Source organism: Sorex araneus, chromosome 10 (genome assembly GCF_027595985.1).
Source record: "Sorex araneus isolate mSorAra2 chromosome 10, mSorAra2.pri, whole genome shotgun sequence".
NCBI classification, from domain to species: Eukaryota; Metazoa; Chordata; class Mammalia; order Eulipotyphla; family Soricidae; genus Sorex; species Sorex araneus.
This window is the reverse complement of record NC_073311.1, coordinates 539098-827455: the sequence shown is the minus strand read 5'-3', so window position 1 is coordinate 827455 and position 288358 is coordinate 539098. Positions and strand designations below refer to the sequence as shown.

The 288358-nt window shown below is 48.6% G+C and overlaps 2 protein-coding genes across 10 annotated transcripts in view; both read right to left on the bottom strand.

The window, feature by feature from the left end:
- MYZAP (myocardial zonula adherens protein) overlaps positions 1–82263 on the bottom strand; it is a 120279-nt gene extending 38016 nt beyond the window's left edge. For 2 of the 5 annotated variants that reach the window (XM_055118101.1, XM_055118102.1), the window contains exons 1-10: positions 82132–82263; positions 67822–67908; positions 45888–46043; positions 41660–41752; positions 39009–39122; positions 34695–34862; positions 30978–31103; positions 29903–30031; positions 23988–24067; positions 22182–22287 (exon numbers count right to left, since the gene is read on the bottom strand). In XM_055118101.1, coding sequence (XP_054974076.1) covers positions 22182–22287; positions 23988–24067; positions 29903–30031; positions 30978–31103; positions 34695–34862; positions 39009–39122; positions 41660–41752; positions 45888–46043; positions 67822–67908; positions 82132–82206 — 1134 coding nt within the window. In that variant the 5' untranslated portion in view covers positions 82207–82263. Of the gene's footprint in view, positions 1–12902; positions 12990–22181; positions 22288–23987; positions 24068–29902; positions 30032–30977; positions 31104–34694; positions 34863–39008; positions 39123–41659; positions 41753–45887; positions 46044–67821; positions 67909–82131 lie in introns of those variants that run through there. The other 3 variants (XM_055118103.1, XM_055118105.1, XM_004602613.2) reach the window with 3 other exon arrangements.
- Positions 82264–147366: 65103 nt separating this feature from the next.
- On the bottom strand, positions 147367–283242 carry CGNL1 (cingulin like 1). 5 transcript variants are annotated; one of them, XM_055118606.1, is made up of 19 exons: positions 283163–283242; positions 227663–228667; positions 226387–226481; positions 218257–218362; positions 214407–214508; positions 211312–211460; positions 208633–208768; positions 202126–202338; positions 163027–163233; positions 162189–162293; positions 160551–160703; positions 159840–160010; positions 155985–156146; positions 153930–154019; positions 149962–150045; positions 149462–149586; positions 148769–148877; positions 148524–148687; positions 147367–147951 (listed from the first exon to the last, which is right to left on the bottom strand). In XM_055118606.1, the coding sequence occupies exons 2-19, from the start codon at positions 228662–228664 to the stop codon at positions 147819–147821; spliced, it is 3306 nt and encodes a 1101-aa protein (XP_054974581.1). In that variant the 5' UTR covers positions 228665–228667; positions 283163–283242; the 3' UTR covers positions 147367–147818. The 5 variants fall into 5 exon arrangements, with proteins under 5 accessions (XP_054974581.1, XP_054974584.1, XP_054974585.1 ...); XM_055118609.1 differs by lacking the exon at positions 283163–283242 and adding an exon at positions 283132–283151; XM_055118610.1 differs by lacking the exon at positions 283163–283242 and adding an exon at positions 241420–241439.
- Positions 283243–288358: the final 5116 nt, after the last annotated feature.

The following is a 288358-nucleotide window of genomic DNA, read 5'->3' as shown; positions in this document are numbered from 1 at the left end:
ATCCAGGGTACCCAAAGAAATATGAAGACCCTTACAGAGACAATGGACTAGGGGTTATTATTTTTCCTCTTCTAACTATTGTTTTAATGACATCAAACAAAACATTATTAGAGGACTTGCTGTGTTTTCTGTGATCACATTGACTCATTCAGGATTTGCTTCTCAAACTAGAGAAGGAAGAATGTTAGCAGGCAGTGCGCCCCTGCCAGGAATGTCCTAATACTGGTGGAAACTTTAGATCCTGGCACAGTTTCCCCTGGTACTGCCTTCTCCTCAGAGAAGCACTTGGTTCCTAAAATGACAGGTTCGGATGCTTCTGGGTTTGGTAACATTTAACATTCTAAGAAAAGAACTCCCAAGTCTTGAGTTCCTTTTATCTTGAAATCACACATTGTATGGATAATGATGTTATCTGTTTGCCAACTTTCAAAAGTCTTTAAATAGTGCCTCCTAACATAAAATGAGCTATTGCTATGTCATTGCTAGTATTTCTCTCTCCTTAAACTGTGAGTTTCTGGGAAGTAAACACCTTGGTCATTAAATTCTCCATCAATGAATGAACCACAAGTCCCTCTTAAGAGTTGCATGCAGGCATTTGATTTCCATTTCTGACACCTCAGATGGTCCCCAGAGCCCCATGAGGAGTGTCCTAAGGGACACAGAGCCAGGAGGAAGCCCTGAGCAGGTGTAGGGGAAAAATCTTCAGGGGCCCAATTGTTTAGAACATATTTTTCCTGACGCAGAGGAACCCAGGTAGACTGAGTTAGACTTAGTAGACTCCAAAGTACTCTCCCAAATGGAAGACACACACCCCCAATCCAGGGTATCATGCAGCTGATAGGACAGGGAAATAAATCCCTTTGACACCTTTCTCTTGTTTTTGATAAATTTTGAGTTTGGAGATTTGACCTTCACAATGTTGCAGTGCCCAGTGTGAGACTGAATTTAGGTCCAGCTGCCACCTGGAGTCAGAATTGACTCAGGAACACCAGGTTCAAGCCAGGTTATTCAGAAATGAAAGATGATCAAAATCCACTTTCCAGAACTATAATATTGCTGAAAATTAAAATATCAAGTAGTAGACCCTTTATACAACAAAGAAGAGAAACAAATCTCCATCAAATCTGAAATCTTTCACCAGATATTAAAATAATTTTTCTTTTTGTTTTGGTCAGCACTTTTCTTTGGAACTCAACTGAACAGTTGGCTAGTACCCTAACCAATCATTCAGGTTATTAGTTGTCTAAGATTACAGGCCAGTTTGTTATTTAAGGGGAAGGGGCTATCTACATATTTTTAACTACTATGAAGTGAAGGAGGCAAGGGCCTCCACTATACCATCAGGGTAGTGCATATAAAAGGAGTTCTGATTGGCCTAGCTGATCTGATTGATTGGTTTGTGTAACCAATTAGAATGATGGGTGTTCCCATCGTTGTTAATATCAGACATGACCAATCAGGCAGAAGGACAGAGCCACCTCAAGTTTTAAGCACAGGGTCTGTGGGCCTTTCTGGTACTGGAAAAGAAAGAAGCTCCAATGAGAAGCTGATGCTGGGAAGAAGGTGGATGGGGGAGTTGCTAAAGGGATGCTGCTGCTGAAAGAGCTGTGAAGAGGGAGCCACCCAGACCCTATCCTGAGCAGAGGTTTCCACTGACTCTTGTGAGTCCTAGATGGTACTAGAACATTAAAGGCAACCTCTGGTTGGTGTACAATTCTACCTCACATCCCCAAGACCCCAGAAGCTAGACTTCTGTAACAATCATGACTTTCTTCTCATCACCCGTGATTGGGTGTCCTGCATAGGCGCCTTGAGCTAAGTCGTGGCCACACACAGGAGTCGCAGGAGAAACTGTAATAAAATACTGACTTCTGGGCCTGATGCCCAAGGATGCTGAATAAATCCCTTTCCATGTATAAAAACAAACAAACGACAACAATAACAAAAATAAACAACCCTCCCAAGCATCTAACATTTCAAATTCCCTAGTGTGAATTTGAGGGGTATGGAGAATTCATGCTTTCGTCCCTCTTTTTCTCCCCAGTTCCATATCATGCTGGTGCTGTCCCATTCTATCCTCCTACACTAAAAACTACTCCATTTTTTTCACTCCCTGCTGGATAAACCAACAGCCCTTACCCACACCCACTGAAGGCAAAGAAATAGCCCAGTTCCACAACTAATCTTGAAAAGAACATGATGCTGCTGAATCTTCCGTAGTAGATTGGTTTGGTCTAACAACTTTGGGGTCTTCACAGAATGAGGACAAGTAGATTCCCATTTTTGCCTGAAGGCACGGCATCTCACAGCCATACCTGACACCCTCCAACACAGAAATGGCCCAGCTCTACAGCTGAACCTGATCAAGCTGCCAAGCCAGCAAATTGTTCCCGCTCCATAGGTTCTGGACCATGCACCACCTCTAAAGTTCATAGTACTGTTAGACCAGTAGGATTCAGCAAATCTGATGGGAAAGTTGCTCATTAGGCTCAATAAGTGAAAATAATAACATAGACTGCTCAAGTAGCACCAATCAACTCAGTAAATCTTCAGACAATGATTTCAGGAACACTACAGTGAGGTATAATAATTATCACAAATTGACTTTTGCTGAGATGTTTTGAAAATTCCATTTGCCTTTGCTTTATAACAAACAATATGAAGTGTACTTGTTTATGCCTGCTGGGTTGGTGGGTAGGAAACTGGGGATGTTGGTGGAGGAAAGGTCACACTGCTGGTGGGATTGGTGCTAGAACACTGAATGCCTGAAACAACTATACTATGAACAACTTGGTAAATCATGGTGTTATAACTAAAATTTAAAAAAATAACAGCTACTTTACTTTCAGTGCTCGGTGAGCCTACAGGGCTTCTTTCAGGCCTTTGCACAGGCTGTTGGTACCTTGATCAGGACAGACTTTCACTGTCTATCTCCTCCTCCACCAGGAAACCTGCTGCCACAGATATCATGTGACTACTATGTATGCTGCTGCCACATCGTGCACAATAGTCATGCTCCAGATTAGCTCCCTCTCCTGGCAACCTCTCCTGGCCAACTATCTCTCTGTTCTCTCGGCCTTTTGGGCAAAGCCCTGTTGGACTCAGCACCATTACTACCATCCTTTGCTTATACCTTTCCCTGATGTTAGAGAACAAGGTCACAGAGCACAGCTGTTTGCTATGTCTATTCTAGAAAAGCACAGCTAATTGACAGGGTGAAAGTGCCCCCATCAATCTGCACGTTCTTATAAACTTTGGGGAGGAAATTGCTGTCATTAAAGGATTCATCCAAATTTGTTTCCAAAGGAGACTGTATGTCAACCAGACCAAAATGAAGCGGTGTAAACAGTCTGTAAAAGTCTGTGGTAGACTCAGAGGCAGCCCAGAGCCTGCAAATCTTCTTGGCTTCCAGAAACTTTCTTCCACTAGTGACAGATGTGTAAGATATAGGTCATTTCATGTGAGATAGGCTCTTACAGAAAACAGTAAGAGCCAGTAATTAGAATTATGTGAATAGTACCCAATTGTGTAAGCCTCATACAACATAATAATATTGACTCTAGAATAAGAAATGTGGCAGAAAATTATTATTAATATTACTTGGTGGTATTATATTATCTAACAGTATGTATATTGTTGGATATCAACCCTAGGTGTTTTAGGCTTCACCGGTGAATTGCTGCTTTCCTTCTCCCAGAGACATTTACAGAACCCTTGGTAACAGCCCTAATTTGGCTAAAGTCTATCTTCAACCTTTCCTTTGTGCTGGATATTGACCCTAAGTGCTTTAGGCTTCATCAGTCAACTGCCCCCTTTCTTCCTCCCTGAGAAGTTTAACATGCCCTTTCTAGCATCCCTAACTTAGTTAAAGTTTATCTTTAACCTTTCCCTTGTATTTTACCTCTCATTGTCACAGTTCCCAAGTCAGTCTTGATTACTTGTAAGCCAAAACTTTGGTGATTCTGAACTTTTATTTGTATGGCTTTGTATTTAAAGTGCTGTATATTTGTACCTGCATTTCTATTTCTCCTACAGTCTTTTTATATTTTACTATAGAGCAATGTTCTTTGGTTAAACACAGAAAGACCATTAATGCTATGCTCCTAATATTTGGGAGTTGACTGACTCTGAAATTTATCTGTTCCTGGGCATAATTACTTGGTGATAATTACTTGACTAAGGCTTCAGGTTCTGTAGTTCCTAACAACCCAAAAGGGAGGCCCTGCCGTGGGACTGGGATGGACCCGGGGCGATTGGCAAAGCTACCCGGCATCGAAATGGGACATTCTAGAAAGCATAAATGCATGGTCTTGATGCAAACTGTTACAACCTAAGAGACAGGACCCCAAAGGGGAAGGACAAGCTGAACTGGCCTGAAGACTTAGTCTGGGATTTACGGTAAAAGCCTTGCTTGTTGTCAGAACCCAGACAACTAAGTGTTAAAGCCTTGCTTGCTTTCAGCCCAGAGAACTAAGTGTTGGGATCTTTGTCTCTTGCTGTGTTTATCCAAACAACTGCAAGTATTGATAACTTATACAACTAGAAGGAAAGATAAAAGCAATGTAGATGTCCCTGGGAGACAAAGTGTCTTCTTGAGTTGACCGCCCCAAGAGAATTTCCTCTGCCAAATGTTTATCTATGTAAATGACCAATCACACCTGTCCTTACCTCAACCCCCTTTCAGATGTTCTAGAAGGATGCTGCTAGCAACTCTGCATTAAACGGGCCATTTTCACCATCAGACTGTGGTCCCCAGCCTCCCTGTCTCCCCGTCTCTCTGTGTCTCTGTTGAAGAGCCCTGGGGAGGTGAGTAGGTGGGGAGGCAGCTCTGGGTCACCAAATACACATGTGAGTCACAGCTGCAGCACCCGCATTTTGCTTTGTGAACTCATAGTATATAATTATACATATATCATAATTTAATAGTATAGTTATACATATATCACTTGGTATGGTTTTAAAAAGAAGCTTGTGAGCCAGAGAGATCGTACTAGGAAAGGCTCTTGCCTTGCATGCATCTGGCCCAGGTCCTATCCCAGGCACTACATGTGGGCCCTCAAGCCCCACCAGGAGCAATCCCTGAGCGAGGAGCCAGGAGTCAGCTCTGAGCACAACCAGGTGTGGCTGCCCCCAAAACCATCCAAATTACTCAATAAATAAAGTTGTATTATGGGGTATTTCACTCATTGGCAACTTATAAGATGCATGTAACTGAAAAAATGGCATACATGAGACTATAAAACAGCTGAATCAAATTGATAAAATCTCCTAAGGGAACAAATTAAATGCTTTTAATCTACTGTTCACATTTATCATATTATTTTTTATGTTCTTTGAACTTTTTTTTCATTTTAGGAATAGCTCCTGAGAACCAACAAGGCACATTTATTTAAAATCCAGGGTTAGGGCTGAGCGTGGCTGTGCTCATGTGTGTCCGGAAACACCAAACTTCAGTGGATAAAGTCACTGCCTATCTCAATACTTCCACTTTGGGTCCCTCCCATAGACCCTCACTTTATAAGACTGCTGGAATTAAGCTGCATTGATAAGGAAATTGTTTTCCTAATGAAAAATGTATCAGAGATAATAACTGCCCATCAAAACTTTGAGTCAAAATGAAATAACACAGGGTGTGAATTCTAGGTCAAAGTAAAGCCACGTGTCACTTAATATCCTCACTATGTCACTATGAATGTGTCACTATGAATCCTCATAGACTTCTCATAGGAAGTCATGGCTTTTCGGTCATATGAAACTCCCAAAAGGAAATAGCTTAAAGGTCCCCAAGACTCTTAACTCCCCTAAAACCCATGGATTAGTAAGTGATCAAGGATGGAACAGGACAGGCAAGAACCTTCTAAAGTTCACTCAGGGCATTAGTCACCTTCTCCCTTTGCTTCCTCATACCCTTGACAGGTTTTCTGTCAGCCTCCTGTTGTCTCTGTGATCTCGTATTCAGTTTCCCTGCACAAAACAGGGCCCATGAACTCCACCATTTAAAAAAAAAAAAAAACCGCACATTTCTTCCTTTGAAAACTTTTTGTAGTTTTTGCTATAGCTTCCTTTCATCTAACTCTACAATTTCAAAGTCATTGTGCTTTACAAGTATATTCTTCTTGATTGAAGACTACCACAATAAGAATTTTTTAAATTAATAAATCTACCCTCCTCCTAAAAAAAAATAATAGCAGGCAGGGAAATATGACTATCTCAGAACGCGAGCCACACTAATGCAGGAGGAAAGAATGAACAGTTTCGAGAGGACAAGGAAAATGGAACATTATCTTATTTCGGGGGCACTGAAGGGAATGAATTAAGGCCACAACAACATGAAACTGAAAAATTGCTAAATAAAGCTCTGAGTGGGGAAAATGAAAAATCAATGAAGGAACGGAGGGAAAAGGGTACATTTTTCATCTTCATGGGGCTTGACTGGGTTTGTGGAAATTCATTTTCAATTAATGTGTCTTATGGCATTCGGCCAGGCTACCTAGGAACAGGGACATATTTCTGTCCATTTCTCCTATTAAGTTTGAAGTCGTATATAATAGCGCATCCCTTCGCGAGGGGCGGGGGGCGGCCTCTGCGGCCGAACTGCCCGATGGTTTGGCTCGGCCTTAGCTGAAGGGCAGCTGACCCCGCAGGAGTCCGGCGCCCTGGGCCTTCACGGGAAGGGCCGCCACACGCTGGGGGCAGCGCGAAGGCCACACCGGCAGGCAGCTCCGGCGTCGGCGGGCAGCCGCTCTCCTCAGGAACCCGCGGCCGTCCCCTGAGGCGCGACTCCAGGCTCTGACGCGCCCGTGGACGGTGGGGGCCTCCCGCCCGGACTGCGGGGTGGCACGTGGCCCAGAGCCCTCTGGGGCGGGCAGTGGACGCTCACGGCCAGCACCGTCTTCCCGGGCCAACCCGGCCGCGTCATCGGGGCAGAGCTGGGCAGCACGTCCTGCGCCTCTGCCCGCCCCGCCCCGCCCCCGCCCGGACGCCGGCCCCCCGCGCCGAGGCGATGCCCCTCAGCGGCCCACGGCCAAGCGTTTCTCCCAGGAGTGCGCTGGGGCCTGGCCATCCGGGCGGCTCTTTCCTCCTCTCTGCGCCCCGTGGGTCTCGAGGGGCACCACAGACGGAAACCCTGTCCGCGGGGAGACCGGGGGGTGAGACGTCTCCGGCAGGTCGCGGAGGGAGGTGCTGAGAAGCTGCTGTCGAGGAGGAGGGTGGCAAAGTGTGAGCAGGGCAGCCTGTGTGTCGCCTCCCCGTGCCTCCACCTGCAGGTGTTGTTTCGGGCCGCAGGACCGAGAGCAGGAAGAGCCTTGGTGAGAACTGCTTCAGACTATAAACGGGCGGATGGACCCCGAAGCTACTAGAACCACAGCTGGCCGGAGCCAGTGCAAAGCCGACACTTGAAAACGTTTCCTCAAGCTCAAGTGCAGGGAACACAGAGTCTGTCCCGCAGCAGCCGGGCTCTGGGGTGGCTCCCACTGCCTTTGCTTTCTGCTACTAATTCCTCCCCCAACTTACCCAGCAGCTGCGGCCTGAGGAGTCCAGCAAGAATGAGGAGCAGAGTCATGAAGGCTTGTGCTAAGCCACCACAACTGGCCTCAACCTACACCTCTACCCCCCTCATTACTGCTCCTCCTGACAATCCAGTCAGAACAGATTACTGTACCCTGAGCTCACTCAGTGCTTTCTACTGTCTGGGGTTTGGGTTTTTGCTTAAGTCCATCTCTTGCCTGGAGAGTTCCTCAGTCCACCCATTCAGTCCCTGCCTTGAAAAATCCAGTTCATCCTGTGAGACTCAAACAAATCCCACCGTCTCCCTAAAGACTCTCTCCCTCTCCCACACCAGAATTAGTGAACAGGATAGGCGCTGTGCTACGACCCTCCCCCCCCCATCTGTGATTCACATCAAGCACTACAACACGAGACAGAGACTGTTACAGTTCCCATTTTCCTGACAGGAAGCGGATCCTTGGAGAGGATGAGTAACTCACCTAAGAGACAAGTCCAGTCAGGAGCAGGGCCAGGTTTCAGGGCCAAATCCACTTAATTTATAATTCATGAATTAAACCACTTTGTGTTCTTAGCAGACCATGTTGATATCTGCTTAACACATATAATCTGCTTCAAATTCTAATAGAAATTTTCCTAGAAAGTCCTTTGAGGGCAGGAACTCCAGTATCTGCTCTGCATTCAGTTCATGGAAGGTGCTTCATAACTGACTACCAACTAACCCGCCAAGAAGAGTTCCCCAAAAGTTAGACCTGACTCCTTACCACACCATTTCCAACCCTAAGGCCAAAGCCTGGTTTCCTGGCAACTTTAGCAGAGGAATGGAAATATGCAAAGACAACCACACCAGAGAAACAACTGCAGTAACAACTGCAGCAAGATAAAGAGAATATAAATAAAAGACAGAAATGTCAAGAATGGACAAGCCAGAAAACATCCTCCATCACTCCCCCCCCACCAAAAAAAAAGCAATCTCTATCAATGCCATAAACACACACAAAAAAAACTCCACATGGATGAGTCTATGGATGAATCTTTATTAGTTCAGCAAATGTTTATTGAGCACCTGCCATATGCTGGTGGTCGTTGTAGGGGTTGGGATACAGCTTTGAATGAAACAAATGCCTCTCTGCCCTCATGGAGCTTACATTCTTGTGTAACACACAACAGATAAAATAAATAAGCACACTATAACAAAAACTCAGAATATAATGCAAGATGCTAAGTGCCATCGGTTAAAAGAGAATAAGGAAGAAAGAGGGTGGAGTACCTGAGGCCAGGAGTTATAAATCTCAAGATGCAAATCAAACTCAAACCATTATCCCCAAAAAAAGTTCCTATGCAAATAAACAAGACAGATAATACAATACACACAGAGAGAAGTTTTAACGATCAAAATGAAAAACTTGTATCATATACCATATCTACAATATACTGTAAACAAACAAAAACATTGAGTGGGATTTTTTAGATTAATTGCTGAATCCTACTGGTCTAACAGTATATAATGACATCCAAATATTTGGGGGGTGTGGGAAATGGTCAACACTGATGAGTATACAGAGTGCTTACAAATCAGCAGGGAAGAAGGCAAACCGCCAAACAGAAACAGAAACAACCAGTGAACAGCTAGTTCATACAGAGGGAGGCCCAGAGGGCCAAATGCTGATGGAAAGAGGCTCAGTCTCACCCATCAAGATGATTAGTGGTCAGGATGACTCAAATTAAAATTAAAAGACACTATTTAACAACTAGTTTAAATTACAGGTCATAAGTGCCCAGAGCAGGGGAGAGTGTGGAGAGGTAGGCAAAGGTGCAGGGGTGCAGGAGGAGATAGAGGTGGGAGACAACTGGCAGTAGACAAGCAAAGGTAGACCAATGAAGGAAGGGTTGGCAACGCAGCCCCCCAGGTCAATTTCCCTACTGGGGAAGCACAAGAGATAAGCAGCCCTGCTTGCAGAAGAATAAACATTTGGAAGCAAGATGAATGTCTGGCAATAGGAAACATTCCAATATATTCACACACTGGATTTTTAGATAATGATTAACTCAGGTGTGCCTGTGGAAACCACAAAAAATTAAATTGGAGGAAAGACTAAGTCGCAATTATATACACAATAGGATTACATATATATATATATATAACAAATAAATAAATCCACGTAAACACAGAAACTAAATTATATACTGATAATAGAGACATACAAATGCATTTTTGAAAAAACACAAAACATCAAAACCTGACCTGGATAAGGGACCAAACTGTTTCTCAGAGGGAGGACAAGAGGAAGAGGGGGAAAGAGAAAAGATAGAATTGGTGAGTAGCTGAGTCTCTATTTTTTTATTTGTTTTTAGGGTGTGGGTACACACCCAGTGGTGCTCAGGGGCTACACCTGGCTGTATACTCAGGGGATCATAAATTATGCCAGGTACTGCTGCTCAGTACATGCAAGGCAAGCACCTAACTCACTGTACAATCTCTCCAGTTCAAGAGTCTCTTCTTTAAAGGAGGTGCATGAGGCTCAGTAATAGAGCAATTGTCTTGCACATGTGAAGTCATGGATTCCATCCCTGGTACCAAAAAAAACACACTCTTTTCTCTAGTGCTCTCTCTTAGAAAAAAATCTGAAACATAGCATAATGCTAACATTTGTTCATTTTAGGGGCTGGAGAAATAGTACAGCGGGTAGGGTGTTTGTCTTGCACAGGGCCGACCCAGGTTCGATTCCCAGTGTCCCATATGGTCCCCTGAGCACCGCCAGGAGTAATTCCTGAGTGCAGACCCAGGAGTAACACCTGAACATCGCCGGGTGTGACCCAAAAAAGAAAAAAAAAACATAAACAACGAAACATTTGTTTATTTTAGAGGAGAGTATATGGGTTTTGATGTTCATCATTTTCTATACTTACATTTGAAAAAATATTTAAAAAACTTTGAAACCAATCACACAGGCTGGTATTGGGAAAAAATGGGTGGGCTCAAGAGATAGTACAACAAGGTGCTTGCATTGCATATTACCAACTTAGGTTTGATCCTAGGTATCCCCCTTATGGTCCCCTGAGTTCACCACTGCCTAAGTGTGAGCCAGGAGTGATCCCTGAGCACTTCTAGGTGTTGTCTCCAAAGCAAGCAAACAAACAATACATGGGGTGGCAACCCAGCACTGCTGCATTCTGAGACTGCTAAAAAAAATTGCTCTAACGATTAATACAAGAGTTGATGTTGATGCTGACCTGAGAGGATCAACATAGGAATAAGATCCCTATGTGCAGCCTTGAAGAAGGAGAGAATTTCAGTAGCTGGTAATTATTAGGAGCAGTGGTGCGTCTCACACAACACTGCTCCCCACCCCCTTGACAGAAGTGGACACTGAAGCTCCAAGATCACTTCAAGAACATTAGGACCATGTTCCCACAGGAAGAAGCTGTAAAGAAGCTTGCAAAGATAAAACCTTCTCAAAAGGATGATTTCTGTTCTTATATGTCTTCAAATGAACCTACACTATTTCTGGAATACATAGGCACTCATAACATAAACTCTCTGACCGTATCTAAACACTTCACCTGTTAGGTGAAGTAGCTAAGATTTTAAAATAAGCGAGCACTGCAATACTAAACACTGGACTCTGAAATGATGACATTTTCATTTACTATAAATAAATTTCTTCTCAAATTTCTGAATCATGTTTCCTGGAAGGAGGTGGGAATGGCAATAGCCATGAGTTTTAAGAACCCTAAATTCCTGATTCCAAGGTGAAGGGGAAAGCATGAAGGAGTAGGATGCGTAGAAGGTTGGGTGAAGGGTGGGATTTGAGCACCTAACTCACAACAGACAGGCAATGAGTCAAGTTCACAGTGTAGGCAGGAAGGGATAACTTGGAGGGACAGTTCATTACATTCTCTTATTTCATAGGATTTTTTTTTAACAACTAGGTAATAAATCTTGAATGAATGTCATGACTTTTCCATTGGTGATTTAGGAAAACATCATGGCATGAAAGGCATCTCTCCAAACAGTGCAAGTGGGTCACAAAGCTAAAGCAAATTCTACTGCCAAGGTTTCCTGTGGAAGTCTGGCTACTGGGGCTTTGGGGCCAACAGTGAAACAATAATAGCACAGGTTACCTGCTGAACCAGTTCATTACTAATGGGGAAAAGTAGTCAGTGCTTTTCTTCCCCATCTTCTATTTGCTTAAGCTAGAAAGAAGCATCTAACAAAAGACCAAAGACAAATATTAACAAAACACCCTGACCTGCTCGCTCCCACAGTGAAGAGATGAAAACGGAAAACCTCAATCTCCCCTGACCTGCAATGAGCTCCCTCCCTCTACCCATCGACCAGCTGATACAGGGTACCAGCACTCACTGTGGTTCTGGTTGTACCATGCACTGGCTGGCACACAACCCTGGTGCTCTGGAGCCCTGCTGCTACCACTGCTGCTTTGTAGCAGCAGTTCTAAAGAGACATCAGCATCTGTGGCAGGCCCCAAAAGACCAAGAAAAAAGTACAGCATGCATGGCGTATATTGCACTGCCATTTACTTCTGTTTCAGCTGAACCTACTTCTCTTTTCATCAGGCAGAATTTTTTTTTGCACTTCTAGCAGTGCTCAGGACTCACTCCTAGCTCAGTGCTCAGGGGACAACTACTAGCAGTGCTCAGGGGACACTATGCAATGCCAGAGATTGAACCTGGGTTAGCTGCATGAAAAGCAAGTGCTTTAGCTGTACAATCTCTCTGACCCCAGACATACAGCTTTTTATAAAATTGCTGGGACTGTCTCTCCAGACAAGCTGCCCACAGAAGTAAAAGCAAACCAAGTTTGTGAAATAAGAGCAGTGTGGAGTTGACAAGAGGTGCTGATGAGAAGTAATAGGCTCAGACCATGTCTCACATCCAAAAACAATCAAACAACATGGACACTTGGCTACTGCTAATTTTCGGGTACGGGGGGGGGGGGCTGCGGGAAATGGTGGGAAGACTTCCTTCTCAGCGCACTGGATCCTTTCAGACACTTCCCATGTCCGCAGCATGTGTCCTGTTCCCAAAGCTTTCCCATAAATCAGGCTCCATTGTCCAAGGGCTTAGGACAAGTCTCCACCTGGTACTTGGTGAATGACTATTAAGTGCTATTTTTCATTGCAGCTCATTCTTTGATGTCTAGGAACCCACATTTCTAAAAATACTCTTTGGATCTTTGAGTTCTCTTGGCTCTGCAGTTGAAGGTTGTACAAGGTCAGGTCACAGTATGTGGGTATTTTCACAAATGAGCCCTACATGGCTAATTTTTCCTCCCAAAAGCAGTCCTTCCTGTTTGGTTCACCAGCTCGTCACAGATACATGCCACCTCCTCCCAGCAGAGCGCACAAGTGTTCTTCTAATCATCATGGATAAAAGGACTTGCTTCCAACCCAGAGCGGGCTACCATTTTATCATCTTCCAAAGACTCGGAGACTAAATCTGGAGAAGAGCTCGTGAGACATGATCTGGAACAGTTGAATTGAGTGGGATTAGGTGGTGGGGTCTGTTCACTACTTTCTTTACCCTACCCCCATGTGGCTAATTATCAGTGGTAAAAAATAGTCAAAATCCTTTAAACACAGAGCATTTGGCCAAAAGGTACTTCTGTGTTGTACATTCCAGCATATCGCACAACAGTTATAAAATAGATTACATGCTTACAAAGGGCTGGTCCTTTCAAAGAGGAAGATGTTTGGGATGGAGAAGGTCTATGTTGTTTGAATTGCTCTGCGTTTATGGGCTCTGCTCAAAAGAAGTATGGCTAAGCTAGCAATCAGCACAGAATGTAGAAGAGAGAAGCATACCCCAAGATCCCATGTGACCCCCAGATTCCCAAGAGAAGAGCATATCTCTGTATTGTCAAGAAATCAACCCAGAAACTTTGGCTTTTAATTTAATTCAATTAAAAGCATCTTTTGGATGTATCTTTTGTATGTATGTTGTATGTATGTATTCTGCTGTATACATCTTTTGGGTGTTTACAGCAGAACCCCACCCAGCAGCAACAGCCACAGCAGTGCCAGCATTTATTGGGAGGTTTTCTAAGTTTTGATTAACACATTATATTTTATACACAACATTCCATTATTTCTCCTCCCACCCTCCAAAGGTTTCAGGTCCCTCCAAACCCTCTAAGTTAGATATTATCATGTACTCTACTTTACAGACCAGAACATGAACTTTTTGAAGTTTCCACATCTAATAAGTGCAGGTTTAATTTTAAAGTGCATGTTAACTCCATCATTTTGGCTACTTTACATTTCTACCCAGAAAGAAAATTTTCTAGCTGTAATGCAGTGCAAGTGGTTTCAGAGGCTGGGAGATGAGTTATTTCGACTTGTAAAGGAAATGGGAAGTTCTTTGTTAACTGGCACAGCAGTTGGAGATAAAGACTCCTTGCTATGGAAGTGGGTGGTGAGTGGAGGAAAGCAAGGGTCATGGGTACAGAAATTCTGACACTGGAGGTGGGTTGGGGTTGGAACATCAAACTCTCTGGACTTCTGCATCATCTAGTCTCTCTACCTGAGCTTATACCACCCACCCACTCTCCAAAAAATATTCCATTATGCCCATAGCATCATTCTGTTTTAGTTTGTTTTGATCTTATTTTGTTTGGGAGCCATACCTCGAAGTACTCAGGACTTATTCTTGACTCTGCACTCAGGTATCATGCTGGTGGGGTTCAGGGGACCATATGAGGTGCCAGGGATCAAACTTTATCCCTGTGCCTTATCCCTATACTCTCTGGCTGGCCCCACAGCATCATTCTTAAGAGCAAGCAAAACACATAAGGGATGACAAATAAATACTTTCAAAACCATTTGTCAGGAATAGAAAAATCTTGCTTTATCTTGCACTGCAAATGTGCTCTTTTATTATTTTTTTATTATCTCCTTTCAACCAAGAATTGAATTCTTCCCTAAAGAGGAGCAAAGGGGCCATATGGAAGGCCTTCAGTAAAGATAGAAGTGGACTGTATAAAGCAGAGTGTGGGGGGGACACATGGGCACAGGAGAATGAGGTCCCCAAGGATCACTTTGAATTAACTGCTTTGCTGAGTGGCAGGCCTCAGCTCCAATGACACAGGGTGGACCAGAACCTTCCCACACACAGGCTCTCAACTCTAGCTACAAACAGGGATCTTGTGATGCTTTAAGACGAACCAGGATCCAGAAAGCCAGTTCACATGATCACATGACTGAGCATGTGCCTGATACGCCCAAGACCCTGAGTTCCATCTCCTGTACCACCCTGTCCCCCAACCATCAGCTAGAGTCCAGATGTTCTCTGAAAACCACTAGTGTATCATTCTATTAACGGTTCCTCTATCGCATCCTTTTACAGGCCTCATCTGCCAGAGACTGTCAGCTCAGGGTTGGTTCATCTGTTTATTTGTTTGGGGAGGGTGAAACCCAGCTGTGCTTAGGGGCTACTCATGTTCTGTAACTGTGGTTCACTGCTGGTGGTACCAGGCAGCCATATGGTGTTGACAACTAAATCCAGGCCTTCCACATACAAAGCATGTGCCCAGCTCTTTTAATATGCCAGTTTTTTATATATTCTTATTTCATGTTTTTGTTAATTTATGTTTGTTTGGGCCACACCCAGTAGTGCTCAGGGCTTAGTCCTGTAGTCAGGGATCACAAGTCCCCTAACGCCATCAGGGCAGGGCAAGTGCCCTAACTCTGTACTCTGTCTCTCCTTGGCCAGTTTCTTTAAGTTTCCTGTTGGATATCATTGGTTCGTCCTTTCTCCCCTTGCCACTAGGAGCTTAGGTATATCGGCCACGCCCATCAAAGTTATGTTCATACAGACAAAAGAGTAGAAATAAGCCTGGTATGGCAATTTAAAGATAATCAGTGTATGGATGCAATAGATTTTTTCTTACTGCATCATTTTAATTTGGATTTTTAACCTGATGTATTTTAACAGAAATTTAACTCTTTCTGTTTTAGCTTGTATGCCCTTTTGATTTCCTGTAGATTAGAATTATGCTTTATTTTGTATAACACTCATGTTGTAAAATTTGACTGAATTTTTATGGGGTAATGTTAAGAATCATTTGTTAGCATATAATATATATATGAACAGTTAGAATAATGGATTTGTAAATTCATAGTACCTGTAATAACTATCCTTCTGGTATTGGGTTTTCAGTTATATGGCAAAGTATTTTTGATGAGTTAAATCTATGATTTTATATGTATGAGTGAGATATTGTCTTTCTCCTCTCTTCCTGTCTTTTGAATAGTTTAGTTTATAGCCATGTCTTTTTGTATGGACAAAGGAAGACATTTAATATTATGCCTTTGCAATTGGGATTTAATTGGCTTTGAATATTATTAATTCCCGGGCATCTGCTTTCTTGACTGTAGCCTTGGTTACCCTCAGTTCCTAGCCCTCTAAAAGGCAGGGTCCCAACGTGGGACGAAGAAGGACCCAGGGCAAGCGGTAAGTTGTGTGCTACCCTGGCATCGAGATGGGCCTGGCCAAAGCGCCTAATGCTTAACTATATGTTAAGAGCTTGGTCATGGGATGTCATTTCATGATCCAAAAGCAACGATGAGACAGGGCCCTGCTAGGGCTAGGAAAGACTAATCTGGCCTGAGCGCTGTAGTCTGAGATCGAGGTGACTCCCGGAGAGCAATTCTAAAAGTTTAATGCATCTCTTGCTATGCCCATACAAAATGATTAATATTGTGAATGCTTATATGTTTGTCAGACAAGGAGAGGAGAAACACAACCATTGGGATTTCATCCTTGGATGGGTCCTGCTGAAAGAGTATCTGTCCTAGAGAATAGGTGTTCTGCTAGTATTATTGAACTTTTTGTGCCTAGCATTTTATTTTATGGTTAAAATCTGTTCTAAACAAAAAGGGGGGAGATGTTGGAATATTTCCCCTTTTCCAGCTGCCTTCTGGAGTTTTGTCACAGAAACCTAGCTGATCTTTGACCCCGCAGATCTAAGGTGCTAGCCAGGCTTTGATTTGACATTGTAGATTCCAGGCTGCAGCCCAGCCTGGCCTTTGGGATGTAAATACGAGTGCTTTCAGCCCAAAGAAGGCTTTGGTTTTGTTTTTGTATCTTCTTTCCGGGGGGCCTAGATTAACGGCCTGCAGATACAAGAGAATTATGTTGCCTCAACATTCTTCCTGTAAGATCTTTTGGTGCCTTTAGTGACGTCAATGTATTGCGCCCTTTGGAAGGGCCATGATCAATAAATGGGGGTTCGGAGAGGAGGTGAAAAAAAAAGTGGATAGAGGCAGAAAGTGTATAGAGGGCGGAAAGGTGTAGAGAGGTCGGGAGAGTGTATAGAGAGAAGATTGGAATAAACTGCAAGTTAGACCAACCATCATGGCTCCGTTCCTTCCTTCGCCTGCCACATCTTTGCCATCAACCTGCCCGGGGTGGGGGAAGTGGCTGGAGGCTACCGAACTCGGTTGGCGGGAGAGACAGCTACTGCCCTAGGCCCTGTGCCTGGCTCGGTGCGGTGAGGCGTCCCTTCCCTCGCCCGAGCCTTTTCTTTTAATTTTTATACAGTTTCCCAAGCGATCCTGAAGTCCAGTATGGGTAGAAACACACTAATAAAAAAATTGTTCCTTCGAACATTTGTACTTTGCAGCAAAATCACATGGAGGTGGTGCCTTTGTGGCTCCTGCAGCTGGAAGACGAGCTCTCAGACCCTTCCTGTTGGAGGAATGCTTCCTCAACAAAGTGCAAGAGGGAATCCGAAGATGAAAATGATGAAAAAAGGGATGCCTAGGGTTTTCATGGGGAAAGGTAAAGTTACTCCTACTAAGTTATCACCTAGTCATCTGAAAAATATCATTGCCCATTGGCCAAAGAATGTAAATACCACTCCCCTTTAGAGGACAAATAAGAATTATTTTTTCCTTCCGGAGACTTACCCCTTGGCAGACTGCCCCCTGTTCCCCACTCCATTTTGGCTCTTAGGGGGCTGGGCTGGAGAGGACAGGTAGGAGGTGGGAACAGCCCCACTGATGGGAAACTGTCCTGAGATCAGTGAAGACATTCCCTGCTCCAGCTTTGACTTCCTGCAGTCTCTGGTCTTGTGGTACCTGAGACGCTGCTGAAAATTCAAATGTCCTAGGGATCTAGTCTCAACAGTGAACAATTCTGTTCCTTAGAAATGAAGCCCAGTACCACGGTTGCTCTGGGACTCAGTTAACACCAGGTGTGAGATTTGTGAGGCAAGGACCAGCCACCGAGGGGGGCCAATTCCTGAATGCTATTTTTGCAGATCCAATTTCCTGACAACCCCTTAAAAAGTCTGCAGGGAGTATATATCTGGGTTTGATGTTCAAAGCCAATTCCATGAACTAGCAATACAGAAATATCCAACCCTTGACATCTACCACAAAAGCAGACTCAATTTGGGAGAAAGACCTAGCATCATGGAGGAATTTTACTCACACTTCCTATAAGACACCTGGCATTCTGGCATTGTCTTTTTTCATTAAACATGGTTCTTAAGATGCATCTCACACCTTTATTTTGCAAGGGGCATCCTAACACTAGCCCTTCCTATGTAACCCACGCAATAAAAATCCCTGTTGAGCTAAGAGTAGCAACACCAGGCCAGCTTATTCTAAACAGGGGCCTCTGCCCAAGTGCAGGCTGAGCAGGGCCTGATCACCACTGACAGCGTCAGCCCCTAGACTTCTCAATCCATGATGAGGATGAGGATGAGTTCACATTCTACTGAGGTGAAAGAAAATGCACTGCTTGGCATTAAGGATACCAAGGACCTTGCTAATAATAGCCGGGTGATCAAGGCTTCAGAAATGAAGCCCATCGTTAAATAAACTAGCTCCTTCACAGATATTAGGACTAAAGCACTGCAAATTTGGGAAGGAGGAAATGTCCCAGAAGCTGCCTCCATTCAGTTCACATTTGTCTCTGTGCAGGTAGCTAGAGTTCACAGTCTAAAGTCAAGACTCTGTAAGTGAGCGATCCAGCCATGTAGAGTTCTCAGACTTACCCAATAACCTGAAGAGGATTTGCTTTGACTACACTGATTTTGCCAACACAAAAATAATGATAATGCTGAATCATAACTCATGACCAGGAGGCTCCTGTCACCATACAGATGATTCTCTACATGGGGCTTCTGTGGTGCTACGGCCTCTTCTTTGTTACTGATTTACTGGGGCCTGGGGGACCACACTGGTGCTTCTCATAGGTTATTCGTGGCTCTGTGCTCAGAAAAACCATATGCAATGCTGTTGAACAGGGTTGTCAAACACAGAGCAAGAACTTTACCCTTATATTATCTCTCTGGTCCTTTTTATTTAATGGGGAGGACGTGTGTGAGGGATTACCCTAACTTCTTATCTCATAAGAAATGCACCCTCTGAAGGGGTCAGTACCTTCCCAGAGCTGCGAGCCTTAGAAATCTTTTCATTCCACTAATGAAAAGCTGAAAATAGCCTTTTTGCAAGTGCCCCCCAGTGGTGCTGGCCGGATCCTGCATCCCAATATATAACAAAATCCCTTCTCTCTTCCTTATGCCTCTTTTCTAAAGCAATCTCCATGCACCTAGCCAATTTCTTCCTCAGTTTCTCAATGTGCTCTCTGAATAGTTAGAATGCTCTCTTTTCTTGAACTTGTAAATGTACTCACTTACCAATATCCCTCTATGCCTTTATGTTTCTGATTTTCGGTTTTTATTTCAGTTTGGTTTGGGGTGGGGTGGGGAGCACACCTGGCGGTACTCAGGGTTTCCTCTGGGGGGTCTCAGGGGAACCTCTGTGGTGTGGGGATCAAGGCCAGGTCAACCGCATGCAAGGCAAGAGTTCTCTCTGCTCTACTATCTTTCCAATCCCCATTTTTGCCTTTTTAAAACAATTATTCACACTGATAGTGAGAACAACTGTAATTTTAAACCGTCCTTTGTGTGAGCTGAGATGCTGCACTATACAAACATTAATCCTTACTCCATGATAGTTGCTCAGATACAGAGGAAAGGGTAATTCATTAGCCCTCCCTCCATTCTCACTGGTGAGATCCAGTTGCTGATGCTAATAGACACTAACACTCATGGTAAGGTCTAAGTTCACGCTTGATTTCAAGCCTACCAGTGCCCATGGAAGCTTGTTGAAGGGATAAGAAATCCCAGGTAGGATAACGAGACACAAGCCCAAGATCTCCACTCATTTATATTTAACTATTTTATTGTAGCTTAGGTAATATGGTTACAATAGTATTAACATTTATGGTTTTTGTTTCTGGTTTGGGGGCCATGCCAGGCAGTGCTCAGGATTTACTCCTGGCTGGGCACTCAGGGATCACTCTTGGCAGGGCTCAAAGGAACATATGGGATGCCGGGTTGAACGCAGTTTGGCCACATGCAAGGCAAATGCCCTCCCTGCTGCACTGTCACTCTGGCCCCCCAAATCAGCACTCGAACACTATGGCGCTGCTACTGCTGCTCTACATTTATTTTCTTTTATTTTTGTTTGGTAGCCACACCTGGCAGTGCTCAAGGCTTCCCCCTGGTTTTGTGCTCAGGGATCACTCCTGATGGGGCTGCAGGGACACTCTGTGGTTCGGGGAATGGAACTCAGGTCGGCTGGATGCAAGGCAAATGGTTTTCCCAGAAGACTTGTCTCTCCAGCCCCTGGTGACCTAATTTTAGGAAGAAGGGAACACAGACCCTATCCTGCAGTGAGGGCAGGGAGATGCAGAATCCCAGAGGGGAGCGGGACAGCTTGTCCTGTCAGGGACTTTAGAAGCAGAGGTCATCTGCCTCGGGGATGCTAACATGACAGTGACCCTGTCCACAGGGAAATGCACTGCCATTGCTGCTGTTGGGGATCAGTGAGACAGTCTGTGTGTGGGCGAGGCCCCTCGGGCATCCCCGGGCTTGAGGTGCGTGTCCAACTCTGCACTGAACTCCTCTCCCCAGTGCTCTCTGACACGCACCTGTGAGCCACAGCGCTCAAAAGTTTGCCTGAGCTTTCACTGGAGAACACATGCTAGCCAGTGTCTAGCACCCTGCAAGCAGGAGTGAGAGGCCCTCCCTGCCTTAATCCCGCTACACTGCCAACGCTTTCTAGATGAGAACAAACACGCCCTACTCCATTTGCCTGCCCTGTGTGTTCCTTAGGAGGAGCAGGTATAAGCTCCATTTTAGTGATCTATTCTCAAAGTGAAGGAATTCTTCAAAACAATAGAAGTAGATGAAAACTCCACCCCCCATTTCTACTATCAAATATATGTTAATTAAATTGTAATCTTTTTTCTTTTATTTACTTATTTGTTTGTTTGTTTTGAGCAATACCCACCAATGTTGAAAGCTATTTCTAGTTTGGTGTTCAGGGTTTTTTCCTGGCAGTGCTCAGAGAATCAAGTGGTGCCAGGGCTCCAGTGTGCAAAGCCTGCTCAAGTCCACTGAGGAATCTCTCTCTCTCTCTCTCTCTCTCTCTCTCTCTCTCTCTCTCTCTCTCTCTCTGCGCGCGCGCGCTCTTGCTTGCTCACTCATTCTCCCCGCCCCACCCCTCCCCCCCATCTCTGGGCCCACAACTTTTTCTTTGCTTTACAAGTGGGAGACTCTGCCCCTGTGGAATTCTTACAACCCTGTCAGTTCCAACTGTCCCATATTCCATCTGGCTTTTAACTGAGTAAGAAACAAAACCAAACACGGATGCAATGAGATTCCCTTCACTTGCCAGATTCCCTTTGATCTGGCAAGAAAGAGTCATTGATCAACCCTTAGTGAACTCTCAATGTTCAACCTGGTCTTTCAGTTTGATAAACGGAATTGTGTAGATACAATTGTGTAAATACAACCTATAACAGACACATAACTCGGATTCACTGCACAAACACAGAGAAAAAGGCTGAGAAGGGGGAAGCTTGAAGGAGAAACAGTAGTGAGAGGAGAAGAGGGAGGAAGTGAGTAGGGAGAGGAGCAGATGGGGAGAGAATAGAGAGACCTAAGAGACAGGGAGAGATGGAGAGATGGGAGAAACAGGAGAAATGGGAGAGATAGGAGAGATGAGGAGAGATGGGAGAGATGGGGAGGGAAGAGATGGGGAGAGGTGGGAGAGACGGGGAGAGACCGGGAGAGACAGAAGAGATGGGAGAGATAGGGAGAGATGGGGAAAAACGAGGAGAGACAGGAGAGATGGGGAGAGACGGGAGAGGTGGGAGAGATGGGGAGAGACAGGAGAAATGAGGAGAGTCAGGGAGAGACAGGAGAGGTGGGAGAGACAAGAAGAGATGGGGAGAAATGAGGAGAGATGGGAGAGGTGGGAGAGACAGGGAGAGTGAGCAGGCCCTGGGCAAGGATCAGGCACAGGAAGGAACCTAACCAGAGAGGCAGCCCAGCCCAGGCCCGATGCTTTGTTCCCTGAGCTGAGACATCCCCCAGGGCCACACTAGCAGTCTCTGAATGGGTGTGAGATTTGCACAGCACCACATAGCCTGCCAGCATTAGCTGTGGATTTGGGCCTCTGGCAGAGGGATAACTCTGGCCCACAACAGAGATGAAGAAGCTCCTCTGGCTCAGAGGTCAAGAGGCCTGAACTAGTTCTCTGAGGGACACAGAAAGCCCAGGGGGTGGGATGTCACCTGACCCACCAGGTACCACCCCTCTGGAGCCTGCTAAGCCCAGGTCCTTTCTCAGGACTTACCTCCTCCACCATCTGCTTGACCTTCTTCTGCTGGCAGTGCACCATGTCATCCAGGTGTCGGATCCGCTCCCGGAGGCTGGCGGACGCCTCCTCCAGCTGCTGATACCTACCAGAAAGAGCAGAGGAGCTTCTGAGTCTTGTCCAAACAGCAACAGAGACGCAGTCGGGAAGGATGACCAGCCAGACCGAGGAAGGGCCATAAGATGCAGGGTCTGGAGCTAGCGCCACAGCACAGAATTGTAGGACACTTGCCCTGCATGCGGCCAATGGGGCTTCCATCCCCAGAATTCTAAATGTCCCACCCCACCTCCCAGCACCGCCAGGGGTAATTCCTGAGTGCAGAGCCAGGACTAACCCCTGAACATAGCTGGGCATGGCCCAAAACAAAACAAAAACAAAAAACAAAACAAACAAACAAAAAACAGAAAGAAAGGAAAAGAAAAAAGAAAGACAGTCTTCTCCCTGTGTTAACTCCTGAAATCAACTTCCAACCCACTGCCCCATGGCAGAGGGAAGACTGAGCTCCTTCTCAGATTCCCACTGCCAAGTTCCCCCTTCTCAGAGTCTGAAGTTTTCGTTTTCTTTTTTTTTCTTTTTGGGTTACACCCAGCGATGCTCAGGGGTCACTCCTGGCTCTGCACTCAGGAATTACCCCTGGCCGTGCTCAGGGGACCATATGAGATGCTGGGAATCGAACCCGGGTCGGCTGCGTGCAAGGCAAATGCCCTACCTGCTGTGCTATCACTCCAGCCCCTGAAGTTTTCTTTTAATACCACAAACTGGTATGAGAAACTCTGTAGGGAGGGTAATACAATATTGGAACATCCAGTAAATTCCCTTGGTAAGGAGAACAGACTAAGAATACAATGAAACATCTGAAATCAGGCACTGGGAACTGTGGAATCTTAGTTGGAACTAGCAACCACTTTGAGGCAGTTCAAAGGGGGCAGGCACTGCATGAAGGCCTGGCAGGTAGTGTACTACTCCCATTTCTACCAGATCCTCCCTCGACCTTACAGACTGGAGGAAACCGCTATAACTTCACAAACAAGGGAAGGGGGAGGGGAGGGAAACCTCAAGCCAGTAAGATAGTACAAGGGTTAAGACTTTTGCCTTGCATGCTGCTGATCCCAGTTTAATCCCCAGCAGCATACATGGTCCTTCAAGCACTACTAGGAGTGATCCTGAGCACACAGCTGGGAACAGCCACTGAGCACTTCTAGGTGTGGCCCCAACACTACCAGAAAAAAAAAAAGAAAAGGTAAAAGTTCCAGTTTCATAGATTTCAAAGATTCTTGGGGACTTGCCCCTCACTGCTCAAAACATCCCAGCCTGTTTCCCCTCTCTAGAAGGCCATGCATAGTCTTTCTGCCTCTCGGTTTCTAGAAAAGACCACGTCTTGCCTCAAGTCCTCAGGACCAGGGGGCAAGGCCAAGGGTGACCAAACAGTGTTCAGAAATAGCGCTGTTTTCAAATGTGTTTCCCAGGTACTGGTATTAATAAGAACTGATGACTGTTCTCGTCAACAAGGCACATCCCATGAAGCCATGGTCAGGAGGACATTTCTAGATCACCCTTTCGCACTGGCACCAGTGTGTGCTCTGCTCTATGGCACTTGCCACCAGCCTGGGGCCCCAACACTGGCTCAGAAGCTCCTAATAAAAACCAGCTCCAGTCAGGAAGCTGTCTGCTTGGACTTCTGAATGTCCGTGCCCATAGGCAGTGATGGCCAAATGCAAGGACCCAGGGATCACACAGAAACCCAGTGTCTGGCACCGAAATCCATGACAAGGACAACTGTCTCACCTCTCCTTGTCGGAATCCGTGATCTCTCCCGACATTTCTGTCTCGTGCTCCACTAGCTGAAGCTGCAATTGATGGCGCTCCTAAAGCAAGCAGAGACCGATACTTAACTAATGAAGTGCAGAGAACACAGATCGGGCAAACCCAACTGCAGGAAGTTCAAGTTCTTATGTCTCTTATGTCGTGCCCATCAAAAGTTTCACACACCCCCAAAGCCTAAACGAAGCTCAAAACAGACTATTCTGCAGCCAAACCCATAGACTACATTCATGAATTAAAGATAAATATCCTAGATGAAGGAGAACCTGATGAGGAACATGGAGTACAACACAATGGGAAACTGGGCAAGGACTGGCTCTGGCATTTGACTCCAAAACTGTACACACAACCCATAGCTGCTATGAGATTCTGCTCTGTACTGAATGAATAAGGTCCAGAACTGTGAGAAACAGTCTCTCTTAGAGTTCTAAACTCTGAAAGAAATGTGACTCCATCTGTCACCTGGGTAACTGCCTAGGAACACACCAGTTTATTGGACAGGGGACACTCTCCTTTCTTATTGTCAAACTGCATAATTGATAACAAAAATATCTTCCTTAGATGTAGACAAAAAGCATTAGCATGGTCTCTCAGAGTTCCTTATAATTCTGGTCTAATAAATATGAATTAGTCATGCTATTTTTTTGGGGGGAACACCTGGCAGTGCTCAGGGCTTACTCCTGGCATAGAAGATAGCAAGCAGTGCAAGGCAAGCACCCTACCCACTGTACTACCCCTGTAGCCCCAGTATGAATTAACCATGAATGCATATATACAGAGAGACATATCTAAAATAAGCCATTCAAGTGCTTTTTTATAAAGGATTCCATCAGCCCAGATACTCTACTTACCTTTGAGGAAAAAACCTTTTTATTTGTTTTGAGGGTCACAGCTGGTGGTGCTCAGGGTTCTGAGCTTACTCTAGGTTCTGCACTCAGGGATCACTCCTGGCAGTGCTGGGGGACCTCTTATGAAAATGTGTACTTGTAAATAATCAATACTCTCAACCAATAGCCTGTGATATTGCAAATTCTTGATTATTTTCAAATTATCCAAAAAGCTCTGGAATACAGATAATATCCTATAAGCAATCTGGGTGTTATTTAGACAAGTAGATTCATGCAAAAAAATTACTATAACAATGGATATTATCAATATGGATATTGATAATATCCATATTCTGCTCTCTGAAATCTGTGAATATGTTCCTTTTTATGGACAATGGAACTTTGCTGATGTGATTATGTTTCAGACCTGAAAAGGGGGAAATTGTCCTGAATTATCCGGGTGGGCCCTTAGAAAGAGGAAGCAGAGTCATGATCAGAAAAAGTCAGGCTCGAAGCTGAACCCTGGCTCTGGCTCTGGAGAATGGGGCCAGGAATCTAGAACTTGGAAACAACAGGAAATGGATTCTCCTCCAAGCAGCCCTCCCAGCCATCACCTGAATTTTTTGACTTTCACCTTCCAGAACTCAGTGGAACATGTAACAACAGATTTGTAGAGATTAGTGTAGACATATAAATTTAAAAATTTAACCTCCCCTCAAGAATAAGATAACAATCTAGACAACTATCATAACTAAAATTGTGCTAGGAATACATTAAAGATATTAGAAATTTATTACTTAAAATAAACTTATTTATTACTCAAAGAAGCTAAACTTTTTTAAATAATAAATTTCTTTAAAATGAACTTATCAAATCCTTCTTTTCAACTAGCAGGCCAACTGGTGGGCTCTCCTCTAAGTGATAATGTCCCTTGTCTCTAGGCTGAGAAATTCTCCCAACAAACTCTTACTAGTCACAGAGATCTCAAACTTCCTTACCTCCAAATTGTTCGAATAAATTTTTGAAAATGTATTTAATTTTACTGTGAAGCTTTGAAGTGGTTTACCAAAGGCTAGACCATGGAAGAGGAGGAATGACCTATTCTGACCAGAAGGAATATGTCACCATCAGGGTGCTTAAAATCATAAAGGACGATCAACTTTAAGTGAGATTTTTGCCTTGTTTTACTTTCATTTTCCCTCCCCTCCCCTTTATGGCAGCTGGTGGTGGTTGTTTTCAAGCCTCTATTGACAACTGGAGCGATAGCACAGGGGGTAGGGCGTTTGCCTTGCACACAGCGGCCAACCCAGGTTTGATTCCTCCATCCCTCTCGGAGAGCCCGGCAAACTACCGAGAGTATCCCGCCCGCACGGCAGAGCCTGGCAAGCTCCCTGTGGCGTATTCGATAAGCCAAAAACAGTAACAACAAGTCTCACAATGGAGACGTTACTGGTGCCTGGTGCAACAATGGGCCAACAGTGCTACAGTGTTACCAACAACTTACTTTGCTATGCCTGGTGAGTCACAGCTAAGAATGTGCCTTTGCACATTCCTAACTGTCCTAGAAGTGAGCCCCACTCCACCGCTCCCACCCCAAAACAAAGCTGTCACAACGCAGGGCAAGCCTCAGAGCACACTTAAAAGTTTGGGTGTTTGGGGCTGGAGCGATAGCACAGTGGGTAGGGTGTTTGCCTTGCACATGGCCAACCCGGGTTCGATTCCCAGCATCCCATATGGTCCCCTGAGCACCACCAGAGGTAATTCCTGAGTGCAGAGCCAGGAGTGACCCCTGTGCATCACCGGGTGTGATCCAAACAGCAAAAATAAAATAAAATAAAAAAAGTTTGGGTGTCTAGACTGAGATCCAGCAAAGCTTTGTGTGTGCATTGGCACATGGGTTTCTTACACACGTGTACACATCTCTGAACCCACAATCAGAATAAAGGTACGGAGCACTGCCCTGCTGCACAGGAAGGGCCTCACAAGACCCTCAGCTGTCAGAGAGCACGTGCTCTACCGAAGCACTCAGATGGAGAAACAGGGGTCCACAGTAGAGAGGCTTGGAAGAGCAAGTGCCTCTCCCCATTGTCAGGCACTGTGCTTGGCCCTCTGCATTCTTTCAGTGACTCTTCCGGGAAGCCCGGAAGGAAAAAGTATTATTAGCAATTTTTTACAGAGTAATTGAGCTCGGAAAAATCAAGTCACTAGCATTAATTGGAAAGAGAGGCAAGTCCCACACCCTAGTCTTTCTGATTCTAAAACCTGCATTTTTGTTCGTTTAGGGAGGGGAGGGAGTTAGGGTCACACCAGCAGTGCTCAAGGATGACTCCTGACTCAGTGTTCAGGACTCACTCCTGACTCTGTGCTCAGGGCTCACTCCTCCTGACTCTGTGCTCAGGACTCACTCCCAACTCTGTGCTGAGGGATCACTCCTGGCTCTGTGCTCAGTGATCACTCTAGGTGTTGTTTGGGAACCATATGCAGTGTTGGAGGAAGAAACCAGGGCTGGCCACGTACAAGGCAAGTACCTTAACCTCTGTGCTATCCCTCCAGCCCGAGAAACCTGCACAACAACGACTGCACTAACAGCCTTTGGGAAACAGCTTTCCCATGCTACCAGGTCACTTTGTTCTATGCCACAGGACGACCGACCACTGGAGGGAGCCTGGACACAAACCAGACTTCTCTGCCACTGCAAGAGAAGAGTCATGTGGAAGAGGGTCACCCAACTTCTAGCAAATGCTCTTTTGCCCAATCTTTACCACTACCATCTCCAAGGGATATGGACATCCATCTTAAACACAGCATCACAGGCTCTCCCGTGAAAGGAGCATAAGCCTCCTTACTGCTGAGACAGCACAGCAGGAAAGGGGGCTCACCTTGCACGCAGTCAACCTTGACTCAATCCCTGGCATGCCATGTGGCTCCCTGAGCAGCACTTGAGTGGTCCCTGAGCCCTGCCAGGCGTGGCTCCCAAAGGAAAAAAGAACGATCAGCTTCCATAGCCCTCAGGGTTTGAGGCGTAACTGCCACCAACTGCGTCCCTCCCAAACAAAGAGAGAGCCTAAAACGGGAGCCCCGGGGAGCCCCAAAGCTGGGGCACTGAACTGAGGCTGCTCCTGCTTCACACCCTCCACCAGTGGGCTGCAGAGGGGCTCCGGTGTAGACACGGGGGCGCGGAAACCCAGACGGTCCCCTCCCATGGCCACTCTCTCTCCAGCATCAGCATGGCTTCTGGGAGCAACAGGTCACGGTCTGTACAAACCACTGCTGCTTCACATTCATACTCTGTCAGAGAGTCTTTCCCAGAAACCACTACAGCTTTGGCCTTAAATGCCTCTCATCTCCAAGAAGTGAACTGCCACCTGCTCAAGGTCACCCTTCCTTTGTGAACCTTCACTTCCTTCTTGGCCGATTTCCTCCCTCCTGGCCTTCTTCCAGCTTCTCTACTTCCGGTCTCCCTGCTTTTCTCCACTCTGGCCCACTCAGCCCCATCGTTCCTGCCTTCAACGCCTGCCTTCCGGTCAGCCTGTTTACCATGTCCACATAGGTGCAGGGGGTGTCCCTAACCCTGACAGTGCAGAGAAACCAGCCCTTCATGCACATGTCCCCAGAACAACAGGCTCTGGTGCTGAGGCAACTGCTAAACCAGATATACTATTGGGCTTGATGACCCACTGAGTAAATAAATCCTGGTGTGGGGCTCCAGCCAAACATGGCTGCTAAGCATTTAATTTTGTAAAGAACCTTAGGGTTTTCAGGCATTAAAATAGTTACAATGTGACATCACTAATCATCAGAGAGATGCAGATCAAAACAACAATGCGATATCATCTCACACCACAAAGACTGGCCCACGTCCTCAAAAACAAAAGCAATCGCTGTTAGCGTGGATGTGGGGAGAAAGGGACTCTCCTTCACTGCTGGTGGGAATGCCAACTGGTTCAGCCCTTTTGAAAACAATATGGACGATTCTCAAAAAATTAGAAATTGAGTTCCATTTGACCCAGTAATACCACTCCTGGGAATATATCCCAGAGAGGCAAAAAGGTATAGTAGAGATGACATCTGCATTTCTATGCTCATTGCAGCACTGTTTACAATAGCCACAACATGGAAAAAAACAGAGTGCCCCGAAACAGTTGTCTGGTTAAAGAAACTTTGGTACATCTACACAATGGAATACTATATGCAGCTGTCAGAAAAGATGAAGTCATGAAATTTGCATATAAGTAGATCAACATGGAAAATATCATGTTGAGTAAAATGAGTCAGAAAGAAAGAGACAGACATAGAAAGATTGCACTCATATGTGGAATATAAAGTAGCAGAAAGGTACGAGCTTGCAATGATGCAATTTCTGGCAGAAATTTCTCTGGACTTAGTTACTAAAATACTAAAATACAGAAATCCAAAACAGCGCGGCTGCTATTGCAGCCGCTCAACTCATATCTCTTCATTCTCAGCAATGGAAAAGAAATTATCAAATGCTTCCTTTTCAGCAGGTCCAACTTTGGGGGGAGAAACTCCAAAGAATAATAGTGAGTTTTTTGTTAAAATATTGAATGTAATCAAAGTAAAGAGAAAGTAAAGTGAAATTTATCAGCTAAACAGGTGGGGGGGCTGGGGGGCAGGGAGGTATACTGTGATTCTTGGTGGTGGAATACGTGCACTGGTGAAGGGATAGGTGTTCGAGCATTGTATAACTGAGACTTAAACCTGAAAGCTTTGTAACTTTCCACACGGTGATTCAATAAAAAAAAAAAAAAAGACAGTTGAAATTGAAACAGCCACCTAGGAACTGTATGCATCTTAGCTCAAAAAAAAATAGTTATAATGGGAAATATTAAATGGACCTTGTAGTACTTCTTTGACTTTATTTAACAGTTTTGTCCTTTTCTTAAAAATAAGACTATCACAGTTTGAAGGAGTAGGTGAGGTCCTCCATCCATGTAGGGGCTTCTTGTCCCTTCAGACAAACCCACACGTGAGGAATTGCAGATGTTCAGGGGGGTCCAGGCAATGGGTCACAGGCAGAGAGGAGTCTGTTACCTTTTCCATGCACTCAATCAACCTGTCCAGCTCCCCAATTCGCTGATCTTTCTCCTTTAGGCTGACCTCTGCCGCCTGCATCTTCTTATTGGCTTCCTCAATTGCTTTCAGAAAACTGTTGGTCTCCTCCTGCAAAAGAAACAAGATTCTCTTCAGTGCAGCCACGGAAATCCCAGCTCACCAACAGCATCCTGGTCTTGCTTCAACACAATGTGTGTTTCCAAACACAACCTTAGGACTCAGATGCATCTCAAAGAACTCAGCCTCCACGATTCTGGCTGGCACTCTGAAAGACACAGCATGTGGTTTTGCAGTGGGCCTAGTCATTGGTTCTCCTTGGCCCTCTGGAGTCCAGATGTCTAAGAAAGAGTGGACAAACATTCCTGATTCCCTGGCTGGATGTCCATTTCTACCTGTGTCTCATCGCAAGCCCCCAGTCACTTGGATGCTGGCCAGTGCCCAGGCTAGCTAGAGAAAGGAGAAGTTTAGAGATAGAAATTGGGGGATAGGACTGGAGTGACAGTGTAGTGGGTAAGGCACTTGCCCAGGTTTCATCTCTGACACCCCATAGAGTCCCCTGAGCACTGCCAGGAGTGATCCCTGGGTACAGGGATCCCTGGGTGCAGTACTGCTAGGTGTAGCCCAAAGAAGGAAAAAAAGAGGCAGGTGGGGAACAGGAAATTTGTGGCTATTCCATGCAAGTATTAGGCTGAATCAAGGAAGAGTGGGGAAGAGAGCAAGTGAATACATTTCTCCACCCCTCTATGAGGATTCACAGATGCTCTTCAAGCAGAAACTATCTTAGTAAACTTAGATATTCCCACCACCCTTGTTCATATTACTGTAATGGCAGCAACTTGGGAGTCACCACATGGTCACATCACTCATGCGGTTGTTTGTGGGACTCATGGGGTTCCCACGGTTAGCTGCGGGTTGGATCCCGCAGGCTGTGGTGGCGCTGGGACCACGCTCAGCCTGCGGGGTGCTGTCAAGCTACTCAGCCTCTGCCTGTAGCCGGTCCCCTCTGCCCACACCCCTCCTAACATCCTGATAGGGAGACACCAGGCATACACACCAGGAGAGCCTCCTTCTCGGCTCTGTGCTTCTGCTGCTCCTCCTGCAGCTTATCCTCGTACTGACTGTACAGCTTCCGGGCCATCTCCCGAAGCACCTCGGCGTTGGCCTCCTGGGAGGACTCCACCTGCAGACACAGTGCCAGACCCTGCGTTGGTCTCCTGGGAGGACCCCCTGCACAGACACAGCATCAGACCCTGAGTTGGCCTCCTGGGAGGACCCCCTCAGAACCCAGCACTGGCCTCCTAGGAGGACCCCTCAAACCCCAGCATTGGCCTCCTGGGAGGACCCCCTGCACAGACACAGCATCAGGCCCTCTGCAGCCGCTGCATTCCAACTGTTCTGGGACAATGGCACCTTTTGAACACATGGACAAACACTGCAGCAAACCCTTCGTCAGGACTCTGAGCTCAGCCAGGACTCAGAGCTCACGAGGAAGGAAGAAGCAAAAGAGTTGAGCAGGCGTGGAAAGAAAACGATGCCGAATGCTCAGTCAGCAGTCGAAGTACAGCCATTCAGGGAGTTTTCAAAGGGCACAGTGGGTATGGCACCTGCCTTGCAAGCAGCTGACCCAGGTTTGATCCCCAGCATCCCATATGGTCCCCCCAGCACTGCCAGTAGTAATTCCTGAGTGCAGAGCCAGGAGTAATCCCTGAGCATTGCTGGATGTGACCCAAAAGCAAAATTTTTTTTAAAAATTAATCTTACAAAGTTACCAAGATCATTCAATAGGAAAACAATAGTGCTTTCAAAAAGAAGTGAATTACAGTGAGTGATAACAGTGGGCTACAGTAAATGAAACCTAACATACTACATCCAAATAGTAACTCAGATTGGAACCAAAACCTCAATGTAAGAAACTAAGAGTACAAGTCTCTGAGAATATAATATAAGGCATATCTTTGCAATCTTTGGTTAGGCAATGGCTTCTTAATGTCACAGAATGATAAGTGACAAATATAGATGATAAACTAGACTTCATCAATGTTCAATATTTAAAACCTCTGCTAGTAACCCTATCAGAAAATGGGAAGGGGAGCTGAACAATTGCTCAGAGAACGCATACAGATGGCCAAGAGGCATAAGAAAGCGTTTATTCCATGATTACCAAGGAAACACAAATCAAAATGACTATAACCTCGCACCAGTGAGAATGGCATATGTCAAAAAGTTTGGAAACAATCAGTGCTGGCAGGGATGTGGTAAAAAAATGAGCCCTCATTTTCTGTTGGAAAGAGTGATGACTGGCTAGGTCTCAATGGAAATCAGTGTAGCTATTCCTCAAATAATAAAAATGAATTTCCACAATGACTCAGTGATTCGACTCCTGAGTTATCTATCCCAAGAATCTGAAAACACTAATTTAAAAAGTTATTTGCACACCTATGTTCACTGCAGGACTAAGAACAATAGACAGAATCAGAAAACAATACAAAAGCCCAAAAATATATGAGTGGATAAAGAAACTGCAGCAATGGAATACTTACCAATGGAATCAAATAGAATATTACTCAGCTGTAAGAAAAGATGAAATCTTGCCATTTAATACAACATGGGTAGAACTGGAGGGGGTCATGTGAAGAGAAGTTGGAGGGGGAAGGACAAACACTGAATGATTTCAGTCAGTGCAGATAACCCAAACAGAGTCATCCTTCCCATACCGTTGGAGATACTCCCACTGGGGGAGAGGGGGAACTGAGCTGGCTGGAGCAGGCCCATCCAGGAGAGGAGGAAGGCAGGACAGTTGTGAGGGGCTGAGCTTGAAGTGGCCACTGTCTGTTCTCTGCCCAGGCTCTGACCTTGCAGATGCTCATGCCCCTGACCTGAGGCCACAGGTGGTCTGTGGCGTCCCTGCTGGGGTCACTACCATGGAGGGTCTGTGGTGTCCCTATTGGCTGCCTCTGGGGAAGCCAAGACACTTGCCAACTTCAGCAGGTTGCCTACTACTTACCAAAGATTTGGCAAAAGCTTTCCTTGAGACCCTCAAATTCTCTCTTCTCTGCATCACTGGCAGGTTTGGGGAGCAGCACACCAGTCAATGGGGAGCCTCAAACAAAGGCTGGCACCAGCTGGGAGAGACCCAGGGCTCTGAGTCCACCACAAATGCAGATTTCCAGAACCCTGTGTGCCCTGCACCCTGCAGGTGGCAAAGCAAAGCATTGGTTTCTAAAGCAGGCCACCATAGGCTAGCTGAGGCGGGCTCCTCAGAGAGCTAAGCCACCTGTGGATGCTCTCAGGCTCAACAGCACAGCCCCTGCATGGCCATCGGGAATGCAGGCCATGGCAGAGAGCAGAGAGACAATACGGACTGGACCGGACACCGCACCTTAGCAAAGGAGAAGCCAGAAATGGTAGAGATGCCCATCAGGAGCGATGCCAAGAGGGGCAGCTGCCCGCCAGCACGAGGGGCCCTTCCTCAGAATGGCTATGGCTGGCCTGTGGGACAGTAGAGAAGGATTCTTCGGGTGCGAGGGACAAATCAGACGGAAGGTGGGGGTCTTTCCTGCTCCCCAGCTTGCCACCCCAATGCAGTGCAATGGCAGGGCCACATTGGGAGGTCTGGGAGCTTGGGCAGAGGAAGAACCAGACCGAAGGAGAGTCAGGTGGGAAGGGCCGACTGGAGGCAGGAAAGTGTGATTGCTCCAGGCAAGGCTCACGGGTCTGTAAAGAGACACTGCACCCACCCTAACGTGGGGCTTCGTGGGGCAATTTGCCATGGAAAAGGGCAGGATGGGAGAGAGGAGGAGGAGCTTCTGTGCAGGTTGTTCCCGGATAGGAGTTTCTGTGCAGGTTGTTCCCAGATAGCAGCCTCTGCGCAGGCTGGTTCCCGATAGGAGCTTCTGTGCCAGTTCCAGGAATTACAATAGGATGAAAAAAGTCTCTGGGTAGTTCCATGAGCCGGCCTGCAGGGGCTCACCAATGGTGTTGAAGTCACTTCCACCCGAGCCCCTCAGGCTGGGCCGACAGACTCGGCCCAGGCTCTGCCTAAGTCGGAAACAGCCTTTTGAACCAACACGGTCTTGGTCAAGCACTAAACTCTGTGCTGCACTCCAGCCAATGAGGCTTCTCCTCGGCGAAAGCCACAAACTCTAATTTCTATTTCATTTTGGAGTGCTGGTGGCTACTCCTGTGAAGGTGTCTGGGGTCCCCCATTGCTGGGGATCAAACTCAGGCCTCCCCCATATGAACCCTGTACTCAGTCCTTCAACTCCTTTCCCCACATCGAGGGACTGTCATTTGGAAGTCTCAGACTTAAATACAGACGAATTTATTCGGGAATTCATGAGTCTCAGCCTAGCACTGGGTCTGAAATGTGTGTCAAGTTCAGGAGGGTGTTCATGAGAAACCCTGGGCGTGCAAGGGACAGCGGGGGCCGGGGGCAGGTCTCAGTGGTACCTGTAGGCTTTTTGCTGAATGCCCACCAGCTCAGACCTGTGAAGCCGGGCAGAAAGGCTTGAGCCTCAGGGGAAACTGAAACAGCGCCTATAGCCTCGGGTCAGCACAGCTGAGAGCTATCCCAGAGCCGTGAGCCCCAGGGCAGAAGGAGCCCAGGGGGCATTCACAGGGGACTCCCGCCCAACTGACCATCAGGACACAGCCCAGCCTTGTCCACAAAAGGGGAAAGAAGCTAGGCAAGAAGCTGAGGGAAGGGAAGAGATGAAAAGGAGAAAAGAGACAGCAAAGGAAGACAGAAGAGGAACATCTGGAGGAAACGTACCCTTCCCGACTTTACCTTCATCTTCAGCAGCTGGTTTTCAACTTGGGCCATGTCCAGTTGCCGCTGTTTCTCCTGCAGCTTGTCCATGGAGGCCTCGTAGGTCTGCTGCAGGTTTCTGATCTGGGCCTTAATGTCACTGTTTGCCAGCGTGACGTCCACGAGGGTTTTCTGTGTGCGGGGGAGAGAAAGCAGGGCTGGAGAGACAGTGTGCTATCTCTGGGTGATAGCACTTGCTCTCACATGCCAACCTTGGCTCAATCGCCTGTCACCACGTACTGTCACCGAAGCACCACCATGAGTGTTCCCTGAGCTCAGAGTCAGGATTAAGCCCTGGGCACTGCTGGGTGTGACCCAAAAGCCCCCTCCCCCTTTGTCACTGGCCACAGGGTGCATGTCAGCACCTGGAGGTGGCCAGGCAGAGGTGCCCCCAGGTGGCAGAGAGCCAGCCCACCCATGGTCACTGCCAACACCACTTGCCACTGCTAAAGGGCAACTACAGTAGCTTCTTTCTATGGAACAGTCCCTAATATGTCACTGCACATGAAGACTGAGGCCTGAAAATAGTAAGTATAGAGCAATCCCATCTGGAAAAAAAAACAAAATGTGTGAACATTTGTTCAACCATATTGATGCAGAGATTTCAAAAAAGAAGATAACGAAATGGAAAATTCAGCATGATCTAAGTTTTCCTCATGGTCCAGGGTGGACTGAGGTTGTTTCTTTTTGTGTCTTCTAACTCCCAAAAAAATCAGGAAAAGGACATGTGTTTCTGTTGACTGGAGAGTTCTCTCTGGTTTTCTTAGAAGGGCTGTCACTGGGGGAGCTTCCACATGGCCGGCTGGCACAGTGGCAGGCTGGCCTGGGCACAGTGAGGCCCAGACACACGGTATTGAAACAATGCCCAGGAGCGGAGCTCAGTGACCCAGACACGTGCTTGACAAGTGTCAGAGAGCCACGGCTCTCATTGCCCATGGGAGCAAAAACGTTTCCACCATCATGGCAGCAACGTAAAGCCTTAGTGTCTAGTTAGCCTGCTGTCCTTACAGAGCTCCAAAGGCCCACAGTACCGGCATGGGACACAGGTCAAGGCCCACTTCTGACTGCAGCCTTCAGTGAGGAGCCTGGGACTGGGGGCACTGGGTTCTCTAACACCTGTGTCTCTTAGTAGGTCTCTGCAGCTTTCCCACGCTTCCATCTGGACAATCAGCCTCTCCCTCTCAAAGCTGCCTGAATCAGGAGGAAAGATTTTCAGTGATGCTAAACAGGTATTTTAGAAAACAAATGAAGGCTATTAGGGAAAGGGAAGTCCCAGAAGAGTCCATTGCAAGGACATTGGAAAGCGCTGACCTGGTCACTGGCCACCACACCTCCCAGACCAAAGATACCAGGTGAGTGATCGTGCACCTCTAGTCTGGACCGGGGTACTTTGAGTCCTGCTGCACACCTAGCTGACACCTTGCATACGTCATTTCTTTCTATTGGCCTTAGATTGTTGATTCACAACATCAGAGAACTGGATATCATCTCAGCATTTCTTTGCAGCCCTGAACACTGATGGAATCAAACCGACAGCCTCTGTGGATGCTGGAAAGGCCCAGATCCCTTCCCGAATAACAGATTCGCTCACTTCTGCCTCACATGAGTTTCCTGACTACAAAGTGTCTCCCTCCTCTTCTTTTTAAAAAAATAATCATCTAACTTTTGAGGGTGCAAGACCCTTCTGTCGTCCAAAAGTTCTAAGACTAAGCAATAGTTGGAATTAACCGGGTTCCCCAGATCAGGCGGCTACCGGCTGCCCTCAGAGGAGAATGCTGATTATGTCCACAGGAAGAGACACGGAACACCCCCACCGAGTCTGAATCCAGGTGAGGCACGATCCGGTCATGGCCAGCTGGGAATGAGAACATGTCCAAGAAGGAAGAAAGGGGAGCCCTAGCCTAGGCCCTCGGTGAAAGGAGGAAGGGGAACAAAGACTCCTGAATAAACCAGCCCCGGGGGCCCAAGGCCAGGGGAAAGTTGGCACATGCTAAGGAAAAGGGTGGGACAGAAATGCACCTCCCAGACAAACACAAACACCGGGCCCACTCAGGCAGCAGAGGACAGTGGCCTCACTGCCACTGTACTATAGGCTCTCTGGGAAGTCCATCCACCCTCATGAAATGTGTCTGTTTAGCTCAATACCAGCAGAGCAGCAGAAAGAGTTTGTCTTTGTTTGTCTTTTAATTTTGGTTTGTGACCACACCTGGCTGTACTCAGGGCCTACTCCTAGTTCTATGCTCAGGAACTGCTTCCTGATAGAGGAGCTGTATGTGGTGCCGGGGATCAAACCCAGGCAAGCACCCATCCACTCTACTCTCTCTCTGCCCAGAAGCAGAAAGGATTTGAAGTAGCTTGTGGAATTTAGAAGAGTGGAGTAAAAGACAAACCTAAAAAAAGCTGGGGGAGAAGCAGAAACTGCATTTGGAAAGAAAAGCCAAGAGAGGCTGTTTCAGGAAACACAGTACTTGGACTTGAACCTTTTTCAGTTAACCTGCACATCAGATGGAAGGCTCCACTGAGGAGCAACAGTGGTTACCCTCTCTAAGAGAATAACTCTGGGCTGATCCAATCAGGAGAGCAACACCTTCCATGTGGGCCAAACACATTTGCATAAAGGGAGAATCCTGGACACGCCTGTGCCCACCAGTGTTCTTGGGGATGCACATTTCTTTTTTCTTTTTTAAAATTTTTTAAATTTTATTGAATCACCGTGAGATAGTTACAAGCTTTCATGTTTGGGTTACAATCTCACAATGATCAAACACACATCTCTCCACCAGTGTACATTCCCCACTACCAATATCCCCAGTATACCCCCCTTTCCCACCCTCCCCCTGCCTCCATGGCAGACAATATTCCCCATACTCTCTCTCTACTTTGGGGCATTATAGCTTGCAACACAGACACTGAGAGGTCATCATGTTTGGTCCATTATCTACTTTCGGCATGCATCTCCCATCCCAACTGGTTCTTCCAGCCATCATTTTCTTAGTGATCCCTTCTCTATTCCATCTGCCTTTTCCCCTCCACTCATGAAGCAGTCTTCCAGCTATGGGGCAATCCCCCTGGCCCTTGTATCTACTGTCCTTGTGTGTCAGCCTCATGTGATGTTATTTTATACTCCACAAATGAGTGCAGTCCCTCTATGTCTGTCCCTCTCTTTCTGACTCATTTTACTTAGCATGATACTCTCCATGTTTATCCATTGATAAGCAAATTTTATGATTTCATCTCTTCTAACAGCTGCATAGTATTCCATTGTGTAGATGTACCAAAGTTTCTTTAACCAGTCATCTGTTTTAGGGCACTCAGGTTGTTTCCAGATTTTGGCTATTGTGAACAGTGCTGCAATGAATATACAGGTACAGATGTCATCTCAGGATATATTTCCAGAAGTGGTATTTTTGCATCCTCGGGATATATTCCCAGAAGTGGTATTGTGGGGTCATATGGAAGCTCAATTTCTAGTTTTTGAAGAACTGCTACCTGCAAAAAAATGAACTCTGACCTCTGTCTAATGCCAGGCACAAAAGTCAGATCAAAGTGGATTAAAGACCTCAATATCAGACATGAATCTATAAGGGTCATAAAAGAGTAGGCAGAACTCTCCATGACATTGCAGCACATTTCTTTTAAAGCACAACACTTGCTGGGGCCCAAGAGATAGCACAGAAGGTGGGGCAATTGCTTTGTATGCAGCTGGTCCAGGTCCAACCCCCTGTTACCCTGAACGGTCCCCCTAAGCACCCCCAAGGTGTGACCTCTGAGTCCAGAGCCAAAAGTAGGTACTGAGCATAGCAGGATGTTACCCCCAAGCCCCAGAAAGAAAATATTTAAGAATTTTTAAAAATGAAGCACAATACTTCCTAATTTGGGAAGAAGTACTTACTTAGCTTAGGTATGGCTTGCCATGAAGGAATTCAAAGCATTTTCACAGCGTGTGAAGATTGGAAGAAAGTTCCTCTAACACTGGAGCTAGTGATGGGCAGCAGGGAAGGGGAATGTTTGTTGATGTGCTGATTCAGGCACTTACTAGGGGCTTCTAACAGAGCAAGTGACGTCTCTGGCACTGAGCCAGGATCAAAACCCCTTTTACAAGAACAAAAACTGCTCAACTCCAGTACTTCGTGTTTTATCTGGAAGTGCTCCCTTCTGTCCCTTCCTGTCTTTCTGCTGTGCCTAACCGAGCTGAGGGGTGAGCACGCTGCTCACAAGGCCGCACTTGTTCAAGTTCGAGTCAGGTCACTCGCACTTGAACAGGGGGGGCATAGTTACCTGCAGACCAACAGAATCTGAGGCCAAAGCTGAGTTCATGGAATTGAAACTGTCCAGGGCTGATGACTGGGTTTGGATGTGATGCTCCAGGTAGTTCTGCTGAGCCTGTGAGACCTGCAAGATCGTGGAGACAGTCACCTCAGATCAGTCTAAGTATATCCACAACAATCATCACTTTCACACACTGGAGCTTCACCCCAGTTGGAGCTACATCCTTGTCCATGACTGAGTTACATTCAAAACTCAATGTCTGAGTGCACAAAAAGTATATTTAGGGTACTTGCCTTGCACATGACCGACCCCAGTTCTTTATTTTTTTAATTTTTTATTAGAGAATCACTGTGATGTACAGTTACAAACTTATGAACTTTTGTGTTTGCATTTTCCTCATACAGTGATCGTTTACCCACCCCTCCACCAGTGCCCATTCATCTCCACCAATGATCCCAGTATCCTTCTCACCACCCCCACCCCATCCCCCACCACCCCACCCTGCCTCTGTGGCAGGGCATTCCCCTTTGTTCTCTCTCCTTTTGGGTGTTGTAGTTTGCAATAGAGGTATTGAGTGGCCATCATGTTTGGTCTATAGTCTACTTTCAGCTCGCATCTTCCAACCCGAATGGGTCCTCCCAACATCTTCTACTTGGTGTTCCCTTCCCTATCTGAGCTGCCTTTTCCCCTAGCATGTGAGGCCAGTTTCCAAGCTGTGGGGCAGACCTCCTAATCCTTATCTCTACAACTCTTGGGTGTTAGTCTCCCACTATGCTATTTTATATTCCACAGATGAGTGTAATCTTTTTGTCTGTCTCTCTCTTTCTGACTCATTTCACTTAACATGATACTTTCCATGTATCATTCACTTAAGATCCACTTATATACAAATTTCATGACTTAATCTTTTCTAACATCTGCATAGTATTCCATTGTGTAGATGTACCAGAGTTTCTTTGACCAGTCATCTGTTTTTGGGCACTCTGGTTTTTTCCAGATTTTGGCTATTGTAAACAGTGCTGCAATGAACATAGAAATGCAGATGTCATTTCTACTATACCTTTTTGCCTCTCCGGGATATATTCCCAGGAGTGGTATTGCTGCCGACCCTGGTTCTACCCCAGTACCCCCAGGGTCCCCCAAGACCTGCCAGGAGTGCAGGAGAGATTCATGAGTGCAGAGGAGGAACAACATCCCCCTTCTCCAAAAAAAAAATTCTGGGACAATATTTACACAGTTCCCACAGGGCTAGCAGCCAGAATATTCCCCCTTATTGAGAGAAAACGGAGTGGGAAAAGCCACAGCTCTGCCCACAACAGCAGTGCAGTGGCACAGCCAGTGAACTGGGTATCACTAACTCTTCCCACACACTACGGAATGTTCTCTGGGCTCATCAAATTTTTCCATTGTCACTGGCAGTCAAGGTGGCTTCCTTGCAGGGTGTTTGCACTCAGCGTGCTGAGGGAGTGTCGTTAGAGACTGTACTTAAATCAGCCTTCAAAGGGGGGCCATGAAGCAGGCGGTCTGACAATCGGGGATGGGAGAGGCTCTGAGATCAACCCTTATGACCCCAAGGGGAAGGGTCAAGGTAGGGAAGGGCACTCCCGTGCCTGAGAGAGGGAGAGGCCTGGGACGCAGCCCCTGGGAAGCACCGGCAGTGACACGTGTGTGCGTCTTTGGCAGAGACTATCCTTTGGCTTTAATTACAGCCATCAGCATCTGTCAGTGGATGGCAGGACAGGTTTCCATATGTAGTTGAGAATTTCACAAATGCCAACTGAAACTAAGAGAGTAGAAATGTTTATAACAATGAAGGCATCAGCCTTACTCAAGCAGGTAATCTTGTGGCCCAGCCACCCACTAAACTCTAGTATGTGGCTGTTGTAATTATGGTTCTTTGCTTACAGACATTAACGCTTATGGGGAATGTGCTTAGATACATGGACATTCTCCTAAGATACTAATCACAAATATTCAGTCAAAAACGTTTTTTCCTCAAGCATTAACTGGGTGAAATTAGAAGAATTATTTTTTTCTCAAATTTTTAAATAGCTAATATATTCATATCACTCGAACATTTTTTAAAATAATAGTTTAGGTAACACGATTATAAGACTATTGTCTCTTTTATCTGTTTGGTTGGTTTGGGTTGGGTACACCTGGCAATGCTCAGGGCTTACTCCTGCCTCTATACCCAGGGATCACTCCTGGCAGTGCCCAGGGCACTCCTCGGTGATAAGGAAACCCCGATGGGCGTGTGCAAGGCAAAGCCTAGGACGATCGCTCCTGCCCACTAGCTCCTTATTGTTTTCTTGGGCTTTCTTACTGTCTGGTCAAATAGTTTGTACACAGTGATCATTTTACCCTACCTGTCTGGCTGTGATAGCTTGAAACATACTTAGTTCATAGACAAGGTATTTAGCTGTATTGGTGATGGCTGGTTTCCTTGCATGCCTGATTCTTAGGGGAATACCATGAAATTTAATGATTATTCATTCTCGCCATATAAAATGTCTCTTTAACTCCATTTCATCTTGTGGTAAAGTCCTCCCATTCATTTAAAGTATGATTCACTCCTAGGGGCCATCATGAACTCAGGTAGAAGAGGAATGAGGCACTCAGCACACCCTCTACTTTCCCGTGCCCTCAGAGCCACTTACCGACAGCTCCTGGGCAAGTTGGCGAATTTTCTGCTTCATTTCATCGTAGTCTCCATACATTCGCTTCCTTACTTTCTCCAAAGTGGCTCTCACCTGTGATCCACAAACACCAGTCAGTGATCAAATAGAACTTTCAAGTGCAACTTTTAATACTTAAGAGACTCTAATGAGAGATGGATTCCACTCTAAGAAAAAAATCTCAGAAAATAGGACAGTTTGAGAAATTAAAAAAAGAGATCACTTTTGATATGTAGTTTGAAACCAAAGGAGGAATCCAAAAATAATAAGAAATATATTATAACACAACTAATTATCCAAATGATAAACTCTAAAGAAAATCTTTCCATTTTTTGCTTCTCAACTCTAATTTTTAAATAAATCTAGCCAAGATTTGCTTTTTTTCCTTTTTGGGTCACACCTGGCGATGCACAGGGCTTACTCCTGGCTCTGCACTCAGGAATTACTCCTGGCAATGCTCAGGGGACCATATGGGATGCTGGGATTCGAACCTGGGTCAGCCGTATGCAAGGCAAACGCCCTACCCGCTGTGCCCCCAAGATTTGCTTTTTTTGTTAATCACACATTTTCACAAGTAGAAAAAAATATTCCACTAGTTTAAAAAAATGTGTTTTAACTTGACTCTATAAACAAGTGGCTTAAGAACACCAAAATAGGGGCGTGATAGTATAGCAGTACTACACAGTGAAAGTATACTGAGAATACAGCACTTGCCTTACACAGCACTTGCCTTGCATGAGGCCAACCTGCAAAGAGTGATCACCTCAACACAGAGCCAGGAGTAAGCCCTGAACACTACTGGGTATGACCCCGAAACAAGAAAACACCAAAATATCCAAAAGCAAAAAACAACCTCCAATTTCCCCCATCTCTACTCTGAATGACAAGGAATAATTTAATGTCTGGACTATGAAAAATTAGCCCCTGAAGAATCTGTCCTAGTAGCCTGGAACACGAGAGAAAAAAAGTAGTCAAAAGAGTTTTGATCCCCAAAACACCCATCGCCACCAACACAAATGGTTTAAGATTCTCCATGGCAAATGTTCACGCTGGACAAGATCTGAATGTTAAAAGTAGGTAAAGGGATATACATATTATACATATGCAGAATAACCTTTCAGTATCTGTATTGCAAACCACAATATCCAAAAGAGGGAGGGTAGGGAGAAAGGGAAAGAGAGAACCACAGAGACAGCTTGAGGCAGGGGGGAGTAAGGGGGAGTTGGGGGGGGTGATAGGAGGGAACCTAGGGACACTGGTGCTGTATGTACACTGGTGGAGGGATGGGTGTTGGAACACTGTATGACTGAAACCTAATCATGACCCTATAAGGGTCAAAAATAAAATTAGATTAAATTAAAATTTAAAAAGAATTCTCCAGGACTGGAGCAATAGCACAGCGGATAGGGCATTTGCCTTGCAAATGACCTGGGTTCAATTCCCAGTATCCCGTATGGTTCCCCGAGCACCGCCAGGGATAATTCCTGAGTGCAGAGCCAGGAGTAACCCCTGTGCATTGCCAGGTGTGACCCAAAAAGCCAAAAAAAAAGAGAAAGAATTCTCCATGGAATATCTTCAAGAACTTTACCAATAGCCCTGTCTCCTCCTTCTGGCACCCCGAAATAGAGTCAGCTTACAAACCTCAAGTCCACAGTGGGAGCCTCACTGGGAAGGCTCCAGAACCTCCAATATAAGAAAAATTCAAAGACAGTACTTTCAGTAGAACAGATAACATGGATGGGACAGCAACTCGAAAGACGGCTGGTCGTGAGCCCATCCTTCCAGAGCCCACACATTATTTTGTATTGGACAGGCAAGATTAGTGGCAAGGAATGGGAGCAAGATGGGGTACCAAGATACTAAGTCATGCCCAGAGAAATCTATAACCTAATAATAGAAATAACTTACATGCCCTTCAACACAAACATTTTGGAAAGAAAGGGCCAAGGTCACAGCTTTTCCTTCCCAGACTCAGCTCACTAGTAGAGGGTGGGGAGGACTCTTGGGCAGGTGGGAGGTCTCAGTCCCACTGGAAAACACTGCAGGAATCTGCCCAAGCCAGAGTCACCTGCAAGCAAGCGAGGGCAAACAAACCCATAAATGCACCCAGGAGTGAATAGGCAGGGTTTGCCTGGAAGCCAGCCAGAAGAAGGTGGGACCTGGAAATTACTTTTAAATTGCAGATCGTGTCAAAGGTTGGCAATTCGGGTCAAAACCACCCCCACAAGCTGGGCATGTGCCATCCAGAGGCACTAGCAGCCTGAATCTCTTCCCTTTGTCTTGGGAAATTCACTCTACACTCTGCTTGGAAGGTCTACTTTGACAGCAGATCACTGTTTTCTGGGGCATCAAGCACAGAACACCTAACTATTTCCATGAGAAAAAGACAGGAGAATAGAGGTGTTCAAGTAGCCCCTGTATAGGAAAATGGGGAATGAAATACTCTGAAAGGCTAAAATGTATCTTTGGCAGCTTGATGACTGGAGATACTAGGCTCATTAAGCTGTAGGTGTTGTATGCATTTGTATTGGCATGTGGCTTTCTGAGTTTTCTTAATTTTCTCTGTTGAACAGTTACCATTTATTAAATCAAAAAATATTATTTTTTATTTCTTAAAAGTATGCAAGAATTGGGCCATAGTGGTACAACAGGGACCTGCACAGAGCCATCAAACCCCAGTACCCTCTGAGCCCTGCCAGAAGTGATCCCTAAGCACAGAGATAAGACTGAACCCTAAACATAGCTTGGTGTGGCAAAACAGAAAAAAAAGGACACAAGTATTGAAATCTTGCAAAACACATTTTTAAAGTATTCAAAGCATTTATTACCTTTGAGATCCAGTAAGAGATGTTCCCCTATGAAAGCTAGTAACAGACATTATGTCTTATCCACAAACCCAATGAAAGGAGGCTTACAGAACTGGAGATTCCAACCTCAATATTTCCTTTCCAACTTCCACTCTTTTGACCTTAAAAACAAGCCTACAGAGAGCAAAAGTTGGACCAAGAGGTGAGCCCTGCATTCACAGACCTCTGCTGTTGCCTCATGCAGTCTGTGATCTGGGCCCAACCACCTCAGAGTAATGCAATCACAACAGCCTGTCAAAAGTGTTAATTAAGTCAATCTATGGAAACCAGAAGAACCAAAAAGGAATGAAGAGGGGAGACAGAGAGGAAAACTTTGAAGGAAATGCTCCAAATTGTTTACAATTGTTCTTATCCAAAGGTAGAATGATGGGTACTTTGTGTTTTACTTGAGAAACTTTTTGTACTTTCCAGAAATGATGATAAATGCAATATTACATTTATTTTGACCTGAGTTGAACAATGTTCACTCTGATCGGCTTCCCAGCATCATTCTCAACCCAACTGGATGAACCAGCTCTGGACATTCCATCCCCCTTGTTGGCTGGGAAAGGGACAGGGATCCAGCCAGACCATAAAGCAGAGGGAAGCCCTAACAAGGGCTGCCGAAACACATTCAGCCTTTCTGCTTCTAGACACTGACATGTTCAGACAATACCATGAGTCTGAAGCTGAAGGAGCCCAGGCCCCAGAGATATTCAGAGAAAAAGATCCAAAGCCTGGAAGCTGGCCCACTTAGCCTTAGAACCCACTTACCTTATCCCACTTGAAACAAATGGCCTCTTACAGTTGGTTTTTCTGTTTCTTACATCCCAAAGAATCCAAATTTATACACTTGTTCATACTCAAGCATCAGGAGTATTTAACACAATAAGAAAGTCCACTAAAGAGTCTCCCTCCAGGGGCTGGAGCAATAGTACAGTGGGGAGAGCGTTTGCCTTGCACGCAGTCAACCCAGTTTCAATCCCCAGAATCCCATATGGTCCCTCAAGCACAACCAGGAATGATCTCTAAGTGCAGAACCAGTAGTAACCCCTGAGTATTACAAGGTGTGCATCCCCAAAAGATTCTCCCTTTATATATAGAAGGAGACCATAGATCTCCTACTTAGTAACGTCCAGAAGTTCACGCCACACCCCACTGCAAAATTAGACTGCACTCTGAACATGGGGCAATGAGGATGTGAAGCAACATCTCCAGCCAAAGTAATACTAAGAATCCTTTAGAAATTCCCTACCACGCTCACATCATTGCTTCCAGGTCCGCCCTCTTATCTACTCCAAAGTAATATAAACTAGGTTGGTGGCAGGGGTGGGTGGTGAGTGGGGGGTCCTAAAATGACTCACATCTCTGATGTAGTTCATCTCTTCTTTCAGCTGATTGGTGGACCACCCATACACCACCATTTCTTTCTGCTGGTTTTGGTCTGATCTTCGCACCACACCATAGACAACACCCTGAGGAAGTTTCCTGGTCTGTTCTCCATTGCTGAGGTCAGGAGGCTGAAAGAAGGCAGGAAAGGAGGAGAAAAGAATGATTCTTTGGGCTTCAGGAAAACATCTGTAACAATCACTTACTATGTGTAGTTAGGCAGTCTGTGACCACAGCCAGGAGCGCATCTGGCAAAGGGAAGTGGTGGGTAGAAATCCACCCTGGTCTTCATGCATTGAGTCAGTCTTTGCCTTGGAGACAAGCCACTTCTTCCCGTTCTTCTTTAAGACCCTCCTCTTAGGGCCGGAGCAATCATACAGCAGGTCTTTGCACACACCTACATGAGTTCTATCCCCAGCAGTCTGTATGGCCCTCCAAGTCTGCCTGGAGTATAACCCCTGAGCACCACTAGGTGTGGCCCACAAACCAAAAAATAAAAAAGGCTGTGTTCTCTTTAGCTCTCTAGTAGTCAGTCTGTAAAGCTTCATCTTTGGCAGAAAAAGGGGCAGGGATTGGAGGGGGAAGCTTTTCCTAATTCTCACAAAAGTACCAGATGGACTTGTACGAGTATAGAATAACATCACATGAGGCTGACATCCAAGGACAGTAGATACAAGGGCCAGGGGGATTGCCTCATAGCTGGAAGACTGCTTCATGAGTCGAGGGGAGAAGGCAGATGGAATAGAGAAGGGATCACTAAGAAAATGATGGCTGGAGGAACCAGTTGGGATGGGAGACGCATGCCGAAAGTAGATAATGGACCAAACATGATGACTTCTCAGTGTCTGTGCTGCAGGCTATAATGCCCAAAAGTAGAGAGAGAGTATGGGGAATATTGTCTGCAATAGAGGCAGGGGGAGGGTGGAAAAGGGGGAGTATACCGGGGATATTGGTGGTGGGGAATGTGCACTGGTGGAGGGATGGGTGTTTGATCATTGTGTGATTGTAACCCAAACATAAAAGCTTCTAACCATCTTACGGTAATTCAATAAAAAATTTTAAATGATAATAAGAAAGTACTGGAACTCTCATACTCTGGGGAATGCCATTTTCCTTCTTTACCAATTTCTCTGTATGTCTTCACACTCATCTCAACACATGAAATGTACAAGGTAGGGGGGAAATGCCAACTACCATGGAGAAGACAAATTGGCACAACTTTGGGGCCAGTCCTAGGAAAGTGGATGGCTGAGCACTCTCCCTGCCAGACCCTTCATTAATTCTTCCTGAGAGCTAGGAAGAGACAGTGTGCCCTTGCTCCCAGAGAACTTGCCCACTCTGAATCAAAGCTAATCAGTGTTGACATGTGACCCCCCCCCTGGATGGGAGCAAGGCCACACCCTGATATGCCTTATGGAGACAGGAGGAAATGGAGTGAAGGTCTGTGGAGCATCTGCTGTGAGCTAGGAATATTCCTTTGTACTTTGAATCTTCATGACCACTTTGTGACTGAGCAACTATCCTTGCTAGAGCAGAGAAAACTCAAGTAAATGATGGTTTAGTACCTTGCTTAGAGCCAACTCCGATATTGTAGGACACTGGAGAGCCCCCAAACTGGAGGTTTTATTAGATGTAAAGGGTAAGGGCCCGCATAACATAGATGAAATGGACTCCACAAGTGGGCACAGTGCCTAGGTAGACAGCTCGACCTCTGCCAGCCTTCCCCAGGGGAGCTGACACTTTAAATAAGCCACAACACAGATGCCCGAATCCCATAAAGGCATCATTTGCCTCCCTCTAGTCTCTAAACCACAGCCCAGAACGTCTTTTCATGTACTTTCAAAATATCATTACACCCCCCTCCCAGAAAGAAAAAATTTGTGCTTCACGATCATTCATTTGGGGTAGAATAATAACTATTTCATTATCCAATTCATTCGATAATTGCCAAAGCCAAGCCAAGGAGAGAACAAATCATCATAGTAAGAAGCTCTGAGGGGGGCCCTGGGGTGGCACGGGGGGACTGGAGGCAGACATGAAGGGGGACATGGCTGTCACTGTTCCCCTCCGATGTTTTTGTATTGTTTGATTATAACATAAACTTACTCCTGGTTCTGCACTCAGGATTCACTCCTGACAAGCTCAGGGGACCATATGTGGTGTCAGGTATTGAACACAGGTCAGCCACATGTAAGGCGAGTGCCCTGCCTGCTGTACTATTGCTCTGGCTCACACAATCTTCTTTTTGAGGAGGGAACTCCCAAAGAGTTCTCTGGAAGCCAAGAGCCCCTCCCAATGCTGCTCAGCCTACCAGGCAGGCAGTTTTGTGCAAGGGCCTGATGCAGGATTACTGGGGCGCTCTACCTATGCTCAGAAGCCTCCCTGGACACACCCAGAGGTGCTCAGGAGGGATCCAGGGATGTACCCAATGATGTTCAGGGGACCATGGGGTGCCAAGAATTGAATTGGCTCAGCCATATACAAGGTATGGGCCTTAACCCCTGTACTCTCTGAAAAGTGTAACATGAACTTTTTTAAAAAGTATAAAATGTACACCCTCCTCCCAGATGAGATCTGGAGCAGCTGCGCACGACACAGCCCCTCTGCTCCTTAAAGACTATAATGCGGAAGGTCTACTAACCTATTTTGGCACCCAGAGACTTATAGAAATGCATCTAGACTGTGAGCTGAGCTATGACCTCATGCCGCCCAGGGAGGAGGAAGGATTTTCTCTCCCAACGCTTTCTTTCTATGGGGAAGATAGCAGTGGTGGCAGCAGCAGCACCCACATGGCATCCACCATTTGCTAGGACTCACAACCCAGAGGTACTAGCTTGTAGTGACGTGGAGTGCAAGAGATCATGGAATGGGGGTGTTACCAGCACGCCCTCCACCCAGATTAGATTCGGAGCAGCCGAGCAGGACACGGCCCCTCTGCTCCTTAAAGACTATGATCCGAGAGGTCTACTAACCCATTTTGGCACCCAGAGACTTATAGAAATGCATCTAGACTGTAAACTGGGATAAAACAACAGAAATCCAAAACTGCATGGTCACTGTTGTGGCCGCGCGAGCTCCTATAATCTTCATTCTCAGCAATGTTTTGAAAACAAACTATCAAATGATTCCTTTTCAGCAGGTTTGATTGTTGGGGGAAAATTCCAAATAATAATAGTCAGTTCTCTGTTGAAATATTGAATGTATCCAAAGTATAGAGAGAATAAAGTGAAGATCATTGGCCACTCAGGTGGGGGGTTGGGGGGTGGGAGGGGGGTATATTGGGGTTCCTGGTGGGGGAACTGGTGGACTGGTGAAGGGATGGGGGTTTGATCACTATATGACTGAGACTTAAACCTGAAAGCTTTGTAACTTTTGTCACGATGATCCAATAAAATTTTAAAAATAAAATAAAATGAAAGTATAAAATGAAATACCCATTACTTGCCACACTTAGGAAGTTCAGAAGCCATGTTGGAAATCACCCTTTTAAAACAGGCCCTAGGGATACAGCAAAAGTTTTGTTAAGAGGAAAGGTCATAGCTCTACAAGCATTCCTCAGGAAGGAAGAACAAGCCCACCTAAGTAACTTAACCTCAGAGCTTAAGATCTCGGAGAATGACCAACAGAAGGAGCCCAAACCAGCCAGGAGGAAAGAAATTATAAAACTCAGAGCAGAAATTAACAACATGGAAACTCAAAAAACAATCCAAAAGACCAATGAAACCAAGAACTGTTTCTTTGAGAAAATAAACAAGATCAATAAACCATTAGCAACACTCACAAAGAAAGAGAGAGAGAACCCTAATAAACAGAATCAGAAATGAAAAGGGGGACATTACATCAGAAACCACAGAAATTCAAAGGACAGTCAGAGATTACTTTGAGAAGCTTTATGCCACAAAACAAGAAAAACTTGAAGAAATGGATAAATTCTTGGACTCTTGTAATCTCCCAAAGCTGACCCAAGAAGACTTGGAATACCTGAACAGACCTACCGCCATCAAGGAAATTGAAATAGTAATAGAAAGTCTCCCGAAAAACAAAAGCCCTGGCCCAGATGGATTCACTAATGAATTCTTGGAATTAGCTTAGCTAAAGAGGTGAAGAAAAGTACAAAACACTACTTCAAGAAATAAAAGAGGACACTAGGAAATGGAGACACATCCCCTGCTCATGGATCAGAGGATTAGCATTGTCAAAATGGCAATACTCCCCAAAGCATTATACAGATTCAATGCAGTCTCTGTAAGGATACCCATGACATTTTCCAAAGAATAGACAAAACACTCCTGAAATTCATATGGAGCAATAAACCCCATGAATAGCTAAAGCAATCCTTAGGGAAAAGAAGATGGTTGGCATCGCCTTCCCCAACTTCAAACTGTACTACAAAGCAGTAGTAATTAAAATAGCATAGTATTGGGTTAGAAACAGACCTGCAGACCATTGAAACAGAGTTGAATATTCTGACACAGACTCTCAAGTATATAATCACTTAAGCTTTGATAAAGGAGCAAGAAATGTGAAGTGGAGCAAGGAAAGCCTCTTCAATAAGTGGTGCTGGGAAAACTGGATAGCTACATGCAAAAAAATGAATTCAGACTTCTGTCTAATGCCAAGCACAAAAGTCAGATCAAAATGGATTAAAGACCTCAATATGAGACTGAATCCATAAGGTATATGGAGGAAAATGTAGGCAGAACCCTCCGTGGTACTGAAACTAAAGGCATCTTCAAGGATGAAACACCACTGACCAAGCAAGTGAAAACAAATATAAACAAATGGGAACTACATTAAACTAAGAAGCTTCTTCACCTCAAAAGAGACAGTGACCAAAATACAGAAAGAGCCATGGAATGGGAAAAATTATTTACCCAATATCCATCATATAGAGACTTAATATCCAGGATATATAAGACACTGGTAGAACTTTACAAGAAAAAAAACCTCCAACCCCACCAGAAAATCAGGAGAAGAAATGAACAGAAATTTTCTTGAAAAAGAAATTCAAATGGCCAAAAGACACATGAAAAAATGCTCTACATCACTAATCATCAGGGAGATGCAAATCAAGACAATGAGATATCATCTTACACCACAGAGACTGGCACACATCAAAAAGAACAAGAACAAGTGCTGGCGCGAATGTGGGGACTCTCATTCATTGTTGGTGGGAATGCCAACTAGTTCAGCCTTTTTGGAAAACAATATGGACATTCCTCCAAAAACTTGAAATTGAGCTCCCATATTACCCAGCAATACCACTCCTGGGAACATATCCCAGGGTGCAAAAAAAAAAAAACAGCAGAAATGACATCTGCACTTGTATGTTTATTGCAGCATTGTTCACAACAGCCAGAATCTGGAAAAAAGCTGAGTGTCTGAGAAAGATGACTGGTTAAAAAAATTTTGGTACATCTACACAATGGAATACTATGCAGCTGTCAGAAAAGATGAAGTCATGAAGTTTGCATATAAGTTGATGGACCTGGAGAGTATCATGCTAAGTGAAATTGGTCAGAAAGAGAGAGACAGACATAGAATGACTGCACTCATGTGTGGAATATAAAGTAACATAATAGTAACACCTAAGGATAGCAGAGATAAGGGGCAGGAGGATCTCTCCATGGTTTGGAAGTCGACCTCATGTGCTGGGAGAAAAGGCAGTTGGGATGAAGAAGTCAATGATAGTTGGTGGGGTCGCTCAAGAGGGGAGATGTGTGCTGAAAGTAGACTAAGGACCAAACACGTATCTGTATTGTGAACCATAATTCTCAAAATAGAGAGAGGATAAGAAGTAAGGGGTCTGCCACAGAGGCAGGGGGCATGGATAGGGTGGGGGTGGTGGGAGGGATACTGGGGACATTGGTGGTGGAAAATGCACACTGGTGGAGGAATGGGTGCTCGATCATTGTATGTCTGAAACTTAAATCATGAAAGCTTGTAACTTTATCTCACGGTGATTCCATTAAACAAGTAATAAAAATTTAAAAAAAAAGAAAATTGATCTCGAAAAGCTGACCTAAAAAAAATAAAATAAAACAGGCCCTAGGAGCTGGAGAAATAGCACAGCGGGTAGGGCATTTGCCTTGCATGCAGCTAACCGGGGTTCGATTCCCAGCATCCCATATGGTCCCCTGAGCACTGCCAGGAGTAATTCCTGAGTGCAGAGCCAGGAGTAACCCCTGTGCATCGCCGGGTGTGGCCCAAAAAGCAAAAAATAAAATAAAATAAAAAATAAAACAGGCCCTAGAATTTGGACAGTCTCATGGGTGAAGCAAGTTTACTAAGGAGAGATGCAAAAACGTGTCAGAACCACAAGTGTGTAGCACAGCAGGAAATGTCCTGCTAGAAAAACTTAGGACAGGAAAATCAGTTTAGTAAGGGACATTTCAAATGTGCATCAGAGCCACAACAGGCAGCGAGGCAGGAGAGTCCTGCTCAGGATATGGATGCTTATGCAGGTATCCAAGAGCATTATTTTGCTCAGAAACACAAGACAATTCCTTACCTTTAAGATTATGCATTACATGTGCAGGGTGTTTGCTCATTTACAATATACCCACATGCCCTGTCTATGTGAATCCTTATGTACTAACATAAGGAGAATGTTGTATATGATGGGATGAGGGAAATGTGGAGGCTTACCAAATAAAGTGAGCAGGCAGCCCTCACTCAGGACGGTTTAGGTCATTCCTAGACCTGGACAAGTCACTTTGACTGTGTCATTCTTTGTGAAGAGCCAAGCTTGGAGCACAAGTTTCAGGTGGTGACCTGTCCCAAGTCATGATGCTCCACATTACACCCAGAGGCTGCCCTGGGCTGGACATTTGTGTCTGGTTTAGATGAAGGTGCTGCCACCGGTTGTCGGAGTAACCAGCTGAGTTGGAGATCTCTGATTTCCCAACCACGTAATTGGGAAGAGGAAAAGCTCTGATGAAACTCCCCACATGCCAGGAAACAAAGGCATGTTCTCTTGGCCACAACTCCACCCACCCAGTTCCTGCAAAACAAGCCGATGCTGAGCCGGCTTTGGTGAAACACAGAGCATGGCACAGGCATCCACAGGACCGGTCTGACAGCCAGGGATGCCATGAGGCTCATCCTGTGATGGTGGGGTGCAGCAGGGGGCATGGGAGGCACCATCCTAAATGCTACGAATCTCAGGATCTAGCACAGCAAAGTATACCAAAGTGCATTAGAAGAAAGTGTAATTTCCATATTGCCATTTAATTATTTTTTGAGCATGTGTGTGTGTGTGTGTGTGTGTGTAAGCATTTTGAAGGCTGGAATTGGGTCATTTCTTAAAAAATAAAATGTTTGATGATTTATACCACTAGAAGTTTGGGGATACAACTTCACACGCTGTTATGTGTCCTTACCACACTCCATGGTCCCTGTGAGCAATGATGCTCTTCTGTAACCCTACCCAGAAGCCTAGTCTTGAATGATACTATCTTTGGTAAAACTTCTTTTGGAGGGCGTGTGGGGGGAGTTATTGTTGGTAAAACATCTTTATGCTCTTCAGTACTCTGATACTTAGAGGGTGGCAAAACGAACATAGTTTTTGACTTCCTGATTTTAACTGTATTAATAATTTTCAAAACTAAAAAGTTATTTTAAAATATCAAGATCAAGGATCTGAGAGATAGTACATGAGGAAAGCCTTCAGGAGGCTGACACAAATTTGATGCTTGGAGCCTCATATGATCCAACAACAGCAACAATTCAGAAGCTAAGTATAAGACCAACAGGGAAGGGTCAGCTGGGACTGTGAGGCAGGGCAGGGTTATCAACATCAGCCACTCCACAAAGAGAGAATTCCTGAGGCAGCCAGAAGCAGAAGAGAAAAACGGATGAAGAAAATGAATGGGGAGAGCACAGCTGTCTGGTGGCTTCTTACCACTATGCTCTTTAGAATTCACAGTGGCCCTACTATACAGCTGTCCTTAGCTCTTCCACTCAAGTGCCTGACTCTGTCTTTCCAGATATAAGCTCTGACCTTGCCCACCAATGCCCACAGGACACCTCAGAGCCAAGGAAGGAACTGGAACTCACATCTCCAGGGGCAGCCCAGGCCTCAGGCTAGGGAAGCCAACAGCCTGGAACTAAGCGCGTGAGAAACCATCACTAACAACAGTATTGTAAATCACAGAATCCCAATCAGTAAAAAAATTAGAATAATGACCACAATGAAAGAGACTGGAACTCCATCGGACTGGACTACCTGAGTCCAGCAAAAGATTTTCTCCATCTTCCTTCCATCAAACTCTCCTCAGCACCCTATCTCCCCTTGGCCACCTCAAGGCTTCCTTCCCACCCTTTGGGAGCCCACCACTCCCTGTCTTGGGCATTTACACAGACATTTCCTCTGCCTGCGGTGCCCCCTACTGGGCGGAGGCCCTCCCTAAAGGTCATGATTTGTGACTCTTCAGACGAGTCAGGCTTCCACAGAGCTCAGCATCACCAAGCATCACCTAGTGTTGTCCTGTAGTCACACAGAAGGTCTGAGACGGTGAGGACCGTGATTGTCTTCCTTTCCACTCTAATTTCCAATACCCAGCAATGACTGAGCACAACAAGGATCTGAATACTTATTTGCTGAATGACTAGGAGTCTCAGACGCTAGGGGAGGTGCAAGTGAATGACTCAGAGTTTGCAAATATGGTGCAGCTGAAGGAACAACATCCTTTGTTCATCTCAGAAGCTGAGACAGAGAGCTGATGTTTGTCCCCAGCCATCAACTGGTTCCCTCATCAATGTTGCAAGGAGCCAGGACTATGGGCATTTTCACAAGATGTCAGATGTCTGATTAAAAGCTGAAGGAAGACATGCAAAACCAGAGGGGATAAAGAAGAAAGGTACTATACACTGGGTTTTGTGTGTCACTGAATCTCTCCTTTCATAGATTTAAAGATAAATACTAATTTTCAGGTCTGATAACAGTGAGGTGATTATGTTATATTATGATACTGCCTTTGTCTTTTAGAGAATCATGCTTAAGTATTTATGACCTCTGGGACTCAAGGCGAGGAGCAGATGGGGGTGTGGACAGGGCAGGATTAACCCTAAATTAGTTAGAGGCAGGGGGAGGTGTGTGAGGGGGGGATTCTGGGGACATTGGTGGTGGAGAACGTGCACTGGTGGAGGGATGGGTCATTGTATGACTGAAACTCAAACATTAAAGCTTTGTAAATGTAGCTCATAGGGATTCAATAAAAATAAATAAATAAATGTTTTAAAAATACCCTGAGTTAGGGCGATTGGGGCTAAGTGAAGGAGCAGTGACTCATGAACAATTCCGTCTCCTTTTGCATATACGTTTATGTCTCTATATTTTTAAACTTCCTTGTAGTGCTCCTTGACATTTTTTAAAAATCAAATTGTAAAAACCTACTAAAAGTCTCCTGGATGTGAAACCAGTCTAGACAAAATTGGTTTGAAAACAAAAGTCCTAAAAAATGGAATAAAAGAAAGCTGTGCCAAAGAAAGGAAAAGAAGCAATGAGCTGAAAGTGTGAGAACACAGCAGAATTAACAAGCAGCTCCGCCAATGAAGCGCAGAAAGGACCTCTCCCTCCACTGCTCCCTGGACGTGTCCTAGAGGACATCTTCACCTACAGGTCCATCTCTGGCTGCTTTCATAAAGAGTCAGTGATGGCAAAAGCCTTAGAAAAGATCAATGGTGAGAGTAACTCAGTCCACGTCCTGCTAAACCAATCACACCACAGGAGACTGAGGGTCACTCAGAGAAACCAGTGACAGGAGCTCTGTTTCCCAAACCCTAAATCAGAATTTAGGGTTTAGAATTTAGAATTTAGAACCCTAAACCTTACAGTGGAGCGATAACACAGTGGGTAGGGTGTTTGCCTTGCATGTGGCCAACCCGGGTTTGATTCCTCTGTCCCTCTCGGAGAGCCTGGCAAGCTACCAAGAGTATTCCTCCCGCATGGCAGAGCCTAGCAAGCTACCCGTGGCATATTCGATATGCCAAAACCAGTAACAACAAGTCTCACAATGGAGACGTTACTGGTGCCCACTCGAGCAAATCGATGAACAATGGGACGACAGTGCTACAGTGAGACAAGCACAGTCAAGGATGGAAGACCATATCCACCATTTTCACCACTATAATCCCAACACCAGTCCAATGAGATCCTGCAGGGCCAGGAGTCAGAAGAATTTTCCTTGCACATGTGGGGCCCAGGATTCAATTCCCAGAACCACAGATCACTACTTAATAAGTACAGAAGGAGGGAAGGAGGGAAGAAGGGAGGTGGGGAAAGCGGGAGGGAAGGAAAATGAAAAGAAACAAAGAAGGAAGAAAGGAAGGAAGGAAGGAAGGAAGGGAGGGAGGGAGGGAGGGAGGGAGGGAGGGAGGGAGGGAGGGAGGGAGGGAGGGAAAGGAATTGGGTCCATGACAGAATATTTGGGGTACATGATCGTTCCCAACACTAAAGATTAATTTGGGCAAAGGAAGAAACCAGAATGAAATCTCAGTAAATAAACAACAGAAATACAGTTTAGCATCAACTAAATCCAACAGAGACAGACAGACACCACAGTGAGGCCCTGTCCAGCTCCTACCGTAGCTGCCTACCGCTGGTCTACACATCCACCTGCCAATAAGACTAAGATGGAAACTAACAAGAATGGAATGACTTGGGGGGTGGGAGGGACAGTAAGAGTCAAATAATTTCCTAAATGTTTTGCTTTCCACCTCTTCTGTCAGGGACGGCAGGGGTGCTGAGCCAAGGAGCGGCACTGTGGCCGGCACCCTGCAGGTGGAGTCAGAATTTGAGCACATTCTGTCACGAATATGCTCGAACCTGCCTAGCCGTGCACTGGGCTCAGCCACATCCCACTCCTGACTTGGGCCTGGCTGTGGGGCTGCCCCTGCGCCCAGCAGGACAGCTGAGCCAAGGGGTCACCCACAGGCTGCAGAAGGGAAAGCTTCAGCTCAGTGAACCTTTGGCCACTTTTAACCCCCTTCCTCTGGGGAGACGGAGAGGGAAAAGAACATCTTTTTTTTAAATAATTTATTTATTTTTAATTAGTGAATCAATGTGAGGGTACAGTTACAGATTTATACATTTTTGTGCTCATGTTTCCCCCATACAAAGTTCGAGAACCCATCCCTTCTCCAGTGCCCATTCTCCACCACCAATAAACCCAGCATCTCTCCCACTCTCCCCAGTCCCGTCTCCCCCCACCCCACACTGCCACTATGGCAGGGTATTCCCTTTTGTTCTCTCTCTCTGATTAGGTGTTGTGGTTTGCAATAAAGGTGTTGAGCGGCCATTGTGTTCAGTCTCTAGTCTACATTCAGCATGCGTCACCCTTCCCCCGCATGACCTCTGACCACATTTTACTTGGTGTTCCCTTCTCTGAGTTGCCCAGAATGAGAGACCAGCCTCCAAGCCATAGAGACAACCTCCTGGTACATATTTCTACTAATCTTGGGTGTTACTCTTATAGTCTAATATTCTATATTCCACAATCTTTCTATGTCTGTCTCTCTCTTTCTGACTCATTTCACTTAGCATGATACTTTCCATGCTGATCCACTTATATACAAAGGTCATGACCTCATTTTTTCTAACAGCTGCGTAGTATTCCATTGTATAGATGTACCAGAGTTTCTTCAACCCTAGTTTCTGTTCTAGGGCACTCGGTTTTTTTCCAGATTCTGGCTATTGTAATCAGTGCTGCGATGAACATATAAGTGCAGATGTCATTTCGACTATACTTTTTGGCTGGAACAAAACATCTTCTAGTCAAGCAGAACTCCTAAAGAACCGGAGTTTTCTAAAGATCAACTGGTGGCGCTAAATATTTTCCAGCTCTTACACAAGAAATATCTCTTTAAGCTAACTAAGCCCCTGGACAAAGAGAAGATTGTCAGGGTGGGCAGAGCCTCGGCTGCCCCTTTTCTAGAATCCAGGGGTAACATGCTCTGGGAAACATAGACTTCTGACATGGAACCCTCCTAAGCAGCTTCTCCTGCTGGAGAAGAGGCACAGGAGACCCTCTGTGGTGACCCGGCAGTGTCCCAGGCCCGCATGAGGACCGCAGCGCCCCACGTCCAGCATCTCTGAGTCCCAAGCAGGGAAGGGACACCATCACCACGCAGAAGCTTGTTTGGGAAACACGAGACTCTAGGCTCAAGCTGGTGTCCTGACAGATACTGGTCACAACTGCTTCTAGTGGTTTCTTCATATTCCCACATTCCCACTAACCCTGACACCCCCCAATTTATTTGGCCTCCCTCCTTTTTTGAGAAAAAAAGAAATCACTCAGTGTTCCTCCTGGAAATCTACCTTTTCTGAAGAAGCTAGCTGGGCTGGAGAGAGAGTACAGCAGGAAAAACATTTGCCTTGCATGCAGATAACCCAAGTTCCATTCCAGGCACCACACAGGGTACACCAAGCACCACCAGGAGTAATCCCTGATCACAGAGCCAGGAGTAAACCCTGAATACCGATGGTCCGGAAAACCAAAACAAAACAAAAACATGCAAGTAGCAAACAGAAAGCACCACACAGTGTCACTGAGGAGACTATTGCCCCCTCTGCCCCACCACCCAGCAGGCACAGCACACCCCCTGGGAACCAGTGCAACCGCTCCCTGCTGTTGGCTGCATCTGTCTGTCTGAGCACTTCTCTCTGCTGGGATATTTTTTTTTGGCTATTTCCATTCCAGTCACCAGATTCACTCCAGACAGCAAAGCCCCAGCAGGCCTCAGGTTTTCTCCCAGGAAGAATCAGTGAATCAGCAAGAGCAAGAAGCTGGGAGAACTTAGTAACTGTATTGCAAACCATAACACCCAAAAGAGAGAGAGTAAAAGGGAATGCACCTGCCACAGAGGTGGGGGTCAGGAGACAGGGTGGGGATGGTGGGGAGGGATGCTGGGGACATTGGCGGTAGAGAATGGGCAGTGGAGGGATGGGTACTCGATCATTGTATGACTGAAATGTAAGCACGAAAGTTTGTAAGTCTGTAACTGTACCTCACAGTGATTCATTAAAAAATAAACAAATAAATCATCATCATTATCATCCAGTTGATCATCGAATTTCTTGAGTGGTCTCAGTAATGTCTCCATTTGTCCTAGCCCTGAGATTTTAGAAGTCTCTCTTTACTTGTCCTTCCCAATGATGCAGCATTGGAGGCTCTTTCAGGGTCAGGGGAATGAGACCCAGCATTGTTACTGGTTTTGGCATAAGAATATTCCACGGGGAGCTTGTGAGGCTCTCCAATGCGGGCAGAAAACTCTCAGTAGCTTGCCAGGTTCTCCAAGAGGGAGAAGTAGGCTATAAGATGTCTTCCGGGAGCTTGGATTTTACAGAAGCATATGAAAGAATATTTTACTCATGGCAACAGAGAAAGTCTCACAAAAATGTTTCAGATAGTCATACCAGCATACATTTAATGACTATGAAGAAAAACACCATTTTAATCAACAAAACTCCTTTTAGGGTACTCTAATAACAGCTTCTGGGGCAGAGATTGGTTTTGCTTGGCTTTGTTTTCACAGATATACCCCACTGGTTGTTGTTCTAGAACAAGGGTCATTGTGAACAACTCAATAGCTCCCTTGGCAAGTCAGATGATCTTTACACATTGCCTAGTGCCTAGTGACAAGCTGGACTTAAAGAGAATACTTAATACTCAGGCTACCAATAGAACTGAAGGAAAAACAGACTGGGGTTTCCAAAATTAATGAACTGCTCCCATCCATCGAGTACATGTGACCATGGCAGAACACATACTTTGCACATGTGAAACCTAGGTTAGATTTCCAAGTATCATCAAATGTGGTCCAAACAATAATATAAAAAAAATTCCTAACTCTATTTTAAAACATTGAACCTTAAAACAAAAGTAGACTACTCATGGTAGACTGGAAATCCATGGAAAGATAAATAAAAGTCTTCAGGGGGCAAAAATATACATATAAAATGTCATACAAAAAAAAAAAGAAGCTGGGAGAGTGGAAAGGAGCTGTGCAGTGCTGCGGCCCAGCCCCTCGTGGGGCCCCTCCGCCAGTAGGGCAGGGAAGGAGTCGTGGCTGACTGGAACCACCGCTGTGTTCCCCACTGTCCCATCAATGTCCCATTCTGAACACACCTATCTTAGCCACAGAGCCTGCAATGTCTAGACTAATGTCCCATGTCCAGAAAGACCCTCCAGAAGCCCATAGAGATGGCTCCACTGGCCCCAGTGAGAGTGCAGTAGGTGACGAGGCTGAAGGCTCCCAGGGCTCTGCCCTCTGTCCCCTCACCCAGCTGCTATCTCTGCAGGCGAGGCCTGTCCCTATCACACCCAGGGCAACTGCACCATGAATCATGGCTGCACACACTCCCTGGCAACATCCTTTTGTGTCGTCAAAACAATCATATCAAGAATGAAGCCCGGCAAGGCATGTTCACCCCTTAGGAGAAAGGGGGCATGGACTGGAATCGCGAGGCTTTCTCCTTTGAAATACTTCACTGGGCTGGGCACACCAACATGCCCGACTCCACTCTCCAGGGTCTAGAAAGAAGCAGTGGCTGGAAAGCCACAGGCCAGGAAAGCACAGCTGGGCAGAAGCGGTGTCAGCAGCTACTCCAAGTGCAACCTGTCTTGGGCCATTTGGTGAGCAGACAAAAGACGTCCCCATTACACAGACTCTTCAATCCTACTGTCTAAAATTACACAGATGCTCAGATCAGCAGCCCTCAGGTCCTGCTGCCGAAATTCAACCATGCAGCAAGCCCCTGATACAACACAAAAATATCTGTCATAGCTTGTTTGAAGTATGCGTGTGTGTGTCTGTGTGTGTGCATGTGTGTGTGCATGTGCATGTGTGCAAGCAGGATTAAATTCTTTTATTATCCCATGCCAAGTTTAATGTGCAACAGTTTTATAAATATCATAGTCTACATTTATCAGTCTCTCAGCATGAAATCTGGGCCCACAATAACTAGTAATTCCTCTCCCATACTGTCAATGTTCTGGGTCTGGGCATTTGTTTTTCTTTGAGTGGGGAGAGGGGAGACACACCCAGTGGTGCTCAGGGTTCACTCCTGACTCTGTGCTCAGGGATTAATCCTGGCACTGCTCAGGAGACTATGTGCAGCTATGGGGCTCAAACCCAGCCCAGCTGTGTGCAAGGCAAGTATAACCTGCTATACTATCTCCCTGGCCCCATACTAATCGTTTTTAACATACAAATAAAAACCCACATAAAATGCCTCTGACTAATATAATTTAAGGTGGTGATAGTATGTGAAAATCATCTCACAGATAGAGCTATTTCCTGCAAAAAAGGATATGGCAGAGTGCCCTGCATGTCGAGGGCATCCGAGTGGGTCCTAATCCGAGAATGATGAGTATCTATAAAGGCTGGGGGAGTCTGAGGGCCCAAGAGAAAGTCAGAGTGGGGAACACGTGCCTGACACATGCAAGGCCCCAAGATTGACACTGGCACTGCATGCCTACCCCCAGCACCACTGGGTCTAGCTCTGGTGTCCACCCAGCACTGCCAGGCCAGAGCACTGTATTAGCTCCTGCAGGCTCCCAAGAGCTCCTCAGCACCTCTGGGCAAGGCCCCCCCAAAAAAAATTTTTAAAGAGGTGGAGGGGGCAATATTTGGACCAAATATACACATTTTTTCAAGCTATATGAAAGTTAAAGACCCCCTGCCCTGAGTCCAGACCGTGGGGAGATGGCAGAGGTGGAACGGTGAGATGCTTCTCTCTCCAGCCCCGGAGACTGCATGGCCTTGCTGGGCCCCTTGCATCCAGTACCCAAATCTGTGAGCCAAGAGATTCCTGCTGTTCACCCATGTACCGGGTTGGTGGTCTCTAGGCAGACCCGGGAGGCTAGCACAAAACTGAGCCATCCTAATCACCAAGCAGACTCGGGAGGTGCCAGGCATAATGCTGAGCTCCGAGAGCTGGGGAGAGAATACGGGGGCTAAAGCACTCACCTTGCAAGTAGATAATTCAGGTTCCATTCCCGGCATCTCATATGGTCACCAGGTGTGACTCCTTAAGTGCAGAGCTAGGAGCAAGCCCTGAGCACCACCAAGAGTGGCCCAAAAAACAAAAATATATATATAGAACCCAAAGCTAGTCTTGTCGAGATGGAACCAAAGGCACCACCTTATCTTCAAAATCACGTGTGTCTGTGTCTCTCACACTCACTTTCTGCAGGAATACCATGTGGAGTGCTAATCAGCAGGTGAGGAGCAGGCAAGGGCCAGTGGGTGCCCTCTAGGAGAGAGGGGGGTCACCAAAGCCAAAAAGGGAGGGAGAGGAGGAAGTGGAGGATTAGGGGAGGAGAAGGGGGGTAGGAGGAGGAAGAGGAGGAGGAGGAGAAGAGAGAAGGGGGAGGTGGAGGAGGAGGAAAGGTGGAAGAGGAGGGGGAAGGGGAGGTGGAGGAGGAGGGGAGGTGGAAGAGGAGGGGGAAGGGGTAGGAGGAGGGGGAGGAGGAAGAAAAAAAGGAGGGGGAGGAGGGAGGAGCAAAAAAGAAGAAATAATCCTGGAGAAAGGACTGCGGAGCAGGCTGCAGGCACCAACGCCCCCTCTCTCTCCCCACCTCACACAACTTCCCGTGACCCTGCCCTGTCCCTGCCCATCTCCAGGAGACTCCGTCAGGGTCCCCCGAAAACAGACAAGACCTAAGTGTCTCTGAGGAAAATACAGAGGATAAATGTCAGAAAAAGACCCTCCTTTTACTGTTAGCGGGGCAAGGGAATGCAAAATGCACTGGCAGGTTATTTCAACAGAGGATGGGAATGCATTCTCCATGGGAGCCGCGTCCGCTTCAAAATGTTACTGCTGCCTCAGAAGCTCTGGGCACATCTTTCCAGACAAATGGCCCCAGTCCCATCATTTCAAATACTAAACTGGGGCGTCTGTGCTAGTACAGGAATTAAGGCTCTGACTCACATGCTGCCAGCCCTGGCTTTGTCCCTGCACTCACGGAGTCTCTGAGCCTTGCAGTAGTGGCTCCTGAGCACAGAGGCAGGAGTCAGCCACTGTTAGCTCTGGGCCATATTGAGATAACATAAAATAAATAGCTCATTTAATGGCCATGCATGGATGAAATCCCCACATGCTGTCGCCAGAGCCCTGCCTGGAAGGCAGCGGGCGGCCTGAGGGGTGGGACTCGGGAAAGGAGCATGGACAGGGAGTGGCCTCTTCCCCAGAAAGACTGTTGCAAGCCCCTCAAGGCAGCAGAGACAGGCCTAGCAGGACCCCGAGGGCTCTGAATAAGCAGCGGCAGTGCTGGCAGAGGCCAGGCCCAGCCTCTGCTGAGAAGGAGCCGCCAGCTCCAAGAGTCAAAGGGAGCAGGCCCGGGGTGGGGGTATGCAGGGGGCAGTGCGCTGGCATTTGGTCTTTGCCTCTGCAGTCGGCAGTGCCAGCCAGGCACAGGGTGATCTTGGCATGCCTGAGCTCTTGGCAGGCAGGAACAGAGGAGAAAGTTGAAGACTCGGGAATGGTGGGCGCTCAGCTAGGGCCTGCGGAGAGCAGCTGAGAGGAGGTGCCAGGCCCTCCAGTGAGCACAGACAGCTTCCACCTTAGGAGAGAGGCCGCCCAGGGGGGTCCTTCAGTGAGGCCCTACCCAGAAGCTGTCCCTGAGGTAATTGCTCAGACCCAGCATCAGAAGCGGGAAGCGTCCACTGCCACACCCTCCACACCAGCCTCTCCCCTCAGAATCCGGAAAGGGAGAAAGGCCCAGAGCAACGGCCCCAGGGCAGCCCAGAGCCGGAACCCCTCTGTGCAACAGGACCATCCGCCCCGGGTGGCCGGCCCAGCAGGGATGACTCCTCACATCCACACGACCCTCTGAGGGCCCCACTCAGCAACAAGAAGGCCGGGAAGGAGGAAGCACAGCAATCCTGGCAAAGCTGGGAGCCAGGAGACAGCACGGGCAGGGCATGCACTTTGCACACAGAGCCCGGCTCCAGCCTGGGCACTGGTGAAGCCCTGTGGAGTCCCCTGCAGGGGAACCAGTCACCTCTCCAGGGACAGCTCTGCACTAACACCAGCACTCTAAACCATCTCCTCTGACATGGCCCCTCAGGCTCTCTCATGCTGGTCTTCGGCTACCCCCACCCCCACCTCCCGGCTCCTGGGGGCTCAGGGCCAGTAACACAGCCAGGACGAGGTGATGACGTCACCCCCAGCAACCTCACAGCTGCCAGGGGACCCTTCCCATGGTGCCGGCACCCGTGGATTTCGTCTCACTGAGACAGCCAGCCCCCTCCTTTTGCCCCCCCCCTTCTCTCTAGTGTCACTGGCCCGTCCCCACAGATCACCTGCACTGCACTCACCTGAGTGGCCTGTGGAAAATCCATCAGAAGCACGCTCTCCCCATGCCTACCTGTCTCTGCCTTGCACCGCAGGAGTTCTTGGGCAGTCCACAAGCGGACTTCGCGCATTCACCACCCTGGCCCCATCAGTAGCACTTTTGTCAGTCCATGCCTGAGGGTCCAGAAGAACACTCCGACTAATAGAGAAAGAGATGTCCCTTGCCATAAAGAGCATGGAAAACACCGCAAAGACCAACAGGCAGGTGGCTCCCTGGGGACTGTCATCTGCTGGCTGACGCAGCACACAGGCGCCTCTTCTTCCAGAATGTTCCTCCTAGGCGGGGACATGCCCTCCAAGGCCCCACTCCCATGGCTCCCAGGCACACAGCTTTGGTCTGACACCAAGTCCCCCAAGCCCTCTACATGCAAATCAGGACAGCCAGCAGAGCCTCTGTCCAATGTCACTCATTCTGCTGGGGTCTCCCTTCCCCCACAGGCCACCCCGAGCCTCCGGGTGATCTGCCCTCCTGTCTTTATCAATCTGACTTGATTCATCTGTCTCTCTTAATCATGTCTGTATGAAGGCATGACCATGAACACAGCCAGGCTTACTTCTCTGAGCAACTGATAATCTCTAACAGCGACAGGTTGAGAAGGGTTGTGAGGCTGGAAGCTGCTCCCTCCCCAAAACACAGCACTCCGCTCAATCCTGGTCATCAGTGGTGGGTGGGAGGACAGAGTTCAACCCCGGAGGCCTGATAGCTCTCACTCTCTTCCTGAATATGAGAAGCTGAAGAGTCCCACTGCACCACCAAAGTATCGTCATCACCTGTGAGAAAAGCAACCATCATCCACTATAATCTCAGTGTGGCTCATATCCAAAACTGTACATGATCTCAATATCTCTTTTAGAGAATTTTTTTATCCAGAATCTAATCAGCATTTGCTCATAACATAAGCGATCATAATGTGATTGCAGGCGTAGAGATTCTCAGATTCTCGTCTCTCTTTGGTAAGACAGAATGACTGAAAGATCTGGGCCAGCTGTATGACAGAACGGCCCATGTTTTCTGTTTCCTTGTTTCTGGATCCATCAAACAAGCTTGGCATGCATCTCAGATGGGTACTAGAGAGGACTGCTTAGTCACAGCCACGATCTCACTGTCTGTTAATGCTAACTCGGACCTGTGGCCAAATGCTGAGGGCCAGGTGTCCCCACTTCCCTTTCGACCCAAGGAATCTGGAAGGTGCCACCCAGAGACTGCAGAAAGGAACAGATCCACAGTGACCTTTCACCCATGAGCTTCTGCGCCTATGATGAGTGATGAGTTTAGCCTGAGATTGCAAAGCAGAGATTTCTTTTTTTTTCCTTTCTTTCTTTCTTCCTTTTTTTTTTTTTTGCTCAGTGCTCAGTGAACCATATGAGGAGCCAGGGATTGGACCCAGGTCAAGTATAAGGCAAGTGTCTTAACCCCCGTATTATCTCTTCAGCCCACAAAAGTAGAGATTTCTAAGTTCACTGGCTGATGGTCTGTAAAGAGCTGTTCATTTTAAGTCTCTCTCTTGGATTGTGGCTCTCTGCCCATTATATTTTTTTCAATCATTCAATGTGCATAGCCCAGGACAATCTCTGCTCTTCCTGATGCTAAAGTTTTCTACCTGGGTCAGAGGGGCCATTCAAACCAGGTCTTTCCCTCCCTCCCTGATGTTCCTTGATTACTCCCATGACCATTAACTTATCTGAATCCTGAACATGAGACTCATCCTCTTTTTAAAATTATTTTAATTCACCTTTAAAAAATTTATGAGGCGGGGGGGGTGGAGAAAAAAATTATGACTGGGTGGGGGGTTGTTTTGGGGGGTTTTGTTTTTTTTTTTGTTTTAAGGCCACATCTGGCTGGCTCAGGACTTACTCCTGGCACTGTGCTCAGGGGCGATTCCTGGCAGGACTCAGGACACCAAATGTGGTGCCAGGGATTTAAGCTGAGTCAACCACTTATAAGGCAAGCATCTTATCCCACTGTACTCTCTCACTCTGGCTCTGCTTTAACTGTATTAGGGGGCAGATGGTGCTCCCAATCAGGCTGACTCCCAGCTCTTCACCAGGGATCACTCCTGGTGGAGTTCAGGGGACCACATGGGGTTCCAGAGATCAAACCCAGGTTGGCCACATGCAAGGCAAACGCCCTACCTATGTTATCTCTCTGGCTCCTTGACTTTCTTTAAATAATTAAGTTCACACTTCTCTACTCTGATTATCATTTGCTTTCCTTCCTCACGACCTCCTTTTCCTGTCCTCCATCATTTGCATAGCACAGACTGCTCAGCTGAAAGTGGAAAGAAGGACAGAAAAGGGAGGAAAAATAACCATCACTGAAGTCAGGGTCACAATCAACCACCTCCCAGTTAAGAAAAGCTTCCCATTTTAGAACTAGTGGCATTGTTGATTAGTTCCAGAGCATGGCTTCAAGTTCAATGCCATTGTCACATAATTATATTTACAAAACATATCATGTTGGCTATCCTACGCTTATGTAAAGTAGATATGCACAAGAAAACTACAACCACTCCTAGACCATGCTTTCATTGTCCCCTTTAGCATGTTCCACCTTCTCAACTCTATAAATCATTCTACAATTCAAAGTTTTCGTTTTCCTCCTAAGTCAGCATTCCTCAACCTTTTTTTAAATATCTGCGGACAGTGTCTGTTCTGCACTGGCAGTGATAATCAAGGTGGTCTAGACCAGTGATTTTTCAACCTTTCTACACCTGCAGGTCTTGAACCAGCGGTTGAAGAAGTTTTCCCCTAGAAGATCAATTCCAGGAGTGACAGATCTATGCCTGTGTGTCCACTCCTCCCCCACAATGACTACACAGTGCCTAGAATAAGGCACATGCCCTTTTATTGCTTGTAAAAGATAAAATGGGTCTGAGCTGCACCTTCTACCTGTCCTTTGAGCCCTGCTCCAACACTTTCTCAAGGAGCCCGCTTATTCCCTCCCTCTTCAGACACTTCCGGACCCGAACACTAGGCCTCTGGCACATCATGGCTTAGTTCTAGGTCTGCCTCACTGTGAGGTCCTCTGCAGACAAAGGCCAAGGTCAAATGTTGTTGTCTGGGGTTGGTTCTGGGGATGTAACCCACAGGGCCTCACACACATAAAGCATGTGGTCTCCCCCAGAGAGCACCCTGGACCCCAGGCCAGCCTTTCCTCCCTGGCCCAGCCCTCAGCAGGTGTGCCAGCCCCTCCACCCAGAGCTGACTGTCCGGGCACAGCCCTGAGAGGGCTGGCCCTGCCCGCCACTCACAAAGGGGCCTTTAGTGCCACCCAGCTGGACTCTTTGAAGAAAAGCACATTCCCCGCCACCACACCTGCCACCAAGGCCAGTGTCCCGCCGGTCTGCAACAACACAGAGCTGTGTTCACCCAGAAATGAGAGCGGGGTCTGGGCTGTGGGAAGAGGGAAAGAGGGCCTTTATCACAGACGCTGGCAGGACACTCGGGCTCTGTGAATGGCACGGGGAGTCGGGGCGGGGGGGTCTGGGCATGAGCCCCAGTAGAGAACAAAGGGGGATACGGGTTCCGTGGGGCCTGGGGATGCCTACCTGATCTTTTCTCTCAATCTTCTTCTCACTTTTCTCAGGAACTGGATCCTCAGGAGGGACAGTCAGCCGAAGTCTGCAGACATTTGCCTGGGACAGACAGGGAGCACAGACCAGTTATGAAGCCAGTGGGGGGGTGCCCTGCTTCTCTGCACTGTAGAGAATGGGGAGTGTTGGGACCCTGGAGTGCCAGGACTCAGATCCACCTGGGCCTGGCCCCTCAGGGCTGCTCACCCTCCTCATGATCAGAAAAGAGTAAGATTGCTAATACTTCCAGAGAGCTCAGGGCCCCTGAGAATATAAGCTTAGGCTAAAGTATAGCTGTGGGATTAAAAACCCAACACAGATGCATGATGAGATGTGACGTCAGCCTGCTGAGCTGTGTTCTGGAATCTTTTATCTTTTAATTATACGCACATGTGCATTTCCACAAACACACATACACCGGTTTGACTGATAGCCTTTCTCACAGCATTTAACAATTAACATAGAAATAAAACGAGGCTTATACACAGAGTGCATCCTGCATGGCCCTTACGAGGAAGGAATTATGACACAGGCTGTATTGCAGAGGAACCTCAAGGGTACGATGCTAAGTGACATAGCTTATTCAGGAACAAATGCTGGTTCCACTTATAGGAGGCACCTAGTATAGTCAAATTCATAGAGAAAGAGGACAGGGGTCTGAGGAGACAGAGAAATGTGGGATACACTATTTTTGTATGTGTATGTGGTTTGAGAGTCATATCCCATGGTACTTAGGACTTACTCATGGCTCTGTGCTCAGGAATCCCTCCTAACAAGACTCAGAGGACTCGATGCAATGCCAGGAATCAAACTGGAGCCAGATGGGTTCAAATGCTTTACCCCTTGTACTATCTCTCCAGTCCTCTTTTATTTATAAATGATTTTTAAATAGAATTCAACGATTATTATTAACCCCTAACTATTATGTTTCAATTTGAGAAGAAAAGAGCAATCCAGAGCTTAACTAAAGAAATGACTTGAATGCTCTTGAGAAGAAAAGAGCAATCCAGAGCTAGCCAGCCCCAGTCATGCTGGAGCCCCAGCAAGGAAATTGTGTTTTGTGCCTCAGGATGTTCACGTCATCACATCATCACAGTTTGGCACCAGTGTGACACTTCCCAGGAAGGAGTCCTGCCATCAAACAAAGACTGAGAGAACCAAAGCGTCACACAGACCCCCTCCCCATAACCCTCTGGTACAAGGCATAGAAGTCATACAGCTGCTGCATGACCCCCTGAGGTTTGTGTTGAACCAACCCCCTATTCCTCCAAAGTGCGCTGACCTCTACCTGGGACCTTTTCAGAGACCGCACTCAAATGAGGTCCTTGGGATTGACCCTGGTGGAAATGATAAGTGTCCTTACTGGGGGGAGTCTGGAGTCAGGCTGGCATCCAGGACAGCAGGGGGGTATTGCCAAGAAGAGAGGCTGAGAACGGAGCCCGTGCAGAGCCTCCAAAACCAGCCCTGCCCACACCTTGACCTTTTTTCCTTTTGAAGTTTAGACATTTTAAGTATTTTTAATTTAACTAAAGAAATGATTTAAAAAGTTAGTTTTTTGATAGTTCATCTTTAGTCGCATAATATTTCAACACCAATCCACCACAAGTGTCAACTTCCCTGCACTAGTGTTTCCAGATTCTCTCCCCATCCCAATCAACTTGACAGGCATGTTCTGAAGTTCCAGTGGTTACAGCTTAGGTCTCATGTTTTCAGTGTTGCAGAGTCTGTGCTGAATGTACAGCTGTGACACTCACCCAGGTCATCAGTATGACAGAAGCCCTGGTGACTGCTTACCCCATTACTTGCCGTTCTCCCATTCTCTTCTATCCCCTTGATTTCTTTCCTTCTCTCTATCTAAATACAGCATCCCCCTTTGCTGTAATACATTTTCTCACCCAGGGTTCTATGTCCCACAGATAAGTGAGATTATCCTGTGTTTGTCCTTCTTCTTTTGGTTTACTACATCTTCCGGTTCCAACCAGGTCACAGAAAATTGAGTGATTTCCTCATGCCATGCCCTGATCTTAAGCTGCCGCCCCTGGAACTGTGATACAGCTTTGGTTACCATGACAGCAGTCCTGTTACAGCAGCCCTCACACATCTGCACAGTCCACAAGCTAGTTTGCACAATCGTTATTCTGTCCTGGTGCCCGGAGTGGCCTCTAAGCACAACATACCAGCCACCTGGAAGCCCAAGGGCAGATGGGACTATAAAACCTTTAAGTTCAGTTTATCAGGACCCTGGAACCCACACCGTCCTCCCTGGCAGACATCATGCCCAAGGCTGGCACTTCCCATGCCCAGGAAACAGAGCCCACCGCTGGAACCTGGGTTAGTGCTTCCATAGGCCCCAAGGCCCTCTGAGTGGGCCCATTCTGCATGAGGCCACTGTACCTTCCCATTCTGCATGAGGCCACTGTACCTTGGTTAGACTTCACCAACGGTGAAGTCTCAGCTCAGGGTGGCTCTGGGGACCGGAGTGGAAATCCCCTGCTCTGAAATAGGCCTCCTGTTTTCCAAATCTTCCCTCAGGCCTGGGAAAACTCATTGCTTTTCCCCAACACATGTCTTGGTTTCAGGGTCTCCCTCCATCCCCATCCCACATCAGGCAGTCCTCACCACCCACTCTGCCACGTGCTCTGATGCCCAGGTCTATCACCACCACTTAGAGAGCAACTTGGCACCAAAACTCCAAGTTCCACCAGCTGCATTGCCCAGGGAGACACCAAGTCATTCCACCAAGCTCTGAGCTAACAAGAAAAACACTGATGACAAATCCAGTCCCTACAGAGAAAAGCAACTGTGGACTGGCTGTAGCAGCTGGCATTCGCACAAAACACAAAGTAGCAATCACTGGGAGAGGCCTTACACCTCTGAGAGGCTCCTGACCTCCTCAGAGGGGCTAGGTAGAACCTACAGCCTAACACAGCAGAGAAAACAAGATGCTCTCCACACCACATCGACCCCTGCAAGTGTGTACATATGTGCATATGCAATCACATGTGGGTCTCATGACCAGTTGCACTGGGCCACACAATACACAGGCACGAAGCTTCCCACACCTACAAGCCTTGGGCCTGCAGGCACACAGGGACCTCTACCAATGTTCAATTTTGTTCTCATTCCCTAGATATGCTCTCCACAGTGCAGGCTTTCTAGTGAAATAGCCATGTGTGGTCTCACAATCCTATTTCCCACGACAGTAACAACGTAGTCAACAGGCCGGGTGAGCACTCTACTGTGATGATGGCTCTTGATGGGATGATTGCTGAGAGAGAGAATCCTCAAGTCTGAGACAAACGAAAAGGCTGAAGAGGAGGCAGATTCAGAGAGAAGCCCCGGGGCCCCATCACACACGAGTAAGGTGGTCCCTCCCCATGTTCAAAACTCTGATGCAGGAGTACCAGGGGTGATTCAACCCAGAGGATAAACACAGGCGTTGTCCCTAAACTACCACCTGGTGACAGCAGGTTACAGGAGAATGAACCTTTAAAGTCAAACTTTAGCTTTCATGCCTTTCTGGCAGCTGCAGGAGGAGCGTGAGGCTTCACCTTCCGCCACGGTGATTGCTCTGGCTACTCCCAGCTCATGACTCGGGTCATTCATTCCCATGAGGGCTGGGGTATTATGTGGTGCTGAAGATCTAACCTGGGGCACATGTGCTCCAGCCCCCTGAGCCATATGCAGGTCCCGGGCTGCACATGCTTCTCCTTAGAGAAACCCAGAAGAAAACCACAGCAGGGCCTTGAGCATATACTTTGTCCATGTAGAACCAATGGGGATATTGACTATAAAGATGCAACTGAAACCCTAGGTGGGAACAGAACTAGACAGTGGCCCAACAAGACAGCCAAATGCACTGTCCTGTGGAGAGAGAGAAAAAAATAAAGTGACCAAATAAAGAACAATTTCATTTTAGGGATTATTGGAGAGGGTGTCCAGCAGTTAGGTACTGGCCATGCATATGGCCAACCAAGTTCCATTCCCCACACCTCAAGGGCCCCTGAGTCCCAAGCCAAAAGTAAGCCCTGACCATAATAGGGTTATAGTTTGTAGCGACGTGTAATTTCTGGCTGTACTTTCCCTGGACTTTATACAGAAATTCAAAGCCGCGAGGCCGCTGCCATGGCCGCATAACCTATTGTCATTTAATCATCACCAATATGAAATGGTTCCTTCTTAACGGGTCGGACTTTGGTGGGAAATCCTAACAAGAATAGTAAGTCTTTTGCTGAAATATTGAAGGCTACCAAAGTGGTAGCCATCTCTATAGACTGAACTAAGCCATATCCCCACGCCGGCTGAGAAGAAATATCCTTCTTTCTCCGGAAGAAACGCGGCGTGGCGTTAACCATAGTATGATGTCCATTAAGCTGACACGGACCTGGTGGCGTGGGAATGGGATACAAGGGAATAAATTATTATGTACTTGGAACAGCGGGACGCTGGTGGACTCTTGAGCCGGGGCCGATACCAGCGTATTACCTTTGGTTCCAGAAACTGCTTGCAGACATTCTACCAGGCTGTCAACTAAGCCAGAGCCCCACGCCGGCTGATGATGGGAAATAACCATCTTTTTTGGTTTGTTTTCCCTTTGTCAGGCAGCGTGGTGATTACTAAACAGGCGTGATCTCGGTGGCGCGGGACGAGGGAGGAAAAAAATAGAAAAGTTATGTAACAAACAGCGGGACTTAATATCTCTACATTCTCAGCAATGGAGAGACATCAAATGCTTCCTTGACAGTGGGACTGTCTTTTCGTTTTGGGGGGGAAACCCTAGCAACAATAGTGAGTTATGTGTTGAAACATGGACTGTAACCAAGATAAAGCGTAAACGAAGTGAAACTTATCACTTACAAGGGCGGGGACTGGGGGGGCGGGAGGGGGCGGGAGGTATAATGGGGTGGTTGGTGATGGAATATGGGCACGGGTGAAGGGAAGGGTGTTTGAGTATTGTATAACTGACATAATCCTGAGAACTATGTAACCCTCCACATGGTGATTCAATAAAATTTAAATTAAAAAAAAAAAAGTAAGCCCTGAGCACAGCCAGGTATGGGCTCCAAAAAAAAAAAAGAAAAAAATAATCATCCCATTTTTGTTTTAAATATATATTCAGATAATCTATGCAGACTTAGGAATAAATGTCTTGGGGTTGGGGCAGTGCTCAGGTTTACACTTAGCTCTGAAATCACTCCCTCAATGCTCATGGGACTGACTATAGGGGCCACAAGAGCAAGCCTCAGCCATATCTCCCAAGGAGCAAATGTCTTTAATGAAACAGAAGGAACTGCTGCTCTTTTTTTTTGGCTTTTTTGTGTGACACCTGGCCTTGCTTAGGGATTACTCCTGGCTCTGCATTCAGGAGTTACCCCTGGCAATGCTCAGGGAACCAACTGGGATGCTGGGAATCAAACCTTGTTGGCTGCGCGCAAGGCAAATGCCCTCCCCGCTATGCTATCTCTCCAGCCCAGTGGTGGTTCCTTTTGGAAAGCAGCATTTCTCATTGCTTACAACTAGTTCAAGTATGTGTAAGTCCTTTATTGAAACAATAAAAGCAGCAGTGACAATAATATAAAGACTGAGGAGAATAAATATCAGAGAGAATGATTAGTCCCTCCTAAACCCACAGGACTGCTATGGCAGCAAGAGACCATCCCAGAAGGTCTCTGAGCCACTCTGAAACCCTAAACAGAAGCTAAGGAAAAGCCACCAATGAAAACAGGAGGGTGACGCAGTCCACTCCACCTTCCTTGATTATTTACAGGATTTTTAGGATTCAGGAATCTACCCTGGAAAACTCTTCCCTCAGGAAAATCCAGTCAGTCAGTATCATGAAAGCAGTGCTGCTTTCACTCTCAGGAGCAATCTTTTGTGATGTAGATGGCTGTGGTTGCCTGGCGGCCAGGTCTAATCCAGGGAGCTGACAGGGAACTTTCTAGCCAGGAATCCACAGCTGCTGGGAGCAGACTGCTGGGAACCAGAAGAAACTGAACCTTTCCCAGGACACACCTGCCTGGGGCAGCCCTCCCTCCCAGGGCATTAGAACAGCAGGAAGGCACATGTGGGCCTTCAGTGGCCAGGTGTAAACACAGAGATAAGACTGTGCTGGGGATAGTGCACTGCACCCAATTACCAAGTCTCACAGCAACACAAAGACTGCGTGATGGCGTGAAGAAATGAGGCCACCCAACAATGCGACACAAAAGCAAACTCAGACCCAGGAATAGATTGGGTGTATGTCTGCATGTGTGTGGGGGGGGAGGGGGGGAGGGTGTGTTTTTTGGGGGGTAGTTACCAGAGGTGAAGGGGTCCAAGTGGAATCAGGAAAGTGGACCAAGTATATGGTGACAGATCTAAGTGAGATTCTTGGTTCTGAGTGATGTGGAGGGTCCAGTGTCAGAGTCACAGTTGACTCCCAGACCAGGTGAGACATGGGCACCAGAAGAGAGATGGCTGTGGGGAGAGAGACAGGCCAAAGGCCCAATGGGCCAGCAAGAGCTCTGGTGGGAGGCAATGCAGAGCCTCTCACCAGGGACCCACAACAGTGTCCCCACATGTCCCCGTCCACCATGCCACAGGGGCCAGGGCTGGTAGAGCAGAGGTCAAGCCAACTTTGAACTCAGTAGCTCCTGGTGCACATACAGCGCAGAGCAGAGAAGCAGCACGGAATAGGTGCTGCTGGCTCAGCAGCTGGCCGTGTGGGCTTCTTTCCGGGCAGAAGGGAGTGGGGAAGTGTATCTGACACTCCCAGAGAGGCCACCACTCTCTTCAGACCATCCTGGGAACAGCTGGGAGGGCGGACGGGGCGCCAGCCCTTGTCTGCCCCACAATCCTGTGAGCCCTCTGTGAAGAGAGAGACATGGAGCCCACAAAGAGACTCAGCATTCGCCTGGCATGGAGTGCTCCCATCCTGGAGCACCTGGGCTCACTGGAGGCAAATCTACCCAATACCAGTAAACAGGGCAGGAGGCAAAGAGGATTGCTCATCTGTTTACAAAGACGGATTTCCCTAAGGAAATGTCAAATGCATTTACAAAGTCCACTTGGTGACTGTGGCGCCATATCCGGCCCCACCTAACAACACAGGTGTGTGTCCCATGGGCGTGGCCATGCAGACACACACACACACACACACACACACACACACACATACACACTGTCTCCATGAACAGTCACTCACACACATCTCTCATGAACTATCTCAAACACATGCACACACATCCCACATGGACTCCCTTAACAACACACATCTCTCATGAACTGTCTCACACACATGTGCACATACACCCCTACATGAACTCTCTCACAAGCTCGCTCTGTCTCTGTCTGTCTGTCTCTGTCTCTGTCTCTCTCTCTCTCTCTCTCTCTCTTTCTCTCTCTCTCACACACACACACATACACTCCTTGATGAACAGTCTCTCTCACACACATGTGCACACATACACACTAGACAGCACCGGAAGCCACAGGCCTGGCCATGGGAAGAGGCCCAGGCTGGCCAGGAGCAGGCTCGGCTCTGCACAGGCCCTGAGCTCGCAGATCTGTCAGCATCAGGGAGGCTCCAGATGGTAAACACTGAGGCTGAGCAGTCTGCAGGAAGAACTGCTCCATGGCCAGTGGCCTATAATCAGACGGAAGTCGTTGGCCAGGGGCCCCTGACCTACATACTCAGGTTCTTTCCTCGGGAGTGCTGAGGGTAGTGTCCCAGGGCCCCTCCCTCCTGGCAATGCTGACTCCATAGGACCACAGGACTCCTCCTTAGTATGCTCCTTTCCACACCAGGAGGGGCTCCACAGGGCCCCAAGCTCCAGAAAGAGAATGCGGGTGAGTGAGTAGGCACCGAGACCCCACTGAGACTGGCAGGGCTGTGATTTCCCACCTTTCCTCACCCCCTGTGGGATGAGCTACCAGAACACAGCTCTGGGGCATATGTGTGCCCAGGAAACGGGGAGGGAAACGTGATACTTTAAACAGTGGTTCTGCTCTCTGCCTGCTCCAGATGAAACCCCAGCGTCCAGGAGCTCCCAGAAGCAAAACCCAGGTATGCGGGTTCCAGGACTGACTCCAGGCCGCATGGTGGCAGTGGAGACGGCAGTCCCTCCCCATCTCCCCTCCCCTTGGGGTCCTGGCTGTCATACCCACAATCTGTCCCCAAGTGCCATCTCAGCATGTTAACGGCCTTGATCCAGAGACTCCCAAATGAATCTCAAAATAGATTAGGTCCCTACAGAGATGTCTCTGGACCCCAACCATTTACAATTTTAGGATTCTGACCTCTCATGAGGTCATAATAAGCAATAGAAAATAAATGATTTGGCATCTGCCCCTGGCAGGCAGGCTTGAATGGTGGTGGGAAAATTTGAGCAAACCATGGTGCCTAAAAGTAGAGAGAAAGTATGGGGGAAATTGCCACAGAAGCAAGGGAAGGGTTGAGATGAGGGGGAGGGATACTGGGGACATTGGTGGTGGAAAATGTAAACTTGTGGTGTTTGATCATTGTATGACTGAAACTCAAACATGAAAGCTTTGTAACTGCATCTCACAGTGATTCAATAAAAAAAAAAGTGGTTCTGGCTGGGGACCGGAGTAATAGAACACTGGGGAGGGTGCTTGCCTTGCATGCGGCCAACCAGGTTTCAATCTCTGGCATCCCATTTGGTCCCCTGAGTACTGCCAGAAATAACTCCTGAGTGCAGAGCCAGAAGTAACCCTGAGACCACCAGCTAAGGCCTAAAAACAAACCCAAAAATAGTTAAGAAGACAGCACAGCAGTTAAGGCACTTTTCTTGCATGTGGCAAACTCTGGTTTGATTCCAATGCCACACAGGGCCCCCCCCCCCCAGCACACCCATGAGTGATTCCTGAGTGCAGTGTCAGGAGTAAGCCCTGAGAACAGCCAGCTGTGACCCAGAACAAACAAAGAAACAGACCTACAAAAGAAACAGTTCTGGACTGTGGAGATAGGAGCGGGGCAGGAGGGGGACTCTGAGTTTCGGCACTGCCCAGAATTACCCTCAAGTCCCCAGCATACTGGCTGTGACCCAAAAGCCAGTAATAATAATTAATAAAAATTAGTTCTGCTCTTTCTGCCCATTAACATCACTCCCAAGTACTGATGTACTTCCACACCCTGGCCCTCATCTAAACAGCCCGCACTGGGGCCAGCACACTAAGTATTTTGAGCTTCCTGGTGAGTCTGTGTGGATCGAGGGTTGAGAACCAACTGACAATCAAGAGGCTGACATCCTGGCTGTGCACGGCAGGATGAGGCAGTCTGAACGCCCAGAGGCTTCCAGAACTGTCTAGTGCCTCACCTGGGCCAGCGCTCCCATCCCAGGCCACCTGCTTCCTGCCCAGCGGGTCACGGTTCATGAGCTGGCTCCAGCCCAAGCTCTGCTTCCTGTTTTCTACTTGCCAATTCGAAGCAAGAGTTATTCCTTACACACCCTATAGGCTGGCTACACACTGGCTGTGCTCAGAGGGCTGCTCAGAGTGCACTCCTTACTCCAGGCAGTACCTGGGGAACCGTATGTGGTGCTCAGAATTAACACAGGTTGAATGCATGCAAGGCAAGCGCCTTAGTCCGTGTGCTCTCTCTGGCCCCCAACTCCTCTGTTTCAAGCATTCTAAGAAGCCTGGGGAGGGAGGGTCCCTCACATCATCTCCTCAAAGCATAAATTATGGCTAATGCAAGCAATGACCTTTAGGTTTAGATACATAAAACTCTATGGAACATGGGAAGGTGGAGGGGGTGGGGGAGAGGGAAATCAAGGGAGGCTTCCTGAAGATGACCTTTCATCGGAAGTGAAGGACCGGAAAAGGCAAGCCACAGCATCAAAAGCTTGGGAAACGGCAGTTTCTTTGGATTGTCTGGACAGAGTATGTGTCAGCTGTCAGCTAGGATCTGGCTGCAGGGATGGAGGGGAACGGCAGTCAGAAAGATACCGAACGATGACAACTGTGCTTTTTCCTGGTTACATTGAGCAGCCCTTGACGCGAAGGAATTGGGTGACAGGACTTAGCCTTTTAGAAAGATCACTCTGGCCTTTAAGAGCCAGCAGAGTCAACAGTCTCGTTGACACTTTGGGAATCTCACTCATGCAAAGAGGAAGTGAGAAGAAGCCACTGCGTGGCTCTCAGAAGCCCCAGACAGGCTCCGGATCAGACATGCCTGGAGGAAACCCTGAGTCCATCCCATAAAGAACCGCCAAAATTACTTCAGCACAGAATGCTTCCCAGCTAGTTCTGTCAGGTCCTTTTGAGACTAGCAGACTTCGAAGAGTTTTGTGAACCAGCCAGGCTCAGTGCCACCCCAGCCTCAGACTTCTTGTTGGGCCCAAATACTCCATGCATACGCCATAAACTCCACACAGACAGGCAGGACGGGCCAGACACCACCCAGGCCGCCTCCCTCGGGGGCCTGCTCCATTCCCTATGTGGCACAGTCAATAAGTACATCCATATGAGGAAGGAAAGCAAGTTTCTTTTTTTTTCCTTTTTACCCCCATCTTTATTGAGGCAACATGATTTACAATACAAATAATAGCTTCATGCATACACCTTACCCACAGTCAAAGTGTCCCTGGACTCCCCACCAGTGGCCCCTCCCATCTACCTCTTCCAGCTACGCACAGTTCTGTTGCCTTTGGCTGTTTGTTGCTCCTGTACTATGAATCTTGATACCTGGTGTAGAAGAGATCATTCTTTATCTGTCCATCTCCTTTAACTGGCTTCACTCAACACTATGCCCTCTAGTTCCATCCATACAGTGGCCACTGCATGATGTCACCCTTTCTTATAGCTGCATACTACTCCACTGTGCAAATATCCCACAACTTGTTGATCCATTCATACATAGCTGGACCCTGCAATCTTATATCAAGTGTTATAATGAACAGAGGTATGCACATGTCCTCTGGAATAAATGTTTTTATGTTTGGGGAGTAGGTGTGGAATCGCTGGGTCATATTTTATTTACTTTTTTGGAGACATCTCCATATTGGGAAAGTAAGTTTCTTAAAAGTCCCCACAACTCGCTCCTGTCCATCCCACATGGGACTCTGCAAATAAGATGAACTGGAGCTCCAAGGCCTCCAAAGTCTCCACAGTGCTCACACTGGCACTGCTGGCTAAAGAGGCTCATCCTTGAAGACGCCAGGGCCAGCTCCACAGTGTGGCCTATCAGCACCTGAGCCTGAAGGGCCCTGGTAGGCGCCAGATTTTGGGGGGGGGTGCAGGGGACTATTGGCATACCCCTCCCGGGTGGCTGTTGCAGCCAGCATCCAGATACTCAGGTCCCCAAGACCCTGCATCCCTCCCTCAGGGCCCATAGGCCCCCTGTCTCTGGGAACAGGAAGGGAAACTGAGATAAGCACTTTCCAGACCCACTCAGGGTAGCCAAGGCAGAGACAATACTGAGTGAACCAGACAGAAAAGGGATGGAGGAGAGTGGAGCATTTGCCAGGGAGGGGTGCCTGGGAGTCCTCGTTTTCAACGCAGGAAGTTTTTGTCAAATAGAAAGAAATTTCAGCCAGAGCAGGCTAGGGGACAGGCCTATCCCTGTGGCCTTGTCAGGTTCCACTGTTGTTTTCCTAATGTCACAAAGAGGTCGCAGCACCAACACCCATACAAGCCCTGGTGTGTTGTGTCCAGAGGGACACCGCCTCTGAGCTGAGCAGCCACACCAAAAATATTTGGCTGCACCAGGCAACACATGCCTGCCCCAAAGGACACAACTGGACCATACTGGTGACCTTTTGTCTCAAAGGTCCATTCACCGAAATCAAAAATTCCTGTCCAAATCAGGGAGCGATGCCAATCTTTCCCCAAATGTGACCTCCTCCCCACTCTCAAGGTCATTCTGATGGGGGAGCTCCCCCAGCCAATTTCTCTTCCTGCCGTTGCCATAGATAAAACTATTTTTAGAGCACAACTGGTTGGAAGGCAGATTTTTTTTTAATTGCTCAAATCCTGCTGGTTGGCATGCACAAATGTCTCTGGAAACTTTGTTTATCAGCTGGCAGAAATGACTCTCCCACCTTTTTTCTTCCCCCTTGAGAGATGGTTCCAGATAAGAAGGAAGTGCTCTTATAGGCGGCTGGCACCAGGCAAGCATCACTGGGGACAGGCTAGACAGCCCCATGCCCTTGCCAGCTGACTCTGAGCTCCTGAGCAGTGTCACTGGTTACTGTCACCACCACCTCTGGCCAGCGTCGTTCCCACAGCCCCTCATTTGGTAAGTTATTGGGAGGAAGCAGGAATGCTATTGTAATGGCAAGCATGCTATTGCTTGAGATTATTGCTTGCCCAACCTCAGAGAAAATAACACAACTTTATTTAAAAACTTTTCACTTCAAGAACACTTTTCATGATTACTTGGTATACAATTTCATTTCCAAGGCTATTCTTCCTGCTATTCTTAAGTAAATAAATAAAGATGTTTTGCAGACCCAGCATGCCATTGTTGAATAGTAGGTGCCAAGGGTTGCACTTAGATGAATGATTTCCTCCTTTCTGTATGAGCATGTCACCTGCCCTACAAATTCCTGTTCATTGTGGAAGACTCAACTCACATGTCCCTGCAGAGGGAGGCCTTCCTCAAGCATTCTGTGAAAAACCCCTCTTTTCAGCTTCTATCCAACTTTGTCAACACTCTATCTATCCTTATAGTAACTGTCACTTCGGATAAGGAAGTTTGGTCTGTGGCAGCTGCCTCCACCTGTGACATGACCCTCAATGCTCAGTCCTGAACCACTGAGATGGAGAACTATAAGTCTAATTAAGTAAATCGATAAATTGACCAACAGATAACAGCTTCCTGCCAGGCCTTGGCCCTCATACACAGAAATAATACTTGTGACATTTGCAAATCAGAAACAGACATAGGAATTATAAAAGAAGACCTCAGTATCTCCTTCAGTCTAGACCTTCAGGTATCTTCTTTTATCACTCTGCTCAGAACAATCCTACACAATCCTGCTTGGAGCCCCAAGTCTTCCCATACACTGTCATCTTGTTCAAAAGGCAAAGGCTTCCACTAGACTGTTCATTGTACCACACTGCCTTTTATAAAACTCAGAAAAATTTGAGAAAGATCTTCGGAGATGTTAGCTATAGTACTAATACTAGATGTCACTGTATCACTGTATCACTGTCATCCCATTGTTTATCAATTTGCTTGAGCGGGCACCAGTAACGTCTCCATTTGTCCTAGTCCTGAGATCTTAGCAGCCTCTCTTTACTCGTCCTTCCCAACGGTGCTGCATTGGAGGTTCTTTCAGGGTCAGGGGAATGAGAGTCATCATAATACTAGATATTACCTAGCATATATACCTTGTCTATATATAATGTATATATATATATACAAGACAATACACCTTGTCTATACTGCATACTATATACTATCATATACTACACCTAGTGCATAGTCTACTATCAGCTAACTAGCATCCTAGCTTATCAAGCATACGAATCCCATTTGCACTGACCCACATGTAACTCCAGTGGCCCAGCCAGTCCCACCTCTGGGACTTTCATGGGAAGTCACGGCAGTCTCCTGCAGAGACCCAGTGTGACTCAAGGCTAACTTTTCTTCTTTCCTGATTGCACTTGTATTCTGATAAAGATTTCACAGATAAAAAGCAAATACTCATATGTGAGGAAGGCTGGAGAAGTTGTTGGAAAACCTCTTAGATCTCCTGGGGATCTTGTTTTCTGAGTCTAATGACTGGAGAATCAAAATTCTGTCAACCCTAATTGACAGTCTGGTAGACTCACATACACGAATAACACCACATCTTCTGTCAGCGCTAAGGAAAGGTAACAGAAAGATGCCCACTAGGCACTGGGGAATATAAGAGCAAATGAAGGTGACTGCGAGACTGGAAAGCTGGCCTCTGCCTTGACATGACCGCCCGCGAAGCTCAGACTTAAGGAAGCTTGCTCCGAGAACGCTGCAGAGAGGGGATACCGCCTTCCCCAGCCTGCCGGGAGGGTAGAGAGCGGACTGGCACACACCGAACACGGGGCACCTGGGCATCGTGACAGCGTGCCCGCGCCGGGCTCGGGGACGGCCGCCCCTCCTAGCCGGGCAGAGCCCCCGAAACCAGCCTCTCCGCTGTCGCGGGAAAGGAAAGCGGTGAGGCACAGGCGCGCCCCTCTCCAGTCCGGGCCGCGGGGCAGCAGCCTGGGGCGCGGCGGCGGGCACCGGCCGAAAGCTGACCCCGCGGGCGTTCGTGCCCCCCGAGCCCCGCAGACGGGCAGCGGCGCCGCACGGCTACTCACCCTCCGGCTGGGCGTCCCTGGCGCCTTGGCGCCGCCGCCGGAGAGCAGGGTGACGGTGGACGTGGAGCGCAGCATCCCGCGGGCCGCCGGCTGCGGCTCAGCCCCGCGCGCCAGAGGGGAAGAAGCGCCCGAGCCCGCCCTGCGGGGGGCGGGGAGGACGCCTGCCGGGGCGGAGGGGGCGGGGTCGCGGAGGGGGCGTGGCCCGAGGCAGCCTCTGGAGGGCGGGGGCAGGACGGGACGGGGCGGGGCAGGGAGCATTCGGAGGCGCAGTCAGAGCGGGACCGAGCGCGGCTGGGCGGGCTCCGGGGGCGGGGCAGGGCGGGCCGGAGTCTCCCGCCCGACCCGTCAGGCTGCATTTTCTCCGAGACCGAGGACGGAAGCTGCCAAAGCGGAGAGCGACCCTTTCCCCACTGGGCTGAGCCCTTTCGGGCTCGCACCCCAGGCGGGAAGGAGCTCTGCCCCTGCCCGGACACCCAGGCTTCCTCTGCCCCCCGTCTGTGCCGCGGTGCATGCGGACGGGACTCCTCTAAGTGTCGCTTCCCAGGATGAGTGCCTACCAACTGCCCTTCCCAGGATGAGTGCCTACCAACTGCCCTTCCCAGGATGAGTGCCCACCAACTGCCCTTCCCAGGATGAGTGCCCACCAACTGCCCTTCCCAGGATGAGTGCCTACCAACTGCCCTTCCCAGGATGAGTGCCTACCAACTGCCCTTCCCAGGATGAGTGCCTACCAACTGCCCTTCCCAGGATGAGTGCCTACCAACTGCCCTTCCCAGGATGAGTGCCTACCAACTGCCCTTCCCAGGATGAGTGCCTACCAACTGCCCTTCCCAGGATGAGTGCCTACCAACTGCCCTTCCCAGGATGAGTGCCTACCAACTGCCCTTCCCAGGATGAGTGCCCACCAACTGCCCTTCCCAGGATGAGTGCCCACCAACTGCCCTTCCCAGGATGAGTGCCTACCAACTGCCCTTCCCAGGATGAGTGCCTACCAACTGCCCTTCCCAGGATGAGTGCCTACCAACTGCCCTTCCCAGGATGAGTGCCTACCAACTGCCCTTCCAAGCAGCCAGCACGCCGACCCGCCGTTCTCGGGAAGTCTAGTGCGGACTAGGAAATGGACAGGTGCGGGTCAGAGGGAGGAGGCGCAACTTTCCTATCAGGAAAGTTTCCTCCCCGCACCCCGACCCCACCGCCTCGGCCTCGGGAGCTGGCCTGGGTAGAAAAGACCGCCCCTGATGACTGGCCCCTGACGCACAAGTAGGGACACACCTGATGGAGTTCATCACCTATGATTGCCGGGCGCCAGGCTGGCCACAACTTCATCCAGTCACAGCGCAGGACCACCTTGGAGTCAGTTGCTAGTAACCTCCTGTAGCCCCATTTTGCAGATGAGAATGCTGACTCTCCTGGAGAGTGAACACAGGGACCTGATGGGCTCCTAAGTGGCCAGGTTAGACTTGACCCTCCGCTGTCTGACCTAGTGTATCACTTGCCCACACCCTCCCCACCAGCTGAAGGTGAGCTCTTCAAAACCCAGGAACCCACTTGTGCAAATATGGGAGGAAGTTAAGAGACTTGAAGTGCCTAAAGGCATTGAAAACCCCTGTGGGATAAGAAGCAGGTGGTGGGAACACAGCCAAGGGGCTCTGAGACAGATGCTGTGAAATCTGCTGTGCTCAGTTACAAGCTAGGATGAGGATGAAGTATCCTGGGGATAAGTGGATTTTAGCAGAGAAATGCCGGCTCCCTCTATCCCTTCAAGCCTGTGCAAAGGCCTCCCCATCCAGCATCCAGAGCCCCCTCCTTCACCCAAGCCGTCACTGGAGCCTGGGTCTGTCCCCTGTCTAACGTGAACGCTCATCCTCTTCTGGAGGCCAGTGTGGCACCACCACAGAGGAAGCTAGAGAAGTGCTTCTGAGCAGGTCCCCTGAGTATGCCGCCTCTGCAGGAGAGGAACCTCAGCCACCTCAGTCCCACATCTGCTCCTGGCAGCTGCCCTTGTCTTCATTGCAGCTGTGCCTGCACCTACATGTGCATGTTCTCGCCACATGTCCAGCTAGTCCAGCAAGGTGGACACTGCCATCATCCCTACATTCCAGAAGCACTAAACTCATCTTCTAACTAGTCTTCTAACTCTGCATTTTTTTTGGTTCATTTTTGGTTTTGATTTCTTGCGGGGGGTTGGGTTGGTCCCAGTCTGGTCACAGTGTTTAGGGGCTCAGAGAACCATGCAGTGTCATGGATGGAACCCAGGGCTCCCACATGCCAAGTTAAATCCTTTGTTCCACCTTCCCAGCCTCTGTCACCTGTATCCCGCCATCCACCCACTCTTCCAACTTGAAGTCATTCATAGTCACTTTCCATCCTACTTCCACAAAATTCTATGTTGGTGGAGTGTAAGGCCAAAAGTTGGAGCTGATTAAAAAAAAAAAGTGGTCAAAATGTGACTGCCAGATAACAGCAAGAGTTAGAAATAGCTTCAAAATCTCCACTAAAGAGGAAGTTAATGATTACTATTGTTTTATTATGTTGCAATGAAGAGAAAGGAAATGGGCCACTCTTCAGACAGATTCAAAACAACCTGACATCATCACTGTTTGTTTATGTGAGGGCAAGTGCCCAAGTGAACGCCCAAAAAGAGTCCCAATTCGAGAGGAGTCCACAGACTCCACTCTTATCCATCTATCCCCGTCTTATTCATATTGTTCACTTGATAGACCACACGCAGTTTTTAGCTCATTACAGTGACAGCAATCTGTGTCCTTTGTGAGAAGAGGAAATGTTTACTTCTCTGCCCACCCATTGTCCTCCTACAGTAACTGATGTGTTGTGAAGAGCCGAACAAAGGTCAAATTAATAAAGAAATATTCTAGAGTAATTGGCATCTTGAAATTGTATGGTAAATGGACTGAATTTAGAAGTAATACTATGGGCGTTGAGTGGAGTCAGCCAGAGGGAAAGGAACACACTCAGAATGATCTTTTTCAAATGTGGGATGTAAAGAAATCTCATAGAGGAATATCAACTGCCCAGTGGCAATAGAAATGAAGAACAGGAGAACTGGTCTTTAGTAGGAAACTTGGCACTGGGGAGGGGCAGGGGAACAAGTTAGAGAAGGAGACACTAGGACACTGGGGGAGGGAGAAAATGCCTGCCACAGAGCAGGTTGGTGGAGGCAGGGAGGGAAACTGAGGACATTGCTGGAGGGTAATGGACACTGGTGAAGAGATTGATGTTGAAACAATATAGACCTGAAACGCAATCATAAATATCTCTGTAACTTTGTAATTCACAATGGTTCAATTAAAGTTATCAATTTAATTAAATAATTTTTAAAAAGAAATGATATTATGGAGTGCTTTAATTTCTCATTCCTTTTTTAATAGATGCCACCCCCAGCAGTGTTTGGGGTAGCAGGGGCCACTCTCAATGATGCTTCCCAGTGGAGGTGAGGGCCTGACTGTCCAGTGCTTGGCCAGCAGTGTGCTACTTTGACCCAGAGGTGCTCAGGGGCATCTGGTAGTGTTATGGAAGTATGTGGTATTGGGGATCAAAGTTGGGGCCTCCCACATGCCAGGCATGTGCTCATCACTTAACCTGTCTCCCCAGGCCCACAGCACTATTTTACTCACTTGCAGTCCCACAAGACGTACGCTAAAATATGCCAATTCAGCAGCAGAATAGACAAAATAGGGTTCCAAAGATGTTTGTCAGTGGAAACAATCAGAGCCCCAGGGGAACTCATGCCAGGAAAGTCCCCACCACTAACTGTCACTAAAGGCTGTGGGTGCTCTGGTCGGGCACTTGCCAGACTCTGGCTCATACCAACACCCCTCCTTGCAGGCCAACACATAAACCAGTCCACAAAAAAAGGAGAGTTGTGGGGTGCCACTGGAAAGCGGCAGAGGAGGAAAAGGAAGGAAATTGGAAGCATGCGCATTCTGTGGAAAGATGGCTATAGAATAGGAAGGAAAACGTGAAAAGTGAATGTGGTTGGAGAGATAGTATGGTGGGCAGGGAACTTGCCCAAACTTGATCCCTGGTATCCCATATGGTTCCCTGAGCACTGTCAGGAGTGATTCCTGAGCACAGAGTAAGGAGTAAGTCCTGCGAATAGGTGTGGGCCCAAAACAAAACAAAATAAATTAAGCCATAGTCACAGGTTTCTGTAGAAACTTCTGGAAGGAAAAGATTGATTCTTTTCAAAATAGGAATCAAAGGTGAAAAATCTTCCTTTTTACAGAACTGGGGGGGAAAGGCTGACTTCTGAGTTAAGGGACAGAGACTGGGTGCTAGCATGAGTAACCAAACAGCCCCACTTCCCCCAGATTGCTCTGGGCCTCCCTGAGATCTCTTCCTGAGAGTTCTTCCAAAGGTCTCTGTTGGGGCACAGGAAAACTCTAGTTGTAGTACAAATGCTCTTCATGTTCTTGAGAATAACACAAAGCTCCACACCCTCCTCTCCCCTCCAACCCCCCAGGCTCCGGACTTCCTCTCATGTCCTCCCAAGCTCTGCACCCAGGATGGTCCTGCTCTCTGCCTCTCCCTCTCCAAACTACAGCAGCTCTGTCCACTCAGCCAAGCCCTGTCCTGGCAAAGTTTCTCCTTAGCTCTTGGCAGAAACCTTCCATGACCAGACAGGGACCTGGGACGAGTGCCTCTCTCAGCTTCTGGTATCTGCGTGCCTTCACTTCCGTGTCTCCGACACTCGCCTTCTCCCACTTTCTATTCAGCTGTCACCACATACCCAAAGTCCTGACATAGTTTCTCCTGAGTACCAGCATTTCACAGCAGTAACAGGACACATTTCCAGACCAAGAGTCAGGATATTGAATTACAACCCCTCCCCGCCTGCAAAGTAGAACAAGAAACACCCCTATTCACGAGAGGCCTGAGAGACAGAGAACAGGGACCCAGAGATAAACACAGCATCTGAAGGGAACCCAATACGCTAGCCAAGTCACCCAGCTCCACGGGCATTAGAAACTTGTCAACAGAGCGGGATTTTTTTTAAGGTACTGCTAATTATTGTATTTTATTTTTATAAAGTTGTTCACAATAGTTCCTTACAGGTAATATCCAACACCAATCCCACCACTGTGCATCTTCCTACCACCACAAGAGGAAAGTGTGTGAAGATTGTTGTATTTCATTCTGGAGCCATTTAAGCCCTTGTATAAGACATTACAAGCATGTATGTTAAACCCAAGCAAACGGGTGCTACTTTTAGTCCATCGGTGGGCTAGAGTATAAGAGCATTTGTGGCCACACGCTCCAGGATGTTCTGTGTCCAGAGAGCGGGATTATTTAGCATGCGGCCCATTCGGAGAAGAAAGCTTTTTGGACACGATCTCGCTCTCTCCAGTTCACCCTTGAACAAGTGAGCAACTGGCTGTGTGCTGGCAAGTGAATTCCATGACCAAATTTGAACAAGTGAACAAGTGAACAAGTGACCTCTGTGTGCCAGGCCTGAGCACACAGAGATGAGTAAGACAGCCCCTGCTTTCTAGGAGTTTACAGTTCTTAGTCGTAACACTCATGCAGCATTGACTGTGTTCAAAAGGCATAAACTGTATCTGCTCATTCAGCCTTCAAAGCAACTCAACAAGAAAGGTTCTGGAAGGTTCCTGTTTTGACCAATGAGGAAATCATGCCCCAATTGTCTTTCTGTGGTACCTGTGCTATGGTAAGAGGTAGAACTTATGTAGAGCTTACACTCAATCTCAGGCAAAATGTCTCTGTGCCCTTGATCCATGGCCCCCAGTACTGGGTTTGGAGCCAACCTTGAAGCATTCAGAGAAGAGCTTCTGGCAGCTGCGATCAGCTGAGAGCAGGAAAGGCTTTTCCAGGAAGGTGGCAGGAAGCTGGCCCTCAAGAATCCCGGGGCGGAGGGGCGGGAGGTAAGGGTACTCGAGACTGAGCTGGAGGAAATTGAGGTCAGAGATTCAGGAAAATGTCTGCTAGCCAGTTTAGCTTGAATTTCAGGACAGGGGGAAATGGCCAGACACAAAGTAAGAAGGGATTAGGTTGCAAAGAAATGACACATGTATGCAGGTGAGTGGGGATCCCTGGTGGTTTGGGAGCAGTCCTGTCATAGAATCAGGTAGCAGAGAGAGTAGAGACTGAGGGGTGAATGCTTTGAGCTCTAGTATGAGAGAAAGACACTGACTCAGGCCTTCCCTAGTGGGGAAAAGGGAAGGCGCGGGAAGAGCCAAAGGATAGGAGAGACATAGGGGAGTTGAAGTGACACAGTGGCTATGGTGTTTTCCATGTATGTGACCAACCGAGTCTAAGTCAGGCATCCCATATGGTCCCCCAGTCCCAGCAGGAATGATTCCTGAGCACTGAGGCAGGAGTAACTCCTGACAATCACCAAGTATAACCCAAAAACAAAAAAAAAGAAAAGAAAAGTCACAGAACTTAGTGACCTAAGGTTGGAGGATTTTTGCGAAATGTAAGTCAACCAAGAACAGTGGTACTTGACTATTATCCATATTTGAAGAGCGTCACATAGTCAGAATTGAATGATGCTTGCTATTCTACCTCTTAACACTTTGTTACAGAAAAAAATACAGAGGTCAGGAGATCATCTGTACAGGGGTCCAATCCTCAACACTGCATGGCATCCCTCACACATAGCCCTAGAGCACCACCGGGTATTGTCATACATTTAATACACAAGAGGATCTAGAATATGGATCCTTTTGACTTCTCCCAGTAGTCAAAGGGGTTTATAATATGTAAAAATGAGGAAATCTGCTGTTGTTGTCGTCATCATCGTTGTTGTTGTTGTTGTTGTTTTCTGGGATTATACCACGGTAACTATCTTAAAGAGAAAAGAGTCTCCACCCATTGTCAAATAAGTAATCGAAGAAGAAAAGGAGTACGTGAGGTGAGAAATGTGAAAGTAACTAGGGGCTTCCCAAGCAGACCCGGAGTACCTCCTTCCATAATCAGTGCTTCCTGGGGGAATAGGACATTTACCGCCCAAACTGCTCAAACAGTCATTGGTCAGGAGTTCCCATTTGGACTGATTAAAATATGAGTGGTAGCTATATTTTAACCCATGCCCCATATAAAGTTGTTAATCTATAAAGGAAAATTTTTCCCACTTTGTTCTGTTTGAAAATAAAAAGTCATGAAATGTTTACCTAAGGGTATCCACATCCCCTGACGTGCCCTTCCGTGTCTGTCATCTGAAGTTGTCTTTTCTCACAAGCAGACTCTCGGCAAAGGTCTCCTCTTTAATTTTTTTTTAAAAACACTTTATTCCTTGTTTCTTGTTATACTTAGGCATCATGGTTACGGTAGTGTTAGAGTTTATGGCATGGATGCACAAAGTTACTGCAGCCCACCACCAACCAAAGTGTCCCCGACCCGCCTCCCCCATCTCTATTCCTTTCTGACCTTCATCCTCTCCTCCACTGCACCCTCCTCTATTTACTTATTCATCTGCCTTTTGGGACACACCCGGCAATGCTCAGGGGTTACTCCTGGCTCTGCACCAGGAATGCTCAGAGGTTCATATGGTGCGCTGGGGCTCAAACCCGGGTTGGCCACGTGCAAGCCCTTCCCGCTGTCCATCACTCTGGCCCCTTCCCCTCTATTTATTCATCAGTTTTGTAATCCAAGGCCAAGAATTTGTCATTGTTCAATACTGCTAAAGCCTAATCTGAGGAAGATTATTGAGGAGATCTGCCCAAGTGAAACCAGGAAGAGAGAGGTGAGCAGGAAGAGGAAGAAGAGAGCAGGGCACCATCTTAGACAAAGTTCAGGTCCAGCCTGATCCCACAACAGCCACAATGGTATCTTGCTCCTTAAAGTGCGTCCTGCCTCCAGACAAAGCACAAGTATTTATACTCAGCAGCAATGAGTCACTCCCTATTTGGTGGTGCAGGATAGGGGAAGCCCAAAACTCCCAAGCGTGCTGGCACTGCACCTTTATGGCCACAGAAAATCCTCTGAAGGTCGCGGGTATACAGTTAGCATGAAAGCATAAAAACACTGGAAAAGAGATGAGCAGAGCCGGTAAAAGTAGGTTAAGGATATTTGGGTAAGTACTGACTAGATCTATTCCATCAACATGTTAGCTTCTTAGAGTTGTGTGTTTACACAGACATCCAGTGCATACTCAATATATTACAGTCAATACAGAGACTGACAAAAAAGATGATATCCAAAAAATAAAGAGGCTGGAGCAAGGAGACAAACCCCATAAGACGGCACCTGTAGAAATACATTTATGACCCAGCCTGCTCCGCGGCCCTGAGCACCCCGCGCTTCCCTCCGCTGCGGACTGCCGGCACGCCTACCCCAAGCGCCACCGCCATTCTGTCTTCCAGCAAAGGTCTGTGACGCTCCCTCGACCTGCCCTTCCGGACCCACCCCGCGCTTTGACTGCTGCCGGGTTGTGGGGAAAGGGGCGTGGCATAATCGACAGGGGCGTGGCCTAAGAAGAGTGGGCGTGGCCTCATCACCGCGGGCGGCAGATAGTTTCCTCAACATCCTATCCAAGACTAACATCCTAGCTATTTGCAAGCAGTAGGACAATAAAACACAAGACTTCACATAAGAATTGAAGGAAAACATCTAAGTAGAAGACCAGGTTCTACAAACGGCAAGTAAAAAGGCAACCACTATTAACTGAGCCTATCCACAATCCTTTTTCACAACAAAAGGAAACAGGGATACCCATCTTCAAGGGCCCTCTTTCATACCACAACAACAACATGAAGAAACAGCGAAAATCCCCAGTGCAAGCAGAGGACGATCAAAGGAGTCCGGAAACCTCAAGGGGCGTTTCCTACAAACTTGACCTCTCTGATAAAGAATTCAGAGTTGAAATCCTCAACATGTTCAATGAACTCAATGCAAAGATAGACAACTTCAAGGAAGACCTGGCAGAAACAATACAACAGACAGCCGACAAAATACGGGAAGAAATGAGAGCAGAAATAAAAAACCTTCAAAAAGAAATGAAGGATTCGGTACATGAAATCAAAAACTCTCTGGCTGCCCTCAACAATAGGATGACTGCAGCCGAAGACAGAATCAGTATGCTTGAAGATGAGCTGCAAGAGGCCTACAGGCAACAACAAACCATGGCAAGAGACCTCAAAATAGCTCTAGCCAGAATCAGAGTCCTAGGGGATGATTTCAAGAGGAACAACATTAGAATCATTGGACTACCAGACCCACAGGGAACCAACCCCAACGAAAAAGACACAGTCAAACAAATCATTGCGGAAAACTTCCCACAGCTGGACAATGCGGGCATCCAGATTCAAGGTGCCCGAAGAGTGCCAGCTAAAAGAGATCCTAACAGAAAAACCCCAAGACATATCATAGTTACAATAATGGACATCGTTCAGAGAGACACAATACTGCAAGCAGCAAGGTCCAAGAAGGAAATTGCATACAAAGGAGCACCCCTTAGACTCACAGCAGATCTATCAGAGGAAACCCTCCAAGCTCGAAGGCAATGGTGGGATACAGTGAAAAAACTCAATGAAATCAATGCTTCACCAAGAATACTTTATCCGGCTAAACTCTCATTCAAACTAGAAGGAATCATACACTACTTTGGGGATAAACAACAGCTCAGGAACTTCATAGATTCAAAACCAAACCTAAAAGAAGCACTAAAGGGGCTATTGTAAGACAAGAACAACCCCTACAAGCACAACAAACCCTTGCACAAAGATGGCACAAAATCCCATAACAATAATCTCCCTTAATGTCAATGGTCTGAATTCACCAATTAGGAGACACAGACTGGCAAAATGGATTCAAAGACTGAACCCAACATTCTGCTGCCTGCAAGAAACACATCTGAATAGCCAGAAGACAAGAATGCCCACTCTCTCCACTTCTGTTCAATATAGTACTGGAAGTACTTGCAATAGCGATTAGGCAAGAAAAAGACATTAAGGGCATTCAGGTAGGAAAGAAAGAAATCAAGTTCTCACTATTCGCAGATGATATGATACTATACCTAGAGAATCCTAAAACCTCTACCAAGAAACTCCTAGAAACAATAGAGTCGTATAGTAAAGTTGCAGGCTATAGAATCAATACCCAAAAGTCCATTGCTTTCCTATATGCAAATAATGAGAGAGAAGAAAGTGACCTGAGAAAAGCAATCCCGTTCACAATTGCGCCTCAAAAAATCAAGTACCTCGGAATCAGCTTAACAAAGGAGGTAAAGGACTTGTATAATGAAAACTATAAAACACTACTTCAGGAAATAAAAGAGGACACAAGGAAATGGAAAGACATCCCCTGCTCATGGATTGGAAGAATTAATATTGTCAAAATGGAAATTCTCCCCAAAGCATTGTACAAATTCAATGCGATCCCTATAGGGATACCCTTGACATTCTTCAAAGAAATGGAGCAAGAGCTCCTGGAATTCATATGGAACAATAAGCCCCCACGAATAGCTAAAGCAATTCTTGGGAAAAAGAAAATGGTAGGAATCAACCTCCCCAACTTCAAACTCTACTACAAAGCGGTAGTCATTAAAACAGCATGGTACTGGAACAGAGGCAGAGCTGCAGACCAATGGAACAGGGTTGAACACTCTGACACACACCCCCAAATATATGTTTATCTAATCTTTGATAAGGGAGCAAGAAATGTGAAGTGGAGCAAGGAAAGCATGTTTAACAAATTGTGCTGGCAAAACTGGACAGCTACATGCAAAAAAATGGGCTTAGACCTCCATCTATCACCATGTACAAAAATCAGATCAAAATGCATTAAAGACCTCAACATCAGACCAGAATCCCTAAGGTACATTGAAGATAACGTCAGCAAAACCCTCCACGACATTGAAGCCAAAGGTATCTTCAAAGCTGACACGCCACTGGCCAAGCAAGTGAAAACAAAGATAAATAAATGGGACTATCTCAAACTAAGAAGCTTCTGCAACACAAAAGAAACAGTGACCAAAATACAAAGACAATCTACAGAATGGGAAAGGATATTTATGCAGTACCCATCCGAGAAAGGGTTGATAACAAGGGTGTACAATGCACTGGTTGAACTCCACAAGAAGAAAACTGCCAACCCAATAAAAAAAATAGGGTGATGAAATGAACAGAAAGTTTTCCAAAGAAGAAATCCGAATGGCTGAGAGGCACATGAGAAAATGTTCAACATCACTAATTATCAGGGAGATGCAGATCAAAACAACAATGAGATATCATCTCAGACCACAGAGACTGGCCCACATCCCAAAAAACAAAAGCAACCGGTGTTGGCGTGGATGTGGGGAGAAAGGGACTCTCCTTCACTGCTGGTGGGAATTCCGACTGGTTCAGCCCTTTTGGAAAACAATATGGACGATTCTCAAAAAGTTAGAAATTGAGCTCCCATTTGACCCAGCAATACCACTCCTGGGAATATATCCCAGAGAGGCAAAAAGGTATAGTAGAGATGACATCTGCATTTCCATGCTCATTGCCGCTCTGTTTACAATAGCCACAATATGGAAAAAACCAGAGTGCCCGAAAACAGATGATTGGCTAAAGAAACTCTGGTATATTTACACAATGTAATATTACGTAGCTGTCAGAAAACATGAAGTCATGAAATTTGCATATAAGTGGATCAACATGGAAAGTATCATGCTGAGTGAAATGAGTCAGAAAGAAAGAGACAGACATAGAAAGATCGCACTCATATGTGGAATATAAAGTAGCTGAGAGGTACAAGCTTACAATGTTGCGATTCCTGGCAGACATTTCTCTGGACTTAGTTACTAAAATACTAAAATACAGAAATCCAAAACTATGCTGCTGCTAGTGCGGCCTCCTGACCTCATATCTCTTCATTCTCAGCAATAGAAAACAAATTACCAAATGCTTTCTTTTCATCAGATCGACTTTAGGGGGGAGAAACTCCAAATCAATAACAGTGAATTTTTTTGTTGAAATATTGAATGTAATCAAAGTAGAGTGAAAGTAAAGTGAAATTTACCAGTTACACATGCGGGGTGGGGGGCTGGGGAGGTGGGGGGAAGGGGGGAGGTATTTCGTGATTCTTGGTGGTGGAATAGGTGCACTGGTGAAGGGATGGGTGTTTGAGCATTGTATAACTGAGACTTTAACCTGAACGCTTTGTAACTTTCCACATGGTGAATCAATAAAAGAATTTTTAAAAAAAGGAAATACATTTATGGTCCAAACCTTAGGTCCAACACCAACAACAGCATCAGCAGAGGAAAGAGCTCAGCTGTAGCATTTACTAAAGATACCATGGGGCTCAGTTTGACCCCCTATTTCCACAGAACCTCACCCTCCCCTCAAAGCATCTCCTCTCATTTAAACTTCCATTCAGAGGAATTGGGGTCTGATGCCGCAAAGACAAGGACCCTTAGAATGAAATGTCTGAAACAGGGGCTTTGGTTCTGCACCACCCACGTGATTTTCAGAAAAACATGGCACAGGTGGGAGAATAACTGGACATGAAAAAAAGGGAAGAAGAGAAGTCTAGTGGGCATGTCTGTCACTTCTCTTCTCGACTGTTACTGTGACTGAGTGGTTAGATTTGCTCTGTGTGACCCAAGGTATCCACTAGGCCCAGTAGGGGAGGGATATGGGGATGGAGCTCAATGCAAAGAAGCAGCCTCAGGGAAGGGACCAGTGGCTTCTGAGGGAAAGAATTCAGGAAAGGAGGAGGTGGTGGACAGGGTCACGGGCAAGATGGACAAGGAGGGCTCCCTCACTAGGAAATGGTCCCATCAGTGCCACCCAAGCCCAGATACAAAGTGGCTGGAAATTTTCTTTCAATACCTGCCCCACAGACATTCAGAGTTACTAGATCTGGGATGACACCAAGAAATCCAGACTCTGAGAAATCTCCCGAACTTTTCCTTATTCTCCAGCATTTGAACTAGCACCATGATCTGGTTTACTTGTGAAAACAATTAATCATGAATGATTCAGGCCAGGAAGATGACTCAACAGAATAGAGTCTGGTCTTGTATGCAGTAACTGGCACTACTTGGTCCTCTCACCCAAGTGATCCTGAGCACAAGGCCTGCAGTAGTCCCTGAGTACCACTTGGTATGATGCCAAACTCAATAACAATAATAAAGGAAGGTTGAGTGAATTCAGCATCAGGCTGTGAAGACGGCATACAGCAGAAGATACATTTATTTCTTTCCAAGTTCAGAATTCTGTGGCCCTAGGACTGTGGCTTCTAAGGGTCATATTGCAGAAGACCATCTGAGGGCACTGTTCATAGAGAACTCGGGCATGGGGGCTTACAGTCACATCCAGCTGCGGCTCAGTTGAAGGGGCCTGGGCACATCATTTTTGTTCTAAGACAGTCTTCTCACTATATGGGGGTTCCTGGATAACCATTCAGGGGTGTTCTGAGGCTTGACTGGGCAGATAAGCATAATGTAGGCAGATAAGACTATATTGTAGATTATGCCTTGAGGTTCCTCCAAAAGAAAAATATGAATTTTCTGGTCATCTGAAGGGGTTTTGCTGAGTGTGAAAAAGGTGAAACACAGACTGGAGTGATAGTACAGGGTAAAGGTACTTGCCACGCATACAACCAACATAAATTCAATTCCCATATGGTCCTCTGAGCTCAACAGAGATCTCAGAGTACAGAACCAGGAACAAGTACTAAGAATTGCTAGGTATAGCCCCCAAGAAAAGGTGGAACATTCCTTCAGACTTGGAACAATTTCTTTTAAAAAATGCTTTTATTAGTGAATAACCATGAGGGTACAATCACAAAATTTACATATTTTCGCACTTGTGTTCCAGTCATACAATGATTGAGTACCCATCCCTCCACCAGTGCCCTTTCTCCACCACCAATGATCCCTGTATGCCACCTCTCCCACCCCATCCCCCCCACCCCGCCTCTGTGGCAGGGCATTCCCTTTTGTTCTCTCTCTCCTTTTGGGTATTGTGTTTTGCAATAGAGGTATTGAGTGGTCATCGTGTTCAACATATAGTCTACTTTCAGTACGCATCTCTCTTCCCGAGCCGGTCCTCCACTTTACTTGGTGTTCCCTCTATCTGAGCTTCCTTTCCCTCCAGCATGTGAGCAAAACTCCTGGTACTAATTTCTACTATTCTTGGGTGTTAGTCTCCCATTCTGTTACTTTATATTCCACAGATGAGTGCAATCTTACTATGTCTGTCTCTTTCTTTTTTTTATGTCTGTCTCTTTCTAATTCATTTCACTCAGCATGATACTTTCCATGTTGATCCATTTATATGAAAAGTTCATGACTCCATCTTTTCTAGCAGTTTCGTAGTATTCCATTGTGTAAATGTACCAAAGTTTCTTTAACCAGTCATCTGTTATCAGGCACTCGGGTTTTTTCCAAGATTCTGGCTATTGTAAACAATGCTGCAATGAACATATAAGTGCAGATATCTCTTTGACTATACTTTTTTGCCTCTCTGGGATAAATTTCCAGGAGTGGTATTGCTGGGTCAAATGGGAGCTCAATTTCTAATTTTTTTGAGAAATGTTCATATTGTTTTCCAAAAGGGCTTAACCAGTCGGCATTCCCCCCAGCAGTGTAGAAGGGTCCCTTTCTCCCCACATCCTCTCCAACAGTGGTTGCTTTTGTTCTTTCGGATGTATGCTATTCTGTGGTGTGAGGTGGTATCTCATGGTTGTTTTGATCTGCATCTCCTTGATGATTAGTGATAAAGAGCATTTTTTCATGTGCCTTTTGGCCATTAGCATTTCTTCCTTGAGAAAGTTTCTGTTCGTTTCTTCACCCCATTTTCTGATGGGGTCGGATGTTTTCTTCTTGTAGAGTTCAACCAGTGCCTTACATATCCTTGATACAAACCCCTTATCAGATGGGTATTGGGTGAATATCCTTTCCCATTCTGTAGATTGTCTTTTCTTAGTCTAGTATAGTTCCATTTGTTTATCTCTGTTTCCACTTGGTTGATCCACAACGTGTCATCTTTGAAGATACCTTTAGCTTCAATACTGTGAAGGGTTTTGCCAACCTTGTCTTCAATGTACCTTATGATTTGTGGTCTGATGTTGAGGTATTAAATCCATTTTGATCTGACTTTTGTGCATCATGTTAGGTCGAGGTCTATCCCATTCTTTTGCATGTGGTTGTCCAGTTATGCCAGCACCTTTTGTTGAAGAGGCTTTCCTTGCTCCACTTTACATTTCTTGCTCCCTTATCATACATTTGGGAGATTGAAAGATCATACATTTGGGGTTGTGTGTAGGGATATTCCACCCTGTTCCATTGGTCCACGGCTCTGCCTTCGTTTCAGTACCATGCTGTTTTAATTGTTACCGCTTTGTAGTAGAGTTTAAGGTTGGGGAGGGTGATGCCTCCCATCATCTTTTCCCCAAGAATTGCTTTAGCTATTCGTGGGAGTTTGTTGTTCCATATAAATTTCAGGATTTCTTGATCCATTTCTTTGAAGAATTTCATGGGTATCCTTATAGGGATTGCACTGAATCTGTACAATGCTTTGGGGAGTATTGCCATTTTTACAATGTTGATTCTCCCTATCCGTGAGCAGGGGATATGTTTCCATTTCCTCGTGTCCTCTTTTATTTCCTGGAGCAGTGTTTTATAATTTTCTTTGTAGAGGTCCTTTACTTCCTTAGTTAAGCTGATTCCAAGGTACTTGATTTTCTGGGGCACAATTGTGAATGGGATTGCTTTTTTCATGTCGCTTTCCTCTGTCTCATTATTTGCATATATGCAAATAGGAAGGCCATGGACTTTTGGGTATTGATTTTATAGCCTGTGACTTCACTGTATAAGTCTATAGTTTTGAAGAGTTTCTTGGTAGAGGGTTTAGGATTCTCTAGATATAGAATCATGTCATCTGCAAATAGTGAGAGTTTGATTTCTTCCTTTCCTATCTGAATGCCCTTAATATCTTTTTCTTGCCTAACCGCTATTGCAAATACTTCCAGTACTATATTGAACTGAAGTGGTGAGTGGGCATCCTTGTCTTGTCCCTGATCTTAGAGGAAAGACCCTTAGTTTTTCCCAATTGAGGATAATGCTTGCCATGGGTTTGTAGTAGATGGCTTTGACTATCTTGAGGAAAGTTCCTTCAAAATCCATTTTGGTGAGAGTTTTCATCATAAATGGGTGTTGGATCTTGTCAAATGCTTCTCTGCATCTATTGATATGATCATATGGTTTTATCTTTACTTTTTTTGATATGATGGATTATGTTGATTGACTTTGGAACAATTTCTTCAAGGGAAGTATTTCTGAGTTTTAGACTTTTTTTTTTAGCAGACTATTACTAACTGTAGGTTAAACCCTGGTGCAAGAAAACATATACTTTCTCTTAACAAAAATAATTTTTTAACATTAGGGATAATGTTTATCTAATAGGTCACCTTGACCATTAACAGGAAAGAGGGGGAAAAAAACAGGTTTTATGGGATTTAGAGCCATATTCAGTTTTGAAGTTCCTTAGAGAGAAAGGGGCTGGAGCGGTAGCACAGCGGGTAGGGCGTTTGCCTTGCACTTGGCCAACCCAGGTTCGATTCCTCCATCTCTCTCAGAGAGCCCGGCAAGCTACCGAGAGTATCCCACCCGCATGGCAGAGCCTGGCAAGCTGCCCATGGTGTATTCGATATGCCAAAAACAGTAACAGTAATTCTCAAAATGGAGATGTTACTGGTTCCTGCTCGAGCAAATCGATGAGCAATGGGATGACAGTGACAGTGACAGATAGAAAGAATACAGAATTATAGATCTGGAAATTAATATTTAAGACAAGAAGACAAGTTCTTAAGAAGATGCACATCCTAAAAGTTGATATAGCAAACATAGTGATTTTTATATCAGTGTTGATATAATGCATTCAGGAAAGAACAAAGGCCATCCTTTTTCTATATTTGAAAAAAAAAAAGCTCTATCAAGAGAGGGAATGTATCCGCTCTTAGTATGTAATGAAAATAGATCATAAAACCTCAAAACAAAAGAGCATTCATATTTTTAAATCCTAAAACCAACAATAGCCTCTAACAATTTTTTTCTGCCTTTAAACCTCTAATGAGTTCATGCCAACAGACTCCCATTCCAGTTCCCTCAGGCTGATGTGAGCCTACAGTTTGCCCTGGCACTGCATGTAGAACAGGTTTCAGGCTCAGTGTGCTGTGTGCAGTTACCCTGCCAGGGAGGCCTAACCTGCCTGGGATCTTCCCGATGGGCCCACAGAGCTTTCAGGCAAGGCTGTGCACGGCTCTGGGCTCTGGTTCAAAGAATTATCATTCATTAGAGAAGCATCACCTCCACACAAGCCACTGTATGGAGAAAGAAGAGACACTGGTCTTAAGAGGTTTTCTTTTTGGTTTGGGGATACATATAAATACTCTTCCAGTAAATATTTATATGTATCCCCAAACCAAAGGGCTACTCTCCACCCTGTTCTCAGATACATATAAATACTGGGAGAGCATTTATATGTATCCTTCCCACAGGGCTAGTCTCCACCCTGTGCTCAGGGGTATGTGGAGGGCCACATGGGGCCAGAATCACCCTGGAGCCCCTGCTTGTCTGCGCATGCTCGACCCTTTCTGCTCCCTCCTGGCCCTTCTGAATCCACATGCAGCCAGTGGGGAGAGTGTAGTTCCACTTGAATGACTGTGCAGCGCTGCTATTGCTGACCACAATACACACACGCACACGCACACTCATGGACACCATCCTTCCCACAGTTTCTGTAATCCACCTAAAGGGGCTTCATTCATCCTCTCAGTTACTCATGCCCAAATCCCTGGGGCCATTTTGTATTCCTCTCCTTCATCTTTTTTTAGGGAGGGGTGGGGAGATTTCCTCCCCAGAAGTGCTCAGGGGGCCATTCCAGGAGTAAAATCCTGAATAACACAAGGTACTGTCCAAAAACCACACCCCATCTCCTCCCCCTCAAAAAAGGAGAAAGAGTCGGGGATAGTGTCTGCGTGCAATAGCACCAGGGAAGGCCAGGGTCTCCCCGAGTTGCAGGGGCTGATGAGGAGGTTGGGAGGGTGGGGGGCATCTGTAACCTGCCGGCGCAACCCTGGGTATGACCGCGGTGCGGCAGGCTGGAGGTCGGGAGCGGCAAGTACCTCCATGCTCCCCCGGGAACCCCAGGGCAGCCAGGGCAGTTGGGAGGCTTTAAGGGGGCAGGTCTGTAGTCCTGGGGGTTACTCGGAAAGAGGCTCACATGTACCAGTGGGTCTATTGAAAAAATATGAAGTTTTCTCAAAGTAGTAAGACATATCCAGCCTGTAATTCAGCCAGTCCACTCCTAGGGATCGATTCCAAATACAAAAATTCATCTGAATGCTGTGTGCACTCACACTCACGGCAGCGGGTGCTTTTCACAGTAGTCAGGATCTGGAAGCAAGGCAAATGCCCCAAACAGATGAGTGGATAAAGATGGAACAGATATGCCTGTGGGATCTTATTTGGTGCTAAGAAAAGACAAGGGTATAGAATAGAATAGAATAGAATAGAATAGAATAGAATAGAATAGAATAGAATAGAATAGAATAGAATAGAATAGAATAGAATAGAATTCTATATGCCCAAAACAGTAACGGTAGGTCTCACTCCCCTGACCCTGAAAGAGCCTCCAATCATTGCGAAAGACGAAGGAGAAGCAGCTAAATTCTCAGGGCTGGGAGGAATAGAGACATTACTGGTGCCCACTCGAGTAAATTGAGGAACAACGGGATGACAGTGATACAGTGACAGCGAAGAAAAGATAAAATTTTGTGATTTGCCGCAGCACTGTTTACAATAGCCAGAATCTGGAAAAAACCCGATTGCCCTAGAACAGATGACTGGTTGAAGAAACTCTGGTACATCTATACAATGGAATACTATGCAGCTGTTAGAAAAAATGAGGTCATAAAGTTTGCATATAAGTGGATCAGCATGGAAAGTATCATGCTAAGTGAAATGAGTCAGAAAGAGAGAGACAGACATAGAAAGATTGCACTCATCTGTGGAATATAGAATAATAGACTATAAGACTAACACCCAAGAATAGTAGAAATAAGTACCAGGAGGTTGTCTCCATGGCGTGGAGGCTGGTCTCTCATTCTGGGCAACTCAGAGAAGGGAACACCAAGTAAAATGTGGTCGGAGGTCATGTGGGGGAAGGGTGATGCGTGCCGAATGTAGACTAGAGACTGAACACAATGGCCACTCAACACCTTTATTGCAAACCACAACATCTAATCAGAGAGAGAGAACACAAGGGAATACCCTGCCATAGTGGCAGTGTGGGGTGGGGGGAGATGGGACTGGGGAGGGTGGGAGGGATGTTGGGTTTACTGGTGGTGGAGAATGGGCACTGGTGAAGGGATGGGTTCTCGAACTTTGTATGGGGGAAACATGAGCACAAAAATGTATAAATCTGTAACTGTACCCTCACATTGACTCACTAATTAAAAATAAACTATTAAAAATTGTGATTTGCTAAAGCTTCCAAAATAAGTCATGAGGAGAAAGAAAAATAAGGATGATCATACTCACCTGTGGGATAAAGAAAGCAAGAGAACAAAGGCAAAGAAAACAAACATTTAGACTCTGATCACAGAGCTGAGTTGTCAGAGGGGAGGAGGATGCAGACCCCAAAAGAGGAGTCTGGGGGGTGCTGGGAGGCTCTTGGTACCTAGAGAAGCAAGTGAGGCATTTAGAAGATGTATTCAGTTGTATTCCTAAACCACATAGTGCTGAAAAACAAGAAGACCTCAATAAGGGAAAAGAATGAAGAAACTTCATAAAAGTGGGGGAAAAATTAATTAATGGTGGGGACAGGCATGGGATCAGCTGGTTTATGGGCAGCTTGAATCAAGAATGATGTTTGGGTTTGTCCCAAATTTCCCCCTGGGGGTCCAGACATAAACCCATGGATTTTCTTTTCTCTTGGGTCTTGGTCCTCTCTGTTGTGTTTTTGTTAGCAGTGGGGTGACATACCTTCGGGAGGATGTCATGGGGGTGAGGAGCTTGTGTTCACTCCTGGCTTCTAACATGAGTCCAAGGATGTTCACCCCAAGAGATAAAAAATGTTGCAGTTTAGCCCAGCTGGGTTTTCCCATCCCTTTTACCCCCAGACCTGCCTCCTAGACCTGTCTGTCCTTTGCTGTGGGGGTGTGGGGCCCCTGAGAATGGAGGTGAAGTCAAGTGTGTGGCCTCAAAGTAGGAGGCCAGAATCCTCACTGTAGGTGGCAGAACAACCTGGAAAGTAGTTTCCTACTCTTGATTTAATTTATTTAGTTTTGGATCAACACAGCAAGGCCACAGTACTGAATAGTTTATTGCCCTATGAATCTTGCCTCCGCTGGGGAGCAAGGGAGGGGGCATGTTTGAAGAGACTCTTGAACCCTTGACTATTGGTGTATGAAAAGTTGTACTTGGGCAGCAAGAGTTATACTGTGGATGCCACAAAGAGACAAAGAATGGAGGCAGATTCACAGGTGCTCCATGAGACACACCAAGTTTCTATAGTCAAATTAAATGAGGGAAATCTAGTTGAACCCCAAGCAGGCAGATCTAAGCCGGGACTTACGGTAGCGCAGCTCCCAGAGAGATACACGACCAGAGAGACTCTCCCACAGAGATACTCGACCACGGGCTTTTCCCACAGAGATACACAACCCACAGAGCCCTGTGGCCTAACTGAGGCAGTGCAGAGGAAGTTCTCACACATGCCAGGCAGGCGACATAGATTTAAGGCAGCTTTTCAGGAACGTGCCTCATCTGGGAAGGAAAGTTGACAGAGTCCTGTTGTGTGGGTTAATAATTGGTCCCAGAGAGAAGGACAAACTTCTCGACATGACCACCACGCCCAAGCAGAGCTGTTTCCCACAGAGACCTGGTTCTGGAGTCATCCATTTCCCAGGCACGAAAAGACTGCTTCCCAGGGCTACCATTAGTGATTACCAGAAGCCTCTCATCCCACAATGCCACAGCATGGGTCACTGACTGCTGGCGCCCACTTGTGATTCTGTGGCTTCTGCTTCTGTCTTGATTGTGGGTGAACAGCTGGATTGAATTTGGTGGGGATAGGAGATGTGTGGAAGGTTCTGGAACATCACTGGGCTCTGCTATATCTGGCACCAGTGAAGCACGCTTATGGGGCATAGGGTCTTATGGAAAATTGCAGGAGTCCCTGGAGGAAGTGGGTGAATCTCTGTGAAATACCTGGTGCTCCCAGTCCAAGTCCCTCGGGGGTACAAGAGGAGCTGCCCACCCAGGCTTGTCCCATGCTTTCCTGTGAGAGCCACCACCTCCCCCAGTGTGTGGGGAGGATGGAGTCTGGGGTCTGGGGTTCTCGTTGCCACCAGCTGATGACACAAACCAGGTCACTGGGCTTCCCCCGGTCATGTCCTGAAGGATGGCCTCTGCAGAGGCCAGGCTCAAGGCTGCTCTTTAGCCCTGAGTGCCCATCACCAGCGATACACAAAGGACTTCCAAACATTTCCTTGTTGTTATTTTTCAAGTCATAAACTTCCTTGAGTCCTTTGCTCTCATCAGAGTGGGCAGATCAGGCCGTGGCAGAGAGGATTCCCAGGTAGATTCAGGTCCCCTGCGGTGGATTCAGAGCCACAAGCAGCAGGAACAATCATGCAGTCTCTCAGTCTACAATCTGGCAGCCTTGGGCTATGTTTGTTCTGTTCTAGAATGTTCCATGTATGTTTGTGCTACCATGCTCCACATGGCCCAGATTTCCTGCTGCACACTTGGAGGCCAGCTTGTGTGCAAGAGGAGGTAGGTAAAGCTCTGACAAGGTACAGCTATCCTGGAGTGTTTCCTGTGAACCATCAGCTCCCACGGCTGCTCCTGGCCAGGTCGTGTGTTGGGAGGGGCAGGCTGCTGTCTTTGTGTCCACAAGGCACCTCTGCTCAGGTTCCCGCCTGGTCAGACACGTGTGATCAGTAGCCTCACAGGAGAGGCAGCAATGCACAGTCAAGTACCATTGGACAATTTGGGTATAAAGCCTGGTTACAAATCCATGTATAACTTCTGAGTCCTCCGACACTTCTATTGTCCCTTGATATATAAGTTGGAGGTTGGTGGCAGGACCCCTCACAGAGGGCCACGTCCCTTGGAGTCCATCCTTGGGCTCTGCATCTATGGGTTGAAGCAGTTGAAGCAGTTATGGGTTGAATTCAAAACTCTAAAGTCCAAGAATAGGAAAAACTCCATGTGTGAATGCACTGGGGGTGCGGATCACGCTGTCCAGTCAGCTACAGAGTGGAGAATGCCCATCTCTACCACCACCTAGGAGTTCTGATCCCTGGACCACCTGTTAGAAAGGTTTCCACTACCTTCTCAGAGCCTCTGTTTCTCTTCCTGTGAAATGGGGATGTGGCTCTTAGCTTTGGTCTCCAGGTCCAAGAGCACAGTTCAGGGAGGTATGTGGCAAGTGCTGGAGTAAGAAGCTGTTGAAGATTTGTCTCTGTTGCTCTCATTTGGCTGTTAGTTTGCTTGGTGGGCCTCGGGGAAGGGGCCACCTTGTGGGGGAGGGGAGGCAGGGGAGGTCATGAGGGTGCATGCTGTGGCAGGCTGGTCAAGAGCTGATGTCAGAAGTAGGGTGGTGACAGGCAGAGTGGGCCTGGGGAGGGCCCTACGTGGACCAGCTCAACCCAGCTCATTTCTGCTCCTGCCTCTGCATGTCCTCGCTGTCTTTGCCCTTACCCGGCAGAACATAATCTCTGCACCCCGGCTTCAAAACTGATCCCCACACCATGTTTATCATCTCCCCTAACAAGCTGCTCAGTGAATAAGCAGACAGACATATCGTAAATGCCAGGCGTTTCCTCCCTGCCTGGCTTGGATTCCAGGACAATGCATTTATCACCATTGCATCACATAGAGCTGAAAAATAGGAAATAGCCTGATTAGAGGGGGCCTAGGGCCAGGCTCCCCCACATCCTGTTTCCAGCAGGGCTGGCCCGCTCCCATCTGTACACCACCCTCTCCTACCTTCCAAAAACACCTGAGAGAAACTTCCCCGTCCTGAGTGGAGATGTTGGTCCTTCCTCTATGACAAGAGAACAGGACACTACAATGGGATTCTGTGACCCCCAACTTCCTTCCTTGCCAATGGCATGCCCACCCCCAACAAGGTTCTGGCCAGCATGTTTGTCTTTTGTCTCATAAATTCGTCTTTTGGTTTCAGTTTTCTCTTAAATCCCTACAGGGCACAGGGAGACCCAAGCAAGCCAGGAATTACAGACTCTTTCGGCAACACCAGTTGTCACAAAAGGCTTGACTAAAATGCTTTCACATGTTGTGTGGTGTCACTTACATAAAACATCTAAAACAAGGAAATCTAAAGGGAAAAGTAGGTTGGTGGCTATTGAGAGGTGGAGAGCCGTGGAGGGGAATGGAGAGAGACTGGAGTCAGCTCTAGGAGCTCCTGAAGATGCTCTAAAATTGATCTTGGTGGGCTGGGGATAATGTTGTCTTGCATGCATGAAGCCCTGGGTTTGACTACCAGAACCACAATAAGATAAAATAAATGTAAAATAAGATTGTGATGGGCTGAAGGTCTAGTACAGTGGGGAAAGGTGTTTGCCTGGCATGTGACACCAAGATTCAATCCCTGGTATCTCTTAATCATCTCCAAGGATTCATCTCTGAGCACAGAACTAGGAGTGAGCCCTGAGAACTGTCAGTTGTGACCCCAAAACAAGCATAAATAAATAAAATAAAATTGTGGTGATGGTACACAACTCTGATATATTAAAAACCATTATCTATGTAATTTAAATCATTATTTGTATGGTAAAAAAATTATATACCAATGAACCTATTAATCCCACACACACAAGGCACAGTGACTCTCATATTTGTGAAGAAAAATTACATACAATCACATACACCCCAATAGAAAAATATCAAGGTTCCATAGCATGACAAGCAGTCTTTTTCTTTTCTGGTTTTGGGTCACCCCAGAGGTTCTCAGGGCTTACTCCTGGCTCTGTGCTCAGGTACAAGTCATAATCAGGACCATTATAGGGTGCAGAGATCAAACCCGGGTTGACAACACACAAAGCAAGGGCTCTGCCCCAGTACTATTGCTCCAGCCCCAAGCAGTCTGATTCTTGAATTTATTCTGAACAGAACTTCTGGCCAAGTGGGGGAATGAGGTGAAAGACAGAGTCAATAATACAAGGGTTAAGGCTCTTGCCTTATAAGTGACTGATCCTGGTTCCATCCCTGGAACCACATATGGTCCCTGAGTACCAACAGGAGTGTTCCATGAGCAGAAATCCAGGAGTAAGTCCTGAGAAAGCCAAACAAAATGAAAACAGAAACAAGCCAAATAACTAGCAATAGCTAATCATTGCTGAGAGAATCTATGAACCAGGAACTATAGATACAGATGATATATAGATACAGCTAGAAATAAAGATATGGAGATACCAAAAGCTTTTCCTACTTATTTCATATGTGCATATACACATGTATAATTAATAATCTTCCTGAGGAAGATACTTTCATAAACCACAGTGTACAGAGAAGATAAATTGAGTTCTTGAGAGTTGCGGTAACTTGTGCATGGTTGCAGGAGCTATAGGAATATATGAGCACACAGGCAGCCTGTTCCGAGCCACACAACCAACCCTGCAGTTGGGGCTGGAGACAAGGGTGGCCTGGCAAGTGGGAGCATCCTGACCGTGTGATCCCAGAGAAGGTGAGAAACTAGTTCTATGACAGAGGCCTGCAGAAGAGTCACATGACCTGAGCAATCTATGGTTATGAGTCAACTTAGTTCTTGGACACGGCATAGTTTCAAGCTCGGTGCATTCCAAGGTGTGGAGTAAGAGGCTGAACAGGAAACATGGGGGCTGGACCTGAGCAATGATGAACAGCTACTCAGCATCCCAGATTGGGAAATGATTCAGGCCTCCAAAGCTCAGATTTCTCTCCATTCTAGAGGTATGTACATGCCAAGCCCCTATCCCAGAGGGAAAGCTAAGGAAAACTCTCATTTACCAACCATATAGGAAAACAAACCATGCAAGAACCAGGACTCTGAAGAATAAAATGACTTCTACCAGAGGCTCCCCAAATTTTCCAACCTCAAAGGCAGTTTCGTCTAATATTCCTGAAGATGCTATCCTTACTGTTACATCTTAATGACTACACTAATTTAGTTGCAACATGGACACTAAACAGAGGGATTGGAAATTGTCAATTAGAATTTCAGTCAATTGATCAGAAACTGAACCCAACATTCTGCTGCCTGCAAGAAACACATCTGAATAGCCAGAATAAACACAGACTCAAAGTCAAAGGATGGAAAACAATCCGGCAAGCAAACAACTCCCTCAAAAAAGCTGGGGTGGGGTGGCTTTACTAGTATCAGACAACATAGACTTCAGGTTGAAAAAGGTTAGAAAGGATAGTGAAGGCCATTTTTTATTAATCACGGGATATGTACAGCAGGAAGAAATCACACTCCTAAACGTGTACGCACCCAATGAGGGACCAGCTAAATACCTACAACAGCTGCTAACAGTCCTTAAGAAGGACATTGTGAGCAACACGATAGTAGTTGGAGACTTTAACACCACCCTATCACCTCTGGACAGATCAAAAGTATTAAAACTCACCAAGGAAATACTTGCTTTGAAGGAAAAACGAGGAGAGGGCTAATAGATCTATAGAGGGCTTTATGTCCCCCAAAAAAAGGAATACACATTCTTTTCCAGTGCACATGGAACACAACATATCTCAACAGAATCAACAAGATAGACATTGTACCAGCTATCTTTTAGACCATAATGCACTGAAGATAGAAGTTAATCATGGACAGATGCAAAAAACCAAATCAAACACCAAGAAATTAAACAGCTCTGTGTTGAACAATGAGTGGGTCAGGAAGGAAATCAAGGAGGAAATCAAAAGGTACCTGGAAACAAATGAGAATGAAGACACGAGCTACCAGAACCTATGGGACGCAGCTAAAGCCGTATTAAGGGGAAAATTTATAGCTCTGCAAGCATATCTCAGGAAGGAAGAAAGGGCCCACATAAATAACTTGATCTCACAGCTCAAGACCTTAGAAAAGGACCAACAAAAGGAGCCCAAACCAGGCAGAAGGAAAGAGATAATAAAACTTAGAGCAGGAATTAACGACATGGAAACCCAAAAGACAATCCGAAAGATCAATAAAATCAAGAGCTGGTTCTTCAAGAAAATAAACAAGATTGATAAACCACTAGCAAGACTCACAAAGAAAGAGCGAGAGAGAACACTTATAAGCCGAATCAGAAATTAAAAAGGGGACATCACAACAGAAAACAAAGAAATTCAAAAGATCGTCAGAGACTACTTTGAAAATCCGTATGCCACGAAACAAGAGAACCTAGAAGAAATGGATAAATTCCTGGATTCCTGTAGTCTCCCAAGGCTGAACCAAGAAGACCTGGAGTACCTGAATAGTCCTATTAACATCAAGGAAATTGAAACGGTAATCAAAAGTCTTCCCAAAAACAAAAGCCCTGGTCCAGACGGATTCACTAGTGAATTCTTCCAAACATTTAAGGAGGGCCTATTGCCAGTTCTTCTCAAGCTTTTCCAGGAAACTGAAGAAACAGAAACCCTCCTAAACAGTATCTATGAGGCTCATATCTCCCTAATACCAAAAGCAAACAAAGACACTACAAAAAAAGAAAACTACAGGCCAATATCCCTGATGAACACAGATGTGAAGATTCTCAACAAAATATTAGCAAATAGAATTCAACAACTCATCAAAAAGATCATACACCACGACCATGTGGGATTCATCCCGGGGATGCAAGGATGGTTTAACATCCGGAAATCAATCAACATAATCCACCATATCAACAAAAGAAAAGATAAAAATCATATAATCATATCAATAGATGCAGAGAAAGCATTTGACAAGATCCAGCATCCGTTTATGATGAAAACACTAGCCAAAATGGGTATAGAAGGAACCTTCCTCAATATAGTCAAAACCATTTATCACAAGCCTATGGCAAGCATTGTCCTCAATGGGGAAAAACTAAGAGCCTTCCCTCTGAGAACAGGGACGAGACAAGGATGCCCACTCTCTCCACTTCTGTTCAATATAGTACTGGAAGTACTTGCAATAGCGATTAGGCAATAAAAAGACATTAAGGGCATTCAGGTAGGAAAGGAAGAAATCAAGCTCTCACTATTCGCAGATGATATGATACTATACTTAGAGAACCCTAAAACCTCTACCAAGAAACTCCTAGAAACAATAGACTCGTATAGTAAAGTTGCAGGCTATAAAATCAATACGAAAAGTCCATGGCTTTCCTATATGCAAATAATGAGAGAGGAGAAAGCGATATGATAAAAGCAATCCCGTTCACAATTGTGCCTCAAAAAATCAAGTACCGTTCTCAAACTTTGTATGAAGAAAACATGAGCACAAAAATGTATAAATCTGTAACTGTACCCACACGGTGATTCACTAATTAAAAAATAACTAAATTTTAAAAAAACCAAGTACCTCGGAATTAGCTTAACTAAGGGGGTAACAGACTTGTATAATGAAAACTACAAAACGCTACCTCAGGAAATGAAAAAGAACACGAGGAAATGGAAAGACATTCCCCTGTTCATGGATTGGAAGAATTAATATTGTCAAAATGGCAATACTCCCCAAAGCATTGTACAGATTCAATGCGATCCCTATAGGGATATCCTTGACATTCTTTTTTTTTAATTTTTTAATAGTTTATTTTTAATTAGTGAATCAACGTGAGTGTACAGTTACAGATTTATACATTTTTGTGCTCATGTTTCCCCCATACAGAGTTCGATAACCCATCCCTTCACCAGTGCCCATTCCCCACCACCAGTAAGCCCAGGGTCCCTCCCACCCTCCCCAGTCCCGTCTCTACCCACCCCAAACTGCCACTATGGCAGGGTATTCCCTTTAGTTCTCTCTCTCTGATTAGGTGTTGTGGTTTGCAATAAAGGTGTTCAGTGGCCATTGTGTTCAGTATCTAGTCTACATTCGGCACGCGTCACTCCTCCCCTGCATGACATCCTACCACATTAAACTTGGTGCTCCCTTCTCTGAGTTGCCCAGAATGAGAGATCAGCCTCCAAGCCATGGAGTCAACCTCCTAGTACTTATTTCTACTATTCTTGGGTATTAGACTCCCAGTCTATTATTCTATATTCCACAGATGAGTGCAATCTTTCTATGTCTGTCTCTCTCTTTCTGACTCATTTCACTTAGCATGATACATTCCATGTTGATCCACTTATATGTAAACTTCATGACCTCATTTTTTCTAACAGCTGCATATTATTCCATTGTATAGATGTACCAAAGTTTCTTCAACCAGTCATCTGTTCTAGGGCACTCGGGTTTTTTCCAGATTCTGGCTATTGTAAACAGTGCTGCGATGAACATATAAGTGCAGATGTCACTTCGACTATACTTTTTTGCTCCTCTGGGATATATTCCCAGCAGTGGTATTGCTGGGTCAAATAGGAGCTCTCAACCTCTAGTTTTTTGAGAATCGTCCATATTGTTTTCCAAAAGGGCTGAACTAGTCGGCATTCCCACCAGCAGTGTAGAAGGGTCCCTTTCTCCCCACATCCTCTCCAACAGCGATTGCTTTTGTTTTTTTGGATGTGTGCTAGCCTCTGTGGTGTGAGATGGTATCTCATGGTCGTTTTGATATGCATCTCTCTGATGATTAGTGATGCAGAGCACTTTTTCATGTGCCTTTTGACCATTCGTATCTCTTCCTTGGAAAAGTTTCTGTTCATTTCTTCGCCCCATTTTTTGATGGGGTTGCATGTTTTCTTCTTGTAGAGTTCAACCAGTGCTTTACATACCATTGATATCAACCCCTTATCTGATGGGTATTGTGTAAATATCCTTTCCCATTCTGTAGATAGTCTTTGTATTTTGGTCACTGTATCTTTTGCGGTGCAGAAGCCTTTTAGTTTAATGTAGTCGTCTTTGTTGATCTCTGTTTCTACTAGATTGCTTAGTTCCGTGTCATCTTTGAAGATACCTTTATCTTCAATATCGTGGAGGGTATTGCCGACCTTGTCTTCAATGTACCTTATGGTTTGTGGTCTGATGTTGAGGTCTTAAATCCATTTTGATCTGACTTTTGTGCATGGTGTCAGGTCGAGGTCTAAGCCCATTCTTTTACATGTGGTTGTCCAGTTGTGCCAGCACCATTTGTTAAAGAGGCTTTCCTTGCTCCACTTCACATCTCTTGCTCCCTTATCAAAGATTAGATGATCGTACATTTGAGGTTGTGTGTAGGGATATTCCACCCTATTCCATTGGTCTTCAGCTCTGCCTTTGTTCCAGTACCATGCTGTTTTCATTGTTACTGCTTTGTAGTAGAGTTTAAGGTTGGGGAGGGTGATGCCTCCCATCATCTTTTTCCCAAGAATTGTTTTAGCTATCCGTGGGTGTCTATTGTTCCATATAAATTTCAGGATTGCTTGATCCATTTCTTTGAAGAATGCCATGGGTATACTTATAGGGATCGCGTTAAATCTGTATAATGCTTTGGGGAGTATTGCCATTTTAACAATGTTTATTCTCCCTATCCATGAGCAGGGGATATGTTTCCATTTCCTCATGTCCTCTTTTATTTCATGGAGTAGCGTTTTATAGTTTTCTTTGTAGAGGTCCTTTACTTCTTTAGTTAAGTTGATTCCAAGGTATTTGATTTTCTGGGGCACGAATGTGAACGGGATTGCTTTTTTCATGTCCCTTTCCTCTGTTTCATTGTTTGCATATAGGAAGGCCATGGATTTTTGGGTATTGATTTTATAGCCTGCAACTTTACTGTACAGGTCAATTGTTTCTAAGAGTTTCTTACTAGAGCTTTTAGGCTTCTCTAGGTATAGTATCATATCGTCTGCCAATAGTGAGAGCTTGATTTCCTCCTTTCCAATCTGAATCCCCTTAATATCTTTTTCTTGCCTGATGGCTATTGCTAATACTTCCAGTACTATATTAAAGAGAAGTGGTGAGAGTGGGCATCCTTGTCTTGTCCCCGATCTTAGAGGAAAGGCCTTTAGTTTTTCTCCATTGATGATAATGCTTGCCATAGATTCGTGGTAGATGGCTTTGACTATCTTGAGAAAAGTTCCTCCAAAACCCATTTTGGTGAGATTTTTTATCATGAATGGGTGTTGGATCTTGTCAAATGCTTTCTCAGCATCTATTGATATGATCATATGGTTTTTATCTTTACTTTTGTTGATATGATGGATTATGTTGATTGATTTCCCAATGTTAAACCATCCTTGCATCCCCGGGATGAATCCCACTTGGTCATGGTGTATGATCTTTTTGATGAGTTGTTGGATTCTATTTGCAAGTATTTTGTTGAAGATCTTCGCATCGGTGTTCATCAAGGATATTGGTCTATAGTTTTCTTTGTTAGTGGTGTCTTTGTTTGCTTTTGGTATTAGGGAGATATGTGCCTCGTAGAAACTGTTCGGAAGGGTTCCTGTCTTTTCGATTTCCTGGAAAAGCTTGAGGAGAACTGGCAACAAGTCTTCTTTAAATGTTTGGAAGAATTCGCCAGTGAATCTGTCTGGACCTGGGCTTTTGTTTTTGGGGAGAGTTTTGATTACGGTTTCGATTTCCTTGATATTTATGGGCCTATTCAGGTATTTCACGTCTTCTTGGCTCAGTCTTGGGAGATTGTAGGAGTCAAGGAATTCATCCATTTCTTTTAGGTTCTCTTGTTTCGTGGCATACAGACTTTCAAAGTAGTCTCTGATGATCCTTTGAATCTCCTTGGTTTCTGTTGTGATGTCCCCCTTTTCATTTCTGATTCGGTTTATTAGGGTTTTCTCTCTTTCTTTCTTTGTGAGTCTTGCTAGCGGTTTATCAATTTATTTTCTCAAAGAACCAGCTCTTTGTTTCATTGATCTTTCGGATTGTTTTTCGGGTTTCCATATCATTAATTTCTGCTCTAAGTTTTATTATTTCTTTCCTTCGATCTGGTTTGGGTTCCTTTTGCTGGTCCTCTTCTAAGATCTTGAGCTGAGAAGTCAAGCAATCTGTATAGGCCTTTTCTTCTTTTCTGAGGAAGGCTTGCAGAGCTATAAATTTTCCCCTTAACACAGCTTTAGCTGCGTCCCATAGGTTCTGGTAGTTTGTGTCTTCGTTCTCATTTGTTTCAAGGTATCTCTTGATTTCTTCCTTAATTTCCTTCGTGACCCACTCGTTGTTCAATAGCGAGTTGTTTAATTTCCAAGTGTTTGATTTGGTTCTTCGCGTCTGTGCGTGATTAACTTCAATCTTCAGTGCATCATGGTCTGAAAAGATAGTTGATACAATTTCTATCTTCCCGATACTATTAAGGTATAATTTGTGGCCCAGAACGTGGTCTATTTTGGAAAACGTTCCATGTGCGCTGGAAAAGAATGTGTATTCTTTCTTTTGGGGGTGTATAGCCCTGTATAGGTCTATCAGTCCTGTCTCCTCCATTTCTTCCTTCAGAGCCATCGTTTTCTTGCTGAGTGTTGTTCTTGTCGATCTATCCAGAGGTGATAAGGCAGTGTTGAAGTCTCCAACTACTATCGTGGTGCTAGTTATGTCCTCCTTAAATTCTGTTAGGAGTTCTTTTAAGTATTTAGCTGGTTGTTCATTAGGTGCGTATACGTTTAAGAGTGTGATTTCTTCCTGTTGTACATATTCCTTGATGAATAGAAAATGCCCTTCGCTGTCCCTTCTGATCTTTTTCAGCTTGAAATCTATGCTATCGGATACTAGTATGGCCACCCCCGCTTTTTTTTTTTTGAGGGAGCTTTTTGCATGCAGGATTGTTTTCCATCCTTTGATTTTGAGTCTGTGTTTGTTCTAACTATTCAGATGTGTTTCTTGTAGGCAGCAGAAAGTTGGGTTTAGTTTCCGAATCCATTTTGCCACTCTGTGCCTCTTGATTGGTGCATTTAGACCGTTAACATTAAGGGAGATTATTATCATGGGATTTTGTGTCATTTTTCTGTAGGGTTTGTTGTTCTTGTAGGTTTTTTTCCTTGTCTTATAGTAGCCCTCTGAGTCCTTCTTTTAAATTTGGTCTTGAGTCTATTAAGTTCCTGAGCTGTTGCTTGTCCGTGAAATAGTGTATGGTTCCTTCAAGTTTAACTGAGAGTTAAGCCGGGTAGAGTATTCTTGGTGAGGCATTCATTTCATGAAGTTTTTTCACTATATCCCACCATTGTCTTCGGGCTTGAAGGGTTTCTTCTGATAGGTCTGCTGTGAATCTAAGGGGTGCTCCTTTGTATATGATCTCCTTCTTTGATCTTGCTGCTTGCAGTATTGTGTCTCTATCCACGGCATCCATCATTCTGACTATGATATGCCTTGGGGATTTTCTATTTGGGTCCCTTTTAGCTGGCACCCTTCGGACTCCTTGTATCTGGATGTCCGCATCTCTAGCTCTGGGAATTTTTTAGCAATGATGTCTTTAATGGTGTTTTTTTCTTTGGGATTGGTTCCGTGTGGTTCCGGCACTCCCATGATTCTTATGTTGTTTCTCCTGTGGTCATCCCCTAGAACTCTAATCGCTCTAGAGCCATTTTGAAGTCTTTTGCCATTATTTGTTGTTGCCTATATGCTTTGTGCAGCTCATCTTCAAGCTCACTGATTCTGTCTTCGGCTGTAGTCATTCTATAATTGAAGGCTCCTACGGAGTTTTTTATTTCATCTACTGATTCTTTTAGTTGTGTGACTTCTGTTCGTAGTTTTGAGATTTCTGCTCTCATTTCTTCCTGGATTATCTTGGTGGAGCGTTCCAATGCTGCATCCATATCCTCCCTTAATTTATTGGAAGTTCGTTCCATAGTTTCTTTGAGTTCGTGAACCATCCTCACAATTTCCTCTCTGAATTCTTTATCCGAGAGGAGGTTGTATTTCTGGGGAACCGCTGCTGAGGTTAATGAGATATTTTCTTGGATCTCTCCTGGTGGTGGGGATTTTCGCTGTTTCTTCATGTTGTTATGGGCTTTACTATCTGGTGGTCTCCTTAGCTTGGGAGGGGTCTCAACTGAGGATGTGGAGCTATGCTCTTTTGACAAAGGACTTTTCTGTGCAAGTTGATGTGTTCACTGACAGTTTTTGTGAAATTAGGGTAGGCTAGGTTAGTTGACTATTAACATATAGTGGCTTTGATGACGAGGGAATTCGTCAGAGTAGTGGGTTTTATCAGTTATGGCCAAAAGGTAATGCATGGAAAGGTAAAGAAATAACTGCGGCTGCGTTAGCGGCCGCCACTCGGAAAATAAGCCACGCCCACTTTTGAGGCCACGCCCCTACGGTGAGGACACGCCCCTAACCTGCAGAGTGGGGGGTGGTCAGGAAGGGACGGCGGCCCAAAGGTGCCAGGCAGGGGTGGAAGTGGTGGGGCAAGCCCCAAACTGCAGGCAGGGCGCGGGGAGGGGGCTTCTCCACGCTGGGCAGTGTCTTGGAGGGGATTTCCTAGTTACCTGCAGAGTGGGGGGTGGTCAGGAATGGACGGCAGTGGCCCAAAGGTGCCAGGCTGGGGTCGAGGTCTATCCTTGACATTCTTCAAAGAAATGGAGCAAGTGCTTTTGAAATTCATATGGAACAATAAGCCCCCACGAATAGCTAAAGCAATTCTCGGGGAAAAGAAAATGGGAGGAATCAACCTCCCCAACTTCAAACTCTACTACAAAGCGGTAGTCATTAAAACAGCATGGTACTGGAACAGAGGCAGAGCTGCAGACCAATGGAACAGGGTTGAACACTCTGACACACACACCCCAAATATATGATTATCTAATCTTTGATAAGGGAGCAAGAAATGTGAAGTGAAGCAAGGAAAGCATGTTTAACAAATTGTGCTGGCAAAACTGGACAGCTACATGCAAAAAAATGGGCTTAGATCTCCATCTATCACCATGTACAAAAGTCAGATCAAAATGGATTATAGACCTCAACATCAGACAAAAATCCCTAAGGTACACAACACCTAATCAGAGAGAGAGAACAAAAGGGAATTCCCTGCCATAGTGGCAGGGTGGGGTGGGGGGAGACGGGACTGGGGAGGGGGGGAGGGATGTTGGGTTTACGGGTGGTGGAGAATGGGCACTGGTGAAGGGATGGGTTATCGAACTTTGTATGGGGGAAGCATGAGCACAAAGATGTATGGATCTGTAACTGTACCCTCACGATGACTCTCTAATTAAAAATAAACTAATAAAAAAAATCCCTAAGGTACATTGAAGACAAGGTCCGAAAAACCCTCCACGACATTGAAGCCAACGGTATCTTCAAAGCTGACACACCACTGGCCAAGCACGTGAAAACAGAGATAAATAAATGGACTATCTCAAACTAAGAAGCTTCTGCACCTCAATAGAAACAGTGACCAAAGGAGCTGGAGCAATAGCACAGCAGGTAGGGCGTTTGCCTTGCACGCGGCCGACCCGGGTTCGATTCCCAGCGCCCCATATGGTCCCCTGAGCACCGCCAGGGATAATTTCTGAGTGCAGAGCCAGGAGTAACCCCTGTGCATCCCCGGGTGTGACCCAAAAAGAAAAGAAAAAAAAGAAACAGTGACCAAAATACGAAGACAATCTACAGAATGGGAAAGGATATTTACTCAGTACCCATCCAATAAAGGATTGATATCAAGGATATACAATGCACTGGTTGAACTCCACAAGAAGAAAATTGCCGACCCAATCAAAAAATGTGGTGATGAAATGAACAAACTTTTCCAAAGAAGAAATCTGAATGACTGAGAGGCACATGAGAAAATGTTCAACATCACTAATCATCAGGGAGATGCAGATCAAAACAACAATGAGATATCATCTCACACCACAGAGACAGGCCCACATCCCAAAAAACAAAAGCAACCATTGTTGGCGTGGATGTGGAGAGAAAGGGACTCTCCTTCACTGCTGGTGGGAATGCCGACTGGTTCAGCCCTTTTGGAAAACAATATGGACGATTCTCAAAAAACTAGAGGTTGAGCTTCCATTTGACCCAGCAATACCACTCCTGGGAATATATTCCAGAGAGGCAAAAGGTATAGTAGAAATGACATTTCTATGTTCACTGCAGCACTGTTTACAATAGCCACAATCTGGAAAAAACCAAAGTGCCCAAAAACAGATGACTGGTTAAAGAAACTTTGGTACATCTACACAATGGAATACTATTAGCTGTCAGAAAACATGAAGTCATGAAATTTGCATATAAGTGAATCAACATGAAAAGTATCATGTTGAGTGAAATGAGTCATAAAGAAAGAGACAGACATAGAAATATTGCACTCATATGTGGAATATAAAGTAGCAGAGAGGTACGAGCTTGCAATGATGCAATTTCTGGCAGATATTTCTCTGGACTTAGTTACTACAATACAGAAATCAAAAACTGTGCGGCCGCTAGTGTGGCTGCTCGACCTCATATCTCTTCATTCTCAGCAATGGAAAAGAAATTATCAAATGCTTCCTTTTCAGCAGGTCTGACTTTAGGGGGGAGAAACTCCAAACAATAATAGTGAGTTTTTTGTTGAAATATTGAATGTAATCAAAGTAAAGTGAAAGTAAAGTGAAATTTATCAGTTACACAGGCGGGGTGGGGGGCTGGGGAGGTCGGGGGGCGGGGGGGAGGTATACTGTGATTCTTGATGGCGGAATATGTGCACTGGTGAAGGGATGGGTGTTCGAGCATTGTATAACTGAGACTTAAACCTGAAAGCTTTGTAACTTTCCACATGGTGATTCAATAAAAGAATTGCGTCATCCCATTGCTCATCGACTTGTTCGAGCGGGCACCAGTAACATCTCTCATTGAGAGACCTATTGTTACTGTTTTTGGCATATCCAATACACACGGGTAGCTTGACAGGCTCTGCCGCGTGGGCTCGATACTCTCGGTAGCTTGCCGGGCTCTCCGAGAGGGGTGGAGGAATCAAACTCGGGTCGGCCACGTGAAAGGCGAACACCCAACCCTGTGTTATTGCTCCAGCCCCAATAAAAGAATTATTTTTTAAAAAAAAGGAATTTTAGTCCATTGAGATGACCAGTTTGGGCTAGCTAGATTTCCAGAAACCCCAATTTAAAAAAATAACCCAGAATATCTCATCAGCCAATTCAGCATATCTGAATTGATATGGAGTCACTTTTGGTCCAGCCTGTGAGAATCCTGCAGATCTGAGAACATCTGAACATTGTCTTTCCCTGTCCCCTGTGGCTGGTTGGTTTGGCTGGTTTATTGTGGACAGTGTGAAGGGTGGAGCAGGTTGTGGACTGCTGGCCCTGCAAGAGTCAGCTTAACTAACACCAAGTGGAAATTAAGACCTTTGAGGTGCATAAACACCTCTCTCCAACTATCCAGAGTCGTTTCAAGTCATACTTTTTCCCCATAGGCAATGCTAGAGTCTAGATTTGCAGTGCCTTATGAAATATGTTAGCCATTTTTGTAAGTTTTCATGTGTCTTTTAGCTAATAAATAAAAGTATTAGAGAGCGGAGGGAGAAAGGGAGGGTGAAGGTGTTTGGGTCTGTGAATGTGTTAACAGTTGAACATATTTAGAGGCAAGAAACTAAAGCCTCTTCTTCTAAAATCTCAGGGATAGGACGAATGGAGAGGTTACTGAGCCCACTCGAGAAATCAACAATCAACGGGATTTCGTGATTCGTGTGCTGTGATTCGTGTGAATTACAGGTCTTAGTGATGGAAAAAGAAGTAAGGTAACTAAATAAAAAGCTGCCCCCTGCTTGGAAAAAAAAAGAAAGAAACTAAAGCCTCTTGAATTTCCCTTGAATTATAAGTCAGCTGAAAAAAACAGAAGTGAAAATAAAAAGTAAAATAAAGCAGGTAAAATTTAGTACCACAATTTAATGTTCATTTTATAAACATAGGTTTATAACACAGTGTAGGTTTGGAGTAGAGCATTATAATCCACACTCTGTGGACACTGCATCATGATCATCACCAAGAGTCAGGTTTTACATAAAGGGAAAAAAGAACAGGAAAGTGGGAAGGATGGATCTACTTTAGATGATGAATGGGCAGGGAAAGCCTCTATGCGGAGATTGCATTAAACTGAGTGTTAACAGAAAGGCAACTGGTTGTTGAAATAAGAAATTTTTGGTAGCTCTGAAGAACTTGAACTTGTGGCTGGTAGATTAGGTTAAGTTTTAAAATGAGAAAGAGGGGCTGGAGTGATAGTACACGGGTAGGGCATTTGCCTTGCACGTGGCTGACCTGGATTCTATCCCTGGTATCCCATATGGTCCCCTGAGCACGCCAGGAGTAATTCCTGAGTGCAGAGCCAGGAGCAATCCCTGTGCATCACCAGGTGTGACCTATAAAGAAAAAAATGCAAAAGAGGGACTGGATTTATAGTACAGTAGACAGGTGCTTGCCTTGCACTCAGCATATGTGAGGTTGATCCCGGCATTCCATATGTTCTCGGGAGTCAGGAGTAATCCCGGAGCACAGAGTCAGGAGTAGGTCTGAGCACCTCTGAATGTGGGAAAAATAAAAAGAGAAGATGATTTAGTTGATAAGTCACAGGTAACAGAGAATGAAGTGCCGTGGGCTTGATACAGAGATTAAAGTTTATTCTTAGAGCCTGGAAGGTCATCAAATGGCCTCAACATGAAGAGAACGTTGGAAGATAAGACAAGAAGGGAGCTGAGTAGAAAACTCTCTAGCTGACTGACTACATAAAAAGTGATACTAGTTTTGTCTATAAAGGTGGTGTTAGCACAATGTTATAGACAGGCTCAAGATCACTCTCAATAGCAGCTACACTGAACTTGTATATGTTTTTTATAAATCAAGTTATTTTATTTTTATGATGGTACCATGAATTACAAAGTTATTCAGGTTGAGTTTCAGGAATAAAGTGTTCTGGTACCAGCTCCACCACTAGTTCAATGTCCCTCCACCAGTGTCCCAAGTTCCCGCCCTCGCTCAGGCCATCCCCTTGACAGGCACCTTTCTGAGTTTAGTTGTTGTGTCTCCTGCTTTCAGTGTTGTTGGCTCTATCATATATCTAATCTGCCAATTTACCTGAGGCCTCTATTCTGCCACTCTTACTTTCCATCTGCCTCTCCTTAATTTTCCCTTTCATTTCTTTCCTCTTTTGTCCTTCTTCCTGTATTCTAGGCTCAAGGGTGATCTAGGTATCCCTCCTATAATAGCATTCACTCATCCTCTTATTTTGTTCCACAGAGAAGTGAGAACATCCTGTGTGTGTCCTTCTTCTAACTTACTTCACTTAACCTGATTGTCCAGTTTCATCCAAGTTGCAGTGGATTGCATAATTTCATTTTATCCACTCCTCTGTCTCCGAACACCTAGGTGGATGCCAGGGCCTAGTTATTGCACTAAGTGCTGCAATTAATAATGATCCGCATATGTCCTTTTGATGTGTGTTTTTGTGTCCTTGGGATAGATACCTAGAAGTTGTATAGTTGGGTCATATGGCAACTCAAGTCTTAGTTTTCTCAGAGCTTTCCACACTGTTTTGATATGTACCTTCTCACTGGTGTAAGATAATATCCATTGTCATCTTGACATTGGTTTCCTTGATAATAAGTGATAATTGCACTTTTTCGTGTGCTTATTGGTTCTCCTCCTCCTCCTCTTCCTCCTTGTCCCTCAGCGGTGTTCAGGGGTTACTCCTGGCTCTGCAGTCAAGAATCACTCCTGGCAGTGCTCAGGGGACCATATAGGATGTCAAGTATCAGTTGAACCCAGGCTGACCATGTGCAAGGTTGTACTGTTGTACGTTCACTCCAGCCCCCTATCCATCTGTCTTCTTAAAATAAATATCTGTTCATTTCCTCTCATTAGTTTTTTTGGTTTTGATTCTTTGTTTGGGGCCGCACCCAGAGACTCTCAGTTGTGTAAACACACACACAAAAGAAGGAGGGAGAGGGCCATGCAGGGCACAAGGCACAGGACAGCGGTGCTGTCTCTCCCGCCACCCGCGTTCGGTAGTCTCCAGCCGCTTCCCCCACCCCGGGGAGGTTGATGGCGATGATGAGGCAAGCGAAGGAAGGAACGGAGCCAAGCTGGTTGGTCTCAGTTGCAGTTTATTCCAATCTCCTCTCTATGCACTCCCGTCTCTCTCTCTCTGCTTCTTCCTCCCCATGCCACTTCATTCTCCTTCTTGCTCTGGATCTGGATCTTGATCTAGCTTCTCCAGATCTGGCTCTGGGACTCGGCCCTGGGACCGGCCCCCAGCCCACTCAGAGCCTAGTTAAATCCCCAAGCATGAGGGGTTGGGGCTTACACATAGGTGTGGTCACAATCAATAGGGGTAAAGTTCTTTCCCTCAGGGGATGCTTCTTCTAGGCCAGATTCTCTTTCAGCAGGACACCCACCCAAGAGAGGAATCCCATGGGTGTGTTTCTCCTCTCCTTGTCCAACTAACATATAGGCATTCATAATATTAATCATTTTGTATGGACATAGCAAGAGATGCATTAAGCTTATAGAATTGCTCTCCTGGGGTCATCTCGATCTCAGACTATCGTGCTCAGGCCAGATTAATCTTTCCTATCCCTAGCAGGGTCCTAGTCTCGTCATTGCTTTTGGATCATGACATGACATGTCCATGACCAAGCTCTTAACATATAGTTAAGCATTAGGCACTTTGGCCAGGCCCATCTCGATGCCAGGGTAGCACATAACTCACCGCTTGCCCTGGGTCCATCCCGTCCCTCGTCGGGACCCTGCTTTTGGGGGTGCTAGGAAGTAAGGGCAGCTGAGGCTTAAGTCGAGAAAGTAGATGCCCGGGAGTGAATAATACTTGAAGCCAATTAAATCCCATGTTACCAAAGCATATTAACAACTGTCTTTCTTTGTCCATACAAAAAGGACATTGTTTTAAATTTAACTATTCAAAAGACATAAGGAGAGGAGAAAGGCAATATTAATTTACAAGTTCACTGTCCTAGCAAGGTCTGACCTTACAGATTAACAGAGTCTGATTAGGGGAAGAGCTGATTAACTGGTTGGGGAAGGGAGCATAGAAGTGATTACGGATAAACAAAGGAATGGGAGTGATTCGGGACTTGGTGGGCGTGACTGATATACCTAAGCTCCTAGTGGCAAGGGGAGCAGGACATACCAATGTAGTCTAGAATATTTAGAGATTATTACCAGATATGCCTAAACTCTTTGTGGCAAGGAAGAAAGGACAAACCAATGATATCCTACACTCAGTGGTTACTCTTGGCTCTGCACCCAGGAATCACTTCTGGCAATGTTCCAGGTACCAGATGGGAGTTAAGGATCAAACCTGGTTCAGTCATGTGCAGAGTAAGCACCCTACTCACTGTGCTATCTCTTCAGATCCTCTTCTTAGTTTTTGACAATGGTTTTGGATTTTTTTTATTGCTGTTGTTAATCTTTATGAGTACTTTATATACCTTGGATATCAACCCTTTATCTGATGTGTTGAGTGTAAATATTTTCTCTATTTAGTTTGGTGTCTTTTAGTTTTAGCCCATGTTTCTCTTTTCTGTGCAGAAACTCTTTGATGTAGTCCTATTTGATATAGTCCCATTTATTTATTTTTGTTTCTGTGGCTTTTGCCAATGGTCTCATTAAAAATACCTTTGAGATTCACAACCTTTCAGTATTCTGCCTACATTTTGCTCCATGTATTTTATGGATTCTAGTTCAATCTCAAAATCTTAGATCCACTCTAAATTGAATTTTATGTAAGGTGTGGGATATGGATTCAGCTTTATATTTTTACATATGGTTATCCAATTTTCCAAATATTACTTACTGAGGAAGTTATCTTTATTCCATTTCATGTACACAGTTCCTTTGTCAAAAATAAGTTAACCGTAGATCTGGTGACTGGTCTCTTAAGTATAAGGTATGTATAAGGTATAAGGTATAAGGTATGTATAAGGTATAAGGTATGTATAAGGTATGTATAAGGTATAAGGTATGTATAAGAGATTTTCCTCTAATGGTGATAAAACTAATGTGATTTTTTTTTAATTCGGCTTTTCATCCATCATCATACAACTGATGAATTTTCTCTCCCCCTTCCTTTTTACAGCTGTCGGAGATTGAACCCAAGGCAAGTGCTTGAATTGAATGCAAGATAAGTGCTATATGCTGAGCTACATCCTCACCTTCCTTTGCCCATTTTAATCAGCTACTATCCCCATTTTGACAACATAAGCTAATTTTTATGAATAAACTTAGGTAGGATAAAACTTTTATATATAATTTTATGATTTTAGAGATTAAGTGTTTCAAACTAAACCATTAGATTTCAAGCCATCTTTCATTTTATCAGAATTACTGCAGGTCATAAATGTTTTGGTCAAATGCTTTAACAATTCCATTTAGAAGCAAAAATAAAAATGGAGGTGACATGTAAATACATCCAGACACAAAAAGGAGCCTGTTCGCTTTAATTAAAATTTCAGACAACTGTGCTAGTCCTATTTTATTTATTCACTTTTTTGGGAGGGTGTCATTCTTGTTGGTAATCAGGGCTTACCCCGGCTCTGTACTCAGGGATAATTCCTGGGGGCTCTCGAGGGACCATATATGATGCCAAGGATTAAACTGGAATCAGCCAATCTCATGATTTTCCTTTTGTAGAGGTCACAAAAGAAAGTAACTCAGGTAAAGATAAATATATTACTTATCTTCTGTAGCTCCTTGGCCCTAATCAGCCCTTTCAATTTCTTGCTTCAGATCCACTGTTTGAATTTAGTGAGGTTTTTGAAATTCAGTTCCTAGTGACCATTGTCCACTAAAATGTGCAGCTATTTTGGTTATCAAGACTTCCTTTTCATAACTACATTACAAGAAGACCTAGCTGCCTGAGCACATAGAGTTATGGGGCAGACATCAAAAAATAAAAACCTCTTGTCTTAGATTCACAAGACAAACTCCCAAATCATGGCCTATAACATATTACACAAACAAAGACTGGCACACAGATACAGCATCAGCTGCCCTGTCTTGAAGGCCCTAGAGATTCTGGGGTATATAGGAGAACTCGTGAGACATTTCGAGCTAGTGACTCCCGGGTCCCTCCCATTGTTAGCTGGGCTCCAGATGCCCCAGTGCTGTGGTCTCAGCCACTCTCAGTAATCTACCAGGCTAAGTTTAGACGGTAGCAAACCCAGCAGCTATTGTCTACCCTGCTTGGGAATTGAAAACCAGAAGACACAGGCAGTGAGCAGCAGAGAGAAACAAATAGGGAACTTTTAGGGTTCCTGTTGGTGTCTAAGTCCTTGGTTCACCTGTTTAGAACAAATCCCACCACCACCGATCACAGGAACCCCAAATTCCCTCGGCCTTCACTCTTGTCAGAGGCAGGGAATACCTTAGTTAGCCTAGAGACAGGGTCTTAGGTTTCTGTCAACTCAGAAAAAGATCGTTTGAACCACCAGGATGATATCAACCTTCCTCTGTGGTGTTTATTTCAATCTCATGTAAAGCAAAGGAAATAGTTTCTATACATACAAATAAGTATATTGTGTAAATGTGACAGATGGATGTAAACACATGTAAACAAGCTGTTAAACATAATGCAAGATTATGTGAAGAGTATGCATAAAAATTCAAATATAGTAACCCAAATAGAAAAGAAAAAGAAGAAATTCCTAGGAGCCAGAGCTATAGTCCGGAGGGTAAGGCCCTTGCCTTGCACATAGTAGACCCAGGCACTGTATAGGGTCCCCAAGATTGATCTCTGGTGCAGAGTCAGAAAGCCCAGAGCACTATGGGGTGTTGGTCAAAAATAGTAACAATAAAAAGAAGAATTACTATATTGATCTTTGGCTCCATGCCTTATTGAATCACTTACTTATACTAGATTATTTTATATATCATGTTTGTCTTTGATTAGAGCAGTATTTATGAAAGACAGTAATTTGAATTCTACATTGCTGTTTTCTTTTTCTTCAAATATTATGTTAAATATTATGTTTATGATGCCAGCTGAGTTTTGTTCATAGTTGCTTTTTATCAGAGTGAAGATGATTACTTAGTTCTTCCAAAATTGCTAAGTTTGCATTCCAAGTGGGTGGATATTGACTATGTTGAAGTCTCTTTTTGTATGCAACTGTGGGAACATATAATTGTTCTAGCAGGGATGAATTATGTGGATAGATACTTCGCAGGGCTATGAGAAGACTCACTTTGTCTTGATTGACATAGAGATAAGCTCAACATGGAAGGTTTAAAAGCACAGGATATGTTTTTTCTTGGTGTTGTCTTGGTGATTTTTAAACTTATTACTTCTATATTTTTATATTGGACTCAAACATGAGTTTATAAATGTCAAAATTAAGTTTAAATTTTTTTAAATAATTTGAACAGATTGATCAAAGCAAAAGATGTTATTGTAGAAAAGGCAGTTACGTTGCAAGTTCCCAGAAAATGTGTGTGAACATCTGTTCTTTAAAAACATGCTGGGGGACAGGAGGACTGGAGCACTAGTACAGCAAGTAAGATATTTGCCTTGCACACTGCCAGCCTGTTTAGATCTCCAGTACCCCATGTGATCCCCAGAACACTGCCAGAAGTAATTCCTGAGTGCAGAATCAGGAGCAAGCCCTGAGCATTGCCAGGTGTGGCCCCCAAGCCAAAATAATAATAATAACTAGACAAAATTTAAAAATAAAAAGATGTTGGTGGGGTGAGAGGTATCTTTCCATTTGCCTCTGGACCCATCAGTCTGGTCTGTGCCCTTGTCCTGGGCATTATAAGTCTCTCTGGCTTGTCCTTGCTGTGTCTCTCCAGGTTCATCTTCAAGGTGAAGGATTCACCTTCAAGGGCATCCCTATCATGAGGTAACTCAGGAAAGAGTTTTCTTAGATGTGGGTCAAGGGGGTTCACAGCTATGCCCCCGCCACCACCACCACTCTCACTTCCAGAGAGCAGAGGTATGACACCAGGTTGTCCCACGCCTCAAGAAAGAAGGGACAGAGGGATGCACAGCACCTCTCATAGCCTGTAGGAGGTGCTGAGCACAGATCTCCTGTCATCTCTTCTGCACCACCACAGAGGACTCAAAGACTCTCCTGCAGCTCATTCCTCTATGCCCTGGAATCCCCTAGCTCTCCCCACCCCCCACCCTCGCCAAGCCTACCCCAACACCAGCTGGTCCCCCTGGCTCCATTTCGGCTCTCTCATAGCCCACACCAGTCCAGCACTTTGCTCTTGCCTGCCTTGCTCTAAGAGAGGCTGAGAGTGTCCTTGGCCATCTATCTGGGCCAATTCCTTACCACCCACCTCCCCTGTGCTGAGCAAATGTTCCATCCAGGTTCACCCCAGGGAAGAGGAACAGGACCAGAAAAGAATGCGCTGGAATGAAGACCCCAAGGCCATTATTTAAAGCACCAGGTGACCTGCAATCACTCTAAATTATGGGCCAGACCTGGCTCTTGCAAACACCCCCAGAGAACCAAGTCTGCCAGGCCACCTACCAGGTGTCTGCTGGGCACAGCGGGGATGCTTGCTGATGGGGTTCCTTCTGGGAAGAAGCTAAACCTCATCCCCAAAACCCCATGCTTTTGTGGAATGCAATGGAAGCTAAGGAGATGAGTTTGCAAAGGTGTTATTATTATTAAATCACAGTGAGTTACAAAGTTATTCATGATTGAGTTTAGACTGCAATGTTCTACCCAATCCCTTCACCAGTTTCCACTTCCCTCCACCAATGTCCCCAGTTTCTCTCCCACCCTCTCGCCCAGCACTGAAAAAATAAGAGAATAATTTGTATTTCTGTCTTGATTTAGCTTTCAATTTACTCATTATGAACTCATTGCTAACTTTCCCTCAAAGGCAGTCATCGAATGCCCAGAAGGACCAAACTCATTTGCTCCTCCATCAGTGGCATTTTTCTGGAGAGCACACCTACTCCCTGGCACTATCTTCCAGCTTTTATCCCAGGCTACCCCACAGCACCCTCCCTGATTCCCTCTGGTTCCTCTCTCTTGGACCCTGCCCTAATTTTAGAATGATGCTCCCAAAGTGGTGGCAGGAATGAACATTTCCCAGACTTTGCTCTAAGACTGCCTTGATTAATGATTTGGATGTGTCAAGATTCCAGGTGAGGCAAGCAGGGATATAGGAAAGGGCCCCATGGCAACGGAATTCCTAGGAAGTTATAGCCAACTAGCCCTGAGCCCTTCAGGACCCACCTGTGAGCACAGGAACTAAAGTAGGGTAAGGTGGGGTACCTGGCACCAACTCAGACCCAGAGAAGCCTGGACTTCCCAACCCCTGGCCCCCTGCAAGGGAAGCTCCAGTAGGAACAAAGGCCACAAAAGGAATTTCAAGGGCCATCAACCACTCCCAACTCTACCCCCATAATGGACTCTGACCTAGGTAGAATTCCCCCATAGGGCAGCTTGGGAAACCCTGTAGAAGCAATTTGATATGAGAGAGATAAATCAGTGGGAAAGGCACTTGCCTTGCGTGAAACCAACCAGGGTTCAATCCCTAGCACCCCACAGGGTTCCTGGAGCCCTGCTAGAGGAGAATCCCTGAACACAAGAGGAAGCCCTGAGCATCCTTGGGCATGGCCCCCAAACACAAATAAAAATAATAATAATAATCATAATAATAAATAATGTAAATACAAAAAATACAAACCTGGTTGTAGAGCTTCGGAGGTAGTAGGGTACTTGCCTAACCAGGGCTCAATTCCTGCTACCACCTGGTCCCTAAACATTGACAGGTGAACACTGGAGATCCCCAGACCCCCTGAGATACCCTGGGTATCCCCAGAACCACAGAAGCCAAGTCCCATAGAATCCTCCAGCCCTTGCATTGAGATATTGGCATGATTAGCCAGAAATCACCTGGTTGAAAGAAATGTTCTCTCAGCACTGAGTGCTGGCTACAGAGAAGGAAGAAACACTTGACAGAAACTGCCCTGTGGCCCTTCAGAATGATAAAGTTCTGGGCCACAGAGAAAGTACAGTAGGTAAGGAGCTTGCTTTGCATGCAGCCAAGTGGGGTTCAATCCCTGGCATCCCATAGCCTCCCCTGAGCCACAGATCCCTGAGGACCACCAGGTTGGCTCACCAACAAACAGAAAAAAACCAGAATGGTAAAGTTCTAAGTCACCAAGTGTGAAGTCCTTCCTCACTGCCTGGGAGAGCTTCCTGGGGCCAGTCCAGTAAGCCCGGAGCCAGACGTGGGCAGTGATGGGCGGTGGCCCCCGAGCTGGAGGGTGGAGGGGTACCACCACTCAGGCCCTTCCCCTGGGGCGTGGGCAGGAGCAACGGGGTTGCACTGGGGTGAACTGAATAGAATTTCACCACGGTGGAGTTAAAGATGCCAAGAGAAAACCAGAGGTGCCTTGGCTGCCTTCGCAAACAGCCTGCCTGACAAGAAGGGGGAGCTCGGGCGTGTCTGCGGGAAGAGCCAGAGGACAGCTGGCAAGCATGGCTGGGACCCAGACAGTCCTCCCACTGCAAGGCTGTGAGGAAGTAGGACCCGGGCCTGCCTCCCGGAGCCTCAGGGAGCCGGCTCCATGCTCCTGCGCCCTCCCGAGCCTCAGCTCCAGCTTGGCGTCTGAGAGCCTCCTGGGACTGGGGGGTTGTGGGGCCTGGTTTCTAGAAGGACCCATGCGGACAGCATCCCCCACTCATGCCCCCTCCTCAGCTCTAATTCACCCCACCTCTAAAACCAAGCAGGAAGTGGCCTCGGTTTGACTTCATTCTCGTTGATGTTATTTATTTTGGGGCCACACCAGCAGTGCTCAGGGGTTACTCCTAGGGTTTCTCCTGACTATGCATGCAGGAATCACTCCTGACAAGGCTCAGAAGACCATACAGGATGCTGGGGGGGAAACCCAGGTCTGCTGCATACCACTGTACTATTGCTCTGGCCCTTTTACTTCGCCTTTGGGAAAGGCCTTGTGGAAGGGAATGCTGAGGCCCGCCTTTGGGAGCCTTTGGGAAAGGCCTAGTGGAAGGGAATGCTGAGGCCCGCCCTTGGGAGCCTTTGGGAAATGCCTTGTGGAAGGGAGTGCTGAGGCCCGCCCTTGGGAGCCTTTGGGAAAGGCCTTGTGGAAGGGAATGCTGAGGCCTGCCCTCGGGAGCCTTTGGGAAGGGCCTTGTGGAAGGGATGCTGAGGCCTGCCCTTGGGAGCCTTTGGGAAAGGCCTTGTGGAAGGGAATGCTGAGGCCCGCCCTTGGGAGCCTTTGGGAAGGGCCTTGTGGAAGGGAATGCTGAGGCCTGCCCTTGGGAGCCTTTGGGAAAGGCCTTGTGGAGGGGAATGCTGAGGCCTGCCCTCGGGAGCCTTTGGGAAGGGCCTTGTGGAAGGGATGCTGAGGCCTGCCCTTGGGAGCCTTTGGGAAGGGCCTTGTGGAAGGGAATGCTGAGGCCTGCCCTCGGGAGCCTTTGGGAAGGGCCTTGTGGAAGGGATGCTGAAGCCTGCCCTTGGGAGCCTTTGGGAAAGGCCTTGTGGAAGGGATGCTGAGGCCTGCCCTTGGGAGCCTTTGGGAAAGGCCTTGTGGAAGGGAATGCTGAGGCCTGCCCTTGGGAGCCTTTGGGAAGGGCCTTGTGGAAGGGATGCTGAGGCCTGCCCTCGGGAGCCTTTGGGAAAGGCCTTGTGGAAGGGATGCTGAGGCCTGCCCTTGGGAGCCTTTGGGAAAGGCCTTGTGGAATGCTGAGGCCTGCCCTTGGGAGCCTTTGGGAAAGGCCTTGTGGAATGCTGAGGCCTGCCCTTGGGAGCCTTTGGGAAAGGCCTTGTGGAGGGGAGTGCTGAGGCCTGCCCTTGGGAGCCTTTGGGAAGGGCCTTGTGGAGTGGATGCTGAGGCCCGCCCTTGGGAGCCTTTGGGAAAGGCCTTTGGAAGGGAATGCTGAGGCCCGCCCTTGGGAGCCTTTGGGAAAGGCCTTTGGAAGGGAATGCTGAGGCCTGCCCTTGGGAGCCTTTGGGAAAGGCCTTGTGGAAGGGAATGCTGAGGCCCGCCCTTGGGAGCCTTTGGGAAAGGCCTTGTGGAGGGGATGCTGAGGCCTGCCCTCGGGAGCCTTTGGGAAAGGCCTTGTGGAGGGGATGCTGAGGCCTGCCCTCGGGAGCCTTTGGGAAAGGCCTTGTGGAAGGGATGCTGAGGCCTGCCCTTGGGAGCCTTTGGGAAGGGCCTTGTGGAAGGGAATGCTGAGGCCCGCCCTTGGGAGCCTTTGGGAAAGGCCTTGTGGAAGGGAATGCTGAGGCCCGCCCTTGGGAGCCTTTGGGAAAGGCCTTGTGGAGGGGATGCTGAGGCCTGCCCTTGGGAGCCTTTGGGAAGGGCCTTGTGGAAGGGAATGCTGAGGCCCGCCCTTGGGAGCCTTTAGGAAAGGCCTTGTGGAGGGGATGCTGAGGCCTGCCCTCGGGAGCCTTTGGGAAAGGCCTTGTGGAGGGGATGCTGAGGCCTGCCCTTGGGAGCCTTTGGGAAGGGCCTTGTGGAAGGGAATGCTGAGGCCCGCCCTTGGGAGCCTTTGGGAAAGGCCTTGTGGAGGGGATGCTGAGGCCTGCCCTTGGGAGCCTTTGGGAAGGGCCTTGTGGAAGGGAATGCTGAGGCCCGCCCTTGGGAGCCTTTGGGAAAGGCCTTGTGGAAGGGAATGCTGAGGCCCGCCCTTGGAAGCCTTTGGGAAAGGCCTTGTGGAGGGGATGCTGAGGCCCACCCTTGGGAGCCTTTGGGAAGGGCCTTGTGGAAGGGATGCTGAGGCCTGCCCTTGGGAGCCTTTGGGAAGGGCCTTGTGGAAGGGAATGCTGAGACCCGCCCTTGGGAGCCGTGCACTGAGCGTCGGGCTGCATTAAAGGCAGAGCAAGCCGGGAGAGGACCAAAATGCAGCTCACTCTCAGTTTATCTTATGTTGCTTTAAGTTTGCCTTGTGGCAGGTTTGCCTGGCTGTTTGGTAGCAGCCCGGGTTCACGGAGACTGCGGTGATGGTGGGGGGTGATAGGGTCCCAGCTTCAGGACCGAGTGCTGCGCCTCACTGGGCAACCACACTGAGTCACCTCACCTGGAGGAGACGGAGGGGCACAGGTGAGAGAGAAGACTCTGGACCATCTCATGACTGTGATGCTCTCTGCTGCCACCTGGTGGAGTTACTCAGAAAGCTCAAGTGGGACGTTCTCCCCAGGCTCTCGGTGTGATCCTGAGTATCTAACAGCACCAACTTCAGATTTTCACCTTTGCCAGGGAGCCTGGAGTTGAGTTCAGAGTTAAGGTGGTTCTGGCACACACTGTTAGCCTCTGGCTTAGACTAATTAGTGATTTTCACCTTGAGATGCATAAAATGGATAATCAGAGATTTCGCAGCTGAGATACTTGATTCTTCTTCACTGATGATCAATTATCTTGACTTTTAGAAACTAAGTTCCGGCCATTTGTGTGTGAAGTTTTTTAATGAGGGCTGACTATGTGTCTCAGTAGTAAAATGCCTGCCTTGCATGTGTGTGGCCCTGGGTTTGACACCCAGCACTGCTATATTAGTTTTAAAGTATTTCTAAGGGTTGGGAAGGTAGCAAAAAAGGCTTGAGGGTCAGCTTTGCATGCAAGAGGCCAAACACAATCCTGGCATCATCTGGTCTCCGAAGCACCAATGGGAGACACCTCCCGAGCACAGAGCTTGTAGCGAGCCCCAAAACAAATCAAAGAAATGTGAATTAAAATAAAATTTTAAAATATTGCTATACTTGGGCTGCAGGGGTAGTACAATGGGTAGGGTGATTGCCTTGCGTACAACCAACCCAGATTTTATCCTGCACCACACACTGTCCCCTGAGCCCTGTTAGGAGTGATTCCTGAGCACAGAGTCAGGAGTAAGCCCTGAACACCACCATGTGTGACCCAAAAACCAGAAAAAAAAAAGAGAAAGAAACTGGAACCATATATCATACAGTTCACAGAAGTTAACCAAAGGTGCGTGGAGGGTCTAAATCAGGACTTTGATTTAGACCAGAATTCATAAAATACATTGAAGGATACATAGGCAACAAACTCCAAGAAGAGGACCTGTGTTTCTGTTTAGAACAGACCACAGAGGCAGAGATAAAGGAAACAAAAATAAATGGGATTACAGCAAATTTTAAGGGGGTTACATAGCAAAAGGAACTCAATGTAAAGATCCCCTACAAAATGGGAGAAAATATTTGCATACAAATGCTATCAGATAAAGGACCAGTACCCACAATTTTACAAAGTTCAACAAGAAAAAAATTCAATAACCCCATCCAAAAATGTGGAGAAAAGATTAACAGACACATCCCCAAAGAAGTTGGGTATGGAGGTATGGTGCCACCAGCAAGTAAATCTGTACCCGTGGGGTGAGTGCCTCAGCAGCTTGATGTCGCCTTTAGACTTCCAGGTACCCCGAAATTGTTGCTGTGCCTTTTGTCAGACCCCAACAACTTGGGGCCAAGTTTACCAATAATTAAATGGTCAAAAGTTATATATGTGGGAGACACACCCACAAACCACCTCCAGTTCAGGTATATAAGCTCATTTATTGGCTTTATTTCGGAGACCTATATATCTCAAAAGACATCAAAAGATGCAGTTAGGGCCTGTAGGAACCCATGACTGAGAACCCAGTCTCGCTTGGATCAGGACTCCTCCCCCCAGGTCCCCAGTTTTTCAGTAGCTTGGCAATCACATCCAGAGACTGCCCCTGGCATCATGTAATCTGGCCAAGACTCAAGGACTATAAACTAAAGCTCCCAAGAAAGAGCGCCACAGAATGTCCTGATCCCATGCCAGGTTGTCTTCACCAGGCACCTCAGAGGAGGGCTGGTTGAATTTCCCTCCCTGCCCCAAGCAGAACCCTGGCAGCCAAAAACCTCCAGAATCCAACCACTGCCATGCCCAAGGCCACTCTCCACATGCTCAGACAAGCCTCACCCAAAATGGGATGAATCTCACCAGAGAGCAGACCAGCAGGAAAACCTAGATATGTGGGAACCCATGACTGAGATCTCCAGCCCACTTGGATCAGGACTGGGCCTCCTACCCCCAAGTCCCCAGTTTTCCAGAAGGTTGGCAGTCACACCCACAAACTGCCCCTGGCATCATGTAATCTCATTAATGGCCAAGACCCAGAGACTATAAACTAAAGCTCCTGGAAGAGAATGACACAGAATTCCTGGACATTATATTCTATCCATAACAAGCAACGCAAAATAAATTGTTTAGCATTGCCTTTTGGGCAAGTTTGAGTGGTGGTGAGACTGTCATATCAAATGTAACCAAAGTAGAAAGAGAGTATGGGGGAAATTGTCTGCCACACAAGCAGGGGAAGGGTTGGAATGGGGGAAGAGAGGGAATACTGGGGATTTTGGTGGTGGAAGGTGTGCACTGGTGAAGGGATGGGTGTTTGATGATTATATGACCGAAGTTCGGACATGAAAACTGTGTAGCTGTATCTCACAGTGAATCAAAAAAAAAAAGCGGGGGGGGGAATAATAATAAAATGAAGTTTAACATTCAGAATAGAATTTAAAAAAGTAATGTGGAGTTCATGCCCAATCAGCTTAATCAGTGGCTGAATAAATAGCAGTACTCCTACATTATTTAAAAAAAAAAGAAGTTGGGTAGCAGGAATATGGAAAAAGTAGGCATCATCGTTCATTTTTAGGCAAATGCAAATCAAAACAATGAGATATCATCTCACAACTGTGAGAATGTCATATATTAAAAAGTCTGAAAATAACCCACGTTTGCAGGGATGTGGTAGAAAAGGAAACCTCATTCACTACTGCTGGGAACATCCATGTTACATCCTCTAGAGAAAGTAATATGACGATATCTTAAAAAAAAAAAAGACAAACTCCCATATAACCCACTATACCACTTCTTAGCATCTACGGTGAAAGCACATAAACACTACTTTGAAAGGATATGTACACAGCTATGTTCATCGAGGCACTGTACAATAGTCAACATATAAAAACAACCCAAACATACAACTACAGATGAATGTATCAAGATGTTGTGATATGTATACCCAATGGAATGCTATGCAGCTATAGGAAATAATATAATCACGCAATTTTCTGTTATGTGGATGAAACTAGAAGGTATTGTGTACTGTCAAGTCGGACAGAAGGAGAGAAATACAGAAAGATCTATTTCATATGTGTGATATAAACATATGAAGTATGGAGTCAACAAAATGCCAGAGTCAACAGAATTGGAAAGCTAGTCTGTATGTAGGGCTGAGGCTGAGAGAGAGTGGGTGGATGCTCAAGTGGTGAGTATGCTATTGGAATGATGTATGCATGAAACTGTCGTTAATGAATTGTAAATCACAGCACCTCAACTTAAAAAATTAATTAAAATAATCAAATTTATTTGTATAAATACATAATTTATAATAATTTAATCAACATGGTTATGATTATATTAACAATTTTAGTTCAGGTGTGCAACCAAAGTGTACATGTCCCCTCCACCACTGAAAAAAAATTAATCATTATAGTGTAGATTATATGCTTATTCTAGTGTTGAGAGTTATGGTTTTGGTAGTGACTCACTTTACCACCACCAAAGTGTCCGAGATCCTCCACCAATGCCCTTGTGTTAGTTCTGGTCTACCTCCTTGTGACCCCCCCTCCTCAACCTGGTAGTCTCAGGACTATAGTCAGTTTTTATTATCATTTGATATTGTCTATACTCTTGTTTTCTCTATGTACCACAGCTAAGAGAGATCATCTGCATTTATCCTTCTCCCTCTCATTTATTTTGTTTAACAAGATCCCCTCGAAAACTGAAAGCCTTCCCTCTAAGATCGGGCACAAGACAAGGTTGCCCACTCTCATAACTCCTATTCAACACAGTACTGGAAGTTCTGGCCATAGTAGTTAGGCAAGAAAATGATATCAAGGGTATACAGATAGGAATGGAAGAGGTCAAGCTATCAGTATTTGCAGACAATATAATACTATATTTAGAAAACCCTAAAGACTTTACAGAAAAGTTCCTAGAAACAATAGGTCTGTATAGTAAAGTGGCAGGCTACAGAATCAATACCCAAAAGTCCATGGCTTTATATATATATATATATATATATATGTATATATATACATATATATATATATATATTTTAGTGAATCAACCATGGGGTAAAGTTACATACTTACAAACTTTCGTGTTTGTGTTTCAGTCATACAATGATCAAGTATCCATCCTTCTACCAGTATCCCTCCCACCACCCCCACTCCCTCCCCCCTCAAGCCTCTGTGGCAGGGCATTCCCTTTTGTTCTCTCTTTCCTTTTGGGTGTTGTAGTTTGCACTAGAGGCATTGAGTGGCCATTGTGTTCGATCTATAGTCTTCATTCAGCTCGCATCTCTCAACCCGAGTTGGTCCTCCAAATACCCTTTACTGAGTGTTCCCTTCTTTATCTGAGCTGCATTTTCCAACAGCATTTGAGGCCGGCTTCCAAGCCATGGACTAGACCTCCTGATACTTATCTCTACTATTCTTGGGTGTTAGTCTCCCATTGTTATTTTATATTCCACAGATGAGTGCAATCTTTCTATGTCTGTCCCTCTCTTTCTGACTCATTTCACTTGACGTGGTACTTTCCATGTTCATCCATTTATATGCGAATTTCATGACTTCATCTTTTCTAACAGCTGCATAGTATTCCCTTGTGTATATGTGCCAAAGTTTCTTTAACCGGTCATCTGTTCTTGGGCACTTGGGTTTTTTCCAGATTTTGGCTATTGTAAACAGTGCAGCAGTGAATATACAAGTGCAGATGTCATTTCTACTACACTCTTTTGCCTCTCCACGATATATTCCCAAAAGTGGCATAGTTGGGTCAAATGGGAGTTAAATTTCTAATTTTTTGAGGATCGTCCGTACTGTTTTCCAAAAGGGCTGAACCAGTCGGCATTTCCACCAGCAGTGAAGGAGTCCCTATCTCCCCACATACGCACCAACAGCGGTTGCTTTTGTTCTTTTGGATGTGGGCCAGTCTCTGTGGTGTGAGATGGCATCTCATTGTTGTTTTGATCTGCATCTCCCTGATGATTAGTGATGTAGAGCATTTTCTCATGTGCCTTTTGGCCATTCAGATATCTTCTTTGAGAAAGTTTCTGTTCATTTCATTGCCCCATTTTCTGATGGGGTTGGATGTCTTCTTTTTGTAGAGTTCAACTAGTGCCTTGTATGCCCTTGATATCAACCTCTTATCCAATGGGTATTGGGTAAACATCCTTTCCCATTCTGTAGATTGTCTTTATATTTTGGTCACATTTCTTTTGAGGTGCAGAAGCTTCTTAGTTTAAGATAGTCCCATTTGTTTATCTCTGTTTCCACTTGCTTAGCCAGTAGTGTGTCATCTTTGAAGATAACTTTAGCTTCAAAGTCATGGAAGGTTTTTTTGTTTTTGTTTTTTTTTGAAGTAGCAGATTTTATTTAGAGGGTCTTAGGGAAAGAGGAAGGGATAAGTGGAAAAGAAAAACCAGTAGGAGTAACGCACTCAAGAAAGAACGCGGGCTCCTCCGAAGATGGAGAGAGCTCTACACACATCCTAGCACTGGACACGAAAGCATGAAAGTACACATCTCAAGGGGGGAGATTCGGGCAACACATGTGCTTGGGCACCACATGTGCTTGGCCACGTGGGCACAAGCAGCACATGGGCTCAGGCAGCATATGCGCCAGTCATGGAAGGTTTTGCAAGTCTTGCCTTCAATGTATTTTATGGATTCTGGTTTGATGTTGAGGTCTTTAATCCATTTTGATCTGATTTTCATACATGGTGTTAGGTAAAGATCTGAGCCCATTTTTTTTTTTTTGCATGTAGTTGTCCAATTTTGCAGCACCATTTGTTAAAGAGGCTTTCCTTGCTCCACTTCACATTTCTTGCTCTCTTATCAAAGATTAGGTGGTCATATATTTGAGGGTGTGTATAAGTATATTCAACCCTGTTCCATTGGTCTATGACTCTGCCTTTGTTCCAGTACCATGCTGTTTTAAGTATTACTGCTTTGTAGTAGAGTTTGAGGTTGGGGAAGGTGATGCCTCCCATCTTCTTTTTTCCCAGAACAAACAGTGGGGGGTTGTTGTTCCTTATGAATTTCAGGAGTGTTTGATCTACTTCTTTGAAGAATGTCATAGGTATCCTTATAGGGATCGCATTGAATCTGTATAATGCTTTGGGGAGCATTGCCATTTTGACAATATTGATTTTCCCAATCCATTAGCAGGGGATATCTTTCCATTTCCTTGTGTCCTCCTTTATTTTGTGAAGTAGCGTTTTGTAGTTTTCTTTGTACAGGTCCTTTACCTCCTTATTTAAGCTGATTCTGAGGTAGTCCATGGCTTTCTTATATACAAAAAACAAAAGAGAAGAAAGAGACTTTAAAAAAACAATCCCATTCACAATAGTACTCCAGAAAATCGAGTATCTTGGAATCAGCTTAACCAAAGAGGTGAAGGAATTATACAAGGAAAATTACAAAACACTACTTCAAGAAATAAAGGAGGACACTAGAAAATGGAGACACATCCCTGCTCATGGATAGGATTATTATCATTATCAAAATGGCAATACTCCCCAAAGCACTACTCAGATTTAATATGAATAGTATTAATCATATTATGATATGATAATAGTAGTGTATGATAATAAATTATATACTATTTAATATGAATAGTATTATTCATATTAAATGGGTATCCTATCAGGATACCCATGACATTTTTCGAATAAATAGACAAAACACTCCTGAAATCCATATGGAACAATAAACCCTCATGAATAGTTAAAGCAGCTATAGGAAATTAATACCCACTAATCTGTTAAATTAGTTAAAACAAATTAGTTAAAGCATCTTGGGAAAAAGAAGATGGGTGGCATCCCCTTCCCTAACTTCAAACTATAGTACAAAGCAGTAATAATTAAAACAGCATGGTATTGGGCTAGAAACAGACCTGCAGACCAATGGAACAGAGTTAAATATTCTGTCACAGACTCTCACATATATGACCATATAATCGTTGGCAAAGATTGTAATCTTTGACAAAGGAGCAAGAAATGTGAAGTGGAACAAGGAAAGCCTCTTCAATAAGTGGTGCTGGGAAAACTGGATCGCTACCTGCAAAAAAATGAACTCTGACCTCTGTCTAATGCCAGACACAAGAGTCAGATCAACGTGGATTAAAGACCTCAATATCAGACATGAATCTATAAGGTACATGGAGGAAAATATAGGCAGACCTCTTCATGACATTGAAGCTAAAGGCATCTTTAAGGATGAAACAGCACTGACCATGCAAGTGGAAGCAAACATAAACAAATGGGACTACATCAAACTAAGAAGCTTCTGCACTTCAAAAGAAACAGTGACTAAAATACAGAAAGAGCCCACAGAATGGGAAAGAATATTTACCCAAAACCCATCTGATAAGGGGTTAATATATACAAGATACCAGTAGAATTGTACAAGAAAAAAAACCCCAACCGTATGAAAAAATGGGGAGAAGAAATAAACAGAAGGTTCCTCAAAAATGAAAGACAAATGGCCAAAAGGCACATGAAAAAATGCTCCACATCGCTAGTCATCAGGGAGATGCAGATCAAAACAACAATGAGATATCATTTCACACCACAGAGATTGGCACACATTCAAAAGAACAAAAGCAACCAGTGCTGGTGTGGATGTGGGGAAAAAGGGATGCTCTTTCACTGTAGGTGGGAATGCTGACTGGTAGCCGTTCTGGAAAACAATATGAACAGTCCTTCAGAAACTAGAAATTGAGCTTCCATATGACCTTGCAATACCACTTCTGGTAATATATCCTGAGGGTACAAAAAAGCACAGTAGAAATGACATCTGCACCTGTGTGTTCATTGCGGCACTATTCACAATAGCCACAATCTGGAAACAATCCGAGTGCCCAAGAACAGTTAAAGAAACTTTGGTACATCTGCACAATGGAATACTATGCAGCTGTTAGGAGACATGAAGTCATGAAATTTGATTATAAGTGGATAGATATGGAGAGTATCATTCTAAGTGAAATGAGTCAGAAAGAAAGGGACAGACGTAGAAGGACTGCACTCATTTGTGGAGTATAAAATAACATGAGACTGACACCCAAGGACAGTAGATACAAGGGCCAGGAAGATTGCTCCATAGTTGGAAGCCTGCCTCATGTGTGTGGGTAGAAGGCAGCTGGGATACAGAAGGGATCACTAAGAAAATGATGGTTGGAGGGATCAGTCGGGATGGGAGATGTGTGCTGAAAGTAGATAAAAGACCAAGAGTGATGGTCTCTTGGTATCTGTGTTGCAAATCATAATGCCCAAAAGTAGAGAGAGAAGATGGGGTAAATTGTCTGATATGGAGGCAGGAGGAGGGTGGGAATGGGAGAGGTATTGGTGGGGAGATTGGTGTGGAATGTGCACTGGTGGAGGGATGGGTGTTTGATCACTGTATGATTGAACTCAAACATAAAAACTTGTAACTATATCTCATGGTGATTCAATAAAATAAAAGTTAAAAAAAAACAAGATCCCTCCAGTTTCATCCACATTGCAATGAGCTGCATGGTTGCAAACATTTTTTCAAAAACTTTTATTAAATTACCATGATTTACAAAGTTATTAATAGTTAGGTGTTTCTCTTAATTTTTTAAATTAAATAACTGTGAAATAAACAGTCACAAAGTTGTCTATGATTGGATTTCAGTCATACAAAATTCCAACACCTGTCCCTTCAGCAGTGCACACCACCTACCCGTTCCAGCACCAACACCTGTCCCTTCAGCAGTGCACACCACCTACTATATTCCAGCACCAACACCTGTCCCTTCAGCAGTGCACACCACCTACCCGTTCCAGCACCAGTACCCGTCCCTTCAGGGTGCATAATCCCACTAGCAGCACCTTCTTCCCTCCACCAGGGTTCCCAGGTTCCCTCCTACCCTAGCCCCCAGCCCCAGTCTGCCATCTTGGTGGGCACCTTTTCACTTTGGGGGTTGGGGTCTGGATCTCCTGCTTTCGATGCTGTTGACTCTGGTTTGGATATTTACCTGCACCACTCCATTGTACCACTTGACTCCCTTCCCTGTTGCTTTCCATGTATTTCTTCTTCTACTTATTTCTTTCCTTCCCTGTACACTCTGCACTAAGGCCAGTGGTCATCTAGGCAACCTCCTTTCCAAGAGTGCCTCCCCTTGCCCAGTCATCCTAGATACCACATGAAGTGAGATCATCCTGTCTTTGCCCTTCTCTGACTGGAAGTTATCACGTTAAATATAGTGTGTCGAACAGTTCTTAGTAGTTCTCTGAGGAATTTCTGTATATATAAATTCCTGTCATCTCCAACTACTGACAGGGTCTTTTCACAGAGTGACTTTTTCCTCTCCAGCTGGATTCCTTTCGTTTCCTTTTCTTGCCTTGGATTTAAAAAACTATGTTGAATCAAAGTGGCAAGGATAGACATCCTGGTCTAGGTCTGCTCTCAAGGGTAAGGTCTACAGTGTGTTATTCGTAAGTTTGTCAAATACGACTTTTATCTGCTGAGGGACATTCCTTCTACACTCCGTAGGGCTTTATTTGGGGGGAGGGGTTGAGTTTGGGGTTACCTGGTGATGTTCAGAGGTTGCTCCCAGCACCATGCTCAGGGTATCATGTGTTTCTGAGATAGACCCGAAGGCTCACACACCCAGAGAATCTGCTCCATCTGTTTAAGACACTTCCTGGCCCCACTGTGATATTGCTGATGTACTATTAAATTTCCAGTTCCAGTGAATTCTCTTATTTTTGGGTTTTTTTTTAATTTATTTTTTAATTGAGTCACCGTGAGAACAGTTACAGGGCTTTTAAGATCAAGTCTTAGACATACTATGCTCAAACACCCATCCCTTCACCAGTGCACATGTTCCACCACCAAAACCCCCAGCATACCCTCACCCCTCCAATTCCCCTTCTGCCTGTGTGGCAGATGATTTTCACTTTACTCTTTCCTTACTTTGATTACATTCAATTTTCAACAGGAAACTCGCTATCATTATTTGGAGTTTTTCCTCCAACAGTCAGACCTGTCGAAATGGCATCATTAGATTGTATGTTTTCTATTGTTGGTAACAAAGAACATATGATGTTGCATGGTCGCGAAAGTGGCCGCCCAGTTTTGGAATTCTGGTATTAAGTCCAGAGGTATTTTTGCCAGCAGCCGCTGCATTCCAAGATTGGTTTCTGTGGCGCTGGGATCATGGCTGTTCAGGAGCGAAGGAGCTGTTCATGGGTCTCATTTGGGCAGGAGGCAGGGCCGGTTCTGCCTCCCCCATTGCGAGATTCCCCAGGCTTCCCATCCCATCACTGCAAACTCCTAACTCTCTGTCCAACTGGTTCTGGACGGTGGCGGTTGCCATGCTGTCCAGGGGGGAGAAGGCCAAGGGACAGAAACCCTTCCCCTCTCAGGGCTGCACAAGGCTGTAGCTTAGTTCAGAGTCCAGGAGTATATCTGCCAGCAGCCGCTGCATTCTGAGATTGTTTTCTGTGTCTTTGGGATAATGGACGCCCAGGGGTGGTGGAGCCATTACTGAGCATATTTTTTGTATATCAGGAAAGGTTGCACGGCCACATAAGCGGCCGCATGGTTTCAAGATGTCCCAGTCCCGCATACCGGAGCGGTGTTAGTAGAAGCTCAGTGTCGCCGGGGCTCCATGTGAAGGCGTGCTGGCTGTACCTTCTCCATCTGGCACCCCAGTGTTGGCCCGGTCTGGGGTCTGGAGCATTCTCCGGCTTGTGGTGTCTGCCGGAACAGCCCGGATTCTTCACTGTTGGTTTCCAGTGAATTCTTGAATTCATTTTGCTTATTTTGTTGTATTATTTATTTGTTTTATTTTAAATTGTGCCAGGGATTGAGCCTCACGCCTCATACATGCCTCTAAGCTCTGAGCCACATTCCCAGCAAAACTTTTGCACTTAAGTTCACCAAGGAAAATTATTCTTAAAAATCTTTCTCTTGGATTCTTTTGCTTTTGTTTTGGGGGGGCACACCTGGCAGTGCTCAGGGGATCACTCCTGGTGGGGTTCAGGGGAACAAGTTGAAGCTGAAAAATCTTCAATTTTTTGTCCCATTGGATTCTCTGGTGAAGATATTGAGTCCTGAATTTTATTTAAGGGAGGCTTCTTGTTACTGTTTTAATTTCCTTATTCACTCTCAGTCTACTTAGATTTTATTTCTTACTGATTCACTCTTAGAAGACAGTATGTCTTAGGATACATCTATTTCTTCTAATTTATAAGCATGTGATTATTCACACAAGTCTGTCAAGATTCTTTGTATTTCTTTGTCACCGCAGTAATTTCTCTATCATTTCCAGTTGCATTTACTTGGACCCTCTTTTTTCTTGGTGGGTCTTGGTTTGCAAGTTTTGCTGACTTTTCCAGCATCTCTTTATGATGTTGCTTCATTCTTCCCATCCTCTACTGAGTTTGGGCATCACTCTGGAGGTTCCTTTGCCTTACAGTTAGGCTGTTGATTGGAAGTGTCTCTGGGTTGGTTTTTCATGGCTTTCTCTCCCTGCTCTTCGTTGCTCCTATTGCTGAGATGACCGGTGGTTTATTCTACACTATGCCCACACTCGTGGCTGGGGTGCTTTCTGGATCAGCTTAGATGCAGTGCCTGGGAGGGCTGAAGTACTCCTGGGGCACAGGTGTGGTGCTCAGGGGGTATGGCATTGATCTCAGGTATGCCCACCTCACATACTATCTGCTCACATGCCTGTGACTGAGTCGCTCTCTGAAGCACCGCACCCCCAGCCAGCAGTTTGGGGTCTGTGCGCAAGCACCTGAGGGAACTGGGAACTGAGCTCTCAGCTCTCAGGCTGGTTGCAGGGCAGGTGCCTTTGGTGGTTCTGGCATTCGTGGATTGTGGCCAATTGTAATTTTTCTATTTGCATTTGTTTCACGGTTTCCCCACATACACTCTCCAGGGCCCTGAAATGGAGTGTTCTGGTCAACCTCAGTGCATTTTCTGCTACCGCTGACCCCACACCCGCCCAGTGCTTTCTGAGCTGCTAAGGTACTTCCTGCCTGTTTCTCCCTGAGGACCCCCAGCAGGGGCCGCTCTGCCACCGCAGTGCGTCCAGGGTTGGGACTCAGACCCAAGAACTGGCCAGGCAGGAGCCTCACGGCCTTGGTCCTGTTCCAGGCACCTCGGGCATTTACCATTTCTTTTCTGGTTTCTTCGTTACCCATGAGCATGTTGTTTAACTGCACACATGCGTTTTTCTGTAAATATTTAAGAGACTTGACCACTACTTTGGCACCTGCAGGGATTCTGGAACCTTCCCTAACGGATACCAAAGGTTGACATTCATTTCTAGTCTCATACTGCTGAAATCGGGGAAAATGATTGGTTTATCAGTCTTCTCAGATCTACTGCGACATACTGTGGTCTAACAAGTTACCTATCCTGGTGAAGGTGCTATTTGCACTTGAAAAGAATACTGCTCTTGGCTAGAATGATCTCTGCGTATCTGGCCCTATATGTGGATTAAAGTGGTTACTGCCATTACTAATTCTGTGTTTGGATGATCTGCCATTGACAAGTGGGAAAAATTCCCTTTACTGCTGTTCATCTCTTCCTGTAGGTGTGTTAAATATTTGCTTTGAATATTTGGGTACTCCTGTGTTAGGGCCATAATCACGTTCTATCCCATTGTGACCATGCCCCCCATCATTATCTAATACCCTTCTATTGCATTCTTTCCCTCAGAGTCTGATTTGCTGATGTAATTGCCGGATACTAGCTTTCCTCTTGAGTGTTTCTCTGAATCTTCTCTTTCTCTTCACTGCCTGCCTCTGCATCTTCACTTATGAAGAACCTTGTGTGTGCAGCATAAGAATGATTTGTTTTAACCATTCTTCACGGTACCTCATTGCTATGTGCTTTGGGTTTTGATTTTGGGGCCACAGCCAGCAGTGCTCAGGGTGACTCATGCTGATACTCAGGGAACCACGCAGTGATGGGGGGTCCAATACGGAACCCATATCTCTCACATACAACCACGCACTCCAGTCCTCCGGGCAATCTTCCAGCCTGGACTGTTTTTGTTGTGGTGACTTTTATTAAAGTAAAATTTTAATGCTTGGAATGTAGCTCAGCAGTACAGCACTTGCCCTGTATGTGTGAGGCCCTAGAATTAATTCCTTGCAACACAAACACATACAATGTTGCATTGTAAGTTTCAACATAAGTTTCAAGTGTGCACACTTTAAAAACTGATGTCTGGACTGAGGAAAGAGCTACTTGTCCTGGGGCCACTTAGATCCAGTGGAGCTGGGGGTCATGAGACCACCCTGCTGTGTAGGAACCAGTTGAGCACCCCATCACCTCCCGCCCCCCATCTCTTTGAACCCTTTTCCCCTTTCTGTGTGGTGCTGGGATTAAACCCAGGTGAGCCCATGCAAGGGAAGTGCCTTACCTATACTCTCTCTGACCTTTCATTTTCTTCCCTTTCATTTTCCTTAAGATGGAAGCTTGGACTTTTAAAAAATTATTTAAAAAAAATTTTTGGTGAAAATTTTTTGGGGGGAGATACCTAGCCAGGTGGGCTGGTTCAGTGTTACGGACCAACTGCACCAGGAACCACCAGAGCTACATCGAGCGGTACTAGAGCAAGGAGGGGCTTCCCCCTATGAAGGCTGGGGGGGACACACACACCAGCACCTGAGCAGGCAAGATGGGTGCCCTGGTCTCTATGCCATCCCCTGGCCCTGCATGTTCTAGATTTTCTGTCTCTTTACGCGAACCTGCATGATTTCTAGGTTATTTCTGAGATCACTGATTCACACTGCAAGCAGAAGGCCCCAATGATCCATAGCTACCCAAAGAGGGGATCTAAAAAGGCAACTGTTCGTATTGACCCAGTACCACTTGGCCCATTCCACCAGGGAAACCCATACTAGTCCTGGTGGGGGCTTCATAAGGGACCCACCTTTAACTGTGTGTGTGGGGGGGGGTTACCTCCCACCCTGCACGCACAGCCCTGCCCTCAGCGTTCAGTGGGGGCCTCTGCCCTCAGTTCATCCTAGAGTGGGACCCTGAGCCCAGCGCCCACACTCCAGCACTTCACAGAAGCACCCTACCTCAGCCTAGCTGCCCTGCACCCCGGGGATTCGTGGGTGCCTGAGTTGGTGGTGCTGCCTGGGGGACAATTCACTGAGCCCAAGCTGCAGTTCTGAAAGCTGAGGCTGACCGGACAGGCACAAGGAACAGAGGTGTGGCCTCTGACGATGACGCAGACAGGCTAGTGCCCAAGAAGTAAGGAGCAGGCGGCATGCCAGGCAGGCAGGCGCGCCAGCCCACCAGCCTGAGTGTGTGCACTGGGAGCCCAACACCTCACACGGAGACTCCAGGTCATGGTTTCCCAGCACTAGAAACCTGTGTGGGCTCTTCCTTCTTGGGGCATGGGGGAGGGGATCTGGCACACCTGGCTGTGCTCTGGGGACCATACCTGGTGCTGAGGATGACACTGGGATAGGCCAGCGTAAGTGAGCACCTCTCGAGCCCTGGGCATAGTCAGGGACAGTCACACTCGTGTCAGCTGCTCCAGGTGGGGAGCGGGCTGTGGATCCCGGCAGCCGCTCGCAGCAGTGAGCCCAGAACCTGGGCCCTGGAGGAGGGCAGGCTACCCCCATGGAGCGGGACCAACCAGGGACCCCCACCACTACAGCCAGAAGCTGCAGGAAGGAGAGCGGGTGGTGGGTAGAAGGTTCCGAAGAGCCCAGGAGTCCGGGTCAGGGGGTCCCCAGTGTCCTGGGGCTGGGCCTGCCAGGGTGGGGCCCAGAGGGGGGCATGGAGGGGCAGAGCTGGTCCTTCCCTGGAACCACGACAAATAACACCACTGACAGCCTGCCCTTGAGGGAATCTGCTCGTGCCACACGGAGTGTCCGGCAAGGGGCTCGGGACAGCCCTCCCCAGGGACCTTCTGCCCAGCCTCCAGTGCAGAATGGATCCCCACCTTGGGGCCCACTCCTGGCAGCTGCCATGGAGGAAGCTGGGTGTCACGAGCAGGTGGGGCCGACACTGTACCCAGGGGTGGTGGTGGCACGCGGAGGCGGTGGGTAAAACTTCCTCTGGGGCAGGAGCAGCACAGGCGGTGGGGGCAGGACAGTCGGGGGACGCACAATGATGGTTTCCTGGCACTGCACCGGGGCACGTGTTTATTAAATAAGATCCTACTGTCTGATTTACAGCTAGCTCAAAGAAGAGAATTCTTGAGTTGGGTTAATTCTGAGAACCAGAAAATAAAATTGAATAAAATTGTGGAGAGAATGAAGCCAGCAAGGAGGTGCATCAGGCTCTCAGGCGCTGGGTGGGGCAGCACCAGTGCCAGTCTGAGTCAGCAGCCAGTGGCCCAGCTGCCCCCACCCTGTCACCTGCGCCGACCAGGGCCTCAGACACACGGCCCCGTGAGAGACCCAGGGGATGCAGCCTGAGGGTCGGCCCCAGGATGGAGCCTGCCCCGCCCCAATGCTCCTCTCATCCACGGCTGTCTGGGGCCAGGGCTGTGACGGCAGGGCCACATCTGCTTGATGCCCACAGGTTACGGGGGATGCCTCTGCTAGCGGAGCAGGAACTGGATGCAGGGGAGCCTGTTCCCAAGGTATTGTCCTGCGACTCCTGGACCCAGGCCCACCCACCTGTCCCTTCTGTCTCCCACTACAGGCCCCTGCCCGTCCCCCCATCTCGCTGTCCGTCACCTCCAACTCCCCTTCTGTCCCATCTCCCCATGGGTCCCCCCAACTGCCCTTCCATCCCTCCATCTCCCCGTCTGTCCCCCCATCTCCCCATCCATCCACTCCATCTCCCCGTCCGTCCCCCCATCTCCCCGTCCGTCCCCCCATCTCCCCGTCCGTCCCCTCCATCTCCCCGTCCGTCCCCTCCATCTCCCCGTCCGTCCACTCCATCTCCCCGTCCGTCCACTCCATCTCCCCGTCCGTCCCCCCATCTCCCCGTCCGTCCACTCCATCTCCCCGTCCGTCCACTCCATCTCCCCGTCCGTCCACTCCATCTCCCTGTCCGTCCCCCCGTCTCCCCGTCCGTCCCCTCCATCTCCCCGTCCGTCCCCCCATCTCCCCGTCCGTCCCCCCATCTCCCCGTCCGTCCACTCCATCTCCCCGTCCGTCCACTCCATCTCCCCCGTCCATCCCCCATCTCCCCGTCCATCCCATCTCCCCAGAAAGCCCAGCCCAGCCCAGCCCATAGCAGGACCCCACAGCCAGTTCAGAGATCACCACTCTGGACACAGCCCTGACCTGTGCCCTGGAGCGCACGGGCCATGCTGCACCCAGCCCCACCCCTCCGGCCCCTCCGGCAAACCCAGTGGCCCCCGCAGTGAGATGCAATAACGGAGTGACGGTGTGAGCTGTGCAAGACCCCCCAGGCCTCGGTCGGTCTTGTTGGACTCTGCTGCCCTCCCACGGGTGGTCAGTGACAGTCACTGGCATAGCGGGGCAGGGCGGGGTCCAGGACATGCGGATGGCACAGGGGCAAGCTGGACGTGTTCCCCTACTGGAGGCCTGAGGCCAGCCCCAGCCCTGCAGGCCGCATCTCCACTGTGGCACTACTGGGAGAGCAGGTGTGGGGACACCTGGGCCAGGGGCAGTTCTGGGGGGTCAGGCCTCTGTGTCCAGCCTGCACTCAGGGGGGGGGGGGCAGCCTGTGCCCACTCATAGCTGGCTGGCCGCACTGTCCCGGGGGAGGCCGTAGCCCAGGGGGGCCTCGAACACGCTGCCCCCATCGGTGCTCAGGTCGTCGTCATCGTCCGAGTCCTCCAACACTTTGCTCGGCAGCTTCTTGAGCCTGCGGAGACCAGCGAGCGGGGCACTTGCTCAGGACAGGGGGCCTGGATCCCACACCCCCCCGGGGCCATGGGGTTCAGCTCTCAGTCTGCAAGGGGCAGGGCAGCTTCTGCAGCCCTGGGGCCAGTGGAGGGGGTCTTTGGGGGCCGGGCAACCCAGCAGAGCAAGCGTCTGTCTGCTCGGGTCCTGTCCAGCACCCCGGTTGCGAGCCTCGAGTCCGGGCTGCGGCTCAACATCAGCCCAAGAGCCACGCGGGTGCCCAGGCCTGCTCTCCAGCCCCGCACTGAGGCTTTGGGGTCAGCAGGACGACGCTCCCCAGGAGGGATCTGTCGGGGCCCCTCTGGGGTTTGTGGGAGGGTTCTCCCCAGCAGGAGTCCCTGTCCACTACGATGCCCAGCTGGCCTCTCCCAGACACCTGGGCCCCAACCCCCTCCCAGCAGGAGCCGCCAGGCGCCCCAGAACTGGCCTTCGGGGCTGCTGTGGGCTGCGCTTCCACCCCTACGGACAGCGGGTGGAGCCTGCCAGCCGCTCTGGCAGGGGGTGGCACACAGCCCTGCCATCTCTCCGGCCCACCTCAGGTCCTTCTTCAGCGTGTTGAGCTGCCCCTGGAGCTGCTCATTCGCATCCAGCTGCTCTTCCAGCTCCCGCTGCAGCTTCTTCTTGGCGCTCTCCAGTCGGTCGATCTCCTCCTCAGCCTCTTCCACCTGGCGCTTCATGGCTCTCAGCCGCAAGCTGAGCTGCAGGGACAGAGGAGGGGGCTGCGTGTGGGCGGGGGCCAGGCGGCACAGAGGGAGGGGCGACCCGAGCAGCCCCCTCACCTGGTCCTTCTGGTCTGTCAGCGACAGGTGCTCGTCGTCCACCTGCATCACCAGCTCCTTCACCTTCCGCTCCAGGCGCCGGTTGCTGAGCTGGAGGCTGGCCCGCTCCCTGTGGTACAAGCACAGAGCAGCGGCGCCTCACTGCCCCGCTCCGGTTGCACAGTCAGTGCCAGGCTCATGGCCAGGAGCCACACGCCGGGGCACCGGGAAAATGGGCTCTGTGAGAGCCTGGGATGGGCATGGCGGGCAGCTGCCCTACCTCTGCTCTGCATGGCACGGCGCCACCCAGCCCCAGAGGCACTCTAAAGCAGTAATGGGCTTCGCTTTGCTCTTCTGTGGCACACCCAGCGGTGCTCAGGGCTTACTCCTGGCTCAGTGCCCAGAGATCATACTGGCAGTTCTCAGGGGACCCTATTCAGTGCTGGAGAGCAAACCCAGGCTGGCTGTGTGTGAGGTAAGAGCCCTGCCCTGTACTATCTCTCTGGCCCTGACAACCGATGATATGAACCGTTAACTGCTCTCCCCCCGCCCCGGCCCCAGAGACTAGGAAAGGAGCCTGAGGAGGGGAGCGTGACGGGTCCCCCAGCCTGCCTGCCTTTTCTCATGGGGGGCAGGGGAGGGTCCAGTGTGTTCTGCTCCCCAGGTGGGCTTGTGGAAACGGCACAGTAGGGTCCAGCGGGTGGTGTCCCTCACCTCTCCTCACTCTCCAGGCGGTCCTCCAGCTCTGCGACCCGGGCCTCCATCTGCACCACCAGGCCCTCTTTGCTGGACCTGTATGAGCCTTCGAGGTGGATGATACGGCTCTTCAGGTCCTTATTCTGGAAAGAAGAGCAAAGGGCTGGGGAGCACAGCCCTGGGGAGCACAGCCCTGGGGAGGGCTGGGAAGGGAAGGGACTCCCTGGAGAGGGGCTGATGCTCTTTCAGAGGCCTGAATGAAGCGTTTGGCACCTCTGAGGGCCCCTCACCCCAGACGTTGGACTGAGGGGCTTGTCCTTGGCCAGGGACCTATGAGACGCCCTCATCGACAGTCCGGCTCAGAGTGGGTGCTAGGAGCTGAGAGAGATACCCAGGCCGCTCCCTATCGGGACCAGCAGTGCCCCTACTCCAGCAGGCTCCAAACCCTGGGGAAGGCTCCTGGGAAACCTGCAAACCCCCACCCGGCCGGGGACCCCAGTCCCTGCGACAGTCCTCACCTGTCGCTCCAGGGAGATCTTGTCGCACTCCAGGTCTTGCCTCGCAGCTCTCTCCTGAAGCAGCTCGCCCCTCACCTGCTCCACCTGCACGGCGGAGCGACAGTGCAGGCCAGGGTGTCCCAGATTCCCGAGGGACTGCCACCCCAGGGACCCAGGCCCCAGGCTCCTGCACAAAGAGCAGGGGGCATGCGCCCCGAGGCCTCCCCAAAGGTGACAGGCAGGTCCCAGCCCCAGCGGCCCTGGGCGGCAGGTGCCTCTGCCAGCCCCCCCCAGACACTCCGAGGTTGCCTCTGAGACCCCGAGGGGTGACGCTGTCTGAGCACAGGGTCCTCGTGGAGACACGCAAGTCAGAACGGTCTGGATGGGCTCCCCTGGCAATGTCCAGGCCATGGCTTACACGGAGAGGCCTGTGTAGGATGGTGTGCCCCCCTCGGAGACGGGCACACACTGCAAGACAGCCACAGCCCACAGACAGGGTCGGTGGCCAGCTGGAAATACCCGCAACAGGACGTGGCCCTAATGAGCTTGAAGTTTAGTTTTCCTCTTTGGTTTGTGGCCCCAGGGCCACATGCGGCGAGGCTGGGGCTGAATCCAGGTCTCCCATGTGTAAGGCGAGTGCTCTGCCCACTGTGCCATCCCTCGGCCCCACACTGCATCTCAGGCCTCCAGCCTCTAACATGGAGTCAGCCTGCCCTGGGCTCCAGAGCCCGAGCTGGAGGCGCACTGCTCCCGCTTCCCAAAGGAGCTGCCCTCAGCACCCCGTGGCAGGCCTGTGTCTCTGAGGACCCCGGCCAGTCCCGGGCACGCACGGTCACCCCTCATCAGGATCTGCACAGCTAATCACGCCATACACCCTGCAAAGCAAGATGGGTCCCTCAGGCATCCCTAAGAACCACAGGAAATGAGCCAGCTATGCCAACGTCAGAGGGCAGGCTGAGCCCTGGCACTCAGGAACTCGCACCAGAGCCCCATGACCAATCCTGAGTCCATAATGGATGTGTGTCCACAGCCCAGGGCTGCCAGCACTGAGAAGGTCAGTACGGGGACAGGGACACAGTCCCAGGGAATGGTTTCAGTCACACTCCTCAGCAGAGGTCGGATTCCTCAGAGGACAAAGTGAGTCATGGAAACGGAAGGAGACACGAACACACAATGCACCCAGGCCTGGTGGGCTCTGCCTCGGGGGAGGAGTCACGCCTCTGGGTCCAAACCTCCCCGGGTCCAAACCGCCCCTAGCAAATGGCGACCCCCCAAAGTGGAAAGAAAACCCAACAGTGACTCCTTCACACCCACACTTTCTCGCAGGCCTGCAGGAACAGAAACCAGAACAGACCCGAGGGAGCTGCTCAGAGCCCTGCGGGAGACCAGACCGGGTGGGCAGACACGCCAGGCTCCTCAGCCCTTCCGAAACCCAGGGGGCTCTACTCAGAGCTCCAGGAGGGGGTCCTGACCACTCCTAGCCCCCGAAAGTCCCCCAGGCTCCCCGCATAGAGCCCAGCTGCTCTGGCCAGAAGGTGGGAATCTCTGCAGATCTTTCTCCCCCAGCCCACTCTGGCTAAAAGAGAACGGGGGGGGGGGGTATTGCAGGGGGAGGCCGCTGGCTCCGGTGGTCCCTCATTCTTTGTGCCAGGGAAACAGAGGGGAGGCTGGGAAGCACTGCTCTCTCAGATTCCTGAGCTGCTAACCCTTCGACACTCCAGCTGACTAGAGTAGAATGGTGCAGGTGGGGCTGCAGACCATGATGGGGGAGGGAGCCGAAGCCCTGAGCACTTGGCGGGAGCAAGCACAAGCGGGTGCGGTGGAGCTGCTGCCACAGGTGCCCCTGGCCGGGCCGGCCGGGGGTCAGGAGCAGCTGCCCTCTGGGCTAAGGTCCCCATCAGCTGTGTCGCCCGGCGACTGGCACGTGAGATGACCCTCAGTCACAGGGAGAGCAGCTTTCTGTGCCACGCACCCGAGCGGCTGGGGCCCCGGGAGGCAGTGCAACACAGAGCCTCTTCACTAAGGAGGGCAGCGAGCCTTTCCTTCCCTGTCTCGATGGGTGTCACCCCAGAGTGGGAGTCCCCTTGTTACACAGGCCATGGCACTCCAGCTCGCAGCTACCATGGCAACAGGATAGACAGGCACCCCCAACCCACCCAATGCCGTGAGGTCGGTCCTGCTCCTGGAGGTGACAACTGCTCTTCCACTGGGCGTCTGAGTCCCCAGGGCTCAAGAACCCCAACTCTGCTCAGTCCTTTCTCTGCCACTGGCAATCACAGGTCACGCCCAGTGCTGGCATGTCAGGCAAGTGACCAACACGCCAAGCTCGGCCTGGTGGGTCATCTCAATCTGGAGTTGGTGAGGAAGGTCGGGAGTGAGTCTGCCGCCAGCCAGTGAAGAGGTCCCTGGTCTAGACTCACGGAGGAGGTGCGGAGTTGGGGGGGCGCTGGCTCTCGGAACCACATCACTCAGCATGACCCGGGGAGAGGGGCCAGGTGGGAAGCAGCGGGCTCTAAAGTCTAGTGCCCTGCTGCTTCGCAGGTGGCGAGCCCCAGACAGCCCTCAGAGTCAGGAGAGGAAGCCAGGGAGGGTCCAGGGGAGACAGCCAGGTCAGGGGACCCACGACAATGGGTCACACCTGGAGGTGCTGGTCAGCAGCCCTTCTTGTGCCTGAAGGTCTTTCCCACCTGTGGGCCGCTTGGGCCTGGCCTGGCCTTGTGGGCGCACTCTGACACATCAGGCTCACAGTGGGCAGAAGGTGCCCGGCAAGAGCTTCCTTTACAAGGAAACCCGGCCAACAGCTCGGCCCCCTCGCAGTGGCACGCCTGCTGGCCTCTGGCTCGCCCTCAGCCACAGTGTGGGCAGGTGATGCCTGTGGCTGCAGAGCAGAGTGGCAGAGAGGGGGTGCTGAGCGTCTCTGGGAGGGGAGGGGAAAGCCTGGGCTGACACTGCACAGCCCCCTGGAAAAGAGCTCCACTCTGGCTGCCTGCTGGCATTCTGGGGTCACAGTGAAGGGACACTTCAAACCCGCAATGACTGACCTGAACAATAATAAGCAGTGAGGCACTTGCTTGCACGTGGCTGGCCCGGGTTCATTCCCTGGCATCTCATATGGTCCCCCAAGCCCCGCCAGGAGTAACCCCTGAGCACCACTGACCCCAAACAAAACAAAAACAAACCCCCTGCAAAAAGCCTCTCCTTGGGGTGAAGGAGGGTCTGGCGCGGTGATGCAGGCAGTGTGCTATGTCACACCTGCAGGCTCCCGGAGGTGGGGCCGAGTCCTCCCACCCCTCCCGCGGCATCCAGCCCACAGGCTGCCCAAACGGCCTCCCAGCCCAGCGCATGAACCATGCCTTTTACCATTTATGTAAGCATGCTTTGGGGCTGCACCACGCGTGCCAAGGATAGAACCCAAGTCTCCTGCAGGTAAAGAATGTGCTCCTATCCTTTGGGTCATTTCTCTGGCACATGTATTTTCTAATTTTTTTTTTTATTTTAAAAATTTTTAGCTGGGGGCCGGAGCAAATAGTTCAGTGCATAGGGCATTTGCCTTGCACTCAGCTGACCTGGGTTCGATACCCAGCATCTCACGTTCCCCCCCAGCACCACCAGGAGTAATTCCTGATGCAGAGCCAGATAACCCCTGAACACCGCTGAGTGTAACTACCTTCACCCCCAAGCCCTTCCCTGCGAAAATAAAATTTGTTTTGGTTTTGGGAGCTGGTGGTGCTCCAGGGGCCCTGTTCAGTGCTAAAACCCAGCACTACCTCTCGGGCTGCCGTTAATGCTTTTGAGAGCCTTTGCTCTCTCAGTGCTCTGTGTCCCAGCTGACATTGCATGTACACAGCCACTCTGCCTCCCACCTGACACCGCGCGTCCAACATGGTCACAATTCCTGGGATGAGGACACGTGACTTGCTCTTCCTGCAGCCCCTGTGGCCAGCCACTGATGGACACGACTGTCTCCACACTCGGCAGCCTGGTCCTACCTGGTCCCTACTCCGGGTGACCCTCTCAGACAATGAATCCGCGTTGCTTCTCTCCTCCTCCAGCTCCAGCTCCAGCTGCGACACCTTGTCCTGAGAGAGAAGCCAGAGGATGACCACTCATGAGCGGGATGAGGGAGAGCTAGAGGGCCGAAGGCAGGGAAACGGGGACAGGAGCCATGGAACTGAGCTTGCCAAGGACGGGGAGCGAGGGAACCCGGGACCATGGCGGTCGGTGGTGCTCCTGGGATGCTGTGTGTATGAAACCCAGCCGTGAGCAGTCCTGGGAGTCATGGCCCTTCATATAAACAAAGGAGAGGGTGGGTGTGGAGGAAAGAGGAGAGAGAAAAAAGAAGAGAACGTGGAAGAGGAAGGAAGAGGAGCAGAGGGGGAGACAGCTGCTGGTTCTGGGGTGGACCCCCTGTCAGGGGAGGGGAGCGGAGGGAAGGAAAAATCACAGCAGGTCATTGGTGCTGAACTGGGTTGGCACTGGGGCAGAGCATTGTCTACTGCCCTTGCCGACTCCAATTTAACATCACTGTTATGGGAAAGGCATCCAAGGGGCCAGAGTGGGGAAGGCACCTGCCTTCCAAGCAGCCAAACTGGGATCAATCCTCAGCACCCCAGATGGTCCCCCAAGTCCCTGAACAGGAATAAACTCTGAGGACCTCAGGGTGTGGCCCCCCCAAAGACAACAACACAGAACAGAAAAGCAACTCGCAATAACTGTTGACAAAAAAAGAGGAGACATGGATGCATTCGGCTCCCTCGCAGCTTCTAGGGAGCTGGAAGCAGGTGTGTCCTGCTCCTTCAAGCTGCTTGTGTGCTGGGTGGGTTCAGCTCTGACACATGGGCACATGCACACACACACACACGTGCGTGCACACAGGCACACACAACCTCTCATGCATACACACACAACATACAGAGGCCTGCATGCATGCACACAACACACACTCATGCACATAGAGGTATGTATACACCCATGCACACACTCACGTCCACACATGTACATGCACACATGCACACACACTTAAGTTCACAAACATGCACACACACTCACACACAGTAAGTACACACATGATAAGCACTGTGCTTCCTTCAACAGCAGCCAGAGGGAGTACACTAAGGTACCATTCCTGCAACAGCCCAAACTAGCCGAAAACGAGAAACGAGCATCAGAGTCACAGACCCCAGGGAATTCTGGAGACTCTGCACAGGGCCTGATTTGTGGGCCATAAAATCATCCAAACCCATGCTTTTGCGCTGGAAGCTGCTGGAAGGCCTTCGGGCTGTGAGTCCAGCCAACAGGCTCAGTGCTCTAGAGCAGATGCGGAAGGCTGCTCCAACCAGGCTGCGCCCACCCTCCTGCTGCACGTTTGCCAGCTGGGTCCTGACATGTGGGTCTCTGTGACTCATTAGGGACCGGGGGGTGGGTGGGGGAGCCACCAGCACCACATGTCCAGGAGTAGTCACCTGAACTACTGCGCATGCAGAAGTCTTGAGTCCAGGTAACTGATCTGACACATGTGAGTGATGGGGGCAGGCACTGGACCCCTCTGCCCTCCAGGACTCACATCGGGGCCCGGGAGCTCAGCATTTCCAAGTGAACAAAGAAAGTTCAAATATAGCACCGGGCATGGGACCCCTCTTCAAGACTCTGTTAGCAGAAAGTACTGTTTTCAGTCTGAGGGCTCCAGGAGAGGAGCAGACATCCTAAAACCAGAACCAAACTCTAGCCAAAAGCCCAACCCAGACAGGACCCGCAGGAGGTTGCTCAGAGCCATGCTAGCAGCAGCCCTCGAACCACTAAGGATTTAGGCCTGCTCTCAGGAAGATCACTAGGGCTCTATAACGGTCAGCTTCTAACTGAGGGCTGACCCCAACTTGCCTAAAAGTGGCCTCCCCTTTGGCCATTAAAGCCAGGACACTGGCCAACCATGTGAACAGCCCGCACAGGAATAATTAAACCATGTTGGGACCAGAGGACAGGACAGCAGAGAGGGCACTTGCACGTGGCTGGCCTGGGCTCAATTCCTAACATTCCAGCCCACTGACCTCCATCTGCTTGACAAGCCGGGACCGGTCATCCTTCAAGTGACTCTTGGCCTCCAACTCGTACTCCAGGTCCCTCAGTGCCTGCTCCAGAAGCTGCTGCTTTGTCAGGGCTTCGTCCCGGGCCCGCTGGGCATCACGGAGCTCCTCCCCCAGCAGCCGCACCTACGAGGGCAAAGCTGGGTGTAGCCGGGTGCGGGATCGGGTGGGGCTGGGCGCACGACGGGAACCTGTCTCCCAACCTCACCAGCCCTCTGTGAGGCTGCACACTCAACTGAGCACTGTGAAGCGAAATATACCAGAGGCCAGGGAGATAGTACTGGGCTTGCCCTGCACGTGGCCAGCCCGGGTTGGATCCCCACACCACAAGGGCGTTCCCACACCCTTCCAGCAGTGGGCCCCAAGCACCACAAAATCAAACAAAAAGATTTTTAAAAAACATAAAAATCATAGTAAAGATTTTTTTCTACAACTTTTTTTTTTTTTACGTTCAAGCCACATCCACTAGTGCTCTGGGGTTACTAAAGCTCAGTGCTCAGTGCTCAGGTTGTTCCTGGTGGTGCTCAGGGAGCCACGTGGTGCTGGGGACTGAAGCTGGGCCTCTTGCACATAAAGCCTGCATGCCAGCCCATGGCGTTCTCTCCTCCTAAACTGTCTGGGCCCAATGGTCTACCTGTGCAGATGGACGGACCCTCAGACCTTGGCACAGGGAGCACTCCTACAGCAGCTCAGGAAAACACAGAAGGCTGAGGAGACTGGGGAGTAGGCAGGGTGCTCGCCTGGGATCACAGGGTCCCCTGGGCTTACCAAGAATGATTCTTGAGTGCAGAGCCAGGTGTGCACAGCACCCCCCAAAAGAACACGTAGAAACCATGCAAGAATGCAAGAGCTCCCCGGACTCCCTGCCCGCCCGCAAGAGCCCTCTCTCCTAAGCCCTAAAGTTAGGTGAAAACCTAAAAATAATGAACCCAAAACAACCTCCGATGGAAAAATTTATAATAGCATAACTCTAATAGGAAGCCGGCATCGCAGATCCAAGGCACACTCTAAGAAGTCATGTTGAGGCCAGTGGGTAGGTCAGGAGTTTGCCACACACACTAACTGGCCCAGGTTTGATTCCCAGCACCCGGGGTGGCCCCCTCAAGCACAGTCAGGAGTGGCCCCTGAGTGAGAGTCAGGAGCAAGTCCAGACAGCTGCCGGGTGTGGCCTAAAGACCCAAGAAACATTAAGAAAACCACATTCCAGTGGTCTGTTAAATGACTTTTGCTTTTATCCACAAGGTGGCGCTGAATGAACAGCGCTGGGGCAGCTTGGCTGCCGGGCGTCTCTCTCAGCACCCCCAGCACAGAGCCACAAGGATGGGAGTGGGGACTGAGGAGCCCAGGGCAGCCCGGTGCTCCCACCTCCCGCCTGCAGAAGAAGTGCCGGCGACAGGCACAGCCAGGCCTGACCTATGATGTGCCGGTGGGGGTGACCTGCTGGGAGCGGACAGAACCCCCGCAAAGCCCACCCTGCACCCCCCAGGTCATGCCGGGTGTGGGCCGGGGCCCTCATGGCTGGGTGAGTCCCCTGGGAGTGACTACAGCTTTCCTGGGCAGTGCCTGGGGACACCCCCCCACACACACACACACACAGTATAGTCGCACAGCCCTACAGTGTCCCCAAGGGGGCCGGAGAGGCCAGCTCAGGAAGCCCAGTGGCCAGACATTCCCGATGGTGCTCCTCTGGAGCCAGGGCCCACCATCTCCCACAGGCCTGGGAGAAGGCACTGGGATCAGCGCAGGCCAGCATGGAGCAGACACCAGCCAAGGCCTGCCGCCCGCTGCCCTGAGCACCGCCATCCGAGCGCGCCCTCACCCAGTCTGCACCAAGACCATGCACCCACCCGGCAGAGCTGCTGGACGCAGGGGCGAGGCTGCGGGAGGGTCAGCCTGAGCTGCAAGTGGGAGGCTACGGACTGGGCTCCTGGATCCAGCTGACGTACAGGAGTGAACCCTGGCGACCGTGCCCTTTGGGGGTCCCCAGTGCCGCAGTCCAGTGTGGCTCCCCAGAGGGCGCAGGCCAAGCAGAGGGCCTGAAGGGGGGTGGTGGGAGAGGCCAGGTCTGAGCATGTGCCGGAGCAGGACTGGCTGCGGAGGCCCTACCCGATTCCGGGCGCCGCCCTGGGCCCCACTTGGGCCCCTACATCCACCCAGGGCGCTGGCCCCTGGGGGCCCTCAAAACCGAGCAAGGGCCACTCGTCCCTGCCAAGAGCACGAGCCCCAGAGAGCTGCAAGAGCGAGCGAGTGGCCAGCAGCCCCTGCCGGGCCCCTGGCACTGAACACTGGTAGGCTCTGGCCTCGCTTGGGACAAAGGCAGCAGCCACTGTGTCCCCTGGGACAAGCTGGACCAAAGCAAGATGCGGGGCGGGGTGCAGGGAAGGGGATCCAGGCTGGAAGGTCTCCGGGGTGGCCAGTGGCAAGCCCACCCGTGGCCCCGTCTCCTCTGCAGGCTGCAGCACAGCGCGCCTGGGGAGAGGCCACTGCAGGAACACGGGGCTCCCCCTTCTCTCGGGGTCACACCCCTTGCCACTCAAGGGTGCCCGAGTGGCATCCACCTGCCCGGCGGAGTAGACATGAGGCAGGAAGTGGGCCCAGCAGCCCCACACAGCTTCTCTACAGTCTGAGCCCAGCTGGCCTCGCCAGCCCCGCCCAGCACAGGGCTCCCATGTCACACCTGGGCCACACGGGACCTGCACTCCGGGTTCTAGAGACAATCGAGGCCACAGTTCTCTGGCACAGCTGCACACCGACCCACCACTCTCCTTTCATCGTCAAAGATACTGAGTTTGTTGTTTCTTTTTTAAGAGACTTGTTTTCCCATGGAATCAAAGTGCTCTTGGTACTGCTTATTAAAAATAATAATAATAATGATCCTTAGATTAAAATAAAAACATAGTCATGTCCAGGATATGCAGACACTCTAAAGTTTCACGTGTCACCTCAATTATTAAAACATTGTTCTCTTGTGTCTTTATTTTAAATACGTAGAAACTGATGCTGAGAGAACTGGAAGGTCGGGCTCAAGGACGGCACCCAGCACGGGCAAACCCAGACGGAAGCACGCAGCGGACTCCTCTGGGCCTTTGCATCCCCTGAAAACACTCAAACACACCCCCTCTCTCCCCGCACTCGCCCACACTCTCTCCCCCTTGCCCCCTCTCCCCCTTTAGCTCTACACACCCCCACCCCCCCTCGCCCCCCAGCTGCCTGTTCTCTAGAGCAGGCTAAGGATTTCACATTGTTCTCTTAGATGTATAACCGAGAGTCTATTTTCATAACTTCAGGTGGGATTCCTGAGAACTCCACTGGCTCCCTGACAGTTATCCTGAAACACCGCCCAGCACCACAGCTTCAGCGCAGCCAGGGTTTCCAGAATCAATGGCAAACAACTGGTTGTTATTACAATCCCTGGGTGAGGCTTAAATGAAAACATTAACACACATCAGTCATTTAAACTCGGCTGGGCACAGCAGTGGTGTTGGAAGCCCTCTCTGCTAAACCATGCAGGCAGAGCAGAAGGTGGGTGGGGCCCACTCCTTAGAGACCCCGAGCATCCTAGGCTCGGGGCGGGGTCCTTTCTTTCTTTTTTTTTTCTTTTTGGGTCACACCCAGCGATGCTCAGGTTACTCCTGGCTTTGCACTCAGGAATTACTCGTGGCAGTGCTTGGGGGACCATATGGGATGCCGGGGATCGGGGGCCTTTCTGAGGGGCAGACAGGTGGACAGGAACACTCTGAAGAATCTACCCCAACCCCCTCAGAGGACGGGAGCAGCCCACAGGCTCCATGCACAAGGGGCTCCCGGCCCCGGCCCTACCTCATCCTGCGCCCTGCAGGCTGCTAGGCGCGACTTCTCTGCCTCCAGGGTCTTCTCCTTCAGCCCCCTCTGCGCCTCTGCGAGCTCCCTGCGATGTTTCTCCTTGTACTCATCCAGCTGCTTCTGGAGCTCCAGAGTGGATGTGCGGGAAGCCTCGACGATGTCAGCCATCTGGAAGGCGGGTGGCCGGCAGGTGTGGGTGCTCCGGCCACTCAGAGCTCGTCTGTTCTGCTTCCATCTCCCACACCCACTGTTGAATGGCATGGAGCCCGCCGGGCACAGGCGAGGGCAGCCTCCCTCTGGGCTCTCTGGGGAAGGCCTCCCACAGCACCCCCTCACAGGCACGGCTGTCAGAACCTCCAGTCACCCTGCCCTACATCCAGGAGGCCAGCTGGTGCAGTGAGGGCCCCACTCGCAGACCAATGACAAAGACGAGAGAGCTGGGCTCGCATCCAGCGAGCAAGGCGGGGCAAGTGCCCGGCCTGGACTGGCGGCCAGTTCCTCTGAGCTGAGCCCAAAATGCAGGAACTCGGTATCTCCCTGTCACCACCTGGGGAACAACCTAGCATGTCTAGGAGGAAGCTCCTGGGACAAGAAGCCCTGACATGTCCTGGACCCTGCTGCAGGCCCGCTCTGCTCTCCTCACCTCTGCCCTCGCCCACGCCTCTCCTCCCCACCGTCGGCACCCTCCCTCCTCCTCCCTGCCCTCACCTCCTTCTGCAGCTTCTCGATGGTCTTGTCCAGGTGCCACCGCTCGTTCTCCATGTCCTCCTTCAGTCTCCGCAACTGCTCCTTCTGCTCCATCTCAGCCTGGAGCGTCTCCGCCAGCTGCCTCTGCTCCTGGGCGGCCCAGCTCCGCTCTCTCTGCAGAGGCGGGAAAGGCCCGGTGCTCACTAGCCTGCAGGTCAGCTGTGGCACATTCACGCCAGAGAGCTGCTGGGCCTCCAGCCTCAGTGCTGGGAATGGCGCAGACGCAGGCCCAGTGGGTGAGGCTGCTCCTGGGTTCAAGGCCGGAAGACAGCGCAATCTTGTCCAAGACATGGGGAGAACGGAAGGGCAAAGGGCCACCACAGAATCCCAGCCCATGGCCCCTCTGCTGCAGCGGCCAGTCCGGGCAACGGTCCAAACCTGAGTTCTCCGGCTCCAAAGGGAGCGAAGGCTGCACACCGGCGCCCCGTATGCCCGGCACTCTGATGGCCCGATATGCTAGTACGGCTCTGCTCTGCAGGTGGTCCTTACGGGTGAAACAGCCAGAAATGAATCTGTGAGAGAACTTGGAGTCACTGGGCCAGGGGAACCAGAATCAATCAACAGAACCCATGGGCTGAACCTAGACACATGAAAAGGAGTTTGGGGCCCTCCAGGGCCTTCCGGGGTGATGGCAGTGATAAGGAGTTGGAAGGAAAGCACACGCGGGCTGGAGAGATGGCACACAGGTCAGACACTGGCCTGGTTCCACCCTTAGCACCTCACAGCTGCCCCGGACGCTGCCAGGAGTGATCCCTGAGCAGAGCCAGGAGCAAGCCCTGAGCACCACCAGGTGTGGCCGCAAAACAAAACCCAGAGAAGTGCAAATGGAAGGCGATTCAGAAAACCTGTGCCGAATACTAGCCCTGAGGCTACTGTGTGACCATCTTGGAGCCTAAACGCTTGCTCTGCATCCAAACAAGCCCACATGAACCCCCAGCACTGCGGAGGGTCCCCCAAACCCTGCCAGAAGTAACCCCTGAGCACAGCTGGGTCCACACCCAAAGAAAATCAAACCAAACCAGGCCCCTCACCTCCAGGCAGCTCCAGATGGAGCAGCTCAGTGCCCACAAACAGAAACCAGAAAAGAGCCTGAGCCATGCGGGTGGGGTGTGTGTGTGTGTGTGTGTGAAGGGCAAGCTGGGGTCCTGGGGCAGAGACTGGCCTCAGCGTGGACAGTCCTCCGAGAAGGCCCTTCAAACACTCCACGCTTCCAGTGCTCCGTCTAACCTTCTGAAGGGAAAGACCCTCCTTTCACAAGGCTCCGGGCTGCACGGAGCGAGTGCCCCGGCTGCATGGAGCTGACGCTGTCTTGTCCTCTCGGGACCAGCGCACACACCTGTCCGAACAGACCTGCACGCCCCGCCCTGGATTCCGTCTCTGGAAAGCCGCCAGCCCTGGAGTCAGAGACCACGGCTGCTGACACGGGTCAGACTGGGCCTCCTGCAGCTGCAGGCCCAGGGCCCAGCTGTCCTGGTGCAGAGAACAGCGGCGCTGACACCTGCCCCCACACGTTCCAGATGGAGACAAATGGCCCTTGCCCGTGTAGCCAAGAGTCACTGAAGGGGGTCTGGGAGGAAGCCCAGGAGGCGTCTGAGTTACCTGAGCCTCTTCCAGCTCACTCTCCAGCGCCCTGCGCGCAGACCTGGCTTCCGTCTCTTCTGTCCTGGAGCGCGTGAGGGCCTCCTCTAGCTGCCGCGCCTCGGCCTGCAACAGACACACGGGGCCTTCAGGCACCTCCAGCGAGAGCTGAGGGGGTGTGCTGGAGCGCAACTGAGGGTGATCCCACATTCCCCAGCAGCGGTCCGGGGTGCCACACACAGCTGGGCACCAACCATGCCACTGCCCGCCCCCAAGACTCAATCTGCAGGTACCTCAGGGGATGCCTCCAGGTCACTGACAGGCGTGGGGCAGGGGGTGCTCTGGTGGGACAGAACTCCTTGACTACCTGCCCCCAGGGGCCTGCCCCCGTCTCCCTGCCATGCCACGAGCACCTCTCGCCAACAGCTTTCCATGTACAGAGAACTGGCAAGCCAGGTAACTGGTCTGTTAAAAGCTGTGTCTTCCTAGCCCCACCGACTAAACATCTCTCTGAGTGGGAAGTGGCCTGGGTGAGGCACTTAGACGGTTTTCTCAGTGGCGGCACCCTCTGCCAAGTAGGAAAATGAGGCCCTTTCCTTGCATGTGGACACCCAGGGCTCATCCCAGCACCCCATATAATCCTCCGAGCCAGGAGTCAGTGCTGGGCACCACCAGGTATGGCCCCAAAATGAAAATGAAAAACCAAACAAACATCAAAATGTTGGGAAGGAAGAGCGCGCAGGGGTGTCTGCAGGTGTGGCTCTGACCCGTCCCACTCTCCTCCAGTGCTCTCGCTGCCCGCCCACAGAGCAGACCCCTGCCATCCGGCACTGCCCACAGGGATGTGGCTGCCACTCACCTCCCGTTCCTTGAGCACCTCTCGGCTCTTGGCTTCTCGGGCCTCGGCGTCCTGCGCCTGTGCACGCAGCTGGTCCATGCTGCTCTGCAGGGCGCCCACATCCTCCCGCAGCCTCTCATTCTCCTCCTGCAGCGCCCGCATGCACTGCTCGGCCCCCGCCTGGCTCTGCTCCGAGGCGCTGCTGCGACTGGCCAGGACCTCGACATTCTGCACAGAGCAAGCAGTGGCTGTTCGGGCCCAGGCACGCCTGTGCACAGGTCCTTCTGTGCTGCGCTCTGGGCCCGGGACACAGTCCCAGGCATGAGGTTGCTGGGCCAGGTGGAAACTCAATCCCTAGTTTTTTGAGAAATCTGAAAAATTGTCCACAGAAATGAAGAAAAGTAGGAGGACTGGTCTTTAGCAGGAAGCTGGGCACTGGGATAGGGTGGGAATAAGGTATGGAAGGGGACACAGGACAAGGGGAGAGGCGGAAAGTGCCTGCCACAGAGCAGGGGGAGAGGGGGATGGGATGGAAACTAGGGATATTGGTAGAGGGTAGTGGGCACTGGTGAAGGGATTGGTGTTGGAACAATACATGCAGGATGCAAATATCTTAGTAACTTTTTAACTTATGGAGGCAGAAATGAAGAAAGAAAGAAAGAAAGAAAGAAAGAAAGAAAGAAAGAAAGAAAGAAAGAAAGAAAGAAAGAAAGAAAGAAAGAAAGAAAGAAAGAAAGAAAGAAAGAGAGAGAGAGAAAAGAAAGAAAGAAAGAAAGAAAGAAAGAAAGAAAGAAAGAAAGAAAGAAAGAAAGAAAGAAAGAAAGAAAGAAAGAAAGAAAGAAAGAAAGAAAGAAAGAAAGAAAGAAAGAAAGAAAGTGGGAGGGAGGGCGGAGGTGGGCCCATGTCTGGACAGTTCTGGTGTGGGCTGGGCACTGCCCTCCAGGACAATGCATGCCGGGCCGCACCCAGCCGGCACACCACCTGCTGTGGCCAGTCCTAGTGTGTCACCTGCCACAGGGGCAGTGTGGGGCTCGGGACATAGCAGCACCAGTCCTGGACGCACAGCAGGGCACAGGCAGAGCACAGACTGGTGTTGGGGAAGCCGTGGGTAGGTCTGGCTGCCCTTGCCGGCAGGCTGCCCGGGAAAGGCCCCTAACCATGGCCCTCTCAGTGACTTCCTCCCGGCCAGGGCGAAGACAAGACTTGGCCACCACATCATCTGCGCCACCGCAGCTCAGCTGTACCCACTTCTCTCGGTCCAGGAGTCGGTGTGTGACCCCCTGAGGGGGCTGGGGATGATGAGACATGAAGGGACACAGCCAGGGTGGAGGGACTTCCACCGGGAGGTGGGGTGGTGCTGAAAGGCAGTAACAGGTACTGTAGACCACAGCAGAAACAGGGCTGAGGCAGTGAGCAGGGGCCTCCAGTGAGTGGACGAAGTGGGCACAGGATGGGATCGGGCACTGTGTGCCCAAACACCACCGTGAATAACTGTGTCACTTCAGGATGACCAGATTAAAAAAATAAAAAATGAATAAAAATGGCTCCCAAGGGCTGGAGGGAGAGAGGTGGTGAGATCTTGCACTACATGCTGCTGACCCAGTCTTTGTCCTGGCAACACAGAGTCCCCGAGTGCCTCCAAGAATGATCCCTGAACACAACTGGGTGAGGTTCCACACCCCCCTCCCATTAGTCTTCGCATAATCACAGCCCACATTCCTACCAGATAAGAAAACTGGCATGAAATCAACAATGATCCGGCGTGAAAAACAGTTAAAAATACGAACCACCTTTCCAGTTGATGCCAAAGGAGCTGTGGACGGACCGGCCCCAAACCTGGCTCTATCCACCTCCCTGCCCACTCCCTACGCAGAGCCCGCACTGATAAAGGACACTGTCTACCTCGAGTTCTTTTAAGGTCCAGGACAGTGGAGCCGTGTCCCATTCAGGGCAGGGGGAGGCGGCGCCACCAGGGGCGACCTCCAGGGGGTGCTCAAGCTTCCATTTCTTGGCCTAAGCAACCCAGAGTGTGAAGTGGTCTTGGCCACAGTCCCCCTTCGCTCTGCAGACTTCTTGCCTGTCTCCCATTTATCCACACACAAGATGCCAGCATCCGCAAACGCGATGCTCATGAAACATCTTCGAGGAAAGCTGCCCCAGAAGGCAGAGCTCTGGCCTCCCAGGCTGCGCACGGCTCACCAGGCCAGCGCCCTTGTGTGGCCTTTCAGAGCTGTGGATTTCTTCAACAGGTTAGCGAGCTGCCTTACCTGGAACCTGACTTACTGGGGAGCTCCCAAAGGCGTCTACACACGGGGAACAGACCTGAGGATGACTTGGGGGCACAATTATGAGAGTTGCTCATTTCTTTCCCAACCCAGTGGGTTGAAACAAAGCTCAATGGCCTCGGATCAGGAATCCAGAAATAAACCTGACATGGACCAACACAGATTTTCAACAAGGATGTTAAGACAATTCTGCCGAGGAAGATTAGTCCCCAACAAATGGTGCAATGACTGGATGATGAATGAAATTAGACCCCTTCCTCACTCCATACACAGAAATTAACTCTGGGCATGCCAAGCATCCCAGTCTAAGTTCTCAAAAGAAACAGAGGAGTGGGTATTTCTGAGCATGGAGTTGGAACAAGCACCTGAGGAATGTCACAAAAGACACAAATCACATTGGAATTAAATCAATTTCATCTATCTGTAAAACATATGTGGCACAAATGGCACCTTAAAGGCTGTGAAAAGACAGAGCTGGACGAAAGAAAAAAATATTTACAAAAATCATATACCTGCTAAAAGTCTCATACTTGAGAGAGATGAAGAAGTCTTCAACTTGGTAGCCAGAAGGTAAATAACCCAGTTTCAAAAGGATGGAAGATCTGAGCAGCTGCAAACACCCCCTTCCGCCCCCAAACACACAGAAATCTGAGAAGCACCTGCAAAGCTCTTCCACAAGCAGCAGGTAGGAAGGAAATGAAAATGATTTCACACCCACTAGCAGAGCTAAAATCAAAGATACAGTGGGAGGAGAGAGTACAGGGGGTCCATCCCCCGCCCTCAAACCTGAGCACAGCCAGTGAAACCCTGGAGGCCTCTGGCACAGCTGGGATTGGGGAGTGTGTAGGGTGCCCAGTATCATTCTGTGCCCCGAAACAGGACACTCTCAGTCCATCACACTAAGGTTGGTTGAGTATGGATAGAAGTGTTCTGGGAACCCTGAGCACTGCTTTTGAATAACACCGCCCTCCGCCCCTCTAAGAAAAAGCACACACTGGAGGCTGGTATAGTAGCACAGTGGGTTGGAACAAAGGATTTGCATGAGTGAGAGCCAGGTTTGAACCCCAGCATCATATGGTCCCCTGTGCACCACAGGTATGAAGAGAGAGAGAGGAGGAGACAGGGAGGGAGAGGTGAGGGTGAGGGAGGAGAGACTAGCAAGTAATGGGGAAGAGACAGGGAAATCTAAACCTTCCACAAGTCTACTAACTAAACACCCAAGAGAAAGAAAACTTGCATTGAACATGCAAAGTGGAAAGCACCCCAATGCCACTGACTGGAGAAAGGATGAACAGAGCACTGCGGTCTCCACAGAATGGGTGCTGGTCCTCCCCAAGAAGGAACAAAGAAGCTCAGATGCGCCAAGCCTTGAAGGAGCTGAGTGAAGACATCAGTCATGGAATACACATGGGTGCATGGGTGCAGTGTCCAATATGGGCACTCCAGAGAGAGACAACATTCGGAGGAGGGAGGAATGTGGGTGCCAGAGGGAGAGCAGAGGTTTCCTGGGAAAGGGAGTGATGGAAATGTTTTCACATTGGACAGAGTGGTCAGGTGACATTGTGGACACACTACAAACCACCAGCCCACAAGCTCCAAGTGGTTGCATACTACGTGAGTTATATCAATATACATGCAATATTTATTTGATAGTAAATAATTTATTTAATTTAATTATTTTGTAACCATAGTGGTACCCAAAATATATAGTTTATTATTTAAGTTCAAAAATTAAAAAATATTAGGCTTAAGTGATTTTGCCAATCTACTTTGTTTTGGCATGGGGGCCACCCCCAGCCGTGCTCAGGGCTTACTCTGTGCCAAGGGACCCTGCAGGGCTTGGGCTGCCATGTGTGGTACTGGGGACTGAACCTGGGCTGCCGTGTGCAAGGCCTCACCCGCTGGTTAGCTCTCCAGACCCTGAATTTTCTTCCCTTTTATGTGTTGCCAGGGATTGATCTCAGGACACCATACGTGCAAAGCACAATAATTAAACTCTGAGCTACAACCCCAGCAACTTTCAACTAACTTTCAATCCCTTGAAAGTTTAAAGAAAAAAACAGAATAGCCATTTGGAAAGCTGGAGGTTGGGATGGTGTGTGTGTGTGTGTGTGTGTGTGTGTGTGTGTGTGTGTGTGTGTGTGTGTTTGTGTAGGGGGTGGTCACACATTCGACCCATTCTGCCCGGGTTTGCACAGAGACCATGAGAGAGGAAGAGACTCCAGCTTCTAGACCCTTGGTTGGTAAAAGCAGAGAGTCAAGACTCATGTGGTGGGTGCTCTATCCATCACCCCCAAATCTCAGGCAGTCAAGGATCACTGCTGAAAATCCGATCCAATTTAACCTCAGCTGGAACCTGATTGGAACTCTGACATGCAGGATAAGGGACCTGGGCCAAGGTGGATGATCTGAATTTGATCTTTCTGTCTGGAAACAATGAGGTCCGTCTGAGCCGGGTACCTGAGCCCTGTGGGCAGACCTGTACCCATTCACCCCCTTCTTGCCAGCCTCATGCAAGTCCAAAGTGGGCAACCTGTGCTGAGTTTTTAAGTCCCACTGTGGCTATTTGCATAAAGGTTTCCCTCTGCCTTCACCAGGTGGTAGACCACATTATGTTTGCAAAGAAACCTAACCTGAGTGTGTGTTGGCAAACACTGCCTCCCCTGACATACCTTTCTATTAAGGCCATAGTACAACCTTTCATTCTTAAAAGGTACAGTCACTGCAGCCAGACTAGACGACAAAACTATCCAGTCTAGTCACTAAGTCACCTGCAGTCAAACTAGAATAAAAAAACCCACAACACTCTCCTTGATTCACGGCAAGCAAAGTGTTTTTCCATGACTTGCCAGTGAGGCAAAGAATGAGTCACGGGGCCCGCCACGGCCCGCAGATTCTCAGATCTACACTTGGTTCCAAATCTGCTTCTCGTGTCTAGTGAAGGCAGCCAAACTTGGCCCACACCAGAGCTGGCAGAGCTAGGGCACCGGTGGGAGGACCTGCCCCAGTGGACTCTCTCATCCTGTGCTGTGCGATGCCAGTCCTGAGCAGGCCAGAGAGTCTGTTCTGTCATGAACAGCGAGGCAGCTCCAGAGGCCTGGGGAGCATCCTCACACACAGGATCACCTTCTGTTTCGCAGTCACTGACCAGGGTGCTAGGGGCTGACTCCTGGCCCTGTGCTCAGGGGAACCTACCTGGTCCTGGACATGAAAGCCAGGTGGGCTGTGTGCAAAGCAAGTGCCTTACCCCCAGAACTAGCTCTCCAGTCGCCTATGTCTGTTCTTGAAAGGATGACACAAACCTGGTTTTTGATATTTAACTTATTCACCCCCATGGGCAGACCAATTTCATTTCCAGAAGACCCCACACACCACAGTAGGCATCCACCAAGGCACAAACACGTGTTAGGGGCTAAAAACTGGTTAGGGCTCTGGGAGGCAGTTTGGAAATTGCAGCAGTTGTTCTGACCTGATAAAGTGTCCGTCCTGGGCCCTAAGTGAGCGCAAGGCCACACGGGAATAGGATTCTTACTAAGGCAAACCTGTCTAGCAGCTGCCAGAAAACAATGAACTGCGTACTTCTTACAGGCAAGATCCTGTGCGTGTGCAGTGAACAGGAATGAGAAAGGGAGAAGGCAGAGCAGAGGACAGTACCCTGGAAAGCTGGAGGTTGGGATGGTGTGTGGGGGTTTGTGTGTGCATGAGAAGAGGGGAAATTTTTCTTTATTCCTTTGGCCACACAAGAATCTGGCTATGTCAGAATCTGGAAAAAACCCGAATGCCCCAGAACGGATGACTGGTTGAGGAAACTTTGGTACATCTATACAATGGAATACTATGCAGCTGTTAGAAAAAAGGAGGTCAAGAATTTTGTAGTCAAGTGGATGGGCATGAAAAGTTTCATGCTGAGTGAAATGAGTCAGAAAGAGAGAGACAGACATAGAAAGATTGCACTCATCTATGGTATATAGAATAACAGAGTGGGAGACTAACACTCAAGAACTGTAGAAATAAGTACCAGGAGGTTGACTCCATGGCTTCGAGGCTGGCCTCACGTTCCGGGGAAAGGTCAACTCAGAGAAGCGATCACCAACTACATTGTAGTCGAAGGCCATGTGGGGGAAGGGAGTTGCGGGCTGAATGAGGGCTAGAGACTGAGCACAGCGGCCACTCAACACCTTTATTGCAAACCACAACAGCTAATTAGAGAGAGAAAACAGAAGGGAATGCCTTGCCACAGTGGCAGGGTGGGGTGGGGGGGAGATGGGATTGGGGAGGGTGGGAGGGACGCTGGGTTTACGGGTGGTGGAGAATGGGCACTGGTGAAGGGATGGGTTCCAAACTTTGTATGAGGGAAGTATAAGCACAAAAGTGTATAAATCTGTAACTGTACCCTCACGGTGATTCTCTAATTAAAAATAAATAAATTTAAAAAATATATATATATAGATGAAATGTCATATACCACAAAAAAAAAAAAAAAAGAATCTGGCTATGAGGCAGGGGACTGGGGGATGGAGAGATGCAGATGACTTCCACTCCCCTGCAAACTCCTAACTTGGGGGTTTGAACTATTGAGCAAATTCTACAGATACTGATTTTTGAAAAAAGTAACATGTATTTTAAGGGGCTGCAATTCGTGTTATTTCAGTCACAGCTGAGTGTGAGCCATGTGCAGGCATCAGTGTATCAGGTGTCCAGGGCCGAATGCCTGCTGTGCATGTGAGAGGCCCGACTTCAATGCTCATACACGATCCCCCTGAGGACCTCCAGGAGCCACCCCCGAGCATGAGCCAGGAGCAGCCCCACAGCTCCTTGGTGGGTGATTTTCTCCAAGACACACACACAGACAGACACATACATACACAGAGGCACACACACACACTTCACACATGCACATATGCATGCACACATATGCACACACGTGCACAATGCTGACATGCATGCACACATGCACTTGCTCCCTCTTCACTATCAATGGCCATAGGCACAGGGGAACAGGACATAGCCCCTGCCCACCAACTCTCAGCACAGGGCGAGGGGCAGCTGAGCAGAGCAGCTGTGCTACGGCCCTCCCTTGCCCACGGGAGCCCGCAAGGGAAGAACTTTGGGCTCAGCTGACCGGGACTCGCACTTCCCACATCTTCCACCAAAGCCCCAAAGAAGGTGCAGGCAGGGCGAGCCCAGGACACTGAGGTCCTTCCCAGGCCGAGGCACCGGCCAGCAGGAAGCTTCTAGCCCAGCCCGGCTCTATTCCTGGCTGGCCTGCAGTGTTTGGGGAGCTGTGGCTCTGCCCCGCACTCTCCTCCATACATCTCCAGGGAGGAGAGGCACAAGGAGCCCCAGCGGGGGCTCCCGAGAGCACAGCGGGACGCTCCAGGGCTGGCCCACAAAGGAGCACAGCGGGTCAGCCTGGCACAGGCTGGGTGAAGGCAGCTGAGGCAGCCGATGCTGAGCTCCACAGTGCCAGGTTTCCCCAGAAGCCAAGCCACCGCCAAGCAGGACCCTCAGCCCAGCCCACGACGGCAAAACAGCACAGAGGACCAGCCACCAATAGAGAAACCAGTGTGGGACAAGCCTCCGGGCAACCACAGGGTGCCAAGGCGTCCCCCTCCCGCCACATACAGACTTCACTATCTGGGCAGGTAGGTCGTGCTGGTCAGCTTACATCAGACAACTGGGACAGGAGGTTGGTGGCAACCTTGACCATCTGACTTAAAGGGGACAAAAGAAGGAGCAGATGATCTTCCCCTTCCCTCTCCCTCTCCCCCTCCCCCTCCACCCACCCCGGGCTGCCCTCCAGGCCCAGCTTAAATATTTGGTGCAAACAGTGACTTGCTCCCGTATGCTGCTGTACGTGTATGCACTGTCTGAGTCATAAGAAAGGCCAGCCCTCCTTCACAGCACAGCACTGCCACCGCCACAGGGGTCCAGAAGGGGGTCCAGGGGTGGCGGTCCGGGTCCGGGCCCAGGCACTTGTCGTAGCTCAGACCCACTCACTAATTAACAGGCCTTCCCCGGGCCGCCTTGGCTGACTTCCCTAGGCCCCATTTTCTGCTGAATGAGAGGAAACAGCTGAGGCGTGGAGGGCCGCAGTCCAGGGTGGAATGTGGGTCTGTCATCAAGTGCCAGAGCAGCGGGACCTTGGCCCACAGGCGCCTGTGTTCCTGTGTCCAACCACAGGCCCTCGGACCCGGCTGACACCAGCTGGGGGGGTCACGGCACGAGAACCCTGCAGAGCCCCTCCCACTCCTTCCCATCCGGCAGCCTGAAGCAGGGCGGCCTCGGCTTCCCCATGCCCCAGGGGCACCGAGGCCTGCGGCTGCTTGGAAGGAAGGTCGGGCCCTGAGAGGCAGCTCAGACCACTGAAGCCCCTCAAGCTTCCTGGGGGGACAGCGAGAGGGAGGTGGCCACACAGACACCGGGAGGAGCAGAACCAGCACCCTCCGTGCCAGTCTCAGCCCTTGAAGACACGGCCGAGCCCAGGAAGCTCAGGCAGTGCAGAAAGGGAAAGGTGCAGACACTCTGAAAGATGCCAGGCAGAAGGGAAGGGACAGCGGGGAGGGCGCTGGCCTTACATACAGCTGACCCAAGTTCCATCCCTGGCATCCCATAGGGTCCCCTGAGCTTGATTCCTAGCATAGAGCCAGGAGTGATGCCTGAGCACCGCCAGGTGTCCCCCCCCACACACACACAAATAAACAGAAACCCCCACATACCAGCCCACACACTCTTCCTCCCAGCCCCTGGAGACGGCCACCCCACTCCCCAATACCCCCCCCCCAAAAAAAAGATGGAGGGGATCACCCCATGGCCTGAACAGCAAGGCTTGTTCTGCCTCTCGACCCACAAGCAGTCCCGCCCACGTGGAACATCTGTGCTGGCCTCTGGGAGCTGCCCTCATGCTGTTTTCCTGGCCCCCACCCAGCGGCGCTTCACCGTGAGGAGCGGCCGCCCACAGCTGGGTGGTCCTGGTCTGCTGAGGGGCCAGGTAGGAAAGAGTGGGAACAAATGAAACAAATGGGTCAGCAGGGCCCCGGGGGCTGAGCCAACACTGCGGGGTTCCCTGAGAACCCTTGCAAGTGCCCCCTGGCACTGCCGGACATGACCCGCAAACCAAAAAAGATAAGAAAATGGCAACACTAACAACAAAAATGTAGATGGTGCTTGATAACAAGAGACAAATATTTTCAAGGCAGAGTTGGTTCCCGAGCCCAGGACACCAGAGGACTGACTACATTCCATCCCTTCTGTTGGGAGATACACCCCTAATCCCGACAGCAATGAGCATCTAGCACCCACCTGCCTCCAGCCAGCCTGAGGGGCTCAGCGTTCCGACAGCTGTAACAGCCTCCCAGGCTAGAATGAACTTGGGATTGCGCAGCACTCAGCAACCACACAGTCAGAAAGTGCAGAAGGTCTCCTCCCCTTCACCAGAGTCCCCCACCTGGGAGCCCAGGGCCACATCTCAAGACAGATCTGCTGTTCTGGTGGGAGCGCACGGAAGGGCCAGGTAAGCCAACTGACGAGAGTGAATCTTTTACTGTCCCCTAGAAGATACCAGTCAAAACAGAGCAGGGAGGCTGTGGGAGAGAGGTGAAGGGAAGCCCCTCCCGCCCCCGTCAGTGACTTTCTCTGTCCCCTCACCTATGTCCAGACAAAGGACAGCAGGGACCTCAACTGCATGCATGAGGCTGTGTCCTGAGTCCAAGGGAAAAACCCAAGGGGACAGGGCACCACTGGGCTACAGCACAGTGACAGGGCCCAGCGCAGGAAACCCCAGCAAGGGGCACAGTGACAGGGTCTCAGCTGCAGAGGTCAGGACAGGAGAGTGGACAATGGAGAGCAAAAGTCAGACACTGAAATGGACAGAGAAAGTCTGTCTCTGGTGGACACAGGTCAGCCCACACTGCTGCCGGAAGACAGCGAGGGATAGGACTTAGGAGAAGGGCACTAAGGGATGAGACAAGAGTCCTGAACATTAAGGACCCATCTACTGAAATGGAACAATAAATTGTAACTTCTGCAGCATCTGAGATTTACCTGTAAGATCCCACCGCACCAGGAACAAGCTCGCTCTGTGGGAAAATTCCTGCTGGGCAGAACAGACAGACAGACAGACACACACACACACACACACACACACACACACACACACACACACACCCCACATATACCCACCCCCACACACACACCACACATACCCACACAAACATATAACATATACACATACCACACACACATACCCACACATCCCACACACACACACCCCCCACATACACACACACACCACACACATACACACCCCCACACACATACCACAGGGAGAACCACAGGGCCACTGGGCACAGATCACAAACACCACAGACTGCAGCCCAGTCAACCCCGGGCCCTGGGTCTCCAGACACTGCGAGGTCCCCAAACCAGACTATGCACAGCAGACATGGGACACTGAGCAGATCTGTGCCTGCAGTTTTGTTCATGCCGAAGAGGACTCCACATCCTGATATCACACGATCAAACACATGTATACAAACACGCACATACACATGGGCACACATACACACACATGCATGCACTCATAAACACAAACACATGGCACACTCATGCACACATACACACAGACACACACATAAACACATGAGTGCATGCACATATATACACACATACACTCATGAACACGTACACTTGCACATACACAGGTTACAGATACATACATACACAAGGGCACAAGGATACATACATACATGCATGCACACACATACATACACATCACATGGACACAATCACAGGGACATACACTGGGCAGACACATCCATACAAACACACTCACATGCATACATGGCCACACACATATGCATGCACGCATGCATACATACACAGGGGTGCATACACAGAAGGCTACATGCACTCACACATATATACACTGGGCGTGCGCGCGCGCACACACACAAACACACACATAGAAGTACACGCATGCAGGCAGGCATGGCGAGACCAGCCACACTGTCTGCAGGACAAAACAATGCCAGGGACATGGACTGTCCCATCACCATCCCCTGCTGTGGCCCTGCCCCAGCCAACAGGGAGCCACATCCCTGCTGAGGCAGGGAGCAGGGTCTGGGGGGCAGCCAGGTCCTGCCAAGCAGGGGCTGCCCCGCAGCATAAGCAGCGTCCCCTGGCGCCCACCCTGTGCACTTCTGCTCCGAGTGAGTCATCCTGGAGACAGACAGACCCATGGGCACTGGTACACCTGTGCACACCTAGTCTAGGTGCCCAGGGCCCTGGGCAGAGACCTACCCTGTCCCCATGAAGCCAGCAGGGGCACCCTGTCCAGGGCTCGCTGAGGCCCCTGCACAAAGCTCGCCAGCCTGTGCGCTCGAGATTTAGAGCCCAGCCTTCGGGGAGGGGGGGGGGGGGGGCCCTGCTAGGGACCCGCCACCCGACTCTCAAGGGACCTCTAAGCTCGCAGCACCTTCTCTGTGTCCAGGGAAATCTTCCATTTGCCATGGTTTTTCCGGCCCAATACTACAGGCGTGTGGGCCTGCTGTCTGAGCTACCCCCTGACAGGCCCTGGCCCCACTGTCCAGCACTGTCTTGACCCACAGGGAGCCGGGCTGGAAGGAAGCTGCAGGCGGGGCCAGGCAGGCCCTCAAGAGCTGGGTGACATGAAGCAAGTCATAGATAGCCTCTCTGAGCCCGTTCCCACAGGCGTGAGGAGAGGGGCTCGGCGGGTCTCCCCTCAACAACTAGGGAAATGCAGCCCTACCAGCAGTGACCCCTGCGCATAGCCAGGAGCGGTCCGAGACTCGAGAGAGCCAGGGAGAATCGCACCACGAGGGGGGTGAGCAGGGTGTCTGATGCCCCTGGATCAGGCCCACCTAGGGATCACAAACGTAGGCCAGCCTCTCCCTCCAGCTACCCACAGCTCCATGTCTCCATGCAAAAGTGCAAACAAGGTAGGGTGCTGACTCACTCAGATCACCCCCTTGCCATGTCACAGGATGTCACCATTATCTGGATAGTAGTTTTTGCTTCTGGACCACACCTGGCAGTACTCCGGGTTTACTCCTGGCTCTGTGCTCAGGGATCAGACTGCTGGTAGGGCTCAGGGCTCCAGGGACAGAACCCAGGTCAGCCTTGGGCAAGGCCAGCACTTTACCTGCTGCACTGTCACTCCAGACCCGGGACCATCTATTTTCCCGACTCAAACACTAATCTAGATTTCCCATGGTCTCCTACCACCTCCGGTCTGCCCCCTATATCTAGTCAAAATAAGGATAATAATAAAGCCCATCCTAGGAGGTATGGTGCCACCAAGAGGTCAACCTGTACCTGTGGGGTGAGTGCATCAGCAGACTTGATGGTGCCTTCAGGCTTCCTGACACCCCAAACTGCCATTGTGCCTTTGGCTGGACCCCCAACAACTTGGGGCTAAGTTTAACAACGGCTAAAAGTTAGGTATGTGGAAGCCAGGCCCACAAACCACCTCTGGTTCAGCTATACAAGCTCATTTATTGGCTTATTTCAGAGACCCATAAATCTCAAAAGAGATCAAAAGATGCAGTTAGGGCCTGTAGCGCAGAGGTAGGCGGGAAACCGTGACTGAGATCTCCAGGCCCACTTGGATGGGGACTGGGCCTCCTCCCTCCAAGTCCCCAGTTTTCCAGTAGCTTGGCAGTCACACCCACAAACTGCCCCAGGCGCCACGCAATCTCATCAAGGCCAAGCCCAGAGACTATAAACTAAAGCTCCCAGAGGAGAACGACACAGAATCTCCTGGGCATTATATTCTATCCGTAACAAGCAATGCAAAACAAGTCATCTAGCACTGCCTTTCCAGCAGGTTTGAGTGGTGGTGAGACTGGTGTCAAAATAGTGAATGTAACCAAAGTAGAGAAAGAGTATGGGGAAAATTGTCTGCCACATAGGCAGGGGAAGGGTTAGAATGGGGCAGAATGGCAGGGTGGGCGGGGAGATATTGGGGATTTTGGTGGTGGAAAATGTGCACTGGTGAAGGGATGGGTGTTTGATGACTGTATGACCGAAGCTCAAACATGAGAGCTTTGTAACTGTATCTCACAGTGAATCAATAAAAAGGGGGGGAAATAATAATAAAATTAAATTAACATTCTTAATTAAAAAAAAGTAGTGTGGAGTTCATGCCCAATTCAATCAGCTTAATCAAAGGCTGAATAAATAGCAGTACTCCGACATTATAAAATAATAATAATGAAGCACTGTGGAAGCACTGTCATCCTGTTGTTCACCAATTCACTCGAGCAGGCACCAGTAACGTCTCCACTGTGAGATTTGTTGTTACTGTTTTGGCATACTGAATACGCCACATGGAGCTTGCCAGGCTCTGCCGTGCGGGTGGGATACTCTTGGTAGCTTGCTGGCCTCTCCAAGAGGGACAGAGGAATCAAACCCGGGTCAGCCACGTTCAAGGCAAATGCCCTACCTGCTGTGGTATTGCTCCAATCCATAATAATAATAAAAATAATTTAAAAAAAATAATAAAGTCCATCCGGCCTTGCTCCAGGCATGGAAATCCACTGACTTTCACAGGCCTGCCTGCGGGGCCACTTGTGTCTGCAGCCCAGCTCACGGAGGGTGGTCGCATGAGCCCCATCCCGCCACCCCTGCCTACCCACTGTCAGAGGTCTTCCTCCTCCCCGTGGCCTGACTCAAGGGCTCCGTCAGTGTGTGTGGGGGGGGGGGTCAGGAAGAGGAGACAAGAAGCAGAGTCCTCAAGGCTCCCGACAAAGCCACCCACAGATGCCACTCAACCCTCGGCTGGAGCTCAAGCTCATAAACAGGCAGGCGCTCCGGCCACAGCGGGCCTCAGCTGGGGTCCCACTGCTGCCCCCCCAACCCTAGGTGCCTTTCCTCCTCCCTCCCAGAGGGGGACTCCGATGTCCCCTGGGCTGCCAGCACAGGTCCTTCCTGCAGCAGCTGCCCTTGTCACGCCCCGCCACCACTAACTCTGTGCCCTGTGCCCCTGAGATGTAACACCTTAACTCTCCCAGGGTGGAAAGAAGTCAGCCTCCGGAGAGAGGGGAGGAGGGGAAGGCCAGCTTTGCATGCAGCCAGCCCAGGTTCCCTCCCCACCACACACGGGACTCCCCAGGCTCAGTCAGAACTGATCCCCGAGCACAGTGGGGAGTGGGCCCAAGCTGAACAGAAGGCTGGACAGATGCCACAGAGGGCAAGGCCTTGCCTGAGACCAACCCAGCTCAATCCCTGACACAAACACACCCAGAGTCCCCAGAAGTGATCCCGGAGCACAGAGCCAGGAGTAACTCTGAGCACTCTGGGCGTGGCTCAGAGAGAAAGCATCAAAACTCCCTTCCTCCCATTCCTCCCTTTATTGCCAGAACACTCCATTCCATCCCCCTTCCCCCCCACCCTACCCCTTGGGCCATCTTCCATCAGCCCTGGGGCCTCTCTGGAGGCCACACAGGCTGTGGTCAGCCCTTCCAGAATTAGTCACCAGATAAATGCACCTGAATATTTATCTACTTATTGTTTGCTGAGTTCACTCAACTCACAACTACTGCTGAGTCCTGTGCTAGAACAACTTTTGGCCTTACATACAAATAACTGTTAGCTCCCCCATTCCCCTAAGCTGCACCCCCAGTAAGCAGATCCCTTCATGTGGGCCTTCTCCCCCTCACACTCTGCCACATCAGTCCCGGCTGCAGCACTCTGGGGCTTTCAAGCCCACGGCTTGGGGGAATGTGGAACTGGACACGCCTTTATTTATTTATTTATTTATTTATTTATTTATTTATTTATTTATTTATTTATGGCCATATTATTTCATTTTGGTTTTTTTAATTTTCTTTAAATTTTATTTTAATGAATCGCCATGAGACACAGTTGTAGGATAACAGCCACGTAGTTTAGGTTTATTCAGTTACTCCCGTTACAGTGCTCCTATTCCTCTTTGTTTATTTGTAGCTTCTTTCTTAGTGTTCTGTTGACTTGTAAATAATGTTTTTCCCTTCTCCTTGAGTCCTTTGCATAGTTTATTCAGAGCAAGTCCTTTTTGTATGGACACAGGAAGACTTAACAAATGTTATGCTTTTGTAACCTGGGAATCATTTGACTCTACATGATATTTTCCTCCAGGGCATCTGTTCTCTTGACCTAAGCCTCAGCTGCCCTTACTTCCTAGCACCCCCAAAGCACGGTCCCGACGTGGGACAAGAAGGACCCAGGGCAAGCGGTGAGTTGTGTGCTACCCTGGCATCGAGATGGGCCTGGCCAAAGTGCCTAATGCTTAACTATAAGTTAAGAGCTTGATCATGGACAAATGCTGTCATGATCCAAACAGTGATGCTAGATTTGGACCCTGCTAGGGTGAGGAATGATTAATCTGGCCTGAGTGCTGTGGTCTGAGCCTGTGGCAAGATGTTGCCAGGAGAGCTGCCTTGCAAGCCTCAATGTATCCCTTGCTATGTCCATACAAAAATAACTAGTATTAAGATGTTAATAAGTTCCTGGACTAAGGAAAAGAAAAAAACCTTAAGAGTGAGGAAGGGCTTTGGAGTGCCCTGCCCTCAGGAAGGGCTTTCTTATGTTGATTTGGCTACCTGGCTGGTTGTAGTCTAGAGGGCAAGGTGGGAGAGACAAATAGGGGGAGAGACTAGAGAATCCAGAGAGGCGGCAGTTGATCCAGAGAGAGGCCAGAGCTGGGAGTGCAGGAGATGAGAAAGATGGAAGATTGAATAAACGGTAACTAATCAGCAACCAGCTTGGTCCTCGTTCTTCCTTCGCCTGTCCTTGACCACCGGCCGTCCCGATCCAGTCCACACACTGCGGTTCCAGAGCACCGAACGCGGGCGGTGAGACAGAGCTGCCCGGAGAGCCCGCGAGTGCACGCACCCCCTCAGTGTTCTTTAGTTTTTTACACACAGTTACAGACTTTAAAACTTTCGTGATTACAGTTCAGTCATACAATGATCGAGCACCCATCCCTCCACCAGTGCCTGTTCTCTACCACCAATATTCCCAGTATCCCTCCTGCCACCCCCGCCCCTTCCTACCCCCTGCCTCTATGGCAGGCACCTTCCTTCTTACTCTATCCTTTTGGGTGTTATGATATGCAATACAGGTAATAAGTGGCCATCATGTTCAGTCCATAGTCTACTTTCAGCATGCATCTACCATCCCCAAGCAAGCCCTCCAAGCATCATTTACTTGGTGGGTCCCTTCACCATCTGAGCTGCTTTTCCCCCAGCATGTGAGACCGGCTTCCAAGCTGTGGAGCCATCCTCCTGGCCCTCTACTGTCCTTAGGTGTTAGTCTCATATTATGTTACTTTATATTCCACAAATGAGTGCAGTCATTCTATGTCTGTCCCTCTCTTTCTGACTCATTTCACTTAGCATGATACTCTCCATGTCCATCCACTTATATACAAATTTCATGATTTCATTTTTTCTAATAGCTACATAGTATTCCATTGTGTAGATATACCAAAGTTTCTTTAACCAGTCATCTGTTCTTGGGCACTCGGGTTTTTTCCAGATTCTGGCTATTATAAACAGTGCTGCAATGAACATAACAAGTGCAGATGTCATTCTACTGTACTGTTTGCATCTCCAAGATATATTCCCAGAAGTGGTATGGTTGGGTCAAATGGGAGCTCAACTTCTAGTTTTTTTTGGAAACATCCAAGCAAGTGGAAACAGAGATAAACAAATAGGACTATCTTAAACTAAGAAGCTTCTGCACCTCAAAAGAAACAGTAACCAGGATACAAAGACAGTCTACAGAATGGGAAAGAATATTCACCCACTACCCCTCTGACAAGGGATTAATATCAAGGATATATACAAGGCACTGGTTGAACTCTACAAGAAGAAAACATCCAATCCCATCAGAAAACAGGGCAATGAAATGAACAGAAACTTTCTCGAAGAAGAAATCCAAATGTCCAAAAAGCACATGAAAAAATGCTCTTCATCACTAACCATCAGGGAGATGCAGATTAAAACAACCATGGGATATTATCTCACACCACAGAGACTGGCCCACGTCCAGAAAAACAAAAGCAACCAGGGTTGGTGTGGGCCTGGGGAGAAAGAGGCTCTCCTGCACTGCTGGTGGGAATGCCGACTGGTCTTGCCCTTTTCGAAAATAATGACACTCCTTGGAAAAAAAAAAAAATCAGGGGCTAGAGCAATAATTGCACAGCAGGTAAGGAATCTGCCCGGTAATCAACCAGACCAGGTTTGACCCCCAGCACTCCACGGGCCCCCCAAGCCTTCCATGAGTAATCCCTGAGCACCACTGGGTGTGCCCCAAAACCAAACCAAACAACAAAAAAAAATTAAAGGACTCCACGGCCGACGCCCCATTCTCAGTGCAGTCCCCGCCAATAGCTGGCCCCTGGAAGGCCAAGCCAAGGAGGCCTGGCTCCCGTGGGAGGACCTGACTGCTGAGCCAGCCCCACATTTCCCAGGCGGCAGGTAGGGGAAGTGTCTCGACTGGTTCAAAGCGGCCTGGTGGACCCCAGGCACAGGGCATCTGCTGGACTCGTTCCACTCCCACCGTGAACTGACCCTCCTGCCCCCGGCCCAAGGCCATGTGACTCAGCATCTTGCCCCCACCCTGTCCTGTGTGCTGTCTGTTCCCTGGCCCAGAGACAGGGGAGCCTGCCTGACCTTTCTGGTGCTGCCTGGCTGCCCGCCAAGGGGAGAGTGGAAAGAAAAACACTGAACGCTTCCTTCTCAGCCCCGAAGATGCGCCTTCTCATGGTGACTCCCTCGCCCCATCTGGTTCCTTCTCAGAAAGTGGCCACCCCAGCGCTAACACACACAATACACATCTGTGAATGAGTTGGCTGAGGTGGCCGCGCACCAATGCTGGCGACACAGAGCACGTGACAGATCGTATCCAAGCTCCTGGGCTTCCTGACCCCAGCCCACCCTGCCATGGGACCTGCCCTGGGCTTTTTCTCTGGCTTGTTTTTGAGGCAAACCGTGCTGCACCCCCAGGTCTGAAGAGCCCTCAGGGTGCTGGGGACTGAACTCGGGTCAGCCGCGCGCAAAGCCCCTCCCGTCTCTCTGGGCCTCACGGGAGACCTGTCCACCCCGTCACCTCAGCTCGGCCCCAAGTACAGGCTGCTTTCCCAGGACCTAGACTCCCAGGAAAGCATCCCTAACGCCCCAAAAGCAATTCTGAATTGCAGCATTTCCCCAAGAAGTACTCTCACAGACAACAGTACTGAGAGAGCCTCTGCAAACAGCAGTCTGGCCGGGCCCCCTGCGGTGGGCTTGCTCAGCACTCCCAAGCCCCTGAAACTTCCTGCCGTAGGAGCCACAAACTCAGGTTCTGGCATCAGAGGCACAGGACAGGGGGACACTCTGCACGTGACGACCTGAGCCCTGAGCACATTACAGGCTCCTCAAGCCCCCGGTCCCCACACCTGCCTCCATGCTCCACCACAGCGCCCCCAGCTGGTGCACCTGCCACACCCCTGCAGGCCCCTCTGAGCCGCTCCCGAGAGCTGTGGCAGGGGAGGGTACTGTGAACTCCGACTCAGACCCTGTCACTTTCTGCCTGAAGGTCCCATGGCTCTTCTATGCTTCTAAGGGCAGAGACAATCCATCTTTCTTTTTCCCACCTCCTCGCCAGCCTGCAGCGTGGCTGGGTCTCCTGGATCAAAGCCCAGTCCCATGACTGCACACTTGCCTAGACCAGCCTCTGCCAATGGGCCCTCTGCCAGGCTTCTCCTGCCAACGCTCACGAGCGGCCTGCGTGGCCCAATAACTTCAGTTCACATGGTGCTTGAACTCACCACTGAGCACTTGCCACTGAGCCATCCTTGAGGCCCCAACAAACCTTCTCCACTTGATGAGCCAGGGTGTTTGTTCTGTTCCAGATAGGCAACCCGCTCCCTTTCACCCCCTGGCTCCTGTTCAACCCCGGCCCGACCCCAAGACCTCCTGGGGAAAGGCCCAGCTGCCTTCTTCCACAAGTCCCACCAGGAATACCCCTTCCCCTGTATTCCCTCCTGTGATACTTGTCCTTCACTCCATCTCTCCTCCATTCCCAGAGTTCAGGAGCTCCATTTCAATCAGTTCTGCTCATCAGTCTTGCTTGTACAAGTAGCATTTATCTGCACTGCCAAGCCAGTTGCAGCTTCCTAGAAACATGCTTTCATTTTTATTGTCAATTAGTGACTTTTCAGGCTTTCAGAGTCATGCTTTTATATGAAAATAGATGTCTTCCTAACTCCTCACCCTTCACATGGGACTAACCAAAGCTATAAGGCCCTGAGATCAGTTTATAGAGGGGGAGGTATAGCAAAGCAGAACACTTGTCTGGCTTTGTGTGAACCCTGGGTTACATTGCCAGCATTATTAAAAACACAGGAAGGGAAGGGCAGTGTAGGAAAAGGAGAGGAAGGGGAGACGGGGAGGAGGAGACGGGGCAGTTAGACAGGGGCTAACGTACTTGCCTCCCATATAGCTGACCTGGGTTCAATCCTGACACCACACATGGTACTCTGAGCACAGAGCTGAGAGTAAGTGACTCCTGAGCACAGACGGGAAGTAAGCCTGAGCACAGCTCGGTGTGACAAAAAAAAAAAAAAAAAAACAATAAGGAAAGAGGAAGGGAGGGAGGAAACTAGTAAGGTATGCTGAGGAGGACCCAGGGCAAGTAAGAGGTGGAGTGCTCTGGAGTACCTCGGCCAGTTCCTTGTACTGTCCCAAGCCTGCATGTGCCAGCGTGGCAGAGGGAGAGCTCTCCAGGGTGCAGCCCCAGCGCGTGTCGTGTCCACGGGCGCCTGGGACAGCAGCCTCTGTACAAGAGGGCCAGGAGCCGGAGAACCCTGCTGTGTGCTCGGATTCAGAACAAGCAAATGTCTCAGAAAACAGGGGCGGGCGCAAATAAAAGCGAGTCCATCTACACCAAGGAAAATAATACAAGTCCTCATACAAATCACCCTCAATACTTCCCGGGACAAATTGGATTAGGATGACTCTTCTGGTGCTGATAACATGTCTCCAAAATCATTCATCAGCGCAGTCACCCCCAGCTGTGGGTGGCGATGCCATGTGGGGTCATGGAACTTAAAGCTGAAAGAGGAATCACAGTCAGGCTCGTCACCTGCTTATGTGTGCAGGGCCGTGGGGAAATGTCCTGGGCAAAAGAGCTCTCGAGCAGACATTCAGGAAACCCAGAATCTAGAGACCCCAGAGCTGAGCTGGTTGCGCACTAAGGGGCAGATCTCTCTGCTCTCCGGAGACTGAAGGTCCCTGGACCTACTACTCAATCACCTCCCTTTCTCCACTCCATGATATTCTGAGGCCAAAGGACAAATTAGACTGTTTTTCAGAAGCCTCCGAGGCATAAATACCAGAAACTGGCTTTGAAGTAAGTTTGATTCCATAGAGATGAGCAGGAAACAGAGATCACTCCTGACAGGGCAGTGAGGGCACCCCCACCAAATCTCATGAGGACAGACAGAGGGTCCAAAGTCAGGCTACCTTATGACCCACCAGCACCAGGAATGCGCCCGAGTCAAGAAGGCTGGTCATGGCTGAGCTGGCCGACAAGAACACCAGGGCCCACTCAGCTGCTGATACCCCAATTCTGGGCTACACGTGCCAGCGACATCAGGAAATTCTTGGGGAAAGTTTCTGGCAGAAGCAGCTACAGGAGAAACCTGATATCTAAAAACAAGACTAGGACCACCACATCACAAACACGAATCCTTCAATCTCTGAAGGCTGGGAAGGAGGGAAAGGAAAATGGAACAAGACCCTACTACAACTTCAGGGAACTTCAAGGGCAGCAGCTAAGGTCCCGGTGCCTCTGACATAGGCATGAAGGCAGGAGCAGGGCAAAGGAGCCCCTTCTGGCTTCGAAGCCTGAGTTCCATGAGAAGCACATGGAGACGTTTAGTGGGGCTGGCAGCCGTGCCAGCAGCTGAGGTCATGCGGAGAAACTCAAGCTGCCAGGAACACCCTTGGCTAAAGTCAGCTGGACGGGATGAACCAAGCTCTGTGGCACCCTCACAAGTGGCTGGGATTCAGGAAAGAACAGAGAGAGACACCCCGAGTCGTTCTCGGATGGAAAATGGATCCACACCTGTTCATAATTAGTCGGAGAGTTAGAGTTGGGACGGCTAAGGCCCCACGAGAAAGAACTGAAAGCTCAGGGGCCAGATCCCAACCCAAAACACAGCCCACCCTGTCATTAATGTTCCACTCCCACAATAACAATCATCATGGGATTTATATTCCCGTGTAGGCCTCCGAATGGTGCTCAAGGCGCCCAGGGCCAGCCCCAGCCGTGCTCAGCCATAAGTGCAGACAGGGAAGCAGGACTGCCCAAGCCTGAGTGCTGGGACCAAGGGCCCTCACCCCAGCACTTTCCCTGGCCCCTGATTCACACCTTGAATGAGTCTGTTCATGATGACCCCTGGTGAGTGAGGGGTCCAAGGGAGAATCCAGTGCAGAGGCCTAAAAGACTGGGTGGGGGCCAGGAGGGTTTGGCCACACCCTAGATTTTATCAGGGCAGTAACAGAAAGCTAGAGATGAGGAGGGGATAGAGAATTGTTTGTATTCCCATCATAAATGAAGCTTCTTGGCCTCCATTTCGGACCACAGATCCTTCCCTCACATGCTATCCAGTTATAAGGCGTCATCAAATGGCTTCGCCTTTGGACAAAAAGTCGCAAGCTGAGCCTGTAAATGTGGTGTTCCTAAGTAGCAAGTGCAGGCATTAGAGTCTCGTCTCTGCACTCGCACTCCTACCCATGGGAGGCGGGATCTGAAGTGCATCAGGCTGCCATCTCCAGTGCTCTCCGTGAATCTGTGTGCTATGGGGTGCAGCCACAGCCTCACCACACCCTGCAGCCCCTTTCCTGAAGAGGAATGCGTGGGCTATAGCTCACTTTTTGGTTTCTTTGCTTGTGTTTTTGTTTTGCTGGCCCTATGCTCAGCTATCATTCCTGGTAGGGCTCAGAGGGCCATGTTGGGGTACCAGGGATTGAACTCCATTGGTCTCAGGCAAAGCCAGCACCCACCTTCCCTGCCGCACTATCTCACCAGTCCAAGGCTGTGTTCCACTTCCTTCTTGGTCCCTGGAACCAATGTCATAGATAGAATTGATGCTCAAATAAAAGATTCTTGGGGCCGGAGCGATAGCGCAGCGGGTAGGGCGCTTGCCTTGCACTCGGCCGACCTGGGTTCGATCCCCGGCATCCCATATGGTCCCCCAAGCACTGCCAGGAGCAATTCCTGAGTGCAAAGCCAGGAGTAACCCCTGAGCATCGCTGGGTGTGACCCAAAAAGCAAAATAATAATAATAATAATAATAAAATAAATAAAAGATTCTTCACTGTATCACTATAATCCCATTGCTCATCGATTTGCTCGAGTGGGCACCAGTAACGTCTCCATTGTGAGACTTGTTACTATTTTTGGCATATTGAATATGCCACGGGTAGCTTGCCTGGCTCTCCAAGAGGAATCAAACCCAGGTCAGCCACATGCAAGGCAAACACCCTACCCGCTTTGCTATCACTCCAGCCCAAAAGATTCTTTTTTTTTTTTTTTTTTTTTTTTGCTTTTTTTGGGTTTCACCCGGCAATGCACAGGGGTTACTCCTGGCTCTGCACTCAGGAATTACTCCTGGCGGTGCTCAGGGGACCATATGGGATGCTGGGAATCGAACCTGGGTCGGCCACGTGCAAGGCAAACGCCCTACCCGCTGTGCTATCACTCCAGCCCCCCAGCCCAAAAGATTCTTAATTAACTAGCTTAATAACTCACATAATTTACTAAACTCAAGTAACTAACTTCCTAGTTAGTTCTTAATATCCCAGCAGGGAAAGTAATCAAGTGCCCAGTAGAACCACAAGACTGAGAGAATGGAATTTACAAATTTATAATATTGGGGAAGGAGAGATAATATAGCAAGTAGGGTACTGGCCTTGCATACAAGGTCAACCCGTGTTCGATCCTCAGCACCCCAGTGGGTTCTCCAAGCACTACCTGGAGTGATCCCTGAGTTCAGAGCTACCTACAGACCTGCTAAGATGCCCTCCTTGTGGTTCTAGCACGGGAAACAAGCCAGCAGGACCAAGCAGCCCAGGAACCACAGCGCCTTCCCATGGCTGAAGACAGGGTCTCTGACCAGTCCTGCTCCAGCTGACAGAATAGTCTCCACACCCCCCTCTGCCTCTCTCTCTCTCTCTCTCTCTCCCTCTCTCTCTCTCTCTCTCTCCCTCTCCTCTCTCCCTCTCTCTCTCTCTCCCTCTCCTCTCTCCCTCTCTCTCCATCTCCCTCTGCCTTTCTCCCTCTCTCTATCTCCCTCTGCCTCTCTTCCTCTCTCCCTCTCTCTCTCCCTCTGCCTCTCTCTCTTTCTCTCTCCCTCTCCCCTCTGCCTCTCTTTCTCTTTCTCTGTCCCCTCTCTCTCCCCTCTCTCCCTCTCTCTCTGTCCCCCTCTCTCCTCTCTCCCTCTCTTTCCCTCTCTCTCCCTCTTTCTCTCTCTCTCTCTCTCTCTCTCTCTCTCCCTCCCTCCCTCCCTCCCTCCCTCCCTCCCTCCCTCTCTCTTCCTCTCCTCCTTCCACAACTCTGGCTTGAAACTTTCACTACTTTCAAGAAAAAAACTGATGTACCTGAACTGAGTCACCAGTCCTTCCCTGCAAACCAGAATCCTGAACTCATGACCAAGGACAGTCAGTCCAGCTCTCACGTGCCAGCCTCCTTCCCCGCTGATTCCAATGCCCAAACAGACTTCAGAGCTGTAACTACTGAGCTGCCCAGAGGCAACAGCTTGACACAGAACCCGTGTCACTGAGGCAAGGAACACACCTGCTTCAAGGTACTCAAGCAGGAAGGGGAAGGGAGCATGGGAACAAAAGACTCATACCCCAGGGGCTGCCTCTGACTCCCGCCAAGAGCCATGTCAGAGAGGCAGGCTCCAAGGGGGTGCAGAGACAGTGGCATGTGTGAGCCAGGGCGTCCACTTCCTCCTCAGAGTGAAAGAGTCACAGTCCTCCCCAGCTAGGAGAGAAACTTGGCAATCATTTTCAAGACTGTGCCAGGAGAAGCTTTGTTTCCACTTGAGGAAATGGCACCTTTTCTCCTCGCAGAAGCCAAATGCCCAGAAGTCTCAAGGCCACATTGCGAGCTGGCCCTTAGGACCTCTGAGGCCCAGAGCCAGTGTCTCTATTCCTTCCCGACGCCCCAAGTTACTCCTTCTGAACTTATCTTCGCCACACTCTTTTACAAAATATCTGGGTTTTCAACTTCAGTGTATGTGCTTTTGTGAGTTGCCTCAGTTCACCCCATGAATAAACAGTCACAAAAAATTGCTCCAGAAATTTCCCTCCAGATTAGACTATCACCAAAGCAAACAAATGCTGAGACGGGATCAATAAGAGGCATGAAGGAGGGGGACAATGGTGCTGGGATCTTGAAACACAGACGAGGGATTGGCGTGGCAGCTCTGCAACTAGAACGAGTTCAATATCATTGTACACTGTGATAACTCAAAAAAATAGAGTATGAGTAAAAGGCTGTGAGTGTGAGAAAGACAGTGTATATGTGCGAGAGGCTATGTGTGAGAGAGAGACCGTGTATATGAGACAGAAAGAGTAAGTGTATGAGGAAGTGTGTATGAGAGAGATGGAATATGTGTGTGTGAGAGAGACTGTCAAAAAGAGGGTGTATGAGAGATACAGTATGTGTGTGAGAGAGAGACTGTGTGTTCGAGAAAGACAGTGTGTGTGGAGATGTGTGTGAGACACAGTATTTCGAGAGAGAGACTGTGTGTGTGCACAGACGAGGGAGACACAGAGAGTGTGTGTGTGTATCTGAGAGAGTGCACATGCTATTAGGAGAGACAGATAATGTGTAGGGCTGCCCTCACATGTGAATGACTGCTTTCTCTTGTTTGTTACCTTCTGCAGGCTGGGGGCATTCTTGGCTATTATTTTTATAAGAAAAATTTCTGTTTACTCCTCCTTTTGCCTTTCAAAACAATTCATGACATAAATATTGTTCCTCCTAAGGTTGAATTATCTTCATTTTCTAAAGTTTGTTTTACTTACGGTCCTTATTATTAATTGATTTCTACTACCCTATTCTTTGTTTACGTGCAAAGCTAGCATTTTCCCCCATACATTCTCTCTCTCCCTCCCTCTCTTTCTCCCTCTCTCCCTCTCTCTCTCTCTCCTTCTCTCTCCCTCTCTACCCGCACTCTCTCTCCCTCTCTCTCTCCTCCCCTAGTCTCCATTTTATTCCCCTTCACTACCTTTTCCTTGGCTCTGGTGCCGTGATATCACTTCCATTTCCACAGAAAGGAGAATAATGGGGCCCTAAAGTGTGATTGGCCTTTTAATCTGCCAGGAGATTAAGCAAGGGAAGGTGGATGCTTTCCCTGGCCCAGACTTCCTGCCTTCGTGTGCAAGCCAAGGCCCCAGGAGACGGGAGTGTTGAGCTCAGCACAGCTGGGCCTGGCTCTGTCCGGGGTACCAGGCAGGTGCTGATTCACTGCAGTCACCACCTAAGGAGCAGCCCACAGCCCTGAGTCACCCACACCTCAGATTCCAGTGCCCTGATCTGGCAGTCCACAAACTCTTGAATTCCTGGCCCTCCTGAAACCTGCATGGTCTACTGATTTACCTGGCCTGGCTCCTGGATTTCTCTAGGAGAAAACTGTGAGGTCATCAGAAGAGCTCAGTGAGAATGGTATACCAGGAGAGAAACCAGGGAGCTAAAGCCTTATTAAACTTCTGACCAGAGTACTGGGCTGTGGTCAGGTATGCAGTTTTAACCCCATTCCCTAGCGGAAAAATAATCCTCCAACTATATTGTGGGAGAGACTATATGTTGTCAGAGAGAGATATATATATACTACCATATGCCTATACACCATTCAACTTACAATAAAGCAAGCCTTTTTGGGAGGGCTGGAGCGATAGCACAGAGGGTAGGGCGTTTGCCTTGCATGCAGCCAACCCAGGTTCGATTCCCAGCATCCCATATGGCCCCCTGAGCACTGCCAGGAGTGATTCCTGAGTACAGAGCCAGGAGTAACCCCTGAGCATCGCCAGGTGTGACCCAAAAAGAAAAAAGAAAAGAAAGCCTTTTCCAGCTGTATTTTACTGAAATAACTATAAGACAAAAAGAAATCTTACAATTACAATTTTTTTCTTTCGTTTTTTGATTTTGTTTTTGTTTTGGGGCCACACCCAGCAGTACTCAAGGCTCACTCCTGGGTCTACGCTCAGGGATCACTCCTTGGAAAGCTCGGGGGACTGTATATGTGTCATTTTGAAATAGTGCTCTTTTGGATCTTCGGGGCAGATGCAAGGAGGGAAACTGCTGGGCCATGAGGGAGGTGAGAACTCAGTCAGCCCAGAGACAGGGTTTGGAGGGACAAGATCACTCATACATTGGTGACAAAATATATAAAGATTCTGATTTTCTTGAAAATTTTTTCTCACTATTTGTTTATTTCTTCTTTTTTCTCACTATTTCTTTAAAAGTCAACATGTACATGTAGAAATCAAGGATAAAGTAAGAAGAAGCAGACAGGAAGTGACAGGGGGTAGGGGACAAGGGCCTGGGGTACCTCATGGTAAGAGGGCGATAACTCTATATCCAAATCACAGTCAACAGCACTGAATGCAGGAAATTCGAACCACAGTCACTGAACTTCAAAGTGTGCCTGTCAAAGGGCCACGCTGGGGCGAAGATGGTTGGGGGGACAGTGGGGATCCTGGGGACACAAGTGGAGGGGAGCTGACCCTGGTGGTGGGATCAGTGATGGAACAGTGTATGCCTGACACTCAACAATAAAAACAATAAACAACTTTGTAAGCCACAATATCTTTTTTTTTTAATTTTAAAAACTCAACATGTAACTTACCAATCAACCTTGTTCTCCAAAACATTTATTCAGTGTGCAGTCACTCCCTAGAAGTTAGGGGAACATGTGGTGCTGGGAATCAAATCTGGGGCTCCTGCATGCAAAGCATGAGCTTCAGCTCTTTAAGGCATTTCCCTGGACATCCTAGGTGTTTATCCCAAAACATTACGATACAACCACATCAAAAACTGCACGTGTTTTTCATTATAGTGGCTCCAGGCTAGTAGCAGCTCTAACACTCTTTGATGGTTAAACAAATCATCATACATTCATACCATGAACAATAATAAAAAGGAACAAACTGCCAGTAGAGAGATGAAATGATGCTTTGCATCACCAAAGGGGACTCAAGTCACTTGTCCCCTTCCAGTTTATCACATGCACCTAAACGTCATTGACTGAGTAATGGAGCTTCACAATAAAGCCACGCCTGCTGCTTGATTGTTCTGGTTTTGGGCCACACCTGGTGAGGCTCAGGGGTTACTCCTGGCTGGACACTCAGGGATCACTCCCAGGGGGCCTCCGGGGACCAAATGGGGTGCTGGGGATGGCACCCTAGTCAGCCTCGTGCAAAGAGGTGCCCTGCCCACTGTGCTCAGGCCCCAGTGCTGGCTGCTCGTACGTGCAGTAGCGAAGGCATCCACACAGGACTCCCATGGTGCGTAAGGCAGACCCACACACTGCCTCTCGCCTTCTCTCTGCTCATCCATCTCCCCTCTGGATCAGCGTGCTTCTCGGGCCCACCCGATGTGCTGCTGCTCCGGCTCCCGGCCCTGTCCTGTTCAGCTCCCATCCCCTCCTTACACCCCCAGCTTTCTGGCTTGCTCACTCTTGATGTCCCCCACTCACATCCGCCTGGCAGGCCAGCTGCTGTCCGAGCGTCTCTGGGTGGATGGAGCAAAGGCTGTTGGAGGGCAATGGTAACAACAGCAAGGGAGTGGGCAGGGACCGTGAAATGCAGGATCAGCAGAGTTCCCTGCTAGGGTGACCCTCTGGAGGCTGGGAGACTGGGAGAAGTGGAGTTTCTCTCAGCACCTGGTGGGGAAGTGGCTGCATTCCTGCTCCCCTCGACGCACGCTGAACCCACCCACTGCCAAACTCTAACAGGTAAAATCCGCCTTTCACTCAGAGCAACAGGACAGTGGGTAGGGTTATTGGCTTCGCATGCAGCTGACCTGGGTTCAACTCTCGGCCCCACCCCTCTCCAGCAGTGATCCCTGAGTGCAGAGCCAGGAGTAAGCCCTGAGCACCACCAGATATGCCCCCCAAAATTAAATAAACAAACGAAATAATCCACCTTTGGATCACTAGTATTACTTAGGAGCCTAGGTTTAACTGGAACATTTAGGGATTTTTTTTTTTGTATGTGGAAAATATATTTTTATTCTACCCTCTAAATTCTGACTTAAATGGACAGGTAAAACATACAAATATATAGCTACATATATTCTTAAAATAACTGAAAATTAGAACTGAATACCACCCACACACTGCGCATTTTTTGCTGGAGAATAGCTATCAAGAATTTCTCTGTTTGGGAGATCAGACTCAAATAATGTGAACAAGCAGTTCTGAAGCCCAATGACAAGCAATAAAATTCAAGAGCTGGAGGGAAAACAGGCACTGGCCTTAACTGTGGTGATTGGATTCTACTAGTCAACGCCCAGGCCCTTGTGTACATTTTTGTTTCCTGCTGTCTGAAAAGTAGACTGGATTCTGCTCAAAATTTCTCCTTACATGCCAGACTGAGACGAAAAATGGTAGTGGGGTAGGGCCTGACCTATGAACTAACAGGATGGGTGACACAGATGAAGTGAGACTCGATGATCTGTGTTGCCTCTCCAAATCCCGGGCTACCTACACATCCTCCCTCTCTCTCAGTCATACACTCTCTGTGTTTCCCTCAACTGTGCACAGTCTCTCTATCATACATCGAATGTCTCTCACAAATACCCTCTCTAATAGTCTCTTTCACACACCATCTTCACATACACACACACACCCCCTTTTCTCAAACACATACTCTTGCTCTCATGTACAGACTCTCTCTTTATCAAAGCGTCCATTCTTTCTAATCCATCCTTCCTTCCTTCCTTCCTTCCTTCCTTCCTTCCTTCCTTCCTTCCTTCCTTCCTTCCTTCCTTCCTTCCTTCCACCTGTCTTTCTTTCCTCTTTCTTCCTTTCTTTTTCTTTCTTCCTTTCATTTTTTTCCCCACCACTTCTGCAGTGTGCTGGGCTTATTCTGAGTCTGTGCTCAGGGATTACTCCAGGCAGTGCTTTAGGGACCACTTGAGATATGAGGTGCCAGGGATCAAGCCTGTTTGGCTGTGTGCAAGGCAACTGCCCTACCCTCTGTACTATCACACCATCCCTCCATTCTCTTTCATTTCAGGCACCGTGGTTTGCAGTCCTGCTAATGGCGATTCATGCACAAACTACTCCAGCCCACATTCTCCGCTGTGCCCGCCCCATGGCTCCCACCCTGTCTCTCTGCCGGGTAAACGTCCCTCTAAAGACCAGTCTCGAGGTATTTTGCCTTTGTGCACTGATTCCCCATTATGTTTCCTCACAGCCCACAGTGGAGGCGTCACCCTGCGTCACTCCTCTCCTGACTATCCTCACTCAGCAGGACATGCTCCGGCCTCAATGCTACAGCAGGAACTCCGAATCCAGCCTTGGCCCTGCGGCTGCTCCATTCTGAGAAAGGGTGTGTCATGGGCTCCTGCAATTCAACTGCCTTCTACAATGGCCTGTGGGTTGCCATTTCATCAGTTTAATAACCTTCTAGCACCAGAGGTTTAAAAACAGAAGTGGGGGGCCGGAGCGAATGCACAGCGGATAGGGCGTTTGCCTTGCACGCGGCCGACCTGGGTTCGATCCCCGGCATCCCATAGGTCCCCCAAGCACTGCCAGGAGCAATTCCTGAGTGAAGAGCCAGGAGTAACCCCTGAGCATCGCTGGGTGTGACCCAAAAAGCAAAAAAAAAAAAAAAAAAAAACAGAAGTGGGGGGAGGGTGGAGCGACAGTACAGCGGGTAGGGTGTTTGCCTTGCACATGGCCAACCCAGGCTCAATTCCCAGCATCCCATATGGTCCCCTGAGTACCACCAGGAGTAATTCCTGAGTGCAGAGCTAGAAATACCCTCTCAGTGTCGCCAGGTGTGATCAAAATTAAAAAAAAAAAAAAAAAAGGCAGTGCCCTAAGTGCCAGATAGTCAGCAGGTAGTGCACTTGCCCTGCAATCACTGACTCAGGTTCAATCCCCAGCACCCCATATGGTTCCCTGAGAACTGCCCGGAGTAATTCCTGAGTGTAGAGCCAGGAGGAACCCTGAGCAATGCCTGGTGTGGTGAAAAAAAAATTAACCAGAACAGTTCAAGAAGGACAATGATTCGGGCCAGAAGGGCCATTCCAGGCACAGTAGCACGTCCATGGCCGTCTATCGGCCTGGTGGCCGTGTCCAGCCCCATGGCAGGCCCAGGGCACTGAGCACCCTGCTCCCCACCAATGCCATGTGAATGTCGGCTGTGAACTTGGGGCCAGGAATAAGCTGGCACCCCCAGAAGCTGTTTCTGGGTCACAGTTTCCTGGGAGCTGCCGGGCCAGGCTCTGACTCATTTCTCCAGGTCTTGTCTCGTCAAGGTCAGCCCAGGAGGCCACCTGGAGCGAGGGCCAATGATTAACCTCACTGCCCTCCTGGGCTGCCATCAACAGGTGGCTGGAAGGTCAGAGAGCACAGGAGCTGAGTCAGGGGTCCAGGAGTGGGCACCATGCATGGCAGCAACGGCAGAGGGAGCCCAGGGGTGCACCCCAAGTCTTTGGACTCAGGAAGTGCAGAAGCAGCAGGGAAGAGGCAGGCAGCTGGCGGTCCTGTGTGCTCAGAGGCCCGTGAGGCCGGAACCGCATCCTGCCGTGGGGTCAGATGCAGGGGCTGCCCGAGGGCTTCTGAGCAGAACGGGGAAATGGCACCCTGTCCTACAGGGCAAGGGTAAGGCAAGCAACACAACTCTCACTCCATCTCCACCTAGGGTATATTTCTCAATTTTTAAATGTTTTCTAGAAATTTTAAAATTTTTTTAAATTTTTAAAGTTTTAAAAATTTTCTAGAAAATTTAAAGAAAAAAATGAAGAGGGGGGGGTTGGGAGCACTAGAGCTATAGCACAGCAGGAGAACATCTGCCTTGCACGTGCCCAAACTGGGTTTGCTTCCCAGCATCCCATACGGTCCCCAAACCCACCAGGGTCGTGATCATGAGTTTAGAGTTCCAAGCATCCCTGGATGTGGCCACAAAATGAAAAAAGACAAGACTTCCCAGGCTGAAGAGAAAACTCACAGGGCTAGCACAAGTGTGTGCTTGCGTACAGGGACGTTGCCTAGCCCCAGGCCTAGTCCTCCACTGCAGGAGGACCCCCAGAACACTGCCTGCAGACTCCACAGGGTGGCCCCCGCCCGCTCAACACAGGCCTCCAAGCCCACTGTGCTGGCCACTAGCAACACTGGCCCAACCCCGCCCTGGGCATGGCCCCCAGCTGGTGCCAGCTCAGAGGCTGTCAGGCACTGGCTGGGCTCCAGCCGTCTGCTCCACATCGTCTTTGAAGCAAGTCCAGCTATTTGGCTCTTCCCTGACTCTAAGCGCAATCTTAGAGTCTAAGGACTTCCCCAAGCCCTGACATAGTCAGTATTTCTTCTCTCTGGGCCACACACTGAAGGAAACATGTGCAGGAACGTAACAAAAGGTAAGGAAGAGTGGGGAAATATGAGAGGACTGTGGGGGGCTGGCCCCCGCCCGGCCTGAGTGCCCCCAGACAAGGCCCACGCTCACCCTTGGCATCCCCTAGAGAAGCCGCCAGCCTCCCCAACGCCCAGCCCTCTCCCACCCGCCCCTCCTGCCGAAACAACCTGACTAGCCTCATTCCTCTGAAAACAGCACCCGGTGGAACAAAAATGTTGCTCTTTTTTGTCTTTTTTTTTTTTTAACCCCCTGGAATTCTAGTTCAGACAAGTTCAGGTCCCCAGATCACCCAGGGGGAAAGTGATTCCTACCACACCTGCCTCCGACTGCTCACACACAGTCCCGAATGTGGGACCACCATGGCCACACGTGGTGGCAGGTGCAGTTCCAAATGCTGTAGCCCACACAGGCTCAAGGACCTGCTCTCACAGGACCTGCTTGATGGGCACGCTCAAGGACAGCACCACAGCGCCTGTGCTGACCAAGCCAGCACGAGGACACACACACACACACACACACACACACACACACACACACACACACAGAGACACAGACAAACACACATAGACACAGACACACAGACACATACACACACATACAGACACATAGACACACACAGACAGACACACAGACATACAGACACACAGATGACACAGACACACACAGACATACATACATACATATATACATACAGACACATACACAGATACACAGACACACACACACATATACATACATGTTCTAGCCACACAGGATAGGACTTTGTAGGGTACAAAAAAGAGTGAGTCGTGCAGGAGAGCTGTACGGGGTGAGCGCTTGCTCTGCACATGGCTGACTGGAGTCCCAGCCCCAGCAATGCAGAGTCGCTGAGCACCAACAAGGGTCACCTGTGAGCACAGGGGGAGGAGTAAGCCCTGCAGGGTATCAGAAAAGGAGAAGGAGGCAGTTCAGGCAGTGTCCTGGCTAGGGGGATGCCTGGGGACAGGAGAGGAAACAGGCTGCACCTAAGGTGTCCCTGCCATGGGTGTGTGTGGCCTGAAGGGTGCCAAAGGTGCACCCTCTTTCAAAGCAGGGAGGAGAATCACCTCCAGGACAGCCTAGCAAGCCCGGAGGGGGGCTGAGAAGCGCAGCGGGAAGGACGGAGCACATGGTGTGAGGAAGCCAGGGGTGGCAGCTGCACAGCAAACAGGCCCAACGTTCAACAGCCCCCACGGAGACAGTCACAGAGCGCCACTGGCCCTCCTGAACGCTGATGAAAACAGCAGCCGTGCACGAGCCACAGGGGATGGGCAGAGACCCTCCCCCCAAACGCTCCCACAGGCTGCTGGACATCCCGTCACGCCTCGGGAAGATGCACAGAGAATCCCGGTCTTGAAGTCCCAACTCCATCAGGACCATAATCTCCTTTGGGTCACTTGGGTCCACCCGAATCAACTCAGGTCCCAAAGGAGGGAGAGTTCCAGGAAGGCCACCACCTCTGATCCCCTTCAGAGACCAGCTTTACTGGATGCTGTGAGTCTCTTGATTTACTTTGGCAGTGGAAATATTTCCTAGTCTGCTCTGATTCTTATCTCAAGGATTTAGATAAGCTTGTGACATGTCCCATTTTCTGCTTAAAGTGATGAAATAATAGCACCAAGTTTTCCCATCAAGCAGCAATCTACTTAAAGATCTTGGCAATTCCTTAGAAAAATATTCAGCAGGCAGAGCTTAAGAGGGTCAAGGAGAGGGCTGAAAAGCATTGACGATAATAAAATTAAAGCATTTTTCCCTTTGGACATTATTTTTTCAAGTACTTGCAACACAATATACGACTGTGATAATAAAATTAAAGCATTTTCTTTCCTTTCACACATTAATTTTCAAAATATTTGCAATGTGGTAGCAGCTGCTTTGTCTGTGGCCTTTTAAAATTATCTCCTCTCAGCTCAACAATAAATTCAACAAAGTAGAGAACAAAAATAAATGAGAAGATAGGAGAGTGGGGAGCAACCAAAAAGACCAGCACAAAGTTATTTCAAAAGATACCAAAATAAAATAAAATATTTTAAAAAGTAAATTTCCAAAGATTTAGATGTATAAAGATCAGCGGCGGGGGCCGGAGCGATAGCACAGCGGGTAGGGCATTTGCCTTGCACGCGGCTGACCCGGGTTCGATCCCCGGCATCCCATATGGTCCCCCAAGCACTGCCAGGAGTAATTCCTGAGTGTAAAGCCAGGAGTAAACCCTGAGCATCGCTGGGTTGTGACCCAAAAAGCAAAAAAAAAAAAAAAAAAAAAAGATCAGCGGCTCTAGGAAGTGAAAAGAGAAAAGGACAAAACTTTTGAAGAAAACTGGGGACATTGGTAGTCAGAAATATGCATGGATGAAGGGGTGGGTGTGGAACACTGTATGACTGAGGCCCATTATGAATGACTTTGTAACTGTGCATCCACAGTGATTCCTTTTTTAAAAAGAATTCCAGGGAGTCTGTTTCGGGGGCCCCTTCCATGTCCGGAGTTTGCTTAGACTCAGCCTTCATTGGGTGCAGCAATTCTGCTTTCCCGCCCCTTGTTTCCACTCTGACTGTGGGAGGGACAAGAACTCGCTCCACCGGATGAAAGCCTGATACGTTTACTGTCTAAGTTGTCACCATGCCCCAAGGTAAACTAGCCAAACTCGGTTTCTGTATCCTTTTCTTTTTCTCTCTCTCAGAAAAAAATTTTTTTCACAGATAAATCCAGTCATTTATGGACAGGTAATTTATGACAAAGGAAGCAAGAGCACGGGCCCAGAGCAAGGGTGGAGTGGATGGGAGCTTCATGACACGCACAACCCCAAGTACCCCATAGGGTCCCCCAAGCACTGCCAGGAGTGATCCCTGAGCACAGAGCCACAAGTAAGCCTTGAGCACTACCAGGTGTGGCACAAAAACAAACAAACAACACACACACACACACACACACACACACACACACACACACACACAGAAACCAAGAGCAGACTCTTCAACTAAAGGTTTTGGGAAAACTGGACCACGACACACTGAAGTGGAATTACTACTTCACACCATAAACGAAACTTAAAGTACATTAAAGACTTGGATGCAAGAGCTTATAACAAACCAGATTCAACTTTATGAAACAATTTTAACTCCAGTCTATACACAGGAGCCTCAAACCCCAACATCAGCCTCCAGGTCAGTGGGACTGACCCCGGGACACAGCATCTCCAGATGGCCTGGCCCGCAGACAGTGGCTGCTGGGTCTCAGACGCCTGCCACTGAGCACGTCGCGCAATTCCCCATGGCAGCTGGTCCCTGGAAACGGGACGGCCGTGAAACGTTCTGGTGGCTGAGATGCACCTGAGCTTACATTTTAAGAAACAGAAAAAATAACCAGCTTCTCTGGAGGGTAGAAAAAATGGGAAGATCCAGGAGACTGAAAGGAACTCCCCTGCAGCACTCTCCTCGAAGCAAGCCAGCAGGGCACCTGACAGCAAACACGTCCTGACCTTCTTGCCACAGTCCCCACCAGGCCCTGCTGTCTGCCCAGCCATGAGCATCCCTAGAGATGCTCTCCTCTACGTCTGGGCCTGGTCCTTGCTCTGGCCCCCAAGTCTCCTACTCCCGTCGGTGAAAAACTGTTGAAAACGACATTGGTGCTGAAGAGTCCAATGCAGCTGACAACCGTGATGGTTAAGTCCCGACCTGAGGGAGCCAAACAGGAGTGCAGGGGGGCTGGAGCGATAGCACAGCGGGTAGGGCGTTTGCCTTGCACTCGGCCAACCCGGGTTCAAATCCCAACATCCCATATGGTCCCCTGAGCACTGCCAGGGGTGATTCCTGAGTTCATGAGCCAGGAGTGACCCCTGTGCATTGCTGGGTGTGACCCAAAAAGCAAAAAAGAAAAAACAAAACAGGAGTGCAGGGCCCTGCGGCATGAAAGCAAGACCCTGAGGTACCAGCGCCAGCCTCATGGAAGCGGCGAGTGGAGGACCTAAGGTGCGGTCAGGGAAAGAACAGCGTCAACAGGGAGAGACAGGTCTCTGGGCCAGAGGGAGGGAAGGCAGGCACACAGCAGCGCCAAGGGGCAGGCGCGGCAGCAGGAAACAAGGTTTCTGGAGGCAGTGAGGGGCTCGCGGGCCCGGCACGGTGAGACTTGGAAACGAGGTCTGAGAGGAGCTGGCAGGGTCAGAGTAAAGCTGCTGGGAGAGGCACTGACAGCAGGCGTGGCGATGCGCCCTGAGCACAGCCCCCACTGCCAGCCACGGGAGCCCCCCCGCCCCCGCTGAGCACAGCCCCCACTACCAGCCACGGGAGCCCCCCGCCCCCGCTGAGCACAGGCCCCACTGCCGGCCATGGGAGCCCCCCGCCCCCGCTGAGCACAGCCCCCACTGCCGGCCATGGGAGCCCCCCGCCCCCGCTGAGCACAGCCCCCACTGCCGGCCATGGGAGCCCTCCACCCCTGTTGAGCACAGCCCCCACTACCAGCCATGGGAGCCCCCGCCCCCGCTGAGCACAGCCCCCACTGCTGGCCATGGGAGCCCCCGCCCCTGCTGAGTGAGCTTCCAAGGAACCTTGGGACCCCACATTCTCTGCCAATGGCCTATGGCTTGGTGAACTCCCTGTTCTTTCCCCCACCAGCTGGCAGGGGTCACAGGCAATTACCCTTCTGGAATTGGCGTGACAAAAATGCTGTGACGTAGCACACAACCTTGACCTTCAAAAGGGTCCAAATGCTGGGGCCAGAGAGATAGGACAGAGAGGACAGAGAGAAAGCACTGGCCCTTCCCGGGGCCAGCCCAGGTTCCATCCTGGCACTCCACAGGGTCCCCATGCACTGTCAGGAGTGACCCCTGAGCACAGGGCCAGGAGTAAGCCCTGAGCACCACTGGGTCTGACCCAAACACTCGGGGGAAAAGAAGGATCAAAACATAAGAGCCTGAGCCTGCACACAGGACCTGCAGCCCAGAAGCCCACCAGGCTCTCCTCCGCAAGGGCTCTCACTGGTAGAAAGGGCCGAAAAGTCTCCAGCAATAGTCTGGCAGCCCAGGCAGCCCGAGTGCGTAAGTTTCTACTCTGGTTAAGCCACCATATCGGGAAATCCAGTCACCCCTGAGTGGCTGTAGAACCAACATCAACACCAGAAGCTGAGGGGTGGCCAAAACAGATCAGCTTCAAAGAAGCATTTCACGCCACAGCCAACAGGCTACAGCCGCAGAAACAACAGGGCCAGAAGGCCAACAGCACTGCACTGGGCTGCTGTTCTGAAAGGAGAGAGATGGGAAAATATCCCACGAAAAATGCAAAGAAGTCCGTTTTCTTTTTCTCCCTCAAACAAAACCAAATTTGGAAAAGGAAAAAGAAAAAAGTTGAGAGGCCAATCAACAGGCTTCTCTCTCTCTCTCTCTCTCTCTCTCTCTCTCTCTCTCTCTCTCTCTCTCTCTCCACACACACCCCTCATAACTACACACGATTCCCCAGACTTCTGATAATTATATTAACAAGCCCATCTTTCACATGTTGTCATACACAAGTACCAACGGCCAATCCGCAGGCACTGGAGCTGAGGGACCAAAAGGCTAATGGCTCCCAGCACCGCAAAATCATCAAGGAAAATGCCGCTCAGAGTCTTGTTTGCGTTTCCATCATGTTTGCACCCTAGAGGCTCTAAACCACAGACATCGTGGGGTTCCCAGGAAACACACCCTTCAAAAGAGCATCCTGGATATTATGGAACTTTTAAACAGGTATGAACTTGGTGGTGTGGGGAAAAAAAATGTGTTTTGAACTTGAAACAGCGGGACGCTTAGGCAGTCTCGGGCTGGGGCTGGTGCCAGCTCGAGCTCCGCTGAGATTCGACCCGGGTGGCCATGCCTTTGCACAGCCGTTTTGCTGCTGAACGACCAGGACCCAGAGCCAGCTATATTACTTGGGGTCCCAGCGAGTGCTTGCAGCCATGTCTCCAGACTGTGAACTAAGCTTTTGCTCCATGCTGCTCCAGGAAGGGAAATGATTCAATTTCCAACTTAAATCTCCCTGGACTAAAAAATACAGAAATCCTAAACCTTTATATCTCTTCATTCTCATCAGTGGAAAACTAATTATCAAATGTTTCCTTGTCAATAGGGCCGTATTCTTGGGGGATAAACTCCAACAAGAATAGTGAGTTCTGTGTTGAAACTCCAACAACAATAGTGAGTTTTGTGTTGAAATATGGAATGTAGGGCTGGAGAGATAGCACAGCGGGTAGGGCGTTTGCTTTGCACGCGGCCGACCCGGGTTCAAATACCAACATCCCATATGGTCCCCTGAGCATGGCCAGGGGTGATTCCTGAGTGCAGAGCCAGGAGTAACCCCTGTGCATCGCCAGGTGTGACCCAAAAAGCAAAAAAAAAAAAAAAAAAGAAATATGGAATGTAATCAAGGTAAAGAGAAAAGGAAGTGAAATCTATCAGTTATGCAGGGGGGGGTGGGTTGGGGAGTGGGAAGTATACTGGGTTTTTTAGGTTTTTTTTTTTTGGTGGTGGAATATGGGCACTGGTGAAAGGACGGGTGTTTGAGCATTGTATAACTGAGACATAAGCCTGAGAACTTTGTAACTTTCCACATGGTGATTCAATAAAATAAATTAAAAAAAAAATAAAACAAAGAAACATTATAACTTAGCAAAGAAAAAAAAAAGAGCATCCTGTACTCCAACTACCAACACCCTGTCCACACCAAGACTCCAACATGTGTGAGAAATCTATTTGTGGGAACCAAGAATTCTGAGCCAGGAGAGTAATTATCTTGCAAGGATGGGGGTGATTTGGCCAGTGAACCCTCTTGCAGAAAGAATGTAAATTTTCTTCAAAAGGTGCCACACGGGCTAGACTGTGCAGGGCTAAGCTGCTGCTCTTGCCACCAGTCCAGTGTCACCACTTGCCCTGCACATGGTCCCTGAGCAGTGGTATTGGCTCCGCGCTCAGGAATCACTCGTGGTGGTGCTTGGGGAAGCAGGGATGGAGCCTGGGTCGGCTGTGTACAAGGCAAGCACCCTAACCCATGTACTACGGGAGACTCACTCCCAGCCCTGGAAACAGCGTCCCAGTGCCAGGCAGGAAGGTGAGGCACAGCTGGTGCTGGGCGGGGGACGTGGCCGAGCCACCCCCCTCCCCACACACACACACACACACACACGCCAGGGCCCAAGGTCACATCCCCACCCACCTTGGTGGCCTCGTCCACGCTCTCGCGCAGGGCCTGCAGCTCCGCGTCGTACTGCTCCTTCAGCTTGTCCATCTCCTGGTCGTGGCTGGACACCTCTGCCTTGAGGGCCCCCTTGAGGGCCACCAACTCCCGCTCCCGCCGCCGCAGTAGCTCCTCCAGCTCCTCCCTGGCCAGCAGCAGGTCCTGGAGGGTGTGCTTGGCTTCCAAGAGCTCCTGGCAGGGACACACAAGGGGCAGCTGAGGTTTTGTGTCGCTCTCCAGCCATGCAGGGGCCGCCAGACCCACCTCTCCCTGCCTACACCCACTCTCCACCCCTTCGCTGCCAGTTCCATCCATGAGTCTGTCTGGGAGCTGATCTGAAGGGAGTCTGATGGGTCTGGGCCACACCTGGAGGTGCTCAGGGCTTCCTCCTACATTTGGGCTCAGGGTTCACTCCTGGTGGGGTTCAAAGGACTTTGTGGGGTGCCGGGGGCAAAGCAGGGTCGGCCATACGCAAGGGAAGCGTGCTACCCTCTGCACTATCTCTCCAACCCATCTGTTTTGGGGGTGGGGGCAGGGGGCATACCCAGCAGCACTCAAGGTTTACCCCTGGCTCTGTACTCAGGGATCATTCCAGGGGACTTGGGGAGCCAATGATCAATCCAGGTACCCGTCCTATTGGCTGCATCATCCTCTAGCCTCTGACTTGGCTGTTTTGAAGATGCATTTGAGGGTGGCAAGGGCCGCCTTGATCCTCTGCAGGATGCACCCACCTCGAGGGCTGCGCTCTCTTGGCAGGGGAGGAGTGTGTTGGTTCCCCCAGGCCTGTGTGTGCTGAGAGCTACCATGGGGCTGCACGTCAGGACACATCTGAGGCTCAGGGCAGACCCCACAGACTGCACCACAGAGCCACGCCAGGCGCCCAGGCCACAGCAGCCTTCCCCAACCGGCCCGGCGCCTGCCCCACTGTGCTCAGCCCACTGGCCTCTCCACGCTCCCCGGCACACAGAGCACCCTGCAGAGCCCACCTGCTCCCCCGGGGTCACCAGCCCCCCTCCACCACTGACCCTCCCCACCGGCACTCTGTTCCTGCCCGTCTCCCGGGTGAGGACACGGTCACAGCACTGACGGGGAAGGTGGTGTCAATAACCAGAGCACACACTTTATCGGGGGCGGGAGGGCAGGCCCGACCCCTAAGGCTGTGCGGTCCCCTGGCTCTGCTGGGCGTGTCCCCCCACAAATGCAGCAACAGCAGAACAGCAGCGCACGGCCAGACCCCACCAGGGTCAGCCCCGTGCTTGTAGGCCTGGTGGTGCCAGGGCGCTGGGACCGGGAGCACTGGGGGAGCTCTCCCCTCAGAGCCTCACAGGACACACTCCAGCCGCCACCCCCAGCTACTGAGACCCTTGGGCCTTAGTCTGCAGGTGGCATTCAGTCCTCCCGGCCTGCTGCTGCCCACTCGCCAGCCCACCACCGCACACCCCCTCCCCGGCCTCTCCACCTGTCTCCTTAGAACTCCTCTAGCTAGCTGCTCACAGTTAGCTACTTAGCCTCCCCCCAACCCTCCCAAAAAAAAATCTGACTTATTCTATTTTTTTGTTTGGGGCCACACCTGGTGGCCTACTCATGACTGCAAGAGGGAATTACTCCTGGTAGGTTCAGGGGGCCATATGGGATGCCAGGAGTCAACCCAGGCTGGCCACATGCTAGACAAGCACTTACCCGCTGCCCTATCCCTGCAGCACCCCGACTGACTCTCTTCCTGATGTGTGCAGAGGAAGGACACGCGAAGCCTGCGGGTTCTGCACACATGAACAAATGACCCAGCATTGCAAGGACAGGGCAGCTCCAAATTTCAAGTCTATTTCACGGGCAGCTTCGGGGTAACCAACTACAGGGCTTGTTTGGTGTCTTCTGGGAGCAGAGGAAGGTCTTATCTGAAGACCCAAGTCTCCTAGGTAAGAAGTTACCTCCTGTTCAAAAAGTGGCTCACTGAGGAAGGGAGAAACTATTGCTTCAACTGAAGTCAGCAGAATCTCTCCTTCCCTAACAGAAGCCAGGAAACCAGCTCTGCAAGGCCTTGGGAGCACAGGAGGGCCAAGAGACAGAACAGTGGGTAGGGTGTTTGCCTTGCACACAGCTGACCTACCACTACTGAGGAAATTTAAACAGTAACCAAAAGTCTCCCCAACCCCATCTCCCTGTTTCCAGCAACTTGGCAATCAGCCCCACGAGCCACCTCCAGCATACTGAATATGCCGCAGAGAGCTTGCCAGGTTCTGCCGTGATTGTGAACTACGTTATAAAAATAAAATTTTAAAAAATCTCCCCCCAAAACAAAAGCCCTGGCCCAGATGGATTTACTACTGAATTCTTTCAAACCTTTAAAGAAGATCTATTTCCAATTATTTTCAAGCTTTAAGAAGTTGAAGAAACAGAAACACTCCCAAACAGCAGTTTCTATAAGGCAAATATCACCGATAGTCAAAGCAGACAGAGATGCCGAGAGAGAGAGCAAGAGAGAGAGAGAGAGAGAGAGAGAGAGAGAAAGGGAGAGAGAAAGATCCAACACTCATCAAAAAGATCATATACCATGACTAAGTACGATTCAATCCAGAGGTGACAAGGATGGTCTGACATTTGCAAGTCAATCAACATAATATACAATATCAATGAAAGATAAAACCATATGATCATATCAACAGAGAGATAGGAGAGAAAGAAATGAGAGAGAAGAGAGAGGGACAGACAGAGACAGAGAGAGAGGTACAGGCATCAAAACCCACCAAAACCCTGAGTATGTGCCTCCATCAGGGAAAGTGAACCTCTGACCATTCAGGGTAATTAGAGCTCTGGACATCTTCATACCCCCTAGTCAGTTACAAACCTGAAGGTGTAAAGACAGACCAGGCAGAGAAACAGTACAACAGGTAGGCTTGCCTTCCTTGTAGCTGATCGGGGTTTGGTCCACAGCACTACATATTATTTCCCCAGTCCCACCAGGAATGATCCTAAAGTGCAGAGCCAGGAGCAAGACCTGAGCACCACCAGGTGTGGTCCAACCTGCACCCCGCCCACCCCCCCAAACCCCAACCCCAGAAAAAGAGATAGGAATATAGCAAATAAAAAATGAGGGTTGGGGCTGGAGCAATAGTACAGTAGGGAGGGCGCTTGCCTTGCATGCAGCCAACCTGGGTTCAATACCCGGCATCCCAAATGGTCCCCAGAGCACCACCTGAGTAATTTCTCAGTTCAGAGCCAGGAATAACCCCTGAGCACCACCAGGTGTGGGTCAAAGAAACAAAATGGAACTAAGGATTCTGGAGTGTTGCTTGCATAAGAACAGGAGCTGGAGGTGTTCCAACTGCAGACATGATGAATAGGATCCATGCTGGGCACTCTGGGAAATGGAAATGAATACGGCGCATCTCGTTCATGAGTAAAAGCTCAGAGACATAATGCCTTGGCGAGACGGCCTAGAAGAATCGGAGCATGCCAGTGGCTGGCCCTTCTCTTGGCCCTACAGATCCTGCTACACAACAGGGGCGGCACCAATCACTTCACACTGCACGTGGCCACAGCTGAGCTCCATGTGCACCAGTGTGGGGGCGACCATCTGAACTGAAGCAAAGGAAACAGCAGGACCCCAAGAAGAATCAGGAAAGAGCAGAGGAAATGAAGCTCCTTTTTGGGGTGGTGGGACCTGGCTGCGGTCTGCATGGCTCAGAGATACCCCAGAATCTCTACAGCACCCACTGGCCTGTCCACAGAAAGCTGTGCTTCATACACCAACTCGCAGGACAAGGAAGCTTCTGGCGACATCTCTGCAAGAGTCTCCCAAAACTTCCAGAACCACCCCCAGCTCCTTCAGCCCCCCAGGCTGAAGGAGGGAAAGTGCTGTGTGCAAACCGCAGTGGGCAGAGGGTCATGGAACGGCCCTTCCAGAGGGAGGAGCCAAGACAGACACATGGCTCCTCTTTACTCACTCAATTTCACGTTAGGCTGAAATTGTCCACGGCATGGTCTTCAGCGGCCACAGTGAGCCAGCTCCACCCTATCGAGGCCAGGCCCAAGACTCCTACTGAGACCAGTTATCAGTTTCTGCTGTGTTTGGATATTTGTTGGTCTCCTACCATGTTTCTTTACATCTTGATATAAAGACTGTTTTGTGTCTGTTCCTCTCCTGGCTAACTCCACTTAACATGATAGTCTCCAGATCCATCCACACAGCAGTAAATTGCATGATTTCATCTTTTCTTATGGCTAAGTAGTTAGTATTTTGTCATGTATCATAGTTTCCTTATCCAATCATCTGATCTCTTAATATTTTGAGGGCCATAGTACAAAGAGTAGGGCGCATGCCTTGCATACAGCTGACCTGGGTTCGATCTCCAGCGTCCCATATGATTCCCTGAGCAACCCCAGGAGTGATCCCTGAGCACAGAGCCAGGAGTAACCCCTGAGCACGACTGGGTGTGGCTCAAAAACCAAAAATAGAAAACCGAAAAGAAATGTTTTGATAGCATCTCATGAAAGCAACCGTTCAGGGCTGAGGAACTGAGAAATGTTGCTGACAACTGCAGTCCATCAGGCCTCAGGGCTGACTCCCAGCTCCACATGGCTCTCTCGCCATCTGCCTGGGTGACCCCTGGGGTCTCCAAGCAATACTGAGCAAGTGCTGTGCAAACACCCACCCCTTCCCACACAGTATATGTGAGTACACCCACCTAGAAAGAAAATGGGAGAAGAAAGGGAGCTGTCATTAATGGGCTGAAGTGCCAGTCCAGCAGGCAGGCATCTCCGCATGGCCAGCTGGCCCAGGTTCCACGCCCACACATGTGGTCTCCCAAGCCTTGCTAAGTGTGATCCCCAAGCACAGAGCCAGGTGCAAGCCCGGGAGCCTCGCCAGGCCCCTGAAACAAGCAAAACTACATATAGTTCATCGTGTAGACCTCAGAGAACATACAGGCTCCAATCTTCAGGAGTGTGCAAAAGCAGTGATGCTTAATGCGGATTAAGAGTCTATTGCAAATGCACTGGGACTGTGAGCTGGGCTATGCAATTTCTGGCAGAATTTTTCCCTGGACTTTATACAGAAACCCAAAGCCCAACTGTCTGTGACCTCTCTTGTTATGTTACTTCCTGACATTAGCTCCTCAGACCTATTAGTATCTGAAGGAATTAATCCTTAGAAAGTTTTTCTGGGGCTGGAGCGATAGCACAGCGGGTAGGGCGTTTGCCTTGCACGCGGCCGACCCGGGTTCGAATCCCAGCATCCCATATGGTCCCCTGAGCAGCGCCAGGAGTAATTCCTGAGTGTAGAACCAGGAGCAACCCCTGTGCATCGCCGGGTGTGACGCAAAAAAAAAAAAGAAAGTTTTTCTAAAGAAAAGGGCACATGTAAAAACTCTTTATCAGGCCAGAATGATGGCAGGGTAGGGCACTTGCCTTGCATGTGGCTGACCCTGGTTTGATCCCCAGCCACCACATGGTCCCCCGAGCACTGCTGGGGGTGATCCCTGAGCACCATCGGTGATGCCCAAAAACAAAAAGGGGAAAAAAAAAGAATAAAAGGATAATAATAGTATAAGAAAATGTCCTAATTTCTTAACAATGCACGCTTAAGATTTTGGGATGAGAAAATATTACCTGCAATTTGCTTTGAAATGGTCCAGCAAAGATGAACAAAGGGTTGGATTTAAAATGAAACAGAAATATAGGCCTGAAGAGCTGGCACCAGCCATACAAGTGTGTGGTCCTGAGTCCTGAGTCTGCACCCCCAGGGCCCTGCGTGTGCCAACCTGGTGGCCCTGGTGTAGTGGCTCCAGCACTGCAGTAGCTTCTGGCCACCCGCAGCCAGGCGATAAGGAGCATCACTAAGAGGTGTGACTCCCCAGCACTGTGGCCACAGGAGTGCAGTGAGCCCAGCAGGCACAGGCAGGCTGCGCCCAGCCGCGAGTGTGACCTCCAGCAGCACCACTGCTGGGCACAGGTGCAGCTGACAGCCACGCCCCGCGCAAGCCCACACGTGACCAGCAAGCAAGATAAAAAGAGAAAGAAAGAATGCTGAGTGGAGGCATGCACAAACGGCACAGACATAGCCATGCGGATGGCTCTCAAGCTGAGCTGGGACTTGTGTGAATATTTCCAGGGCTGTCTCAGCCACGCCAGGTGGACGGTGGAGGATGTGGGGTGTGGGTCAGGGAGGCACCCAGACCACTGCTGAAGAAGGCCCTCCTTCAGCCCAACAGCACACCGTCCCAACCAACACGTGCTCTACAGGGCCTGTCACAGGCACATGAAGAGCAGGTGCACACATGTGCACCCCGGAACCCAGCTCCCAGCCCACATACACATGAGTATAACCCCACAACCTGCCCCAGACGCACACAAATACATCTCTAGAACCCAGTCCCCAGACGCACATACAGAATACTGCCCTGAACCAGAACAGCCCTCCACCCCGACACACACACAGACTAGACCCCAGACGCACACCCGCCCAGCCCCTCCAGCAGAGGCCTGTACCTCGATCAGCGCCCCCTTCTCCCTGTCTTCAGACTGCTTGGCGCTGTCCAGCTCGTCGTGCATCTCTGAGAGCTGGTCCTGCAGGTCCCTGATCTCCGTCTGGTGCTGCTCTCGCTCCATCTTCACCTGGAACAGCCTGGAGGAAAGGGGCGGTCAGAGACTTCCTGGGCCCTGGCTGAGACCTTCCCACATGGCCAGGCAGGGGCACCCTGGGCCCCCACAGCCTCGTGAGTGTGGGGCCAGAGAAGCTAGTACCCTCCGGGTCAGACCCGCAGCCTGGTGCCTTCTGGCCGGGGTCTCAGCTGCTTAAAGTCTTGGGGTTTAGACAGGACCTTGCTCAGCACTCCTACTCCCCCCAGCTGCCCAGACCCCGCCGAAAGGTAACAAGACACTCTCTGGCTACAAAGGGGTTCAAATTGCCAGCCTTCCCTTGCAGGGCCACACCTCATGGTTCCTCTTGTGCAGGATGGAATGAGGGAGCAAAGCTCAGCTGGCAAGCCACTGCACTGCCCCATCTGGCAGTGCTGAAAGGACACAGCCAGCCTGAGCAGGGTACAGTGAGTAGGGCACGACCCTGCAAGTGGCTGACCTGAGTCTGACCTCCAGCACCCTAAATGGTCCCTCGAGCCCACCAGGAGTGATCCCTGAGCACAGAGCCAGAAGTAAGCCCTAAGGGCCGCTGGGTGTGGCCCACAAACAAACAAATAAATTTTGAAGAAAAGGAATCAAGTTTAGGCTCCACTCAGCAAGGAAAACCTCTTCAACAAGTGCTCGTGGGGCTGGAGCGATAGCACAGCGGGGAGGGCGTTTGCCTTGCACGAGGCCGACCCGGGTTCGAATCCCAGCATCCCATATGGTCCCCCAAGCACCGCCAGGAGTAATTCCTGAGTGCAAAGCCAGGAGTAACCCCTGAGCATCGCTGGGTGTGACCCAAAAAGAAAAAAAAAAAAAAAAAACAAGTGGTGCTCGAAAAACTAGACAGTTACATGCAAAAAAAATGAACTCAGACCTCTAACACCAAGCACAAAAGTCAGATTCAAGTGGATTAAAGACCACAATATCAGACTTGAATCCATAAGGAACATGGAGGAAAATATAGACAGAACCCTCCATGATATTGAAGCTAAAGGTATCTTCAAGGATGAAACACCACTGACCAAGCAAATGGAAATATAAACAAATGGGATTATATTACATCAAGAAGCTTCTGCACCTCAAAAGAAATAACCAAAATACAGAGAGAGCCCACAGAATGGGAAAAATTATCTACCCAATATCCATCAGAGAGGGGCTTAATATCCAGGATATACAAGAGACTGGTAGAACTTCACAAGAAAAAAACCTCCATTTCCATCAAAAAATGGGGAAAAGTAATGAACAGAAACTACCACAAAAAGAAATACAAATGGCCAAAAGGCACATGGAAAAATGCTCTGCATCACTAATCATCAGGGAGATGCAAATCAAAACAACAGTGAGATATCATCTCACACCACAGAGACTGGCACATATCAAAAAAAAAGAATAACTAGTGTTGGCGTGGATGTGGGGAGAAAGAGACTCTCATTCATTATTGGTGGAAATGCTGACTGGTCCAGCCTTTTTGGAAAACAATATGGACATTCCTCCAAAAACTAGAAATTGAGCTCGCATATGACCCAGCAATACCACTTCTGGGAATATATCCCGGGAGTGCAAAAAAGCACAGTAGAAATGACATCTGCACTTGTATGTTTATTTATTATTATTATTATTATTATTATTATTATTTTGCTTTTTGGGTCACACCTGGCGACGGGCAGGGATTACTCCTGGCTCTGCACTCAGGAACTACCCCTGGTGGTGCTCAGGGGACCATACTGAATGCTGGGAATCGAACTTAGGTCGGCCACATGCAAGGCAAATGCCCTACCTGCTGTGCTGTTGCTCCAGCCCCATGCACTTGTATGTTTATTGCAACACTGTTCACAATCGCCAGAATCTAGAAACAACCCCAAGTGCCTGACAACATTTGGTACATCTACACACTGGAATACTATGCAGCAGTTAAATCACATGAAGTTATGAAATTTGCTAAGTGGATGTACCTGGAGAATATCATGCTAAGTGAAATTAGTCTGAAAGAGACGGATAGACAGAATGCTGCATCTGTGGATTTTCATTTGTGGAATATAAAGTAACATAATCTGAGACTAACACAGTAGAGACAAGAGACAAGTAGAGGATTGCTCTGCAGTTTGGAAGCCTGCCTCGTGTGCTGGGGAGAAGGAACCACTAAGTCAAGGATGCTTGGAGGGACCCCTCGGGATGGGAGATGCGTGCTAAAAGAAGACTAAGGTCTAAACATGATGGCCTCTCAGTATCTGTATTGCAAACAATAATGCCCCAAAGTAGAGAGAGAGTAAGAGGAAAATCGTCTGCCATAGAGGCAGGGGGAGGGGTGGGAATGGGGGCCGTGATACTGTGGACATTGGTGGTGGAAAATGCACACTGGTGGAGGGATGGGTGCTCGATGATTGTATGACAGAAAGTCAATCATGAAAACTTTGTAACTGTATCTCATGGTGATTTAATTTTTAAAATTTAATAAATAAATAAATAAAATGAAAATAGGAAAGAAAAAAAATGTTCAGGATCCACTGGATAAATGCAGGGTGACAGGCTGGTGCCCAGACTCACTCCTCTAGGTTCTTCCGAAGTTCAGCCTCACTTGCTTCCAGGCGTTGCTGCAGGGCCAAGTTCTCCTCCACCTTGCTGGCGTGCTGGGTCTGAAGCTCTTCCAAATTCATTCTCATTCTCTCTCTTTCTTCCTTGAGGTTCTGCTGATTCTAGAAGAAACACATGGGTGAGATTTCAAAGTACCTCCATGAGACACCCCAAGGACCCTTTGCAAAACCCTCACGAATTTCTGGTCTTGGCATTAACATTATTAAAATCCCTCAATCACATAAGATCACTAAAGCACAGAAAGTCACAACTGGAAGGAATTTAAATATTTAATGACATGCTAAAAGGAGATGTAGCTCAACCTCCTCCTGCCAGTTCTCTTACTTGGGCCAGATGTTTTCTACAAATTTATCTTTTTCAATTGGCTGGTCTCTGTCCCATGGCATTCTTTTCTCTCTCCCCAAAGAGCCTTGATAAGCTTCAGTCATTTAAAATAATAAAGTTCTCTGCACAGCAGAACCGCAGAGAGAATAATTCATAGACTGGCATCCCAGTGGGTCAAAAACATTTTTTTAATCAGTCAAGACAGAAATTTAAAAGAAGCAAAGGATGGGGATATGGTGCCACCAGCAGGTCAACCTGCACCTTCTAGGCAGGCTGATGGTGCCTTCAGACTTCCAGATGCCAAAAAACTGCCACTGTGCCTTTGGGTGCGCCCTAACAAATTGGGGCCAAATTTACCAAGAAATTCATCATCATCATCCTGTTGATCATCAAATTTCTCGAGTGATCTCAGTAACGTCTCCATTCGTCCAAACCCTGAGACTTTAGAAGCCTCTCTCTACCCTTCCAACGATGCCATACTGGAGGCTCTTTCAGGGTCAGAGGAATGAGACCCAGCTTGTTACTGGTTTCGGCATATTAATACACCATGGGGACCTTGCCAGGCTCTTCCATGTGGGCAGGAAACTCCCAGTATTTTGCCAGGTTCTCCCAGAGGGAGAAGTAGGCTATAAAATGTCCAGGAGCTGGCTTTTAAGTCTCTTGATGCTGGCCATTGACAGGATTACACAGCGCTGAGGGCAGTCCCTGGGTGTGGCCGCCTAGCTACTGAGAGATGGGAAATCTGGGCAGAGGAAGCCCAGTCCCAATCTGAGCAGCCTTGGAGGTCTCAACCCCAGGTCCCACACACACACCTGGGTTCCTCTGCTGCTTGAATCGGGACTGGGCTTCCTCTGCCCAGATTTCCCATCTCCCAGTAGCTAGGTGGTCACACCCAGGGACTGCCCCTGGCGCCATGTAATCCTGTCAAAAGCCAGCATCCAGAGACTTAAAAGCCAGCTCCCGGAAGACAGCGACGCAGAGTCTCTTGCCCGCACGCCTGGCTGTCTTCCCCAGGGCCTCCTCGGAGGGGATGGGCTCCAGCTTCCCTCCCCACCCCAAGCAGAGCTCCCGGCAGCTGAAGACCTCCAGAGCCTAGCCACAGCCATGCTCCAGGCCCCTCTCCACACGTTCGGATGTGCCTCACTCATGAAGGAACCAAGAAATTAAATGGCCAAAAGTTAGGTATGTGGGAGACACACCTAAAAATCACCTCTGGCTCAGCTATACAAGCCCATTCATTGGCCTTATCTCGGAGACCCATAGATAAATCTCAAAAGAGATCAAAAGCCAGAATTAATCTCGGACCCACGCATGGCTGATCAGACTGGGGTAAATCAGAGGGGGGTATGTTGGCCTCTGCCTGCCCAAGCAGAGCCCCCAGCAGCCACTTGCTCCCACACTCCAAAATCACCGCCATAGCCCCGGCCTGACTCCACCATCTCAGGATGAACCTCACCAAGATATAATCTGCTGAAAATTCTGGTATGCAGGTTTTGTGACTGAAACTCCAGACTTTCTCGGGGTCGGGATGGGCTACTCCCCCCACCTCCTGTACTTCCAGAAGCCTCGGCAGTCACATCCACACCCCAAAGCGGCCACCAGTTAAGAGCTACTCAAGCCTTACCGTCCCAACAAAAATACTGAATGCCCTGAACAAACACCATGACCTCTTAGCACCTGTAATGCACAAAAGGAAAAGGAGAGAGAGCAAGAAGGAAAGTGCCTCCATAGAGGGAGTCTGGGAGTTGGGGGTGGGTTTGGGGAGGGTAGTGAAACGGGACACTGGTGGTGGGAAATGTACACTGGTGGAGGGATAGGTGCTGGATCACTGTATGACTGAAATATGAACAGCTCTGTAATGGCCTATCTTACAGATATTCAATTTTTTTTAATTTTTTTAATTTATTCTTTTATTGAATCACCATGTGGAAAGTTACAAAGCTTTCAGGTTTAAGTCTCAGTTATATAATGCTCGAACACCCATCCCTTCACCAGTGCACGTATTCCACAACCAAGAATCACAGCATACCTCCCTCCTACCCCCTACCTCCCCAGCCCCCAACCCCGCCTGTGTAACTGATAAATTTCACTTTACTTTCACTTTATTTTGATTACATTCAATATTTCAACAAAAAACTCACTATTATTGTTTGGAGTTTCTCCCCCCCTAAAGTCGGACCTGCTGAAAAGGAAGCACTTGATAATTTGTTTTCCATTGCTGAGAATGAAGAGATATGAGGTCAGGTGGCCGCACTAGCAGCCGCACAGTTTTGGATTTCTGTATTTTAGTATTTTAGTAACTAAGTCCAGAGAAATATCTGCCAGAAATTGCATCATTGCAAGCTTGTACCTCTCAGCTACTTTATATTCCACATATGAGTGCAATCTTTCGATGTCTCTTTCTTACTGACTTATTTCACTCAACATGATACTTTTCATGTTGATCCACTTATATGCAAATTTCATGACTTCATGTTTTCTGACAGCTACATAGTATTCCACTGTGTAGATGTACCAAAGTTTCTTCAACCAGTTATCTGGTTTTGGGCACTCTGGTTTTTTCCAGATTGAGGCTATTGTAAACAGTGCTGCAATGAACATAAAATTTTTTTTTAATTAATGTGGAGTTCATACCCAATTCAATCAGCTGAATAAATAGCAGTACTCCTACATTAAATTTTAAGAATAAATAAAATATAATAAGCAACAGAAACAACAAACACCTTGGCTTCTAGTTGAAGCTGCCGCTGAAGGTCGCCCACTTCTGTGGTCAGCCTGTTCTTTAGCTCCAATAAATCTCTGACTTCCGATGAAGAATTAGAAGCCTGAAATGCATTGCAAAAGGATGCCCACAGTTAAGTGATGGAGACACTTTATTTTTAATTCTTTCCCCCAAATAAAATCAGTGTTAAGAACAAATATCTTAAGATCCAATTCTAATGTAGATTCTGACTTCACATACTGCCCACCCATGTCCAGGACCTCAGGGAACTCAACTTTATTGCCTTGATCACCATCACACAAATTATTGATCAAATATTTTAGCACTAACTCCATGAGATTAAAACTTCCATAGGTAGCAAATTTGTTGCAAGTCTTAAATCTGAATATTGTAACACAGGTTAATTTTTGTTAAACAAACTCTTAGGAAATTTAATCCCACAAGCTATAAAAATGTAAAACAGGTAATAAATCATGCTCAAATATGGATGATTCCAAGAAGTAAAATGGTTTTTTAATTACTATCTCTCCATAATAAATTCTAGATTTGAACAGAAGTCAATTGTCAACAAAAGATCAGCCACATTTCAAAGTCCAAATAATGTAATTAGGGAGCTGAAAATTAACACAATCATGAAATGCCACAACACCATGTGGATGGTCAAAATACAAACTTTGGACTGGAGAGCTCAGTCAAAAGGCTTTGGAGGCAGGAGGTCCCCACCACATAATCTCCCAGACACCAGAGGCAACCTGAGTTCAGAGCTGGGGGAGCACTGCTGGGTGTAGGGGAAAAACTTTCCAAACTAGAAAGTAAGCAAGACACCCTTCAGTTGGCAAATGGATAGCTAAAATGGTGGCTCGGGCTAGGAGAGACAGTACAGTGGGTAGGGTACTTGCTTTGCACCCATCAGACCCAGGTTTAACCCCTCAAAACCACATATGATCCCCCAGTGCCCCACCATAGTGATCCCTGAGCACAGAGTCAGGAGTCAGGAGAATGTCCCAAGTACATCCAAGTGTGGACTGGGAAAAAAAAAAACCAAAAACTGTGGTTCATTAAGACACTAGACTATATAAATCAGCAATGAAAAAATGAACTATCAAGCTCGGAAAACAATCGGGTAAACCGAAACACAAGGCACTGCATGGAAAAAGCAAAAATAGAATAGCAGCCACAGTAAAGAAAATCCTTCAAGCCAGAGAAAACCAAACTACTTGGACACGGGATTATGAAGAAAAAAAATATGGGGAAGATCTCTAAGCGAGAGATGAACAAAACCATGGGCTGGGCCGAGAGATGACCCAGTGTCCTCTGCTTTGCACGCAGAGGACACCAGGGAGTGTCCAAACATGGGAGCAGCCCCTAACCACACCCCTGCGTGTGGCCCCCAAACCAGAGCCGAAAACTAAAGAGAAAAGAAAAAAAGACAGATGTACAAAGTCTTTAGTAAAGAACTTTTCTGGAGATGTTGACATTGAAATAAGTGAGAAGGCTCATATTTATAAACAGAAATATCAAAAGTGTTAAAATACGGGGTGGGGGGGCACAGGGTGGGGGTGGTGGAAGGGATGCTGGGACCATTGGTGGTGGAGAATGGGCACTGGTGGAAGGATGGGTACTTGACCATTGTATGACTGAAATGTAAGCACGGAAGTTTGTAAGTCTGTAACTGTACCTCACGGTGATTCACTAATTAAAAAAAAATTTTTTTTAAGTGTTAAAATATTGGTTGTACCCCAATTTACCTAATGCATTCAACTCCATCAAAATACCTGTGGGCTGCCTGCACTCATACACGGAAACTGACAAACTGGTTCTGAGGTTCATGTGGGAAAACAAAGACATTAAAACAGCCCCAGCAAGCTTGGAGGAAAAGAAAGTTGGAGGAAATACAATACCAGACTTAAGGTTTACTATATTTTTAAATTAAAAGGACGGTGTAGGTGTAGGAGACAGTCAGACCAATGGAACAGAACTAAGAGTCTAAGTGTGAGGGAGACTCATTACAAGTAAGATCATAAACTGTTTGGAAAATCAGTTGGCCATACTTAAAAATTAAACATATATGCCTACTTTTATACCCAGTTACATACCCAAAAGAAACGAGAAACCTTACCCATAAAAATGTTCACTCAATCTGTTTTTAATCCCCCAAACTGCAAATGTCTACCAAGAACATCTACTACATTATACTGGTCAGGAGAGACAGTCTGGGAGGTCAGCGGAACTCGGCTTGGTCTTCTGACCACACATAGTCTCCCCCAGTCCCGAGTGCAGAGCAAGGAACAGTCCGGAGCATTCCTCCTTCCACTCCTCTAAAACATGCACTGTATTATATTGATAAAAACAAAAACACCTGATACTGGCAATGTTGATGAGTATCACTGACATAATATTGAGAAAATAAAACTAGAAATGGAGGAATTAATATCACAACCATTTATTACATAATACTCAAAAATACAAACTTAATCTATGGGATTGAAGCTAGAATAAAAGGGACTGGAGTGACAGGACAGCAGGTAGGGCATTTGCCTTGCACACGGGCAACTCAAGTTTTGATCCCTGGCATCCCATATGGTCCCCTGAGCACCACCAGGAGTGATTCTTCTGTGCAAACCAAGGAGTAAGCCTGAGCATTGCCAGGTGTGGCCCAAAAACTAAATATTAGTGAAGTTAATTTTTTTAGTCTATGATCATCTTAGGGGTGTGAATAATCGGTGAGGAGCATAAAGAAACTAAAGACCAGGGGCAGGGCTCAAGTTTTGCTCACCTGTTTGTAAACTGCACCTGGAGTACTTGGCAGCGACTCCAGCTCAGTACTCTGGGGTCATCCTGGTGCTCCGGAGACCAGGTGGTGCTGGGGCTCAACTCGGCCTCTACACACCAGGTCCCCACTCCAGCTCCAGCCCCTGAGCTACGTCCTATACTCCAGCTCCTTCTCTAACTGAAAAAATCCCAATTCCCAACTGGTTTTATATAATAAACACGCAGATTCCTTTAAGAAAAAAAAAAGAATTGAACCATCACTCCACAGCTCCCTGCCCCTTCCACCACTGCCAGCGGGCTCCCCTCACTGCTCTCCCTAGCCCCACAGTCCACATCCACTCCTCATCCTTGGCCCTGACATTCCGCAGCCTGAAACCAAGCCCGTTCGCACTCACCTCCCAAAGGTGCCTATAATGATGCCAGGACCCTCTTCTCTTAGACCATGTGGTAGCAACCACCCTTACTTTTCTCTTTCTAAATTGCACTGCCTATGTGCTTCATTGCTATGTACATTTGGGGAGAGGGTTCAACCCAGGGCTTTGCACCCATACATGCAAACACAAATGCTCCAACCCTGACCCACAACCCCAATCCTTTATGAAACTAAGGTCTTTGTAGCACTCTTACAGCTTTTATTTTTGCAATGCCAAAGGTTGAACCCAGGTCTCATACATGCAAAAGTATGCGCTTAACCCGGTCATCACTGTATATGTATTTTTAAAAGTATCTGAAACATACCTGATAAAAGGGAAGGTGGCAAATTAATAATATGTGGGGCCAAAGAGATAGTACAGCAGGTAAGGAGCTTGCCTTGCACACGGCCAAATCAGGTTTGATTCCTGGCACCCCATATGGCTTCCCCAAGTTCTGTGCCAAGAGTGATCTCTGAGTGCTAACGGCACCAGGAGGAAGCCCCAAGCACTGCCGGAGATGACCTTCCCCAAAAGAAATATTTAAATATATAAAATATGACCCTCTACTGGATGTACAGCTCCCAGATCAGAAAACATCCCACTAACTGCTATAAAGATGTACAGATTTGGTGCCACATTCCTATAAAAGTACAAAAATTCCATTACCTGATGATTCCCTTGCGTGCTCTCTGATGCACGAGACTTTAAAGTCTGGATTTTCTCAAAGATCAAGTTTACTTTCCTTTTAGTAGCATCGTCATTGTCAGAGCTTCTGAAAAAGGCAGAAATTTTTTAAATAAGGGCTTCAATCAACCACTGGTGTCCAGATATTATGTATGCTGATTTCTATACAACAAGCACTTGCAGAGGCTCAGCTGGGGCAACAGACACACATAGCATGTGGATAGAGGGACCAGTTGTGCATTTTTCTTCAAATCAATTGCTCTCTGTCACCCACCACTCAATATGGGCCAGCTGATTTCCAAACTGGATCATGGAAATAGCTGGTCACATTATAAATAAGCCATTGCTGTCTGATTTAAATGACTGACATTCAAACCAACAAAATCAGTCTCTTTCCCTTTTCTCTTCCTATCACAAATTTCACTTTTAAAGCTTCTATTGAGAATAATCTGCAAGGGGAGCTGGAGCAATAGTACAGTGGGGAGGGCATCTGCCTTGCATGCAGCTGACCAGGGTTCGATCTCTGGCATTCCATGATCCCAAGCACCACCAGGAATGATTCTTGAGTGCAGAGACAGGAGAAAAATAAAAGAAGAATCTGCAGGGCTGGAGAAATAGTACAAAGATGTGCACGGATCTACAGATCTGAGAGTGGCACCATCCCCTTCCACAACCCTCCAGTACTTCAGGGCGTGTCCTATATACCCCCCAACCCCCACCCCACCTCCACCTCCCTGCCACACACACACCAAAAGGATGAACCTCAATGATCTAAACTTGGTTTGCCTGGGTTTGTTGTTGTTGTTGTTGTTGTTGTTGTTTTGCTTCTTGGGTCACACCCGGCAATGCACAGACTCCCTGTGGCAGCCCTGAACTCTCACACCCGACCAGGTTGTTAGGGGCGTGTCCACACAGTCAGGGGCGTGGCCTCAAAAGGGGCGTGGCCTCCTTCTTCTGAGATATTTTTCCCACTCAATGCATTGTGCTTTGGCCATAATCAATTTAATCTATCCCTCTGAAGAATACCCTGGTCATCTTAGTCACTATATGTTAATACTCAACTGACCTAGCCTATCCTCATTTCACAAAAACTGTCAATAAACTCATCAAGCTGCACATAAAGTCCTTTGTAAAAAGACCATAGCCCCACGCTTTCTCTTGAGACCCCTCTCAAGCTAAGGAGAGTGCCTAATAGTAAAACCCATAACAACATGAAGAAACAGCGAAAATCCCCACCACCAGCAGAGATGGAAGGAAGAATCTCAGCAAACCCAACAATGACCTCCTAGAAATACAGTCTCCTCTCAGATAAAGAATTCAGAGAGGAAATCGTGAAGATGGTTGAAGAACTCAAAGCAACTATGGAACGAACATCCAGTAAGTTAAGGGAAGATATGGATATAGCATTGGAACGATCCACCAAGATAATCCGGGAAGATATGAGAGCAGAAATTTCAAAGCTACGAACAGAAGTGAGACAATTAAAAGAATCGGTAGATGAAATAAAAAACTCAGTAGGAGCCCTTAACAGTAGAATGACTACTGCCGAAGAAAGAATCAGTGATCTTGAAGACGAGCTGCAGAAAGCATATAGGGACCAACAAATAATGGCAAAAGATCTCAAAATGGCTCTAGAGCGAATTAGAGTCCTAGGGGATGACCTCAAGAGAAACAACATAAGAATCATTGGAGTACCAAAGCCACAGGGAACTAATCCTAATGAAAAAAACACAATTAAAGACATCATCGCTAAGAAATTCCCAGAGCTAGAAAATATGGACATCCAGATCCAAGGAGTCCGAAGGGTACCTGCTAAAAGGGACCCAAATAAAAAATCCCCAAGGCATATCATAGTCAGAATGATGGATGGATGCTATGGATAGAGACACAATACTGCAAGCAGCAAGATCAAAGAAGGAGATCATATACAAAGGAGCACCCCTTAGATTCACAGCAGACCTATCAGAAGAAACCTTCCAAGCCCAAAGACAACGGTGGGATATAGTGAAAAAGCTCAATGAAATGAACACCTCACCAAGAATACTTTACCCGGCTAATCTCTCAATTAAACTTGAAGGAACCATACACTACTTCACGGAGAAACAACGGCTCAGGAACTTCATAGACTCAAGACCAAATTTAAAAGAAGGACTCAAAGGGCTACTATAAGACAAGGAAATAAACCTGTAAGAACAACAAACCCTACAGAAAACTGGCACAAAATCCCATGACAATAATTTCTCTTCATGTTAACGGTCTAAATGCACCAATCAAGAGGCACAGAGTGGCAAAATGGATTCGGAAACTAAACCCAACTTTCTGCTGCCTACTAGAAACATATCTGAATAGTCAGAACAAACACAGACTCAAAATCAAAGGATGGAAAACAATCCTGCAAGCAAACAGCTCCCTCAAAAAAGCGGGGGTGGCCATACTAATATCCGACAACATAGATTTCAGGCTGAAAAAGATTAGAAGGGACAGCGAAGGTCATTTCCTATTCATCAAGGGATATGTACAACAGGAAGATATCACACTATTAAACGTATACGCACCTAATGAACGACCAGCTAAATACTTAAAAGAACTCCTAACAAAATTTAAGGAGGACATAACTAACACCACGATAGTAGTAGGAGACTTCAACACTGCTTTATCACCTCTGGATAGATCGACAAGAACAACACTCAGCAAGGAAACAATGGCTCTGAAGGAAGAAATGGAAGAGACAGGGCTAATAGACCTATACAGGGCTAAACACACCCAAAAGAAAGAATACACATTCTTTTCCAGCGCACATGGATCATTTTCCAAAATAGACCACGTTCTGGGTCACAAATTATACCTTAATAGAATCGGGAAGACAGAAATTGTATCAACTATCTTCTCAGACCATGATGCACTGAAGATGGAAGTTAATCACGCACAGACACGGAGAAACCAAATCAAACATTTGGAAATTAAACAACTCACTATTGAACAATGAGTGGGTCACGCGGGAAATCAAGGAAGAAATCAAGAGGTACCTCGAAACAAATGAGAATGAAGACACAAGCTACCAGAACCTATGGGACGCAGCTAAGGCTATGTTAAGGGGAAAATTTATAGCTCTGCAAGCATTCCTCAGAAAGGAAGAAAGGGCCTATATAGATAGCTTGACTTCGCAGCTCAAGATCTTAGAAGAGGACCAGCAAAAGGAAGCCAAACCAGATCAAAGGAAAGAAATAATAAAACTTAGAGCAGAAATTAATGATATGGAAACCTGAAAAACAATCCAAAAGATCAATGAAACGAAGAGCTGGTTCTTCGAGAAAATAAATAAGATTGATAAACCGCTAGCAAGACTCACAAAGAAAGAAAGAGAGAAAACCCAAATAAACTCCAATAAACTGAATCAGAAATGAAAAGGGGGACATCACAACAGAAACCAAGGAGATTCAAAAGATCATCAGAGACTACTTTGAAAGTCTGTATGCCATGAAACAAGAAAACCTAAAAGAAATGGACGAATTCCTTGACTCCTACAATCTCCCAAGACTGAACCAAGAAGACTTGAAATACCTGAATAGGCCCATAAATATCAAGGAAATCAAAACTGTAATCAAAAGTCTCCCCCAAAACAAAAGCCCAGGTCCAGATGGATTCACTGGCGAATTCTTCCAAACATTTAAAGAAGACTTGTTGCCACTTCTCCTCAAGCTTTTCCAGGAAATCGAAAAGACAGGAACCCTTCCGAACAGTATCTACAAGGCACATATCTCCCTAAAACCAAAAGCAAACAAAGACACCACTAACAAAGAAAACTATAGACCAATATTCTTGATAAACACCGATGCGAAGATCCTCAACAAAATACTAGCAAATAGAATCCAACAACTCATCAAAAAGATCATACACCACGACCAAGTGGGATTCATCCCGGGGATGCAAGGATGGTTTAACATTCAGAAATCAATCAACATAATCCAGCATATCAACAAAAGTAAAGATAAAAACCATATGATCATATCAATAGATGCAGAGAAAGCATTTGACAAGATCCAACACCCATTCATGATAAAAACTCTCACCAAAATGGGTTGTGGAGGAACTTTCCTCAAGATAGTCGAAGCCATTTACCACAAACCTATGGCAAGCATTATCATCAATGGAGAAAAACTAAGGGCCTTTCCTCTAAGATTGGGAAGAAGACAAGGATGCCCACTCTCACCACTTCTCTTTAATATAGTACTGGAAGTATTAGCAATAGCCATAGGCAAGAAAAAGATATTAAGGGGATTCAGATCGGAAAGGAAAAAATCAAGCTCTCACTACTCTCAGATGTTATGATACTATATCTAGAGAAGCCTAAAAGCTCTAGTAAGAAACTCTTAGAAACAATTGACCTGTACAGTAAAGTCGCTGGCTATAAAATCAACACCCAAAAATCCATGGCCTTCCTATATGCAAACAATGAGACAGAGGAAAGGGACATGAAAAAAGCAATCCCGTTCACAATCGTGCCCCAGAAAATCAAATACCTTGGAATCAGCTTAACTAAAGAAGTAAAGGACCTCTACAAAGAAAACTATAAAACGCTACTCCATGAAATAAAAGAGGACATGAGGAAATGGAAACATATCCCTTGCTCATGGATAGAGAGAATAAATATTGTCAAAATGGCAATACTCCCCAAAGCATTATACAGATTTAACGCGATCCCTATAAGGATACCCATGGCATTCTTCAAAGAAACGGATCAAGCAATCCTGAAATTCATATGGAACAACAAACGCCCACGGATAGCTAAAACAATTCTTGGGAAAAAGATGATGGGAGGCATCACCCTCCCCAACCTTAAACTCTACTACAAAGCGGTAACAATTAAAACAGCATGGTACTGGAACAAAGGCAGAGCCAAAGACCAATGGAACAGGGTGGAATATCCCTACACACAACCCCAAATGTATGATCATCTAATCTTTGATAAGGGAGCAAGAGATGTGAAGTGGAGCAAGGAAAGCCTCCACTTGCCAGTTGGTGCTGGCACAACTGGACAACCACATGTAAAAGAATGGGCTTAGAACTCGACCTGACAGCATGCACAAAACTCAGATCAAAATGGATTAAAGACCTCAACATCAGACCACAAACCATAAGGTACATTGAAGACAAGGTCGGCAAAACCCTCCACGATATTGAAGATAAAGGTATCTTCAAAGATGACACGCAACTGGCTAACCAAGTGGAAACAGAGATCAACAAATGGGACTATATTAAACTAAAAAGCTTCTGCACCGCAAACGATACAGTGACCAGAATACAAAGACTATCTACAGAATGGGCAAGGATTTTTACACAATACCCATCAGATAAGGGGTTGACATCAATAGTATATAAAGCATTGGTTGAACTCTACAAGAAGAAAACATCCAACCCCATCAAAAAATGGGGCGAAGAAATGAACAGAAACTTTACCAAGGAAGAGATACAAATGGCCAAAAGGCACATGAAAAAGTGCTCTACATCACTAATCATCAGAGAGATGCAGATCAAAACAACCATGAGATACCACCTCATACCACAGAGGCTAGCACACATCCAAAAGAACAAAAGCAACCGCTGTTGGAGAGGATGTGGGGAGAAAGGGACCCTTCTACACTGCTGGTGGGAATGCCGGCTACTTCAGCCCTTTTGGAAAACAATATGGACGATTCTCAAAAAACTAGAGGTTGAGCTCCCATTTGACCCAGCAATACCACTGCTGGGAATATATCCCAGAGGAGCAAAAAAGCATATTCAAAATAACATCTGCATTTATATGTTCATCGCAGCACTGTTTACAATAGCCAGAATCTGGAAAATTCCCGAGTGCCCTAGAACAGATGACTGGTTGAAGAAACTTTGGTACATCTATACAATGGAATACTATGCAGCTGTTAGAAAAAATGAGGTCATAAAGTTTGCATATAAGTGGATCAGCCTGGAAAGTATCATGCTAAGTGAAATGAGTCAGAAAGAGAGAGACAGACATAGAAAGATTCCACTCATCTGTGGAATATAGAATAATAGACTAGGAGACTAACACCCAAGAATAGTAGAAATAAGTACCAGGAGGTTGACTCCATGGCTTGGAGGCTGATCTCTCATTCTGGGCAACTCAGAGAAGGGAACACCAAGTAAAATGTGGTCGGAAGTCATGCAGGGGAAGGGTGATGGGTGCCGAATGTAGACTAGAGACTGAACACAATGGCCACGCAACACCTTTATTGCAAACCACAACACCTAATCAGAGAGAGAGAGCAAAAGGGAATACCCTGCCATAGTGGCAGTGTGGGGTGGGGGGAGACGGGACTGGGGAGGGTGGGAGGGATGCTGGGTTTACTGGTGGTAGAGAATGGGCACTGGTGAAGGGATGGGTTCTCGAACTTTGTATGGGGAAAACATGAGCACAAAAATGTATAAATCTGTAACTGTACCCTCACGGTGATTCACTAATTAAAAATAAATAAATTATAAAAAAAAAAACTTAAAAAAAAAAAAAAAGATTGCACTCATCTGTGGAATATAGAACAACAAAGTAGGAGACTAATACCCAAGAATAGTAGTATATAATACCAGGATGTTGGCTCCATAGCTTGGAAGCTGGCCTCACACGCTGGGGGAAAGTAATCCCAGATAGAGAGAGGAACACCAAGTAATATGTGATTGGAGATCCTGCACGGGAAGGGAGATGCGTGCTGAAAGTAGACTAGAGACTGAACAGGATGACCACTCAATACCCTTATTTGGAACCACAACATCCAAAAGGAAAGATAGATATCAAATTGGAATGCCCCGCTACAGAGGTGGGGTGGGGGGAATGGGACTGGGGGGGTGGGAGGGATATTGGGTTCATGGGTGGTGGAAAATGGACACTGGTGGAGGGATGGGCTCTTAAACATTGCATGAGGGAAAAATAAGCACGAAAATGTGCGAATCTGTAACTATACCCTCACTGTGACTCACTAATTAAAAAATAAATGAATTTTTTTAAAAAGATTAATTAATTAATTAATTTTTTAAAAAAAAGATTCTCCCTGGGGTCTGTAGCAATAGCACGGCGGGTAGGGTGTCTGCCTTGAATGTGGCCGAGCCGGGTTCGATTCCTAGCATCCCATATGGTCCCTCAAGCACCGCCAGGAGTGATTCCTTAGTGCAGAGCCAGGAGTAACCCTTGTACATCGCTGGGTGTGACCCAAAAAGAAAAAAAAAATTTTTTAATTCTCCCTGGTTACTTGTTTTGCCCCTTACTATCTTTTGACCCTGTTTTGTCAGCTCCACATTTCTGATGCATCACTATAAGACACAAAAGGGTGTAGTATTTTGATACCACAGAGTATGTGTCAAGTCATGCCAGGCCATAAAGCTTTTCTTCTTCTTAATCACAGCTGATGAAAGAACTGAAACAGAAACTTCACATTCCTGGCCTATTCCTGAGCAGTCAGAGCAGAAAACCAGATTACTCAAACTCCACTTCCAAGATAAGGTGCTTTGAAATGACTCAGATTTGCTTTAAAAAGAAGAAAGCAGGGGTTTCTGGCCAATGACAGCTCTGCTGTTGTTTTTTATTTGTAACTTCTAGGAAGGGAGGGTTGATGAGCCCTGTGTGCAGGGCAAAACTTACAGTGAGGACAGTATCAATCCTCCTCTAACTGCTTTCCTTAGGGTCAGTTTTTTTATCAAACAGATTAAGGTCACTTGAAAAATACATTCACATGAAATAGCTCAAGTGTGATACCCTCTCCCAGCTCCTCACCTCCCACCACCAGGCCTGACATGCTCTCATAAAACACCAACCAAACAAAGGTTTCGTGATGTTTATGTTGAGGTTTTTGAGATGTCAGGGAATCAAACCACACATGCAAGACATGTGCTCGCTCGCTCTCTCTCTCTGTCTCTCTCTCTCTGTCTCTCTCTCTGTCTCTCTCTGTCTCTCTCTCTCTCTCTCTCTCTCTCTCTCTCTCTCTCTCACACACACACACACACACATACACGGATCACATAGGGCAAAAAGAGAGGGCACAGAAGGAAATGATGGACCCCACCCACCATAAATGCCAATACTGTGCTGTTTTAAGGATAATCACTGACCCTTCTCTGAGGTAATTGTATAGTATCTGTTTGGCCGTCTCTTCATTGCTCTGCTGAGTGAGTTCCTGCTGACCTTTTAATAGATCCGGTGTGACCTAGAACATAACATATGGCATTAGACCATAGACTAAAGCTTCCAGGATCTTCCTGAAAAAACAAAAAACCCTGAATAGAAACTTTTAAACACAGTTCTACCTCCCCCCGACTCTCAGATAAGGGTTCCTATTCCAACTGGATCTGCTCCCTAGAAGCACTGCAACTTCCAAGCATGACTTGGCCTCTGCTCACCTACTGCTCACCTGTAAGTGGCAGTTAATAAATACCACCATCCTTCTTGCCACTGGCGCAATCCCGGAACAGCTAACAAATGGTGTCCAGCACTCACCACCCTTATTATCATTTTTATCATTGTCATTACTTTTTATTGTTGTGAGCAAAACACTAAACACATTACTTAAATTTCATTAGTTTGCAACTAATCTAAATTGGGATCAGACTCATTTCTCAGGCTAGAAATTAACCCCATTGCCTCAAAATGTCAAGAAGACACTAAGCAGACAGCCAGAAATTCAGGTTCCCGAAGCTCTAAGTGGAAACCAAGTCTGTAGGCTGGAGAGTTTTGTACACAGAAGGAAAACAGGAACCATGGGGGGCCTAAAGGCCTGGAGCACTTCGGGAGCTCTGGGTTCCTCCCTGGCTGACATGGTTTCCTGTGCAGGGCTGGGAGAAGCACCACTGGGTTTGGCCCACGCACTCCAAGGAAGGAAACTCTCACAGTATTTGACAAACTTCTCCGGCAAAGGGAATCCAGTTCTACTTGAATTAACTCGGGACCACCATGCAACTGAATATAATTATCTGTAGGGGGAAATTCTTCTAAAAAATTTGGATGTGTGGGGCTGGAGAGATAGGACAGCAGGTAGGCTGCTTGCCTTACATGGCGCTGGCCGGAGTTCCATCCCTGTTACCCGAGACAGTCTCCCAAGCACTGCCAGATATAACTCCCGAGTGCAGAGCCAGGACTAACCCCTGAGCATCGCCAGGTGGCGCCAAACCAAAAAGAAATAAATAATTAAATTTGCATGAGGGGCCAAAGAGATAGTACAGTGGTTAGGGAGGGATGTCTTGCAGTTTCCATCTTCAGCACCACATATGGTACCCTGAGCACTACCAGGAAAGACCTCTGAGTGAAGAGCCAGGAGTAAACCCTGAGCACCGCTGGGGGTGACCCAAGCCCCCCAGCCCACAAAAAACGTAACAAAAATGCAGTTTTCACCTGAGTGCTTGAGGCTGTGGAGAAGGACTTAAGCGAAATCTTCTTGGCCCCCAAGTCAGAGGCCGTGGCGAGTCCGCGGTTCTGCAGCAGCAGAGTGGCCGTAGCTGTCTTGATGTCCTCCTCCTGGGGGTCTCCGGTGGGGCCAGGCGGGGCGGCCCGCGGGCCAGGCGGCCCGGTGGTGGGCGCGCGGGGCCGGGCCCGGTACTCAGGCACCTGCGGCCGCGGCGGGCACACCTGCGACGGGCGCAGCAGGTGCTCGCTGGACTTGCCCAGGTGGCGCGTGAACTCGCTCAGGTACTCGGCGCTGCCGCGCAGCCCGAAGGGGAAGGCACTGTCCACGCTGCGCGCGCGCCGGCGGTCCTCGGGGGCCAGGCGGGGCCGCTTGCCACTGCGGCCCCTGCGCGGCCCAGGCCTGGGCTCGAACCTCTCGATGAGCTGCTCGACGCCGCCGATGGGGCCCGTGTCAATGTCGCGGCCGGTGCCCGGCAGGAAGGGGACGTACCTGCGGTTCTCGTGGCGGTTGACGTGGCCGGGCTGGTCCAGCAGGAAGCGGTAGAGCGCGCTGGCCGCAGGCGTCGTGGCACCGGCCGACGCGGGCCCCGAGTCCTGGCGCCGCAGCGGGAGCACGTCGGGCCGGGGCCGGCGCGCCGGGGACCGCGCCTCGGGGGCGGCGGAGGGCACCTCTGCCGCGGGCGCCGGCGCCTCGGGGCCGGGGCGCGGAGGGCCAGGGCTGCCCTCGGGGGCGGGGGGCTCCGCCGGGGGCCCGCCGGGGCGAGGGTCGGCGTAGGGGTTCTCCGGGAGCGGCAGCCCCTCCTCGCGGGGCGCGTCGGGCGCGGGGGGCGCAGGCTCGGAGGCGCGGCGGGCGTTGTTGAGCACGATGTAGGGGTGCCCGTCGATGCCCTGCACGCGGATGCTGACCCCGTAGGAGCCCGCCTTCAGCGGCCGCAGGTGCACGCCGCACTCCCGCCGCACGTGCCGGTACTCGCCCAGGTACAGCTCCATGCTCTGCGGGCGGCAGCGGCGTCAGCGCGGGGAACGCGGCCCGCCCGCCCGCGCCGCCCGGAGCCCGCGCACGCCTGCTGTGGGTCGCCGGGCTTGAACCCCGGCCCGGGTGGGGGCTAAGCAAGATTCCTTTCAGATCGCGTGTCTAGCTAATGGGCTTTTCTGCTCGCTTTGTTTTTTTCCTTCCTTGGTTGCCTCACACATGAAGCTATTTATTTTTAACCAATAGGACGTCCCAGTTCCCAGCTTTTGAGAATAAGGTGCGGTACTTTTCCATGAAAATAATCACGAGCTAAGGCTCTTAAATAATTAATGCTCACCGTTTGTTTCTTTCCCCCTATACTATTAATTTTCCTGCCAAAACACTTTCGACCTTTTAAATGCAGGATCCTGTGTGAAAATCTTGATTGTGGCTTATTTGGACAGAGGTTAAACATTTTTTTTTAACTTGAAAAAAATCAGCTGTTAGTGGACCCAATCACATGAGTAAATGATTTTTTAAAACAAATCTTTGGGGGCAGGGAGCCAGCTCAAAGGGCTGAGTGCATGCAGGAGGCTTGGGTTCAATCCCTGTGAGCACGGCCAGCAGCAAGCCCCTAGCACAGAGCCAGGTGTTTTAATAAAATCCAACTAAACGTTTCAACTATTTCCTTGCCCAGAAAGCTCAAGTAACAATGATCTGGGAAGTGTTATTTAAAAACTAGGGACTAGGACTAGGGAAAAAGTACAGCAAGTAAGGCCCTGCACATGGCCGGCAGGGTTGAGTCCCAGCAGCTGGATATCAGCCTTTTGGGGACTGGAGTGATAGCACAGTGGGTAGGGCATTTGCCTTGCACGCAGCCAACCCGGGTTCCATTCCCAGCATCCCATATGGTCCCCTGAGCACCACCAGGGGTGATTCCTGAGTGCAAAGCCAGGAGTAACCTCTGTGCTTCACCGAGTGTGACCCAAAAAGAAAAAAAAAAATTTAATTAATTTTTATTGCCAGATAGTACAGTGGGGAGGAGTTTGCCTGCATGCAGCTGACCCAGTTTCCATGCCCAGCATCTCCAAGCACTGCCAGAAGTGATTGCTGAATGCAGAACCAGGAGTAAACCCTGAACACTGCTGCATATAGCCCCCAAACCAAAAACAAAACCAAAAAAAGGGAGTGGGGGGAGGAATAAAACCTAAATTTTTTTTCATTAATTTTAAAAACCTGTAGGATCCTAAGATAGTCTCCAGGCTCTTTATTTTGCAAAGGGTCCCAGCTCTGAGATTTACTCAATCCTTTTTCCTAACATTGAGAGCCCTTGGCTGAGACTGTCCGAAACATTCACCAGGCACTGCAGCCAGTGCAGCCCACACTTGAGCTTTTCTCACTAGAAACTGACCTTCATTGCTCAGAAAGCCTCCAAGAGCCAAGGGACCGGAGCAACAGTAGTGTGCTGCACAGTGGGTCGGGCACCTTCCAGGCACACTCCGACGGGTACCCCTAGGGTCTCTTAAGCACTGCTACAAGCGATCCCTGAGCACAGAGCCAGGAGTAAGCCTTGTACACACCCCCAAGTATGACCCAAAAACAAAAAGAAAATGAAAACTTAAAGAACTCAAGAACAACCAGAGAAAGGCACGAGCTATTGACATAATACCACAGGGCTCTCCTTCCTCCCGGGCCCCTTTCTCTAAACTCCAATCATCTCTGTAGTCAACCTGGTGGCCTATTTTCCTACAAAATAATCAATCTGATTCACATTTTCAAATGTATTTGCAGTTTTGCAAAGGGTATTATTTCACTTCCTCTTTTCCTATTTCTCAGTGTCTGATTTCAATTTGTGCTTTTTTGTACTATATCTAATTATCCTGGTAAATTATGTCTATTTTTTAAAAACTGTTGTTTCCCTTAAGAACCCAGATTTATGAATCATATTTTTATTTATTTTTTTTCTTTTGGTTTTTGGGTCACACCCGGCGATGCACAGGGGTTACTCCTGGCTCTTTACTCAGGAATTACCCCTGGCGTTGCTCAGGGGACCATATGGGATGCTGGGATTAGAACCCGGGTCGGCCGCGTGCAAGGCAAACGCCCTACCCGCTGTGCTATCGCTCCAGCCCCTGAATCATATTTTTAAATTTTGAGTTGCTTGAGTCTTAGGTTGATCTTCATTACTTTCTTCTGCTCTTCTTTATTTTATTTCATACCTGTTTCCAATTTCTCAGTTTGCATGCCTCATTTGCTTCTTTCCATTCTTCAAGAGCCCCCCCATAGATGTATTCTTTACTATATTACTTTAGTATCCCACAAATTGTCATTAAGTGGCACTGTCAAAAACCCTGTTTCCATGAGTGGGTGCCACAGGGAGCCCACCTCCAGCAACCTCTGTGGTCAAGATATACAATGATTCACAGCTAAAGGATGTGGACCCATGCAAGTACCACACGAGTGAGCACTAGGGCGGAGTCCCCCCACCACAAGTGAAAGGCAGAAAAGGGTTGTGTCAGGGTCAAGCTGTGGCTCAAGTGGAAGAGATGATGTCCAGTGTTCATCCAGCCCCAACTTCCGTCCCAGACCCCAAATGCACTCTCTACCACGCTGATGCCCCCAGGGATAGGCCTGCTGGCCTGGAGAACCCAACCTCTGATTTCTGAAAGTATTACTCCATTATTTTCTAGCTTCTCTGTGATGCTATGAAACTTTCTTGGGCTGGAGACATAAAACCGTGGGGAAGGCACTTGCCTTGCATGTGACCAACCCAAGTTTGATACCTTCCCCAATATATAAGCCCCGCCAAAAGTGATCCCTAAACACATGCAGGGTTCCCCTGCCTGAGCACCTCCCATCTACCCCTTCGCCACCCTCCAGTGCCACCGCGCTGGTTTGCTCCCTCCCGGCAGGCAACCAGCCACATTGTCGTAGTGGGCATGACCTCAACAAAAGTGGGCGTGGCCTCCTTTTGAGCCCAGCAACGCTAATGCAGCCGCACATACTTTCCAAATACCAAGCAATTTGTCGTTACATCTCAGTGTTCATCACCTATGTACCCGAGTATCATCTTAGCTATCCCAAAAATAGTTCACCAATAGGTTGCTAGCTAATTCCAATTTCTCAAAAGTACCAATGAATATAAACAGCCCTTCAAGCCAAAGGTAAAGAAGCCCATTCTCAAGAATAGAGGAACATCAGAGAGGGACATGATCTAGAGGGGGTACAGAAGAAATTGGCGACCACTGACCAAGCCCACTCAGAATCCTTTTTCGCAACTAGAGGTGAACTTGAAGGTCCCTCTCCCATATCACCACAACAATATGAAGAAACAGCGCAAATCCCCGCCACAAGGAGAGGACAATGAAAGGAGTCCAGATGCCTCAAAAGACGTTTCCTACAAACCTGAGCTCTCTGATAAAGAATTCAGAGTTGAAATCCTAAAGATGTTCAATGAACTCAATGGAAAGATTGACAAGTTAAAGGAGGACATGACAGAAACGATACAACAGACAGCCAAGAAATTACAGGAAGAAATGAGAGCAGAAATAAAAAAGCTACAAAAGGAAATGTCAGAAATAAAGGATTCGGTAGATGAATTAAAAAACTCAGTGGGTGCCCTTAACAATAGAATGGGCACAGCTGAAGACAGAAATCAGTGAGCTCCAGGATGAGCTGCAGGCAGCCTACAGGCAGCAACTATCAATGGGGAGACACCTCAAAATAGCTCTAGGGCAAATCAGAGTCCTAGGGGATGATTTCAAGAGGAACAACATTAGACTCATCGGAGTACCAGAAGGACAGGGAAACAACCCCAATGAAAAAGCCACAGTCAAAAAAATCATTGCTGAAAAGTTCCCAGAGCTGGAGAATGCAGACATCCAGATTCAAGGAGCCAGAAGGGTGCCAGCTAAAACAGATCCTAACAGAAAAACTCCAAGACATATCATAGTTAGGATGATGGACATAACGGACAGACACAAGACTGCAAGCAGCAAGGTCGAAGAAGGAAATCACATTCAAAGAAGCACCCCTTAGATTCACAGCTGACCTATCAGAGGAAACCCTCCAAGCCTGAAGGCAGTGGTGGGATATAGTGAAAAAAAACCTCAATGAAATGAACACTTCACCAAGAATACTTTATCCAGCCAAACTCTCAGTCAAACTCGAAAGAATGATACATTATTTTGCGGATAAAAAACAACTCAGGAACTTCATAGACTCAAAACCAAACCTAAAAGAAGGACTAAAGGTGCTACTGTAAGACAAGAAAAAAACCTACAAGCACAACTAACCCTTACAGAAAGATGGTACAAAACCCCATGACAATAATCTCTCTCAATGTCAATGGTCTTAATTCACCAATTACAAGACACAGAATGGCAAAATAGATTCAGAGACTGAACCCAACATTCTGCTGCCTGCAAGAAAACACATATGAATAGCCAGAACAAACACAGACTCAAAGTCAAAGGATGGAAAACAATCCTGCAAGCAAACAGCTCCCTCAAAAAAGCTGGGGTGGCCTTCCTAGTATCAGACAATATAGACTTCAGGTTGAAAATGATTAGAAGGGATAGTGAAGGCCATTTTTTTATTAATCAAGGGATATGTACAGCTGGAAGAAATCACACTTCTAAATGTGTACGCACCCAATGAGGGACCAGCTAAATACCTACAACAGCTGCTAACAGACCTTAAGAAGGACAATGCAAGGGGCTGGAGCGAAAGCACATTTGCCTTGCATGCAGCTGACCCGGGTTCGATTCCCATCATCCCATATGGTCCCATGAGCACTGCCAGGGGTAATTCCTGAGTGCAGAGCCAGGAGTGACCCCTGTGCATCATCGAGTATGACCCAAAAAGCAAAAAAATAAAACAAGAAGGACATTTTAAGCAACACAATAGTTGGAGACTTCAACACCGCCCTATCACCTCTGGACAGATCAAAAAGATTAAAACTCACCAAGGAAATACTGGCTTTGAAGAAGAAATAGAAGAGAGATAGACAGATCTATACAGGGCTTTATATCCCCAAAAAAAGAAATACACATTCTTTTCCAGTGAACCTGGAACATTTTCCAGAATATATCATGCACTGGGCCACACAACATACCTCAACAGAATCAGCAAGATAGGGGGCTGGAGCAATAGCACAGCGGGTAGGGCGTTTGCCTTGCACGCGGCCGACCCGGGTTCGATTCCCAGCATCCCATATGGTCCCCCAGCACTGCCAGGAGTAATTCCTGAGTGCAGAGCCAGGAGTAACCCCTGTGCGCTGCTGGGTGTGACCCAAAAAGCAAAAAAAAAAAAAAAAAACCAGAATCAGCAAGGTAGACATTGTACCAGCTATCTTTTCAGACCATGATGCACTGAGGATAGAAGTTAATCATGTACACATGCAGAAAACCAAATCAAACACCTGGAAATTAAACAAATCATGTTGAACAATGAGTGGGTCAGGAAGGAAATCAAGGAAGAAATCAAAAGGTACCTGGAAACAAATGAGAATGAAGACATGAGCTACCAGAACCTGTGGAATGTGGCAAAAGCCGTATTAAGGGGGAAATTTATAGCTCTGCAAGCATTTCTCAGGAAGGAAGAAAGGGCCCACATAAATAACTTGACTTCACAGCTCAAGACCTTAGAAAAGGACCAAAAAAAGGAGCCCAAACCAAGCAGAAGTAAAGAGATAATAAAACTTAGAGCAGAAATCAATGACATGGGAACCCAAAAGACAATCTGAAAGATCAATGAAACAAAGAGCTGGTTCTTCGAGAAAATAAACAAGATTGATAAACCACTAGCGAGATTCACAAAGAAAGAGAGAGAACCCTTATAAGCCGAATCAGAAATGGAAAGGGGGACATCACAACAGAAACCAAAGAAATTCAAAAGATCATCAGAGACTACTTTGAAAATCTGTATGCCACGAAACAAGAGAACCTAGAAGAAATGGATAAATTCCTGGATTCCTATAGTCTCCCAAGGCTGAACCAAGAAGACCTGAAGTACCTGAATAGTCCTATTAACATCAAGGAAATTGAAACGGTAATCAAAAGTCTTCCCAAAAACAAAAGCCCAGGTCCAGACGGATTCACTAGTGAATTCTTCCAAACATTTAAGGAGGGCCTATTGCCAGTTCTTCTCAAGCTTTTCCAGGAAACTGAAGAAACAGAAACCCTCCTAAACAGTTTCTATGAGGCTCATATCTCCCTAATACCAAAAGCAAACAAAGACACTACAAAAAAAGAAAACTACAGGCCAATATCCCTGATGAACACAGATGTGAAGATTCTCAACAAAATATTAGCAAACAGAATTCAACAACTCATCAAGAAGATCATACACCACGACCAAGTGGGATTCATCCCAGAAATGCAAGGATGGTTTAACATCTGGAAATCAATCAACATAATCCATCATATCAACAAAATAATAGATAAAAATCACATATTCATATCAATAGATGCAGAGAAAGCATTTGACAAGATCCAGCACCCGTTTATGATGAAAACTCTCGCCAAAATGGGTATAGAAGGGACCTTCCTCCATATAGTCAAAGCCGTTTATCACAAGCCTATGGCAAGCATCATCCTCAATGGGGAAAAACTAAGAGCCTTCCCTCTAAGAACAGGGACGAGACTTGGATGCCCACTCTCTCCACTTCTGTTCAATATAGTACTGGAAGTACTTGCAACAGTGATTAGGCAAGAAAAAGATATTAAGGGCATTCAGGTAGGAAAGGAAGAAATCAAGCTCTCACTATTCACAGATGATATACTATACTTAGAGAACCCTAAAACCTCTACCAAGAAACTCCTAGAAACAATAGACTCATATAGTAAAGTTGCAGGCTATAAAATCAATACCGAAAAGTCCATGGCTTTCCTATATGCAAATAATGAGAGAGGAGAAAGCGATATGATAAAAGTAATCCCGTTCACAATTGTGCCTCAAAAAATCAAGTACCTCGGAATCAGCTTAACTAAGGAGGTAAAGAACTTGTATAATGAAAACTACAAAATGCTACTTCAAGAAATAAAAGAGGACATGAGGAAATGGAAAGATATCCCCTGCTCATGGATTGTAAGAATTAATATTGTTAAAATGGCAATACTCCCCAAAGCATTGTACAAATTCAACGCAATCCCTATAAGGATACCCTTGACATTCTTCAAAGAAATGGAGCAAGTGCTCCTGAAATTCATATGGAATAATAAGCCCCCACGAATAGCTAAAGCAATTCTTGGGTAAAAGAAAATGGGAGGAATCAACCTCCCCAACTTCAAACTCTACTACAAAGTGGTAGTAATTAAAACAGCATGGTACTGGAACAAAGGCAGATCTGCAGACCAATGGAACAGGGTTGAATACTCTGACACACACCCCCAAATATATGATCTTTCAATCTTTGATAAGGGAGCAAGAAATGTGAAGTGGAGCAAGGAAAGCATGTTTAACAAATTGTGCTGGCAAAACTGGACAGCTACATGCAAAAAAAAAAAAAAAATGGGCTTAGATCTCCACCTATCACCACGTACAAAAGTCAGATCAAAATGGATTAAAGACCTCAACATCAGACCAGAATCCCTAAGGTACATTGAAGACAAGGCTGGCAAAACCCTCCACGACATTGAAACCAACAGTATCTTCAAAGATGACACGCCACTGGCCAAGCAAGTGAAAACAGAGATAAATAAATGGGACTATCTCAAACTAAGAAGCTTCTGCACCTCAAAAGAAACAGTGACCAAAATACAAAGACAATCTACAGAATGGGAAAGGTTATTTACTCAGCACCCATCCAATAAAGGGTTGATATCAAGGATATAAAATGCACTGATTGAACTCCACAAGAAGAAAACTGCCAACCCGATCAAAAAATGGGGTGATGAAATGAACAGAAACTTTCCCAACGAAGAAATCTGAATGGCTGAGAGGCACATGAGAAAATGCTCAACATCACTAATCATCAGGGAGATGCAGATCAAAACAACAATGAGATATCATCTCACACCACAGAGAAAGGCCCACATCCCAGAAAACAAAAGCAACCACTGTTGGCGTGGATGTGGGGAGAAAGGGACTCTCCTTCACTGCTGATGGGAATGCCGACTGGTTCAGCCCTTTTGGAAAACAATATGGACGATTCTCAAAAAATTAGAAATTGAGCTTCCATTTGACCCAGAATACCACTCCTGGGAATATATCCCAGAGAAAAAAAAAAGATATAGTAGAAATGACATCTGCATTTCTATGTTCATTACAGCACTGTTTACAATAGCCACAATCTGGAAAAAAACAGAGTGCCCAAAAACAGATGACTGGTTAAAGAAACTTTTGGTACATCTACATAATGGAATACTATGCAGCTGTCAGAAAAGATGAAGTCATGAAATTTGCATATAAGTGGATCAACATGGAAAGTATCATGTTGAGTAAAATGAGTCAGAAAGAAAGAGACAGACATAGAAAGATCGCACTCATATGTGGAATATAAAGTAGCAGAGAGGTACGAGCTTGCAATTATGCAATTTCTGGCAGAAATTTCTCTGGACTTAGTTACTAAAATACTAAAATACAGAAATCCAAAACCATGCGGCCGCTATTGAGGCCTTTCAACCTCATATCTCTTCATTCTCAGCAATGGAAAACAAATTATCAAATGTTTCCTTTTCAGCAGGTCCGACTTTGGGGGGAGAAACTCCAAACAATGAGTTTTTTGTTGAAATATTGAATGTAATTAAAGTAAAGTGAAAGTAAAATGAAATTTATCAGCTACACAGGCGGGGTGGGAGGCTGGGGAGGTCGGGGGGCGAGGGGGAGGTATACTGTGATTCTTGGTGGTGGAATATGTGCACTGGTGAAGCGATGGGTGGTCAAGCATTGTATAACTGAGACTTAAACCTGAAAGCTTTGTAACTTTCCATATGGTGATTCAATTGAAAAAAAAATTAAAAATAAATAAACACATGTAGGGTTCCTGCCTCCCCCCACCCTCAAAACAGAAAAATTCTTCTATTGTGCTAGAAAGTCTAGGCTGAAGGCACTGGCCTTGCATGTAGGTAATCCCTGGCACTGCATAGGGTCAACCAAGCACCTCCAGGAATGATCCCTCAGCACTTACAGGTATGGCCACAAAAAAAAACAATTATAATAATTCTGCTGGTATGATGTCCTTTAGTGTGTGTATGTGTGTGTGCATGCGTGCATGCGTGAGTGTATCTGTATGTGTGCATGGGTGTATGTGCACACCCTACTTTTTCAGGTTTTTAGGATCTTTTCTTTATTGTTCTGAAATTTCACAGTGGCATAGTCTAGAGAGGGTATTTTTATAAGTATCCGAGTCCTTTTATAGAATATAAGCATTTAATATAGTCCTATAGTTTGAAAATTCCTATCTTTAGTTCTAGAAAATGTTCTCTTATTATTTCTGTGATAATGTCTAAAGGACATTTTTGTTTTGTTCTTGGTTTTTCCTCTAACCTATCAGCAATGTTTACTCTTCCAGACCAAACTTCATTTTTTATCTTTCTTTTCTCACTGACATTTTAGCATTTTTCTTACTCTTTCTTGGAGAGATCCAGACTCAATGTTTCTTTTCTTCCTTTTTCTTTTCTTCCTTGCCACACCCAGTGCTGCTCAGGGATTACTCCTGGCTCTGCACCCGGGGATCACTCGTAACAGTGCCTGGGGAAATCACATGTGGTATCAGGGGCTGAACCCAGGGCAGCCATGCACAAGGCAAACTCCCTTTCCACTTACTGTACTACCTCTCTATATCTACCTTACTGTTTCTCTCATAAATGCTATTCATACTTTAGGTATAAAATTGCTTCTCTGAGAATATTGACTGTTTTTCCCCAAAAGTACACTGTCTTTCTCTTTACATCTCCAGCTTCTACAAGTTCCTATCTCTGTCTTGCTTCTTATCTTTCATAGTCGGAGGCTTCATTCAAGGGCTCAGATCCTTGGCTGCAGGATCCTGTTGAAGTAAATAAAGGGTAAGAGCTGGCTTTTACCAGAAGAAGGAGAGGATTTACTAGCTGATGAATGTCAAGTCACGTGGGAGGCAGATGCCTGGCTTCCCACTGGGGGAACCTCACCCCGTGTAACCTGGAGCCCCTTCGGAAGAGCTGCTCTATTTCTCAGGCCACCCCAGTGGAGTCGGCCAGTGTCTGGCTCCCGGCGTTATGGGGCAGAGCAGGGCAGCAGCTCCAAGCTCTCATTCGACCCCCGCTTTCAGTCACCCTCACCCACTTCCAACATCACTGCTCCTCCTCTCAAAAGCTCAGACCACCCTCCACCCCAGCAGGCTGCGAGCTGGGAATGAGCAGGGGCAAGGTGGGGGAGGTGGCACCAGATATCCAGGGCATAGAGGGTCTGTGTGCTCAGCACTGGGAGGATGGGGCACCTACTGGGCCCGCCCTCCTGGAGCTCAAGGCACCATGCAGTCCTGGGGATGGCACTGGAGCCTCCACCTGTCACACATGCTCACGCGAGCGATTGTCGCCCCCACTTCCTGTCCACTCCTGCGGGTGTGGCCTGAAGGTGCCAGCTTTGCCAAGGCAATGACCACACTTTTACTTGCCTCCTGCCTCCCTCCACTCTGAATAAATTCGAACATTGTTATTCTTTTATTGTCTGAAAACCACCGACAGGACATTCACACTTCTCTAACCTGAGGAGGTTGAGAGTTTATGTAAAATACTTCACTGCTAAAGGCAAGGATCAGCTAACGAGCCTCCAACTGAGGAAGCAACACAAACTGCCAAGTATTCTGGTTTGGTTTGTGGCCACACTCAGCGGTGCTCAGAGTTTTCTCCTGGCTCTGTGCTCAGGGATCACTCCTAGCAGAGCTCAGGGGACATTAACAGGTGCCAGGGATGGAACCCTGATCAACGTCATGCAAGACAAACACCTCCACTGTACTATCTCTCTGGTCCCGCCCTGTGCACATTTTCATCTGTTGTTTCTAAGTAGCATTCATGTTTATCCTAAAAGTATATTTAGGGGCTGGAGCGATAACAAAACGGGGAGGAGCAAAAAAAAAAAAAAAAAAAAAAACGGGGAGGGCGTTTGCCTTACACGGAATCATGGCCGACCCAGATTCAATTCCCAGCATCCCATACGGTCCCCTGAGCACCACCAAGACTGATTCCTGAGTGCAGAGCCAGGAAGAACCCCTGAGCATCATCGGGAAAAAAGTGTACTTATCAAAGCATCTAACAAATAATTTGGTTAACAGAAGAGTTTCTGTGCAAATTTGTTCACTGTGATGCTTTTTCTAATGATATTTTCTAAATGGAGTCATTTCACTCAGATCTTTCCATGAGAATATATCTTCCACAAGTTATTAATAAAATTATCTTCTTGAGTTTGATCACCCTATTCATTAGTGGCTGCCATGACAGTCAGCACTAATTACATTTTAATCTTTGAATAAGCCTGCCTCTGTTTATTATAATCTTAATGCTCTGTTAGCAACTAATCTGCATATTTGAGTTCCATGAAAGGGTCATAATTTACATTCTCTTGATGACAAAGCTCAGCCCCAGGTTTTCACAGGCCGGCATTTCTCAGTGGGGCAAGAGTATGTGAGCAAATGTGGGTTTTTCCTTCCCAGTGAAGGCGGAACTGGCAGTGCTGGGGTGGACCTCAGGGCAGCTGTGCTCCTTGGCACCAGCTACAGTGTCATCCCGAGTCACTGAGCTGAACACTCATGCTCAACCAGGTCCAGTCCTGACCAATGGTCTCCATCACTGGAAGGTACCACTGCCACAGGACCAGGCTGTAACACTGAGGCCCTTGGCAGATGATAGCAGGGTTTTGGGGTGAAAATAATGCTTTGGGGAAAGACTGCTGAATGAAGAACATTGCTCTCATTCTTGACATCAATGAGCGTTTTTGTGAGCAAGAACAAAGATCCCAGCCGAGGGAAGAACCAGAGGTGAATGCTGAGCCCAGAGAGGCTCCCCAGACTGAACACACCCTCGGCTCCTAGGCCTGGCGCACCTACCCTAGTCAGACAGGTTTCCCTAATCAGGCAGCTGAGGCCATGCCGTGGGCGTCCAACCATCTGACCCCCCTCACTGCTTCCCTCCTTGGAAATAGTAGGACGGGGAAGTGTATTTGCTTCGAATGAATCCTCTAAATTTTCCCATCACAGGCACCTGAACGAGCAACAGTGAAGTGGGCTCTGCAACCAACAGGAGATGTTGAGCCAGGACTGGGCTTGACCCCAATTACAAGTGCCATCCACCCTCTCAGCCCCCTGCCAAGCACTGCCCCGAGGGTCCTGGTAGCCCCCCAGCAGCAAAGGAACTGAGCAGCTCCATGTCCCCAGGCTGAGCTTGGAACCAGCCAGAGGGCTGACTGTTGCCTGCAACGTCCCCTCCCTGAGCACTGCTGCGGAGACTTGATCAACCAGCCAGTCAACCAATGCCAAGGAACGTCCATGGATGAGCACCACGAACAGAAAATAACTGAGAGTGGATTGGAGACTTGGGAATTAACATCTAAAACCAAACGAAGGGTAGCAAAAGCTCAACTAAGACACAATGAGACCATGTCAAAAAAACACAACATTTTGCAGCCAAGAAGCCATCACCAAAACAAATGGAAATGACTGAGGAGACAATCTACAAACCACACATCCAACAAGGCATTAACGTCCAGAATATATCAGCAATGCAACCAAAACACTGACCTGATTTTAAAAAGGTCCAAATAGGGCCAGAGCAATATAGCAAGTAGAATGGGGAGGGCATTTGTCTTGCACATGACTGACCTGGATTCAATTCCCAGCATCCTATATAGCTCCCCAAGCACTGCCAGAAGTAATTCCTGAGTGTGGAGCCATGAGAAACCCTTGATAAACATTGCCAGGTGTGACCCCCTGAAACAAAAACAAAACAATAACAAAAAAGGTCTGAAGAGACATTTCTCCAAAGATGACATGCTTGAGACCAAGGAGATGATATTCAAATATATGTGTGTATATACCCATATATGCGTATATATAGACATGTACATATATATTTATTAAATTTTTAATTTAAGATGCAGGCAGGTGAGAGAGCACCAGACCCAGGTATTAGCTTGTCATCTGGACTTCCAGGGACATATCTGCCAGTACTTCCCCAGCTTAGGGGACCAAATGTGGTGCCAGGGCATGAGCCCCAGTCAGCTGCGTGCAAGGGAAGCACCCTACCCATTGCACTATCACTCTAGCCCCAGAAGCTGTAAGTTTTTAGTCAATAAACAAACATCTGAAGCAAGAGTGGTGCACATCTTGAGCTTAATTCCCAGAGAGTGAAGGGAGCTAAACCCTAAGCTCCATTCCCGTTGCAGGGATTCCATGACTCAGCTCACGCATCTGGGGAAGCAAAGGCATCAAAGCTGCTAAAGAGTGTAAGATCCCTCCTAAAGGATGGGAAGGAAGATGTGAATCTTATACGGTAATATCCACGTGATATTCTCAACTACAGAACTGAAAAACAGCAGTGTAGAAAGCCAAGATTAGCAAAGACTGTACTTTCGAAAATGGTATCCCCAAATATGACAGAACGGGATATCCTTTTTCTCCACCCCAGCTACCTTTCCTATCTGTCTGGTCTGCAGGGCAAACAAAGACAATGCTTCCAAGAGAGTTTTTATTTTTTTTTATTTATTTTTTTTTTTTTTTGCTTTTTTGGGTCACACCCAGCGATGCTCAGGGGTTACTCCTGGCTTTGCACTCAGGAATTACTCCTGGCAGTGCTTGGGGGACCATATGGGATGCCGAGGATCGAACCCGGGTCGGCCGCGTGCAAGGCAAACGCCCTACCTGCTGTGCTATCGCTCCGGCCCCCCAAGAGAGTTTTTAGAATTCCTTGGGAGACATTTCAAAAATAAACCTGGAGGGGGTATGGTGCCACCAGCAGGTCAACCTGTACCTGTGGGGCGAGTGCATCAGCAGCCTGATGGTGCCTTCAGACTTCCTGATACCCCAAATTGCTGCTGTGCCTTTGGCCAGACTCCAACAACTTGGGGCCAAGTTTACCAAGAAATTAAACGCCAAAGGTTAGGTATGTGGGAGCCACACCCACAAATCACCTCTGGTTCAGCTATACAAGCTCATGTTGTTGGCCTTATTTCAGAGACCCACAGATAAATCTTGAAAGAGATCAAAAGCCACAGTTAATCTTGGGCCCACACATGGCTGAACAGACTGGGGAAGAAAGAAAAAGAAAGAAAGAAAGAAAGAAAGAAAGAAAGAAAGAAAGAAAGAAAGAAAGAAAGAAAGAAAGAAAGAAAGAAAGAAAGAGAGAGAGAGAGAGAGAGAGAGAGAGAGAGAGAGAAAGAAAGAAAGAAAGAAAGAAAGAAAGAAAGAAAGAAAGAAAGAAAGAAAGAAAGGAAGGAAGGAAGGAAGGAAGGAAGGAAGGAAGGAAGGAAGGAAGGAAGGAAGGAAGAAAGAAAGAAAGAAAGAAAAGAAAACTGGAATAAAAGGCGGGCAGGTTGACCTGTGCCTGCCCAAGCAGAGCCCCCAACAGCTGCTTGCTCCCACACTCCAAAATCACCGCCATTCCCCCAGTCTCAGAACGGACCTCACCAAGATATAATCTGCTGAAAATTCTGCTGTGCGGGTTTTGCAACTGAAATCTCCAGGCTTTCTCGGGGTCGGGATGGGCTACCTCCCCCCACCTCCTGTACTTCCAGAAGCCTCGGCAGTCACATCCACACCCCAAAGCGGCCACCCAACTGAAAAGCTACTTTAGCATTGTCATCTCGATAAAAATACTGAATGCCCTGAACAAACACCATGACCTCTTAGCATCTGTAATGCACAAAAGGAAAAGGAGAGAGAGCAAGAAGGAAAGGCCTCCCATAGAGGGAGGCTGGGAGTGGGGGGTGGGGCTTTGGAGGAGGGTGGTAGTGAAACGGGACACTGGTGGTGGGAAATGTACACTGCTGGAGGGATGGGTGCTGGATCACTGTATGACTGAAACCCAATTATGAACAGCTTTGTAATGGTCTATCTCACGGGTATTCAATTTAAAAAAAAATTTAAAATAATGTAGAGTTCATACCCAATTCAATCAGCTTAATCAATGACTGAATAAATAGCAGTACTCCTACATTTAAAAATAGATAAATAAATAAACCTGGAGGTTTCGAAAGGACAGCAGAGCTATTGTTTCAAGACAAGTGGTCACCCACCCAGCTACATCTCCTAGCCCGAGTTTAATGGTCAGTGCTGCAGCTTCCCCTCAGGCCCCTCATAGGAAAAAGAGAGTGGCAGGGCCAAGAGTTAGCACAGGGTACTAAAGCGCGTGCCTTCCACGCAGCCAAAACTGGTTCAATCTCTAGTAGCAAATATGGTCACCGGGCACCCCCAAACTTGCTCCCAAGCACAGTGCCACCTGGTGTGGCCCAAACCCCCCCACCCACCTCCAAGAGTTTATGGCAGCTGATTCTGTTGGCTCGGTTTCTGGTTTTGCAACATCTGGTGACAGGACTTACTCTTGGCTCTGTACTCCTGGTGGTGCCTGGTGCCAGGACGGAACCCCAGTCAGCTGCATGCAAACCCTGTAGTATCTCTCCTGCCCCCCAAGTTTTCTGGTTGCAGCAGCAGTAACAAAAAAAGTGATGACCTGGAGGACAGCATGTGGGGAGGCCATCTGCCTTGAGCACCGCTGATACTGTTTCAATACCCCAGATGGCCGTGAGCCCCACCAGGAGTGATCCTGAGCATTGCTGGGTGTGGCATAAAAACAAACACAAAGCCAATTATGATGATCATGATGTCAAGAACTCTAAAATCCTCGACATGGCCTTGGACATGCCAATATATCACACGAGGTCCTGAAGAGCAAGACATGAACCTTGGCACATTAGCCAAGTGTTGACTCTTAATCCGCAGACCTGAGCATGAGTGTGTTACTGGTGACCTGACAGAAAGAGACTGCAAGGAGAGCATCCTCAGCCCTTCCAGAGATCTCCTCAGGGCTCTGTGCAGACAGGTTTTCTATGAAAAAACAAACTGTGAGGCTGGAGAGACAGTCCAGAAGACACCTGCCTTATATGCAGCTTTGACCTGAGTTCTCTCTCCAATACCCCATGTGGTCGCCTGAGTCTACCAGGAGTGACCCCTGAGTGCAGAGCCAGGAGCAAGCCCTGACCACCGCTGCACACGGCCCCCAAGCAAAACAAACCAAAAGAAACAAGGTGTGGGAGCAGAGCGTGTCTGAGATCCTGAGTGCCGCCCCCAGCACCACGATTCCCGGAGGACTGGCAGGACTGGCCAGGTGGCCACAAGCATGGACAGCACCAGCCGGACTCCCCAGGGGACGTGGCCAGTGGGCCAGTGGCCACAGCCGGAGCCTGCAGAGCAATCGGACAGGACCTGGCTTGGCAGGAAGCTGACACGTCTCTCTCCCCAGGCCCAAGCTGTGAAAAGAAACAGACACTCACGGCAGACAAGACGGGGGAAATGAAGAGGAAGTGAGGAAAATGGAACACAAAGAAAGGAAGTGGTCCTGGGAAGCTCAGCTCTCGGGGGGCTCCTGTCATTACCCCTGCATGTGCTGAGCGAAGCCCACAACTTTTGGGGGTTCCCTTCCTCCAAACTGCTCCCAGTTCTCTCCACCTGCAGGGACAGGCAGATGACTGCAGGGGACATGGTCACCTGTCGCACGTTTGCAAATACAGCTCCCTCCAGTGCTATTTCTTGCTTGGCCATCCCAAAGGGCTGAGATGCAAGTGTCCCGTGGCAGTGAGCACTTGGCCTGGTCTTAGTTTTCATTTGTTTTGTTTTACTGGGGGGTGGAGGGGCGTTTAGATTTGGGCCCACGCCCAGCTGTGCTCAGAGCTTACTCTAACTCTGTGCTCAAGACCACTCCTGGCAGGGCGCAGGGGGCCGTCACAGTGCCAGGGATCGAACCAGAGTCACCTTCCCCCTCCAGTGCCTGTTCTTAGCTTCCAATACCAAAAGAATCCCTATGAAGAAAAACCAGGACTCCTTGAAAAAAAACATGGCTGGCTCCAGCACTGCACAGAATATCTATAAGGGAAGCCTGGAGCATCTTGGAGTGTAGAACATATTTTGTTCTTGTGGGGCTTGTTTGTTGTTTGGGAGCCCTGGCTCTGGTACTCAGGGCTAACTCCTGACTCTGTGCTCAGGGGTTACTTCTGGGGGGCTCGGGGGCCAGTGCAATGCCAGGAACCAAACCTGAGCCAGGCAAATGTCTATCGGCTATCCTAGCTCTCTTGTTCCAGTGCCAGACAATGACGAAATGCTAGACGAAGCTGGCTGGCTGGTGGGAGGCAAGAGAAATGGTGGAAGGAAGTGGACACTGGCAAAGGGATTGGTGGTGAAACAATGTATACCTGAAACTCAGCCATACATAACTTTGTAATTTTACAGTGACTACATAAAATTAATATTTTTAATCTGACAACCTTTAAAAAGATGCTAGAATGGAAGACCAAGCAAACCCTAAAACTGCATCTGGCAGGAGAGGAGCAAACGGAGAGCTGTGCAAACTGTCCCCGAGAAGGTGCTGAGCACGAGTAGAGCTTAAACGGCATGAAACAAACCCAGAGGACTAATGATACCCAGGTCAGACGGAACCCTGCCCTCCTCTTTCTTGGAGACCATGCTCCTTACGTGGGAAACGGACAGCACCGCCAGGAGTGACTCCTGGGTACAGAGCCAGGAGTCAGCCCTGAGCACTGCTAGGTAGGCCCCCAAAAACAACATAAAGAAATGATGTGAAAAAAGACTTTCTTTGTTTGCTTTCGGGTCACACTACAGTGCTGCTCTTCAGAGGTGCCCAGGTTGAGCGGGGGCCGCGGCGTGAGGCATCAAGCCCCGCACACCCCGGGGACTCAGAACCGCTCTCCCAGCGCGAGGGAGTGCTGAGAGCTGCCTGAGCCCGGGAAGCCACGTGACCATAAGTGTAAGCTGGGGTCTGAGGCACAAAAGGCCCACTTAGGAGCACTTCTGATAAGCCACTTTCCTCCTCAGGGAGGCCCCGCCAAGCACCCTGCACCCAGGCCTCACCGCACACCCGGATCCGAACCCGGGGCCTCTGCAGTCCAGCCCGAGAGGGCCAGTGCCCCGTGGCTGACGCCACACGCCCACACCACGCCGGCTCCATCCTGACACTGAGCCTCCCTTAGTCCTGGGGGCCACACAGTGCCTGGTGCCCTGCAGCCACTTCGGCATGAAGTCAAGGAAGAGTGGGCACTTGTCTCCCCACCAACCGAACCCTCCAAAGAACCCTACAGAAGGTCAAAGGGCATTTGCCTCCTGAGTGCCTTGTGCCTCTGTTCTCAGCTGGGCCTTGGCATCTGTTTACCCACAGAAATGGCAGCATAAACAGTGATTAGGCGCTCTTCATAATTAGGACGGTCATAAAGAGCACTGTCCTCCAGGGAGCACTAACTACTATGAGAAGCACTTCTTACGCCATCAGCAAACCTGCTGGGCAGCCTTTCTTTGTTGCCACTGAGCAGGGGGTGGCGAGGCCCCGAGGGGCAGACTCACTGGCCCCAGTCACCCAGCCTGCAGGGCAGAGCTAGAACCACACCAAGACTTGTTCTCTTCATGACCCACAGCTCAGCTGGCCCAGGAAAGCAGGCGCGGGCTACTGTGGGTCGGGAATCAAGCACACTGGCGACACTGACCCCCAGGAGGCTGACCTCTCACCCCAACAGTCAACTCACTGCAAAATAAACATTGGACCCTATCTGGGTTACAGGTTAGGACACCTGCAGGGGTGATGGGAAAGGGGCAGACAGGCAGTGGCTGGGACCTGTCCTGCAACTCAGGCTCCCAGAACGTTCTGACAGCCCTGCTCTTGGAGGCTGCCCTGAGCTTTCTTCTCCCCAGTCAAAGGGAGGAGGCAGCAACAGTGCTAGAGAGAGTCAAGTAGGAGGAACGTGGTACGCAGGCTGAGAGGGCGAAGAACATGGGCTGGGTGTGGAGGGAGAGCAGAATGCAGGGACCACTCGCAGTCAGGCAGGAAACAAGAAGCTCCTCAGAGTGCCCTAGAACAGATGACTGGTTGAAGAAACTCTGGTACATCTATACAATGGAATACTATGCAGCTGTTAGAAAAAAATGAGGTCATGAACTTTGCACATAAGTGGATCAACATGGAAAGTATCATGCTAAGTGAAATGAGTCAGAAAGAGAGAGACAAACATAGAAAGATTGCGCTCATCTGTGGAATATAGAATAACAGAGTAGGAGACTAACACCCAAGAATAGTAGAAATAAGTACCAGGAGGTTGACTCCATGGCTTGGAAGCTGACCTCACATTCTGGGGAGAGGGCAGCTCAGATAGAGAAGGGAACACCAAGTAAAATGTGGTCGGAGGCCATGCGGGAGAAGGGTGATGCTTGCTGAATGTAGACTAAAGACTGAACACAATGGCCACTCAACACCTTTATTGCAAAGCACAACACCTAATTGGAGAGAGAGAACAAAAGGGAATACCCTGCCACAGTGGCAGGGTGGGGTGAGGGGAGATGGAATTGGGGGGTGGGAGGGATACTGGGTTTATCTGTGGTGGAGAATGGGCCCTGGTGAAGGGATGGGTTCTCAAACTTTGTATGAGGGAAACATGAGCACAAAAATGTATAAATCTGTAACTGTACCCTCACGGTGATTCACTTATTAAAAAATAAATAAATAAATAAATATGTATGTGTATGTGTGTGTGTATATATATATATAAAATATATATATTATATATATATATATTCTTTTATATATATATAAAAGAAGCTCCTCAGAGCCTTGGGAGCTGCAGCCCAGCAGCCCTGAGCAGAAACCTGCTTTGCCTCCACTAGTGGTGAGCTGGGGGGTCACCGAGTGGGGTTCTGACCAACGAGAGGGGCTCAGGATTTCCAGCACTGCCAGGACAGGGTAGACACGGCACTCCTGTCCTCACGGGTGAAATGCTTACTTCCCAGGCCAGGGCACCACTCCCCGGACCTCTGGTGAGACAGGTGGGATGGTGAATGGGAAAGCGTATTTCTAGGTGAAAGAAACCCACAACTGAGGGTTTTCACTAAAACCTCATATTTGAAGATTACAAACATTACGTGCAGCCTGAGCGATAGATAGCGCAGTGGGTAGACACTTAAGCATGTGTCAGCAGTGACAGAAGGCAGATGACTGCATACAAGAGGGGCCAGCAGGCCCCAGGACTGGGGCAGGGGCCAACGGCCCTGTCCAGGGAGTCTCAGAGAGATGAGCGTTCCTCCTTTCTGTGGGGATGCTGAGCCAGGAGGTCCAAGAACAGTGTCTCACAGCTGGATCTCTGACCATCCTGTGCTGGGGCAGAAGGCGCCAGCGTGCATTCCGGAGCAGGCCCAGACTCCAAGCACAGCACCCAGAGGTGTGGGGTCCTGGGAAGAGATGGTGCCCTAGGGAACTCTCGGGTGGCTTAGGGGTGGGGGCAGCTTCTACTTAGTGACTTGAGATACACTCACAGAGCCTGAAAGAGAGCAAAAGGACTAAGGCACTTGCCTTGCACATGGGTGAACCAATTTGTCCCTGGCACCATACACGGTCCCCCTGAGCCCCGCCAGGGGTTGAGCCCAGAGCCAAGAGCACATCCTTAGCAGTGTTGGGTTCAGGCCCAAAAACCTAACGAAGCAAAACAAAACCAGCAAAGGGAGGAAAAGCAGCCCTGTGACAGCAGGAAGGGCAGAGCACGAGAGCAACACTGGCTTTGTTCAGGGAAACACACCAAGCAGCCCCAGTGCACTGGGGGGAGGCTGCCGGGGCCCCAGGATCCCTGAAGTTTCATCTCCAGACACAGGGTGATAAGAGCCATGAAACAGAGCCCCAGAAACCCAGCTGGGCACAGACCCGGGTCTACTGTCCTCACGCCCGCCTCTGGACACAGCTCCACAGACCAGGCAGGGAATCCCGGTCAGAGGGCCCCAGGCCGCAGCCACAATCAGCCAAAGGGGCTCTGCTGGTGGTCGGCATCAGAACCCCTCCCTGGGGGTCTGGAGGACGCCATCTGCTCCAGGGGCCAGTGAGTGTACAGGAGGGCTTGGGACTGGGAGGCTGAGTTAAGCACTGGGCATGGGGGGTAGGGGGGAGTGGGGTGGCCCCGTGAGGCTGGGGCTCATCTGTCTCATCAGGCACACATTTAAGGGGGGCCGTCATGTGAAGAGGGGCTCGGGCCCCAAGGTGAGCGCACGGAACACCAAGCAGACGTTCCCCAGATGCACATTCCAATAGAGTGTCGGCAGGGAAAGTTTTCTACCAGAGATGCCTGAGGATGAATCAGAAAGTTCCAGAAGGCAGTCAGTCATTCCCCATCCACTGTGAAGGAATGCAAAAGGGTGAGGCAGCAGCGGAAAGGGAGCTGAGATTCCCTCCCTATTGACTCAGGAACCATCACCCGACAGACACACAAAGCCCACCACACAGGAGGCAGAGATAAGCTGATTTCCCTCAAAGAGGAAAGGGAGGAACAGAACAAACAACAGTTTTCTGCTCTCTTGTCCTACATTTTTATCTGGATAGAACAGACTTGAGGGTTTTTTTTAAAAAGTCTCTGAACTAAGTGAAGTCACTTCTACCTATAGTTAGGATGAAGTGGTCGCTGCTGCCCTGACACCCACTGCTTCAGGACTCTGCCAGGCCCTGAGCTGAACTGGGAATCCCTGCAAGGTGCATGAGCACCAAAGTGGAAGAAACCCAGGCTGGTCCCAAAGGGACTGCCCCATCCCACCAAAGGCTCCAGACACAGGGCCAGCCACGAGCATATGGGAGCCTAAGAGGAATTTCCCACAAAGCATTTGACACGAGAGGGTTTAAGAGAACACAGCTTCCGCCAGTAGGAAGGACCTGGGGAAAGGACAGGGAAGGCTCTCCTAATGCAAAGACCACCTGCTGGCTGAGCCACAGGCAAAAGAGAAGACGCACCTCAAGGAGCATGCAGGAGAGTTTGTCTTGCACGTGGCTGACTGGAGGTGGGATCCCTAGCATCCCATAGGGTCCCCTGAGCGCCGCCTAGAGTGATTCCTGAGCGCAGAGTGAACGGGAGAGAGTACTAGGGTTCAGGTACTTGCCTGGCATGCAGGCCGTGGCCACCACAACCCAGGTTTGACTCCAGCACTGCATATGGTCCCCCGAGCCCTGGCAAGAGGAATTCCGGAGTACTGAGCTAGGAATAGTGCTGAGCACCACCAGATATGGCTCTAAAAGCAAAATGGGGGTTGGTGGGGAAATAGGGGCCAGAGAGTGGACTCAGGGCTTTACAGACTTTACACTGAGGGAGCCCACGCTCTATCCCAGGCTCTGTAGTAGCACAGAGAGTGACCCGCAAACATCAAACCCAGAAAGAAAGAGTGAGCTGAACAGCGCAAGGGCAAGCCTGCTGAGGGCAGAGACAACCAGATGTAGGCTTGTGATATCTGGCACACAACCATGCATGTATGAGCACTGTACCCAGAGTGGGACACCTCAGAGCTAGGTGAGAACCACAGTCACCACGAAAGTGTGAGAACCCCAGAAAGAGCCACCACTAAAGTGTGGGAACCCCAGCAAGCACGACTGAAGTGTGTGAAGTCCAGCAAGCACCCCTGCTGTGTGTGTGACCACTGGTCACAGCAACAAGAAGCAGGGCTAGAAAAAGGATGCCTGAGGGGCAGACAGGAAGCGCCAGACTCCTCTGACTGCCCTCCCCGCAAACAAGCAGAGGAGACTGGACAAGACTCCGCCCATGAGCAAACCCACCTCCCCACCCTACCCCACATCCAGATCAATTCTCCAAGCCCCCCGGCTTCCTGAGCCACCTCGCATGGGGAGGCAGCTGGAGGACAGTCTCTGTGGTGGGGACGAGGACCAACGGCTGGGGACCAACAGCGCTGGGATGCAGAGGGCTGGTCTGCTCCCCCTGTGCAGGCATGCACTTGCCGAAAACAGGACCCCCATGAGGACGCAGCTCCTTTACCTGCAGGGACAGATCTCACCCCTCAGGACTCCACTCCATCCCAGCTAAGACACACCCAGTGAGGCTGCTGGCCTGCGCTTCACCCTCCAGCGTGGAGACAAGCAGCCCCAGCGAAGCCGGCCAGAAGAGGCCCAAAGGCACCAGTGCGAGGGAAGAGGCCAACAGAGATCCCGGCCTCCTGGCTGCCCTTGGTCTGATATTCAGGTCCAGCGGGATTCTACAGGCCTCGTGTCCCCATGTCAGTATCCTCAGATCAACTCCTGGTTCCTGGCCACTGCACGAAGTCCATCCCACTCAGCAGCTGCCAGGCTTGCCTTCCTGTCAGCCTTCCTGTCAGCCTTCGAGAAACTGCGGAGCTACCTGAACCCAGACACCCCTGTCCCTCCTCCTCCTCCTCCTCGCCATCATGGCTGCCGGTGGCTGCTCTGTCCTCCCCAGAGACTCCAGCCATAACTGCCCAGATGGGGTACTGCATCCTCATGGACGGCAGCAGCCCCCAGCCTAGACCTCCAGCCCACTCTCCTGCGTAACTGGGCTGCTCTGCCCCCTGCACCTGTCCCCCTGTTTCCCCATCATTCACCAGCTCTGTCCCTGGCACTCAGAACACAGTCCCCTTAACACTGTTCAGGGCCAACCGAATCCACGGCAACCAAATCCTGGGGCCTCACAGGATCCCCCCAGCACCGCCGCCAAAGCCTGGGTGCCCCCCACAGGGGAGGGCTTCCATTAGTGGGCTAGGCCCACACCCCACACCGTACACACACACACACACACACACACACACACACACACTGGGACCAGCCTCTGAAAACGCTCTCTCCGGGTTTCTGGGCAGACAATCATCTCAACAACTTCCTCCCCATGAACGGGATGAGAGGTCACATGCGTGCTTAGGGGAAGAGTCGTGGGGTCTCTCTGGCAAGGCCTGCACTGGTGCACTCTGTCTCCAGAACCTTGGGGAACATGGCCCAGACTTGGCTTCCAGGCTTGGAAGTCACATTTCTCTGACCAGCTCTACGGTTCCCCAGGTGGTGGCCAGGGGCACACATTTGAGAGTCACCTGGGACAGAGGCAGGCCTGAACGACAAACATCTCCGTCTAAGGAAATGACTTCAGCACAGTGTCTGCCCCCACTCCCAGGGCGGCCCCAGGGAAGCAGGACTTTTCCTAGACCAAAATAAACATTGGTAGGGTGTGTCCATGGACACTGATACAAAGAACAGGCTGAGACTGTCATTCCTTTCCAGGCTGGCCCTGTCCTGCAAGGCTGGACAAGGACAAGGTGTGGTCCAGTGGGAACTGGCCCACCCAGCCTACCAACTCCCATCCTCTTGGTCATGGCCTTGAACACACAAAACACAAAAATCATTTGGGGGTTTGGGCTTTGAGTTTTGACTGTTTGCTTGTTTGGGGTGGGGAAGGTGCCAGGATTAATAAACCCAGGACTCACTACGTTCTAGGAAGTATGTGTCATATCCAGGGCCCCAGAATAGTTCAACTTTTAGATAAATGGTCAGGTTCCCTTGTTTGAACTAAGCAACTTAAATGCCATCTAAAGAAACCTTTTCTGTTCAACAGCAAGGACACTGCACATTTGTTTGTTGTGTCTGCAGGCAGTACTCAGTGATGTTCAAAGGACCATGCGGAGCTCAGGGGACCATGCAATGCCAGGCATCACAACCAAGCCACAGGCATGCATGCAGATTAGTCACTAGACCTTTCAGCTATTTCCCAAACCCCTTGTGAGCTTTCTGGGGAGATATCTTACCAGGGCCTGAGAGACAGGACAGAGGTTTGGGTGTTTGCTTTACCAGTTTGATCCCTGGCACATATGAACCCCCAAGCATTGCTGGGAGTGATCCCTCAGCACAGAGCCAGGAGGAAGCCCTGAGCACTGCCAGGTGTGGCCCCAAAACAAACTAACAAAAAGAGATTTCATTCACAGTAGTCCTATTTTTCACAATTACTTCTTTTCAAACATTTTGGGGGTGGTAAAAGGAAAAGCAAAAACACCAAGCAGGAAGCTAGAACAATCATACAATGGGTAGGATTCTCGCCTTGCAGGGGGCAAACACAGGCTCAATCCTGGCATCCTATAGAGTCCCCTGAGCCCCACAGCAGTGATCCTGAGCACAGAGCCAAGAAGAAGTCCTGAGGGTCGCTGCGTGTGACTCAAAAACAAAACAAAAGGGAAAAAGCAGCTGGTGAGGTCCTTGATGAACAAACTGAGTGTGCTTCGCCAGCAGACCTGGGTCGAACCCCAGCACCACATGGAGCCCTGAGCAACGCTGGGTGGGGACTCTGAGCACAGAGGGCAGGAGTGATGTCCCTGAGCACCAGCAAGTGCAGCCCAAAGACCAAAAGGGGAAAAAGGAGGTGGGGGGCAGGGAGGGAGTATTTTCTCATCACACTGGAGGGCTGAGGCTGAGATTTGAGCCACACCCCATGATGCTCTGTGCTCAAGACTTTATGTGGTGCCAAGGATCGACGTCTGGTGGCGGCGTCTTACTATCTCCCTGGCCCCAGTACATTTTTGATATCTCATCACTGTACTTGCTGAAAGGAGAAAATATTAGACCCAGACAGAGGTAGGTGAGAGCAAATGGTTCCAGAGCTCCCATAAACACGACAACTGAGTTCCTCAATGCATGAGAATATCCTGAAACTCCACTAACATATAGGAAGCCCCTTGGAAAGGCAAGCCCCAAAGCAGAGGAAAGGGCTAGACCCACCAGTGACATCAGCTGGCCCAACAGTCACCAGGCGTGCCCCATGTGGATCAGAATGATCCAATTAAAGGAGGCAGAGGATCCCACCTCCAGTGGCCTAGGAGCCAGGCAAGACCACCAGTGAACAGCTAGCACAACAGGCATCAAGTGCCTTCGGAGGGAACACCTGATTCTCATATGTATTAAAATACTGATAAATAAATGAAGAAGAAAAGATAATGTGTTTGTGAATGAATTAACTCAACACCTGGCCCACACTCAGCACGCAGAGATCCTCTTCCAGACTTCACAGCACTTTCATGCGCGTCAGACTGTATGCAGTCACAGGTCTGACATCTGCCCTCTGGACCAGGCAGGACCTGCATTCCTAAGTGAGGACTGCAGGCTCTGTGCCACCACAGCCTGCGCCACCAAACCAGGTTCCTAACTGGGCTGCCCTTGGGACCAGAGCGATAGTAGGAGGTAGGGTGTTTGCCTTGCCCACAGTTGACCTAAATTCAATCCCTAGCATCCCATACAGGCCTCCAAGTAATGCCAAAAGTAGTTCCTGAGTAAGGAGCCAGAGCACCGTTGTGTGTGAGTAACCCCTGAGCATCGTTGAGTGTGACCAAAATTAAAAAAATAATAATAATAAAGCCAAAAAATAAACTAACTGAGCTGCGCGCCTGCCTCTCCACAACTGCAGCAAAACCCCTGGCTGACCTGCAGTATTTGCCTGAAGCAAATAAAACATATTCATTTGAGATTTTTGCATCTCTGTATATACTGCAGCACAATTTGCACAGGACAAGATCTGAAAGCCTCCCATGTGTTCACGAATGGATGAACAGAGAAAAACCAGCATATAGAAAGCGTATCTCTTAATTTGCAGGCAGGGGACACACCAGGCTATGCCCAGGATTTACTCCTGACTCTGCACTCAGGCGTCACTCCTGCAGGGCTCAGAGGACCATACGGGATGCTGGGGATCAAATCTGGGTCAGCCACATGCAAGCAAACTCCCTACCCACTATACTATCTCCCCAGCCCCAATATACTATAGTACCTACAATGGACTCATCAGCAATGAAAAAAAGCAAATCTTTTCATTTCTGAATGCATGAAGGATTTGAAGTGTATTATGCTTGCTAAGTGGAACAAGTCAGACAGACCAAAAACATTGGTTTCATATCTATGTAGACTCTGAACATCAAAATAAACATCATGGAAGCAGAAAACAAGTTGATGGTTACTGTAGGAATGGAGGTTGGGGAGCAGGTTCAGTGAAAGTTTTGAGCCTAAAGGAAGAGCACAGGGGCTTGTGGATCCTGTCCTATGAGCCCATGTGGTTATGAGTTCAAATCCCTGGCGCCCCACTTGTACCACTCATGACCTGAGCACTCAGCTGTCTGTGCTTCCTGTTGCAGTAAAGTTCCCAGCAGTCCCAGCACCCTTCCCGCCCCCCCACCACCACCACACAAAAAAGTGGTGTGACCTCTGCATCCATCTGTGCAAGCACCACAGCTACGGAAGTGCAACAAACATGTAGGAAGCACCTCAGCTGATCTGCAAGCCTCAGCAATCCCCAACTAAGAAATGTGGGTGTGACAGCGAGGCCGGGCAGCTAGCCCTCACAGCAACAGCAGGGAAGGCGGGATATTCATCCTCATTCAGTGAGAGAGCAAAGAGCCAGGCAAAGTGCAGCGGGCTCTCCATCCTTCTCCCACTTCTCACAGCCCTGTCCTCTGTCCCACCCCACCAGGCTCCTGGCAATTCCCAGCTTGAGCAAGTCCCCTCCTGCCTGATCCCAATCTGCTTTAAAGCATGAGTATTGGAGCCCTTCTTCCTCCTGATCCCCCAGGACTTCCCCAGGCAGCGCCTCTAGTCAAATGCTTGTGGTCCATCTCCCGGGGAGTCGCCAAGCCAGGGCTCCCCCTTCCTGGGTAAGCCTCCTCCCACCAGACTGTGCACAGCCTCTAGGCATTTCTTGGTGCGAGCAGACAGCGTGGCTTCCTCCTCCTGAGAAACAGCTAAGCTGCTCTGCCCTGTCACAGGCTACATGTCCTGTAGGCCCGAGAAAGGCCTGGCATGGAACGGCATGGGGGAAACGTCTGCATGAAGTGCATGAAAGAGAGGAGGGAGGGTCAAGGGGAAAAAGAATGAAGGACTAAAAGGCAGTAGAGGGGACCGGGAGAGAGTACAGAGGGGAGGGCACCTGCCTTGTATGCAGTCAGCCTTGCCTTAGCCCAAGGCACTTCATATTGTCCCCCCACGCCTGCCAGGAGTGATGCCTGAGAGCAGAGCCAGGAGTAAGGCCCGAGCATCATCCAGTGCCGCCCCCAAACAAAACAAAAAGTATTTTGCACGATGTGTGTGTGCAGCCTCAAGATTAAAAACTGTCACCTCGACAGCTTCTAGGAGTTTCCTCATCTTCCCAGCACCTTGGGGACAGGGTAGTCTAGGCCGTGGGGGGGCGGGACACGTCCAGAAGTCAGACGTGTAAAGCACCTTCTCCGGGTCTGCCTTCCCCACCTAGCTGCTCAGGTGACTTCACTGCCCACCCTGAGAACTAGGACAGAACTGAGAGCTGCAAGTGACCAATGCAACTGACAGAAGGAGGACACCCTGCAGAGTCGGAACAGAGACCTAGAAAACCAGAGAAACATTCCCCCTGGGAACAGGAACAGCCAAGAGCCCAGGTGTCCAATCAGGAGCAGAGGCCGGAGTGTGAGTGGACACTGGCACACGCACGGCAAGGAAGGAGATGGGTAACACTGTCATGCTTGTATCACACGTGACTGCATGATTCACACCAAGAGGCTGAGAGGCTGGGAAGGGACCAGAGAGGGCTGGAGCCTGGCACAGCAGGGAGGCCAGAGTTCGAGCTTTGGCATCACGTGGCCCCTGAGCAATTCTGACGGGAGCAGTTCTGAACACAGCTAGGAGTGGAACAGGCAAACAAAGACAGTGATGGGGCCGGTTGGACTGTGCAGGGGAGGAAATCACGATGCAGAGGTCAGTGGATTTCCAGTCCAACATCCCATGCAAGTGAACAGCAGCGGGGGCGTCAGCGTTCCTAGGGTCCTGAGGACCCGGGAACTCTTCTATTCCAAGTGAGCACAAACTTCTTTGTGAACAGAGAAGTTAATATGATGCACTTCTGCGTCTGGAAAGGAGCACCACAGCACAAAGTATTCAGAAACACGGGAAACTGGTATCTGAGAATAAATGGAAGTTGGGGGCTGGAATGATAAGTAGTTAAAGCAGGTAAGGCCAACCCGGGTTCTATCCCCGGCAACCCATATGGTCCCCTGAGCACCGCCAGGAGTGATTCCTGAGTGCAGAGCCAGGAGTAACCCCTGAGCACCACAGGGTGTGGCCCCAGACAAACAAACAAAAAAAGACTAAATGGCTATTCAAGGCTCAAAGCACTTAAGGAAAAGATGGTCATCTCCGCCCAATGCGGACAGTGATTTGGATTCAAGAGCTCTCGGCCCTGGTCCCCAAATCTGTTCTCCCATGCAGGGTGTCTATAAGACATCTTCAAGAACGGCACCTGCTTCTGCAGCACCACTCCCCACCCCAGAATGGCACAGATGTGAAACTCCCCACCAGCTCTTCACCAGAAGTTCCCCGGGTGCTGGCACACCATTCTCTCAGATATTCCTGAAAACACCTCAAACTGCTGCCCGTGTTTCTGTGGGAGGAGAAACAACCCCTCGTTGCAGCTTCCATGCACTCAGTGGCCTCCAACTGGCCTGGCCTTCAAGGCCCCTCTCTGCTTATGAGTAACCCACACTGGACCCATCTCAGACTGACAGAAGTCAGAGGCCCTCCTGAATTTCCACGAGGACTATTAATATGGCCTCTTTTTATTTCTTTGGTTTTCTCATTTTGTTTTGGGGCCATACTCAGAGGTGCTGAGGGGAGTGAAGTTTTGATTCGGGGATTGCTCTCCGAAACACTCAGGGGACCAGGTGCGATCAGACCCAGGCCTCTCACAGACAAAGCATGACCTCCGCCCTCCGAGGCATCCCTGGGCCTCCTGTGACCTCTCTTAAAATGGGAAAAATATGGAACTTCTAAGCTTTCCCTACCAAAGAGAAAGCCAACCCAGACCTATAAAATCCTTCCTTATGGTTCCACAAAGCCACAGCCAAGACACTGCAGGATAATTGAAGAAAATTGCTGCTGAAAGCATTTTTAGGTAAAAATGTACTCCCTATGCCCTGCCACAGAGGTGAGGTGGGATGTGAGGGACAGGGTGGGGTGGTGGGAGGGATACTGGGAATATTGGTGGTGAAGAATAGGCACTGGTGGAGGGATAGGTACTTGATCATTGTATAACTAAAACGTAAGCACGAAAGTTTGTAAGCCTGTAACTGTACCCCACAGTGATTCATTAAAAATAAATAAATAGAAATAAATAAAATAAAATGTTAACTGAAAGTTGCTGAAATAAAACATGAAGTGAATAAAACTACTCAAAAAAAAAGTATTCCCTGTAAAAACTTGCTGTAAGAACCTGTATTTCTCTCGAAGTTCCTTTTCCATGCTATTACCACAGCTTTTCATAGAAACTAGGCTTCAGAAAACTCACGGTGAGCCCAAAACTCCAAGTGGTCCCGGCCGCCGGAAGTCACGCCCTCGACCCACCCTCGGCGCCATCTTGCTGCCACAATCCACAGAGAAGCGCAGGCATTCTGGTGAGCAACGCCGCCCGGACAATGCTCCGGACCCCAATCGGGGCCAGCAACACCAGGGGGCCGGAAGGAGGAGGTGCCGCCAGCACACCTTCTCCAGATGGAGCCCTGGCGACACTGAGCAGCAACTAACACGGCTCCAGGATTCGGGACTGGGACACATCCGAGCCGCGCGGCTGCGTTTAAAACCTGAAAACATACAATCTTTTTAAAACCTTTACTAAAACCTGAAAACATACAATCTTTGAATGGAAAACTAATTATCAAATGCCTCCTTATTAGGGTTATCTTGTTTGGGGATATGACTCCCACAACAATAGTGAGTTTTGTGCTGAAATATGGAACGTAATCAAGGTGAAGAGAAAATAAAGTGAAATTCATCAGTTATACAGTTGGGGTGGGGGGCGGGGGGTATACCGGGGATTTTGGTGGTGGAATATGGGCACTGGTGAAGGGATGGTGTTTGAATACGGTATAACTGAGACATAAACCTGAGAACTCTGTAACTTTCCACATGGTGATAAAATTTTTTAAAAAATAAAAATTAAAAAAATAAAATTTAAAAAAATAAATAAAAAGAAAAAGAAAACTCATGGTGGGCCTGCTCGATTCTTTAGAACCTCATTCTTCAAAACATCTAACACGCAATTTAGAAAATTCTGGCAAGGGAATGATGAGAATTATATACAAACAGGTGTGCACCTAACTCCTAAAATATCCAAAATATTTCCATAAGTACGACCCATAAAAACCAAAGGAAAGGATGGACACTCTTGTTTCATTCTGTTGTTCTGGGATTTGGGAACCACACCCGGCTGTGCTCAGGGCTTGCTTCTGGCTGTGACCAGGGGTCAATCCTGGCAGGGTTTGGTGAAGCTGTACGGTGCCAGGGATCAAACAGGCATGGGCCATGTGCAAGGCAAGCACCTTACCTGCTGTACTCTCTCTGGCCTCAGGACAACTTTTTTTAAGGCACACTTAGCATTGCTCAGGGTTTACACCTGACTCTGTACTCAGGGATCACCCCTGGCAGGGTTCAGGAGACCATATGGGGTGCCAGATATCAGCTGTATGCAAATCTTATCTGCTACATTATCTCTCTGGCCCCATGGCCAACACTTTAAAAAAAAAATTTTTTTTTAACTCCAGGCTACAATCATGAACAATTTTGTAACTGTGTGTCTCACAGTGATTCAATTGAAAGGGGGGGGGGGGAGTGGGGCTGGAGAGATAGCACAGCGGGTAGGGCGTTTGCCTTGCACGCGGCTGACCCGGGTTCAAATCCCAGCATCCTATATGGTCCCCTGAGCACGGCCAGGGGTAATTCCTGAGTGCAGAGCCAGGAGTAACCCCTGTGCATCGCCGTGTGTGACCCAAAAAGCAAAAAAAAAAAAAAAAGGGGGGGGGGAATAAAGTTACCTATTCCTAAATAAGTAAATACAAGGGAAAGGGTGGGGGGGGAACCCTTAGGGCTAAAGACATAGCTCAGTAATAGAGCATTTGACTTGTACACAAAAGAACCTGGAACTGATCATTTGTACCACACAAAAAGAAAAAGCAAGGCAATGTTCATAAACCCAAAGAAAGGCAGCTCTGCCATTCCGCTCTCATCGCCAGTAGGTAGAGGCAATGCTGAAAGGATTTGCTGGGGGCCAGAGAGATAGTGTAGTGTGTAGGGCACTCGCCTTGCATGTGGCTGACCTGGGTTCTATTCCTGGTCCCCTGAATTTGCCAGGAGTGATCCCTGAGTGCAGAAACAAAAAAGACCATAGGGCCAGGAGCCCCAGGCCCAGCACCCCCAAGCTTAAGGGGGAAAAGGTAGTGTGGGAAGGAAAAGCCCCTGTGGTCAGCGCTATTGAGAGCACTGAGGGAGGGGCATTTCCAAGAGGCTAAATTGGTACCTCGGACTGCTCTGGCAGCAGAAGAGAATCAAGACTGACCACAGACCCTGCTGAGCAGAAAAACCATCTTCCCCTGAGCACCAACCAACAGGCCACGGGGGCCACCCACCGCCCAGCAGCCTGAGGAGGGAGGGGAGGCTGCAAATGAGTTTTGGGCAGGACATCCCGGGGACCAGAAGGGGCACTGGAAGGGGGTGCGCACTCACTCACGGCTGCGGGCGTCCCCTGAACCACTTTCCCAGGCTCTCCCCTTCCTGCTTGCCCTCCATCTATTTAGATTGAGCATTTGCCAGTCACCTCCAGCCGGCCAGATGCTGCTTCTCAAACGCTGCATGTTTCTGGTTATTCCCATGTTTCTGTTTATTCCTGGGAGGAGCTCCTCCCGGGAATAGGAGGAGCCTGGGATTTGCTGTGGAATCCACATTTCCCCTGGGGTCCCCGAAGCTGAGCTGTCTGAGCCCCGCAGTCAATGAAGCTTGTTTTGAAACACTTCGTGGCATCAGCCAAGAGTTCATTCACCTCCCTGCTTCTGCTTTTCCAGTCATTGATTTTGGTGGTGGGGCGCTGGTTCTCATCCCCATCTGCCTCTGCAAGGACATTGGCCCCAGAAGGTGGTTTCAGGCTCACTCCCTCAGGCCATACTTGCAGAAAATGATGGTTTTCTTAGCAGCACAATCTTATAAGAAACCAGCCTGTCAGCTGCGCCCCCAACACAGGTGTGGCAGCCTGCCTGATGAAGCTCAGCTCCAGCCAAGACCACCTCTGAGGCCGCCACTGAGAACGCAGAGCCCCCAGGCAACAGTTGTTGGTCCCAGCTCCTGAGAGGTCACTGTTAAAAGACGCCCCTGACAGCAGCTGCTGGCCGGGCACTTGGCCTTGCAGGTGGCCAACCCAGGTTCCACAAGGCAGAGTCCCGAGAATCCTGCCAGGAGTGGTCTCTGAACACAGAGCCTCCAGGTGTGCCCGCCCCCCTTCAAACGGTGCATATTTCAAGAGCGTACTGCCCTTTGCACCCTGGTGGGGGTGGAGGGGGCTCGAAATAATTTCATCTAAGGTGGGACAGGCAGCGGTTGGAGCAGCAGAGGCCTTTAACCTCCCGCCCAGTGACACTGGACACTGAACGAGCACTCAGAAGGTGGCCATAACTTTGAAGGCGTGCTGGACGTTGCAAAGAAGCCACTGAGCAGACCAGCACTATCAGCTGAGTCAGGTTCAGCTGCGAAACTTCAAGGCCTTTGGCTTGAACAGGAAGAAGCAGCATGTAGGTCAGGCGGGCTGGGAGGCAGTGCTCTGGGAAGTGAAGACGAGTGTCTCCCCCACCTGTCTGTGGTTATCAGACAGACGGTGGAGCTCTTGTCTTGCCTAAGTGAGACCTTGGACTGGGTCCCCAAGCACCAGCCCCCCAGCCCACCCAAAAGGTGCACAAACTGTTTATGTAGAAAGAGAGCTGAGAGGGTCCAGGTTTTGATCTGCATTGACCACAGTCCCTTCCACTGCCGGCTACTCCCCATCTCTGGTAGGTGTTTCCAGGCTGATCATCCACTAGTAAGAGATAAAGCCAAGGCTGGCACCATTCTACAGTGAGGAGGGCGCCTGCCTTCCATGCATCTGACCCAGATTTGACCCCCAACACCCCATGTAATCCCCTGAGACTGCCTGGAATGATCCCTGAGTGGTCCCTGATCAGAGCCAGGATAAGCCCTGAATATCGCAAGGCAGCCTAAACACCAAAAAGGCAGGGGGGGAGAAAAGGCCAAACCGCCCTGTCACCCATAGCCGGGAGCAGCCTGTGCCCCCACATGTACGAATCAAGGTGCGCCTGTGTAGGGACCAGGCTGGGCTCCCCACCCCTGTCCCTCAGTCCCAACACGTCTGTAGGGCACAGTCCGTCCGAGTCCAAGCTGTGTGGGCGACCCCCTCACAGGGAAACTGGCGCTGACGTCCATGCAAGTAGGGGTTTCTGCACTGTGCATCCAGAGACGGGCAGTCAGGGTGTGGGGGTGTAGGGAGGACCCAGCCACGGCTGGAACCAGGGCCTCAGGGGCACAAGAAGGATCTATTTCTGGCGAAAGGAGGCATTTGGCCTGAGATTTTTCTCTTGTCCATCCATCCCTTCCCTTTCCTTCCTGAGATTTTGCTGCCCTTCTTTGTTTTTGGGTTATGGACCACACCATGTAGTGCTCAGGGATTGCTGGCTCTGCACTCAGGAATCACTACTTCCAGTGCTCAGGGGGCCATATGAGATGCGGGGATTACACCTGGATTGCTGCATACAAGGCAAGTGTCCTCCCCACTGTGCTACCTCCCGGCCCCTCCTTGACCCTCTTTCTTGCCTCTTCCATCCAGTACAGGTCTCATTCTCTTTTTCTTTGGGGCTTTGGGGCACACAGAGTTATTCCCAGCTCTGTGCTCAGGAGTGACTCCTTGGCTGTAGCTGGGAGATCTGGGGGACCCTAGGCAGTGCCAGGGATCAAGCCAGGATGGCTGCATGCTAGGCAAGTGCCTGAACCCCAGGGACATCTCTCTCTGACTAATAACTGAAACTCAAAATTACTCCATCAAGTGACAAACGGACAGAAATAGATGACGTCCTTCGGGGTGCGGGGTACAGTGACTCTGTACTTCAGCCCCACAGAAACCATATTACCTAATTACAATGCTGAAAGACAAGATGAGACTTCTCAGCATGCCATGTGTCAGGGCAGCCTGCAGGCTGATTCCTCTCAGTGCTGTTGCCTGGAGCAGGGGCCGGGACACGGGCCTGAAGGTCTCCTTTCCCCTCCAAATGGAGGAAAACAGCAACTTGACACCCATCCCCTAATACCACTGACTCTGTGCCCAGACATTCCTTTCGATGAACAGCCTCACACACCTCCCTTACCAGCATTCTGCCTCCAGGAAGCAACTCCAAGCTTTGTTTGGTGTGTATACACATACAGAAACGCTGGTAGAGGAGCCAGACAGTATGGGGGAAGGTGCTTGTCTTGCACGCAGATGACGCAGGTTCAATCCCCAGGCATTCCACATGCTCCCCCAATCCTACCAGGAGTGATTCCTAAGCACAGAGCCGGAGTTAGCCACAAGCATCACTGGGCATGGCAAAAACAAAAACAAACAAAAATACCTTTGAGGCTGGAGAGATAGTGCAGCCAATAGGGCACTGCTTTGCATGCACCTGACCTGGTTTGATCCACAGGACCCCACAGTTAGTTCCCTTGCCTGTCAGGAGTGATCCCTGAGTGCAGAGCCAGGAGTAAACCCTGAGCACCACCAGGTGTGGCCCAAGAAGCAAAAACAAACAAACAAACAAATCTAGTTTGATACAGCACTTTTCTGCAACACACTCACCAAAATGGCAGAAACAGTCACCAAAATGAAGCCTGAGGAATTCCCACACCGACCTGGTGCCAGGGGCAGGTGCATGACCTGCTGTGGCTCTGGGAGAAGCACAGAGCTCCACAGAGAGGACCCTTGCAGTCACAGTCCCACGGACACACACGAGGCCAGTCCTAGGACAGGATGCTACTACCAACAGCGAGAAAGCCCGTCAACAGCGAGTGGATGATCAGCTCCTGAGGAATGGCCACAACATGAAAGGCACAGTGAGGTGCTGGCAGCACCTACTTGACAATGAAGAAGAAACAAATCATTGCTATAAAATCTTTCTCACGCAGCAGATCTCTGCGTCAGGCAGAGAGGAGCCTCTGGCTCCAGCTGTGAAGCTGCAGAACGCACAGGAAGGCACCTCACCAGAGCCACAACACCTCAAGAAAGAACAGCGGGAAAAGCATCAACGCCTAGGCGTGATTCTCTACACTGAGGATTTCTGTACTTTTCCACTGAAAATAGGGACTTGGCTATACCTCTAACTATGTCAGCCTTGGACAATTTTCTTCATCTAAGTTTCTCTTTCTACATCTTAAAATGGAGCTTAAGGGGCTGGAGCCATAGTACAGCAGGTAGGGCACTTGCTTTGGACAGAGCCAACCCAGGGTTCGAACCCCACATGGTCCCCAGAACCCACCGGGAGTGAATCCTAAGGGGCAGGTTTCTGAGCAGCACTGGCCCCAAACCTAAAATTATGTGTGTGTATATACATTTTTTTTTCAAATAAATACTAATAAATAAATAGGGCTTACACCCTGAGCAGTACCAACTTCCCGGGCGTGTGAAGCGAGTGGAATCAGGTCAAGCGCTGGACTCAGCGCCCAGCAGGCCAGGGAAGGAGGCAGCAGCAGGGAGACACCCCACGCTCCACAGGTGAGGCACCAGGTGAGCGGCCGAGCACTAGACTCTCAGACAGTGACAGCATCTCTCCAGACCCTGGTCTGATCTACTGTCCCGAGCCGCAGCTCAGTCTGGGGCCTGGGCGCTGGGAGCCCTTACCCACTTACATTTCCCTCCAGAAGAGGGAAAGCGCCAGTCCTGTGCTTCGGAGTCCCTGAAAAGGGGAGTCAACCCCAGACAGCTGCAGACCAGCAGTGACTGGGGCGGGAAGAGTGTCTCCATCCTCACAGACAGTCCAGTGCAGAAGGAGGCGTCCCCAGGAGTGGAGAGGGAGATTTCCCTCCCGAGGACAGGGGATGAGACACTCTCTGGGACCAGTATTTAAGCCAAATTTACTGCATTTAATGCATTTCAGAGTAACAGCTACCACCATTTTCAAAGCATATGCCGCTGTGTAAACTGATGACATATTTGTTAGTCTTCAAGCCAGACCTCAGGGTCAAAAGATGAGTTTAAAGGAATACTACAAACAGATAAAATAGTCTCCACTTATAAGATAACCTGTAAGCCAAGAAGTAACTCACACCACAGGAACTCTTGCTTCAACTAATTTTTTTGCTTTTTGTTTTGTTTTGTTTTGTTTTGGTTTTGGGTCACACCTGGTGATGCACAGGGGTTACTCCTGCTCTGCACTCAGGAATTACTCCTGGCGGTGCTCAGGGGACCATATGGGATGCTGGGAATCAAACCCGGGTCAGCCTCGTGCAAGACAAACACCCTACCCGCTGTGCTATCACTCCAGCCCCAGTTGCTTCAACTAATTTTTAAATTGTTTTCAAGTTAGAAAAGCCATATTGGATTTGACCCTAGCCTTAAAACAGACACACCACACACACACACCCCAACCACTCACTCATTACCTTCGTAATATCTCTATGACAGTTTATTTAAACAATAAAGTTGAATCATAAGGAATTATAAAATATTAATAAATAGATGGGGTTTATTTTGTTTCTTTGTTTTCTTTGGGGGTTTGTTTGTTTGTTTTGTGGAGGGAGGGATGATGCTCAGGGATCAGTCCTGGATCCCTGCACTCAGGAACCATTCTCATTGGGGCGCAGGGGACCATATGGGATGTCAGGGACTGAACCCAGGTTGGCTGTGTGCAAGGCAAGCACCCTGCCCACTCTCAGGTGGGCTGCAATAGATACTCAGTGTCCTGAAGAGGTGGTGCGGGGTTAGGTCCTGCCTCTGCATGTAACCTGCCCCAGTTAGATTCCCAGGAGCACACACAACCCCTGCCCCAAGCACTGTCAGGAACAAACCCTGAGCACAGAGTCAGAAATAAAACCTAAGCACCACCAGATATGGCCCAAAAAACAAAAAATGAGTGAATAAATAAAAATGTAATTTTAAAAAATAAGTGTTACGTGCTTAAACAGTGCCAAGTACTACTGAGTGCCCTGGAGTGTTTCCTTCCACAAACCCAGCACCCTCCTTCCCTTTCCCTACCCTCTCCAAGGAAAGGACCTTCTTAATACCCATAAGCTTTGGATTTGCTCTATGGAAGAGAATTCTGCCTAATAACAATTCATCTTTATTGTATTTTCTGGCACAAATGCAGAATTTACCTTTAAATTACAAAATATTCTTATACAGTTTTCAGAGAGATTATCTAAAAACCAGAAGGATTTGGACTAAGACTGCATTAATTAAAAAAATATTCTTAAAAAGATTATATATGAACCAGAGATAGTACAGTGAGTAGGGTGTTTGCTTTGCACACAGCCAGACCAAGTTTGATCCCTGGAAACCCATATAGTCCCACAGTCCTGCCGGGAATAATCCCTGAGCACAGAGTCAGGAAAAAGACCTGAACATCAGCAGGTGTGGCCCTCAAACAAAACAAAACCAAGACTTTATCAAGTTTCCATTCAGTTTTATCCACATCCACACAGGCCAACCTCCTCCCTCCGTCTCCCCCGTACTACCCTCCCCCAGAGCGCTCGCCGAATCCACAGGAGGAGTCCACTCTGGGCACAGTAAAATCAGCCAAGAGACTCAAGTTCTTAAGATCCTAAACTGAGCCCAAAAGAGACGTAAAGTAATAATCTTCTTTCAAATATTTCTAAGGACTTACTTTAAAAAATAAAAACTGAAAAAGTACATTTGCTTTTAGTGTTTCAAAAACATGCTGGAAACTTTCCACAGCACGTTTGAGCAGTGAATGGATGGTGTTCAAACACGGACTCTCCTCAACCCATTAAAAGTTTACATTTTCCTCCAATTGTGAGTGCAGAAAGCTTTTCATTCTGTTCCAAAGGAAATGATCTTACTGGTGCTCGCTGATTTCACCGCAGCCTGAATAAAGCAAGTATCCGGTGGCCACCACAGAGCGGATAAATGCTAAAACCCAAGGGGAGAAAAGCAGCAACGCAAGGATATGTTAGCGCCTACCTCATCTGATTCACAGAACCCTTGAGCACCAGAACTGTGACCCCAACACCCTCTCCAACAAACGGGCTTTTCATACCCATAAGGCTTTGGATTTGCTCTGTGGAAGATAATTCTGCTTGGAAATAACACTACCCATGTTTTTCTCTTCACCAGTAGACACAGGCACACCTTTCTGCCAACACTGGTTAATCAGATCAAATGTCTGATTATTTGTCACATTACTATTCATTATCCATGGTCTTCTCTTATTATCAGAGTGTGGCACAAAATACAAACAAACAGAAACTATTATCTCAATAGGTTGAAAGTGAAACTCCGGAGGAGCTGGAGAGATAGTATCGGGGTTCAATCCCTGGCACAGCAGAGTGTCCCCCAAACCCCAACATGAGTGGTCACTGAGCACAGAGACAGGAGTCAGTGCTGAGCCCTGCTGAGTGTGGTCAAAAACAAACAAAGGTTTGCTATATTATTTCAAAAATCAGAATAATGATCATCTGCACTAAACAGGCTTCTGGACATCTAGGGACTCTCCCCCGCTAGCATTTATACACACAGCTCACAAGGAATAATGAGGGCTGCCTTTGCTTTGCCCTCTCCTGAAAACACCTGGTTCCGCTTGATTTTCTGATACTTGCCACCATGGGCTTCAGAGTGATGTGGCTGGTGACTCGGCAGCTGCTCCCGGAGGGATTCTGAACAGTGAATTCGATTCTGGGAGCTCAAGAAAAGGAGGCAGAAATGACACCATTGACAAAATGAGTTTCCAGTCGTGCCTACTTTCTTGCTGGCTAGAGCTCTGGATTATTGGGCTTTGATATTTCATAAAGTTGTTGCTGGTCTTGATCTAAACATGAATTAGTTCATCCGTCATATCCTCTTCAATACACAAAAGCCAGTGCCAGATCCCAAAAACGGAACATAAAATGAGGCCCCCATAACCATGCCACTGGACTCTGCGCCAGGCTGTTTTCACTGGGGCACCCTAAAGGTGACAGCCCTCCCCGCCCCAAAGGATCCAGTCCCGGCAGCCAAAACCTCCAAAACCCAACTGCCGCCACACTCCAGGCCGCTTTCCACATGTTCGGGCTGGGCCTCACGCATGAGTGAACATATTCCTGGACCGCGCAGCTGTAAAGCAGCTGCTTTGCATATGATCATAGAAAGAAATAAATATATATGCCTCTCAGAGAGCCCGGCAAGCTACCGAGGGTATCCTGCTCACAGAGCAGAGCCTGGCAAGCTCCCTGTGGCGTATTCAATATGCCAAAAACAGTAACAATAACAGGTCTCATTCCCCTGACCCTGAAAGAGCCTCCAATCATTGGGAAAGACGAGTAAAGAGAGGCTGCTAAAATCTCAGGGCTGGGACAAATGGAGACATTACTGGTGCCTGCTGAGTAAATCGATAAACGGGATGACAGTGATGACAGTGACGATAAGGTCTGTCTGGAGTGTCCTTCTTTCCATGACCTGTGTGATGGCCACACTTCTACTGGTTCTTACGCCTCAGAAACATATGTTCTGTGTGTATGCATGTATGTATGTGTGTCTTTGGTGGGGAACGGGAGGAAGAGGGTGGGGACCACACCTGGTGGTGCTCAGGGCTTATTCTGACTGTGCTCAGGGATCACTCACGGCCGGACACAGATATATGTGGTGAGAGGGATCCAGCCCCAGTCAGGATGAAAGGCAAGTGCCCGCCTATCCTGTTCTATCTGAGGCCAACACAGGCCTGGCTTCCTCTCCAGGAAGAAAGCCTGCAGAGACAAAGAAAACATTATTCTGCTTGATTATAAAAAACATAGTGGTTTTATGAAAGATAAAAAGTCAATAGTAGCTAAAAGTGAAAAGGAAAATTCCCCTCACAAATATACCACCAATCGGGGTCAAAGCGAGAGTATAGTATATAAGGTGCTTGCCTTGCACCTTCTATGGTCCCCTGAGTACTGCCAAGAGTGATTCCTGCGCCCAGAGCTAGGAGTAGACCCTGAGCATTGTCGGTATGCTCCAACCCCCCAATGCCTCATCAAAAAAAAAAAAAAAACAAAATACCATCAATCACATACCTCAGAAAAAAAACTTTTATCTTCCAGAAATATGTAATCTAGAATGACTACTTAAAAACAGAACTGGGATTTCAGAAATTCATTTAGCTTTGTACCTTGTTTCAGAAAAAAAGAAACTGAATGATTTCTGAGTGTCTTTTCATCAGTACTCCTATATTTGCCTGACTGTTAGGGGCTTCTGCAGCCCCTGTGGAAGACCAGGACTCCTGCATTCGATGTTCCGAACAGCAGTGACGGCTCTGTGTGACTGCCACGTCCTGGGCAGGGGTGTGCACAGGACAAACTCCCAAGCACGAAAAGCTGCCTTAGAGTTGGCACACTAAGGATTCTGGAAGATGCTGCAGTAGCCACTGCCCCCTGCCCAGCCCTTGCTCTGGTTTGTTCCCCTCCCCGCCAGGGTCTGTGCTCCACTCCCTGGAGCCAGGGCCACGGGTCTCCAGCACTGGAACCAACTGCTCCCTCATACAAGGCATTGGTTGAGGCGCCGGGATCTGGCCCAGTTCTGCCCCAAAGCAAAAAGGTTCTTTGGGGACTCTGGACAAATGTTTTCTCTGCTCCCCTCCTTTCCTGTTTAAAGGACAACAATGCATGCGGGCAGAGCCAGTACAGTTCCACTAGGGTATCAGGGTTTGAAGACAAATGGCCCCACATGCAAGAAAGCTTGCGGGTGCTGGAGTGACAGTACAGTCAGGAGGGCGTCTGCCATGCACGCGGCCCACCCAGGTTGGATCCCCAGCATCCCATATGGTCGCCCAAGCACAGGCAGGAGTGATTCCTGAGTGCAGAGCTAGGAGTAACCCCTGAGCATCGCAGGGTGTGACAGGAAGGAAGGAAGGAAGGAAGGAAGGAAGGAAGGAAGGAAGGAAGGAAGGAAGGAAGGAAGGAAGGAAGGAAGGAAGGAAGGAAGGAAGGAAGGAAGGAAGGAAGGAAGGAAGGAGGGAGAGAGGGAGGGAGGGAGGGAGGGAGGGAGGAAGGAAGGAAGGAAGGAAGGAAGGAAGGAAGGAAGGAAGGAAGGAAGGAAGGAAGGAAGGAAGGAAGGAAGGAAGGAAGGAAGGAAGGAAGGGAGGTTGTAGTTGGGTATCCCAGTGAGGAACCCCAAGCTGCCCCAACTTTGGGCTCTCTGTTGACACATGACCAAGCTCACATTCCTATTTTAAGCCACCTGCCACTGGGTTCTGCTAGATTCAGGAAAAACTATTCCCCTGCCAAGCTGTATTTCAAAGGGCAGCTCTGGCTGTAGCTCACACTTGGCATGCTGGGAGCAAGCCCAAGTACTATAGGACACGGCCTAGAACGCTGGGTTTCCATCCCACTAGTTCTCGGAGCCTGTCTATGCAAGGCCAGAAACTTTTCTCCCTCAAATAGTCCACTGAAGAGGAAGTTTTAACAGCCCCAGTAAAGGGCTCCGGCACCAAGGTGACTCCTCTTAGGGCCCCCAAATGGATCCACAGGAATGTGGGACCACCCTCTAAGAAGGGACAGGCGCCAACACCAAAGCACCAGCAGCCATCTGGCCTAGGGTCCAGCGTGGACACCCCAGCTCACACCTGCACCCTGGAGCCCATGGGGTGGGCTGGCCTGCTCTGCTGGGGCAGGGCAGGCGACCTCTGAGACAGTGTCGGGGCACACAACAGTCCCTCAGATCGTCACCACCTAACAAAGAGGGGGTCCAGGCTGACTCCCAGGGACCTCCTGGCTCCTTCACCAGCAGGCCACCAGCCGGCCATGCCCACTGACCCCGCCCACTGCTCCTGCACCACACACACAGGGCATCCAGACAGCCTCTCCGAGGCCCAGCTGGGCCCAGCCAGTGTCTGTGTCACCATCTTCCTGGCCTCTGCAGGCTGCACATTGCCTATGGAGGAACAGCGTTCGCAGCATCCCTCCCACAGTGCTCTGCTCACCCTGCACCCCATGGCCCTGCAGGACCTCACGCTGGCATGGCTGGAGTGGACCTGCCCACCCCACCCCACCCTGCTGAGGTGGGCCCCGTGGTCTGTAGTGTGGTCAATATGGGCAGAGTGGGAGTGGGCTGGTCAGGGGCCAAAAGCCTCAAAGGCACCAACCCAGACCCAGTATGTGCCGCCCCTGCTTCCGCAACGGGCACTGTTGGGCTCCTGAAGTGAGCACTCTCAGCCAGGATGCTCAGATTTCTCTTCCCATCAACATCACCTCAGAGCATTTTTTTTTTTTTGCTTTTTGGGTCACACCCAGAGATGCTCAGGGGTTACTCCTGGCTCTGCACTCAGGAATCACTCCTCGCGGTGCTCAGGGGACCATAGGGAATACTAGGAATCGAACCTGGGTCGGCCGGATGGAAGGCAAATGCCCAACCCGCTGTGCTCTCGCTCCAGCCCTAGAGCATTTTTTTTTAAGCACCATGATTTACAAAATTATTCATAGCTGAATTTCAGGCATACAATAGTGCAGCACCAATCCCGTCACCAGTGTCAACCTCCCTCCACCAGTGTCCCCAGGTTCCCTCCTGTACCCCACCCCTAACCCTCCAGCCTGCCCTCTTGACAGGCCCCTTTCTAAGTTCTATTGCTAAAGTTTGGGCCTCTTGACTTCAGTGCTGTTGGTTTGGGTGTTTGACTCTGTCATTCCTTAACACCATCTTCCTACCTGACTCCCCTGACCTGGCCCCCATTGCTCCTCATCCGTCTCCCCTCCCCCTCTCCTCCACTCTTTCTTTCTTTCTCTTCGCTAGACTCTGGGGCCAAGGCTGAACTGGGCATCTCTCCCTCCCCCCCCGCCAAAAAAAAAACACATTGCATTCCCTACAGAGCTTTAAAAGTCCTAACATCTTGGCCAATAAGAGAGCACATCGGTAAGGCACTTGCCTTGCATGCAGCCAACCCTGACTCAGTCCCCAGCACTGCACATGGTCCCCCAAAACCCCTGAAACCTCTCTGAGCACAGAGCCTGCCCTGAGCCCTGAAACTAGGTGAGGCCCCCAAACTAGAACAAACTAAAAGTTCCTAATGTCTATCATTGCTAATGAGACATCTTGGCAATGACATCAAACCCAGCTTCTGCATCTGGGGTCTGCTCCACTGCTACAAGAAACTGGGTCCCAGACAGGCCTGAGCAGAGAACTGGGTCAGGCAGGAATTTTCAGTCTAAGCTGGCTCTACCCCTGCGACATAAACTCCACGCACGGATGAGCAAAAGAGAAACGTAACAGGAATGTTAGGCACTGAGACATGAGCTCCTCTCAATTTATTTTCTCCCTCAGAGAACTTAGATGGATTCAAGAAGCACAACTTCTCCATCTGCAGCCGTCATCAGGATTCAGTCTCATCCTCCATGCAGTATACAAATCTGCCAAGTGTGCGGACAATGCAAGCTGAGAAGCAAGACACAATCCTACGACTCTAAGACACAATTCTGTGATTCACAAAAGTGAAGTGTTACAGGCCAAAGAGACAATACCATGGGTAAGGAGCTGGCCTTGAAAGCAGCCAAACCAGGTCCAATCCCCAGCACCCATGTCCAAGCTCATCAGGAGTGAGCCCAGAGCAGTTGAGTATGTCACAAAACAAGATGAAGTGTCAGAATAAGAATCAGACACTCTCTCACTCTCACACCACACACATCACACACACACACCCTCACACACACAAATATACTCCACATACTCTTACACACGCATACACATAGTCACACACACCCTCACAACACACACTCAGACATACACCACACACACACATGCTCACACACAGACGCACACCATTACATCCCTCACCTCTCTCACACTCACACACTGGCGAGCACTTCTAAGCAGTTTACACTGGGTCTAAAGCCAGATGCTCAGGCCTGCCCCAGCAAGGAGGCCTGCAGCCCCCTGTAAAATCCCAGCCTGGGCCTTGCTTTGGCTCTATGCCAAACCCCTCCACCCACCTTGCAAAAATGCCCAGGAAAAGGCCATTCTAGGTGGACTGTGATTTCATAACACGGCTTTCCCCCGGCACACTTTATGCCCAAGCCTAGAGATACCCCCAAAGTACCAACCCCTATTTCCTTTTGGTGGGGCCTCCTGGCATATCCAGGGTTCGAGGGAGAACATGCTCAGGACTGGGGCCCACACCCTCCTACCAGTTACCCTGCAAGCTCAGCCCTCGCCCGAAGGCCCCAAAGCACCAAGTGGCTCAACTGTCTTCATCTTGCCTTGCTGAACCCTTCACCCTGTCCCCAAGATCAGCATTGGACACACACACACACACACACACACACACACACACACATAAACACGCGCGCACAGTGCTGAGAGGGAAGATGCTACCTCCTCACTGGTCCTACTGGGCTGTAGGCGGGAGGGGAGCAGTGATCAAGTAAAGACTGTATGGGTCAAAGGCAAGAGACAAATCCAGCAGGTCTCCAAGGAAGGATGTCATTAGTGCCACAGGGCAGGGGCCTCACTCAACTCCTCAGCTCCAAGTCACTGGAGGCAGGAGTGTAAACACTTCCCCAGAGAGCTTTAAAGCAGAGGGAGGTCTTTATTAAACAACTTAATTGAGGGCCACTTCTCCTTGTGGTAAGTTTTAAACCCAGGAATAAAGGGGGCCTGATGAGGGCTTTCCAGACACAGGTCTTTAAAACCTGCCACACTGTGTGTGTGGGGGGCGCCCCCAACAACCCCCAGTCCCTGGCTGCAACCCCCATCCCACCCCCAACTGCCCACCCCACAGCTAATGCCTCACAGGAAAAAATGCACCTCCAAAGACCAACTCCCTCGCACCTGGAAAGCCTGGCACTGAAACTTCATTCCAGCAGTCACTTCAACGGTCATTAGGATCACTGGAGGGGAAAGAAACGAGAAAGGGCCCAAACAAATGAAAATGGACGTTGTAAAGCTTGAGCAGGGGAGGGTGCAGGAGCCTCCAGCAGGGAAGGGCCAAGGCGGCTGCAGGCCCAACAACACCCATCAGAGACCATCAAGCAGCCTCCAGGCCTGAGCTCTGCAGAATGGTGGGAGGGGGGAGGTGAGGATGGAAAGAAGATGCCTGTTCCAGGGCTCAGGGCTCTCCTTGGGGGCGCCGCAGAAGTCCTGAATAGACACATACACTGAACGCTTCCGGCCTGTTCAAAGGCCAGCTGTGTGCTGTATGTTCTGTACCATGAACAAAACTGGGGGAGAGAGATTTGGCCACACCCAGCAGTGCTCAGGGCTCCCTCCTAACTGTGCTCAGGGATCACCCTTAGTGGTGCCAGGGATCGAACTGGGGTCAGCCACATGCAAGGCTTTATCCCACTGTACTATCTCTCAGGGCTCCTGTAAATTTTTTTTTTTTTTTTTTTTTTTTTTTTTGCTTTTTGGGTCACACCCGGCGATGCACAGGGGTTACTCCTGGCTCTTCACTCAGGAATTACCCCTGGCGGTGCTCAGGGGACCATATGGGATGCTGGGATTAGAACCGGGGTCGGCCGCGTGCAAGGCAAACGCCCTACCCGCTGTGCTATCGCTCCAGCCCCTGTAAATTTTTTTTTAAGATATCAAGAACTTCTGAGAAAAATTTATCCCACAAGATGTCCCACTGCACCTGAGTACTAGGGCTAGACATAGGAACAAAACATTTTATAGTAAATGATTTGTCCAGCAAGCTGCACGCGCTTTCCCCATGCGTCTCTGGCTCGCATATTCCCTAGTGTCAGGGATTGAGCCCGGCCCGCTGCGAGCCCGGGATGCACAGAGCCGCAGAGCTGACTTTACAAAGACCAGTCCCCTCCACTCACAACTATGCTCAGCAGGGAGGCGAGGGGCCAGCCTGCCCAGGGTCCCCCAAAGAATAGGCATTCATAAGGCCAATGGATCCAGAAGTCAGGTGACCCAGGGGCTGCCCACACCTGGGGACCTCTGAATGAGACTTTCTGCAAGTAACCCACACGCAGCCCAGACACACACAGCCCCCGCCCCCGCCCCAGTCTGGAGGCCCCATGCCAAGAGCACCTGTGGGCACTGTGCACTAGCACGAGGCTTGCTGAAGCACACCCTCACCTCAGAAACCACTCAGCGCTGAGCTACCACAGGCAGGACCGTCTGAGAGGTACAGCCTGAGAGAGAACTGACTGGCTTAGAGGGAAGAGCCGAGCTCACAGCCTCTTCCCAGCCTCCCTCTGGCCAGGCTGAGGTGAGGCTGGGCTGTTTATATGTAAATATCAGTTGTCATTTACATGTCAATAGGGGCGATCCAGTTGCATCTGGATGAAGGTGCCTGCAGTGTCTTCACCTTCTCCATTTGCGACCACTCTGCACCCGAGAAATTTTCACAAGACAAATCAAACACCTACTAATTGTAAACCATACACTTATTTTTCTTTTTTTGAGGGGCTATTTGGTTTTTGTTTGGGGGTCACACCCAGCTGTGCTCAGGGGTTACTCCTAGCTCTGCACTCAAGTATCATTCCTGGTGGGGTTTGGGGACCATATTTGATACCTGGGATTGGACCCCAGTTGGCCACATACAAGGCAAGCACCCTTTCTACTGTACTATTATTCAGGCCCACATAAATTTTTTAATAAATACATTTTCATAACTGCCACGTTCAGTAAGGCCATCCGATAAGGTCCACAGCCCATCTTAGAAACCAGATCCTAAGCAGGCCACACCACACTGCAACCTGGTTCCATCCCTGACACCCCATTGTCCCATGAGCTACCACAAGCCCTACCAGGAATAGTACCTGAGCACAAAGCCAGGAGTAAGTTCTGAGCACTGCTAAGTGTGGTTCCTTTACCCCCCCCACCCCACACACACACAACCACTCTATAGGCAAGCCTGTCCTGTGGCTCATAATTGCTCCAGGCAAAAACAAAAAAAGGGCACTGAACAGCTGAGTGTAAGATGTATTTTTAAAATATGATTTTATCAAGGATGCCCTCCAGGACCAGAAACATAGTACTGCAGGCAAAGCGCTTGCCTTGCACACAACTGGCCCGGGTTCAGTCCAGCTACATTTGGAAAAAAGGTGCCTGAAATTCACAAGTGAAATAAACTTTAGGTTTGTTCAATAATACCCCTAACCCCAGCTCCTGCAAATATTCTTTCTCTAATCTCTCCCTCCATTCATTCTTTCTCTTATCTCTCCTCCATTCTTTCTCTACCAGTCCCTCTTCTTTTCCTCAAGTTTTCACTGGAATCAGCCCTTTCAGGAAACTTTACAGGTTTTTGATATTTGATCAAGGCCTCCAGGAGAAGCTAATCAGCTCTTCAGTTATCGTTGCATTCATCTGAATAAACCACTGTTTATGAAAAAGAGATTGTGGTGGGGGGATCACCTAGGCAAAAAAATGGTAGAGAATTGGGCCAGAGACAGTCAGTATATATAGCAAGAAAGGCTCTTGCACACGGCCAACCTGGGTTTAATACCCAGTACCACACAGGGTGCCCTGAGCCCACCCAAACTGATCCCTGAGCACAGTGCCAGGAGTAAGCCCTGATAATAGCTGAACGTGAACCAAAAAAACAAAACATATCCCAGCAGCTGGGGCAACGACAGAGCAGGTAGAGCATTTGTTTGCATGTGGTCAACCCAGGTTCAATTCCCATCATCCCATATGGTCCTGCAAACACCTTTAGGAGTGATTCCTGAGTACAGAGCCAGGAGTAACCCCTGAGCAATACTAGGTGTGACCCAAAAACAGACAAAACCATAAACAAAAAATATGGTGGCAAATCAATTCTTTTTTTAAAAAAATAATTCTACAGTTGAACTACATGCAGATTAATTTACAGAACAGCACGAAAACCTCTGCACAGCTTTGAAGAATGAACATTTCCTTTTCCTGTGTGATAAAGCCAGAAAGATTCAAGCTAAGTTAGAATCCCCAAAATCATCCTTAGCAGTCTGGTCAGGTGACATACCTAGAAAATGGGACTAACAACACTGATGTCCAAGGCCCCTGGGAGAAATTATGGCCACTGTCTTCTTCCTGTGGACCAGAGATTTGCAAGGGGAAAAAAACGGTTTGTTTCCAATACAGTAAAATACAAGGCTAGAAGGTCAAAGGCACTCAGAGGCAAAAATCCAGTGAATTGTTAAAGTCAACAACTAGAAAATGTTTTCAACTTTCTCAACTCTCTAGCAAAGATGTAAGTAGTGAAGTATCATTAACACAGTGGTTTTACAGACTACAGTCTGAACCATTATATACTCTACTTTGCAAAGAGAAATTTCCCTGATTGGGCAGCTAGGACAAAACTCAGCTTTCTATTAAAAAAAGAGGCCAGCGGTCAGAGAGCTAGCACAGTGTGGAGGGCACTTGCCATGCACATGCCAACCCAGATTTAAACCCCAGCACCCATCCAGTCTCCCAAGCTCAGTGATCTTTGAGTACAGAGACAGGAATAGGCCCTGAGCACTGCCCGGTATGAACTCTAAAGCCAAACAAATAATAGCTAAACAGAGCCACCAGCCAACCTGGCAGAAATATTCCTGTCACCAAGGCCTGGGGCCCATCCCCAGCATTCCAACCCCATAAACACACTCCATCAGGTCCTGGACCAGTACTTCCTGCAGCGGATGCTGCTCAGTTTAAAATCCTGGGCTTGGGCAAACAAAGAAACAGCACAGCAGGAAGGGCGCTAACCTTACATGTAGCTGACTGGGTTGGCACTGCATAGGGTCCCCTAAGCCTCTGCCGAAGTGATCCCTGAGCACAGAGGCAGGAGAGCCCTGAGCACTACAGGGTGTGGCCCCAAAACCAAAATAAATAAAATTCTAAGCTAGAGGCCCTGGCAGTAATAAACATGAATTTACTAACCCTGCTTTAAACTCACCTTTACTAATTATAGCTCCATATAGCCTTGGAACTCTACTACCTATAATTTTAAGTGCTGGAGGTAATTACGAGGCAGTCAAGGTTTTTATAGTGTCACAGCTATGGCACAAATAGGAACTGAACATATACAGCTTCATTTGCTCCAGAATGTTCAACATTTTGTTTTAAATCTCTTAGCCAACAACCAATTATGTACAGAAATTCAGAAGCATGTGGAATTTGAAAAGGTGTGGAAGTAACATCTCCCTAAGCTATATGGAAATGCCATTAGGCCATCTTTCAACCTGGGAGTGCCATCTGGTGCAGCGTCCATGGAAAGCAGTGTGGAGATGTCTTCAAAAAGTAATCTAAGGGCTCCCATGTGACCCAGCAATACTGCTTCTTGGCATCTACCCCCAAAGCATAAAAATATTCATTTGAAAGGATATATGCACACCTATGTTCACTGAAATACTTAGTATAATAGTCAAGATATGAAAAGAATCCAAATAGCCAACTATGGATGACTGGACCAAGGAGTTTGGTATATACTGGTGCTGGGTATATACTGCACACTGGTAGAGCATGGCTGTTGGAACACTGTATGGCTGAAACCTAATCGTGAAGAGCTTTGTAAGGGTCTATCACGCAGTGATTCAATTTCAAAAGTCTATTTAAGAAAAGAAGTAGTTTGGTGTATAGATGCAATAGAATACTATGCAGCTATGAGAAAGGACAACATCATGCACTTTGCTGCTACATGTATGGAACTAAAGTTGAGTAAAGTCAGTGAGAAATCAAGGATTAGACTTTTATCTAACAGCTATCTTATGCATGGATTCAGAGACACATAATAAATGACTAAAGGCAAGAGAATTTGAGTTAGTCCACAAAACTGAGTTGGGGATAGGATGGAGGGGAGACATTGACACTGAAGGGAAGGAAGTGAGTACTCTGGTGGTGGGTGAGGTATTGCAATGATGTATGCAGTATTGAAAACTACTCTGATAGTTGGGAATGATCACTCTGGACAAGAACTGAGTGCTGAAAGTAGGTATAAGGATATTATAATAACCTTTCAATACCTGTATTACAAATCATAATGCCCAGAAGGAAAGAGAGAGAAAGGGAAGGAGAGAGAAGAAAAGTGCCTGCCATAGAGGAAGGTTGAGCATGGGATGTGGGGGCAGGGAAACTGGGGACATCAGTGGTGTGACATGTACGCTGAGGAATGGACAGGTATTGGAAAATGTATTACTGAAACCCAATGAACAACTTTGTAACTGTATCTCACGATGATTCAATAATAAAATAAAATACCAGTATTTTAAATTACGGAACCTCAATAAATGTAAATTACAGAACCTCAATAAAACTTAAGTCTTTCTAAAACCTAAACCTTATCATCTCCAAAAAGCTGCAGAAAGTTTATAAAATCTCCCCTTAGAATGGTAAACCCTCAGCAATTTTCATCTTATCTCACACATTCGCCTCGCAAAGGAGACTGATGTCAGAACAAGAATGCATGATGTGCAGGGACATTTCACACTGAACTGTAACATTAAGTAAGTCTCAAGTGTGTGTCCTTGGAAACAACATCTGCTTTTCCTCCATGAAAAACTAGCTTCCCTATCCCCTGCTGCTCCGCTGTGCGTGAGGCGGCAAGCAGAGGTCTGTGGAGACACAGCTCTGTGATCACTCCCACAGACCTCAGGCGCTCACGCCTCCACGTGGCCACTGATTCCATGTGCTGAGTCTCCAGTGAAACCTGTGTCTCTCTGGGCCTCAGTTTTCTCATCTACAGAATGAAGCCAGCCGCCTGCTTGTCAGAAGCAGAGGACAGGTGTAGGGCATGCTACTGGCCCTTGGAAGGTCACCAAACAACTGCTAACTGTTCTTCCTACTGTGGGGTGACTACCCTACGGATCAGCTCCCTGGAACCACCTCCTACAGGGAGAAACAGTGTTTGGTCCACTAGGCAGACTCCAGCAACATGAAGACAAAGAAGAAAAGTCTCGCCACTGGTACTCTGACCCTAGACCCAGACCCAAGCAATTGGCCAGTAAGTCTAGCCTGCGACAGTTGGAAGGAGGCTGCCTGCGCTCCTCCAGCCTCAAGAAAGGAAGCAACAAGCACTTAGACTTTTCTTTTGTCTGCAGTGCCAGGGTTTGGTGGTGCCAGGTATGAAACCCAGGGCCATACATATGCAAAGCCACTGCAGGGCCTCCCTCCCAGCCCGAGGGAGGAAACATCAAAAACAGAGCATACATTTAAGGAGATGTATTCTATCCCGCATGGCAGAGCCTGGCAAGCTCCCCATGGCGTATTCAATATGCCAAAAACAGTAACAAGTCTCACAATGGAGACATTACTGGTGCCGCTCAAGCAAATCGATGAACAACCAGATGACAGTGCGACAGTGCTACTCTATCGCAGTGATGGTGGTTTCAGAACCAAGGGCAATGCATGACGAGGGGGTTAGGTGGGTTAGAACTGGAGTGTTTGCTTAGAAACTCAACAGGGTTCCCTGCAGTGAAAGTCCCTCTGCCCAGCAGCTGTTCCTCTCAAATCCCTGGCTTCTCCATCTCAGCATTCTCCATATTATAACTTGGTTCTTGATAACTGTAACACCATGAGATTAAATAAAGGAGCCTGGTCACTTAGGGAAAATTACCCAATTTTCCCTTGAACTTTGTTTTGCTCTTCTAATGCCAACTTCTCAGCCATTTCATCAACCTTTAGCACCACGATCAGAGGGGGAGAGAGGGAAAGCACAGAATCAGCTGTGGGGTTTGTGGGCTCGCTTGCTCGCTCTGTGGGTCCAGGGATTGAACCCGGGGCTTCAGCATGCAAACCAGGAGCCACATTTCTGCTCTCAGCTGTATTTTGAGAAAAAAAGTCCAGGGAACCTCAGGGAAAAGTGATGAAAACCTTTATATTTTTTTGTTCCCTTGGCCGTGGGCCCAAGCGTGTCCCTGCTTAAAGCATGTCCCCACTTTAAGGAGAAAGAAACCAAAGTGCACTCGTATAAAGTCTATACACTACACTCCTTCCCTCAACAAGGCGGCCCCGCACAGCTTCTCACTGTTCCTCATTCTCTTAACCCCTTCCATTGCTAGACTGTTAGAGCTGCTACCCAAAATGAGGAAGGTTTCAATACGTTTTTTTAATTAAATTTCAATACATTGACATTCATACACTTTTTCTTTAGCCAGAATGTATCTTTTTATTTGGCAGGAGTCAGAGATAATTTTGGGATCTCCCCCAGTGATGTGTGAGGGGCTCCTACAGTGCCAGGGCTGGAGCCAGGGACCCCACCCTGCTCCAGCTGCCTCACGGCCCCAGATATACTATTATAATCCCAGTGCTGAGTATTGGTATAACTTTTCAGCCAATGTAAGCCATTTTCCCTTGGTCAAATTTTCCTGTTGACAAGGGACTTGAGAACTCACCTCAGCTACGCCAGGTAAGGCTCTACTCCCTAATTCAGGTGTTATTTTATCAACTAGAAATATACCGTAGTACAAACATCAAAGTGCCTGCCTAGCTTGCAGCTGCTACAGCCACAACCCAGGTTCAAATCTGGTACCCTATAGGTTCCCCCAAGTACAGCTAACAGTGATCCCTGAGCTCAGAGTCAGAAGTAAGCCCTGAGCACAGAGCCTTTGGGTGTAGCCCCCAAACCAAATGTAGATAAATAGATAGAGTGTATCACATCCCCTGGGCTCAATCACTCACCAAGAATTCATTTACCCTAGGAATGCATACACATCAACACAGCCCTTTTATGATCTTGTTAGCTCTCTCAAAGGAAAGTTCCCTCATATGAATGCAAAAATTAATCGGTCCGGGACCACGGGTTTTCAAGAACTGGTGGGCTTCGATTCCGAAAGTATTTCTCCTTTGAATCTGAAATCCTTCTCAAACAAGACAAACCCAAGCTACCACCGGATTTTTTCCCGGAGAGGTCAGCCCAATAGCATAACCTTGACCCTTGCTTGAATTCTTCCCCTCCCACCTCCTTGGCAGTAAGTGGCCCGGCAGTATTTACTGTCAACACAGTCTCAGAGACAAAGGGAACTCCGGCACCCTCTGTGGCCTGGGGGGAGCCAGCACCCGGGCGAGGGGACGCACCGGGGGGAAGAGGCGGGGCCCAGCGGGAGGTGAGCGCCGCCCGGCACCGGCCGCGTCCAGCCCCGCAGCAGAGTTCCTCCACGTGGCCGCGCCTCGAGCCACCTGGCTTTTGGCAAACCCATTGTCCCGGCCGAGACCCGGGTCCCCAAGCCCGGGAGCTCCGGGGGCGAGCGCGGCCGGGGGTCCCGCGGCCCCGCGCGGAACTCGGGATGCGCGTCCCGCCCGGAGCGCCGGAGCCCGGCGGACCCGCGCGCGCCCCGGTGTCCGGGGGCCGCTTCCCCGGGCAGGACACGCCGGCGGGGGCAGGACACGGCCGGCGCGCGACGTGTCCGGGCGGGGGCCGAGCTCCGGCGCGACAGCCTGCGCAGGGGCCCGGGCGCCGCGGCACGCCCCCCGCCCCGGGAGCCCGGGCCCCGCGTCGCCACTCAGGTGCGCGCAGGGGCCGAGCCGCCTCCTCCCGCCCCGGCCGGTGGGCTTCCGCGGGGGTCCCCGCCAGACGCCCTCTCCTCCCAGCCCCGGGACGCGGGCGCCAGGGGAGGCCGAGCCCCCCGCCCCGCCGCGCCGCCGGCGGTACCTGGGCCCACCGGTCGCTACAGGTCACTCACCGCTGCCGTGCCGCCCGCGCCCGCCGCCGCCCGCAGAGCCCGGCCGAGTGCCCGGGGCCGCGCCGCCAAGGCGGGGTCACCCGCAGCCACGCCCCGGGCGGGGCGGAGTGAAGCCCCGCCCCCGTGCCGGGCCTTGGGCCCGCCCTCCGTCGCGGCTTGCACCCAGCGCCCGGGCCTCGCGCGCCTCTGCAAGCCTCAGTCCTCTCGCTGCCCTTTGCAAACCCCCCACCACCCCGGCCCTCGGCACTCCCCCGGGTTCCCGAACCCACAGTTTTTCTTACTCTCCCTCGAGGATAACACACACACACACTCACACTAGCACGTTCGACTTTTTTTCTCGCTCAATCAAATCGACAAATATTTACTGAGCACCTACTACGTACAGATGTCACTTTCTCTGAGACTCTATAAGGGACCTGCGGGGCGTGGGGTGAGGGGGACACGGGTAGGGCTTAGGAGGGGAGCGCAGCCGGACCTGAGAAGTGTTGTGACAGTGACAGAGGGCAGGAAACCCGCCCTACAGGTTGCGGAGATTGCCTGAGAAAACAAATGCCGCACAGTCTGTGCCAGGCCAGCAAATGTTTGCTGACATAGGGAATGAAACACTTGAAAATTCAATAACCTACGGTAATAGTCTCCAGAGCACTTTAAAGGAGGGAGGCAACAGTTGTTGGGTCTGGAGTGATGCTGTGCTTGCCGGAGTGGGTCGCAGCGCCCCCAGCACGGCCAGAAGTGGCAAATACCAAACCCAGAGTAGCCCCAGCACGTCCAGGCATGCTCTCCAAAATAGGTAAATACATAAAAGGGGCCAAAAGGCCATGCATGCCAGTAGAACTGGGGGCTACTCACAGCGCTCACAGCAGTTCCTCACAGTGCTCACGGGACTGCGCAGGGTTTCAAACCCACCTGCAGCACTCAGTGCTTTCAACTCCTGAGCTATCATTTCAGCTCAAATAAAATTCTTTTAAAATTAACGGGGGTGGGGGTGGTGGGAGTGCTGGTAAAGCAGGTGAGGTACTTGCCGTGTGTGCAATCAGCATGAGATTGATCCCTGGCTCCTTGGATGGTCCCCCAAGCTGGTCAGGAATAGTCTCTGAATACACAGCCAGGAGTAAGCCTTGAGCACCACTGGGTGCCCGTATGGGGATTAAGGCACTTGCCACGCACATAGAGCACCCTAGTTTGATCTCTGGCACCCCATATGGTCCCCTGAGAGCCACCACGAGTGATCCCTGAACTTAGAACCAGGAGTGTGTGGCCCTAAAATAAACACGGGGAACTAAAGTGGTAGAGTAATTTGGGGTGAGACCTGTGGCTCAGCTGAGATCTTGTGACCTCCAGGCCCAAGCCCTCGGATACTTTTGAAAAGGTAATTCTGGGGGTCCAAAGTATTCAAGGGCTAGTCATATGCTCTGATCCCCAGCACCTCATAACCCCCCACAACAGGCTTAGCCTGAGCACCATCGGGTGAGACCCAAAACTAAAACCAAAGGTTCCAAGCAACAGTACCATGGATAGGCCGCTTCCGTGCTGTACGTGCATGACCTGGGTTTGATTCCTGGCACCTTATATCATCCCTGAACCTCACCAGGAGTGATCCTTGAGGCAGGAGTAAGCTCTCAACACCTCTGGGTATGCACTCCCGCCTTCCCCCTCCCCCCCACCCCACCCCACCCCCCCCCCCCACACACACACACAAAGATGAGGGCTTTTGGGAACAAGGAGAGGAGAAGGTTTAGGGGAAAAAATGGTTTGGGCGTGACAGCTTAAGCTCCTTCGACTCCACACAACCTAAACAGTTCCCCAGGAAAACTTCTCAGTTCTGAAGTGCCTCCTCCCTTTATCTTAATCCCCCGTGAGTCTTGTTCTAGTGAGTGTTACTGGGCCTGTAGGAGTCTGGATTGTGGTGTCACTTGCAATCACTGGCCAAGAGAGGAAGTTCTGTGCACTCAAAAGACACAAGATGGGGCTCTCCAGGTCAGTCCTGGGTGTAAGCAGGAGGGGTGCACCCAAGGGGGTGTCTCAAGAGGGAAGGTGCACAAGAAAGGGACCTGGGAATCTGCAAGAGAGTGCAAGCACTAAGATGGGCAGGAAGACACTGGACACAGCACATGCAGGAGGAAAGAGCAGGCAGGAGAGGTCGCTTTGCTTAGTTCTGTCAAAAGGATGGGCCCTCAAGGGAAACACAGAGAACACCTGGAGAGAAGTCCTGGGGTTGTGTCTTCTCCTCCCCCTTATTGGTTGTTTTGGACCATACCCAGCAGTGCTCAGGACTTTCTCTGACTCTGTGCTCAGAGATTGGTCACTTCTGGCTAGCCTGGGGGTGGGGGGTGGGGGGGCATGCCTCTGCACTATCTCTCTAGCCTAGGTCTTGGGGTTGGAGTCTGAGTCTGGGTGTTTCTAAAATGAGGGCTTGGTGGGGCCCTGCAGGCAGGGGTGATGGGCAGGAAGGGTGGGTTAGGGACAGAAGGAATATGTGAGAGCCCACTCCTGGCTCCCGATCCTGGGCCCAAACCCCCACTGAGGCTGCAGGACAAGTCAGGTGAGACACACAGGGTCTGTATGTGCCTGAGGCAGGCCCGCTCGGTAGGCCCTATCCCTCCTCCCACCCATCCTCGGGCTCATTCACACTCAGCTCTCTTCCGCAAGCACCTTCTCCTTGCACAGCTCTCTCCCTGGAAGTCAGACTTCTTGCAACTTCTGCCAACGGGCATCACTGCAGTCCCCGCCACCAGCGACCATCACACCTTCACCAACGAGGCCTGGCTCTGAGTGGGGGGGGGGGGACAAAGGGATTCTCTCTCAGAGCCTGATCATGTTTAGACCCTCGACTATCCCAGGCAAGTAGAGAAGCTCTTTCTTGGGCTGGAGGAACTCAGGAGGCTGGAGAATGTGCTTTGTACTTGAGGCCCCTATTTCTGTCCCTGATACCCCAGGAGCCATTTCTGAGCATCTCGAGAGGAATAACCTCTGAGCACCATGAAGAGTGTAATTTATTTCTTAATTACAAAGAAATTAATATGGGGGGAGCAATAGTACAGTGGATAGGGCATTTGCCATGCATATGACTGACCCAAGTTGCATCCCCTGAGCATCGCCAGGAGTAATTCCTGAGTACAGAGCCAGGAGTAACCCCTGACCATCACCAAGTGAGACCAAAATGCCAAAATAAATTAATTTTTAAAAATGGAAAGAAAGAAAGAAAGAAAGAAAGAAAGAAAGAAAGAAAGAAAGAAAGAAAGAAAGAAAGAAAGAAAGAAAGGAAGAAAGAAAGAAATTTGTCTGGGGCCAAAGAGATAGTATGGTGGGCAGGGCAGTCCACCCAAATTTCATCCCCTCCACCAATATGTGGTTGCCAGAACCCCAGGAGTGAGCCCTGAGCACAGCCAGGTGTGGTCAGGAAAGGGGAGGGTGGGAAGGGGATAACCACTGTGGGGAGCTGGGGGTATGCTGGGGAGCAGGGTGGTATCCGTGCTCCCCACTCTCCCTGAGCCTGGCAACTTCCATCTCCTGGACGGCTGCTCCCCTCTTGTTCCCACAGGAGAGATTGTTGCACTCGACTCTGGATTCCAGGCACCCCATTCCCACCTTAGCACGTCCAGTAGGTTCCTCATCTCCAAGCAGGTTGGAGTTCTGCAGGCACTAATGAGATGGGCTGGTTGAGTTTCACAGGCTTCTGCGGTTTGCAGGAAAGACTGAAGAAGAAAAGACTGAGTCTCACAAACACATCTCCACTTCTATCCCAGTTCCTTGACGCTCACACTGCAGATCAGAAATGGGTCTTTGCAATCAGCACTCACATGCAGACACCCCACATCTGGAGCTTCCTGCAGGCGGAAGGTGCAGGCTTCTCACAATGGTGGAAAGGCAAGGCAAGAAAGCGGCGCCTGTGTATTTAGTTTTATGCTGACAGCTAAGAAGAATGATGCTAAGGAATGTATAAAAGAGCATTTGGGGTGAAATAGATTTGGCCAAAGCATTTTCCTGTGAGGAAAACCCTCAGGATCCCATGCCATCTGTCTTAATTCTGTACTCAATCAAAAGCAGGGGGCCAGGAAGGATGTCATTTCAATGAGCTCTGAGGGTTAGCAGAGGACCAAGTATTTCTTCTCTCTTTCTCTCTCTCTCTCTCTCTCTCTCTCTCTATATATATATATACATATATATATATATATATATATATATATATATAGTCAAGCAGTAGTACTGTGTTTTGCAAATTTGCAAGTTATAATAAAAAGGTCAGAGATTTGGGGCCAGAGAAACAGAACAAGTATAGGGTGCTTACTTGGCATCCAATATGGTACCCAGAGCCCCGCCATGGGTGATCCCCAAGTGCAGAGCCAGGAGTAAGCATAGTCAGTTGTGGCAAAAAAAAGGGGGGGGGGAAGCAATTTTTGGCGAAGGAATTAGATAATTCCTCAAACTCTGAAGAGAAGCAGCTGAAAAGTCTCTTCTACATTGCTCTTGATCGCTGATGAAAGGTGTAACAAAACTGATTACTTTGAAAACATTTGGATGACAGATCTCTGAGCTAGCTGGTGGTGATGTGAGTGTGTGTGCTACTGCCACTGAACTAGACACTGACAGATAAACTGTTCAGGCCCGTTGAGACCGAGCAGCGGTGGGGTATTTGCCTGCATGTGACCGATCAGGGCTGGATCCCCAGCACACCACATGCAATCCCCCGAATGCCACTGAAACTGATCTCTGTTTTATCACACACAAAAATAAATGTTATCACAAGAGTCAAAACCTGGAAACAGCCCAAGTGCCTAGGAACAAATGACAGGGTAAAGAAATTGTAGTTACAGATACACAGTGGAATACTACTCTGCTATAAAAAAAAAAATTAAAGATGAAATCATGCAATTTGCTGCTATGTGGCTAGATCTAGAGAGTAGCAGATGAGTGAAGGAAATAACCAGAAGGAGAGGGACAGACACAGAATGATCTTGCACATCTGTGGGATATAAAGAGAGTGAGCAAATGCCCAAAGGCACAGACACTAAACCTTGGTCTTCAGAAGCTTTCCCCTGAGGTAGGGAAGTAGGACGGGGTGTGAAGGGAGGCAACCTGAGAAGGAAGTGGGTGGTGCTCTGTGGAGCCTGGCACTGGAATGTCTTACACATGAAATCCTGCCATTAGCATTTTGTAAAGCATGTCACCTCAAATAAAATCTACAAAAAGAAAAAT

Bases quoted from the DNA above. Each gene is read 5' to 3' on its own strand.
- CGNL1 (XM_055118606.1), bottom strand. From the start codon at position 228,664: ATGGAGCTGTACCTGGGCGAGTACCGGCACGTGCGGCGGGAGTGCGGC. The intron at 211,461-214,406 runs GTGTTTGTTGTT...TGTTTCTTCTAG, and splicing joins AGCTTCAACTAGAAGCCAAG to AATCAGCAGAACCTCAAGGA. The intron at 160,011-160,550 runs GTGAGGGCAGGG...CCCGCCTTCCAG, and splicing joins TCGAGAAGCTGCAGAAGGAG to ATGGCTGACATCGTCGAGGC.